The 211,737-nt window shown below is 40.9% G+C and overlaps 12 protein-coding genes and 1 long non-coding RNA gene across 24 annotated transcripts; 6 read left to right on the forward strand and 7 right to left on the reverse strand.

The window, feature by feature from the left end:
- Window positions 1-19,425: 19,425 nt before the first annotated feature.
- Window positions 19,426-28,122, reverse strand: LOC143518213 (uncharacterized). The gene is made up of 4 exons (XR_013132088.1): window positions 28,024-28,122; window positions 20,278-20,406; window positions 20,082-20,197; window positions 19,426-19,509 (listed from the first exon to the last, which is right to left on the reverse strand). It is a non-coding gene; the product is annotated as an uncharacterized LOC143518213 (long non-coding RNA).
- Window positions 28,123-35,664: 7,542 nt separating this feature from the next.
- Window positions 35,665-40,060, reverse strand: zmynd19 (zinc finger, MYND-type containing 19). Its single transcript, XM_077012019.1, has 6 exons — window positions 39,804-40,060; window positions 38,552-38,611; window positions 38,151-38,257; window positions 37,859-37,999; window positions 37,479-37,659; window positions 35,665-36,525 (listed from the first exon to the last, which is right to left on the reverse strand). The coding sequence occupies exons 1-6, from the start codon at window positions 39,852-39,854 to the stop codon at window positions 36,382-36,384; spliced, it is 684 nt and encodes a 227-aa protein (XP_076868134.1). The 5' UTR covers window positions 39,855-40,060; the 3' UTR covers window positions 35,665-36,381.
- A 4,478-nt stretch (window positions 40,061-44,538) lies between these two features.
- bspry (B-box and SPRY domain containing) lies at window positions 44,539-49,866 on the forward strand. Its single transcript, XM_077012020.1, has 6 exons — window positions 44,539-45,141; window positions 45,531-45,629; window positions 46,586-46,816; window positions 47,243-47,268; window positions 47,419-47,543; window positions 48,795-49,866. Exons 1-6 carry the CDS (start codon window positions 44,776-44,778, stop codon window positions 49,328-49,330), a joined length of 1,383 nt encoding a protein of 460 aa, XP_076868135.1. The 5' UTR covers window positions 44,539-44,775; the 3' UTR covers window positions 49,331-49,866.
- Window positions 49,867-52,653: 2,787 nt separating this feature from the next.
- Window positions 52,654-62,762, reverse strand: coq4 (coenzyme Q4 homolog (S. cerevisiae)). 5 transcript variants are annotated; one of them, XM_077012027.1, is made up of 8 exons: window positions 62,368-62,762; window positions 61,028-61,171; window positions 60,757-60,853; window positions 60,499-60,601; window positions 60,278-60,407; window positions 58,502-58,595; window positions 56,364-56,582; window positions 52,654-53,401 (listed from the first exon to the last, which is right to left on the reverse strand). In XM_077012027.1, exons 1-7 carry the CDS (start codon window positions 62,414-62,416, stop codon window positions 56,399-56,401), a joined length of 801 nt encoding a protein of 266 aa, XP_076868142.1. In that variant the 5' UTR covers window positions 62,417-62,762; the 3' UTR covers window positions 52,654-53,401; window positions 56,364-56,398. The 5 variants fall into 5 exon arrangements, with proteins under 5 accessions (XP_076868142.1, XP_076868145.1, XP_076868141.1 ...); XM_077012030.1 differs by lacking the exon at window positions 52,654-53,401 and adding an exon at window positions 61,426-61,563 and having other exon boundaries at window positions 54,993-56,582; window positions 62,368-62,757; XM_077012026.1 differs by lacking the exon at window positions 52,654-53,401 and having other exon boundaries at window positions 54,993-56,582; window positions 62,368-62,757.
- traf2b (Tnf receptor-associated factor 2b) lies at window positions 61,814-87,248 on the forward strand. The gene is made up of 11 exons (XM_077012024.1): window positions 61,814-62,448; window positions 64,826-65,037; window positions 65,729-65,807; window positions 66,005-66,103; window positions 76,948-77,109; window positions 77,576-77,650; window positions 77,979-78,053; window positions 79,287-79,625; window positions 81,176-81,353; window positions 81,620-81,768; window positions 81,967-87,248. The coding sequence occupies exons 2-11, from the start codon at window positions 64,826-64,828 to the stop codon at window positions 82,183-82,185; spliced, it is 1,587 nt and encodes a 528-aa protein (XP_076868139.1). The 5' UTR covers window positions 61,814-62,448; the 3' UTR covers window positions 82,186-87,248.
- On the reverse strand, window positions 86,317-94,370 carry fbxw5 (F-box and WD repeat domain containing 5). 2 transcript variants are annotated; one of them, XM_077012022.1, is made up of 9 exons: window positions 94,184-94,370; window positions 93,815-93,972; window positions 93,118-93,301; window positions 92,534-92,682; window positions 92,089-92,421; window positions 90,903-91,083; window positions 90,634-90,781; window positions 90,175-90,387; window positions 86,317-88,002 (listed from the first exon to the last, which is right to left on the reverse strand). In XM_077012022.1, exons 1-9 carry the CDS (start codon window positions 94,368-94,370, stop codon window positions 87,726-87,728), a joined length of 1,830 nt encoding a protein of 609 aa, XP_076868137.1. In that variant the 3' UTR covers window positions 86,317-87,725. The 2 variants fall into 2 exon arrangements, with proteins under 2 accessions (XP_076868137.1, XP_076868136.1); XM_077012021.1 differs by having other exon boundaries at window positions 93,118-93,304.
- Window positions 94,371-96,234: 1,864 nt separating this feature from the next.
- alad (aminolevulinate dehydratase) lies at window positions 96,235-106,294 on the reverse strand. Its single transcript, XM_077012025.1, has 12 exons — window positions 106,132-106,294; window positions 105,173-105,290; window positions 104,951-105,001; window positions 98,581-98,677; window positions 98,325-98,460; window positions 98,079-98,162; window positions 97,800-97,888; window positions 97,624-97,679; window positions 97,422-97,509; window positions 97,238-97,324; window positions 96,966-97,095; window positions 96,235-96,645 (listed from the first exon to the last, which is right to left on the reverse strand). Exons 2-12 carry the CDS (start codon window positions 105,286-105,288, stop codon window positions 96,587-96,589), a joined length of 993 nt encoding a protein of 330 aa, XP_076868140.1. The 5' UTR covers window positions 105,289-105,290; window positions 106,132-106,294; the 3' UTR covers window positions 96,235-96,586.
- Window positions 106,295-107,462: 1,168 nt separating this feature from the next.
- On the forward strand, window positions 107,463-109,232 carry tmem203 (transmembrane protein 203). The gene is made up of 2 exons (XM_077010686.1): window positions 107,463-107,653; window positions 108,184-109,232. Exon 2 carries the CDS (start codon window positions 108,444-108,446, stop codon window positions 108,858-108,860), a length of 417 nt encoding a protein of 138 aa, XP_076866801.1. The 5' UTR covers window positions 107,463-107,653; window positions 108,184-108,443; the 3' UTR covers window positions 108,861-109,232.
- A 1,110-nt stretch (window positions 109,233-110,342) lies between these two features.
- tprn (taperin) lies at window positions 110,343-134,612 on the forward strand. Its single transcript, XM_077012038.1, has 4 exons — window positions 110,343-112,644; window positions 129,532-129,763; window positions 132,057-132,181; window positions 132,303-134,612. The coding sequence occupies exons 1-4, from the start codon at window positions 110,584-110,586 to the stop codon at window positions 132,363-132,365; spliced, it is 2,481 nt and encodes an 826-aa protein (XP_076868153.1). The 5' UTR covers window positions 110,343-110,583; the 3' UTR covers window positions 132,366-134,612.
- A 71-nt stretch (window positions 134,613-134,683) lies between these two features.
- Window positions 134,684-139,445, reverse strand: ssna1 (Sjogren syndrome nuclear autoantigen 1). The gene is made up of 3 exons (XM_077012041.1): window positions 139,223-139,445; window positions 137,282-137,481; window positions 134,684-135,001 (listed from the first exon to the last, which is right to left on the reverse strand). Exons 1-3 carry the CDS (start codon window positions 139,272-139,274, stop codon window positions 134,906-134,908), a joined length of 348 nt encoding a protein of 115 aa, XP_076868156.1. The 5' UTR covers window positions 139,275-139,445; the 3' UTR covers window positions 134,684-134,905.
- A 3-nt stretch (window positions 139,446-139,448) lies between these two features.
- anapc2 (anaphase promoting complex subunit 2) lies at window positions 139,449-146,085 on the forward strand. 2 transcript variants are annotated; one of them, XM_077012039.1, is made up of 15 exons: window positions 139,449-139,763; window positions 139,905-140,160; window positions 140,395-140,707; window positions 141,015-141,147; window positions 141,327-141,513; window positions 141,741-141,860; window positions 141,948-142,065; window positions 142,242-142,420; window positions 142,520-142,661; window positions 142,859-142,934; window positions 143,379-143,582; window positions 143,790-143,922; window positions 144,047-144,288; window positions 144,838-145,042; window positions 145,960-146,085. In XM_077012039.1, exons 1-15 carry the CDS (start codon window positions 139,695-139,697, stop codon window positions 145,995-145,997), a joined length of 2,415 nt encoding a protein of 804 aa, XP_076868154.1. In that variant the 5' UTR covers window positions 139,449-139,694; the 3' UTR covers window positions 145,998-146,085. The 2 variants fall into 2 exon arrangements, with proteins under 2 accessions (XP_076868154.1, XP_076868155.1); XM_077012040.1 differs by lacking the exon at window positions 145,960-146,085 and having other exon boundaries at window positions 144,838-145,097.
- Window positions 145,651-192,966, forward strand: npr2 (natriuretic peptide receptor 2). 6 transcript variants are annotated; one of them, XM_077012036.1, is made up of 24 exons: window positions 159,486-162,837; window positions 163,504-163,630; window positions 163,721-163,841; window positions 165,850-166,037; window positions 170,881-170,994; window positions 171,790-171,925; window positions 172,902-172,996; window positions 174,466-174,583; window positions 175,498-175,582; window positions 180,438-180,558; window positions 181,131-181,205; window positions 183,386-183,475; window positions 184,522-184,626; window positions 185,028-185,099; window positions 186,018-186,177; window positions 186,335-186,490; window positions 187,090-187,258; window positions 188,507-188,653; window positions 189,091-189,214; window positions 190,032-190,100; window positions 190,331-190,505; window positions 191,008-191,106; window positions 191,728-191,819; window positions 192,464-192,966. In XM_077012036.1, the coding sequence occupies exons 2-24, from the start codon at window positions 163,547-163,549 to the stop codon at window positions 192,524-192,526; spliced, it is 2,658 nt and encodes an 885-aa protein (XP_076868151.1). In that variant the 5' UTR covers window positions 159,486-162,837; window positions 163,504-163,546; the 3' UTR covers window positions 192,527-192,966. The 6 variants fall into 6 exon arrangements, with proteins under 6 accessions (XP_076868146.1, XP_076868148.1, XP_076868149.1 ...); XM_077012034.1 differs by having other exon boundaries at window positions 159,485-162,837; window positions 163,504-163,841; XM_077012037.1 differs by lacking the exon at window positions 163,504-163,630 and having other exon boundaries at window positions 159,488-162,837.
- Window positions 192,967-194,905: 1,939 nt separating this feature from the next.
- spag8 (sperm associated antigen 8) lies at window positions 194,906-197,898 on the reverse strand. The gene is made up of 5 exons (XM_077010768.1): window positions 197,827-197,898; window positions 197,177-197,350; window positions 196,819-196,902; window positions 196,559-196,621; window positions 194,906-195,088 (listed from the first exon to the last, which is right to left on the reverse strand). The coding sequence occupies exons 1-5, from the start codon at window positions 197,896-197,898 to the stop codon at window positions 194,957-194,959; spliced, it is 525 nt and encodes a 174-aa protein (XP_076866883.1). The 3' UTR covers window positions 194,906-194,956.
- Between the last annotated feature and the right edge of the window lie 13,839 nt (window positions 197,899-211,737).

A 211,737-nucleotide genomic window follows, 5' to 3' on the forward strand; every position in this document is an offset into this window, starting at 1 on the left:
ATAACATCTGCATTCTGGTTGTGGTGGCCAGGTCGATGCACCACTTGAAAGTCATATTCAGCAAGCCATCTTGCCAACTGACCCTCAGGTTTCTTGATGTTAACCAGCCAGCGCAGGCTACTGTGGTCAGAGCGGACAACGAAAGGTCTTCCTAGGAGGTACTGGCAGAAATGTCTAGTGAACTCTACCACTCCGAGTAGTTCTCTCCGGGTGGTGCAGAGACTGCACCAATCCCAAAATTACTGGTGTCCGTGTCAAGGATGAGATCGCCATGGTCACATGAGTAGCCCAGGACAGGTGTAGTAGTCAGTGAGCTCTTTAGTTGTTCAAAAGAGGCTTGGCGTCCGTGAAGAGGCTTGGCAATAGTAGCAAAATCTTGCACAAATCGACGATATTATGCTGCTAGGCCGACAAATTGACGAACTTCAGACACAGAAGTGGGCTGTGGCCATTGCTGAACCTTCTGGACCTTCTCTGGGTCAGTGGTGATGCCTTGCGCAGAGACAATGTGGCCCAAATACGAGACTTGACGGCGGAACAGGCAGCACTTAGCCGGCTTTAGTTTCAAATTGGCTTGGCGAAACCGGTCGAGCACTTGGGTGAGGCGTTGGAGCATTTCTGGAACATCTTTTCCCAGAAGGATGATATCATCTAGGTAGACCAGGCACATTTCCCACTGCAAGCCAGACAGTACGCGGTCCATAAGGCGCTGGAATGTTGCATAACCCGAACGGCATCACATTCCAAGTAAATAATCCCTTCCTGCCGCAGAAAGCGACAGCCTTGTGTACCCTAGGTGTGAGTGCATCTTGCCAATAGCCAGTGGCTAAGTCGAGAGTGCTGAACCATTTGGCAGTGGAAAGGGTCTCCAGTGTGTCTTGGATGCGTGGTAGAAGATATGTGTCCTTTACAGTACGTGCATTGAGAGCCCTGTAGTCCACGCATAAATGGTAAGTCTGGTCTTTCTTCCGCACTAGTACTAAGGGCGATGCCCAGCTGCTATTGCTTGGCGAGGCCAATCCACTTTCAAGACTGTTGGATCTGAGTGTCTGATTCAGTTTGTTCGCTGCTTCACAGGTGGCCCGGGCAAGATTTGAATGTCATGCTGGACAAGACTTGTGCGACCCAGGTCAGTGGGTCCAGTAGAAAACACATCGCCATAAGCGCTGAGTAGTTGGGCCAATCCACGACGATCGTTAGCACTTGGTACTGAAGCACTGTCTCTATACAGAGGCTGCAGGTGTTGGAGAATAACTGGGAAGTTGGGACAAGCTTGGACTGGTTCGGCAGTTGGAACACTTGGAGGGGACTGGACAACATCAGCGGCCTGAAGAAAACCAGCGATAGCACCTTTATTTACTTTTACTGGTGTTGTGCCAGGGTTGAATAGGTGGATTGGAACGTGTTCGTTTGGTTTGGCATCAACCACAACTCTCGCCACTAGGAGGCCATGTTTTTCGACGAAACCCCTTGTGGGGTTGAGCATAAATTCACCTTTGATATGTTCACTGGAAGGATGTATTTACAGCCCGAATCGAGGACAGTTGTGTGTGCCACAAGAACAACATGTATTCTGGGTTTGTTTTGAGGATCAAAGTAAGGCACTTGTTCTCTGAACAACACAATCTTTCTGCTGCCAAAGTCTAATTGAGCTTTTGCTTGCTCCAGAAAAGGGTGACCCAGGATAGCGTCAGCGTTCTCTGCTGTGTCTGCCACAATAAAGTTGACACTTACTGTGCGTGTGCCAATCTGAGCTGGTAGGTTGATTTCTCCACAAACATCTACGCTCTCCGAACCAATACCCTGTAACGACTCCACAGTGGAGAACTGCAAGGGAGGCTTTACATCACTATTGATCGCATTATAGCTTCGAGCTCCAGTGTCTAACAAAGCACATACTTCCGTTATGGAAGACACACGCATTGACTGTCTTTACCAGAGACCATCTTCACACGCTCACACGACATGCATCCGATTTCTCACACTGAAAAAAAATCTAGCTTATTTATCTCCGATCTACATATGATTCAATGAGTTACTAGTTCGCTCTGGTGCCAACCACTGGCGATCGATCGATCGCGATATAATACTTAATTTGTGTCCAACAATTTACTCACCACCACCCCCACCCCCGCCAACATTTTACACACATGCCGCCCCGCCCCTCCAACCCTGGTAATAATAATTTAAATAATTGTAAGCCCCGCTACCAGCTGGGCCACATACACCTTCCTTCTCGTACGTAGGATAAGCTAGTTATCGCTGTTAATCTATTCTTAAAGTTGGGTTGGGAACTGGGTCAAAATGGGTAAGCAAACTATGATGACTTTCAACTTGATAGTTTAGTTCGGCTGTATTCCTAACCAAATTGCACAGTAGGGGCGAGAATGAGTTTTCAAACCTGTGAATTACAAATCGTACGTGTGTTTACATGGATACGGCCATGAAGTCGCCAGGTTTGCTTCATGGAAAATTCATTTTTAGCAACGTAAAGTGTTACCGGAGCGGAGCTCGGAGCGGTCGTTTTCTGCATGGTCCTAGTGCTAGATTCGTCGCTATTTAAATATTTCTTTTTAACTGTTAAAACTGCAGAGGACCAAAACCGGCTTTTGAAAAAGTCCCTCCCAAATTACGTCCGTGAGGTTAAATGTACTAAATGTTAGCTTACATTTCAAATATCATGTTTAGCTGAATAAACGAGTAGCCTACATTTTATTGAGCATGTTTTTTTCCTCAAGTATCAAATCATCTACTTGATTGGGTGTAATTAGATCGTCTCACCACGAAGCATACTCCATGAAGTACTCAAGCTTAAAAGGGCCCAACCAAAGTAAATAAAACACACACACAAAAAATGTAAATCAAATAAATAAGTATACACTACAACCTTCACTACAAAACCAGCAAATAAATCACATGTGAACCATACCATCAAAAGGAAGGGCCCCAAAGCTGGGCACTCACTTCTCTAGGCCACGTCATAGACGAAGCACACGTCCTTACGGGTTAAGCACTAAAATGAATTATCTTAAAACAATAGATATGCACGCTAAATTGACACTCAACTAAGACAAAAGAAATAAAACTGGTTCGTAAGATTTTAAACGGGAAGGAAAGAACAGTGAATGCTTCAACTGGTAGGGAAAACCATGCCCGCAACTAGATTTAATGTGTCCGTCATAGGAGTTCTGCCCTCTGGGCATTATCAAATCAAATCAAATCAAAGTTTATTTGTATAGCGCTTTTCACAACACGCCACAAATCGCTTTACAGGATTTAAAAGGTTAACAATACTATGGGTCCAGAACCCTAATGAGCAAGCCTAAGGCGACAGTGGCGAGGAAAAACTCCCTATGATGTTGGGGAATAGGAAGAAACCTCGGGAGAACCAAGACTGAAAAGGGAACCCATCCTCCATTGGGCGGCCTGTTAACACACAAATTACACAAAATACAGACAAATACACAAGTCACACACAAATCACACAATCAGACTAAGTAAAGGTAAAAATTAAAGTTCTGGGTTTTGATATTGTCACTGTAAATGTCTGTTGATGAACGCCAGGCTTTCATTCCGTGTCGGAGCAGCGATGCTGGTATTGTAGGCTCCGACTGCAATGTTACTTTCCAGGTGAACCTCCGAGAAAAGATACGAGATGTAGTAAATATGTAACAGATTAATCAAAGGCCAAACTAAACAGATGAGTCTTTAATCGAGTTTTAAACATTGAGACTGTGTCTGAGTCCCGAATAGAGGCAGGAAGATTATTCCACAATTGTGGAGCTTTAAAAGAAAAGGCTCTTCCACCTGCTGTGATCTTTTTGATCCTAGGAACAGTTAATAACCCTGCGTCCTGCGAGCAAAGTGAACGCGCTGGGTTATATTGTTCAATAAGTTCACTAAGATAGTCTGGAGCTAAGCCATGCAGCGTTTTATATGTTAATAAAAGTATTTTATAGTCAATACGGAATCTAATTGGCAGCCAGTGTAATGATGATAGTACGGGACTAATGTGATCAAACTTTTTAGTTTTTGTTAAAACTCGTGCTGCTGCGTTCTGAACCAGCTGGAGTTTGTTTATCGATTTACCAGAACATCCAGCTAGGAGACTGTTGCAATAATCTAAACGAGAGGATATGAATGCATGGATTAGTTTTTCTGCATCACTAGTCTTTATTATGTTTCTAATTTTGGCAATGTTGCGCAAGTGAAAGAACGCTACCCTAGTTATATTATTAATATGTGTATCGAACGAGAGATCTGGGTCTATTGTGACTCCCAAGTTCTTTACCTCTGCGCTGGGGGTTATAGTAAAAGAATGTAGATTCAATGCTACATTATGTATCTTGTCTCTCGCAGCCCTAGACCCAACTGTTATTAAATCTGTTTTATCGGGATTTAGTGCTAGAAAGTTACACGCCATCCAGTGTTTTATCTCTTCTACACATTTCTCAATTTTACTGTTTGCGCCTAAATCATCGGGTTTTGCCGATAAATATAGCTGAGTGTCGTCTGCATAGGAATGGAAACTGATGTCGTGCTTATGCATAATCTCGCCTAAGGGTAACATGTACAGTGTGAATAGAAGTGGTCCTAGGACTGTCCCTTGTGGGACACCATATTTAACCTGCACAGATTTAGAGGTTTTATTATTAACACTTACACATTGGAAGCGGTCAGTCAAATATGATCTAAACCAGGAGAGTGCGACTCTAATACCTACCGTGTTTTCTAGTCTATCCAGCAAAATGTTGTGGTCTACAGTATCAAAAGCTGCACTGAGATATAACAGTATAGGGAACGAGACGAGCCCATTATCGGCCGATATTAGTAAATCATTCACTACCCTGAGTAAAGCTGTTTCAGTGCTGTGGTTTGGTCTAAATCCTGATTGGAACTTTTCATGGATACTATTTGATTGGAGATAGTAGTTTAACTGATTGGAAACTGCTTTTTCTAGAATTTTAGAGATAAATGGGAGATTAGAAATGGGTCTATAGTTGGCTAGAATCTGTGGATCGAGATTCTGTTTTTTAATCAAGGGTCTAATTACGGCGCATTTTAATTGTTTGGGCATGTAACCTAGGTTAAGGGAGGAGTAAATCATATTAAGTAAGGGCCCTGCAATGGCTGGGAGTAGGTCTTTAAATAGACGGGTTGGAACTGGGTCGAATATACATGATGTAGGCGTAGACGAATTAATCAGTGTTGTGAGCTCTTTTTGCGATATAGGATCGAAGACATTTAGCTCAGTAATATTTTTGGATGCATACTAACTAAACTACTGGGGTTGGATTGGAGGTTAGGCTGCGATGTATTATGACTCTGTAGTCAGATATTATCTATTTTATTTAAAAAGTTTAAAAATTCATCGCTAGTGTGTGTAAGTGCTGTGTTAGAACTAGTGTCGTTGATATTTCTTGTTAGTTTAGATACCGTCGCAAAGAGAAATCTAGGGTTATTTTTGTTGTTTTCTATTAGTGTCGAATAGTATGCGGCTCTAGCTTTTATTAGGGCATGTTTATATTTGACTATGGCGTCTTTCCATGTAATTCTAACCACTTCTAGTGAGGTGGATTTCCATTTTCTCTCCGCTGCTCGAGCTGCCTGTTTTAGAAGACGAGTGTGGTCGTCATACCATGGTGCAAGCTTTTTCTCCCTAATTAATTTTGTTTTAACTGGAGCTACACTGTCTAAGGTATTGCTGAGTGTGGAATAAAAGTGTTCGGTAGCTCTGGTAGTAAGTTTATAAATGTTGCTGCAGTGTCGGATGTGATAGTGCGCATGGTTTTTGTATGGCGCATCTGATGTACATTGTATAAAGCCATTTCATATATTAGTAGGGAATGATCTGAAATGGGGTCATTTTGGGGGATGACTGCCAAATGTTCTATGTTTAATCCGTAAGGAAGTATTAAGTCTAAGGTGTGTTTACAGCGGTGGGTAGGCCCTGTCACATTTTGGGCTATACCTACTGAATCTAGTATGGAGTCGAACGCGATTTTCAGTGGGTCTGATTCATTTTCATAATGAATGTTGAAATCACCCACAATTACAAATCTCTCGATGGTTAAGACTAGTTCCGAAAGAAACTCAGCAAATTCCTGAGGAAATTCTGAGTAGGGACCCGGCAGTCGATAGATGGTCACTAATTTAAGCTTTGTTTTATTGCCTATAAGATTATTGCCTATTTCACCTATCAAAGCCTCAAATGAGTTAATAGAGGTGGTTGGTTTTACAGTAAAACCTATATCTGTGTTATATATTGTGACTACTCCACCTCCACGCCCTGTGATACGGGGCCGATGTACATAACTGTATCCAGGAGGGGCTGCTTCATTAAAACTTACATATTCGTCTACTCTAGCCCATGTCTCTGTTAAACAGAGTGCATTTAGTCTGTTATCTGAGATTATTTCGTTTACTATCACAGCTTTTGGTGCAAGCGATCTAATGTTTAGAAGTCCTAGCCTTAGCTTAATATTGCTGCTCACTTCATGTTGATTAATTTAATTTTAATTAGATTTTTAAAACATATCACCCTGTTATTCCTATATCTGCCATGGCTAACAGACAGAGTCTCAATGGTTTGGTAGTTAGGGAAGTAAGTTCTACTTAGATGATTTGCGTGGTTTGTTGTGGCTGGTCAGGCCCGGCGTAGCACGTCCTCGATGTTCCTGGAGAGGACTGCTGAGCCTAGGCGACTGGGGTGAAGTCCATCTTGGCGGTAGAGTGATGGACGCTCTCGGAAACTCTCCCAGTTGTCAACGTAGTCCATGCCAACGCTGCCACAGGTGTCCCGGAGCCAGCTGTGGAGACAGAAGAGACGACTGTATGACTCGCACCCTCGCCGGAACGTTGGAAGCGGCCCGGAGACAACGAGCCTGGCCGACGTCTTCTTCCGCGCTGTGTCCAGAAGCGAGCGGTAGTGCTCCTTGAGGATCTCGCTGTGCCGGGCGAAGGTGTCGACAGCCCCCACATGAAGGACAACGGTGCCGAAATCATCTCGCTGCTTCAGCGCCGAGGGAAGCCGCCTGGCCACGTCCAGGACACAAGCGCCTGGAAAACAGGACACAGTAGGGTTTCTTTTTGCGCCTGGCAGGTAAATCTTTAGGTGTCGTGTTATTGAGTCGCCAATAACAAGGATACCGCCCTTATTATTTTTCGGTGCCGCGCTGGTGAGGGTGGTGTCGGACGCAGGGGCGAGGGCCCCTCGAACGGGTTAGCAGAGGAGAAGTCAGGCTGAGGTAGGGGTGACGACACCGGCTGCCTTCCGCGTCCTCGCTGGCGCTCCCAGCCTGGTGCCCGGGTCAAGATGGTGGTCGCGCTGAACCACCGTGACGAGGGAGTGGAGACAGCCGAGTAGGCAGCGTCGCGGGCGGCCTCGAGCCAGGTCTTCTCCTGGGTGAGCTCCACTTGCTTCTCCAGAAGACGCTGGATCTGCCGACCCAACTTGTCCAGCTCCGAGCCGAGCTTGACGAGAGCCCGTTCCTCAGCGGTAGTCATGAAAAACAAGGGAGACAAAACAGAAGGAGAAAGAAAGAAACGGGGAGGAAACAGGGAGAAAGAAAGAAACGGGGAGAAAACAGAAATGAGATAAAATAATTAGATGTCGGTAAGTGTTTTACACTGATTTAGAATTGTACTGTTTAATGTAAGTGTATTAGGCTATAGCTAAGCTATGCTAATGTGATACGTGAATCCGCGTTTGCGTGCGAGCGTGCTGCCGTGCGCCGGTGAAACAGGAGACAGTAGGGTTAACGTAGCCTCCGCCCCAAACGATAAGTGCTGCTGCTCACTGTGACAGATAACTCGGGCCTCACTGATGCATAACAAGTTCATGTCCACATACCCGGTTCACTTTACATAACACGCTCAGAGCCTCGCTAGAATGACCATCTGAACCGCAGCACACTGCATCGGATCTGGCTAACCCAACCTTTCACTCCTCCGTGTGCCCGGAGTTATTAAATAACGTGCGGACCTTAGTAAAAGCTCTTCGCGTGCTACCGGCGTATCTCTCAGACCATAAGCCAAACGATAGTTGGAGGCAAATCCCACAACACTTTTAAAGTCGTGCCTACCCACGCAGCGTGTCTCCAAGCTCGACCCTCCATACCAGGTAAGCTCCAGAAAGGTGTATCCACTCATTTAACCTGGTATTCTTAGTAGGGGGTCACATAATAATTTTAATAATTTTGCTTCGCCTCGCTCATATTTGTTTGCCTTCGCCTCCCTCATAGGAATGAATTGCGAAGTTCGCTTCGCTTGGCCAAATTCGCTTGTATGTGTCCCCGGCTTTAACGTTTGATGTGGGAGTCTCCTGTGTTAAACTAGCGCTTAGCATCTCCACAGATTGCAATTTAGGTACTAGCACACTGCTTTGGATAAAAGCATCTGTTAAATGTAGTGTACTTCAATGTGATATAATTAACTGGGGTGTATAAACCACCCTGTTGGTAGTACTCATCTAATGGCAAACTTACCTCGATGTATTTTTTCAAGTTTGATGGTGAGTTCATAAATGATGACAGTGATGTGTTCTTCGGAATGCAGAGGAGGAATACGAATAATTTTTCTTTTCGAGGAATTCAAACATTTCGGCTAAATAAGGCCAGGGTTGTTGGGGAAAGACATCTGTTGCAGCCATGTCAGATCCACAGCCATTTAGCGTACAAATCTTAATCTCTTACTGAGGGCTGATTGGTTATAGTCTGTGACACGGTACACTTTGACCTTTCGGTACTTTATTAAGCGTTGATTTAAAAATGAAAAAGGAACGAGATGTTTCTGTAAATGTAACAAAGTGAAAAGTAAAAATTTTCGCTTTGAAATGTAGTGAAGTAAAAGTATAAAGTCTTACCAAATAAAAGTACTTGAGTAAAGTACAAATACATGGAAATTAGGGGTGGGAATCGTTTACTATCTCACGATTCAATTCCGATTTTGGGGGCCACAATTCAATTCAAAAATCGATTTTCGATTAAAAACGATTTTCGATTCAAAAAACGATTTGATTTATAAAAATATCTGCTTCAGTCTATAAAATCTGCATGATCTACTACAGTCTGCTTTGCAAGACAGAACAACAAATACAGAAAATTAAGTGTCTTTCACATTTAATTAACAAAAATTAAGTGCTTTGGTAAAATAAAATGGTTTTTGTTGTTACCAAAATTCTTGAGCTTCATTTTGCGAGCTGTCAGGGCTGGCTCGGATGCAGTTCCCCCAGCCGTCGCTAGGGGCACCAGAGTCAGTCCCAGACTAAACCGACGTAACCGTACGTTCTCAGCCAGTCTCTGTTTTCTCTGTGATTGCTTATCGTTTAATGGTGTCTCGCCACCTCTCTCTGTTATGCTTTCTCTTTACTTATTCGAGTATCTCATGCGTCGCTTCCTGACCCATCTCACGTTTTCTCAATCCTGTATGTCTTCCTATCCGTTTTGCCTTTATTTTTGGGAAGGGTTTTATTTTGCTGCAGCGTTTTTTGCCAGTTACTTCTGCTGGTGTCCTTGGTTTCCTTTTTGTGTTGCATTTATCCGCGCTGTTTTAGTTACAGTTGTTGTTTTGCTTCTTCCTCCCGTCTCACTACGGTTGAGTGTTATTTTTCACGCGTTGTATTTTCCGCATTGGTTTTTTGTTTCTATTTACTCCGTGCCCTCACGGTTTTGGTTTCTATTCTTCTGCGCGTTGAGGCTCCCGTGTTGTTTTGTTTGTTCGTTCTGGGTCGCTGTGCGCGTTTCCCTCTCGCTAATGCATGTGACGAGTTTCAAACGTCTTGCTCTTGCGAGCCGGCACTTGGGTCCATCCTTCTCTATATTATTTCTCACCCTTCTCTATATTAACACTCCCGTGCTCACCGCAATACACAAGCCTTGCACACGAGCTACATTGTGTCCAGTTCGGTCTTCCCCGGCATTCGGTAAAAACCAAAATGAACCCATATTTTTGCCTTAAATGAAGATCGGACAGGTTGAATATCTCTTTCCTCCATGTGTTTTGAACCTTTTCCGCGCATGAGTGTGTCCCAGAACATGCTGCGTAAAGTCTCGCGTAATTTTGTAATTACGTAACGCGAGACTTCACCACGACTTAGAATCGATTTTGGGACATTTAAAATCGATTCTGAATCGTAGTAAATGAGAATCGATTTTTGATATATGAATCGATTTTTTGGCACACCTCTAATGGAAATGTTACTTAAGTACAGTAACGAATTACATTTACTTACACCACTGAAGTTGGGGCAACTTAGGTACCGGGCCTGATACAAACTGTCATGTATGTGGGCGTTGGCTATCCCTCCTCTGTGTAGGTCTCAATATCTGTGCTTGTGGCCTCTCGAGCTCCTCGTTTTCCCACTGTGAACTTTCTCCTCGTTTGTTCTGTATTTCTTCTTGGAGGAGTCCGAATTGGTGCTGTAGGACTCTCCACCTTTGTTCCTGTTTAGACGCGTCTTTCTGCAATCTTTCATCTTTCTCGTGCTGCGTCTTCATGAAACTCTGGAACATTTCGCACAAACTCTCAATGCTCACTGCACTGCTTATCGGAGCCGGCGCGCTTGCTTGATTTTGTAGGTCATTGCCCTCGTTTTCTCGCTCTTCAGCTAGTTGTGTACATTGTGGTGCTGGAGGTTTTTTTGGAGCCATCTCTTTTCCTCCGTGTTTACTTTTCACTCACCTTCGCTTTTGAGTGACTTTATTCCGCAAATGTTTACCGCTGCCACCATTTGTGGTAGAGTGAGCCAGTAGTGGTATGGAGGCACTTGGGAATAGAATTTCAGAGAGATCAGGACTCCGTTTCTTCCTTTTCTCACTCTTTATTTACTTGTACAAACAACTACAAAGCCAACAGCTTCAGGCTCGACGCAACGCAATAGCAAGGTCGCTCCAACCCCCATTGCTGGTTCTCTTGCATGCCTTTTAAATCATAGGCTCCTCCCCCAGCAGGTGCGGGACACGCCCTCTTTCTCCCAACTCCGGTAATCTAAAATCAAAGCAACTTCACACAACAATCACGCATACGCTCCACACATTCGACGGCCGTCATCATGCATTCAATACACACGCATATAAAATTGTAGTCCCTAATAAAGTATAAAAAGATTGTCATTACTTGTCTCTGGGTTGGTAACCTGCGGTTGGTGATGAGTCGGATCTTCCGACCGCATCACAGTCCCTTTATTGTAGATGATGAGTTGGCCAAAACATGCCGATCTCAACCATTTTCACTTATGTGCGACGAATCGAACAGCAGAAAAACAGACAAACAATTCATCATCCTGGCTAGACACTACGATGAAGCCACTCTGCAGGTCACTACAAGATTCATGGAGATGCCTGTATGCAATGTAGGAAATGCAGAAAATCTGTATGAAAAACTGAGTGAAGCACTAAGGTAGAGGAACTACATTGTGTGTAGTAGTTTGCATTTATTTATGATCTTGTGTTTTGTCTGAGACCTTTTGTGACATTTTTTCCTGTTTTCAATAGAAAAAGAGAGAACCCATGGGAGAACCTGATAGCCGTTAACTCTGATAATGCAAGTGTCATGAAAAGCAGGCACAACTCTGCCACCTAGTAGAGCTAGCCACTGGTTGTGGCATCAAAGCAGCCCAGGTACCAGTGGAAGACATCTTGGTGGGGATATACACCCACTTTGATAAAAGGTAAATGCATATAAATTAAATAGGCCTGGCATTTTTCTAGGCCTGTAGTTGATAATCTTGCAATCATTTTTCTATCTTTCAGTGCCAAAAGATGTGAAATCTACAAAGAGTTTATAGATTTCACTGATTCAGATCACCTGAAGCTCCTCAGGTACTGCAGCACCAGATGGCTTAGTCTGTTAACCTGCATCCAGAGTGTTGAGCCAGTGGGATGCACTACAGGTAAGGATGGTAACTCCAGCAGATATATGCACTGGAGTTATATGCAGATATCCAGTGCTGCGAGTGAGAGAGATTTTTCCTCCGCTGGTTTTGTGATCCAAGAGTGCAGAACGCAGCTCAAACCTGGGACTGTGGATGATATACTGTTCCTGCACAGTAACCTAGGATAGATTTGTGAACATATGCGTTTTTAATTAGTTGTTATAACCTACTGGCATTTGTTCCCTCTCGTTTTGCATTGTGTTATGGCACCGCTTGGCTACATAAATTTGCTTGCGTTTTACCAGTTGCTAGTTTTAGATAGGAATACTGTTCCTGCACAGCAACCTTAGATTTTATTTTGTGTTGTACTGACGTTTTTTCAGAGGCACATTGAAAAATAGAGTGCTTTATAGGAATACTTTCTATTTGTGTGATTTTTCACGGGCACGGATGGGTAACGGGTAGAATATTAACGGGTCCGGGCGGGTACGGATGTAACTTTGAAATAGCCACAGGTTCGCGGGTGGGTGGGTGCTGTACTCTGCGGATATAGGTGGGTGCGGGTCTCAAAAAACAGACCCGTGCAGGACTCTGGTCCAGGGGGCGGGCGGAGCTGTATCTAATCCAACTCCTCCTACGTGTCGCTTACGTTTTCCGACCAGGAAATAGCAATCCAATAAATTCACCCTTTTACCGTTTAAAGATCAAAATGTTCTTTGAATGTTATTTAAATAACACAATACACGTTTTTTTAAGTTTACAAGAAAACGTAAAAGTGGACAGGAATAATGATCTGAATGAATGAATGTTTCAATTTATATAGCGCCTTATCTAGATACCTGTTAACACAGCTACGTTACAGACAACCAATCACACACTGGCGAGAAGCGGCAGCCAATTGCGCACAGCGTACTCTCTACCGGGATCCACAGCCCCCTGGGGGACTGAATGGGGTGCAGGAAGGGGAGAGAGGACCGACCCTAGTGGCAGAGCACCATCCAACACTGGGCACACAAGCACACACACATTCGTGCAGACCCACTCAGACAACAACTTGTTTTTATTGAACAGAGAGAGACACAGACACACACTCAGGGAGAGACACAGACTCAGGGAGAATTTGTCTGGGACTGCCAATTTACCTAACCTCCATGTTTTTGGACTGTGGGAGGAAACCGGAGATCCCAGAGGAAACCCACGCAGACACGGGGAGAACATGGAAACTCCACTCAGATAGGGACTTGAACCCAAGATCCCAGTGCTTAGAGGCAAACGTGCTAACCACCAAGCCACCATGCTGCCCGATCTGTGATTGCCAACATAATAAAGTACAGTACATTTCTTAAATATTTTTAAATATTAAATTTCATTTTTTTTTTACCTTTAATAAAAATTACTTTTTTCATTAGGACGGTACACTTCAGGTGTGCAAAATGGACAGTGGTATTTACTGCAACAAGTAGTGCACTGCACAACTGAAAGCGTCTGTCCTTTTTTCAAAACCATGAACAAACTACTGAATAACATCAGTTTACTGTCACTTACTTAGACACCTAGATTAGATAAACTTAGCAGTGGCTGTTCGTGCAAACAGAAATAGTCAGATTTAGTATAATCACTAGAGGTGTGCCAAAAAATTGATTCATATATCAAAAATCGATTCTTATTTACTACGATTCAGAATCGATTTTAAATGTCCCAAAATCGATTCTAAGTCGTGGTGAAGTCTCGCGTTACGTAATTACAAAATTACGCGAGACTTTACGCAGCATGTTCTGGGGCACACTCATGCACGGAAAAGTTTCAAAACACATGGAGGAAAGAGATATTCAACCTGTCTGGTCTTCATTTAAGGCAAAAATATGGGTTCATTTTGGTTTTTACCGAATGCCCGGGAAGACCGAACTGGACACAATGTAGCTCGTGTGCAAGGCTTGTGTATTGCGGTGAGCACGGGAGCGTTAATATAGAGAAGGGTGAGAAATAATATAGAGAAGGATGGACCCAAGTGCTGGCTCGCAAGATCAAGACGTTTGACACTCGTCACATGTATCAGCGAGAGGAAAACGCGCACAGTGACCCAGAACGAACAAACAGAACAACACGGAAGACTCAACGCGCTAGAGAATAGAAAGCAAAACCGTGAGGGCACAGAGTAAATAGAAACAAAAAACCAATGCGGAAAATACAACGCGTGAAAAATAACACTCAACCGTAGTGAGATGGGAGGAAGAAACAAAACAACAGTAACTAAAAAACAGCGTGGATAAATGCAACGCGAAAATGAAACCAAGGACACCAGCAGAAGTAACTGGCAAAACACGCTGCAGCAAAATAAGCGGATAGGAAGACATACAGGATTGAGAAAACGTGAGATGGGTCAGGAAGCGACGCATGAGATACTCGAATAAGTAAAGAGAAAGCATAACAGAGAGAGGTGGCGAGACACCATTAAACGATAAGCAATCACAGAGAAAACAGAGACTGGCTGAGAACGTACGGTTACGTCGGTTTAGTCTGGGACTGACTCTGGTGCCCCTAGCGACGGCTGGGGGAACTGCATCCGAGCCAGCCCTGACAGCTCGCAAAATGAAGCTCAAGAATTTTGGTAACAACAAAAACCATTTTATTTTACCAAAGCACTTAATTTTTGTTAATTAAATGTGAAAGACACTTAATTTTCTGTATTTGTCGTTCTGTCTTGCAAAGCAGACTGTAGTAGATCATGCAGATTTTATAGACTGAAGCAGACATTTTTATAAATCAAATCATTTTTTGAATCGAAAATCGTTTTGAATCGAAAATCGATTTTTGAATTGAATTGTGGCCCCCAAAATCGGAATCGAATCGAATCGTGAGATAGTAAACAATTCCCTCCCCTAATAATCACCAAAGGAAACTAGTTACTAGCATTAGCGAGATAATTGGTTTATTATTAAACTACTTTCACATTTGTGATTGTTCACAAATGAACGGCATGCGAGTAAATAAGAATAGCAATTTAGGATGACAACGGTGATTTGGAATGGCTGATCTGATACAACTCCTCCTGCGTAGTGCAATTACTTCAGACCAATGAAAACACGATGGTGGGAGGAGTTGGATCTAAGATCCAGCTCCACCCCCTGGACTTTTGCTTCTGCAGCGACGGGTATCTTGTGTTTTTGCCTGTAGCCAGATTCTTCCCCTGGTGTTCTTATTTCGGTTTTACGCGCCGAGTTTTTTCCACGTCTTTTCTGTTGCCTTTATTTTTTCCACCCTCTCGCTACGGGTGAGTTTTGCTCGCTACGAGTTGTTTTTCCGCGTCATTTTGTGTTGGCGCTTTTGCCACTGTGTGTGTGTGTGTGCTTTAACACCGCACTTACTAATTATCTCACATCTTATTGTGCCAGACCAAGCCGGCACTTAGGTCGGCCTCTCAGTATATTCACGCGGTGGTTATGTCACCATACCCGCCGTGTTACAGTATCAGGTAGACTAACTGATTTTGATTAGGCTAAATTTAAACATGGGTCTGTGGCGGGAGCTGAGTGCAAGTTCAAGTTCAAGTTCAAGTTACTTTATTAGTACCCGTGGGTAAACTGGTTTTGCAGTTCATGAGAAAGGTATAGATGTCCATACATATAGACTACAAACACATAACACATATACATAAAAAAAAAAAAAGAAAAAAACAAAAAAACAGATAAATAAAAATAAAATAAATAAAAAGGTACAAACTGTACTGACATAACTGGTATGTGGAGGAAGGGGGATTACCTCTTGTTTAACAGTGTAATCGCAGCTGGAACAAAACTGTTTTTGAACCTATTTGTTCTGCAGCCTGGTACCATCAGTCTCCGCCCAGAGGGAAGGTACTGGAACTCACTGTACAAGGGATGTCTACTATCAGCTAGGATAGCCATCGCTATCCGCTGTAGCTGTCTTGCATACAGTGAAGAGGGGTGTAGATGTGACTCGCCAGTCAGTTTACTTGACCATTTCACTATTTGATTTAGGTTGTTCTTGTATATGCAGAGCATTGAGGAGCGATTTCGACTGGAGGATCGTGCTCTCTGTCTGAGATTTTTTATTATTATTTTTTGCTGATGCTGGTCCAGTGTGTCGCATGCCAGTGATTATGCCTCTGCGTGCCAGCAGTGGCATGCGTGCCATAGGTTGTCGACCCCTGGTCTAACTCATCATGTGATCCCTCCGCGACACTGTTGACAACACTGAAACGTGAAAAAATAAGTCCGCATTGCTGTAAAGATGGAGCAGTCTAAGCCAGGGTCTAAACAAACTACAAAACGTAAAGGTGGTGCTGAAAAGCTGAGGGAGAAAAAAAAGAGGTTACTCACTGAGTGAACAATGTAGGTTTCAGTAGCTTTCCAGTTGTTTTTCCCCTGTATTTTGTCAGGGTCAAGTTGTTGTTAAGTTTGTTAGTTATTTTGTTGTTTTGTGGCTTTGTAATCATATTATTGCTGGAATTAATAAATAATAAAAGCTGTCATATACACACAGCCCCGTCGACAGGGGGGGACAACCGGGTCTGGCACGGGACGACAGACCCGGTTATCCACCCCCCCCCCTGTCGACGAGGCTGCTTGTACATATACATTGATCTTAAGGTTAATAAAATGCACAAGATGACCGTTTCATTAGTTTATCTAATGGCCGGTTCAGACTACACGAATGTAGCCCGATTTTGACCCGATTTTGTCGGAGCCGACAAATTGCCTGCGTCGGATCCAAATTTCAGTGTCGCGAGCGACAAAGGTCCGTGTAGTATGACATAGTCCACGAGCAGTAATTTGACGTGAGCGACGCCGTCGGGCTGTCCGACGAAAAGACTAGCATGTTAGAATTTTTTGTATTTTATCGCCTAGTTTGACATGCTCCACAATGTGCTCCCTGACGCTGACCAATAGGAAGACAGAGTATTCTGTGGCGCACAAATGTAAACATGGCGAAGAGAAAGCGGGATGCTGCTCCTGGAGTTCGCTGGACCAGCGTATCAGAAGATAGGCTTGTTGAGCTGTGGCAACAATACCCTTGCCTTTTTGACATTGCTTCAACGGAGTACCATGACCGGGTTAGAAAAGAAAGAAGTTGGCGAGACATAGCGGAGGCACTTCAGCTATCCGGTTAGTAGCTGTTTATGCTAGGTTGCTATTCTCCAGTATCCGAAACGGCACCCCTGCTTCTGGAACGCTGATGTGAAGCTTTAAATTTACATTACAGTTGGTGAGGTTCAAACCAAAGCAGCCTCACTAAGAACACAATATGGAAAGCTACTCCGTCCCCAAGCAAGTGGTAGTGGTGACAAAGAACTTACAGCCAGGCAGAAATGGATTATGAAGAGTTTGGTTTTCCTGCAACCACTTGTGACCCACAGAGTTTCTCAGACAACACTTAAGCTTGGTCCTATGTGGTTACAACAGTGCTGATAGCATTGTTGTTAATGCTGGTAGTAACATATGGCTTGTGTTTTTTGATGACCATTCATATTTAACTATGACTAGTCATTTGTTTTTGTAAACAAACAGTACAATAGAAATCTGTATATAAAGTAATAAGGTTAGAAATGACTATTTCTACCAGATAGCCCACATGTAGTGTTATCTTCCCTGCTTTATATATCTTTATATATGTATTCATTATTCTAGGTAGATATGCATTCTGTCAGCACAGACATCACAGAGGAGGTCAGCGAGTACAGGGAGACAGAGGATGATGTGTCGGAGTCTTCCACCTATACTTTGTCAACTTCAGCTACAGACCAGACGTTAAGTTCATCTAACTCACCTGGAAGTGCATCATTTCATTCCAGTCTGGCAGGAGCTAATAAACCTGATAGGGCACATAAGTCCAAGCAAAAGTCAAAGGATAGGGGATCTGACGACACAGAATGTGAGAAAGTTGCAATTTTAAAATCTATGTCTCAAACACTGCTGAGCACTAGTCAGGATGTTGATGAAACATTTGGCAAACAGGTAGTCAGCGAAATCAAACAAATAAAGGACCCTGTTACCAAGATGAGACTCCATCAAAACATACTTTTAATGCTTTATGATGCCCAAGAAGCAGAGCAGAGAGCATCACCACATCCTGTACCCCAAAGCACAACACAGAGGGTTCACAGCTACCAAACACCTTGGCAGGGATTAAAAGTTATGTCATCTTACTACCCAAATTCACCCAGCCACATACCAGTACCTGCCCCAGTAAACTACTTGACTGCACCTCAAGAGCCATATGATGAGGATAGACAAACCCTACAATCTCTGTGAATTTAATTATCGCTTTGGTGCTAGACTGTACACTCTGAGTGCCTGTTATTTGTTGTTTTGTTACGTTAGCAGCCATGTTTAGCTTTGGAATTTTTGGATATTTCTGATTACAAATTAGTGATAAAGCTGCTGAGCCATATTTGCCATTTGAAGGCTATTGGCCGTGTTTTATGTTTATAAAAGCTGCTGAGCCATATTTGCCATTTGAAGGCTATTGGCCGTGTTTTATGTTTACAAAAGCTGCTGAGCCATATTTGCCATTTGAAGCCTATTGGCCGTGTTTTATGTTTACAAAAGCTGCTGAGCCATATTTGCCATTTGAAGCCTATTGGCCATATTTTATGTGCTCAAAATTTTAGTAATGAGTTATTTTAGTAATTAGTTCAATATTGAGATACTTTTATATTTGTCTTACAAGTTGCAAAAAAAACTTTTAAAATGTTCTATAAATGACTCAAGAGATACAATTTCAAGACTGTGTTTAATGTCTTTTTTTTTTTTTTACAATTTTTACAACCGTGAATAAATGTTTTTGGTGTTTTCTTTGCATTTAACACCCACCAGGAATGTATTTGTTAACCATTTAGCACGCTACAAGAAAAGTGCCTTAAAAAACAAGCTAATTAACTCTCTCTTAAAAAAAGTAGCAATAAAATAAAAAAATCTCTTAACAATGTCCATATGGTAGTTTCATGAAACTCAAGGTTTCAGAAATTATGTTAATGACTAGATCATATTTTCCTGCCATGGAACTGCTCCAGCTGGTGACAGAAAGTATGCCTTCAACTCATCTCGCTGTTCTTTTGCTAGTATTGTAGCATTACGTGCCCTGCTTGCTGTTACAGAAGGGAGTTCTCCATTCCTTCGCCATGCTCCATGAATGATTCTATGGTTCTCATCCTCTGTATCCACAAAAGCAGGGGGAAGGTAGACCTCTGATGCCCTGTCCCTGAGAAAATTGTGAACAGTGAGAGCAGCAAGTGTGATTACCGTCACTTTATCATGCTTCATCGCCAACAAACATATATGGCATTTTATGTTGGTATCTGGCATTGGCTCTGGACAAGGAACATTCAGCAGATCTCTGTCCGTGGCAAAGCGTAGGTCTGACTGTCCAAAGAGTCCTGCATCTGACACTCTTCCCTGTGTACCAACACTGGCATATATAAATTAGTAATTTGCGTCAACTACTGCCATGAGAACCACTGAAAACCTGGATTTATAATTATGATAGGTACTTCCAGAGTTAGCAGGCGGCTGGATGTAGATGTGTTTGCCATTAATGGCACCTAGGCAGTGAGGGAACTGCCACTTTTCTTGAAAAGCTCTTGTCACTTCTCGCCACTCTGCTTCTGTTGTGGGTGTCTGGGGAAAAAAATAATAATTAAAAATATTATCTTTTTTTCACAAAGTCCCACACAATTGAGCTATAACAGTAACTGTAACATGATCTTCAACAGTGAATCATTTATCATTGTATAGAGATTTTTTTCAACAAGATCAAACCACTTTTAGTTTAAAAGCACCAAAACTTGGCATTCATATTTTAAGTAGATAATAGCAACATACTGTATAAACACAAAACTTTCTCATCACAAAATGTTTCAATCACAAAACCTCAAAACCAAAATACTTATTCAGTTAAAATAAATAACACAACAAAGCCAAAGTGAGTTAAAGTGAAATTTGTATGTTAATGGAAAAGGTTAAATAAATGACTGCTTGTAAAATTTAAATATGAATGGTATGGCAAAATTTGTATGAGGCACAGAGATAGTGCTTCCTTTAGTGCATTTCTTTAACATTGGGCATATGACTGTTCTTAATTTGAAAGAAAACAACTTATATAAATGTGAAGACTGTAATAAACATAAATATTTCTATAATTTCATGCATTCACTCAAAACTCAAACTTTTATTTAGAGCATATGTCATACCTTTAAATAGTTTTCCTTTAAGGTTTCATACAGGGCTACACAGGTGTCCATTAATATCTCACTGATAGTAGTTCAGCCAATTCGGTACTGGAAGCTCAGAGACCTAAAGGATTCTCCTACAGAGATTAGCAAGTTATTATGTGTTTGAAATGAAATATTTTATTTTAATCAATGTTCTTAAATTGACTATATTTACCAGTAGCAAGGAAACGAAGTGTGACTGACAGACGCTGTCTAGCACCGATGGCCCTCCTCATTTTTGTGTCCTTCTTCAAGATATGTGGCTCCACCTTTCCAAGTAGGTAGTTGAAATCCAACATCCATCCTGAGAAGATCACGGAATGCCCTCCTATCATTGTACTATAGGATAACAACATCAATATAATATTTGGACAAAAATATATATATTTTATACAAAAAAATACCAAAGTGACCTTTTTCATAGGACTATCACCACTGAGTTCCCTAGTCAAGCTGACTCAGATTCACAAGGTCACTATTTGATTTGTTTTCTGACTTGATTAGATATCGATTCTAGATAATTGTCAATCATAATTCAACAATAGGAATGCTCTGTATTATGAAATAAAATATGACATGTTTTTAAAATGTGACCCTTCATGGTAAAGGAATCAAGCCTTGCTCTCGCAGCCTTATGATGTAGATTGTACATTTACTAGTTGTGAATGACTGATCAACATAACTTGTGTGTATGCCAAGACAGCAATGCTGGGCGACAGCAATAATAATAAACAATTAAATAATAACATTCTAATCACAAGTATTACTTTACTTTTATCCATATACAGGGCTTTAGGCTTTCCAAACATCATACCTAGTGTCACGTAGGGCAATGCCCCCTCTCATAGCGGTCACTCTGGGTTCCCTCATGTCTGTGTTCCCTGCCTGTTTGTCCCGCCCTGCTCGTTTATTTTGATTCCTTGTTTGTTACCACGCCCCTGTGTCATTGTCACCACCTGTCCCTAGTTTGGTTCTATGTATATAAGTCCCGTCATTCCCCAGTCGTGTCATCCGTGATTTTGTCTATCCATTTGTTCATGCTGTCGGTTTATGCTTTCTGTTAACTGTATTCATCTTGCTCGTGAGTTTGTCTGTGTTCCCCCGTCGTGTTCAGTATGCCTGTGTACCTCTGTTATTCGGACTGCCCTCCTGTGATCGACCCTGCCTGGCTTTCTGACGACGAGTATGGTATTCCCTTTAATAAATCTCGCTCCTCTCAGCGATTGTGTCCGTCTCCTCGCTCCGTAGCGCGAGCTACGTTACACCTAGACTTCTGCAGGTAGCATGTTTTAATGTGGTGCCTTTTTAATATATTTATTTACAGTGTTGGGAATGTTACTTTAAAAAAGTAATTAGGTGTAGTTACTCACTACTTGTTCAAAAAAGTAACTGAGTTAGTAACTGAATTACTCTATAATAAAAGTAACTCTTTACCAGGGAAAGTAACTATTTGCGTTACAATTAAAAAAGGTTATATGCCAATTAATTAAGTTTTTTTTAAAAGCAGTTTTCATAGTCAGTTGAAATGAGTAGATCAGAAAATTGTTTAACTTTTGATATTTATTGCACATCCACAGACCAGTGCAGGATAAAATCCTTTAAAATCCCAAATCTTTGAAGAAAAAAAAAAAAAACAGTTACACTATATAAAGTGCATTTACATCTATGAAATTAAATTAAATTCTCTCAACCTGAGACAACTGGTTTGTTTACAACAGAAGTAAACTTAACAATAAAACCTCTATTCTTAATTAAATAAATCAAATACCCAGTCTGGTAGACATTCAGGAACTTCAAGTATTTTCTTAAATAATGTTTATATCGCCTTGAAAGTTCTAGTTTTCTTCGGCTTGCACCTGACGCCATTTCGGCCTCTTCTCCGTTTGTGTCGTGTCACTCGCGTGCTTCGGCGCGTGTGTAAAAACACCGGCTCTGATTGGCTACCATAACGCTGCCTTAGCCAATCGCTTACTGACTTGTTAAGTTAAACAGGCGTTACACCGAGAACTGTGACCTATCGAGATCTGTTACTTCTCACTAGCCTGGGCAGCGGTCCGCTCGCATTACTGTTAGTATATCAATATATAGTAACGCACTGCTTTTAATGACCAGTAACGTAAACGGCGTTGTAACGACAGGAAAAGTAACTAATTATATTATCCCGTTACTGACAAAATGACGACGTTACCTAATGCCATTATTTTTAACGGCGTTATTCGCAACACTGTTTATTTACTAAGTACATTACAGTTGGAGAGGTTCAAACCTAAGCTTCCTTACCAAATGCACTAGTTGCACGGTTTGAAAAGGTTGAGACCGATCACAGGTGTTGTGGCGAAATCAGCACCCCCATCAAGAAAAGCACACCTTCTCGGTAGGGGGTGCATGATTTTTTATTATTATTTCTTACGAGTCAGCATAGTTTAGAGCAGTACCTTGGATATTTCCATTTTTGGTCGTATTTCTAAGTAAAGTTAAAAGTCAAGTAGCTACAAGTAGAAACCTAAATAGCTACATCTTTACCATACCTCAAGTTCTCTCTGGAGTACACAAAGCCCGTGATGTCCTCTTTGGGTCACCCAGGAACGAGCCCACAGTCGCCCTTTCCTCTTTTTTTGTGCTTTTCTGAGCACAAAAGTGCTACCACCACGCAAAGTGCTTCTGTAGCCATTATTGTCAGCTTCTATGCCCCACCCCCGCGCGATGATCTACGAACTCACGCCGGGACGAGGACGATGTTTGGTCGGTAACTAACGTGTAGTGTTGCCAGTTCCTCGAGTACGACATGAAACGAATATAACTGCTAATCTGACATAGTGAACATCGTGAGGGACAAAAAAGTCGTGTAGTCTGCGCTTGGCATAAGGCAGGGGTGCCCAACCAGTCGATCGCGGGCAGAGTTTCAGTCGATCGCGAGAAGTGTTACCATGTAACCATGTATTTAAGGCTCTGACAAAAAAAAAACACTAATCAAACTTATCGTCAAACCATCGTTCATGAGAGGCCAGTATGTATTTTCATAATAATAAGATACAAAAATAATTATTTACACAACCTTTTCTGCTTTTCTGATGAATGCTGGGTATGGTTTGCCACGGTTGCTAGGTTGTAACCAGGGACTCTAAAGCGCGAAGACGAAGAAGCCAGAATGGTGGCAGCTGAAGAGATAATGGCGGAAGCCAAAAAGCTAAAAATTATCACTTTCATCCCGAGGGATTCAAATTCAAAGTCGGCGTGTCTGATCTGTATTGCTACTGTGGCCATACCGAAGAAGGGGAATTTGGAGCGACATTTCCCAAGTACCCATCGCTGCAGAAGCAAAAGTCCAGGGGGTGGAGCTGGATCTAGATCCAACTCCTCCCACCGTCCATAGTTTATTTTGGTCAGGGGCAGAGCTGCATCTAATCCAACTCCTCCTACGTGTCGCTTACGTTTTCCAACCAGGAAATATAAATCCAATAAATTCACCCTTAAGACTTTTACCGTTTAAAGATCAAAATGTTATTTAAATAACACAATGCACGTTTTTTTTATTACAAGAAAACGTAAAAGTGGACAGGAATAATGATCTGTGATTGCCAACATAATAAAGTACAGTACATTTCTTAAATATGTACTATTTTATTTTTTTTTTTACCTTTTAATAAAATTACTTTTTTCGTTAGGATGGTACACTTCAGGTGTGCAGAATGGACAGTGGTATTTACTGCAACATGTAGTGCACTGCACAACTGAAACTGTATGTCCTTTTTTCAAAACCATGATATGCATAGATGGATGGAAAAATATAAATAGCATTATATTAGTTGTGAAGTTTTTCAGTGAACTGGTTAATGAGGATCATGGCCGTTACATGCACGCACTACTGAATAACAATCCCCCTCGAAGTGTCCATGCGGTGCCGAACAGCACAACCATTACAAATTATAAGTAACTACAGCAAACACTAATTAATTTAACAGTTTATGTCCAATATGAAGAACACAACATACATAAGTATTTAATACATCTGTATTCTGTTTAACTAACTGCTCATCTTCTAACATCAGTTTTTACCGTCACTTACTTAGACACCTAGATTAGATAAACTTAACAGTCAAATTTAGTATAATCACCAAAGGAAACTAGTTACTCGCATTAGCAAGATGAAAATTGCTTTATTATTAACTTACTTTCAAATTCGTGATTGTTCACAAATGAATGGCAAGTGAGTAAATAAGAATAGCAATTTAGGACGGCAACAGTGATTTGGAATGGCTGATCTGATACAACTCCTCCTGCGTAGTGCAATTACTTCAGACCAATAAAAACACGATGGTGGGAGGAGTTGGATCTAAGATCCAGCTCCACCCCCTGGACTTTTGCTTCTGCAGCGAGGGGTATCTCACATTTTCTCACAGTTTACAAGAGCTATGCTAATGATTTCCCGGCGAAATCAGCTCTACTAACCGAAAAGGTAAATTAACTAATAATGAAATTATTAAGTCAAAGTACAGAACCACATTGACTGATGACCACCTCGCGGCCTGTTTAAGGCTGGCGCTCAGCTCCTACTGCCCAGATTATGAGAAGCTAGCTGACTCCTCCCAGTGCCAGAAGTCCCACTAAATTAGAGAAGTGTGTTTTTATTATTCTCATCTTGAACTAGGCATAGGCCTATTCAGGGCTTAATTTGAGCCGGATCCTGTCAGAACAGGGTCCGTGAACTCTTTAATTTTGAAGGGTGCATTCCGGGAACTGTCTGCCTCGATCCGGTAACTTTCAAGCCTACTAATTATAAGTTATGAAGAAATCTGTCTGCGTTGAACTAATTAATTGAACAAATAATTCTATAAAAGACATTTTTAAACACAAGATCCACATTCAGGTTTCCTAAATCACATAAGAGCTCTCCTTTTTAGCGATGCCTTTCCGTGTCTCCCCTATAAAGCTAGTTATACTTTCGCGAGTGACCGTAGCGCGCGACTCCGCACACCTCGTGCGCGTCACATTCTGTGCAGTGTTGTCCGAAACGATATGTGTTAGTATAAAGAAACACCCCTCAACAACAGGGGAAGGAACATTTACCTGACCAATTTTAATGTTGCATTGTTTCAGATTTGAAAAGTGCTGGAATTTAGGCTAAAGTACTTGAAAATGCACTTCTGCACTTAAAACACTTATAAAACACACGTAAATAATTTAAAAGTAATTTATATATATATGAATTGGCTTGTTTTTTTGACATTTGTGCGCCTAAGCGTTGCGTTTTGTGTGCGATCCGGTGACATTGTTGGCCTCAGTGACCCCGTGTCTCATGCCGGTGTTTGCGTTCCGGCATCGTTTGATTTACAAATTAAGCACTGGGCCTATTCATATCCATATACTGGACTTAGAAGAGTAGGGTACTATCTTGAATTACACATATTCATATCCATATACTTCCATATATTTTTATCTGTTTTCCAGTTGAATTTAAATCCATCTGCCGGTTTCCCTGCCAGTGCCACAGCCCAGTGAAGTTTAGCATTCTTAAATATTGGACTTCTCCTCCTTCCTGCTTTGAAGTGATCTTTTCTAGAGTTATTGTGTGTGTGTGTGTGTTAATCTGTGGAATTACTTGTTTTTTTTTATTTATTTAATTTGGGTTTTTTGACTGCTCTTTTCTGTAATTTTGGTGTGGGTGTGTGTGTGTGGCTAAGAGAGATAGAGATGGTGTGAAGTTCTTGTGAGATTCTTCTGTTTTGACAACCTATTTTTGACGCATTGATAATTTCCTCATTTGTTGGATTTACTGCTTATTCTCCACCTGTGCCTGCAATTAGGGCAGGGTACCCGCGGGTCCTTAAAAAGTCTTAAAATGTCTTAAATTTAGTTTTCCATATTCAAGGCCTAAAAATGTCTTAAAATGTCTGGAATTTTATGAGGGGAGGCATTAAATTATTATAAGTGTGTGTTGTTCAGTTGCTCTGGTGCGATGTGAACTTTGCCGAATCTAGCGCTAATGCAGAAAATAACCGCTCCAGGGTCCTAGTGCTAGATTCCTAGCGTTGGAGTATACGGCCTCAACAACGTCAACAATTTTCGTTGCCCCCCCCCCCCCCCCCCCCCCCCCCCCGTCAACGATGTGGAACACACCTGCATCCCCGGTAATAGTATTATTTTTTCTTGTGAGAGGTATTAAAAAGGTCTTAAAAGTCATTGAATTTGAGATTTAAAAATGTGCAGATACCCTTGTTTTAGGGGGTTCCTTGTTTAAATTATTGCCCGGCCCTTGTGTTTGACTTGGTAGAACTCGGCATGCCATCAACTTCAAAAGTAGATCTTGGTTAAAAAAAGGTTGGGCACTCCTGATCTAAGGGAACTGCACAAAAGGCAGAACTTGCCGATAGGGGTATGGCCGGTAGCTTTGCAACCTCTTTTTAGCCAGCCACATGATAATTTTATTGTATAGGTGCAAGAAAACATTATAAGGCTGGTTTTCAACTTCACAGACAATTCACTGCTTCCACACTTACCTCACGCCACTTTATGACGGTCTCTCTGGCATAGTCATAACTCACAATATGACTGTCATTTGACTCTTTAAAATTTTACTTCATTAAATTAACTTAACAATACTTGTTGAAAGACTAAAAACTCACAAACTATAGTTGAAATCCGAAAAACTCAATATGAATAGTTAGGGTAACTAAAGAGTGTAAGGTATCATAACTTAAATGCTAAATAATTTTTTTTTGTGTGGGAAGGCGCATGCACAGGAGATGGTCCCGAATTGAAATGAACATATTTGTATTAGGTTCATGAATGATAGGTAAATGTATTAATCGGAGCCCTAATTAAGTGGTCATTTAGCCCTGCATGACATCCATACTCCATCTACTGTTAAATAACGGGATCGCTCAAAGTGCAACATTTCTGTCCTTGAGCTAAGGTAACAATGTTGACCATTAACAAAATAATATTTACAATAGTTTTATTATTAGTGGTGGTAGTATCATCAGTATTATTATAACAGTTCAATGTGTACCTATTGTATTTTAAACAAATATAGCAGTTTTAGGTCATAATTCTAATGATTTTTAAAAATAGTATAATAATTAGGGGTGGGACGCGATAAAAAAAAATTATCGAATTAATTGCATTTTAATATTTAACATGAGAAATATTAATTTACGATTGAATGATGAATGAATCAATGAACATAAACATAAACTTCAACATCTTGTTTATTTTTCCACCAGTCTACTACACAGACCAATAGATGAAAACAGAGCAGCAAACAGTTTTCAGAACACTGGAAATTCTGACCAAAATTTTTTTATTTTGGGAGCTTTGCTCAGGATATTGGAAGAATAAGAAGAACTGAAGTAAATCAGAAGATGTTTTTTAATACCATTTAAGATGGTATTAAAACTTTTTCTTTAATTTCCCAGGCCTCTGCCACAGGCATCTCCATAGTGCCTAGAAGTGGTCTTCTGCATGCTCGAAGCAAATGACTGGATCTTCCATTCATCATCTATAATATGAGCTTTCACACCAAGATAATTCTTGTTGCTAACAGAGGTCCAGTGATCCCCAGTCAGAGCCATATTTGTGGCGCTCTTCACAATAACCTGTTTTACTTCCCTTTCCTCATCATACAGCTGCTGGATTTTCTTCGACATTGTCTTTCTGGACGGCAGTTCTTGTAAAGCCTGGTTTATACTTTCGCGAGCGGCAGAGTCGTTTAAACTTGCCGCGTCTTACTTAAACCTTCGACGACAGATAGCGGTCTACAGTCCACAGCAATCCATCTCGCCAGTGAATTGGTCAATTTGTCTGACGTGGACTTTGACATTTTGTTTCTTAATTTGAACCCCGACATGTGGTTGAGTGTTGACTGGCGACACTGTTTGCTCGTACTAGGAATACATTTAGCAGCTAAGTTATTGTTACTGACCTGCGCGTTAGCCCCAACGTGTTTTGCGTTGAGCTGGTAACGAAGGGTGGAAGTGATCCTGTGATAAGCGAACTCCTTCCTACATAAAGTGCAAATAACACTATTTGTGTTTGTACTTCCAAATGGAAGTTTCTTATATTTAAATTTCCCATCCACCAGCGTAGCCTCTTCAGTCATCTCCATCATGCTCATCTTATTGTGCGTCCATATAATCTGTATGTCTGGAACTCGTGCACTGAGAAACATTCCACAGTGCGAAAGTGTCTCATGCGTTAAATGCGTTAAAATGCTTTTTTTTAGTTCGTTAATTTCCCTGTAATTAATTAATCGAAATTAACACGTTAAAGTCCCACCACTAATAATATATTTAATTGTACACTATATTACCAAAGTATTTGCTCACCTTCCTTGACTCACATATGAGCTTACTTAAGACATCCCATTCCTAATCCATAAGATTCAATATGACATTGGTAGACCTTTTGCAGCTAAAACAGCTTCAACTCTTCTGGGAAGGCTGTCCACAAAGTTTAGAGGTTGTTAACCATTCTTCCAGAAGCACATTTGTGAGGTCACATACTGATGTTGGAAGAGAAGGCCTGGCTCTAAGTCTCTGATAGGTGTTCTATTGGGTTGAGGTCAGGACTCCATGTCTTTATGGACATTGCATTGTGCACTGGTGCACAGTCATGTTGGAGGAGGAAGGGACCAGCTCTAAACTGTTCGCTCAAAGTTGGGAGCATGGAATTGTCCAAAATGTCTTAGAATGCTGAAGCATTCAAAGTTCCTTTCACTGGAATTTAGGGGCCAAGCCAAGCTCCTGAAAAAAAAAAACCCACACCATAATCCCATGTCCACCAAACTTTACACTTGGCATAATGCATTCAGACAATGTTCTCCTGGCAACTGCCAAACCCAGACTCGTCCATCAGATTGCCAGATGGAGAAGTGTGATTCAACACTCAATGTTGGAATTCACTGACCTCCAGAGAGCGACCTATTATTTTACAAATCTTTGTCAAAAAAACTGGAGTATATAACAAGTGGAGATGGCAAACAGGTGAAATGGATGAATGAGAGACTGAGACGATATTAGTAAAGAAGTCCACCACAAAATCCCTAAGGTCAATACCTGTTTACTATGGAAATATGTAACATATATATACACACACACACATATATATATATATATATATATATATATATATATATATATATATATATATATATATATATATATATATATATATATATATACACACAATACAATATTTTAAAAGACTCCAAATCTGAACGACACCAAATCAAAACAAAAACACACATTAATCTAGGAAAAACAAAACAACAATATCTAACTCTCTAATCTAGGAAAAACAAAACTATCTTCAAAAAACTAACTCAATTCCATAGAACTAGAAAATATATCACATGGCTCATAGCTCAACCCTCACTCCAGGTTGACACAGCAAACATTTTAGGCTAGAGCAGCATGATCCAAGCTGCTCTTCCTCTGTAGTCTCTTCCTCATGTCTTCTCCCTATAAAAAGGAAAGGCTCCACCCACAGGCCATCTCCTGCATGGGCCACAATGCAACATCATTTATATATTCACACGTAATAAACTTGGATATCTAGTGAAATTACTACTCTAGCAAAATGATTCAGAAACCCCCCTCCACCCCACAAACAAACCCAGACAAAAACCTGTGGAAGCAAAAGGGAAATAAACGTTCTCAACTTTTCCAAGCAAGTGCTACCAGTTTGACTGATACAATGAGATTAAACTAATGACACATTGGTTTCTAACAGATGCACCTGATGGACTCACATGATTAAAGTAACACATCTATCACTCAAGATCTACCACTTCATCTCATGGCACTCATAATGTTTCTGGGATTAAGAGACAAGAATCTAGCTTATAGTCTGAACAAGTTCTATTGGGCTGAGTAAAATCAAGACTGCAAGCAACAGCAAAAAACATTTTAAAAAGAGAATGAATTTTACATCTATTGTACAGCTAGGGATTCATTTAAAATTTCCCCATTTATACTGGACTAATTTAAAGTTATTTTCAGCATAAATTGAGTGATTACCTTTATTGATTAACACTTGCTATGGCAGTGGTTCCCAAACTTTTTCTGCCATGCCCCCCTTTAGTAGATGAGAATATTTTTGGAGTGGAGCGCGCGTATGGAATATTGTTTTTTTTAGCTTTCTGCCGTAGACCGAGTCAGACCACTGCTCTTTATTTTATTTCTGTAAGTAACGCATTAAATGAGCTTTGGACAACTCACCAGTTCATGTATGAACAGTGAAGTATTGCTGTAGCCCAGGTTTATTTTGGTCAACCAGCAAATAAGTGGAATACCACCAGCGCGAGTATTAAGGTTGAACTAACTCCGAAAGGCAAGCAATACAAGCATAGAATTTGCCTGAATAGATCTGTTTTTATGGATCGGTCACATTGTCCCCGATACCCGATCTAGAATTTTTTCAGATATTAATATCGGAATCGGTGCATCCCTAATATTGACACATGTGCACGTTTTACTTTCAAGCTCCGCGCCCCCCCTGCAATAGCTCCGCGCCCCACCTAGGGGGCACGCCCCCCACTTTGGGAACCACTGTGCTATGGCATCCTGCCTAGTCCCTGTTAGAAATCGTCTTCCCTGTTCACTCCCACAGAAGGGGCCAGTTGTGAAGACTGCTTTCACAGCAACTGAAAGTATATTTTACAACATCCAATTTAACAAAGTGTCATGTCACGACCCAGAACTAGGACCTTTAACTCTAGACCTGAGGGTCAAGAGTATACTGATTAACTCGGTGTTTCTCTGATACTAACTGAACGATTCAGCACTGCTGTCCTGGAGCAGGCCTTGGTGTCTCAGTGGGGTCTCCAACTGATGTTTGTAGAGCTCACACACACAAGTTCCAACAACCATTGGCAACTTGACCCCTTCAGTTAGATCATTTTCTTCTTTGGACTGTGAACAGAAGGTGCATGTGGGAACTCTGAGCACTGTACAAATGTCAAAGTCAAATTTAGTTATATAGTGCTTTTTACAACACATGTTGTCACAAAGCAGCTTTACATTAGTAAGGGTCCAGATCCCTAATGAGCAAGCCAGAGGCGACAGTGGTAAGGAAAAACTCCCTAAAATGGTGGGGATTAGGAAGAAACCTCAGGAGGACTCAGACCCCAAAGGTATCCCATCCTCCATTGGGCGGCCCGCTAGCAGATGTCCGTATTTATAGTTCTATAGTTATAGTTGTAATTCCAGGCTGAGTAGTCACAGTCCCTTAAATGCAGATGGTGAACCTCAGGTAGGAGTTGACATCAGTGCGTCCTCTTGCAGCAATGCCACATCCAGCCACAGCATTGTCACATCCACTGGAAAGCCAGACCATCTCCTAGGTGCTTGTATGGACTTGTCTTTGGTAGAAGCATGCCAAATTAAATGTAAATGATGTCAGGACGACATCAGGATCATGTCTCTCAAGGACTTGAAACGGCACACTGCAGACATCCACAGACAAATGTTTATCCCCACCATTACTTCCTCGTACCCTCTGCACCTAGTCCCGTTGTAATAAAAGGCTGAACTTCATAGCTTAATGAGTACATCCACTCCACTGACCAGAGTTCAAAAAGAGGACTTAAGCATAAAAACTTGCATGCTTTGGAATGTGTGTCACTGTAAAGACTCTCTGGACCGGATGTTCTTGTTTAATTGTCAGAGTGATTTCAGAGTTTTGTAACTCTTTTCTGTTCTTGTCACAACAGGTAAGGCAATTTCTGTAGGCAGCATTCTGTATTTTTATTATTACTGTACAGTCATGGCCAAAAGTTTTGAGAATGACAAATATATTTTCACATGATCTGCTGCCCTCTGGTTTTTATGTGTGTTTGTCAGATGTTCACATACAGAAATATAATTGCAATCATAATGAGTAACAAAAGCTTTTATTGACAGTTAGAATGAGTTAATGCAGCAAGTCAATATTTGCAGTGTTGACCCTTCTTCAGGACCTCTGCAATTCTCCGTGGCATACTCTCAACGTCTGGACCAAATCCTCACCGATAGCAGTCCATTCTTGCACAATCAATGCTTGCATTTTGTCAGAATGTGTAGGTTTGGTTGTCCACCCATCTCTTGATTATTGACCACAAGTTCTCAATAGGATTAAGATCTGGGGAGTTTCCAGGCCATGGACCCAAAATCTTTTGTTCCCTGAGCCATTTAGCTATCTCCTTTGCTTTATGGCAAGGTGCTCCATCATGCTGAAAAAGGCATTGTTGATCACAAACTGCTCATGGATGGTTGGGAGAAGTTGCTCTCGGAGGACATTCTGGTACCATTCTTTATTCATGGCTGTGTTTTTAGGCAAGACTGTGAGCGAGCCAATTCCGTAGGCTGAGAAGCAACCCCACACATGAATGGTTTTAGGATGCTTTACAGTTGGCATGAGAAGACTGGTGGTAGCGCTCACCTCGTCTTCTCCAAACAAGCTGTTTTCCAGATGTCCCAAACAATCGGAAAGGGGATTCATCAGAGAAAATAACTTTACCCCAGTCCTCAGCAGTCCACTCCTTGTACCTTTTGCAGAATATCAGTCTGTCCCTGATGTTTTTTCTGGAGAGAAGTGGCTTCTTTGCTGCCCTCCTTGAGACCAGGCCTTGCTCCAAGAGTCTCCACCTCACAGTGCGTGCAGATGCACTCACACCTGCCTGCTGCCATTCCTGAACAAGCTCTGCACTGCTGGTAGCCCGATCCCGCAGCTGAAACATTTTTAAGAGACGGTCTTGGCGCTTGCTGGTCTTTCTTGGGCGCCCTGGAGCTTTTTTGGCAACAATGGAACCTCTCTCCTTGAAGTTCTTGATGATGCAATAGATTGTTGACTGAGGTGCAATCTTTCTAGCTGAGATAATCTTCCATGTTAGGTCATTTTTGTGCAGTGTGATGATGACTGGTTATCTCTAAAGGAACACGTGCATTGTTAACAGAAGAGAAACAATGATGCCAAGCGCCAGCCTCCTTTTAAAGTGTCCAGTGGTGTCATTCTTACTTAATCATGACAGATTGATCTCCAGCCCTGTCCTCATCAACAGCCACCCCTGTGTTAATGGAGCAATCACTGAAACGATGTTAGCTGGTCCTTTTAAGGCAGGGCTGCAATCAAGTTGAAATGTGTTTTGGGAGATAAAGTAAATTTTCTAGGCAAATATTGACTTTGCAATTAATTGCTGTTAAGCTGATCACTCTTTATAACATTCTGGAGTATATGCAAATTGCCATTATGAAAACTGAAGCAGTAGTCTTTGTAAAAATTTATATTTGTATCATTCTCAAAACTTTTGGCCATGACTGTAGTACAATCAAAACACCAGATTGATGTACTGGTTACAAACAAAATAGTAAAACATGACCAATCATGTCGAGCAAAACTGTGTAATCTTTTTTTGTAGTACTAAACGGCTACAAGAAATCAGTTTTGATTTTTTTTCCGTTGTACTGAATGGCCACAAAAAGAAACTTCACTTTGACAGTGACTTATATGGCCTGTGATCCTACAGCAGTAGTTTAATGAGAGGAATGTTGTGAAGGAAATTATTACTTAAGTATGTAAAATCTAGGTTATTATACATGTGGGGATGTAGAATCTTTTAAGTGTTTTATGTAGTATTAATCATACCTCATTAATAATATACAGTATTAACCACATGAGCTCTGTAATGCATTCATGTCTGTAACTCTCCTGAAATGTTCTTTCTCTCCTGAGCCACATCACATTCACAAGAAATAAAAGACAGAAAATGTTTTGACTTAAAAGCTGATGTTACTTTTACTAGTGATGGTGTGACACACCATTGGTTTCTTTTCACTATAGGCCTACCATATAAAAAAAATGTTCTGATCCAGGGCACTATTCCATTATCATCTATTTTTCCATAATCACAAACATTAAGCAGAGCTCAGATATATCTTCAACATTACAACACTCCCAAGAAATTTTATAAGTATCAGAGTGGATAAAAACTATTACTATTGCAGACATTTTGTAGTATGCAAAAGATTCCCAGATGATGTATGAACATTTCAGTAAGCCACCCGAGCTTTGTGGTGTATAGCATCCCATCATGTATTGGTGGAAGAAAATCCTTTCCAAACGAATGGAACTTATGTTCTTGTGACCTCATAGAATTAGTTTGTTGCATACTGTGGGGGCCAGTATCCAGTTTGTAGTATATCGAATGCAGGTTATTTCAAAGAGCCCAAGACCTGAATTGTCTAATAGGGCCCCAACACTAGAATGGCCATTGTATATGGAGATAGTTTGGCAAAGGCTATTCATGCCATTGCTAAACTGTCAAACACCATTCCAGCTACATGCCTACAAAACTCAAGATCTATATACACTTCAGATTTGTCAAGCCCTTTATGTAATGATCATCCCAAATGTAACAAGGAAACTTTAGAAAACGAAATTAAAATGTTAAAGAGCCATTAAGGACTTTCATCCAACAAATCTCACTCATTTTCAGATTTGCTTTAGATACATTTGGTGTCCATTTTTCTGCAACTGTACTGCAAGAAAATTCTAAAAATCTCACCTGCAAAATGAACCACTGTGAATACACAGACCTCACAGCCTTCCGCAGGTGCACATGAAACCAGAAGGTCTAGATAAAATCAATCCCCACCCCACAGGAAATTTGAAATAAATGTATCAACTTAACACAGTTACATTAAGTATCAACAAAATTATATTTAGTGAAGAGTCTGTATTGGTGGAACACCATTAGTATATTGTGTGATGCTTTTATACCAACAAGTATTTATCTTCAGCATAACAAAAAAAAATTCTGCACTTCTACCCCTGCATAAACATACTCTCACATTACCATTAGTTTATTCTTTTATTTTACAGTGACAAGAGATGGTCAGTTATCACCAACATTATGCCCATTCACATATCTCATATTTTTTCTGTTTGTACTGTAATATTCTTAGAAAAAAAGACAGACCCACTTTGGCCATTCAGACATGTCGCCCTGCCTAAACGACAAAGACAAAAGTGAGGATACTCAGTGCACAGTGTTCAACCCCCTCCAGATAAATAAACATATTGGTACACACAACCATCAACAAACTGCATGTATATCTGCAATACATGCTAATTTGTGTTTATGTGCGTGTGCATCACAGTTCGCTAGAGTTGCCATTCACATAAAAGGAAGACACACTTTAGACATGTGTGCATGTATGTGTTTCTTTTAGATTGAGGGTTATATACAAAACATAAAATAATAATAATAAATTTACATAAGCTATGCTTATGGGACATCAAGGAGAGATAAACAAATAAGACACCCAACTGTCAACTTGTAGACATCTTCCAAGCAGATGTTAACACATTCTCAGACAACTTTCACTGTGGATTTTCAAGTTTTTCCCAGGACATCCCTAGAAGCTGAATGCTAGTGATGGTGTGCTAATGTAACTTACGCTGGAAGGGGAGCTGGGATAGTAATGCAGCACCGAGAGTAATGCATCTTAGAAACTCAACACAGGAACACACACATGGTTAAGCAAGTGACATCCCAGACTGAACAGTACATTTCCCCACCCACCCAGCCCCAGAAAGGGAACAGGGAAGAGAAAAAAAGAACAAAAATCTACCTCTTCATCCAATGTCCTTCAGTCATTAATGATCATGGCATCGCATACACACATGCACGCACGCACACACGTGCGTGCGCACACACAATACTGGTAGTGTGAATCTACACAGTCCTCTGCTGCACACTTTGGGAGGGTTATGGCAAGGGAGGATGTGCATGGACACATGCACAGGAAGTCCAACAAGGAGAAGAAAAGGGTAGTACAGTGAAGAGGTCCATTATACCATCTTTTTTCGTACAGCAGGATTATCCATTGAGACCAGCTGCTAACACTTCATGACAGGTGCGTGGATGGAAGGAAGGAGTGAGCTTATGAACTGTCCACAGTCCACACAGGAAGTTATGATGGCAATGGCGTTTTTCTTCACAAAACACACATCCATAGCAGCAGGTAGAGCCATTTAACGGCCTCCCTCTAAACAAACAGAATTCCCCTCCCTCAGACAAGCCAAGGAGATGTCAAAGTCCTGGGAAAAAAAGGAGTGTTTATTCCCCTTCTTCGTCTTCCTCCCCAACAGGCCTGTCTTAATTACCATGGTGTCACCCGTCCCACAAGTCAGCAGATGTTTTGTTTTTGCATTTCAGCTTTGCGAGTCTCACCGCACAACCCCTCCTTATCCCCCCTCCCCCCAACCCTTCACTCCACTGTTGAGCATGGGGTCCGGCGCATCACCGCTCGGGCTCGGACTCCAGGGCCAACGCCTTCTTGCGCTCGCGACACTGCTTCTTGTGGGCAGGCCAGTCCCTCTGCTGACACTGCGAACCACAGTAGCGAGCCACCTGGCATCGGCCGCAGATGTTGAACTCGCGCAACTGCACAGATAGAACAATGACGTTGTTAGTGCACAAGACACAAACCACAGAACACACAATCAATGCAAAAATCTGCACGCATGACAACAAACATTTTAGCCGTTTCTGGTCTTGTGGTAGCTAGGGATGCACCGGTTCACGCTTTTCACTTCTGATACTGATTCAGATATCTGATGCTTAGTATCGGCCGATAGCGATCAGACAGAAATCTATGCAGCTAGTTCGCTAGCGCAGACATCACGCAGAGCACAAAGCATGTAACGGACAGAAATGTGTGTACTCTCTTTAAGGGAGCAAGTTGAGCGCGCAGGCGTAAACTGTAGCGCACATATAGAATTTTTATTTTTTTTTTGCTTTCTTCCGTACACCGACTCTGACCACTGGACCCCGCTTTTTTTTCTTTATTTCTGTAAGGAGCGCATTCAGTGAGCTTTGGACAACTCACCAGTTCATGTATGAACAGTCAAGTAGTGCTGGAGCCCATGTTTATTTTGGTCAACCAGCAAATAAACCAACTAAGTGGAATACCACCAGTGCGAGTACGAGTCAGTGATTCACCTCTCCTCTGTGTGCGTCGTGTTTCACTCGCAAGTTAAATTTCCAAGTTCACTTCTATCCGGGTTGGAGTGGATATTTAAGGTTGAACTAACTCCGAAGAGCATAGAATTAGACCAAATAGATCTATCTTTATGGATCGGTCACATTGTCACCGATACCTAATCTAGAATTTTTACCAATATCGGGACAGATACAAATATCGGATCGGTGCATCCCTAGTGGTAGCCAAACCAAGGCAGAATCCCATTAAAACAATATCTATCCATTTCAAGGGATTCCTAATAAGTTTTGAAGCTGTTCACCAAACATTATTATTTAGGTTGATCAAATAATATTTTGCCCAGTTACTACAGGCAATGTCTAAAACAGCGACAGTGGTAGATGGCCATACTGACCCTCCTCTCGATAAGTGAGCAGGGAGGGTAATGGCACTCGTAGTAAGTGCACGAACACTCTTCCTCCTCCACCAGCTCGCCGTTGGCATTGTAGTAGCGCGTGCGGCTCAGCTCCAGATACTGCTCCTCCACTGGATCAGCCGGAACCTGCTGGATGGCCAGCCAGTACAGCGATTGCTCTCTACAAAAGGGACAGAGACTCGGGCTCAAATGACAGGCATGTAGTTTTGGCTGGATTAAGTATTAATTACTCAAAAACAGTCTGTAAAGCAAATTACTCCAGAGTTGCGCAGGATTACTGTCTAAAATTTAAAAGCCGCGGATTGAGATTAGCACTGTGCGACCATTCCGCTACTAAGGTAACGAGTGAAGTCGGCTACCTTTGTTTGCTCGACAGCTCCTCCGGTTTGGGACTCCAGCCAACAGGAACGAGGCGGAGGTTGTCTAGACGGTTGTCCACTGTGACCAAGTTTATGTGGACGACTTGAAAACTAGGAGCTATGCCACCTCTGTGCTTTTCCCTACTCATTCACAGAAGCAAACACAACGGATTACCCAGGCACCTGAACACGGACATTCACCCACATCAACATGACAAAATAAAACACCATCTTAGTACTTATAAACCATGTAAGGAAGTAGGGCGGATGTGGAGAAGGTGGCTCAACTCACCAGAGTAATTCGTGCAGAGGCCGACCTGCCCCTCTGCCTTTGCCGATGTCAAAAGCGTATGCAAAGATTTTGGCTCCATTGCCATCTGCATCAACCTCGAGGCGCGCCTAAAAACCATTAAATAAATTATAAAAGAAATTACATGCAGATTATATACTTTGGATAATACATTGACATTCACAATGGAAATTCTTACAATAGATTTGTTTATTTCTTAGACTCATGAAGTGGTAATAATTAGTACAACTACTTCTATAATCAGTTAATTTCACTCATGGTGAGCATGTGTGCATATTGTGTACGAGAGCAAAATCACAATGTTAGGACTGTCAGACCATGCCATTAGAAAAGAAACAACCACCAAGTCAACAAAATATCACCACCTCTATTAAATTGCTTACCTCAAAGGCATAATTTTCTACCAGTGGTATGTCTTGCTCATCAATGAGAGTGTACTTTGTCTGGAAGAAATATACTGATAAATGCACTTAATCCACAAACAGGTGAACTAACTTTTCTGCCTTTCAGAACCTCCATTTCTTACATCATTACTTTCTCAGAAATCTTATTTTTTCTATTGCATAAAGAAAGTAAATGCAATTTCCAAGAAAAACTCAATGATACACACACGCAAAGAAATGTATATGCAATGACATCCTGAAAACAGAACACAATCGGCAGTATCTACCAACAGCTCCAAAAGTAAGACAATAATACAGCGGGTATCACGGGACCAGCGCAGCTCCACACTCATAAGGCCAGAGGCAGTCACACCTATTCCATTGATCTTTGTTTTCCGGGCGCCCACTACTGTCGCGAGCGGCCTGGCACACAACCGTATGTGTCCGGTAATAAGAAGTTGCAGATGTCGTGCTAACTAGCTAGCTAGCACAAACCTGTCTCACTGTTTAGATGTAGTAAATATTTAATTAAATATTCAAATTATTTTTTTATCTGACCATAGCATATACTAGATACATGGCAACAATCATAACGTTTGTTCAGTTAGCCATCCTACTATAATGCATTTTTAATCAACCGGATAGCAAATTTAACTAGCTAGCAAGCCAGTGAGTTATGCTAGCTGTTGATACCAGTCAGCTAACGTAGCTAGAGCGCCTCACTTCACATGCCGGTTTAAGTCACGTTGCAACGATTCCTGTTTGAGGTTTGCCGACGGTTCCCGATTTGCGTGTCTACAAGCTAATGTAATTAACCCTGTTCCGTCGGAAACTAATGACTACTGATTTACTCCCACACTTTACCAAAAGTTTGAACCTGAGGATTGTTTTAATTTATATGATAGACACCTAACGTTATATATCTAGCTAGCTAACCACATAAGCCTCATATCTATCTTGTCCAGCTAACTAACTGCTTAGCCTCGCCTAGCCGTGTTAGCACCAGCTAGCGCAGGAAAGTATGCGGCTCGCGCCACACAACGATCCCGGAGAATCGCTGAAGAGGACACCGGCCCCTCGTGGAACTGTTGACTTAAACGACAGATCAAGTCAGTATTGCGATATAAACAACATACCAATGATAGATTTCCTCATAAATTCTTAAAAAGTCATTTTAGAAGCCAGCTAGCTAATGGTTTTGTGATCCCCTCCCCTTCGCGTCGCACATGGCAGTCCCTAGGATTCGGCTCACCTTCCCGGCCACACGGCCAAGTCGAACAATCCCAAGCTTGAAATCCGACATTAGACGAGCTGTCAGGTATGGAGTGAAAGGTAAAAGGGGTAGGGTTATTTATAGGTTTGAAATTAGTCCGGGCAACCCCTAACCCCGAGTTTCGTCCAAGTTTTGTTGTATATAGGGTCAGTCGTTGCCCGACTCTTCCCCACCCGCTACCAAACCACCGTGATGCACCGCTGAGTGGCGATGGAAAACCTGCCAGTTTTCGGTGGGCGGAACCCAACCCTTGTCGAGTATCAACCAACCATTACAGAGGGCTGAGCGGGTTTATCCAATCAGAGGCTTAGATATTTGACAGCGTCTGACGTTGCATGCTTTGATACTAGAACGTTGACATACAAACTGTTTGCGTAATGATATTTGATCTGAGAGGCCAACCGGAGCGCGAAATCTCTTGCAAGCACAACCCATTCCTTGTTTACTCTATTCCATTGGCGGTTGACTCGCAATGACTAGGGAAACCAAGTAATTTTAGCGCGAAATGAAACTTCAGTCGGCTGCTGTTAAAATTATATTAGTTTTTTACGACTGCTAACATCCTTTTGTCCAATATGTAATCACATTTTCAAAACTCTAAACACAGTAAACACAACATCAGTCTTAAGTGGGCTATACAATTAGTACAATTCCTGGTTATTTTGCACAAAATGCAGTCATGTTTCTACAATGCTTAAATTTTCTAATAGGCTACACACAAGGTTACCCAATAATAAAATTCTGGATAATTCATGTCTTATTTACAAATGCTTGCACACAGCATATCAAAAATAAAAACCTAAGGTTCGAAACCTTAAATATCGTATAAAATGCAAAGTTCTACAAAAACAAAGGCAGGTGAAAAGCTATTACTGTAATACACATTTTTTTCACATTCAGATCATTTAAATGTACCGGGTCAGAGAGGAGCAATATCAAAGTTTGTCCTGCAATCTCAAGTGCTGGTTTGGTCCTTCACAAATGACAGATTGGCCCCTATAACACTGACCTTATTCTTTCTTTTTTGAATGAACTCTACCAACAACTGGTTCCAGAAGCACAATGTGAACAGGTGGGAGGAAACGCGAGGACATTTGTGATGGGACAATGTAACATTCCATGATTCTCATGTCATTACAAACTGGGGTGAGTTTCCCGAAAGCGATTGAACTTAGCGATTTACGAACAACTTTAAGAAAAACGTAACTTTAAGAATGCCGTTTTTACGCTGGTGTTACGGTAAATTCAGTTCCCCCTGTTCCCCCCACAGTGCGCATGTCGAAATCATGACGTAGCGCTGCGGGAGGCTCAGACGGGGGTTCTGTTCGAAATAGCCTACTACATACTACTGGCGTACTGATCGAGCCCCAAATCAGTATGCCGTATGCAGTATGTGACCAAAATGAAATTTTCCAGTACGCGAACATAGGCTCTGTTCGAAATAGACTACTACATACTGGATACTGCATACTGGACTCAGTATATACTCTATACTGCATACTGGTCCTCGTAGTAGTATGCAGTACAGTTTCTAGTATGCGACAAAAGCAAAGCATACTACGGGGTCACGTGAACGCAGCGTTGCATGATGGGATGCAGTACACCACGAAGATAGCTCTGTTCGCGTACTGGAATATTTTGCTGAAGTAATAGGTCATCCGGGTATGTTTCGCGTACTGGAAAATTTCATTTTGGTCACATACTGCATACGGCATACTGATTTGGTGCTCGATCAGTACGCCAGTAGTATGTAGTAGGCTATTTCGAACACAGCCAGAGCTATCTTCGTGGTGTACTGCATCCCATCATGCAACGCTACGTTCACGTGACCCCATAGTATGCTTTGCTTTTGTCGCATACTGGACACTGTACTGCATACTACTACGAGGACCAGTATGCAGTATCCAGTATATAGCTACTGACTCCAGTATGCAGTATCCAGTATGTAGTAGGCTATTTCGAACAGAGTGTGTTTCTGTGTGTTTCTCTTTGCTCTTGTATTTCTTTCTGTTCCTCCGGGTAAGCGATTTCTCACTTAGTTTGTGTATTAGATCCATATAAACTCGTACTTAAAAGCATAAGAATGTTATAACAGGTTTTAATATTAAATATGAGCTAGATTTCGTTTTCCACTCCGTATATCCAAAGTGTTTCATTGAGGTCTAATCTTTTATAGCGTTTATATAAAGCACTCTGTTCAGACTCCAGTGAGGATGGTGTATTGGGCATGAATTATTGCTGATATGAATAAACTACATTATATGTAACAGTAATGAGTCTGTAGTATTATTTGATATACATTCGCTGTTATAATTGCATCTTGGAAACATTTTCACCGTTTGGAATGCATTTACGTTTTAGTTCTACGGCAGTAACGTTTCTTACAGTGTTTCAACAGAACACAGTTCAGCTAGCGTGGATATTCAGCTGCAGTAATCATGCTGATAAACTATATATCTGTTACACTTTCACACAGTACCTTTACTGTATATATATTTACATCATTTACACTGAAAAAAGAGGCGGAACACATTTAACCAGAACCTGACAAAAGTGGTTCCCCCTCTGTTTATTACAGGTGGAGTAGATTTGATATAAATTAATCATGCTGATAAACTATATCTCTTTTACCATTTCACACAGTAACATCTGAACTATCTGTACCTCCTTTAACACTGAGAACACATGGGGGAACATATTTAACCAGAGACTGGGAAAAGTGGTTCCCCTTGTAGAATAACTGCTGGAGATTATATAAAGTACAGAAAGGGTGCTGATGATGTGTATAATCACTTCATTCAGTGACTTTACAAATATCTGTACCACCTTTACACTGAGAACACATGGGGGAACAGGTTTTACCAGAGACTGGGAAATTTGGTTTCCCCTTGTAGAATAACTGCTGGAGATGATATAAAGTACAGAATTAATGCTGATTATTTATATCTGTCTATAATCAATTCATTCAGTAACATTTATTCATCCTGTACTTCCTTTTACACTGAGAACACAGGGGGAACAGGTTTTACCTGAGACTGGGAAATTTGGTTTCCCCTTGTGGAATAAAGCTGGAGCTGATATAAAATACAGAAATGGTGCTGAGTATCTGTATCTGTGTATAATCACTTCATTCAGTGACTACCAATATCTATACCACCTTTACACTGAGAACACAGGGGGAACAGGTTTTACCAGAGACTGGGAAATTTGGTTTCCCCTTGTAGAATAAAGCTGGAGTGTATTTAAGGTACATTATTGATGCTAATAAACTATATATAGATTACAATTTCCCTCAGTAACTTTAATACTATCTGCATCACATTTACATTGAGAATACAAGAGGGAACGCATTTTACCAGAGCCCCCCAAAAAAAGGTATATATTTTTTTCTTGGTTCATTCAGTTTTTTTTTTTTTTGTTGTTGCACTGATTCTTCTTGTAGTATGTATTCAACCCGAGCAAAATTAAAAGCAATGTCCACTGTAATAGATTGCACTTGTTATAAACTGAATGTTATGTAAGTTTATCAGTTCAGTCATTTTACTCTACCAACTTCATTGTTTTAACATTAAATATGAGAGTGTATGGAGGAACAGATTTGGTCTGTGTCCAAATATTATGGACCAGAAGGATAATTTTACTGTGATACAAACAATGTTCTGTAATAATTAAAACATATATTTAGCATTTCCCCCCATATTATTCCTTCATGCATGTTTCCTTTATTCTCATTTTTTTCATTTTAGCAATTCACTTTCTTACCATATTTAATCCAAGTTCAGTAACGATTATAAATGCATTTGCTCAGTATTCATGGAAACTTTTTTTTGTTTCTGGACAAGGAATAACAGTTCTATATATAGCATACATTACAGCAAACGTAATACTGTGACGATTGCGGCAGGGTGAAGGATGAGGCACGAGTCCCACGTGTAAAGCAAACGTCACTTTTAACACAAGACGTAACCGCACCCACGGAGATCCACCTACGCAGATGACCAGATGTAGACAACGTAAACACACGCCCAAAAGGGAGGGGTCGGGGTCGGGGACGTGACAAATACAATAATCCTGGCACAGTATTAAGACATTACTTTTAGACATACTCAATATAACCAGACTTATTTAATGTATAATGATTATAATTAATGCCCATGCATTGGATTCAAAAGACACAATAAACACAGTTGAGAAACAAAATGTTTTTATTTGAAATTTCACACTATATTATGCAAACTGAACAATAGAGGTAATAAATTATAAGAAATGTAAAAAAAAAAAAAAAAAAAAAAAAACTGCAAACTATAAACAAACTATAAACAAGCTAAATGTATTTAAATTAAATGTATCAAAAATATGAAAACAAAAGAAAATATCTTATTTGTAACATGCCTACTGCAAGACATGGACTATAACCCTCCAAGCACTGAGCTGAGCACTGCAGCAGAGAAAATTTGCACTTTGAAATTACAGACATCTGTCCGATGCTTCACACGATGAGCAATAATAATTCTCATGCTCTGGAAGATTCCCAACACACGACTTTTCTCTTCTTTCTCTTCAGTTAACCATTAACGTCAGTATTCAATTGTTTTCCAGTTCAGCCAACCACAGAAAAAGTCATGTATTTCTTTGTAGTGTTTTTTTTTTCAAATACGGATTGACGAAAATAACCAACGTACTGGTACGGTTATTCTCAGTGGAACTATCGATTAAACAGGCTACCTTTTCCTAACAGCGCTTTTCTCCACATGTTGTAAAACTGGATATGCAAGTCGGAGCTTTTAACTTCCGTGTTACACACCTGTGCCAGGTAGGCTAGGCTACAAAACTGGATGCACCTGCGGCGCAGATACGACACAGGATCGTGACGTCGAAACCTGTTTAAGAACCTACATTTTTTCTACATTACAAGTATTTGAAGGATTTATTATATTTCGAACTAGTCGTCATGAGTGCGGAACACGGACCTTTTGACCTAGCTGTGGTGTCCTTACGGGATACCGAGCAAGAAGGTGATTCTAGAATGCGGGGGAATACAGACGACCACATATACAACATGGACTTTCAGACAAATATATCAAAAGAGCCAGATTTAAATAGAAGTACGTTTCGTTACACAAACGGAACAATGAATGTGGGTACTTCGCCAGATTTGACAACTACAGGTGAACTGAAACTGTGCTCTGTACATGATTTACCGCTGGATCGGTACTGTAGTACGGAGGGGAAACTCACTTGTTCAGTCTGCGTTACTCAAGGGTCTTGTAAGAGTCACAAAGTGACACAACTGGTTGAACAAGCCACAACAGTAAGGGTGAGTTTCGGACAGTAGTGGACCACCTAATTGAAATTACACGTGTGTTACAAAACGTGCCAATGCATGAAAGAGCCTTGTATTTTATATTTTAATAAATGCTAAGACTGGCTGTTTTTGGTAGTAAATGTTGAAAAATCTGTTATAAGTTGTGAGAATGTAAGAATTTATAGAGGTTCCAGAATGTATGATTTCTTATGAGCCCTACAATGCTAGAATGTTGACATTTGATAGTTCCATATTACTGTGGTGACTTTTAACCAGACTTAACCAGACTTGTTTGGTGAACCATCATCATAGTGTCTCTGAGTTAATGCAGTTAATTTATAGAAAAAATCCCTACTGAATTACATTAATAGGTTAGTCATTACAAATGTGTTATCTTCCAGAACCAGTTGGTGGACATTTGTGAGAAAATGCAGCTGCAAGCTCTCCGGATAGAACGCTTTATAAAGCATACACTGACTACAAGGGAGAGAGCTGTGCAGGTAATTGGTGTGCTTAAAGAAACACACACACACACACACACACACACACACACACACACACACACACACACACTTATACACAGGAAGAGAAATAAGCTCTTGGCTAACCTCTCTTATGCCAGCAAGACCTAAAAACAAAGCCATGTATTTTTTTCAGACTATTTAATTAATGCGCTGAAGCTTAATCCTCTTAAGTACTATCCCACCTTTAACAAATGTGCAGTGTACAACAGGATATTGTGACATTAATTACAGGTTTTACAGGCACAATCATTAAATATGTATGTTATTACATCCCATTATTATCCATATATAATTATTTTAATTTTTCATTGTATAAATATACTTTCACAAAGTTCTGATTGCTTAGTCTATCATAGGCTCTGTTAAAGTCCATTCTTGAAAGATCATTGCACTGCATAGTTTTGTGTGCTTCCTGTATATGCGAATCAGCTTGTTAGTGACTTGATAAGAAGCCCGTCCAGTCCAACTTATCTAATAGTCCAGCATCTATCTACCCAGTCATCTGGGCTCAATAGCCAGTTCACAATTATTCCATTGAAAATCTGAAGAGCAGGAATACTAAAAATCTGGTAGAGGTGTATTGTGAGTTGGGTTAGAATCAAAACGTCTTTTGGGCTGTTAATCCTGGACGGAAGAACATTGTTATATAAACCATGTCAGTGACTGGTGTATTATAGGATAAGTGTATGAAGTGAGTTTTGTTCAGTCCTAAGTATATAACATTAGTGAATGTATACATATAGTATAATAATGCATCATATTAAGAGTCAAAATATTTTTTCCCTTTCAACAATATACAAGTACAGTACACATTTATACAGTGCATTTCATAGACAAGGCAGCTTAAAGGGTTTTACACGTGAAAATAAAAGTGTAGGATAAGTGGTTTATACCATGGTCTTACCCCATCATAATGGCTGGGTGGTGCACAGGTGGAGGCAAGCAGTGCGAGGGAGCGAGTGGTGGCCCAGGTGAACAGTGTGCGCGAAGCGCTGGAGGAGGAGGAGCAGCATCTGCTGGAGGCAGTGCAGAGGGAGCAGGAGCGGGTGGAGCAGTGCCTCCTGACGCAACGGGCACACTGGAGCAAAGCGCTGGACACCCTGACGCAGGCCCGCACTCAGCTGGTGCACACGCTCACCCACTCGACCGATGCTGCACTCATGGTGAGGGCAACTAACCTGGGCACAGAGAGGCGGGCATGGAGAGGCTCGCCCGTGTGCTAAGCAGGGGTCTGGGGAGCAATTGCCCTGCACAGAATTCTTTTTTCCTCATTATGTACATTTATAGCATATGGCAGACAGTCTTAACCACAAAGACTCATATTTACCAGTGTGACAGCATGTGTCAGCAGCCTGTGAATTGTGTTACCCTGCTCTACCTGCTCTTCCAGGTGAACTACAAGCGAGTTATGAAGCCTGAGCTAAATCAGCTGCTTTAGGAAAACTTGAACCTGTGCTGGGCTGTGGCTGGTTGCAATTAAACCGATGCCTCATTGCAATCCCACCACTGTGATGCACTGTGGTGAACTATGATGGGCACTACAAATGTGGAATTGCACTGACTTGTGTTTTTTGATTCTCACTTTATAGAGTTCCAACCAGGAAATATCAGACAGGTAGTAATCTGATTTCCATGTAGAGGGAGCAGACCATTTAAAAGTACAATGCAGATGAAGTCAGCGAGTCATGATTAGTGTCTGTGTGTGTGTGTGTGTGTGTGTGTGTGTGTGTGTGTGTGTGTGTGTGTGTGTGTGTACTCATGACAGAATTGAGGAGGCGGAGGGGGTCGGGGAGCCCAGAGATTCGCAGCAGCTGAACATGAGCAGCGAGTGCAGCAACAGTGAGCTGATGCTGGGGCTGTGGGCCAGTGCCATGCTCCTGGCCCCATCGGGTCAGTACTCACCTCACCACTCACCACCCTGGGCAGACTTAGTCCATGAAATCCCAGTCATTCGCACATGTGATTTGAATAAACTATCTTCATGTGGAGACAGCAATGTTAGATGTTCAGTAAATAACAACTTTCTCTGTCCCTCTGTCTCTTTTTCTCTGTTTCTCTCTCTATCTACACATACAGTATAGACCTTTCAGACCTCTGTCTGAAACATCCTGTATGTTTGGAAACCTTCAGGCCATGGAAAAAAAGAATAATAAATTAATTATAAAATAATTAACTTAAAAAAATAATAATAATAATAAACTAATAATAAAAAACAATCCTTGTGTTGGGACCAGTGGTGTTTCCCCAGCTTATCTGTTTCCAGAAAAACTAGGACATGAAACCACAGAACACCAAATTTTGAAAACGAGCGAGCAAATGAACTTGAAATAACAGCACTTTATTAGAAACAGTTACAGCTTACAGCCCATCTGTTATCAGCTTGTGTAATATGTTAGCCACTCTCAAGCTATGGTGAATTTCTAACCACATAACTGCTTTTAGCCTGGCTGTGTCACTGACATATCTTTTAATAAAAAAGTACCTAATTAATGTACATCACACACAGCTTAACTTTACAACAGCCACAATCGCTAGTGTTAATGTTGTTCAGGATAGTCCACCACATGAGTAATGTCCAGTCAGCCGTGCTGACAGTGAGTGGCTAATGAACTGTGCATACCAACAGAGCGGCTTGAGTCTGTGGTTGACCATCTACAAAACACCTGTAAACACACCACAGCTTTACCTAACAACTAATAATAACAATACTAATCTTTATTTGTATAGCACCTTTCATACATACATGCAACTCAAAGTGCTTTTTGAAACGTCTTTGAGCATCTCAGGAAAAAAAAAAGTGACCAGTGAGTGAATGTAGAGGGGATGTATTTCTAATAATGTGCCGAGTGTATTGCATGTCACTGTCAAAGTAATACAATCATACAGAAGTATTAGAAGGTAAAGGTCATGTAATTAAGGCACTTTTAACATCTTGAAGCAACTTATTACAACTTGGACTCATTAATTTTCTCTGTCTTGTGCTGTACTGCTTTGGTGAATTATCAACTATGACCTACAAATAGCAATCCTCTCTTACCAATGCTCCTGTACAGCAACACTGGCCTGCCAAACTTTTTTGACCCTCCATTATTGGTGTTCTTTCCCAATGGGGTTTACATGTGTCCTCTGCTCTGTCTCTAGCACGGGGACTTGCTGACCTGCACTTTGATGAGCGCACCGTCAGCCCCCTCCTCTCACTTTCGCCCGACCGCCGTACCCTCTCTTTCGTCCCCAAGCGGCGGGGCCCGGCGCCTCCCTATGACCCGGCGCGCTTTGACAGATGGCCCAACGCCCTCTGCTCTCAAGCTGTCTCCTCAGGCACGCACGCCTGGCTGCTGGAGGTGGGCACCAGTGCCGCCTTCAAAGTGGGTATCTGCTACGCCAGCATGGAACGCAAGGGCTCCGGCAACGGTGCCCGTCTGGGCTACAATGCCAAGTCCTGGGCTCTGTCGCACTATGACGGCAGCTTCTCCTTCTGCCACGGTGGGCACATTGTGGCCATCAGCATGGTGAAGAGGCCCTCGCGTGTGGGCCTGCTGCTGGACTGGAGCACGCACACCCTGCTGTTCTACGACCCCGACTCCAACACCATGCTGCATGGTATCCGGCAGGTGTTCAGCGAGCCCCTCCTGCTTGCCTGCGCCGTGGCTGATCAAAGCATCTCTATAGTGCACTGACTGCTGACTGACTGACTGACTGACAGCTTCTGCTCAACCACTGAATGTATCTTAAAGGAACAGCAATACACTCAGCTTTAAACCATCGCATATACAGACGTTTAACAAATGTGTGTGGAAAGGTCTGAATTGTGAGGATAAATACTAAGACTACATTTTTGTTGTAGTCTCTTGTGAACTCATTAATTTAAAGATCATTGTTAATTTAAGGAAATTTCTTCAGAATAATATGTATAAAAGTAGAGAACAAAATTAATAAGTGTTTACTGTGCCAAGTTTTAATTTCAACAAATATTTTGGATGTTTTCACATTTGTTTTAAACAATTTATCTTGAAGGAATCAAAGCTGGTGGACACTTTAACAAGAACTGAATTTGATTAAATGTTGCAAAATGATTTGTTGTAGATGTTGTGGCCTTTAGTTTGTTCTTGGAATTATTTCTGTGGAAAGGTAAATTGTACCAGTTTATATTTATTACCTTATTTTATTGTAAACATTAAACAATTTTTGCCTTGTCATTTTCATTAAATATTTTCCTCTGCTAAACAATCATTGCAGTTTGTAATTTAACAAAGACATTAAATTGGCTTACTGTATTTCTTTACTGACATTCATCGGCGCAGATGGAAATTCTGAAGTGAGGGGGACCAAGCTGTACAATATATACGTTTATGCTTGTAGATGCTAGATTTCGGATGGGGTCAATATAAATCTGGAGGGGACATGTCCCCCCCGTCCCCAGTGCCATCTGCGCCCCTGCTGACATTCATAAATTTAAATAACTTTAAATAAGGCCAAGAAGAATACAGCTCCTATAACTTCAATATAAAATTCTGTGTACTGATGTGAAATGGGTGTGGAGTGTATTACACATTCCAGAAACTGAGTGTGCTGGGTTTCAACATGCATCATTGTGTGGATTTAGAACTTTGACAGTCCTGGGTATGTTGGTAAAACAATTTTCATTCAATTTATCAGATTATTTATAAACATTTTAATTAGCAATTTGAGCTATTACTATTAATTTTTACCTTATATTTAAACTTCAATAAGTTATAAACAAACTGGTGAACACAAGATGCATTAATATAGAAATCTAAAACAAAACACTAAGTTTATTAATAGCCTATATGTAATATACATAAATATACCACAAAAGGCAATTGTAACAAAGGCACCTCGATCTCAAAGGCACATCCTGCATGTGAACACATGCCCCAACTGGACCAAAAAAGCCAGCTTGTTGGCATAGCAGCCAAAGCACCCATTCCACCCTCCTGAGTGACGGCCTTTGTCACAGTACCACAGCAGTTCTGAGATGTCAAAGTACAGGTCTTTATAGCCATCATACTGGTGTATAACCAAATTAGTAAGAATTCAGTAAATCAGCAAAAATAAGAGCAAACAATTACAGTAAACAAATCTCTTAGGAAAGTTTGGTCTTTAACATGAAAATGTGGAATCGCTGCCTAATGGTAGCAAGTCACATGGCCAGTGTCAGCTGGCATAAACACTACTCAGATTTAGGAGACTGAACCCGATTCTTCTGCAACACCCAATGCAAATCTTTTTGCTCCATGACTGAAGCTATCATACCACAGTTATGTAATAGAAGCGCAGGTTCCCAGCGCTGCTGCAGAGAATCCCAGTTGAAGCAGTCAGACCCCTTTTCCACAAGGCGAGTGTAATGACTTGGAGAGGCAGGTTTGACACAAATGCAGGAGATCTTAGATTTATAACAACAACACACAGATGACTACAATGAGAAAACAAAACAAGACCGACTTAACCTTCTGCAAAAACCATAACCAAACAATCAGGGGTTACATGCAATGACCAGCCAACTGCAGGGTAAAACACAGGGTTTAAATACACTCTGCAGCATGTCAGATAGATACACTGATCCTACACCATTAAGTGATTTATAGACCAGTGATCACTCCTTTTGCTCCTGAACTCTAGCAGCTGCATTTTGAATCAGCTGGAGCTCACTGGTTCTCCCATTAAGCAGTCGTAGTAATACAATTTATGCTTTTAACTTCTTTAGCAATTATGTAAAAGTATCTGAAGTTCATAATATTTGCCATGTGTTTATACTTACACCATCATTCACTAGAGGGAGACACAGTACACCATCGCTCATGAAACAATTAGAAATGCAACTATTTACACAACACACTAAACATTTACAGTTAATTTCTTTTCATTGGAGTTTGTGTTTGATGTAATATGGAAGCAAATCCTAGTCCTAGGATGGTTCTTTTGGCTATACCTGCCAGTATACCTGTCTGTGACCAACAAGATCTGATTCATCTTATTTTATGAGTATATGAAACAGAAATAATTGGACTTCACTTTAATTCTTGAGGTTGTTGGCCTCTCTCAGGAACTGTAATATTAGTAAGATACTGGGCCCGTATTTATCAAACTTCTTAGAGTGGAATTTTGGACTTAAGTGCTGAAAAATTCTTAGACTTGCTCCTACTCACAGAGTTAAGTATAAGTGCCAGTTATCAAAACTCTCAAGTATAAGAATCACTCTTACTCTCCCGAAAAGTTAAGACTGCTCCAGAAGACTCATAAGTCGTTAAGAGTTGCCACTAGGGGGCTGAGATGGCACTGAGAAGACAGAGACGCGTGCGAACCTTCATTTTAGGTACACATTTCAATTTTATAGATATATAAATATGCACACAAATATGCACAATGCACAAATATGCACAATAATTAGGCATTAAGATAAGCATGGGTTAAATTTTTTTTCTTTTTTTCGTGCAAGAGTGTAATATTCATGCTGCGATTTTCATACTTTAATTTTAAGCTTTGACTTTTGCCTTGTCAGTTATTGTATGTCATTTGGGAGTGAGTCCTCTGCCAGACTTCCTTCAGACGCTCACTTTTCCTCCGGCCATTCATGACTGGTGGTGTTTGGAAGCGCTGTCAGAGAGGGAGGGGCAGATGGAGAATCTGCGCTCAAGCCAGCAGGGTCGGGAGCACGAGCTTTAATACTGACAGATGCAATTATTTTATTAGCATCACAGTGTTTGTGTGCAAATCTAAATAAATTTTAAGAACATTGTCTTTGAGATATACCTTAGAATTTCATTAATGCAGGATCCATTCCACATATCACCACAGTGTCTTCCCCCATGATACGCTGCACCACCTCACAAACTGCGCTAAGAGGCTTGCCCGGTGGTCCTCCGCCTGAATGTGATTCAGTTAGAATGTATGCAGTATCCAAAATAAATCAGAGAAAACATATGAATAACAAAAGAAAGAAGGAAACAATTTTTTTATAAAGATTATTTATTAACTACGTAAATACGCTGTGTTATTTTACAAAAATCATGACTGCAACATTATTAAGTTAAATGTGAAGGTATTTCAACATTTTCTGAATTTTATCTTGACATTTCTCAGGAAATATTCTTGAACATGAAATCCGATCCAGTGATTGGTTCTTGCAGGGAGTTTTGAAACGACGTCATCCAGGATCAGCTTTGCGGTACAGCCAGGTGTCGTAAATCAGCTCTGAGACTGACACTTACGAATTGCTCCTACACTTCGCTTAAAGTGAGACTGAGAGGCTTGATAACTAACTTTTAGTTTCAGCTTTTAACTAAGAATTATTTTAGACATAAGTCAATTCTTAGCAGCATTCTTAGGAGTAATTCTAAGAAGTTTGATAAATACGGGCCCAGGTCATTCTGATTTTACCATTTGTAAATGATGAATCTAATGAGACACAGGTGAAACTAATACACAGGGTGGGAACATAAGATCCAGGGCCGTGAAAGCAGACGCGAAAGGAAATTTCAAAATAAAAGCTCAAAGACGAAACTAGGAAACAAACCAAACCAAAACAAGAAAGATTGCTGAGGGGACTGTGACAGTGAGAGGTGTTAAGGGCTTTTTGTTATGTAGACTCAATTGTATTGAAAGGTCATTCCACCATTTCTTAAAAGAGAGAGGGGGTTTGTCCATCTAAAGTCAACACTGGACACCACTGACTTTGACACTGAAGACAAGGTTGTTTTCTTTGGACCACTCAGCGTTCCACCTCATTTCTGTAGGGAAATACAGAATTATAACAGTTTCACAAACAAAGATCAGTCCAACTATTGTGGTCTCAACAAATTTGATTATCATGTTAGTGAAAGAGAGTGAAGTTCACTGACATCACCACATGTCAGGATTTATCAGGTCAATCAGGTTTAGAGAAGTGCAGTTTTCCAATCCTGACATAACTGTGGTGCTTCCGTGAGAAAATCCACAAATCTGAAGCTGAAGGAGATGCCCAGAAAAAAACGTGGCCTGGTTTGTCAGCTAGTTCCTCACTACAGTGAGGAAATACTTACACCATAATTCACTAGAGGGAGACACAGCACACCATTGTTTTCTTTCTCTATCACTCATGAAACAATTAGAAATGCAACTAACTTTTATGTTATTTTGTTCTCAATGCATTCCACTATGTAATAAAGATTTTCATCTGGAATATTTCATTAATTGAGATCTAGGATGTGTTATTTTAGTGTTCCATTTAACCTGTACATAAATGTAGTTATAAGCCTAAACCTAAACATACAACATACAAATGCAATGTCTTCTAAATGCCACACCATTGTGTAATAAATTCTGCATTTATTTTATCGAAATTCCTGCACTTCAAATATAAAATGGGTATGTGGGACAAACTTATCATCCTCTCAACAGGAAGAAAGCAGGCATCCCTCCTGCACCCTTTGCTCCAATTTTTACCATCTACCATCAGCCTGAGAAACTAGGCTAAGTAGTGAGGGAAAACCTTGGCCAAATGTACAGTATAATTTATGACTTGAAGATTTTTTTCTAAGGACACACACATAGCTGCACTGGCAAACTAAAATGTTGATTGTAATATTTGTACACATTAACCAATGTAGCACTTGTACTAGAGACTCTCTAGGTCTCTCGCACATCAGGGTATCCCAGTGGCACTGAACATGCATCTTGCATAATAGTGTCAAAACAAGTTTGATCAGAACTACAAGAAAACTTGTAGGAAGATAATGGTGGCCTTATTCTTCCATTGTCCACAGGGCTCAGCATTTGTGTCTACAATTTATTTTCTTTTTGATAAAAAGAGAATAATTTAATGCCTGGAGTTGAGAATTATTTACACTGCATGAGTCATCAGCAGTAGCTTCATACATTTATGGTTTAATCTGTTTCTCCCTCTTACCAGTATATTTAGCTCTGCTTGAGAATGAGAACTCTGGTTTAGTATCGTACAATTTTTTATGCACTGTATTATTACAGCAATTTTTAAAACTCTTCCTCAAACCAGGGCCAAAAAATACTTATTAAAATGCACAAAGGGAAAAGTGTGTGAGATGTTGGGTGGGATTTTTGCACTCCATCCTGTGCTCTACACTTATTTAAATCACTCCAGGAGTAGTTTCCCTTCATTTTAAAATGGGCATAGCATTTCCTGCAGCTGGCATTATTCAGGCAGGCATTTATGAACAATGGGATAAAGCCACCATAAAAGTTACGAGTAATGATATGAATTCAACATGATGTTATGCTCGTGTAGTGCTCTTTTCAGAACCTAAGGGCAGATTACAATGAACACTCTACAGTGCTTTTATATCCAGTCAACAAAAAGATCATCAGTGAAAACAGCAGTATCTTTTTAATAGGTTTCAAGGAACCCTTATATAGATTATTAGGCCATAGGCAAACAGTGGTCTATTTCATACTATGCAATACATTGTCATTTGTAACACTCTCTGAATGCCACACACACAAACCTTCGCAAAGGTTTGCAACTAGAAGTTGTGAGCGGCTTCTCCCCCCAGACCCCAGTATTTTGTTACTCACAGCAAGGAGTTTCTTCCTTTGGCAGTTTTAGACTGAGTTACATATAGTCAGACATTGCGACCACCATAAAATAGAATATGTATATGTGGTGTTTTGGCGTTAAGTTGAGAGTCTCCTTCCTTGTTTTTGCTTCTTTTTGTAGTGGTGGCTCAAATTTTGTATACTGTAATATTGTAAGTGAATTACCATTCCATGTTTATTGTATTTACAGCCTACAAAATTAAAAAAGCAGGTTACCTAGCAACTGTATTTTAAAATGGTTTGCTCAAAAACATCATTTGTTTGTTTTGTTAAAGGGTAAATCCCCACTTCAGGGCATGTTGGAATAGATTTCACCCTAGTCTCATGTTTTTCTGTTACAATTCATGTGATATTTACTTGGAGCATGATGGTTCATCATGTGAGATCTTGTGATGGTATCAAAGTTTAGACCGTGGGAAAACAGGCAAACATTCATCACGGTCAGGAAGTAGGAGATGGCAAGCAAGAAATTTAACCATCAAATTTGTCAAAATGCAGATAAAAAACTGAATACTTTCAATGTCTAGAACCAATATAGCACTGAGGTCCTTGGAAAATCTGCCATGTTTAGTTACATGACAAGAGATCACATTCAATTAGAACAGCTTTGTGCTACAATGACCAATTGCATTTTCTCTAGACAAAAGGGAGGTGTCATGATACTCCTGATTTAGAAGCAAACACACACACACAAAACAATTTGCACAATTTGCACAATTTTCATCATACCCCAAATGTAACCAATCAGTTAAAGAATTGGTTAAAGAAGAATGGTGACTGACATTTACTTAGGTTCCACAACAGAACTTTAATGCTAATCCTGCCCAGGAATATAGGAAGATATTTCACTCAAAAACTTTCCATATAACAACTTTTAAACAACGCAATTACATTTATAATTTGTAAAAATGGACTATCTGTGCTGTCTTATAAAATGGTTTATTTAAAATTAGACTACAAAGCTTAATAATATTTTTGAATCAAATAAATAAAGATTTTAGGTTAAATGGATTCCAGTAGCTTTTAGTTACACTTCCAGTACAAACAAACAAAAACACAAGCATGTTACATTTATGGAAAGTGGAAAACTGTGGAAATCTTCCTTTATCTGAGTCTACTCCTTTAAAGATCAGGGTAGCTGACCTGAAATAAAAGGTGTGTACAACACACCAGGCCTTTTAGGTCACTCTCCCACTGTTAGCAGGAAGGACGAGAGGCGGCGGCTCGATGTTCAGCTCCACTCTGAGGTCCTCCAGGTTCTGTTCCCAGCGACGCTCGTAGAAAATGCTCAGTACACAGCGTGACTGGAGGCCGCTGCGCAGAGCCCACGGCCCAAGAGAGGCTGTCAGCTTCTGCAGACGACTGGAATGACACTCATGAAACAAAATGGCTGAGTTTAGCTGAATGGCTGAATTTATAAAAATATCAGAGAAAGCTTTATTTTACTACAGGCAGAATCTCTTCTGTAAATACAGACTTTACAAATGACTTCTCATGTCAATTTCTTATATGCTCAAATACCACAACCATGAAAGACAAATAAAGACCCTTGAGTGGCATGATGAGTAAGATGATCTTAACATTCTTTTACACTACAGAAGACACTTCTGAATTCCTCAAGCAACAACAGTGCTTCTTCACTGATTGTCACAACTGATGACAAACTCAGTTTAGGAAAAATTGAGGCCTGTGTAAGAGATATTAAATGCTGGATGTCTCTAAACTTCCTCCAACTAAATGAGGACAACACAGAAGTTCTCCTTGTGGGCCCTAAGGCCGCAAGACAAAAAATTCAAAATTTAATGCTTAATCTTGCAGACTACCCCATTACACCTGGCACAGTAGCCAAAAACCTAGGCGTCATACTCGACTCCGACCTATCATTTGATAAATACATAAATAATACTACTAGGATAGCATTTCTACATCTCCGCAACATTGCCAAATTAAGAAATGCATTATCACAGGATGATGCAGAAAAATTGGTACACGCCATTGTTAGCTCTAGATTAGACTACTGCAATTCACTACTGTCAGGATGTTCAAATAGGAATCTAAATAAACTTCAAATAGTTCAAAATGCCGCAGCCAGAGTTCTGACCAGAACTAGAAAATTTCAGCATATTAGACCAGTCCTATCAGCCCTGCATTGGCTCCCAGTTAAATTTCGTATTGATTTTAAAATTCTATTATTAACATATAAAGCACTACACGGGCTTGCTCCTGAATACCTCCAGGAACTTATTTCCTACTATGAACCCCCCACGTCAACTAAGATCACAGGGTGCTGGTCTTTTATTAGTTCCACAAATTAATAAGGTAACAGCAGGAGGAAGAGCCTTTTCTTATAAGGCCCCCCAGCTTTGGAACAACCTTCCAAAATGCGTACGGGACTCTGACACAGTCACAATCTTTAAGTCTAGGTTGAAAACCCACCTATTTGGTTTAGCGTTTGATAATTAACATCCCCCCCTTAGATAAAGGTACAGATCCAGGGGTTCATAGATGAAGGGTTTTATGGTTGACTGGGGTGCTGGTGCTGTCGTCCTGTCACTGCTCGTGGTCATTCAAGTTTGTTGACAGTGCAGTGGATGGATGCCATTGTCTCAGAATGCCCCCAAGCCTATGTTACCTTCTGGTTCTGCCTTTTTAGCTAGGCTGTAATAGTTTAACTTAATGCCGGAGTTGCTGCCACACTCCAGAAATGTGTTTAATTTCATCTGTCCTGTATATGTCCTCATACAGAGCTAATTTTCCCTGTTTTATTTTCTCCACATGGCTGCCCGCCTGCTCGAGGAAAAATAAGATGAGGAGAGACAAGCGATTTATCCAGTGCCAGCCACCTACTGCCTGACCGGATAAGCCTACACCATGATGGACATTACTACATCTTTTCCTTTTCTTTATTTCTTTCTGTCTAAATTGTTGTTGTTGTCATGGTGACCGGTGTCGGCCAGAGGAGGATGGGTTCCCCCCCTGAGTCTTGGTTCCTCTCAAGGTTTCTTCCTCATGCCCTTAGGGAGTTTTTCCTTGCCAATGTCGCCCTTGGCTTGCTCACTGGGGGCTAGGACTCGGCACTTGTAAAGCTGCTTTGTGACAACAACTGTTGTAAAAAGCGCTATATAAATAAAATTTGATTGATTGATTGATTGATTGACAACTGTGGATGTGACACCATTATTTCTGAGATTAAACAACAGTCTGAATTTCATATGCCACTGTCTAGTTTTTGTTTTTATTTGTTGAGTGCATTGAACTCAGGAACACGTGGGAGGCCTCACCTGGTGGACAGACGGAGTGGACCCAGGACAGCCCCCAGAATGCACATAGGCATACCTGTCTGGGCAGCCTCAAACACCTTAACAGCAATTTCCCCTATAACAAGCAATATACATATTCCTATTACACTTCTACAATACTAACTACAAGTACTTGTTAGTATCTAACTCAGAGTATGTGATTGTGTGCACTACAGTGAGGAAATTAAGTTCACTGCTCAAAAAAATAAAGGGAACACTTAAACAACATAATGTAACTTCAAGTCATCCACACTTCGTGTTCAGATAGGAAGCAACACTGATTGTGAATCAATTTCATCTGCTCTTGTGCAAATGGAACAGACAACAGGTAGAAATGAGAGATTTTCAACTGATTTCAAATATTTCTATTAATTGAGATCTAGGATGTGTTATTTTAGTGTTCCCTTTATTTTTTTGAGCAGTATATTTGGACACCCTGCAACTTTGCAAGTTCTCCCACTTAGAAATCATGGAGGGGTCTGAAATTTTCATCTTAGGTGCATGTCCACTGTGAGAGACATAATGTGAAAAAAATCCGGAAATCATAATGTATGTAACATAATACAGGAAGATGATAAAATCCTGCACCTAACATCTGGAGTCATGCAAAAGGATTGGCTAGGATGTATTAACTAACCAACCACCATGATCTAATAATACCCTACTACTATGCTCATGACCCATTGTCTCAACTACCCAGTACTACTAAGAAACTACTGCGATGACAAGATAGATTTCACACACCCTAGGCACACACTAGTTGCTTGAACAGAACACAGCAGCAGCTACAATCTGATCCTGGCTCGACAAGGATCCAGAATCAAAGCGCACTATGTTCATGGTCCATTGCCTCAACTACCAAGTACTCAAACCACCACACAAACCTGGACTGACCTTCAAAACAAAGTGACAAGGACACACACAATACCTTGCAAGCTTTTCATTGGGGTCATCAGAAAGGCACCTCCCTTAGTTGGTGTTTCGATGAATTGAGCCCCCAACACCTCCAGAAGGCTCATCAGTGGAGTTGGGCGTTCCAAACCCACCCCCCTCCAAGCTCACAAAGTAGTCCATCACAAGATTTTGCTACCGCATACTCCGTTGTGGAAGGCATTTGCTAACAACCTTGCTACCCATATCCCAACATCACACGCACCAAATAATTTCTCTCTTCAAATACTATCCTTACCCCACCTAACCTCAGCTCTTCTTAGCCACACCCACTGACTAGATCTCTCAGCTACCGCTGACAACTCCTTTACTGCTCTCATCACACAGCCTCTAAATCCAAACTCAGCCAGCAGTCTTGTGGCAGACTTCGCCACAAAACCCCTAGCCCCTACCTCTACAGGTCTAATATGTGCTTGCCAGCCCCGCTCTCTTACCTCAGCCACCAAATCTGCATACTTCAACCTTTTCCTTTCATATGCTGCTTCAACTTTGTCTTCAAATGGTTTGATTGGTATGATTTTTTAAAAATAATATTTTGTGTGTTACTGCTGCAAATAAGTATTTGAACACCTGCCAATCAGCAAAAATTCTGGCCCTCAAAGACCTGTTAGTCTGCCTCCACTCTTTTTCCAGATAATGTATAGTGGACATGCACCCAAGATGAAAATTTCAGACCCCTTCATGATTTCTAAGTGAGAGAACTTGCAAAGTCGTTCAAATACTTATTGTCCTCACTGTATATAAAATTGCGGTAATATGCACGTAAAACACAGATGTGTGAGAGAAAGTTCTACCAGTGTTACTTACCAAGCATGTTGGTAGGCATACCTAGCAAGGTATGTAGCAGATCGTGCACCTCCCTATACCGCTGCATGACATATGCTAGCTCCTCATTGTCAACAAACTTCACATTAGCACGAGTGTCAGGGGTGACTTTCTGAGAAGAAAGATTTTTTTATTTTATTATATTTTTATAATGTTTATGTTTCACAAAGTACATCAAAATGGCTTTTCTGCCACACACTTACATTTTCTTCTAGGAAACGGAGATATTCTCTCCCTAAAGACCCATCCGGAAGTGTTGACATCTGGCTAAGGTCCAGTGTGGACAGGCGAATCCTTGGGCGCTCTCTGTGGATATTTCAGACAGTGTTATGATGATAAATAATATTTATTTACACTCTATTTACAGAATAGATGTGGATATACTGTAGTTAGTACATGGATACCAGTGGTACAGACATGAACAGTATATCTAAATTATAGTAAATTAAAGATTTCCATACGTGAGAATAGTAAAGCCTTCAGGATCATTCCTCATTCTGTTCCTTAAATCAATTAGAGCCAAGTGGCCTGTTGTCTCCCCAAGCACTGCCACCATGTCTGTGTGAATTAGAAATCCATTTTATCAGTATTGCACTGTATAAACTCTTGCACCCCCACACCATTCAGCTTGTACTGGTTGTACCATCTAGTACTGGTTTAGAGGTAGTTTGTGAGTGACCACAAAATGAAAACTAGTTATTCACTAGGCAGCATCACTGAGAAGAGTCTCACCATGTCTGTATGGATTCTTCAGAGCAGCTACACCAGATCCGACTGCTAGGAGAACTTTTTGAACAGTGCTGGTTTGAATATGGCCTGGATATAACCTGTCATTGTAATGTGATTCCCAGGCTGTGTGATGTCCCCTGATTAGTACTACAAGGAAGATATTTACAGTACAATGTTAATGTCAATGTCAACGGTCCTAATCTAAATCTGAAGGCTGTTACAAATGTGTTTTTATTCAGACAACAGAATAAATTGCACAGAAAAAAACATGTTCAGTAACAGTTCAGAAACTATACATTTCAACGCATGTAGCCTACTTAATAAAAGCATATTGTGTGTATGTAATTTATTTATGCCATGTACATAAATACATTACTAACACAGCCACTAAAATAACTTACAAAATGATCATTCTTCACCAGCAGTTCATCCTCGTGGAATTTTAGAACCACATGGAATGAACATTATGATTTTTACATTTAAACCGGTTCCTCCTACATATTCAGAAGCACTCTGCTTACGCAGCTGATTAAGGATCTCTGTGAATTAATGTACAACAACATACAAAATAAGTATTTAGATACTACATAAGGGTTTATGACAAATAGACTTTAGACACACAACGTTCTTATGTTTCCTTATAGTAAAAACAAGGTCTGGCTTTCATGTTGAATATATATAGGCTAACATCGTGCTTGAGCTTTGTGCTTACGAAATCGCCTTTTTTGTCAGAAGGCATGATTAGTTTGCAAGGAGTAATTTGACAGACACCCGTGGCTCCCAGACATAAGATTGTATATTCAGTATATGGTCCTAGATCACTCATTGAATAGCATACATAGAACAAAGACAGAATTTATGTTCTAGAATGCCCCTCTGGAAAATATTTTAAAAATGTAACAACGTAGCTTTGTAACTATGACACTATTCAAAAACTATCTAATTCGCCACCCAATGTCCGTTGCTAGCTAAGTGAACTAAGATAACTATTTAAGAATAATAACCTCCTGTATTCAATTTGTAGAATTGGCGAGACCGCTAGTTAGGTCATTGTGTGCCCGAAAATTCACCCGAGACGTATTCTTTGAAATCGATCATAATTTTACTAACTAAAAAATTATTTAAGCAAGCTAGCTAGCTTGCTAGCTAGCTAGCTCAGTTTTACTGAATAAACTACCCACAACTGACAAGGGGCTTTCATGTTGAAAATGAAACTATAGTTAGGTTATTGAAAATACCCCCACATATCTCATCTACACAGTATTTTCGATTTTTAAAATTATGTTAAGACAGCTCTTGTAACTCCCACAGCTGATCATTCGGAAATAACTTTACCTACCTACCATTAGATGCAAACGCCCATCTTCTAGCGAGACTTGAAACGGAACACATTGCAGTGACTATAAAGACTGGATACAGAGTTGGTGAGTCCGATTTTGTCTTGTAATTTCTAGTAGTTAGCTAGGTTACCTGCCTGAAAATACACAGAAAGCCTAACTGGAAGTTGAACGCTCCGTGTTTATGACATGGTTTTGTACCAGAGGCACTGGCCTCGTCTGTAGCTATATCATCGGGAGGTTTTTATTCTATATATATACCTAGCGAGTAGTTAGCTTGCTACATTGTTTATTGTCTATGATTAAATTAGGTTTCAGTGTAACTAACTAAAATGTAACTAGTTTTTTAATAAAAAGTTGTCGTCAATTTTTGTCATACTTTTGTTAGCTTCGTCGAACAGTTAACAGAATGTCGAACAGAATGTGTTTCATTTTAAAACTAGTAGCTAGGTAAGGAAGGGCCGAGTATTGAACAGATAGTTGAATAACCTCTTCAGTTCCTGGTTGCTCAAAAATGTTTATTGTATACTACGTTAGCTACGTTACAACTAGTTACTTGAATATATTGAATTGTTGGCTAGTAAAGTGTCACAAATGTATCCTATTCTATATTACCGGTACTCTAACATGGTGGTTTCAGATACGTACTGTTTTGTAATCTTCCTCTTTTGCTTTTCAAAAGTTTTAGGTTTACCAGATATAAGGAAGACTATAGCTAGAGTCATCAAGACGTAATGATTTTGTTAGCATAGACTTGGTATCAAAATTATTCAGAATTTTAGTGATGTACACAAGGTTTCCAGAGAAACAGGACAGCTACAAACATGCAGCGTCAAGCACATAACTGCTAGAATAATAATGTTGCTCTTAATACAATTTAAAGTTAGGCTGAGTTCAAGAATCAACACAGTAAAATGATGGTTTATGGTTTGTTGAATCACGCTTAAAATAGTATTTTAATCTCACCCTTTTCATTGACAGAAATACAACTTGCAACTAGAAAAGATTCTTAAATGACAATACTACATTGTCGGCCTGTTTCAGTTTTCAAGCCAAAAGTTAATCAAATCAAATACTTGATATATATATATATATATATATATATATATATATATATATATATATATATATATATATATATCAAGTATCAACCATTTTGTGACACTTAAATCACATATATCATGAGTATGATTTAATAGCATTAACATTTACCAAGCTATATGATTATGATGTCAACCTTTCTTTATTTAACTTTTTTCCAGTCACACATTTCAAAGTTAATTGCAGGCATTTGCAAGATGGATGCAGTGGTATGGTTATTCAATCAATACTACTGTTGCCAGGGTTTTTTCTTCATAAAATTGTAAGACTATAATTACTGGTCCTGCACAGTCTTTATCCAATATTTTGGCAGAAAGTAAATTAAAAGTGTAACATATTATAGGCTAATTAATTCGTTTCACAACACCATTTCAAATTTATTTATCTACCATGCATTAAAGCTGTACTATGTAAAACATGGAATGCTGCACACCCATGTTACCAAAATGTTCACATGTATATTTTGCACTATTACATATTTGTACTAGAGAGGTCACAGATTTTGCAAACTTACATAGTGCAGCTTTATAATCTATTTCAATCCTCTATATGAGGCACAGTTGGCAACATAATGCTATAAATGGGATGTATTTTATATATACTGTGCATGACTTGCATGTCATGTAGTCATCTGCTTAATTGCTTTCTCATGGTAATTGTGACTGGTGTGTTTTTTACTCAAATACATAGATGTTGTTCCTCTCTACACCTTTAAAATTGCTTGTAAGAATTTTTGTCCTTCTTGATTTCGTCTTGTTTACTTATGCATACACAGGCATAAATTAACCAGCAAACTGTTATAGGTCCTTTAGCAGCATGTTTAAAGCTCTGACTGTATTGTCTAGTCCCACCTTGATTTGGCAAGACTAACCTTGAAAGGCATTTTAGTGCATGTGTAAATTACAAGACATAGTTGATTTAAATTTTATTTTTTTCTTATTCATTTGTGAATTGTACTCTTAAGTATAGCATGGTGTTAGCTGCACCAATGTCATGGGTACTGTGATGCTGAATTGCAAGTCACTCTGGATAAAGGCATTTGGCAGTGTCATGAATGTATTATGAAACACAATTTGGTCAGTTTGGTACACATTTGAACTTTATCTGAGAGAAAGTTCTTTGGAATTTACCCTTGATTAAATTCATTAGCACCTCAAGCTGGACAAAACTCTTTGTTGTGCAGCTTTAAGTATTGCTTTCTTTCTCACCATCAAGGAGATTAGTAATTATATTGTAATTATTTGTTATATTATCATTTTATTTTCATAAGGATAATCCTCTTATTTGTTAAACTTTTGCACAGTATGTAATGTAACAGAGAATTTAAATCTCTATCCCTGTGTCCTCTTTGTGTATCTTAAAGATGATCAGTACTGCAGGTAAATGGAAGGGAATGGCACGTCCATCTTTGTCCTCCTCGCTGGACTCCATGTTACCGGGAATATCTCGGCAAGTACTGTCTGTGTCCATGGAACCTAAGTACCAGTGCCAGCAGTGCAAGGAGGTTCTGAGGAAGCCATTCCAGGCCCAGTGTGGACATCGCTTCTGTGTATTCTGTTTTAAGGAGCTCACCAGGTACCCACAGTTCTCCCGGCCTCCCCAGAGTGCATGGCCTCCTCTCTAGGCTTGATCCAGTTCTCCTCCCCCTGAGAAAACTCTCCCAGCACAAGTATTGTGCTGCCTTAACTAAAAACTCTAAAGCTCTTTTTTTATTTGCTTATTCATTATTGTCAAGATAATCAACCACTACAGTTCATTTGGAAATCAAATGAAACTTGTAGTTTAGTTACTCATGACAGGTGCTGAATGTTTTGGACAAAATATTCTAACATTTCCCAAGGATTTGAAGGAGTGGAAATGGCAAAATGGATGCTTATTTATTTCACTTTTGTTAAACATTCTCTTACTCAGTTTCACCAAAGAGACGTAAACCCAATGGAAATGTGCGAACGTCTTGTACTTTGTCTTTACTTATGTGTATGTATATATGAATGAGAGAGGTTGGAGGAACGTCTGGTGTCAGATAGAGGGTTGTAATTTCTACATTAAATTTTTCCCTTTTTTTGCTTTCCCTAAAGATTCTTTATGAAGGGTAATTAAATGTTTTTCCCCTTTGTTCTTATGTTGCAGTACTAATACAAATTTAGAAATGTCTTGATTTTGAGAAGCTAATCTTTATAGTGCAATGTGAACATATAGTTCCATTTTCAACGAAAAATAAGGCTCAGTGGTTATCAGTTTATATAATTTTTTTTATTGACATCAGCTCTGGCCCCATACCCTGTGAAGCCTGCCGTGCTGAGGGTATTTTTGAAGAACAGCTGTCTATGCTCAACATCACTGAGGTAGGGGCTTTATCACTGAATAACAATAGATTTAGAAATTACTCTGCTACCTTTTTAACACAGTAGAATATCCCATCTGCTGTTCCATTCTTTCATTTCAAATTACACATATTTTATATAAAATTAAAAAGGAACCACAGTGTTAGTGACTTACGAAAACTATGATCTATTCCTGTCTCCTTGCTTCCTCCCTTTAGGCATTTCCAGACAATGCAGCACGGAGAGAAATTGATGGTTTGCCTGCCAAATGTCCAAATGAAGGCTGTAATTGGACTGGAACACTGAAAGACTATGAGGTAAATAAGGGAATGCCTTTCTCTCTTGATTTAAGTTTTGGGCAGGTTATAGTGATTATGTGTGTGAATACAAAACATTAGATTGCAGCCTAAAATTCTTAGATTGCAACAGGCCATAAATGTAAACTTTACAAGGTCATCCCCCTTTTCAGAGTTAACTTGCTGACACGAAAGACATTGCAGTTAAAAGATTACTGCATAGCATGAGATATGTGCTGTGTGGGGGAGGGGTGGAAAGTCCCTAGTACTTTGTTTAACTATAAAGTTGTGTGGAAAGTACCCAGCCTGTTTATAGTTCAGACTCCATTGAAACCATGGGTGTTTCAAAGCATACTAGAGAATATTTTATTATTTATATTAATATTTTTGTTTATATATATATACATTCACATGCTTTGAATTGGTTTAACCACTTAAGTACAGTTGCTTGGCATTGCATCATTTATGAATATCTATGAATGCGGATCACATGAGGAATTAAAATTGCAGAGAGGGCATTCTTCTTGTGTGATCTGCAAATAATTGTAATTTACTTATTGGTTAACTTGTTCACAAAGGAAATTTTACATAGCAGTCTAATAGTTTAATATGTACATCAATATATCTATTAACATTTTATTTTAAGGCACTGTTTATTTTTCCAAATGAATCTCGGCCCAGATAATTTCTTTGGTGAGGCCCTCATGTTTCATTAAAATTTTAAAGCTGGACATGACTAAAAATTTTAGAATGACTTGCTGGATGCTGAACTACATGACTAAGTTTCCTCCTTCTGGAACATAATGGAGACCAAATGGTCATGGGTGATGAATCATAGTATGAGTGGCGTTGGCATTAACAGTGTTGCATTTAGCCCTAGTTATTTTTACTGTTTCATCATGGCTTTCCGTGTTTAATTCACAGCATTTCTAGTGTGAAAAGACTGCATTGTGAGAGCTCGTTAAATCCTCTACACCAAATTTCAGCAGGTCATTGTGTACAATCCAGTTGAGCTTGCCTAACTTGAACATGTTTAAACTTGTTCATAGTTATACAGGCTTGTTCATAGTTATACAACACTATGCATGTACAGTGAATTCTGCTCTTTCAACATAATTATTGGAATAAATTAATTCTACAAATAATAAAGTACCATTTAGTTTAACTAATTTAGTTATTGCATTTTATTTACCTTTATTATTGCTGTTTACAATTTAAGAGGCATATATACATATATTGCACATTTTATACATGTTGCTGCATTCTTATTTCTTACATGGATTGAAATAATGTCCTTCCTATTTTAAGGTAAACAGGATGTGTAACTGACACTAACAGCATTTATGATTTAAACACTTCCTGTGTTTTTGGTCTCATTTTCTTTCAGCCACCCAGTTCAATTTAAACTGACTGTTACATTTATGAGCACACCTATGCAGACCCACCCTACTTAATCACAAACAAAAGCAAACTATGCTGTATCCTATTTGACATTTCAGTGCAGTTAAAGGCTGGAGAACAAGGCTGGAGATCTATAGACACTAGACATGTATATAAATCTGTGATGTAGGTCTATGTGTGTGTATGTATGTGGGACGCGCTAAAAAAAAATTATCGTATTAATTAGAAGCGTAATTAATTAATCAAATTTAATCGCATTTCAATATTTAACATGAGAAATATTAATTTAAATTTGAATGATAAATGAATCAATGAACATAAGCATAAACTTCAACATCTTGTTTATTTTCCCACCAGTCTACTACACAGACCAATAGATTAGTGCAGAAAACAGAGCAAACTGTTTTCAGAACACTGGAAATTCTGACCAAAAAGGTTGTTTAATTTTGGGAGTTTTGCTCAGGATATTGGAAGAATAAGAAGAACTGAAGTAAATCAGAACATGTTTTTGTTTCTTTAATTTCCCAGACCTCTGCCACAGCCCTAAAGTATTCTGCACAGGCATCTCCATGGTGCCTAGAAGTGGTCTTCTGCATGCTCAAAGCAAATGACTGGATCTTCCATTCATCATCTATAACAGGGATGGGCAACTGGCGGCCCGCGGGCCGCACTGAGTGAGAACGAGGGCCGTCAGTTGCCCATCCCTGTTATAGATGATGCAAATAGATAAATAATAATTTAATAATTAAAAGAGAAAAAAAACCAATAGAGCAGGACTTTTTTGTTCTTGTCACGTAGGGCTACGCCCCCCTCTCCCGTGTCGGTGTTGTTCCTTGCCCGGTTATCCCGCCCTGCGTGTCTGTTGTCCTGGTTTCCCTCTGTCTGCCACGCCCGTCATTGTGTTCAGTTGTGTCTAGTTTAGTCCTGTGTACTTGTATCTCTGTGTTTCGCCCGTTGTCGGTTATTTGTGGTTTGTTCGGTTTTGTGGATTATCTGTAATCGCTGTTCTGGTATTTTCCGTCTCCGTTGTGTTTCTCCGTTGTGAATGGCTCTCCTGTTACGACTCCTGCCTGTCCTGTTGACCACTTGGACGGCTCTCTCGTTTTGACCCGTGCCTGTACAAACGACTTCGCCTATGGAATTCCCCTTATTAAATCTCACTCTTCTCAGCGTTTGTGTCCGCCTCCTCGCTCCGCAGCGTGCTACGCGTTACAGTTCTTTGATATGAAGGAGTTCAAATTCCTTTTTGCACTTTTTTATTAAGCAAATGTTTTGTCTTTGTTGCTTATTAAGGACATGTTAATGCATTTATATGCAGAAAATAGATGTATGTTGGTGCAATAAACATACAGATCTGAATTCATTTAAAATATGTTCTTACTGAGAATAATTTGTAGTGTCTTTCATATCCAATTATTTGAAGTGCGTGGTCATGTGGCCCTTCAATAATAGTGCTGAAAAAATTTTGGCCCTCTTTATCATGGAAGTTGCCCATCCCTGATCTATAATATGAGCTGTCACACCAAGATAATTCTTGTTGCTAACAGAGGTCCAGTGATCCCCAGTCAGAGCCACATTTGTGGCGCTCTTCACAATAACCTGTTTTACTTCCCTTTCCTCATCATACAGCTGCTGCATTTTCTTCGACATTGTCTTTCTGGACGGCACCTCGTAACTTGCATCAGCTGACGCAATTTGCAGCACTTCTTGTAAAGTCTGGATTATACTTTCGCGAGTGACCTTAGCGCGCGACTCCGCCCACCTCGCGCGAACCTCCAAATTGGGCTTGTTTGAAAATCCAGCCACGGGTAAAAATTCTGGGGTCGCAGGGTGCGGTTTTTTGGGCTACTTTTGAGTTGGGCTACCGCGGGAGTTACAAGTCAACACTAAGAATCGATCGCGATATAAAACTTTGTCTCCATTTTACACACTCACCGCCATGCCCCCCCCCCCCCCCCCCCCTCTAAAGATTACAATCGCCGCCACCCCCCCCATCAACAACTTTGGGCTTTGGGCTAGTTTAGGCTTCTGAAGGGCGGGTTTTACACTGACTTTGTGCGGGATATTTTAGTAGGACCTGGCAACCCTGCACAGAGAGCAGTCTACAGTCCACAGCAATCCATCTCACCAGTGAATTGGTCAATTTGTCTAACGTGGACTTTGACATTTTGTTTCTTAATTTGAACCCCGACATGTGGTCGAGTGTTAATTGGCGACACTGCTCATACTAGGAATACATTTAGCAGCTAAGTTATCATTACTGACCTGCGCGTTAGCCCCAACATGTTTTGCGTTGGTGTGGTAACGAAGGGTGGAAGTGCTCCTGTGATAAGCGAACTCCTTCCTACATAAAGTGCAAATAACACTATTTTTGTTTGTACCTCCATCTGGAAGTTTCTTATATTAAAATTTCCCACCCACCAGCATAGCCTCTTCAGTCATCTCCATCATGCTCATCTTATTGTGCGTCCATATAATCTGTATGTCTGGAACTCATGCACTGAGAAACATTCCACAGTGCAAAAGTGTCTCATGCGTTAAAATGCGTTATTTTTTTATAAGTTCGATAATTTCCCTGTAATTAATTATTCGAAATTAATCACGTTAAAGTCCCACCACTAATATATATATATAAGAGATAAGAGAATCTTTGTTGTCATTAAATGTAGTATAACGAAATTTTGTTGACAGCTTCCTGGGCAGCATAAACAATAGGGTATATAGCAGCACAAACAATAACGATAAACAATAGGGTATATAGCGGCATAAACGATAAACAGAAGGGTATATAGCAGCAAAACAATAGATAATAAACTGTAGGGTAAGGTAGATTGCAGCAATAAACAATACTGTAAACCTGAATGATAAACAGTAAACAAAAGGGTGTACATGAACAATTGGTACACAATAAGGTGGATAACATATTACGTTAGCAGCATAAAATGGGTTCAAAACTGAAGTTTGATTTGTAGTCCTGAGGTACATACTGATATAAATAAATAAATACAGTTGTAGATATAGATTGGTATACTAAGTGCAAAGTGTTAAGATGGAGGTTGTGGGGTCAGAGTCAGTGAGGTGTAATCGATGCAATAGCTCTGGAGAAAAAACTGTTGCTGAGTCTATTTGTCCTTGTGCGTATGGTTTTATACCTTTTTCCAGAAGGCAATATCTCAAAGAGATAGTTACCTGGGTATGTTTTGTCTTTACTGATGCTGCCAGCTTTTCTCTGTAGTTGGCTGGTGAATACACTGTCCAGGCTGGGGAGATCAGTCCCAATAATGTGTTGTGGCGCCCTGACCACCAGTTGTAATTCCTTTCTTTCTGAGACTGTGCAGCTGTCATACCATACAATCATTCCTTGGGAAAGGATGCTTTCAATGATGCTACGGTAGAAGTTTACCAGAAGCTTTTTTGAAAGTCTGGTCTTTTTCAGTTTCCTCAGGAAGTATAGTCTTTTTGTGCCCTTTTTACGAGATGTGAGGTGTTAGGAGACCATGTTAGGTGTTGGTTTATGTGGACACCCAGGACTTTGACACTTTCCACACATTCTACTTTCTCACCAAGTATGTGAAGGGGGAGATGCCCTGGCTTCTTTGTCCTCCGGAAGTCCATGATGATCTCCTTTGTCTTAGAGGTGTTGAGTCGCCTAGACGTTTCACCCCATTCCTGTAGTCCCTTTCATCATTGTCTGAGATAAGGCCCAATATTGTTGTGTCGTTTGCAAATTTTATTAAGCAGTTTGAAGAGTGGATGGGGTGTTAAAAAGTATTGGGCTCAATACAGTCCCCTGTGGAGTCCCAGTGTTGAGGATGAGAGTATGGAGGTGTATTGACCCATTCTGACCCTCTGTGGTCTGTCTGATAGGAAGTCCATAATCCAGCAACAAATGGTCTTGCTTTGACCTAGGCTTTTTAGTTTGGTGACTAGTCTTTGAGGGACAACAGTATTGAAAACAGAGCTGTAGTAAAATAACATCCTCACTGCAAGCCATTCTTCTTTCAGGATAGTGGCCAGGTCACTACTTGCTCCTCCAAAACACCTCAAAGTGGCTCCATAATATTTATATCTGGTGACTATGCAGGCCATGGGAGATGTTCAACTTTACTTTCATGTTCATCAAGCCGATCTTTCACCAGTCTTCCTGTGTGTATTTGTGCATTGTCATCCTGATACACAGCACCACCTTCAGGATACAATGTTTGAATCATTGGATGCACATGGTCCTCCAGAATGGTTCTGTAGTCCTTGGTAGTGACACGCCAATCTAGCACAAGTATTGGGCCAAGGGAATGCCATGATATGGCAGCCTAAACCATCACTGATCCACCCCCATGCTTCACTCTGGGCATGCAACAGTCTGGGTGGTACGCTTCTTTGGGGCTTCTACACACTGTAACTTCTCGGATGTGGGGAAAACAGTAAAGGTGGACTCATCAGAGAACAATACATGTTGTCCACAGCCAAGATTTGCGATCCTTGCACCACTGAAACCGACTTTTGGGGTTGGCACAGGTAACCAAAGGTTTGGCTATAGCAGCCCGGCCAGGTATATTGACCCTGTGGAGCTCCCGACGACCCCCCTGTAATTGGCCCCTTAAGTGATTGAAAAAATAAAATGTGGCCCGTCATCATTTCTATTTGAGTACCCCTGGTCTACAGGGTTCCCACGGGTCCTTGAAATCCTTGAAAGTTTGTGAATCTGAAAAAATAAGTTCAATGCCCTGGAAAGTATTTGAAAACGGGCATATAAGACAGCCATCCTTGAAGGTCCTTGAATATTTTAGCGGGTTTGAAATTTCACATGGAAGAAGACCGTGGTCAAGGAATAATAGGGCACAGTTGGTAGAAAGTCAATATTTAGAAAAGATTGCTATGAAAAAGATTGTCATGATGTTTTAAATTTCTCATCCTTTGTTGAAAAATATGATCTGATGTGATAGTTGTTATAAAGTTTTTAAGAAAGTCTGCAAAGTGATTCCTTTAGCATTGATTCAATTAATCAAAAATGTCATTTCATATTCAGTTGACTGTTTCGATGCCCGTGTTAAAAGTGAATGACTGTAACTTAGTTGACTTCAAGTGTAATAACAAGATTATCACTGATGGTATGAGACAAAAGATATAAGATAGATTCTTTCAAGAAACATCCTAATACAAATTATAAAACCACAATGGCTTGTCAAATGGCCCATATCTTCTAAAGTAAAAGAGACTCATTTCAAAATAATAAATAATAATAATAATAATAAATAAGATATATCCTGTAGCCATGTTTCTTGAAAGAAGATTTAAACTTGATTTGGAGTCATGTACCTTTTGTAAGTCAGAAGATGAATCCCAGTAGCATTTGTTTTTTCATGTTTATTCACAAAGTTTTTTGCATGGACACTAGAAACTAGATTAATCAAATCATTTTTTCTTTTGATACCATTTTACTTTATGTGGAAAACTTAAGTTCGGATTTCTCTGATGTCATAAATGTAGTCGTACTTTTAGCAAATTACCACATTCAGTACAGTAAGTGGAGTGGTTAAAAGCCTTCTTTTCTCTTTATGATTGAATTAAATTTATATTATTCTTCATTAAGTAGATAAAAAAATTTGGAAAATGCTAGAATCATCTCACCAGATTTCTCTAGAAATCTATAGTTCTAATCTCATTATATGGCTTTGCTCCTCTGTTTTATGTATGCACTATGTATACGTATATGCATATGTGCAGAGGTGGAAAGAGTACTGAAAAATTGTAATTGAGTAAAAGTATCTTTACTTTGCATAAAATCTATAAAGTAAAATTACCCATCTCAAAATTTACTCGAGTAAAAGTACAAAATTACTTCATTTAAAATGTAATTTGAGTAAAAGTTACTTAGTTACTTTCAGTTATTTAATGCATGGATGAATCATGAACCAAATTCAGCACAAATCGATTTCAAAGTGTATTTAAGTGCACATCCACACTTGCAAAAAGATCAGCTGGGCTCAGGAACATACTTCCTCACAGCACAAGGACAGTCACAACCTGTACTATAAAGTGCAAACAATTTTCAGTCCTATTGTCCAACAGACAACACTTTGATAAGAATAAAGAAATTTAAATTACAAATTATTCAAAAAACAAAATGCACACAAAATTAAGTGCCCACAAGATGCCACAAATCAAACTAAAATGCAACAGGATTCCACTACTCACAATAAAATGCCCACAGGATCCCACATCAAAAAGTAAAAAATGCTCATAGGATTCCACAATTTAAAAGTAAGTGCTCACAGGATCCAACTATTCAAAATACAGTGCCCACCGGATCTCACTATTCACAATAAAATGCCCACAGGATACCACAACTCAAAATAAAACAAAATGCGCACAGGTTTCCTGTCACGTTGAGGTCCCCGACCCCTCCTTTTGGGCGTGTGTTTACGTCGTCTGCGTCTACTCATCTGCGTCGGTGTATCTCCATGGGTGCGGTTTCGTCTTGTGCTGATTCGTCTCACCTGTGGCTCGTCTCGTCATCACGTGGGGTTTATGTGGTTTGCCTACTTAATGTGCGTTCGCGCAGTGTCCTGTGAGTCTATGTGTGTGAACACGTTATTCATGTTCTGCATGCGCTATCCGCGCTGTTTGTGTTGTAATAAATACGTGACGTTTGGAGATAAAGCAAGCACTCCTGTTTCGTCTATCGCCTCGCCCCAGCGTCACAGAATGACGAGCCGAAAGAGACAGCATGCCAGGCTATGCCAGCCGGCCAAAGAAGGGCAAGCGTCCCAGCAAGCGCTGCCATGCCTCATCCCATGGCCAGCACCTCACAGCCGCGCTAACTCCTGAGCTGATGGAGCAGGACCCTGTGTGTGCATACATGCTGAGTACGGCTCGGGAGACCTCCATCCCTGAGCTGGCGGAGATGTTCCGCCAGGGAGCGGAGCGGATATGGCGGGAGCGACACCCCTCTCCTTCTCCTGCGTAGTGTCCTGTGCTCGTCGTTGTCTGAGTCTATGTGTGTGAACACGTTATTCATGTTCTGCGTGCGCTATCCGCGCTGTTTTTGTTGTAATAAATACGTGATGTTTGGAGATAAAGCAAGGACTCCTGTCTCGTCTGTCGCCTCGCCCCAGCGTCACAATTCCACTATTTAAAACGCTCACAGGATCCAACTATTCAAAATACAGTGCCCACAGGATTCCACTTTGCACAATAAAATGTCCACAGGATCCCACAGAACCTGATAGATAGAAGATTTAAAGATAGAACAATCTCATCCTTTTGGAAAAAAGTGCACAAGATTACGACCTGATTGAGACAATGGAAAGGGCGTGCGCAAGGCAAGGCCACACAATTGGCCTTCAGTTCTGGGACTCAGAAATTTAAATTCTTGTCCACATTAAATTTTTCACCATCAATATTTTTTTACTCAGTAATGTGAGGGCGTTCAAATGTAGTGAAGTAAAACTACTTGGGTCAAAATTTACTCAAGTAAAACTAAAAATTACATATTTCAAAAACTACTCAGAAAATTACATAAAAAGTACTCATAAAAAGTACTCAATTACAATAATGTGAGTAAATGTAATTAGTTACTTTCCACCCCTGCATATGTGCCTATGCTGACTTTTACTTTGCAAAAGTTTGGTCATTCTCCTGTAGAGAAATTTGTTTGTTTAGCACCGAAAGCTAGTGTTTCCTGTATGTATGTGTAGCTGCTTTACGTGAATGTCACCTTCTCACAGGTGCACTGCTAAATTGCCAGTCATATTATGTGTGAGTGAGAAGTTTTCGTTGATTTTCTAAATTTCAGGATGCATGGCTTGAAATGACATTCAGTCTTTTGAATTTGCATGGTATTAACCTCGTTTTTTGATAACATATTCAGGGGTAACAATCGGTAAATGCTGCCAGGTGCAGTCCTTGAATTTGAGGAAGTTGGTTCTGGAAAGTCATTTAAAGGTCCTTGAATTTGATGTTAACCAAGGTGTGGGAACCCTGAGTCTAGTCTAGTAATAATTAATAATTTGTATCAGTAAAGGATTAAAATAAAAATATATATAAACATAATATATAAGAATTCATTAAAAAAAATAATTGTATAGAAATCATAATAAAATAAAGATTTTCATTGATGTTCAGTTATTTTCATCCCTTGCCTGTATTGCTCAGTGTGGGAGAAAAAATAAAAACTAGGAGACATTTGACTTTGCAGGCACATTCTATGTTCACTAATGTAAGCACAACTTGGGATATTGCATACTCCCCACAGGGCAGTGAGTCCATGTTGGCAAAAAATAGCCCTGATTTTATTAAAGAGAACTCATAAATAGTAAGTTGTGAGGAATGTTGGATAAACAGAGAGAAACACACACACGTATAGCATTTACCTCAGCATTCAACACAGACCATGTTAATCTGCATTTGGAGTCTTGCCTAAGGACTCTTGTTGCCATTGGTAGTTTTAACACTCATCAGACACAATCATTTATAAAGGACTACCCACTGTGCCCCAGACCAAAGTAACTAATTCCATCAGAACACAACAAATTAAAGAAATTCTTTAATGATTTTAAAGATCAATATGTATTGCAAATTCAGATAAACAAGCAGGAAAAATAGGACATTAGATCTTCGGGGTGATGCAAAGCCAAAATAACACACAACTTAAAAGAACCCACAAAATCAAACTAAATCTAAATATAGTTATAGTCCCTCACAATCCAACACATAAGCTGTAAGCCTGATCCTTCTTAAGTCAACTTACGTTGATGCTGCTCTGACAGGCTTCTCACTTTCAAGAATGGCCAGAGATATTTAACTACTGGGCCAGCCAGAGAAGGCAGACTAGGTTTGTTGATTTTTCAGTAGACCAAAATGTTCTCTGGCCATGGAATAGTTGGCTTACTAAGGTATGGTAAGTGCATTTATTGCCTCAGGATCTCATGTAATTGACTAAATAACTAGCTACTTGCCGTTAGTATGGTAACTCATCATTTTGCATTAGCTTGTGAAGAAGTGACGAACCCTTGCTACAAATTTACATTGCCCTATATGCTGTTATAAGATATTTTAGTCTAAATTTGGTACTCTGCAACAAACATTTGGGATGTGCTAGATCCAGCATGCCTAGCATGACGGTTGCTACATTCAAAACCACTTAATGTCACTCATTTTAACTTTACCACTGCTCTATTGAGCAGTACCTAATGCCACGTATACTGGTCTGCCTGGTTTACTACACACTGCAGTCACGTGATGTATGAATTCCCAATTTGTTTGAGCCTCAGAGGTATGTTGTCAAGCACCTGATCATTTGGTCAGGTCATCTAAGCAAGAATCATCTTGCTTAGATGGCCATCTAATAAATGTTAACTATGTTCATTTAACATGCATTCTGATCAAATACAGAATGTGAACACAGTACTAAAAGTACCTAGCAGTTGTAATCTATAAACTTTGTGTTACATGTGTTTCTCTAGGGACAACACGAAGGACGTTGTGAATTTGAACGTATAACATGTGAAGCATGTAAAGTCCTAATCCTGGTTAGTGACAGAGACCGACACAATGAGAGAGAATGTGAAGCCAGAACTCTTAACTGCAAATACTGTAAAGTCTCATTCAACTTCAAAGATATCAAGGTATATACACATTTATTTGTACATACACTTCTTGTAGGTTTTATCATTTTAAACATTTCAAGTCTCAGTTGCTGTTATTATGCATATAATTTTGTATCTACATTTAGGTGAATATGTGTAAACAGATGTGTATTTTTACAGACGATATTTTTTTGCAGTATGTGTATAAACAGATACTGCTAGCACAGCATGTCCTTTAAACTGCCAGTAAAAAATAATATTGATAACACTTTGATCACTCAGTGGTAATGTAGTGACTTGTAAGCATGTATCCAGCCATGGACCAGTTTCCCATGCAGAATGATGCAATCTGGTATTTAAATGGTATCCAATTAGCTGTTTGAGTCTATGGAGGTATTTAAGCGAAGATGTGTTATGGCCTGGAGCTCGTTCCCAGGAAGGAAATGCTTGTCTGTAAAAAAAACACAGTCAGTGAGTGTACCATTTTACCATTTCTCATTTACAGGCACATGATGAGATTTGCCAGAAATTCCCTATGCAGTGTAAAGACTGTGGTAAAAAGAAGATTCCCAGAGAAAAGGTTAGTATTACTTTCAGTCAGCACTGGTTTTCATTCTTTGTCAATTGGAAACTGAAAAGGAACTCCCACACAATGTTCTGTTTGAAAGGGTTTTTTTTTACATGGCAATACAGGCCTGTGCATTATGAATGTTCCAGGATGTGTAATATAATCTCTACCTTAAGCAAAGCTGGCCTCAGTAGTCATGCCAGTTTAGCACTAGCAACATTCTGTACTCTTCCGTACCCTGATAATGCAGCCTATTGTCACCTCTTGCTCTTAACATCTGAACTCGTGTAGCGAGCCCTTTTACCGAGACTCATTTAGTCGTTTCCCCTCTTCTCTACAGTTTCAAGAACACAGCAAATCATGTGCAAAATCCAAGTCAGCATGTCAGTTCAGTGAAATTGGCTGCAGAGCTGTGGTGCGTATACATTTCTCAGCACATTCATCAGTTGTTTGTGTGTGGGTGAGATGGTCATGTGTGAGCGAACACATGAGCTTTCCCATTCCACCGTCATAGGGGATTTTCAGAGGCAAATGAGTCGGTGAACAAACCAGATGACACTTCCCTTGTAATGTACCTTCTTCCTTCATTCTCCTATTTGTTTAACCTGCTGTGAGATTTCCTGCCACCTTTCAGTCAGTTAATAATTGAAGCATGGCTGTTAATGAAAACCACACATATCTGAATCCATTAGTTCTTCTTGTTTCATCTATCTTGTCACCCTCATTCATGTAAATATGTCTTGTAGACTGTAGGCCAGAAAAGTCCCCACCAACACTCTTTAAATATATCTCTTTATATTTTTAAATACATGAATCATACATACATGACTCAGGTCAGGTACTGAAACTACTGAAAAAATGTCAGAACAAATGGCAAGTAAAACTGAAAACAAACAGGAAATACTAGATAAAGTTTCTTGGCATCTAACCAAATGAGTTCCTCAGGGCTTATCTAGCTCATATAGACTAGACATAGCCTTCCTTGCTAGTTGTAAGTAACAAGTGAACTCACCTGCTGCTGACAATGGGTATAGACTGCAGATAAATAATATACAGATTATAGCACTGGTATCAGGGCTCTCAAGTTTTGGATTCATGCCAGAGTGTGAGAGTTGTTGAGGGGGGGGAGGGGGGGGAGGATATATCGTTGTATATCGCGATCGATCGCCAGTGGAGGGCGACATAGATATAGATTTTTTTTTTCTCGCCGTGTGAAATCGGAGGTGTGGCGTGTGAGCGTGTGAAGACGGTCAAATGCGTGTGTCACACGCTCAATGCGTGAGACTTGAGAGCCCTGCTGGTATTAAATTGAAAATGCAGATTATAACACTGGTACTCAATTGAAACTGAGCGAGAAGGAATATGTAACTGTATTTAAGGATTTAAATGAATTTTATTTTTATAACTTCTTTTCCATTTTGTAAACATAGAACTAGACAAAATGGTAAATTTCGACAAGCATGCTAATACAATAGAAGGCTTATTTGTACTCAGAGAGAGAAAAGGGTTGTTAAAGGGTTGTTAAAGAGATTAATTTTCCTTCATTTTGATGAAACGTGCGCTTCAAAACAACACCTCTGTTCCCAGCCAGGCAGTCCGGACGTTGCCATCTGGCCCTGCTGACAGCTGCCCCTTGTGCTCCCTGCAGGTCGACAATGGCAAGCAGCACGAGCATGAGCAGGCTAGCATCACCGAGCACCTGCGGCTCATGCTGGCCGTGCTGTCGACTGTGCGCTTGCGTGCCGACGGAGCCAGCGAGTGGCAGGAGGACTCGGGCCTGGGGCTGTACCGTGGACCCGAGGACACACCTCCGCCAGGTGCACGCCCCCATGCCGACGGAGGCCCTGGAGTGCAGCAGAAGATGACGGCACTGGAGAACATAGTGTGTGTACTAAACAGGGAGGTGGAGCGCACCGCCCTCACCCTGGAGGCTCTCACACGCCAACACCGGTTGGACCAGGAGAAGATCGAGAGCTTGTCCAACAAGGTACAGACTTGTCCCAGCTGTGTAATGCCTACTACAGCTCAAACAAATATAAACGAAACATCCATTAAGCCAGGTTTACCGGAGTGTTATTTTTCCTTTTAGCACAGCTGCAATGCGGTTCCATGTGCAGGTCCATGTAGGGCATGCCATCTTTGCATAGGTAATGATGCCATGGAATACATCCGATTAAAGTGACGATTTAAGAGTTTAAGAATTTAAGTGCGCTTATGACTTTGGAATTTAGAGTCTTCAGTTAAAGAAATGTACAGGTATATAATAAAAAATCAAAACACCGGCACAAGACCTTTCATGCCCATTTTCATACAGCACAGGATGAATGTGCACATTTGTGCAGTCTGAGTTTTTGGTTCTGACATTCTGGGTGGTCCAAAAAAAACCCAGCATTGAGACAGTGTGCTGGTGAGAAAAGCAGGCGAACATAGCAGAAGAGCCATTGCTGTCTCTGCCACATTGATTCATCCTCCCTGTTCATTCTTCATTTCAATGGGTGTTTCCATTTTTTTGGTTTATTACCTGTCTGTTTATTACAATCCCATTAAAATTGGTTAACCCATAATAGGACCACTGTATATTCTCTACAAAGCTATTTACCCTAAATCAATTATTACACCTCTTTCTGGTACAACCTAGTGCCACTAATGAAAACACATTCCAAGGTTCTTAGATAATACACAGTGATAAAAAAATTGCTATCACATCTCCATTATCTATAAATCTGCATACAATATTTCAAACAACATCCGTTATCCCTAAGCCTAATCTCATTAGAGTGTTTTGAGGTGATGGTGAAACATGTTTTCATGTAGCATTGTGATAACATGCTAATAGAAAAGCCAAACAATACAGTGCCTGAAATTAGATCTAGCCCTACATTTAATGTTAAGCCAGAACAGAATGGGGCATAACTAGGAAACCAAAACAGAATAGGGCATAATTAGGAACAGGTCATGCACCAGCGAACAAGACAACCGCTCAGTATGCTTGGGAGTAATAGAGGCTATTTTAACAAGAGATTGACAGAATAAAACAAGCAACAGGTGAGATATACCTTGAATGAATACATTGGTTCTGATTTGCTAGCACAGTCAGAAGCTCTTCTGCAGGACCCTGATAATCAGAGTCTTTGAATGACATGTCAAAGTTAAATTTATTTATATACAGTAATGCTTTTTACAACACATATCACAAAGCAGCTTTACAAGTGCATAGGATCCAGATCCCTAATGAGCAAGCCATGGGCAACAGTGCTAAGGATAAACCTTGGAAGAAAACTTGGCAGGACCAAAACTCAAAAGGGAACCCATCCTCCATTGGGAGGCCCAGCTAGTAGAAATCCAGACATGTATAAGAAAGAGATCTGGATGAGGAAACAGTGGCCAGAGACATTGCACTCCCAATGTTCTTGCATTAAAGTAGTTTTCAAATAATGATGCAGAACGACTCATAAAACCTGCATTAACATTTGTACATTTGAACCTGAGTCCTGAGCTCAGCACACCTCACCGTGTGCGTGTGTGCGTGATCTGCAGGTGCGACAGCTGGAGCGTACCCTGACCATGCGGGATCTGCAGCTGGCTGAGACGGAGCAGTCCTTGTGTGAGCTGCAGTTCTGTACTTACGATGGAATGTTCATTTGGAAGATCTCAGATTTTTCCCGACGCAGGCAAGATGCACTTGCCGGCCGATCGCCTGCAATGTTCTCCCCAGGTACATTTGCCCTGTTCTAGGATATGCACCTGTTCCCATTGAGCCACTGTGGGCCTAATTCCTTTTGTTAGCACAATTCTGAGTTCATGGTTTCACTTTAAGTGCTTAAACTATGTTCCACTTTTTCAGTGTTTCACTTTTTTCAGTAAAAAGCACTTTTCTTTCACCAGAGAGCAGACTTTCACTTTCATAATATTTCACAGTGCAAGTGTACATCATGCTTTCTGAATCAGAAAACATTAACTCACTGTGTGTGTCTGTTCCAGCTTTCTACTCCAGTAAGTATGGATACAAGATGTGCTTGAGGCTATACCTGAACGGAGATGGAACAGGCCGCAACACTCACCTCTCGCTCTTCTTCGTGGTGATGAGGGGCAAGTATGATGCCCTGCTGAGATGGCCCTTCAGCCAGAAGGTGACTCTTCAAGTATTCTCTCTCTCTCTCTCTCTCTCTCTCTCTCTCTCTCTCTCTCTCTCTCTCTCTCTCTCTCTCTCTCTCTCTCTCTCAGAGTTCTCTGGTTAACATGCTCCTGGAATAAAGCATAAGAAGACTACCTATCTATTACACTCATTCACGATGTGACAACAGCATATAACCAGATTCCCCTTACAGGTCACACTGATGCTGTTGGACCAGAACAACCGGGAGCACATCATTGATGCTTTCAGGCCCGACACCAACTCCACATCCTTCCAGCGGCCAATTAGTGATATGAACATCGCTAGCGGTTGCCCCCTCTTCTGCCCTTTGGCCAAACTGGCAGGCAAGAGTTCCTATTTACGAGATGACACCATTTTCATTAAAGCGATAGTGGATCTTACTGGCCTGTGAGAAGTCACTGATTCAGGGAAATGTGCATTTTACAGTTCTGATTCCTCAAACTACACCGTAGTATTGGTTGTAAACTATATACAGTATCTTAATATAAGTTTCCCACTTTGTGGCATGCAGTATATTATGTGCACATGAAGCTAATGTGTAGTCTGTGTGACCGAGTGTAATACTGCTAAACTAAACATAGTTTGAGACTATTATTTGGTAAGGCGTTTATATGTGGTATATCAAATCATGAGCATCTGAGCATGATAAATGTGATTATTATATAGAGATTTATTTATTAAAGATTCAATGAGTTGAGCTGACCTGTGTAAGGCCAGTCAAAATGATATATATATACACATACATATAAATATAAGTATATAATCCAGGGTTCGTATCACTTTTTATATTACTTAAGATAAACCTTATATCAACATTATGCATAGTATCATATAGTGAAATTATATACAAGGTGTTGATGGCTAAAGAAAGGGGACACAGATTATAAGATTATATTGTTAGCTACACATGTTTATGTTCTGGAAAATACCACATATACATACCACAATAACCTTTATAGCATTCTTATCTTCTATCAAATCTGTAGGCTATGTACATTTACAGCCATGATGGAAATCATGGTAGTGCTCACCTTTTCTTCTCCAGACAATAATTTGTCCAGATGTCCCAAACACTGAGTTTCATCAGAGAACATTACTTTCTTTACCCCAGTCCTCTACAGTCCAATCCCTACACTTCCTGCAGAATGTCAGTCTGTCCTTGTTGTTTTTCTTGGAGAGTAGCTTCTTTTCTGCCTTTCTTGACACCAAGCCATCCTCTTAACGCCTTCGTCTCACTGTGCATTCAGATGCACTCACACCTGCCCTCTGCCATTCCTGAGTAAGCTCTGCACTGGTGGTGACACGATCTCGTAAATGTATCCTCTTTGGGAGATGGTCCTGATGTTTGCTTGACTTTCTTGGGCACCCTGAAGCTCACTAAACTACAGTTCTTAATGATTTGATAAATGTTTGATTGGGGTGCTATCTTACAAGTAGCATGTCCTTGCATGTGAAACACTTTTGATGCAATGCAGTGATGACTGGACGTGTTTTCTTGGAGGTAACCATGGTAAACAGAGGAAAACTTAAGCGTCACCCCTTTAAAGCAACCAGTCTGCTCTTCTAATCAGCCTGCCAGAGTGCTATCAGCTGTCCTGTCCTAATTAACCTTTACTCCCGATCTAATGAGATCATCACTGAAATAATGTTAGCAAGCCAATTTGTAGGGCTGGAATGCAGTAATTTTTTGTTATAATGTCATTTTCATGACAGGAAATGACTTTGCAATTAATTGCAATTCATCAAATCACCCTAGAGTTAATACAAATTGACAAGATAAAAACAGGCAGCAAACTGTAAAAACCAAAAAGTTGTGCCATTCTCATAACTTTTGGCCACTATTGTATATAACTGTTCATAAGTTCAGAATCGCCACCCAACTGTATGGAATAAGCATCTTCAAAATATATATACCTTCCAGGCTTTCATGCATCACCTTGATAATTGCTAAAATTTAAAAATGTTAAAATATAGCTTGATATCTAAGAAAAACATTATGAAATTTGACCGCACATTTTGCATGGGGATGTGGATAGCAGGACAAGGAAGAGAGGACTGGGGATGCATAGACTTTTACACTCTTTATTTCTGCTCTTAATTTAGTATGTCTTGCATTCCAGGATGCCCATGGCTTACTGGGTCATGTGCTTATGTGAGTCTGAAGCCACTGATGGGTGTTTTGAAAACCAAATAAATACATTGAAAGAAAAATAAATACATACATATGCAAAATTATGATACATATGATACATATGATAAATTATGATACATTTTAATTATTTGTAGGAACCAGTAAAAATAAGTAAATAAATAAATCTGTTTGATGTGTCCAGAATGATGCAAAGTGGTGTACATTACTCAAAAATGACTGAGATCCCTATAGCATTGAGAATGGTGTTACAATAAAATGGCCTAGAATTTCAATGAATTACTTAGCATTTAGTAACCTGTAATTTTTTTCCCCCAAAATACTGAAAATACTAAAAAAAATCACTAGGTGTTTTATCTGGTTGACTTTATTTAGATCTCTGCATTGCACAAATTGTTATTGAATAAAATGGTGTGAGAAAAATGTCAAACAGGTGGTTCCAAACTGTGTGTGTGGGTGTATTCTGTAACTATTGAAACCCTATGTAGCACACAAAAGTCTATAATCCTTCTGCATCTCAGCAGACACTGTACAGAGTTTGAGGTCATCAATAGCAGATGGGAAGATAAAGGTGTCCAAAGCCTGGTGCCAGGTCTCAGGTTACCTAGTTACCTGAAGAGTAGGTGTTATTTTGTAAGGGCTTGACCATTAGAAGGATGCAGAAATGTAAGTGATGCAGAAATGTAACGGATTCCAAGCCCCTATAAAATGAATCTGGCTTTGTATGTGACGTTTCAACACGATGTGCATCTGTTGCCATGGGTGACCTTTACAATGAGGTAGTTGGGTTGTGGGAATAATTGCTTATATGAAAAAGCGAAGCTGTTGGTGCAGTAGGTATGTGACGGGCTTTCTTTTCAGTGTCATTCTTATGATATCAAGTTTTGGCTAAGTGAGTTACTGCTAAGTGAACGAAGCAGTGTTGAGCCATTCCAGGATTTTGGTACATTTCAGGGGTGGTCACTTCTAAAAATTTGATCTTCAATTTGATAATTTTTATTATCAAAATATATTTATTTTATATTTAGCTACAGGTTATAGAGCACTTACCATTGGTCTTGCCATGTGGGCAGGAAATGTCCTTTGTGCCAGTAAACAAATATTTTTTACTTTCTCTGCCAGATAAAATGGTAACGGCTGCGCACATGTTGTGGGACACAACTTAATAGTGTAAAAACTGTGACATGCAATACAATGTAGACCAAAGAAGTTGTTTTCATAAGTAAAGGAGATGCATTTCAACAATATACAAGAGGAAGTAATTTATTTAGAGCTTATTTTAATTGTTAAATTAGGCAAATGAGTTGGTCACCCAATGTATGGGACAAGAGAAAACGGCCATTTTTTGAGGTGGTCCAAAGGTATTCGGTCTTTTGAATAATATCTAAGGAGCTTATTTTTCCACCAAATTTTACAGTTTGTCATTTAGATATTTTGGATATGTACATTTGAAATTTAAGTGGTGGGACAGGAAATGTACCAAAATCCTGAAAATCCCCTTAATGAATGCTTTGATGATCTAGAGCACCTTTAGTTTGGAAGGTTGGTAGAGTGCATGGTTGGATGTTTTTTCTTTTTTTTTGCTTTTGTGTTGGTTTGGGCGATACCTGACCATGATGTGGGATCAATAATTACTTTTAATAATTACTTAGTTGAAAAAAATAGTGGAGTCCATGAATAGGTTGTAATGTATGTGTGTTATGTAACTATAACTTATATATTGTAATGTTATTAATATTATATTGTAATCTAACAGAATTAAGTTTGGGCATTTTTCATAGCACATGGAAAATCAAGTTAGAATATCTTTATTTTGTTACTCTGAAGCTTTGTTTGGAAAGATTTTGGTTAAGGATGATTTTTATTAATTTTATTTTTATGTAATTGGAGGAGATATATACTCAAAACAGTTGAAACAGAGGTGTCTAATATTTGGTTTAAAATGTACCATATAAGGCTAACAATGACTAAACATTTGTCTCTGTACATATCAACCAAACTAAATCTTCATATTAACAGATACCGTTGCTATGTTGAAAAAATACTTTAAAAACCTTGATCTATGCAAATAAAATGAATGTATGTATGTGTGTGTGTGTGTGTATAGTAATCTTTCAATATTTTTGTTTGTATTGTTGATCATTACTGAATCTAGGAGTTACTTTGACAAAATGGACATCGTCCACCTGCAGTTTTGTAATTGTTAGTCATGGGCATGTAGATGACTCTTTTACAAGACAACTTGTACAACAGAAAAGCAAAAAAACTGAGAAATTAATATAAAGTTTTAGTGAACCACATATTTGTATGTAATTTACATGTCACAGATAACGGGGTGTAGAATTAAACACAAATCCACACAGCACAAATATAAACAGGTAACACTTTATTAATAAAAAATAAATAAAGACATGAATTCCAACATAGCTCTGCTTCATACCATAGCTGGTGAAAATGCACACTGAACGGTGCTGAAACCGAGACCATCATTTGTCTAGTCATCACATAGGGTTGGATGCTTTAGGTTACTTGGAGTGCAATGATAAAATCATGAAATGGGTAAAAGAAAATTAGTATGCACAAATGGCGTGGTTGTTAAGCCATCCATCCTAAGGTAGAGGCAAAACGTTTCCAGTAAATTCTAGGTGCCTCGGGAGTATAAAATTCATTAATGTAAAGAATGGAAAATTGGTGTCATTTCTGTTTTTCATGGAAGTTTAAAGTAATAGTTTGGCAAAGAAAATAAAACATTTTGTACATGCTATAAGGCTAATGTAACTACCTGAACCTAATGTAACTAATGAAAACCCATCACTTAGCATCATGCTTGCTGGAATTATCATGCCTCAAACCATATGAAGTTCGTAAATAATGTCATTAAGGCTTAAGTCAAACTGTATGAAAACTGTTTTGTATAAACAAAAAAAATAGACAAAAGCATTTTGCAGAGAGCCAAATTCAGATGTGCTGTGTGTTACAGGAATTATGTAGTCAGTTTATATTGGCTAAAAAATTCCCAGGAAAAAAAAAACAAAACGAATATCTCCATGTTTCTTGGTGGTGTGATTGTACACTTGATGTGTTTTTTTCAGAGACCAATAAAAAAATATGTGAAATAAATCCATTTGTGTAATGCATTCAGTTATTTAATAAAAGAGAAGAAAAGATGAAGGGATTCAGTGTAGATTCACTCTACAGCAGTGGCTAAAAGGTGCTTCTTTTAATACAGCAGTAACCATAAAAGATCACTATTGCTTCTGTTTAATACATTATCAATTAGAAGCAGAGTCCTTGATCTCTTATCTGCCGGGGGAAAAAAATTAACACGACACACACATATGGATGGCAAAAGTGTTTACATACATAGTGATTTGTTTAAACTCTGGCTTAAAATGTCTTTGTGCCAATGGTCCCAAGCTAGTAACGTTAATGTGGTGTGCTCATCAATCAATCAATTCATTTAACCAAAATGGCAGCTCAAGAGTCATCATCAATTTATGTATGGGGAGATCTGTTTGCTACCCCAACACCCATATTTTGCCTCTTTCCTAAAGCACAGACCTTTTCAACAGTTCCTATGTATAACATTACAACAGGAATACAGAGGCATCTGTGCACTTCTTTCTGCTGTTCTTCCTCCCTCATACTCCATCTATTTCTATCCAATGGTCCCATCACATGAGACCATCTCTGTGTATATTTCACAAGCTAAACCTCTGGAGCACTTTTTTTTATCAAGCCCTGTGGAGTCCCCGCTTTCCTGCCTAGAGTTTGGTCTTCGTTCAGGGATTGCCATTAACTCTAGATGTAGTGTTCCTATGGCCCAGCAGGGAGGAGAGATTACTGCGGGACCGGAGATGTCGCTTCGGGCTCTGGGCCAAGCGCACCATGCGTGGCGAACGCCACACCTTAATGGTGGAGTCATCACTGGCAGAGAGCAACAGCTCCTGGTCGGCGGGGCTGAACGCCACTGAGTTCACCACATCATCGTGCTGCAGGCGAGCCAGGCAGATGTTGTAGTGGCGGTCCCAAATGTACCCATGCTTGTCTTCAGCACCACTAGAAGACAATAACAAAACATCGGTAAGTGCTTCACCAAGTGTTTCTTAGTGGTGTAACTCAATAGGTATTACATCTCCAGGATGTTTTCTTTAAATATAATATGTGCTTGTCTGCAAGGTTGAAATAAAGTTGTACATTGGACAAAATGCTTGCTTTGTTGATACACCGGCCTTCACAAAGGCCTCTGAGAGGTACCTAGGTGGCAAATTTGAGTCACAAGATGAAGTATTAAATGAAAAAATTCCCATATCATCCCCAAACTGTATAAGCTATTTATATTTTTTCACAGTTCAAATCAAAGTGTCAGTCCCAACACATCATCAGGCATGAAAATCTGTCACCTTTCGGCGAAATTCGCCGTTTTGAAGTTGAAAAGGGTGACCTACGTGAATCGTGTAGATCCGATGAGTTTTTGTTGGGGGGGGGTCCGCAGATTATATGTATATATTTTAATTATCATATTGACTTAATAAGCAAACAGAGCACTTCTGAAATCGGCGAAATTGCGTTTCAATCATACGAACGTTCTTCATTCATGTTATTCATTTACTGCTAAGTGGGAGAAGCAGGATCTAGTGCTATCTACGCCGGGGACAAGGCAGAAGAGCGTACATTTCCCACTACATTTACCAGATCGTACATTTACCACTACATTTACCAGATCGTACATTTCCCAGTGGATTTAATTGGGTTATTAATGGTTTCAATCGTTTTCATATTTTGCGGTAGAACAAAGTTACTGCCGTTAGCTACAGCATTGAACACTGTCAGAGCCACAAGCTCTTGTGATAAATAGGTAGATAGATGGGCCCATTAAGTTCGCGTCAACCCCGTGTAGTTAACGGTGACATAAAATAAGAAACAAGATTGTTTTTTCTAGTGTCTGTAGTTGTAACTGGTGAATCCAGGGACGTGTGAGGACATTCGCGCCAGGGCTGAAAAGGTTGAAGATGAAGTTGTAAACTCTTGTCGTTTGAGTCTACCCTGTGCTTTAGCCCATGCTAGAAAATAAAAACACGTGAACCTGGTATTTTTACACTCATTTTCACCGCTGATGTATTTATTGGTTCATTAAGACGTAATGGTTTTGACTGAGCCATCTGGAATGGCGAAAGCAGCTTCTTGCGTTTACGGATCTGGCTCCATACATTGAATCCATTGACAAGACAGTCAAAAAAATTTTTTTTATGGATTTTACTATATTTTACGGAGCTCGTAAGGTGACATCATGTAAAAAAAAAATAATACCACGACTTATTAATGCGTGGGAACGAGATACTAATGTCGCTTTTCAAACGCGGCAACAAAGTTTTTTTTTTCACAGCAAAGCAAGCAGATCCCAGGGATGTTCGCGAACTGACTGCCCAAGGAAGGTAAACCTGGCTTTATATAAAGTAATACTTAATTATCTTGTTCGCACACGTTAATTATCTCGTTCGCACGCGTTAGTAAGTCGTGGCCACGCGTTATTATATTTTTTACATGATGTCACCTTACGGGCTCCGTAATATTTGGCATGACGTCACATGTCAACGCCCCGTCGCCGTATCCCCATGACGTCACATGCCCCGCCCCCCCGGTCTTCTCACCTTTTTAACCTCTGACCCATTTTCATGCCTGCATCATGAATATCTCATTTCAGTGTCCTAAGTTTTTTGGTTTCAGTAATTCTGAAAGCAGGCCTACTGATATTTAAAAGTTCAAGACAATGGGAGAAGAAAACACTATACCCCCCATACTCAAATAGCGGCCCGCGGGCCACATCCGTGAATGGCCCGCGGGCCCGCAGGGGTGAATATGCGTTCACCCCCCCACCCGTTGACAGTTTACGTTCGCTAAGCCCCCCCGTAACCGGCCCAGTCAGTGATTGAAAAAAATAAAATGTGGCCCGTCATCATTTCTATTTGAGTACCCCTGCTCTATACTCTATTGGTGATTTATTGAATAACTTGCCTAAATAAGGTATCTAGGCTTTTCTTCTAAGAATCAAAAGTAAAAAGCAAAATGATAAACTTGTTAGATGCACATTAATGTACTTAATAATTTCTAAACATTTGATAAAATAATAGCCTACTATTACTGGACTGTTAAGTACTACTTAATTAACAGGATGTAAACAGTGTGCAACAATACGTTGATCAGAACCACATGTGGACCTGCAGAGTTCACCTGGCTACGAAGTCGCGGCTGACATCGAGGAAGATGAAGAAGCACTCGTTGTTGGGGGTGAAAGCACGGTGGGCACGGAGACTGCGCCGCTCTTCACGCAGGCTCTTCAGGTCGATCACATGCAGGTCTATCTCCTCTGCGATGGGTGGAGGGGACATGGGGTCAGAGATGACGCAGCCCGTTGGCCATGCTCTGCTGTTCACGTACAGGTACCTGTTGAACGGGAGCCGTCTGAAAAGCAGCCTGCAATGGAGGTACACATCCTGGACAACAGCTGGGTTATGTTCACACCAAGGAATGGCATGCTCCACTGCTGCGGCAGTCATAACAATTCAATAAATAAATCAACAGCCACTGATAGGGGGATTTGAAATGGGCTGAATGGGACATAACAGAAGTCTTGTTGGTAAATAACTGCTTTGTGTCCGGAGTTGCGTCTGAGCTGCCTGACACACCCACCTGTGGTCTGGAGAGAGGCCCATGCCGATTATGTGACCGTGAATGTCAATCACATGATCGAGTGAATCAAAGAACTCCTCAGTGCTGCGTTCTTCGCCCAGCACTGGCCCACACGTGGTCATCTGATCGGGCATGATTCGCTTAATACCTGATACACACACACAGCACATTAAGATACCAAATATAAACGATTGTCCCTCCCTTTTGCATCCATTTCATCCCACTGCTCCTGTTTCGTTTTTTCTAACCCAACCCAGAGACATGCCAACCTATCTGGTGAGGCGAGTACGTAAGGCTGCCGGTGGTGAAGAGTAGGTAGGTCTTGTCCTCTCCTTCCACAGGACTGGTGGGGGTCACCAGGCTGGAGTCAGGAGCCTTGGTGCGTCTGCTTCCCATTAAATGCGCCACCTGCGCCTCAAGCTCCCGCTCATGCGCTGTACTGTGAAGACCCTGTGGAGAGCCAGACACAGCAAATAATCAAAAAGCATGTGGAAGGCTTATTAGGCTAATGATAATGGGCAAAAATAAGTATGCACCGATTCACGTTTTTCACTTCCGATACCGATTTAGGTATCTGAGGCTTAGTATCGGCCGATACCGATCCAATACCGATATGAGTAAAACAGTGCTGAATCGACTTAAAACATTTTTTTTAACACAGATATACTGAATTACAAGTTTATTGAAAACTCTGCACCAGTATAGCACACTTAAATACACATAAAAACATGTAAAAACAACACAACTTGCATTTGTTCAGTCAGTGCAATTATGAATATAACATTGAATGTAAAATAAATTATACCAAAGAACCTGAAACTGATAAAAACAATAGGTTCTAAATATAATTTAAAATAAATAAGGAGATGAAATAAGAGAAACAGCAATACCTATGCGGCTAGTTTGCTAGCGCAGGCATCACACAGAGCACAAAGCATGTAACAGCCAGAAATATGTGTACTGTCTCTTTAAGGGAGCGAGTTAAGTGCGCGTATGGAATATTGTTGTTTTTTTAGCTTTCTGCCGTAGACCGACTCAAACCACTGCTCTTTATTTTATTCTTTATTTTATTTCTGTAAGTAACGCATTCAATGAGCTTTGGACAACAAGTAGTGCTGGAGCACAGGTTTATTTTGGTCAATTAGCAAATAAACGGACCAAGTGGAATACCACCAGCGCGAGTACGAGTCAGTGATTCACCTCTCCTCTGTGTGCTTCGTGTTTCACTCGCCTGTGTCCAAGAAGTGTCCAAGTTCACTTCTATCCGGGACAGAGTGGATATTTAAGGTTGAACTAACTCCGAAAAAGCGTTACAAGCATAGAATTAGACTGAATAGATCTGTTTTTATGGATCGGTCACATTGTCACCGATACCCGATCTAGAATTTTTTCCAATATCGGGACCGATACAGATATTAATATCGGAATCGGTGCATCCCTAGGAAAAACTCTCACGTGTCTGAGGTGCTCCAGTACGGACGGGCTAAAGTGAGGCCAGTGCGCCGAGCACTTCTTCTCGCCTTGCTCGCACTCCTCCTCCTCCTCCTGCTCGTCCTCATCCTCACTATCAGAGGCTCCAAGGTCAAAGAGCAGTGGCTGGTGCTCCCGCAAGTCCCCGTGCTGCTGGGCCAGCACCTGTGCCTGTGACTGGGCCTCGTAGTCCAGCAGCAAGTCGGGCGAGTCGTGCCGCCCGCAGTGGGCCACCATCACCGTGCGGATGGTGCTAGCATTGATGTTCTGGATCTTGAAGAGCCGCTTGACCACATTGACGTTCTCCGACTCTATGTCCTGGCGTGAGGAGACAGTCACAGAGGGCATTGACTGAAACGACTGAGGGGGAAAACATCATGCTTGTTGTTGATCATTGAATAGATGCTCTGTTGTGTTTTTTAGGACGAACCTGGAATGCTTTGTTGAGCCAAAGCACGGTGCAGGAAGTCATGTTACCAATCCAGTGCAGGTTACCGGAGATCAGGTGAGTCTCGTTCAGCCAGCAGCCAAACACATCGTAGGGCTTATTCCTGACTCTCGATAGCAGTGTATAGTTATCTAAGGGCCAAACAAATAGTACCCAATAATAAAATTAAGTAATAATAAAGGTACACCGTGCAGAAATGATCCAGATTATCTTGATATGTTGGGTAAAACTAACATCATAATCATTTGTATGACCAACTGCATTTGTACTTCTAAACCTCTGGAAACGAAACTACAAGTTTAGTTCACTACTTTCTCTGTTACTGATCTTTCCATTTGTAAAAAAAAAAAAGAAATCCAAGCACCCCACTTGGAAGAGAATTTAGCATGATGCCCGGTTATTCCTATGCACAGTGGTGTTTGGACAGGGACTAGGCGAGGCGGGGGTTAAAGTCAGTGCTGCAATCTGTTCACTAACCGACAATAGGACAAAAAGTTCATGGTTCCCAATTGAACTCTTCTTGGTGAAAACCCTCACAGGAAAGGTCAAGGCAGAATGCTACTCACCCAAGCTGAGGACGGCAATCTCGCCGGAGGAGGAGTGCTGAGGGCCCAGGTATACCCCAGACACCAGAAGCAGGGTGTCATCACTGTTGAACTGCGAGAACTGCGTGTAGCCCCAGTTAAACTGCCGCATGCTGGCACTATGCACCAGGGAGATGGCACCGTCTGTACGCTCAGTGTCCCAAAGCTGCTGTGACAGGGACAAATGTTATTACCCACTACCTCTTGGCTGGCCCATGCACACACTGGTTTTGGCTGTTTCGCTCTAAAATCAGGAACTACTTTAAAGTGTACTTACAAGAAAGGAGCAGCATTATGCTGTGAGCAAGTTGCTTATGATGGAAATTGCATCGGTTACCACTCATTTTGATCCATTTTTATTCAAGTCAAGATTTTAGTCATACAGAAAATAATCTATTCCCCCTTTGACTTCTTTATAAAATTAAGCTCTACCAGTGGTTTTGTTTAACTGGTTTCTGTTGTAAACAGCACTATAGTATTAAAACTGAAGCACTTTAATGACAGCATTAGCTTTGTACATGTATAAGCTCAAAATCCACTTATCCCCACCAGGTATTTCAACAGTTGATACTATTAATGTTACATATTTTGTAAACTGGATCCACTTTTCATGACACATCTAAGTCTACTGCTGAGCGATGGGCATCAGGTGGTAGCTGTGGGCCAAAGAAAATCTCACCTTGACCGTGCAGTCTTTAGAGCAGGAGGAGAAGCGATGTCCTCTGTGAGAGAAGGCCAGGTGCAGGACCTGGTCATGATGCTCTTTCAGTGTCTGAACCTCCACGCAGGGGATGCAGTCATAAAGCCGTTTAAATTCCCTGTACCACGACACAGCCGCTGCCCAGAGCAATCACACAGTGCCATGTTGAAGGAGATGTTAGTCCTTTTTGGTAAATGATGTGATAACAACCAGGCATGACATCTTGTTGTTGTGTTGCATAGGTAGTGACACTGACCTTAACTGCTACAATGAAATAACTAATAACCCCATCTCCAAAACACCGGTGAAATTAATGCAAGAGTCACACATTGTCTCTAGCTGCCGTACCTGGGTGTCGGGGCACAGAGCGTGGTATGCGGTAATAGGTGTAGAACAGCTCCCTCCATAGGAACTCATCCCGGGAGACAGAAAACCACTGGTGGCACGTCTGGCCGGCCCTCATCACGGCAGCATGGGGCAGGTGCAGGAAGATCTCCAGCACAAGGCTGTCAGGCAGGCCAAGGCCACTTGCCATCCTGACATCCTGAAGTACTAGCTGGACATCAGCACCAAGACATTACGGTTTGAATGGAAGTATCATGCAGGTGTGAGTATCAAAAAACTAAATTCCCATTAACATCAGAAAAGTTAATAGGTGGCTATTTTTGTGGCGAATCAACGTTTTTTGAAAAACGTAGCATTTTAAGATGACTTAAGAATATATTAACGTCCAATCACCAGCTACTTTACAAGAAACACCCACCTTACACGTTAGACTCTAAAGCAAATCTGCCATGGGGGAGTATGTTGACGTGCAGGCATATTGCAACTAATGTAGCTATCTACCTAGCTAGCTAACGAATTGACGTAATACAAAATTATTGAATCGATCATCAAGTTTGCAGTCAATACTATTCTAGTACGAATAACTGACTAGCTAACAAGCTGGTTGGCTGATGGTGTAAAACTACTACTGGTGTAAAACTGCTATTTCTTCAGCGCTCTTGCTAACTTCGATAGCTAGATACCTATACTTGAATACATATTGACAGTGTAGCCTGAACTTAGGCTAACGTCACCTTGTGTTTCACGTAACTTGTTTAAAATGAACAACCCCCTACCAATAATAATCATCACATTAGATTAAGTAGATTCGATTATTCAAGAAGCAACGTATTTTTTTTTAGCAATTTCAAAGTATCACGCTTTATTTATACTACTGCACCATGCTAGCTGGCTAGGTTAACGAACAAGCTAACATGGAAGGAAGGTAAACTGATTCAGCTACTTGTCTGGGGAGCTTCTCCGTGTAAATTCATTCCTTATCCATAGTACACATATTTTAGTTAGACAGCATATACATGCAAATATATTTCAGAAATAGTTTAATATTAGATAGGTAGTTAATTTAAGTATACCAACCTTACCTGCCAACCCCAAATTACTAAACAAACCAAAAATATGTCCGGTTGCACCGGCTCAACTGTCGACCAAACAAGTGGAAGGCAGGAAAATAGATGTGAAGTCCCGCAGAGTGACAGAGTCTCGTTACCGGCTGCACTGCGCTTCCCAATAAAAGTCAAATGAAAATAATGTTCTGATTAATATTCCACAGGTAAGGTTTTTTGCCGTCAGGCCATCATTCTTCATTGGGGAATATGCTTGTGATAGTATTTTTTTTAAACAAGGGGGCATGTATAATTGCGATAAAACACATATACATTTCCCCAAATGCTTTTAAAAATGTACGCGTTTATAAGATGGAAATATGACGCTGGTCGTATACTTGTTCTAAAAATATCTGACGTTCACGTGAAAAAAGGTGTGGTTAGCCAGATCGATGTGCTGTAAAAAGTTTAAAAGCAATATCCAAGCAATTTCTCCACTGTATTAAATACGTATTATAGGCTTCTCGATTCCTTCATCCTATGGCAGTATTCCGGGAAGTTACGCTTTTTCTATGATTGTAAATGTTTAATTTTGATAAATACAACCATCATAGAAAATTACATAAGGCACTAAACACTTAAAATGAGTTTTACAATGTTACGCGACTGTTCAGGTAATACAGGTGAACAGTTAACACTCCCCACAGGACAGACAAGAAAAAAAATTTATAGTGAGGGGCGAAAAAATCATTTACTAATTTAGAGAAAACTGCTTTGATGCTTCTGTTACTGCTTAACATCACGATGACTTGTCCTTAAACTTGTCCTTAAGGGTGTCTGCTTCTGATCGCTTATTCAGCACCACCAGCATGAATACACCCCCATCCCCAGTGGAACCCAGAGTAATGGAGCAAAATCTGACTGCAAAGATTCATATGAACTACAGTACTTTCCCAACATAATTCTTGTTTGTATCTCATCATTATATATTTTATATACCATTCACATGAATGTAATCCAGACATCCAAAGAATATATTTTTGGAATTACTTATCGGTACAGATGTATGCAGCAGTTATAATTTTATAAAATCTAATAGCACTGAATAGTATCAAAAAGGAAAGTACAGATAAATGGTGATCATTAGGCAGGCAGCTTTGAAACAAACAGATTAACCCGACATTTAACTGCTACACAGCATAGAGATTACATATAGCTTCAAAGGAAGAAAATGATATATTCATGATAATAAATGCATCTTAGGAAATATCCTAGCTACTTCTCCAAAGAGGTGGTCAGATTGCTATACATGAACCCTTTGGTCAGTTTGGATCTGAATCGATCTGTTAGAGTGGGCCGCACATCACTCTGTTAGCCACGTGAGTAACTGTGGAGTATAGTAGGTGATGATGATATCTGCACCTGAAGAAAGAACAGAAAAAACTGATAAATAAATTTGTTTAATGCCACCCAAATGTTTTCTAAGTACTGACTCTTTTGTATTCTGCAGTGCCTTTGTAAATAGCCAGAGATGTCATTGTTGCACTAATCTTCAATTCCAGTTTCCTTCCTTGTTTAAGTACATAGATTTTTAATGGGAGTGACTCCCTATTATGAGTGACTGGCTATTATGGACAGCATGAAAGCTGATCAACGCATACCCGTTTACAGCAGGGTAGACTCAGATAGTGCACAATGCTGGTAGAAAGTGTCAGTGACGTAAGATGACCGAGTGACCTCACCTGCCCTACGGAAAGCTGTCATAGCCTCCAGCACAGCCGTGCGCAGGTCGAAGGCTCCAGCCTGCGCTCCGTGCCACAGCATGGCGAACTCCCCCGACACATTATACACAGCCAGTGGGTGTGTGGGGTGCTGTTAACACATTGGGAGACGACAACAGCTTGGAACACAGAACATGCATTTAAAGTTGGCCCCACGCTGAAGATATGTTTCCATTGTGCTTCACAAGATGGCAATATGGTGCACAAGAACAGCAGCTCATTCTAATACGGACCTTATCTTTAACCTCCCTGAGGATATCGAGGTATGGCAGGCCTGGCTTCACCATCAGCATATCCGCACCCTCTTTCACATCTCGGTCCTACCAAACCGCAAAACATGGTCAAACCTCCACAAAGATGTAGGAATCACTTATTGCTCGACAGCTTTACTCTTCAGAAATTCACTCATTCTCATACACAGGCTCGAAGTGCTAGGCCTCGGGCACCAGGTGGCAGCTGATAGCATTTTCGGTCTCCAAAAGCTGGTTTGGACTGGGCAGCATCCCTGTAAACATTAAGGATAGTCAGATTATAAAGATGAATTATTTGAAACATTCAGCTAGATGGATAAAAAACTACCACAGAGCAGGACACTGATTACAATGCAGAAGAAATGCACCTGAAAGGCCCATAATAGCAGGAGGCAAATTTGGCACTGTAGCTCAGCACTGAGACCTGCGGAGATGAAATGGAGAAGACAGGAATGGTTACAACACCTCAGATTCAGCCTAAAGCAAGTGATGAACAGGGAAAAGAGCTTGTTAAAAACAGATGGGGTGTTCTCTGACTGCCAACCTTGTTGCCAAGCTCATTGGATATCAAAGCTTGTTTAATGGCCGCAATCCGCCCATCCATCATGTCGGAAGGAGCAATGATCTGGCAACCTGGACATGAACAATGCAGATGTGAGGAGGAGAGAGAGAGGTCAAATGGCTAGTTCATTAGGCCTGTTCAGTTTATTTGGTTTGTTCACTCTGTTGAGTTCATGCAGTATGCTCAGCTCTAAGATTGTTCAATCTGTTCAGTTCCTTCAGTTAATTCAGTCTGTTTACTGAGTCAAGGGTTTGATTCTACCTGCACGAGCATAGGCCAGCGCCACCTCAGCCAGTCTCATGCAGCTTGCTGCATTGTCCAGGGTGCCATTATCTCGCAGAATCCCTTCACACACACACACAGGACTTCTTATAGCAAACATACTCAATTTTGGAGTCATTATTCTAACAAATAATAAAGACCAACGTGTGTAAATAGTTATTATATGTTTGTTATTGTCTGGCATGAATGGGGGACCAAGAGAGCCAGCCATGGGATTGGACTGACCACAGTGGCCATGTGATGTGTAAGGGCAGAGGCAGACATCACAGGCCAACAGCAGATTAGGGAAGGTGCTTCTCAGCTTCTTCACAGCCTGGATGGCAGGTGTCTCCTCAGTGTCAGCCCCTGAGCCTCTCCCGTCCTAAAGGGAATAAGGTTCAGTGAACAGATGCAGACACTATTCTCCTTCTGCAACCTTCCCACACCATTTTCTGTAATGTGCGTTACAATACTTATGTTACCCTGAGAAAGTCCTACCCACTTTTGCAACTTTGGCAGGGACTCCAAAAATCAGCACGCATTTCAAGCCCTTCTCCACAAGGGGGCGCAGCATTCCCTCAAGCTTATTCACACCATATCTGTAATCAGTGACCACAACACAATACTATCAAACTGCATTATTGGAGGGTAGAAGTGGGTCATATACAGTTTTGTTTATTGACATGCATGTACTTTTGATTATTTTGTACTTAATTAATATTGTTTAATATTTAATTTTATTGTATTCAAAAGGTAGCAACAAATGAACTAATGAAATGAATGAAAATTAACTTTTCATAACTCATTTTAATAGTTTTATTTTAAAGAGGGCACATAAAAAAAATTATACTCAAGACAAGTTTATATATATATATATATATATATATATATATATATATATATATATATATATATATATATATATATATATATATATACTTCTCCTGGAGTTGTCTCCTTGGTAGGTTCAGTCAAATAATATTTGAGCAATAATGGGCAGACCAGTGGTCATATCCAAGTCCATATGTAAAATATATGTGCGAGTGTTTATAGAGCCATGCATAGAATATACACTCTGTGCATAATTATTAAGAAAGTCTTACTTTTGAGGATTCTTTTAATTAATCTCCAACTACAGTGCTCTCGGTTAATCCACAATGTCAATAAACCTCAAACATGAATGTTTCAAAAAGTAAAAGTGAAGGTTGGGCTTTCTTTGGCGAATATCTGTATGTGCACAATTATTGGGAAAGTTATTGTGCAAAATTATTATGCAGCTAAATGAAACATTTTCACATGTCACTTTATTTTCATCTGTTCAAGTGAGAATTATGAATGAATGAATGAATGTTCGATTTATATAGCGCCTTTCCAAATTCCCAAGGCGCTTTACAATTTAACACAGGTACAATTCACAGACAACCAATCACACACACACACCGGTGAGAAGCGGCAGCCAATTGCGCACAGCGTACTCTCTACCGGGATCCACAGCCCCCTGGGGGACTGAATGGGGTGCAGGAAGGGGAGAGAGGACAGACCCTAGTGGCAGAGCACCATCCACCACTGGGCATACAAGCACACACGCACGCACGCACACAGACAGACAGACACTACTTTTTATTGAACATAGAGACACAGACACACACTCAGGGAGAATTTTTTATATTATATTTTATATTTATATTTTATATTAATTATAAACAATCACCTCAAATCATACCTGTCAAGTTTTGTATTTAAAAATATGGGACATTTCCCGTATATGACGTCATCGCCTAATTTGCATAATGTTATTTGCATATAGCTGCAATCGAGGCTGTAGGAGAGACGAAAACATCTTTGGAGTGGCAAAAAGTGAAGAAAAAACACCCCAAATCCTCTTTAGGAAAGTAAATTCCCTGTCTCAGTCGTCAAGGTACTTACACGTACGCTTAGCTTTTTAGGCAGGACTTCTCTCGTTAAATCCATCTCTGATTTGTTGTTCCAGGTTTGCTCCCACTGTCGACACTAAACCCGCAAATTTTCAATTTTTATTTTTTTAAAGCATTCATGTGCCGCGCCAAACAGATTATGTCACTAGCCTCGCGTGAACTGCTACCTGCAGTAGTCTGGGTGGTAGTTCCACCTGCTATAGTCTGGGTAGCAGTTCTCACGAGGCTAGTGACAGAATTCTGTTTGGAGCGGCACATGAATGCTTTAAAAAAATAAAAACTGAAAACTGAAAATACGGGACAAGTACGGTAAAATAAAAATACGGGACGACGCCGGGACAGAGCGGTAAAATACGGGACTGTCCCGGCCAAAACGGGACACTTGACAGGTATGCCTCAAATCCTTCTAATAAGCATTTCTGACATATGAAAAAAATCAGTGACAATTATAGCCATGACAAGGAGTCAGTTTCTTGATCAGCTGATGATCAACTTTTTTGTGCAGCAGCAACCACAACTTTCCAGTAGTGCTGGGCGGTATACCGGTTCGCACCGAAAACCGGTGTTTATTTTTGTTCTGATCAGAATTTTTCATATACTGGCTACACCAGTTTATGGTTTAAATAGCCTAAATGTGTCCGGAACGCAGCACGGTCGTTAATTGTTTCTCAAGGGGCGATTTTTATTGCTGCGCTGCTAAGCACACATACAACTAGGGTTGCAACGGTATGAGATTTTCACGGTATGATAACCGTCTCAGAAAATACCGCGGTATCACAGATTGTTACATATATTATTAAAATATACACTGACCCTTAAAGAAATTACAAAAAAGTTTTTTTTTTTTTGTTCAATGAACTATTTATTGTAAAAACCTTAACTATTGTACACACGCGCGAGAAGTTACAAAATTCGATAGGTGCACGATCTCGCGAATCGACAGCGCGCAATGCCCTCGCACACATAGCCTTTTTTTTGTTAAAAATGTTTAAGTCTGAAGCACTTTCTGCCATTCTCACCGCTGTGTTCTGAGTAGCTGAACCAGAGCGGAGTTGCGCATGCGCGGGTCAGTTTCTCCGCTGGCTTGCCATTTACCGGTAATAAGCAAACGCACACGGTATGATAACCGTGCATTTTAATACCGTGGTATACCGTGAAACCGGTTACCGCTGCAACCCTACATACAACAGAGCACAAATCTAGCTTGCTGAAAATGAAGGACATTCTGAACCAGAAATTCTACCAAACATTGAAGTAAAAGATGATGCCCCAAAGGAACTTTTGCCAAAGAAAGGAGCCGTGTCTGTTGTCAGGAAGAACATAGGCTTTTTTAAAGGTCACTTACTGCAAATGCTGTAGAGCAAAAGTTGTCGTGGCTGGTGGTAACAAGAGCAATCTGCTGCACCACCCATAAAGCTGCTTATACTTGACGCGTCGCGACTTGCGCGAGGGTCCACACCGCAAAAATGATGCAATCGCGGTGGCTCCAAGTCGCGTCGTGAGGTCGTGCACCTCTCGATTTTTGTAATTTTGCGTGTTCTGTTCTTCATCGCTGTGTTTTGTGCCAAGTTATGTTTGTGTATGAACCCTGCCTTTACAAGGTGGAATTCAAGCACTTGTACGGTACTTTCAAGGTCCATTTTCAATATTTTCCAGTACCTTCAGCTTAATTAAGTTACATATTTATACAAATACACATATGGTCGAAATGATTCGAAATAATTCGCTTTTTATCACATTAAAAGAGATGCTACCTTCTCCCCAGTATTCGACCATTGTTATTATTTATTTGTTTAAATATTATGTTATTTAATTAAAGGTAAGATATTTGGGACTTTTCAGTACAATACAACCATTGACAAACAGCCCTGTCTACTTTATGTCTAAATACCTCTTATTTGTTATTAATAAACTGGTGTGCAATTTATAATATTACGTGTAGCTGGTTCACATAAGTTGTATAAACCTACAGTTTTGATGTTGTCTGAAAAATGTTTTAAGGTTTTACATTTTTACTGCAACTGTCATGCTATATGATTCATTCACTACTTTAGTGCTACCATTTGCAAACTGATCATGTGGGGCCATGCAAATCAATACTACATGTAATACTTAGGTGGAGACATTTTTCTAACAATGGAATAAGGTACTCTGAACCACTCTACTGCAGTAATTCTTATCGCAATCAATGCAGATAACACATCATATGCATGGGGGGAAAAACCATCAAATACTGTGAAACCGATATAATTTCAAAAAATACCGTGATATAGAATTTTGGTCATACTGCCCAGCACTACCTCCCAGACACTGTTCAGAGAGGTGTACTGTTTTCCATCACTGTAAATCTCCCATTTAAGAATCGCCTAAAAGTTCTCAATTGGGTTCAGGACACACTTCACCTGCTATGCTTAAATCCATTAAGCATTTAAGTTTATCCAACTTGAGAGTTACTAACTATGCCATCCATCCATCCATCCATCCATCCATCCGTTCTCATCCACTTATCCAGGTCCAGGTCACAGAGGCAGTAGCCTAAGCAAAGAGGCCCAGGTTTCCCTCTCTCCAGTGACCTCTTCTAGCACTTCTGGGAGGATACCGGAGGAGGCGTCTTCCCTGGGGTCTCCCAGTTGGACATGCCTGGAGCGCCTCCCCAGGGAGACGCCCAGGTGGCACTCAGACCAGATGCCCGAGCCATCTCAACTGACTCCTCTCTATGTAAAGGACCAGCGACTCTACTCCAAGCCACTCCCGGATGACCGTGCGTCGTACCTTATCTCTAAGGCAGAGCCCGAACACCCTACGGAGAAAACTCATTTCAGCCACTTGTATTCGCGATCTCATTCTTTTTGTCACTACTCAAAGCTCATGAACATAGGTAAGAGTCAGAACGTAGATTGACCAGCAAATCGAGAGCTTTGCCTTTTGGCTCAGCTCTCTCTTCATTGCCTTTCTGCAATACTGCAGCCACAGCACTGATCCGCCTGTCAATCTCTTGTTCCATCCTTCCCTCACTCGTGTATAAGAACCCGAGATACATGAACTCCTCCACTTAAGGAGGACCCAGAGAGGGCACTCCACAAAATATGCCTAAAAATGATAATACGGTCAAAATACTCACTTGCCTAATAATTGTTCACACAGCATAAGTGGACATCCTACTCATGCAGTGCATGGGCATGAGTTCATTGGCGTGCACATCCTGTCAGTAGTCTGTAGACAGACCCTTCTCAAAACAACAGAACTTTTGTACAATAATATTTTTGAGCCTTCCTTTTGCTGGAGAGTACAATTTAGTGTCTTCCCTGATGCTGACTTGTCCGACAATTTTCTGCAATTAAATAAAGAGAAGGCAGAGGTTCTTGTTCTTGGTAGTGATTCACAAAGGAATGATGTCCAGATTTATTTAAATCAAATGAATCTGATTGCCAAACTATGTGTTAAGAACCTGCGTGTCACCTTTGATAATGAGTTCAGCTTCAAATCACACATCATGACTACATGCAAGACAGCTTATTTTCACCTTTGAAACATAGTTAAGGTCTGAGATATGCTCTCTCCTGCTGACAGTGAAAAACTTGTCCATGCATTTATCACATCAAGGCTAGATTATTGTAATGCTGTTCTATCTGCTCTTCCAAAGAGCTCTATTTCTCACCTACAGCAAGATCAGAATGCTGCTGCAAGGGTTCTGACCCGTAGGAGAAAGAGAGATCATATTACACCTGCACTCCACTCACTGCACTATTTACCTGTCAGCTTTAGAATAGATTTTAAGGTTCTAGTGATGGTTTTTAAATGTCTTCATGGTGTTGCTCCTCTTTACCTCAGTGAAATGATTATTAGATATGTTACAGTCAGGCCTCTCGGGTCTTCAAACAGTAATCTACTGGTGAAACTATCTACTGGTGAGGGTGCTTTTAGCCACTATGGCCCAAAGCTCTGCAACTCTCTTCCTGAAGAGCTCAGAGGCATTTCATCCCTGCATAGCTTCAAGAAGAGTCTCAAAACTTTCCTGTTTAGATCTGCTTTTAGTTAAGTATTTTACTTTTTTACATTATTTTATTTAGTTACATTTTATGTTATTTTAATATTTATTTTATTACATTATTATTTTAGAATTTGTCATTATTTTATTATGTTTCTTTTTTTATCTTTAATTTAACGTTTTCTTTTTGTCTTATTTTTGCTTCCTTTTAATGTTTCTTTATATTTATTCTGTAAAGCACTTTGAGTTGCATGTATGTATGAAAGGTGCTATACAAATAAAGATAATTATTGAAATAAACTAAACTAAACAATGAGGTCACATGGTAGGCAAGCCCTGCTAGCACCAAAAAAATCTCCAAACTATGCATTGGTTGCATCTGTTACGATGCAATGAGCTGTATGTATTCCAACTATAAAGTAAAATGAAACCCGTATAAGGTCCTTTATAACAGGGTTGCAATTATGGGATGGATCCGATACAATCTGACCGATAATGCACCATCACTCACCACTGAGAAGGGAAGATACTACATGGGCAGCAGAAGGTGTTTGAAGGATTAACCGAACCTCCTTTTATCTTTTTCTCAGTAGGAGTGGTCTAGATCCACCCAGTCCAGAGCTTATCTAAGCTCTCCAGCCAAGAACATGTCACAAACCTACAGAGACCTCCACTGTGTTTTACATCTAACTGACCATTATTCCTTACCACAGTGTACTATTGTGGCACTGTAGAACATCGCTGAAACTTTTAGTAATTACACTTCCAGTTGTTACAGTTGCTTTTTTTTTTGGTGTGCATTGTCAAAAATGCAACCGTATTACAGGTGTGAGGTGTCAGTAACAGGTAATGACAGAAATGTGCCCGATTGTCAGTGGTGTTCCAACACAGTGAACTGTCAAAAGAAGTCACAAAGACAAAGATGCTTGGTACTGATGGAAAAATGTTACCTTGCTTGACCAGGTAAACTTGCAATAGGTTCCACAGCATCAGGGCTGTCACTGTGAAAGGAGACAACATTGATGTAGCACAAATACTACACAAAATATACAAATACTACACAAAATAGTCCAATGTTTGACCTCTCATAATTAATCAATGATCTTCAGGCAAGCACATTCACACCCACAATCCACCACTAACACATATATGTTGAAGAGGAGAGGCATTACGTGACGAAGACGGGGTAGATGAGGTTGTCTGGCCTGAGGTCTGAGGCACATGTCTGCCAGTATCTGAGAGACGGGTGAAAGTAACCACTGTGCAGGATCGATTCCGCTGGCTGCATGTCTTAAAAAAAACAAACAAAAAAAAACACCCCCACAAAAAGATTTAACTAGAATCATAAATTGCTTTTTAAGGACACCAATAATCTGTTCAAGTCTGAGCTATTTGTAAAACCATTCTTAGAAATAAGAAATGTCACACAGGTTTTTCAACATTTAAAATCATGCAGTTTTATTTATACACCTGATAACAGCTACAAGAAGCTCAGGTGTAATTGTTCCATCACATTCCTGTAAGTCATTATAGACAAAACATGCAGACTGCGCAAAATCCGCAAAAAAATCAAAACAAATCCAAAAAACGTTCCAGGATGATTTCCCGCAACATATTTTCTTAATGCCGCAAGACATTTTACCACAATATAGAACTCCATTGAACAGAAATGTCATTTGGGTATTATTTTGCCTGCCCTATCCATTGAAACTATGAGGCGTACATAGAATATGTAGTTAGTAGACTGTGTGATAGATGCATTAACATAAGCTTTAGCTGTCCACACCTTTTGAATTAAAACCGTAAATTACTGGTTTTCTCAGTACAGCAATATAGCAGCAGCGGATTTCATATGCGTATTCATCAGGACCAGATTTTCTAACACTGTTATTCTTCATATAGGTAACCATAATTAACCCTAGATAGTGGTTTCGGAATTAACTAAGGTCCGATAACCTAGCTACCTGGCTAAATTAGCTAGCGGTTTGTTGCTAACTTAGCTAGCTAGCTGTTTCAGCAAAACTTTAATTACCTAAGTTGTTACTTATTAATCTAAAGTGCAAACTGATGTAAAAACTACAGCTAACTAACCTATGCATGTAAATCATTCAGGAATGAAATGCGAACTTACTGTGATAAATTGCCCTCAGAGGTTTTCTGACTACAGCAAAGTTTCTCTGCGACCGTGTTCTAAGCGTGTGAGTTCTAGGCAAGGTTGCCAAGTCCTTCAAAAATATCCAGCCCAAAGTCAGTGTAAAACCCGCCCTTCAGAAAGCTTAAACTAGCCCCAAGTATGTCTATGTATGACATAGTATTTTGTTTATGAGGGATTTATTATCAGTATTGCTATTTATATTAAAGTCATTAACAATATTGTAACATTAGTGTTTTATTAGTTCTTTTATATCAGTTTTATATCCAAGTTAAGAACATTTAATAGTAACATAATTAGCAAAAAGAAAAGTACTTTTACTTAATCATTTCTTGCTCCTCCTGAACTCTCTTCTCTCCTCCGATCCTCTTTTAACATTTATTTCATCGCCTTGTGATTTCTGGTTACATGAAGAGCTATTATGAACTTTTGTACAGTTATTTCCATGAGAGTGTTTTTTACTGAAGAATCTGATGACTACACATAGCTGTTTTTTGGTTGTAACATCTGTGCTCTCATCAACGATTAGAGATTATGGCCCACTTCCCATATCCTCTAAAAGATCTTCATGTGCTACAGGCCCGATCACTGAATTAATCATTGCTGTGCATTTTGTTGTGTGTAAACTAATGCCTTTCTTTGAAATGTCTTCCACTACACATCCTAAATGATCAACAGTTAGAATGTTTGAGTGCCACATGAGCAGTCAGTTGCAACTCTGCCTCCACTCCATCTTGTAAGCGAGTTGCCAGTGTCAAACAATGTTCTGGCATTTGAGAATGGAGCAGCATTCCTTTTGTGTTTTTCTGTGGCAGCATGGGCAATCAGGTCACTGTGACGAGCTCTTATTTCACATTTACAATATTTGCAATATGCCTTTTTCTCGTCATTAGGGACACTTTTAGTCCATTCCATCAAACCTTTTTCTTTTTCCCAGTCAATACCGCCTCCTTATTTCCCCCATTTACCTGGCATATTAGCTAGTGACTGCTGTTTTCTCTTCACGTTGTGTGTCTGTCTCTCTCTCTCTCTCTCTCTCTCTCTCTCTCTCTCTCTCTCTCTCTCTCTCTCTCTTTCTCTCCTCCCTTATGTCGTTATGTTCTCCTGGTTCTTAGTGTTGACTTGTACACGTTTGACTTGTAACTCCCGCGGTAATTTAGTAGCCTAAATAAATGGTAGCCCATAAAAACGCACCCCGCCTCCGCTGAATTTTCACCCGCGACTAGATTTTCAAACAAGCCCAATTTGGCGTGAAAATCGCGAACCTGGCAACTCTGGTTCTACTTGACTTTCCTGTGTCAGCCACCGTACGACGTCACACCTCTTGCGTCGTAACCTCGGCGACGGCGCGTTTCCCCGTTTGCTTTACTGACCGTTTTGCTGTTATTTTTGTATCTATGTAGCTAGCTAGATACCTAGTTCTGTTTCTGTCCTGCTAAGAACAGCCAGTGGGAAGTGTAGGTTTTAATTTAAACACAACCGTGACTTCGACATCTCTAAGGTAATCTGTTAACATTATCATCGTTAGTTAGTTAGTTTGTTTTCTCGTCGTAATATGTTACTACCTAGGTAGCGCTTAGCTGTCATTGATTCAAATTTGTTCACATCAGCTAAAGTTAGCTAACTAGCTAGTTAGTTAGCTAGCATACATACGTATACAGCGTTATCAAGTGAAAGGTTATTGTCAGTAAACAAATAAATAACATAACACGTTTGTATATATTTTCAGTGGTTACCGTAGTTCATATTCATATCATAGCATGGTAGCGTCTTATATTGCTGGACTGAGCGGGTGACAAGTTAGCCGCTAGTTAGCTAAGCTAAATATATAGTGTTTCATTTGGGAAGTGACAAACCGTATGAAAATTGCCACTGAATAGCTAGCTGTGTAAGAACTGTAGGTGAACGATAAGAGCTTCAATACAATATGAATAGAGTTGTACACTTGTATAGTCAGTCCATCTAGATAATATTTTACCATTTTTTATATCTTTATCTGTGTGATTAATTCATGCTTTATCTTTTTAATAGGTTTTGGGTCGTCGTCTCAGGGCAGTTAAAGGCGTATGGGACTCTAGTGGTTTTTACAGAACACCGGATCCATCATTATCTCAAAATGCTGCCAAAAAAGTGATCCAGTGTTCAGAGCAAAATGTGTACAACATTGAAATGGCTCCCACATTAATTCTGTGCTTTTGCTCTCCCATCCCTTAAAATAAATAAAGAACTGGTGTCCTGCTAACTCCACCATTACGAAGCCCTGACTAAAATTTTAAGAACCTCATCCAGCCATGCTCTTTTCCCTGCGTGAGCTGGTGCAATGGCTTGGCTTTGCCACCTTTGAGCTCTTCCTACATCTGGGTGCGCTTTTGGTCTTCAGCATCCTGGTCGCCCTCCGCGTAGACATGATGACCCCTGTAATGAGCTGGTGGCTTGTGTTCGTGCCCTTGTTCACTGCAGATGGCCTCAGCACCTACTTCACAGCCATTGTATCCATCCGCCTGTACCAGGAAGGGGAGAAGCGCCTTGCAGTACTGCGCCTGCTCTGGGTCCTTACTGTGCTCAGCCTGAAGCTGGTGTGTGAGGTGCTGCTCTGTCAGAAGCTGGCTGAACATGAGCACACTCATGATCCACTCTATGGGCTCATCATCTCCCCACTCTTTGTTCTCCTGCAACTGCTCATGATTCGTGCCTGTCGTGTCAATTAATGGTGGGGGAATCACATCATTGGACACCCTTGTTCTGGCTCACCTACGTGCTAATGGACTTGAACCCTCCTGGGACATTATTTCCTCAACCATGCATAGTTCAAGTCAGGACAAGAGGGGTTACAGAGATTAATGCAGGGGAAAATTAAAATTGAGAAATTTAAATAAGATTCTGGATCGTGCATATGAATATGACATCATTGCATCCATTCACAGCTGATGCTACAGTAATGTGTAGTTTTTCATGTATGATGTCCAAAGTGCTGATTATTGTTTGCTTATTTTTTCTGTGAATACTGTTACTGTTACTTTGTCTAATAAAATATTTTATTGTTTGTATATATTGTAATTAAAAGATCAACATATAATCTTTATTTTGTCCTGTGCGTTTTGAGAAAGAATACACTTTTGAGAAAATTCCATTATGACCAGCAGGTGGCAGTGTTGAGTTAATGGCGGTCAATATTCAGTCATGAAGCATGGGCTATGTGGATTCAGTTTTCCAGACGTAATGCACTATTACATGGGAGGCATACATTTTAATATTTCAAATAGCCAACGACGAAAACAAGCTCTTGCTAAACGGAAAAGGCCGTAATCGGTCTTCAAACCTGTAAACTATTGCCAGTAAGGCTGAGAGACAGGATGAGAATAATAGTGAATAGTAAGTAACCTTCAAACCTGTAAACTATTGCCAGTAAGGCTGAGAGTCAGGATGAGAATAATAGTAAATAGTAAGAGTTGCATACTGTAGGCTGTGTCTAGAAAACATGTGGTTTCCATTTTTAGATATTAACATTTTCTTTTATATGTTCACTTGAAGCTTAAAATGTATTACGATATTTGGTTTACATTTGAGTTATGCAATCAGGCTACACTCAGAACAGTGCTTCCTTTTTTTTGTTGAATTTTCCCTGGACATTGAGGGTAAAATGGAAAAAAAAACAATGTTGTAGTGGGGCATCTGTACAGTCAGTTGCTTTTGTAAATGTCAACAACTCACCACACCCACATTTTAAAATAGAAACATTCTCTCTCTCTTTCTCTCTCTCTGACATAAAATCAAATTCGCAATTATTCAAATAAACAGTCTACTAATGCTGAGAAGAGAAGCCACTATTGAGCCTCAATTGTAAATCAGTAAGATTTATTTTACCCGGCCTCTTCCTAGTTGATTTATTGAGTGTGTTTGCTTTGCTCTCTCGATAATTAAGATTTAGAAATTTTTATGATTTTTTAAATGATTTTAATGATGTTTCAAAGCAAGGAGTCTCTATAGCTAGTTTTGTTGGTCTTTTGTCACTCATCGTTGTTTATAAACATAATGTGATTACTGAAAGGGTTAAATTATTTTAAGGGTTGGACTTCTTGTGTTTGACTGACAGGACTTATACGGATACTCACAATAGAAAATGGGAGTGTTAATTGAAGTGGGCGGGTGATATGTAAAAACAGGTGTGTCTCACGGCAACATGACCAAATGAGGTGGATTTTTAGAGCGCAGTTCGCGACAATAAAGGATGACGTTCTTGCTTACAGATCAGAGGGCGGGGTGTTGTCTGTAGTCAGAGGGATCATGCAAGAAACATTGCCGGAGCGAGAAAGATGTACGCGTGCGAATAGTAGCGCTCCTAGTAGACTACGGCGAGAGAGGTGACCGTTTCATTTCGGCTCTCACGCGGTTTCCCAAAGTCCCTGATATCTTTTAACTGTTTTCCTTGTAATGTCGAGTGGGGACATGGGTGTGCTTCACCAAGAGGCCGGACAAGACAGCCCGAGGATGCCGGCCTGGAAACGGGAGATCCTTGAGCGGAGAAAAGCGAAGGGCAGCGGGACTGGGGCAGGTGTCGACTCCGTCTCATTTCGGGTTAATGGCGAGACAACGGGAAATAGCGGCTCTAAGAATAAGGATGATGTTACCAATGTTAATTCTAACAGGACCTATACCGTTATGCCTGCCAGCCAGCACTTTGCTGGAAAGCGTTCAGGCACCCCGACATCCCCGGATATGTCACCAGTGAAAACAAAAGACCCCTGGTCGGCTATGGACCCTAACGGCAGAGCAACATCAATGGAGAAAACGGCAAGGGACAACGGAGCGCAGGAGAGCCTTGTTCTACAAGAGAGCTTGGGTCCGCTACAGGAAAATCCCTTCATCAAATTGGAAAAAGAGCGCAAAAAGCGACAAGAGCGAGAGCACGCAACTCGTCCGGTGCAGCACATTTTAGAATTATATGGTAGCGTTCCTGGAATAAGGACTATACGTGCAGAGAACATTATCATTATCGAATCCGACCCAGAATACTTCCCGGAAGGCGGTGGGTTAAAACAGGCTTCAAAACTGCGGCAGAACGGAACTGTTGGAGGATACAGCTCTCTCAATGACTTATTAGACCGCAGAGGTAGTCCGGTTACGGAGATACGTGCGAAAGAAGTGGTCGTGTATGATACTGCGCTTAGTAAAAGCGAAGAAAATTTGAGTACGTTGGGTCGTCCGAGTTCTGAGCTTGCCGACCTGGCGGAAGGATACGGGAGGGTGAGTCGTATGCTACAGAAATTTGACAGGAATTATGGCAAATTGCAGGGGAAATCTCGTAGCTCAGAAAACCTCATAGACTTGGACTCTAGTCCTGTCAGGCCAAGCCTTGGGCTGAAACCTCAGCCAGATGTGGTGCCAAAATGTGCGACGTGTCCACAGCCTGGCTCTCCTGTTTCTGTTCCGCATAGCCAACCAGCATTGGTCTTCCAGAATAACCAGTCTCCAAAAACAAAATTGCCCGACTCTCCCAGCGAGTCGGCCAGTAGCCCCCCTACTTCTGGATCTCCCAAGTTAGTCTCTTCCTTCTGGCGGCATTTTGAGATTAGTGGGGGTTGCAGCCTGACTGTTAATCCTAGAGAGGAGATGGAGAGGTCCTTTACCAAGCCCGTGAGAGGGAGAGACTGGGATAGCACTGATGGAGCCTCCAAACCTAAGGTGCCATGCTCTACAGAGAGCCATCAAGCATGTGCCGAAACTTCGGCGAGCCCCACCTCGCCCCCCTTGTCTCCCAGCTTCGAGATCCGTCCCTCCCCTCGGCCAGATTTGTCCACTCTACCTGTCGGTGACCTCCAGGCCCGTGCCCTTGCCAACCTCCGCCTGCAGTCACGTAACTCCTTCACTGTTGTCCCCAAGCGGCGTGGAGCCCCTTCGTCACCGGGCAGCACAGCTCCCTCTAGTCCTGTCCTGCCAACAGCTTACCCGCGCCCCACGGCAGACTTGCTGTGTGCGTCAACCTCAGTGCCAATCCCTGCCGCACCCACTCCGCACAGAGAAAAGGTAGCGGACACCCCCAGTCTGCTAATACCAGCCAATACAGAACTTTCTGAAGAGCCTAGTCCAGCTGTCCCAACCTGTGATCCTTCAGCCCCCTCGTTTGATCCTCTCACCGAGTCAACCTCAGCTCATTCTTACGAGCCCACTGCTGAAAAGCTGCCTGTCACTAACATCGATGATGTTGCGGTGGAGCCAGTGGTGCCCTACCCAAGCCCTATGGTGCAGAGGAGGAAGGGCAACACTTTTACGGTTGTCCCGAAGCGCAGGTCTGAGCCCCAGCCTGGCTCACCTGAGACCCAGGAACCTGCTGCTGAGGCCCAGGACTCACCCTCTACCCCACAGGCTCCTTATGCCCAGCTGGGCACCCTGCTAAAGAAGCGCTATCCTGCAGTGGAGGAGATCGAAGTGATCGGAGGTTACCTCTCCCTGGGACGTTCTTGTCTATCTAAGACCGGTTCCACCGGAAAGAAGGTAAAATATGATTTCAGTCAATTTATCCACATTTGATTGATTAGAGTGACATATTCCATTGAATAGTATTCATTGATTTTTGTGACATAAGACTATACATCACATATGACACATGTGTTTTTTGTACAACTCCCCTTTTAAATGTCAGTGGGGGGTGTTTGCGTCAAAGCTGATTGCATTTCCTTTCATGCTCTTTTTAGTTTGAGAAGAAAATGAGAGCTTGCAGTCAGTGTGTGTGGGTTTTAGTTTTAAAAGTGTCAGATCTGTGTATTTTTAGTTTGAGCAAACCATATTTCACACAAAATGACTAAGTCTACAGCCTGTGACAACCACTGAAACAACATGGTTCTATTCAAAAGGCTTGTTTGCATTATTAGGTGACTTGTTAATTCTATGGACCTCTGGTTCACCCAAGCATACTATTATAAAATGGTAATTCTATGGACTATTTATTCACTCAGGCATCCTATTATGCCTCATTTTAAAGGCTTTGCAGGTTTATTGACCTGGTCATCTCATCAAACTGAGCCTTTGGATTTGGCTGTACAGGACAGCGGGCTCTAGAGGGAGAATGTAGTTGAGAGATTATTAGAGGGGGAAGAAGATCTAGATCCAGATCTAGAGACTGTATTTGGGTAAAAACATTTTATCAGACCTGGAGGCTCATAGGCTGAGTACTTCCTCAAACTGTAGCTGTGTGTGGGGTCAGGTGGTGAGTCATTTGTTGTGAAGGCTTGACGGGAGACTCTTCAAAGAGGCAGACATTTAAAGGGTCCTGCTGGCTTTTTGTGTAAATCACTGGCTGATGCTTTATGGTTTCATAGGAGGTCAGCAGTCAGAAAGTGTAACCCCTTATGTGTGCCTAGTTCTTATACATATTGACTGCAAAATGGCTGCAGATCATAAAAGTACAGTGTAACTTTTTTATGTGACATTGTAATGCAGTCTGGAATGTCAGTACCATGAACTTTAGAACTGACACTCAACAGGAACACATTAGTTATCATAAAGAGAGCTATTAAATAGCTTTCAAATTCTCATTACCAACACGGATATATGATTGTATTCACACGCCTCATCTTTATAATGGTGATCACTTTGGAATCTCAGTCCCAGCAACCTTTTGGCACTGATCTCAAGCTTGCGTGTGCCTCAACTGAAAGGAATCAGCCCAGTCCTGTTTAATAGCTGCTGATGGAACAGAATTGTACAGGCTCTGAGCTGTAATCTGCTTCACCTGCCTCTCCTCTCTCTGGTGCCTGAGCTGCTCCGCCCAGACAGGTACAACGCGTCTACATCCAAAGCCCGTCACCTGCTATGCCGCGTCTTTGTGCACCATTATTGTGCTTGTGCTCATCTGGGATTACCATGGTTTCAGCTGTGTGGCCCGCCTTGTTTTTTGTGATGTTCTCTTCTTTTCAGCTGCTGTTTCCTCCTTGTCCAGGTCGTGGACTGGGGTGGATCTGGGTATTTGGTGGTGATTACGATTGTGCAATTTGTTTGGAATCTGAGCGTAGGATTTTGGCCAGCTTTCCACTTCCAGTATTTATCTGTAGTCCGAGTTGGTTTTTCCATATGGTCCATGTGGTGGAAGTGGGAGGGTGCTGCGTTTTAATGGCAGGTTTGCTTCACACATGCGCTGTTTGGGCTGCCTAAACAATCTGGGACAATCTTATTTGGACTTTGCAGCTCCTGCATGGACATTTTATGACACTTGAAGACACTCAAACATCCCACGAAACCTGTCTGTTGTCCTTGAGAATGCAGAAGGCAAAGTTCAGAGGGCTTGAAGAAAAAAAAAAAGCTACCAGTAAGGGAAAAAAACAGAAGTGGCCAGTGGTGGAGAAGGTTTACATATAAAAGCTAAGTGAAATGAGGTGGCCTCTGATGTGCTTTAAGGCCTGTACCCTTTCACACAAGGGCTCCGTGGTCTGAGACAGTACAGGACTGGGGTGGAGGAAGTAGCTAGAGAGGATGTGATAAAGCTGAACTTTCTCTGCCTCACTTCTTTGATCTGTGACTTTATTGTTCATCATGCAAAATTAATCAAGGCTTTCCAATACTCTTTGGGGTTTGCCTTTGTTATAAAAAACTAATCATCACTAGGGCATATCTGTTGTATTATGTTGCTGGTTATATTCCGTAATTGAACAAACAGCTTTTCACTTGTATGTCTTGTAGTGGGATCAGTGTTCGTTACATCTGATGACTAAACCTGAAACCCATTTAATGCAATTCATTTCAGTCACTAAGAAGGAGTGAAAGAGCCCAGTGTTCTCCGAAGTCTTCATGAGAACGGTTCTAAGGGCAGAGTCACTGGCTGCCTCTGAGGTTAAGGTCTCATTGTGCGACATGTTATTATAACATAAAGAGGTGACTCCTAATCGGGTACGTGTGCGGTTGTGCTGGGCGTGTGCACGTGGGTGTACAGGTCCTGCTGCATTTCCTCTCAAGTGTGTTGAGCTTTGCTACTCTCTCAAGACTACAGTCGAGTACTATATCTCATTCAGTCTTGTAGGCTTATGATTCTGAGCTATTATTAGCCTTATGAACATCAAGCTTATCATTTTGCTGAGTAATGCAGAACAGTATTTGGGAATTAGTAGTGATGGTGAACTGTAAGTCAGCATTTTTAGGACAGGCAATGTACAGCCTATATCATGTACGTTATAGTCTGTTGTGCTTGACATATTCAAAGATAAAACCGTAAGGACTTAAAGTGATGCAGAATATAAGTACTGTATAAAACAAACAAGAAATCTTATCTCAAAGATTAATTAATGAAAAAAAAGATCCTTTAAAAAAGAAAAACAGTGCAGCATATCATCTACAAACATACTCAAGGCAGAAGAGAGAAAAAAATAGCTTTTAATCTGGATTTAAAGATGTCTAAAATGTGGGTATATGTGAACTTTGGGTTTATATGAGATAGGTAACATATGCGCTCTAGCTGATCAGCCTATATTATTTTATATGTTGTTTTTTTGTTTTTCTGATAAAATGGTATTACATGGGCATCCATAAAACACACATGCCACAAAAGCTCTCTGTGAGGGATTGTTCAAGGTGACTGAGATCTCACGGGTGTGCGGTACCGTGTACCATGTCTTGTACCACGATTCCTTATAAGGCATTGCATTACAGAAGACGCTCAACGCTTATTGCATGTTTTTGTGTGTTGCCCTTTGCTCATTGTAATGGCTTAGAGGAGAGAGTGCTGTCCTGTTGCATCTGAGCACAGGGTAAATTTTACATACTGGCAAGAATAATGCAGTTTGCTTAGAGCTTTCTGGAGGCGAGGGAGACACCTTCAGTGCATGCGTGTTTGATCTGCCTGGCTCTGTGTGTGTGTGTGTGTGTGTGTGTGTGTGTGTGTGTGTGTGTGTGGTCTGCATGAACACATTTATGGAGCTTTTTTAGTATCACCAGAACCTGAAATCATTATTACTTGAAAAAACAGTCTGTAAAATTCATTCTGGTATGCAAAAATTCAAGTTAAAATTTAGGTTTGGGTCGAAATTCTGGTTCAGGTTGAAATTCAGGTGTAGGTTGAAATTCGGGTTGGGAATGCATCCAGGATACTTAGGATGAGCAAACAAACTCCGAGCTAATCGAACTGCATCTGGCCAATCACAAAACATATCAGAGGTCATTGGGAGGCGCGTCTTTCTGCTAAATTTCCTGTAAGGGTGCGGCCCCTGTTTGGCGTGTAAGTAGCATGTAAGCAGCACTAAAGTGACCACTGTGAAATGACACCTTGTGGCAGCTGCCACATAATCGTGGCACTTAGTGTGGCCAGTGCTGCCTGACTGTGGCCTCCGTTGTCCAGAAACGCTGCCTGCCTCTGCTGACAGGCATCTACTGCGTATCGGCCACTCGCTTAAATCATTCCGACGAGCTCCGAATCGCATTTGTAGTATTTGTGCAATTTGTAGTATATTTAGCTTTGTATTGGTTTTGATTGTTAGTCTGCCCATCAACCACCGTGCGGCTCCTGCCACTCATCGTCTACCACTAATCTAAATTCGATATTATCGTTAAGCAGCATCCTGAACTTGTAGTTTGGAGCTGTTGGCTAGCTCCGAATCGTTCACCCAACATAAATTAACAAACAAAAAATATAAACCATCTTCATTTCCACAAATCCTACGAATGCGATACCACAAAACGCCCAATCTTAACGTCTTCACGTTCTCTCATGTTTCGTCCTGGAATTACAGGAGGCTCGTATTTGTTAACGTAATACAAGAAAACTGTTCATTCAGATGGTTATTTGTTGTGAAACGAAATAGTTACAATTTCAAACATTTTCAAGTATTTAGCCTAAATTCCAACACTTTTCAAATCTGAAACAAAAAGCAACATTAAAATTGGTCAGGTAAATGTTACTTCCCCTGTTTTTGAGGGGTGTTTCTTTATACCAACAGACATCGTTTCGGAGAACACTGCACAGAATGTGACGCGGCAAGTATAAAGTTTGCGTCAGGTGGGCGGAGCCACTGTGATGACGTCATTATTGTTTGTGTGGCCCTCTGACACAATTCAGGTATCTCATGTGGCCCCTTGTAAAAATTAATTGCCCACCCCTGGTTTAAATGGTCACTTGGACATTTATTTCAAGTTAACATCTGGCTAGCTAGTCAAATATCTAACTGAGCTACTTACCGAAAGAACTGCAAAGAACTTGACCCTAATGGTCTGTTACAACAATTTACTGCAGAACAAGACATTGAGGTGTGGTATAAAGACACTTTTGACGTTTAACAAAATAAACAAAGATAAAAAGTTTTAATACTACTGTCGAGAGTTGTGATGGAGTTATGCTGTTGAGCATGTTCACGTGTGAGCGTCTGGTATTGGATGGCAATTGTCTGGTATTGGACAAAACTGGCGGGGCCGGGGCCAAGTGTGACATGTTGGGTCATTATCTATATTATCTATATCTTTGGAAAGGTCTAAAAACTGACGTTATGGGTGTTATCCCTTGAGACAGCGTGATTTGGCAAGTGTCAGTGTGATAAATGAAAGGCGGTACAAAGCCGATGACTTCCGACAGTTTGTAGTCACTCGCAGTGGCAGGAGGTGGTTGATGGCTGATGCTGCGGCTTTTATTTCAATGTTGATCGGCACCAGATCTTGTCTAAAGATCTTTCTTTTTTATTTTCCTCACTACTGGTTACAGGCTAAGCAAAATAGCTAGGCTAACAATCGAAACCAATACAAAGCTAAACTATCTACATTTGCACAAATACTACAAATGCAATGCCACTAGCTCGCAGAGGTTTAAATTACACTGATGGCGTGGAGGAACATTCCCTGATAACCATACATCTATAATAATAAATCCTTTAAATTTAGTGCTGTCGTTAACGGTCTACCACTGTAGATTTGCGTACCCTCCTATAATCTTAATTCGATGTTACCGCTAAACAGTATTCTGAACTAGTAATTTAGAGCTGTCTAGCTGGATGTCGGCTAGTATTTTTCACTCAACATAATTTTCAAACAAAAGTTATGAACCATCTTCATTTCAACAAATGGTGATTCGGAGCTCGTTGGGACGATTTAAGCGAGTGGCCGATACGCAGTCACCCAAAAGACACTTTCGATGCTGATCAGCAGAGGCAGGAGGCGTTTCTGGACAACGGAGGCCACAGGCACGCAGCACTGGCCACACTAAGTGCCACGATTATGTGGCAGCTGCCACAAGGTTCCATTTCTGGGTGGCACAGTGGTCACTTTAGTGCTGCTTACATGCTACTTACATGCCAAACAGGGACCGCACCCTTACAGGAAATTTAGCAGAAAGACGCGCCTCCCAATGACCTCTGATAATTTTTGTGATTGGCCAGATGCAGTTCGATTAGCTCATCCTAAGTTTGCTCATCCTAAGTATCCTGGATGCATTACTGACCCGAACTTGAATTTTAACTTGAATTTTATCATACCTGAATGAATTTTACAGTTTTTTCAAGTAATAATGATTTCAGGTTCAGGTTCTGGTGACACTAAAAAAGCTCCATACACATTCATTCCATCAGCTGTCTTACAGTTTGCTTATGTGGCTGGCACAGAGAGATTAGTAGCAACACCGCCGTAACAGCTTACTGTTTGGCCTGTAGGTTGTAGCAAACAGAGAAGCTTGGAAGATTTAAGCCTAAGCTTAGCTGCCACTGTAATATTAAAAATTTGATGCTATAGTTTAGATTGTTATGATCATGTGATTTTTGGGAACTGTGTGTATCCATGTTTTACTCTCTTAAATTCTTATACACACACACACACACACACACACACACACACACACACACACACACACACACACACACACACACACACACACACACACACACACACACAGGAAGATGTAGTTTTTACGCTCCTGTAATGTTGTTCCTGTGTGAATTAGGTCACAAGCATGAAAGTCCACCATGTTTAATAATTCACCACTGAGAGCTTCCTAGGCCTGGTCGCTCGATGCAGACCATGACTGTATCTCAGCTACACTGACCAACATCATCCACACTATCCAATACCATCTTAACCAACCAACACTACACTAACCAGCACCATCCACACTACCCAATACCAGCTACATCAACCAACACTACACTGACCAGCACCATTCACACTACCCAAATCCAGCTACACTGACCAGAACCCTGGTGTGTCCTCCAGTGTGGCACATAGCCAGAGCTCTTAGAGCCAGGGCATACTTACACTCAGACACTCGCTGCATCATATGTCAATAGATGTGCAAATGTATGTGTGCGTGCCCTTGTAAGCAAATGTGTGTATACGTGTTGTTTCTGTATGTGGCATTATGGTGGCTTTTGAACTACAGGCAAAGTGGTCTTAAGTGCTCTTGTGTGTCTATTGTTGTCATTTTGTTGAGTTAGTGTGTTCTTGGATGTCTGTCTGTGTGTGTGTGTGTCTCCATGTCCTTGTCACACAGACACCATTATGGCTCCCACAATGGAGTCAGTGTAATTAGAATTCAGATCATGTTTAATTCAGTGTGAGTGAATGAGTGTGTGTGCGTGTGTGAGTGAGAGATGCAGGAATAGGGCTGAAGGAGAAAGTGTGGAGGCAAATGAATGTGATGGTGTGTTGACATTGCTCCCTGAGCATTTTGAACATTAAAGTAACCTATTTGAATATGACTTTGACTAAGAATGAGAAAGCTATAAAGGTTTTTCACTGTACTTCTTGTACTTGTAGAACAAGAAGAACACACTATTAAATTGGATCGTTAGATGTAAACTAAAACAACATCTAAATGCTGTAAGACATAATTAAGATAAGTTTCTTAAACTGTGTTAAGTAGGCATGAGTCTGACTGTAACTAAGAAGCAGTCTCTCTGTCAGCCTCTAAATGAAACATGTGGCTATCGGTCATGTCTCTCTCATGGGTATACAGCTCACTCGCTCACTGAATACACACTCAGCCCTGTCAGCTGAGCGTACTGCTCTCATCCTGACTGATAACATGGAGACACCACACACACACACACACACACACACGAGCACCAACACACTTCTGACTGGTCAGAGAGAGTGGTAGGAAGTGTTGATGTTGCATCTGGTCAGTATCAGTCAGACGTGCCGTAAGGCCACAGTAATTATGGTTACATAATTGTGTTTTACAAAGATCTGACATTTGGTGGTATTGCAGCACAGAAACATTTGTTTTGCAGAAAATGTGCATGCATGTTCTGGTATATGATTGGCTTGAAAAAGCTTATTCCATGTCTTTAATTCATTAAAGACAGACAGACAGATGAATTCAGAGATGGATACATTTTAGTATCTGCAGAAAGATGTGATTATTACAACACACCTGCTTATAACAACATAATAAACATAACATATTACTACATACAAATGATCAGTATCTACTGCTCAAGCTACGCTATTGCGTCATGGTGGAATTGGTTATTATGGTGTTGCTAGTTATTTTTTATTTTATTACTTAACTGTGTGTGTTCTGTGTGGGTGCTGTGGGATTTCTAATATTTAACCTCAAGCAGCAGATCAACCTCAAGCAGCAGATCAAGCTCTCAAACAGGTATCTAGCCAGACAGCCCCATATTCCATTGAAAAGGCTTTACATCCATCCATCCATCCATCCATCCCAAGTATAATCATATCATAGTCATATATATATATATATATATATATATATATATATATATATATATATATATATATATATATATATATATATATATAAACCGGATTCCAAAAAAGTTGGGGCACTAAACTAATTGTGAATAAAAACTGAATGCAATGATGTGGAGATGGCAATGTAAATTTCTTATTCATAATAGACCATAGATGACGGATCAAAAATTTTTTCTGAGTAAATGTAACATTTTAAAGGAAAAATATGTTAAGTCAAAATTTCACAGTGTCAACAAAACCCCAAAAAGTTGGGAAAAGTAGCAATAAGTGGCTGTTAAAAGGAAATTGAGCATACAACGAAGAGCTGGAAGACCAATTAACACCAATTAGGTCAATTGACAACATGATTGACATTCTGAGAAGCTCTTTTTATACCCAATGTCTCTTTGAAGCCAAGATGGTAAGAGGATCACCAATTCCACCATTGTTGGACAGAAAGTTACCCAGTATAAAATAGCAAAGACTTTTAAGTTTTCATCATCGACCGTGCATAACATCATCAAAAGATTCAGAAAATCTGGAACAATCGCTGTGTGTAAGGGTCAAGGCCGTAAAACTCTACTGGATGCTCGTGATCTCTGGGACCTTAAATGTCACTGCACCTCAAACAGGAATGTCACTGTCAAGGAAATAACAGAATGGGCTCAGGAATACTTCCAGAAAGCATTGTCGGTGAACACAATCCACTGTGCTATCTGCCATTGCCAGCTGAAACTCTACAGTGCAAAGAGGAAGCCATTTCTAAGCAAACTCCACAAGCTCAAACTTCACAAGCACAAGCTGGGTCAGCGGTCATTTAAAATGGAGTGTGGCAAAATGGAAGACTGTTCTGTGGTCAGATGAGTCACTATTTGAAGTCCTTTATGAAACACTGGGACGCCATGTCATCAGGACCAGAGAGGACAAGGATAACCCAAGTTGTTATCAACGCTCCGTTCAGAAGCCTGCATCACTCATGGTATGGGGTTGCATGAGTGCTTCTGGCATGGGCAAGCTTGTATGTCTGGAAAGTCATCATTAATGCAGAGAACTATGTTCAGGTTCTAGAACAACATGTGCTCCCATTTAGACATCATCTCTTTCAGGGACCCTGCATTTTTCAACAAGATAATGCCAAACCACATTCTGCAGCAATCACAACATCATGGCTACGTAGGAGAAGGATCCGGGTACTGAAATGGCCAGCCTTCAGTCCAGATCTTTCACCTATAGAGAACATGGCCTTGTCCGAACTTTTTTTGGGATTTGTTGATGCCATAAAATTTTGAAACAACATATTTTCCCTTAAAATGATACATTCTCTCAGTTTAAACTTTTGATATGTGATTTGTATTCTATTCTGAATAAAATATTAGATGTTGGCACCTCCACATCATTGCATTCAGTTTTTATTCACAACTTTTTTGGAATCCGGTTTGTATATAGTCACATATATTCATAGCATCATAATCATAGTCACAAATATTCATATATATTCAAATATTCAATATATATACATATACATATACACTGCTCAAAAAATAAAGGGAACACTGGATCTGAATGACTGAATGAATGAAATATGAAATATTTTCATTGAATACTTTGTTCTGTACAAAGTTGAATGTGCTGACAACAAAATCACACAAAAATCATCAATAGAAATCAAATTTATTAACCAATCGAGGCCTGGATTTGGAGCCACACACAAAATTAAAGTGGAAAAACACACTACAGGCTGATCCAACTTTGATGTAATGTCCTTAAAACAAGTCAAAATGAGCCTCAGTATTGTGTGTGTGGCCTCCACGTGCCTGTATGACCTCCCTACAACGCCTGGGCATGCTGCTGATGAGGTAGCGGATGGTCTCCTGAGGGATCTCCTCCCAGACCTGGACTAAAGCATCCGCCAACTCCTGGACAGTCTGTGGTGCAAAGTGACCTTGGTGGATGGAGGGAGACATGATGTCCCAGATGTGCTCAATCGGATTCAGGTCTGGGGAACGGGCGGGCCAGTCCATAGCTTCAATGCCTTCATCTTGCAGGAACTGCTGACACACTCCAGCCACATGAGGTCTAGCATTGTCCTGCATTAGGAGGAACCCAGGGCCAACCGCACTAGCATATGGTCTCACAAGGGGTCTGAGGATCTCATCTCAGTACCTAATGGCAGTCAGGCTACCTCTGGTGAGCATATGGAGGGCTGTGCGGCCCTCCAAAGAAATGCCACCCCACACCATTACTGACCCACTGCCAAACCGGTCATGCTGAAGGATGTTGCAGGCAGCAGATCGCTCTCCACGGCGTCTCCAGACTCTGTCATGTCTGTCACGTGCTCAATGTGAACCTGCTTTCATCTGTGAAGAGCACAAGGCGCCAGTGGCGAATTTGCCAATCCTGGTGTTCTCTGGCAAATGCCAAGCATCCTGCACGGTGTTGGGCTGTGAGCACAACCCCCATCTGTGGACGTCGGGCCCTCATACCATCCTCATGGAGTCGGTTTCTAACCGTTTGTGCAGACACATGCACATTTGTGGCCTGCTGGAGGTAATTTTACAGGGCTCTGTCAGTGCTCCTCCTGTTCCTTCTTGCACAAAGGCGGAGGTAGCGGTCCTGCTGCTGGGTTGTTGCCCTCCTATGGCCTCCTCCACGTCTCCTGGTGTATTGGCCTGTCTCCTGGTAGTGCCTCCAGCCTCTGGACACTACGCTGACAGACACAGCAAACCTTCTTGCCACAGCTCGTATTGATGTGCCATCCTGGATGAGCTGCACTACCTGAGCCACTTGTGTGGGTTGTAGAGTCCGTCTCATGCTACCACGAGTGTGAAAGGACCACCAACATTCAAAAGTGACCAAAACATCAGCCAGAAAGCATAGGTACTGAGAAGTGGTCTGTGGTCCCGACCTGCAGAACCACTCCTTTATAGGGGGGTCTTGCTAATTGCCTCTCATTTCTACCTGTTGTCTATTCCATTTGCACAATAGCAGGTGAAATTGATTCACAATCCGTGTTGCTTCCTAACTGAACAGGTTGGTTTCACAGAAGTGTGGTTGACTTGGAGTTATATTGTGTTGTATAACCAGATACTGCAGAAAGAGAGGATTTATTTCTGACATGATCCTCACAATCAGGCCCGTCGCGATGGGGCAGGCAAACCAGGCAATTGCTTGGGGCCCCAAGCTGGCCTGGGGCCCCCAGACAACAACAGGTTAAGAATTAAATGCAGCGACAAACTGTGTGAGCCCCCCTTTACATTCTCAAAGTCATGAGCAATGACACTGTTCTCAGAATCCCCCTCAAGGGGGCCCCTCCCACCAGCTGCTTAAGGCAGGCAGACACTGTCCTGGCAGACAGCCAAGTTTTAGACGCCGGCAAATATGAAACTTAACCATGAAGCGAATTTATCCATCAGGAAGCCAAAAGAGAAAACAAAAGAAGGAAGAGGAACACAAAAAAACTAGTGGTGGGCCGTTAACGGCGTTCGTTAATTTGATACTCTTATCGGGCGATATAAAAATTATCGCCGTTAATATATCTACTAAATGGGTAAGCAAACTATGATGACTTTCAACTTGACAGTTTAGCTCGGCTGTATTCCTAACCAAATTGCACAGTAGGGGCGAGAACGAGTTTTCAAACCTGTGAATAAAAAATCGTACGTGTGTTTACATGGATGCAGCCACGAAGTCGCCAGGTTTGCTTCATGGAAAATTCATTTTTAGGAACGTAAAATATTACCGGAGCGGAGCTCGGAGCGGTCGTTTTCTGCATGGTCCTAGCGCTAGATTCGTCGCTATTTAAATATTTATTTTTAACCGTTAAAACTTCAGAGGACCAAACCGGCTTTTGAAAAAGTCCCCCCCAAATTATGTCCGTGAGATTAAATGTACTAAATGTTGGCTTACATTTCAAATATCATGTTTAGCTGAATAAACATGTTATCAACCCCTTTTAATGTACAGTATGTAGGCTTACAAATTCATGTTTAACTGAATAAACCGTTGAACACGAGTAGCCTACATTTTATTGAGTATGTTTTTTTCTTCAAGTATCAAAGTAGAACAGCTTCCTCAAGCAGTCATTGATGCATTTTGGAAACAGGAGATGAGCCCCTGGTCTAATGCACCCTCTGTATTAAGAAACCCTATCTCAAAAGCTGACTTTTAGTTATTACTTGGGTAGCACACATATGAGCCATTTTAATATAGATTAATCTAGATTAATTTCAAGATTTCAGTGAGATTAATCTAGATTAAAAAAATTAATCTATGCCCACCCCTAAAAAAAACACAAGACAGTGGTAAGTGATGATTTACACTGGATAAATTAGGCCTACCTGTACAAATGGTGTAATTTAGCAGCAGGTAGGCTAAAGACAATATATACGTCCCGGGTAATCCCATACTTAAATCTGCTATGTTCAGCTACAAGTAGTAAATTTGTAAAGTAGTTAGTTTGAGGTGTATATGCTGTGGTTCTTGAAGGTGGACTGCGGCCAGATATGTTTTTTTTTTTTTGGCCGGAGGGGGGTTTGGGCATGAGATTTCTGGTGTGGAGGTTGGGGGGGCCCCGGTTGGTGTCTTTGCTTGGGGCCCCCAAATACCTTGAAACGGCACTGCTCACAATAGAGATTTCTATTTTAAGTCTTTCACACCGAGTCGGGTTTTAACATATGAAAAACAGGCATGTCAGAATTTGAAAATGACCGCATGTAAATTAATGGCGTCTTTCACATCCAGTGAAAGCAAGGACCTTAAAAAGTTAGGATTATACTTTCGCGAGTGACCGTAGCGCGCGAGTCCGCACACCTCGGGCGAACCTCCGCGAACGGCTCAAGCGTTCATACTTGCCGCTACTTCGTTTCACAACAGATATATGTCTGACTGAACAGTTTTCTTGTATTACGTTAACAAATACGAGCCTCTTGTAATTCCAGGACGAAACATGAGAGAACGTGAAGACGTTAAGATTGGGCGTTTTGAAAAGCGAATTATTTCGAGTCTTTTTGAGTATATGTATAAATATTTAACTTAATTAAGTTTAATGTGCTGGGAAATATAGAAATGGGCCTTTAAATGACGTACATGTGCTTTAATTCCACCTTGTTAGGTGTATGAACCCTGCAAACATGACTTTGTTCATTGCGCTGAGGCGCGGCACGCGAGAAGTTACAAAATTCGAGAGGTGCACGACCTCGCGAATCGACAGCACGCAATGCCCTCGCGCACGGGCGGAGCCACCGCGATTACGTCATTTTCGCCACTGATTTTAGTTTAGCCTTTTTTTTTGTTAAAAATGTTTAAGTCTGATGCACTTTCTGCCATTCTCACCGCTGTGTTCTGAGTAGCTGAACCAGAGCGGAGTTGCGCATGCGCGGGTCAGTTTCTCCGCTGACTTGCCTTTTACCGGTAATAAGCAAACGCACACGGTATGATAACCGTGCATTTTAATACTGTGGTATACCGTGAAACCGGTTACCGCTGCAACCCTAGTCTGATTCCTGACGTGAAGACCAAAATACAAGAATTCATCATGTCAAAGATAAGGCCTCAAAATCATTATATTGTTATAATACTCAACATATTTTTATTAAATACACTTTAGTTCAATTCAAAGGCTGAATAAAAGTCTGATGTGTGCTGTACCTCAAAAAATACAGTAAAAAATCTTACTTAAATTTGAGCCATAGCCAAATCCTATGATGATTTAAAAAATGGAAATGGGTCCTGCTTGACAATTTTTCCTGGTCCATGTGTTGCACTTATGGAGGAGATATGGAGGTGACCCAACATGCCTGCAGGCCAAAAGCAGGCTGACTAAAACCAACGCAACCATGGAGAAAAAAATAGACCTATCTCTGGCCCACTACATGGCCCCAAAATATGACTCATTATGTAACTGGCCACTAAAACGGTGTATCAGGGCAGAAGGCTCTGGAGCAAATGAGGTCTTAGCTGTATATTACAAGTATTCAATCACTTCTAGTCTCCTTTCAGTTTCCAAGAAACTCAGAGATCAGCTTTTATCACCACTTCCTTCATATAGTTTCATTGTAATCTCAGATCAGTTCCTTCTACCTATTTATGACTGCATTTATTGCAGTCAGACTGCCCAGACCCTGCTAAGAAAGTAGACTCTTGCAGTGGGGAATTATTTTCCAAAATCAAACATTAACATTTGACCACATTTCCTTATTGCGATAAGTAACACTATAGCTTATTGTAGACATAATTTAAGCAGTACCGGTTTCATCTAAGCACTAATGATTACAACAATGGCATTATCATACAGTCATACCCATGGCCTAAACAGAAGCCCCCCTGGAGAGGAAGTGAGGTAAACCAAGCAAAATTAGCTTACTTCCAATTCTGAGCTTACTCAGTGGGGTGGCTATAAGTTGATGCAAGAAAGAATAAAAAATGTAAGCTCTGATTATACATTTCTTCAGTGTATTGCATAGCACCTTAGAGGACTACATATGCTCCAGACAATGTCACACCTTAACCACCGGTGAACCTTGTGTGTGTGTGCGTGTGCGTGTGCGTGTGTGCGTGCCTGCCTATCACATGTTCTCAAATATAAACTTTTCCAACTAAGCTGCAGCCATACCAGCTTACCAGGTAAATAAAAATACACCACCATACTCCGCACACTGTTCTAATTGTGATAAAAAAACACACTTTCCTTAGAAGACTTAGACTCATAACAAAGATGAGATAACATCATATAACATCTAACAATCTAACAATAACATCTATGTGATGTCACCACGCCATAGTAATGAAAATTCAGTCCCAATCATGCACACACACCCAGATTTCCTATCAGGAGGAGCTTGTTTCCATGTTCCATCCTTCACACCCAGGCTCTGTGCCCTTGGCTGACCATAAAGGGCAGAGAGTATTAGTAAATCCTCTTACATAAGAGATATCAACAGAAGAGTGATTGAAACCAAGACCAACACACGCGTACATATACACATATACTTACTTGCACACCCTACGGGCCTCATCTGAATACACACAAGCACAATAGTGGCATGAGTCACATTAACATGCTGATTTCTCATAGTTACCTATTCAGAGTAACGACATATTTTTATAATAATTTTTGCTATTGTCTTGCCAACAGTATGTGTAGATGTTTATGATATGATTAGATAAAAATATGTGATCCATATTAATAGGAAAGATAATTTCTGCATTAGGGCATGAATAAAACAAGTTCCAGTTCCATAAGTATTCAGCTATCCTTGAAAAATAAAATAAAAATGAACAATTGTACACTCATATCTGAACTGATTATGTATGTGACTATAATACTATGATTATATGCGATTATAATACTATAAAGATATATGTGATTATTATACTATGATATGTGACTATGATTATACGTCACTGATACTATGATTGTATATGTGACTATGATTATATATGCGAATATATATGTATATATATCATATATGTATGTGTGTATATATATATATATATATATATATATATATATATATATATATATATATATATCTATATATATATATATATATATATATCTATATCATACTGTACTATAATTATATACAGTATATATCTGATACTATGAGTAAATATTCGACTATATATTTATGATAATAGTATGATTATATTGACTTGTTAGTAACTACTATAGTAATTATGACTATCATACTATGAGTATATGTATGACTATGATTCTATGATGACATGTGATTATGATACTATAGTGATATTGTCACGTTCGGCCCCTCCTCCCTCCTGTCCATCATGTCATTGTTCAGTCTTCCTTGTCTTTGTGGGTCTTTTATTTTGAATTACCTAGTTGTGTGGATCTTCACACCACTTCCTGTTCTCTGCCCCTCATCAGAGCTTACAGGTGTCTCTTATTGGGTTAATGGTCTAATCAGTGTATATAAGCCTTGTGTTGAGTCTCCTGTGTGGTTGGTTATTGTAAGTACGTCTGGTGTCTATGCTGTCTGTAATCTTGTGTTCTGATGTCCTTGGTGCTAGCTTTAAATGTTCCCCTTGTTCGATGTATTAGTATTGTCATTCAGTGTTCATTGGAGTGTTTGGCTACTTTTTGACTCATCTTCATTTAATATCAGCATCTTCTGTGTTTTGGTATTTAAACCCCTAAAAGTCCACACCTGTATCCTGCGTTACATTACATTACAGATTACATCATGTGACTGATTATATATGTAGCTATGATTATATATATATATATTATATATATATATATATATATATATATATATATATATATATATATATATATATATATATACTGCTCAAAAAAAATAAACGGAACACTTATATCAGACACTGACCCAGGCTCAGTTTATCAGATATTAAATAATTTAAACTTAAATAATTGTAGGCCTACTGAAATCCATGATTTAGGTTTCTCTAATTTTGCAGTATTTATATAAACAGGTGTACAGCTTATTTTTTTTAAAGGAGACATTTTGTGTACAATAGTTAAGGTTTTTACAATAAATAGTTCATTGAACAAAAAAAAAACTTTTTTGTAATTTCTTTAAGGGTCAGTGTATATTTTAATAATATATGTAACAATCTGTGATACCATGATAAGCGTGATACCGCGGTATTTTCTGAGACAGTTATCATACCGTGAAAATCTCATACCGTTGCAACCCTAAACCAGACCCAGCTCAGGGTGACACTGTTGACATGTCTCCACAGCTGACGATATCCTTCAATGAGTCCAGCCTGCAGAGCACCTTCGAGTACCCGTCTGAGAGCAGCATCTGGGACAGTGGAGAAGAGGAGGAAGATGGAGGAAGAGAAGGAAGCAGGCTAGAAGGAGAAGGACAGCCAGAAGGAGAGGCAGAAGGAGGGATCAGCATGGAAAGGATCCGCATTCCCCGGCCCAGCTACACCTCCAGCCCCACACCTCCTACCTCCAGCAGCACTTGTGAGCTCATTAGATAGCCAGCAAGGAAATGAACAGAATGAGAGGATGAGAGATGGATGGAGAAAAGATGGAAGGAAGGAGCAGTGCAGGGATGATGGATGAGTTGGGCAGGAAATGAATTTATCTTGGGCTGATTATATGCTCTCTGCTCATGAGGCCTGAAAGGAATGTTCTGCTGAGAGAGCTCTGTTAGCAAAACAGTTCAGAGGCACCACTGGGTGAATGTTGTGATCCCTGTGTCCATTATGTGTCCACAATGAAACATGGAGGTGCTGTTGCTCAATGCTGTCCCCTGCTGGTCAAATGTGTTGGGAATACAAAAAGTGCAAAGAAGTCACTTTCATACCTTGAAGATGCATCAGATTGTTTCCACCATACTTTCAATCCTTGATTAATTTTAATCAAGGAGACTTGGTCCAAATGAAAGAACTAGGGAAATTGTGTTTTCTTTTAACAACATTGAGTGTCAATGGGATTGCAAGCATTGGTCAATAATGTGAGGGGCTCGAAATGAGTGCTTCTCAAAATGTCCGAAGACATTTTGTCAGTAGTATGTCAGTAGACATTTAATGTTTATGTACAGTGAGGAAGAGAAGTATTTGAACACCTTGTGAACACTTTACAAGTTTTCCCACTTAGAAATCATGGAAGGGTCTGAAATTTTCATCTTAGGTGCATGTCCACTGTGAGACATAATAAAAAAAAAAAAAAACAATCCGGAAATCACAATGTATGATTTTTAAAACATTTACTGCTGCAAATAAGTATTTGAACACCTGTGAAAATCAATGTTAATATTTGGTACAGTGGCCTTTGTTTGCAATTAGAGGTCAAACGTTTCCAGGTTTGCACACACTGCAGCAGGGATTTTGGCCCATTCCTCCACCCAGATCTTCTCCAGCTCAGCCAGGTTTCTGGGCTGTTGCTAAGAAACACGGAGTTTGAGCTCCCTCTAAAGATTTTCTATAGGGCTAGGCCACTCCAGAATCTTGATATGCTTCTTATGGAGCCACTCCATATCCTGGTTGTGTGCTTTGGGTCATTGTCATGTTGAAAGACCCAGTCACATCCCATCTTCAATGCTCTAACTGAGGGAAGGAGGTTGTTCTCCAAAATCTTGCAATACATGGCCCCAGTCATCCTCTCCTTAATACAGTGCAGTTGTCCTGTCAGATGTGCAGAAAAACACCCCCAAAGCATGTTTCCACCCCCATGCTTCACAGTAGGGATGGTGTTTTTGGGATGGTACTCATCATTCTTTGTCCTCCAAAAACGGCGAGTGGAATTAAGACCAAAAGGTTCTATTTTAGTCTCGTCTTACCACAGAACTTTCACCCATCACTCCACTGGATCATCCAAATGGTCATGGACAAACTGGCCTGGACGTGTGTTGATTTAAGCAGGGGAACCTTCCGTGCCATACATGACATTAAACTATGACGTCTTAGTATATTACCCACAGTAACATTGGAAACAGTGGTGCCAGCTCTCTTCAGGTCCTCCTATGTAGTTCTGGGCTAATTCCTCACCTTTCTTAGGATCGTTGCTACGCCATGAGGTGAGATGCATGGAGCTTCAGTCCAAGAGAGATTGACAGTAATATTTAGCTTCTTCCATTTTCTAATAATTGCTCCAGTTTTTTCACCAAGCTGCTTGGCAATTTCCACGTAGCCCTTTCCAGCCTTGTGGAGGTCTACAATTTTGTCTCTGGGGTCTTTGGACAGCTCGTTTGTCTTAGCTATGTTAGTAAAGTCTTACTGATTGTGTGGTGTGGACAGGTGTCTTTATGCAGCTAATGACCTCAAACAGGTGCTTCTAATTTATGGATATGATTTCTGGATTTTTTTAGATTATGTCTCTCACAATGGACATGTGCCTAAGATGAAAAATTTCAGACCCCTCCATAATTTCTAAGTGGCAGAACTTGCAAAGTCACAGGGTGTTCTAATACTTATTTTCCTCGCTGTAACACAGTTTCTGTAGTAGGGCACTATGAAATACAAGCAGTGCCACAACCTCTGTGAAACACAAGATGACCAGACAATTTTTACACAGAAATCAAAGGGTACACAGGAAAAAAAAAATTTCTAAGTAAAAATTCTAAGTAAAACAGCATTTAAGAACAGGAAAGCCTCTCTTATACAGACTCAGTCATGCTCAGTTTTAGTCCTACAGCTCAGTTCCCTTAGTCCTACACCAGTTGTGAACAGTGCAGTTTCACATACAGCCAACTAGTCATTACTGTTGTATTGTTTTTATTATTCTGATGTGACATATTATGTTGTGTCTTCAGATCTGTCTAGCTACACTCCAAAGCACTCTGTGGAATTCACTGCCTGGCACGATCACAAGTTTGATGACGCTTCACGCCAGGGGGACACCGATTCCCACTGCACTAACATGTCTGGGGAAGTCATGGTAAGTAAATTTAACACACAGCACATGAAGGTTCTATTGGCCGTAAGTAAAAATTCTTGTATTATTATGGGATGTAAAATGTAAGTATTTTTAAAACCCTTGTACCTGGCTTCCTCTTCAGTTGACGCCTGCAGACAGCTCCTCCCTCTCAGACTTCAGCAGTGAACCAGCTCTCTACTTCTGAGCTTCCCAGAAAACTGATGTCTATGGGCCTCGACACACACACATGAGAGGAACCAGTAGCAATTACCCAAAGGGGTGAACAACTTAACTCAATTCTTTCCATTCTATCTGTGGAGACAGCAAAGAGCTCCACATGTTTTAAAATAAGCCAGAACTAACTTAGTTAGCCATCTGAGATGGCAAGATATGCCAGACTATAAAATTGTGTTTTAAAGTCTTGGATGTCTTTTGGTCTTCTCTCTCTGTCACATTCATTGCTCACCTCATGAAAGTGACCAAATTCCTTAAACATGGTCACAGAATGTAAATAATGGGACTCTCAATAAAAGGAGAAAATGACAATGCAAGACATATTGAAGACATAACTAGTGAAAGGGTGCCACAGTTCCTGTCCTTTGTGAGTATTATTTTGTGTATCTGCATGTGTATCCACAAGGCTCCCAAATGACTTTCTTTACTTTTGTATGATTAATGTCTTCTCATTGTCTTTATTGTGTCCAACATGGTGGACAACCCTGCCCATGGTTACAAATGAGAAACATTTGTACTGTATTCAAATTATTGTTTTGGAGCCAAACATTCCAGCATTTGAGTAGCTCTTAAAGGAACACTCCAGCATACTTTTAACTTGATTTCCATCTGATCTCTGTATACTTAGAAAAGAAAAAACAATGATTTGACTCAAAGCACACTTACAACAGCAGCCTGAGGGTAGGGGTTGAGGAAACCTTTAAACAACTGCCCTGGTTCCAACGTGTTTTAAGTTAAGAGTTTTCATGTAGAAAATTCCTACCATATGCTACAGATTCAGTAGGACAATTTAAGAACACTGGAATATTCATTTGAGAAATTAACAATCAAAAAATGAATATTAATAGTAGTTTTTAATGTAACATTTTACTCGTATCGATATTAACACTGCATAAACAGGCCTGCTCTACATTCATGACACTGTTATGAACAAGATTGACATGTTATTTCAGTGCTCTTGCACCAATGGAACACCACAGTATTTTTTTATCTATGCCAACTGAGATACATATTTGGTTTGGTGTTTCAAGTGTGTTTAAGTGATTAATGTTAACATAGAATAGTGACAGTGTTAGAAACATCATAGCAGGTCATTTTAAGTAGTGTGTTTTTTATTGGACCAAATTGTCGATTGATGGCTTGTTTGTCTTACTCTGTGTTGGGAGTGTGATCTGGAATTCAAATTCTTTCACATTCTAGCAACTACAGAAATTTGTGGTTATTATGGAAGGGGACATTTGTTAGACAATTTGTGTGTTTGTGTGTGTATGTAAGGACAAGATTGACTACATGCATAATGCCATCTGAAACCAGTATGTGTGTTTCATGTCGGTTAATTGGAGTGTCAACTTGTCTGCACATTGGTCTAGTTTTCGCTTCTTTGGCCAGTATTTATATATAGATCCTACATCTGTGATATTTTCCATAATTTATTGCATTAATACATAATATTTTTGGCTTACTTCTTTTCACATCTTAATTGAAATTTTTGTGGGACATCTTGCAAATCAAGTAATATTGACTTTGTTCAATTGTTTTCAATTGGTCTTGCCTCTTATTCCAGTGGTTTTTGTTTAATTCAGTTGCACTATGTTTTTTGCACTTCCTGTAGTCATGATTGAAAGTTGCAGGCTTCAACTGAGCTAATTGGAGATGTTTTGCTTCAGTACGTTAATGAACAGACTGATGTCTTTTGGGGGATACAACTTCAGCTGAATTTTCATACTGACCCCTGCTCCTTCAGCAGTTAATGTCCTGTTATGGCAGGGACATTGCAGATACAGTTAATCACTAAAATAGCTACTTTTTCATAGTACCCAGGTTCCTTACCCAGTTTGCCGTAGCTCCCAGCTATTTTGCACTGATATTTAATCTCACCCATAGCATGTAACATCTTGGTGACTAGACAACAAAACAAGGTATGAGAGATGTACTAAAATGTTAGATAGATTGGGATTCTTCAATGACAAGGTTAGGAACCTGTGCCTTTGACCATCATAAGATTACGATGGTTCAGATGCACTCTTATGTGATTATCCAGTTAATGTTCAAGGGGGAAGCAGGTAGCTCTTGTATGTTAAAACCTTTAATTTCTTGTCTTTTCTGTTGCCGGCATCCAGTGGAATTATGTGTACAATTTGTATGTCCTTGATCTCAGAGAAGAAAACTGTTAAGAACTTAAAAGAAAATGTTCAATAAACTGGAGGTGGTTATAGGATCTGTGGGTTTGTGAACACTATCTAAGGTGAACACAGTTTTGATGTTTAAGGCTAACCAAATACAATGAAATGACGTTACAAGATATAAACTTTATTAAAACTTTTCATTTTTTAAATATAATTTACCAAAGTCAGCATTTAACGCACAGTCAAAATATTGTATCTTTCCATATTGAACAATAATTATCAAATGCAATAATAATAATATTGCATTTGAACAGTAAAATAAAATCAACAAAAGGCAAGACATGGAAATAGATAATAAGACCTGGAGGTGGGCACAGATTATGGGTCAATGATCTTTGCTACTCCTAGGTTCAGTGGCTTTAGTAAGGTTCCCTGTTTCTTTCTTCAGAACATTCAACAGTGTCTGAGAACTTTCCAGAATCTGTAAAAGGCAAAAAAGATTTCCACACTCAATACAGAAAAACAAGCATCTGGAGATTGACATTAGCCATTTTATCACAAGTTTCTCAAATGTATCCCCTTAAAATGGCACCAACATCTTATACATCATGTAACTGCAGTATGTCAGCAGAATAATATTTCTACCTTAGTGTTAAACTAAGCAGTGAAATGAACAAAACAAAGACCTTTCTGACTTAACATGCTTCATGCCATCATGGTTGGTGCAAGGCATGTCTGTTATAGCATCTCCCTTGCAACCTGGACATTTCACACACAACCCTGTTAGGTATTTAAAGAGATACAGATAATGCACACTTAGATAATGAAATTTACCATGATAATGCAACATGGCACACATCACAAACTGTTCCAGGAACATGACAACAAATCTTTATTGCTTCAGTGGCCTGTACAATCCCCAAACCTCAAGTCCCATCATCTTTTGGATAAAGTGGATAAGAGCCATTTGCAGCAAAACTGTACAGCAGGTTCATTACAGTGTCAATGTTTTATGGTTAATCACAGTGTATCATCAGATATAGAGAAAAAAGCAAACAAAAACACACTCCACCATTTTGTTTTTAATAATACCTTACAACCTCTAAGCACAAACCTCTAAACACAAGTTCCTTTTGAAGGTTCTTGATATTCACTGAATCTCCAATAGCCTCAAAATATTTGAACTGATGATTCCTTGTGTCAAAATTTCAAAAATGTTTCAAAATGGAAGGGTCTGTGAACAAGCTGTTGACTGACAGATTGGAGCTTTCCACTGTAGGGCACAGATCTTCTGTCCCATTGCAGACACTATGTCAGTTTTTGAGGAGAACTGACCTACACAAAGTCATTGCTGAAATGGAGAACATATTCTATATACCAAAACTGCATATGAGAAGGAGGAGTTTGTTAAGGTTTTTTGCCAAAAGAAACAGAAGATCTCTGTAAATTCTTTGTTCTGAGCTACGTGTTTAAAAAGCTGTTTTTGGCCAGTAAATGATGTCTGTAAATTTGGTCCACACCTTGCAAACATTTACTTCATTTAGGTATAGCCAATGTACATAGCATGAAAATGGTATTCTTTTTCAAGTTCTTATAATTCTGGCTTTAATAATCTGACTAAAGACCTAGTCAACCATTACATGTCACTACCCCACAGTCTAGAACAAGGGCTGTGCATTAATTAATAAATAATCATTATATATACTTGCAACATTTGACGTGATCCATCTTTCACATGCAAGATGAGTCTTATGAGCACGTTGCGTTTTCTGGTTTGCTAAGAACACAAAATGATTCCAGTCTGCATGGCCCTCCTAATATTTGAAACAAAATGGGAGGGGCTAGTGACTGACATTATTTTTGCAAAAAACTAAAAATAGGAAACGGGTCGATTTTGAAGTCTAATCTTTGAGATCACTATCCTTTGAAATACTCCAAGATAGATGGTAAAATTTCCCAGTCCCTGAGAGGATACCATTCTTTTCATAGTTACAAATAGCAGTCATTTCTCAATCTTTGAGAGGATATATGACTTCAATTATCAAGTCTTCTCTCTGAGAGTATACCAGTCTTCTCTCAATCCACAAGAGGATACCAGTGTTCTATCTGTTACAAACAGCTAGATAAACGGTCACATCTCAGTCCCTGCATGGTTATCAGACTTCTCTCAGTCTCTGACAGGCATTCAAACTCCTACTTTGTAGCCAACCAATTTGCAGAAACTGTAAAAAGGCAGTTACCGCATTCCTGCCTGGCGTCTTGAAGAATCCATGCCCTGATTAATTCATACTGCTCTGAAGACCAATGGTAGTGCAACACTACAAGATGGGCGTAAATAATAAACTGACAACTCTGTATATCCAGCTTTATGCCAAAACACTTTATTCAGTTGATGACTTTAAAAGCAGTTTACGACTGCTTTAATGCTGCTGAAAGTGGATTTGAAGCATATTAGTGCCTCTATTCTACCAACGTTCTATCTCTGAAGAGTTGGTTTTAACTAGCCACAAGTGGGAGTGTGTGTCCATGTGGGCTTCATTACTAAATTAGCTTCTAAACTGCTAAAATTCTGTTTCAAATCAGGTGACAGATATAGCAGAAAACATGCAAAACAAGCATGGCATTTCCTTAACATTTCTTCCATGTAGGAACCAAATTAAAGAAAACTTGTCCTTCACATTGTAATAATTATTTTATGATAAACTATAACAAAATTAATAGATGAGCAGATTAAGAACTCCTTAAACCAGAAGATCCTGACCTTCATATAGGCAGCCTCGGTCTCCGCAATAGTGCGGTCGAACTCTGCGCAGGCGGTGAGGCGGCGGGCCAAGCTCTCGTTCACACGGCTTAGCTTCTCCGTCAGTATGCGGATGTCGTGCTGAAGACGAGCCTTCTCCTCTTCCTCCTGCTTTATCTGCTTACTGAGCTCATCCCTCTTGAAGCAAAGCTCCTCTATACCTAAGCAGAGGCAATATTTGGAAAAGCCATGTAGTGCGCTGTTTTAGGTAGCTTGACATAACGCTAACGCGAGATATAGTAAGTATATATACAAGTTCTGTCGCTTATCCATGTTGTGGAAAAAAAAGCTTATAACCTTTTTTTTTTTTTTTAAATGCGGCGGCTGTGATGTAATTCAACTGAAGATTCATCTGAGAAATCCACCTTCTGCCACTTTTCCAGCGTCCATCCGTTTAGCAGGCTGTGGGCCTTGGCAAATGCCACATGGTTTTTTACCTGCCTTTTGTTTAGTGCTGGCTTCTGGGCACTGATTCGACCATGGAGGCCATTTCGAGACAGAATACTACAAACTGTTCTAGTTGACACAGGAACTTGAGGTGACCAGGCCTGGTGGAGCTCTGCTGCAGTGGAAGAGGGACTGGCTTTGGATTTTCTAACCAACAAACGTTCCTCCCGAGCATTTGTCTTGTGTGGTCTGCCGGACCTGGGCTTGTCAAAAACATCTCCAGTCTCTTCAAATCTCTGCGAGACATATAACACTGCTATTCCTGATGACTTCATCAATAAATTGTATGAATCATTGTCGAACTGCATGGATGCGGTCCTTCAACCTCATGGAAATCACACAAATTATTAAATATAAAGCAAATTTATTTTTGAACATTAAATCTCATTTGGGAGGGTTTCAGCTTTCATACGAGTCATTTCTAAAACCAATCGATGAATTTAAAGTCAGGATATAAGCTTTTGTTTCCACAACATGGATAAGCGACAGAACTTATGCCAGGGACTGTACAGCATGTATACTTGTACACAATTAAACTCCTCAGACTGCTTCACACTCAAAATGTTGCCTAATCTGCAAAAGAGCATGAATCAATAAGAAGCAGATTTAGTCATTTGTTTCTTTTTAATATTTTTGTTTTTTCTCCATCGTTCTGCCCACAGACATTTAATAAACAGTAGCAATAAAGTGCACATGAGGCAGTCCGTTTGTTATTACAGCAAGGCGCTTTACATTCATTCATGTAATGAAAAGTGGGAGGAATGTGTGTATGTGCAAACTGAACCTTACTCAGCAAACATTTTGCTGAATCATGTAGAAAGGATAAATTAAAGGAGGTACATGTGTTTGTAATGGGCTAAATAAAGAACGAAAAATGCCACGCGTGCAACATTCACCACATGAATTACAAACTGAAGAACACATCCCTTGAGCTGTATTCTTCAAACTTAAGTGTAGCTAGGATATGTAGCTAGGTCTAATTGATGTAACGAATACGGCACGTTTGCAATGAACAGTGTCAAAGTGCCTGACTATAGGAGCTAACATAGCCACACTATTAAGAGCAGTAATGTATAATAATAGAATAATAGTGACTTCAAGTCATTCTTTGCTCAAATTATTTCCAAGAGTTATTTTTGTTACTGGGAATACATTCTCAGTATTATAGTTGAGGTAAATCGACAACAGAATACTACAAAAACAGCATCGCTGATTGTTTCAGCCCACTTATAATAGCAAACTTCCGCTAGCTTGACTGGGGTCCATCAGCTGGGATAACGACATCACTTGGTAACTTCGTTTACTTACCCAGTTAGTAACCTAGCTAGTCAGCCTAGCAAAACAAATGACCGCGAACTCTTAGAAAACGTGCTGTAGTTACTTCCCTTCGAATATACGTGGATTAAGTTAGCGTTAGTTAACCTAGCAGGCTAGCGATGAGTATTATCTACTTACACTTCACCAGTTCGTTGTTGTAGGTTTGTAGTGCGGCTCCTTGTTGGGTCATACTGATTAGTTAGTTAGACTAGAACTGCCTGGTCCAATTTATGCAACTTTCTAAGCAATTATGTACCATACAATTAGTGTAACTGAAGGAGCTTCAACCTACATAGAGCTCATTTGTAGGCGCTAGAATCGTTCACAGCTAGCACGTTAAAAGTCTTCCTCCTGTTTCCCGGACAACGAGCACTTCCACAGTACTTTTAGCAACTTCCGGTAATAGCAACGTCATCAACACGGGACAGACCGTTGAAGAAGAGCGCGATACTCAGGACAAATATCATTGCTGTAAAATTGTACAGACGTTCTATGTCGTACATGATCAAGTGATCTGTTAAAATGGGAATACGATAGTGTCCCTGAAAATGTTGCCTTCAAAACTAGCTTTATATTCGTAGACTGGTAATAGTATAACTGACTCAGCGGAATGAACGACAGTCCGATTTTAATGCCTAAGGGGCTGTCCGCTGCCTGGGACTCTGTAACTGCTGCACTGGTGAGTTGCAGATTCATTGAGATATAAAATATAAGCATAAGCATGCTGGCAACACTTCTTACATATAAATAATCTGTAGCACATATATTATTTCTCGCTATGTGGTAACTCACCTTTGCGTTACCAACAATTTATGTGCAGGTATCTCCGGTAATACCTTCTTCAATTGCGGATGAAACTATTTCTGACGCCATTGCCCTGCTGTGTGGGCAAGGACTCGGTCAGTATTTGGAGGGCTGGCTGCTGGAGACCCTGCAGCTTCGCCTGTCCTCTGATGTGGCTCCGGAGTTCTGGGCAGGGCTACAGCAGCCAGAGGGGGAGTCGGAGGAGAGGGACCGGGCACGGGCCCTAATAGAGGCGTTCAGGACCCTGCTGCTACGGCTCGAGCCTTTCCTGGGTAGGCTGCGTTCTCCAGTTTCTGTATGTGTCCTACTCTTTATTTGAATGGTAAGCATAAGGGTGGTTTTCAGTGAGATTATGATTATTCTTGTGACGGAGCAGCTTAGAAGTGCTGCAGAATGACAAATTTAGAGATTTAGTCATGGATATAGTTGCATGTCCTTGGTCAGTATTAATGTGTCTTGTTTTCTTCATAAGCCTTACCATTTCTTGTTCCTCCCTCTTCTTTCAGGTGGCCTTGAGCGGTTGGGCTCATGGCAGGATGAGGGTCGCAGCGGGCTGGCTGGGCCCGGGTCCCACAACCTGCGCGAAAGGGCCTTTTCTGTCATCCGGGCCATCCTCCTTTTCTCGCCACCGTCGGTTCTCCAGCAGTGCGTGCTGGAGTTCTACAGCCGCACATTCTCTGTGCACATGAGCCAGGTGGGGGAGGGTGCAGAGGGAGAGGAGGGCCCAATGGAGGGCCTTTGCTTGGGCTGTGGTACCCTACCCCACCTGTGCTGGTGCCAGGAGGCCCTGGAGCAGCTGCAAGAGCTCAGGCAAATCCTGTAAGCACAGGGCTGCATGCTTTTGTGATACAAGTTTCATTACATAGGTTTCATTATAAACACTGAGAGAGAAGAAATGTGATTATTTAAATATTTATTTATATGAGTATATATGAGGGAATAAGCAAGTATGCAGGAAAACTGATGTTATTAGGAGCAGACACAGCTGCTGGATCGTCTGTGTAAGGCATGCCTTCATCAGGTTTATGACCTCAGTGTGTTTAATGATGGGTTCTGTGCCTGTGAGTTACTGTGCAGCCATTGTATGTTTGTAACCGTGCCACTGGGGGCTGGTTGTGTGTTTCAGGTCCAGGCTACAGCAGTTGGAGCGGGTGAGCTCTGACGCGGTTACTAGCATCTTGCACAGGCTCATCGAGCAGAGGATGGAGCAGCGTTGCCGTGGAGAATACGAGAGCTCCTTCCTTACCGACTTCAATGACGTATGTTACTATTTGACCTCTTTGCTCTTACAGACCACGCAAACCGTCTGCTACTTGGATTGTGGTTTTAAAGCTACAAACGTTTACATAATTGGATTGTCAGCATTATAGCATTATTAATATATAGATTTGTAATGGCGACACATTTGTAATCCGACCATCCTTATCCTGGGCTGCAGTGGATGGAGCAGGTGCTTGGCTGGCTGAGCAGGGTGTTCTCCAGCGAGGTGGGAGAGGCTGGTGCTGAGCGGAAGCCCCACCACCCTGGCGGTGCCAACCTCCAACGCTGGCGATGCTACATGCACCAGTTCTTCTGCCGCATCTACGTGAAAATGAGGATCGAGGAGCTTTTCAGCATCATCCGAGGTGGAAGGCCTAATTGCAATACTGGAGGGCTGTTTTGTGACCAGTATCTGCTGTTAAGATTGCTGTACAATAAAACCTAATTGAACTGTACTAAAAAGGTCCTGTTGCACATGTAATGGTAAGGCAATTTAGATTTTTAAAATGGATATGCCTGTGCTCTTTCCAGCTGTGCTGTGCTTTGAAACTCCTAAATGTGTTCCAAATCATATCTTTTTCTGGCTATTTAGATTTCCCAGATTCAATTCCTGCCATTGAAGATCTGAAGTTTTGTTTGGAGCGGACCAATCAGAGGCAGCAGTTGCTTACCTCCCTTAAATCCGCTTTTGAGACACGTTTGCTGCACCCAGGTCAGAGGCAAAGCTGTGAACAGAACTCTATATGGCTTGTTTGTATGGACCATTAAGAAATATTACCCCCTCCCCCACCCTCTGTAGGAGTTCACACATCAGACATAATCACTGTATACATATCGGCTATTAAAGCTCTACGCGAACTGGACCCCTCCATGGTCATCTTGCAGGTGGCCTGCCAACCCATCCGCAAGTATCTTCGGTGAGGCCCACCACCATCTTTCTGTATCATACACTAATACTTTGTGTCCAAAATGAAAGCCAAGAAGGTGTACTGTGTTGTTAGCATTTTACTGGCTGAAATTGAGAAGATAGGTGGATAGATTAAAGTGGTTTTACTGTATTGGTTGAGTGTGGATTGGACTCTGGTGTGGGTAGGACCCGTGAGGACACAGTGCGCCAGATTGTGGGGAGTCTGACAGGTGATGCAGAGGGCTGCAGCGATCTGGCCAATGAGCTTTCTAGAGCTGATCCTGTTACTCTGGAAACGCAAGATAGTGAGGATGAGGGGAGTGATCCGGAAGAGTGGACTCCCGACCCCACTGACGCTCTTGCAGGTTAGAGACCAGCTAATGGATGCATATTTTGTTGTTGTGTTTGTTTTCTGCACTGGTGCTGTATGTATGCTTACAGCTCCACTCTTTCTCTCTGTGTAGATAAGACTGGCTCTAAGCGCCGTTCCTCAGATATTATTAGTCTCCTTGTGAGCATCTATGGCAGTAAAGAAATCTTCATTGACGAGTACAAGACTGTGCTAGCGGACAGACTCCTTCACCAACTTAACTACAACACAGCTAGGTGCTTTCACTTACTGCACGGACACACACTTCATGCATCGTTGATTTTTTATACATTTGCTACAGAGCTTACTCAGTGATAATCCGGTTATTGCATAAAGTGCAGTGAAGTTCTATGGATTGTATATGGATTGTATGCTGATAAATTAGTTTTTATTTCATGTGTGTATGTTTCTTTGTGTGGGCATGCATGCATAGGGAGATTCGAAATGTGGAATTACTGAAACTGAGGTTTGGAGAGTCCCACATGCAGTACTGTGAGGTTATGCTAAAGGTAGGCTTACCTCTGCAAACTGACAGGCTTGATGTCTCTTCTAATGTCTGTTCTGCAATCATCCCAAACCTCCAAGACTTCTGATACTGTGTAGCAGGTTTCACAAAATGCAGGATGGTTCATGATTTGATATATATTGAGAAACATTTGTTTTTCAAACACTTTTTCAAAAGTTAAATACAGGCAGATTTGTAATACTATAGAAGTCCCTTGGAATTTTTCCCTTTCTGTACAGTGCATCACACAGGTCATCCTCTTGAATATGTCTTTTACTAAAATTACAGTATATGAATGTGAATATTTAATTATTTTGCAAAATAGGTGGCTCATTGAATATTTCTTAGACCTAGTCCAGAACCCTATCTTTGTAACTAATACTTAAAACAACCTCTCTGTCTGTCTCCCTGTCTAATTTTATGTCTTTTTCTGTATCTCTCCCAATAGGATGTGGCGGACTCCCGTAGGATCAACACTAATATCCGTGAGGACGAGGCTCGTCTGTCTGCTGAAGAACAGCCTCCCATTCCTCTGTCAGCCATGATCCTGTCTTCAGAGTTCTGGCCTCAGCTCAAAGAGGAGAAGATGGAGTTGCCGGCTGTAGTCTCCAAAGCCATGGAGGCCTACACAGTCCGCTTTGAAAAGCTCAAGGTCTTTCTCTTGATAAACAGCTTCTGCCAACGCTAGCCTGAAAAATAATTCTAGCCATGTGCCCAACCCGTCCTCTCTCCCCGTTGGCTCGCAATGAATTCCAGCTGTCAAAGTACACTCTTTGATGATGTTTACACTGCACTGCCTAAAAAGAAATTGCCGTGGTCTGTCCTGAGTAGCTTTCTGTGTGTGTCCCTGAACTTGAAGGCCATGAGGACTCTGTGCTGGAAACCTCACCTCGGGTCAGTGAGTCTGGATGTGGAGCTGGAAGACCGCACCCTGACCAACCTCTCTGTGTCACCCATCCATGCTGCTATCATCCTGCACTTTCAGGACAAGGGTAAAGTGCCCTGGCCTTTCACTGCAATACTGTACTCACTTCCTCCTTTTGCTGTGTACATTTATTTTTTTCATTTGTACAGTGACAAAGTTTGTGTTTATCAGCATGAATTCCTCCCCTGCAGGCACGTGGACCCTGGAAGAGCTGAGTGGTGCTTTGGGGGTGTCGCAGGAGCTGGTGCGCAGGAAACTGGCCCTGTGGCAACAACAGGGCGTGCTGCAGGAGGAGACAAGCGGCCGCTACAGCGTGCTTGAGACAGCCTCGTCCCGGGAACGGCCAGACCGCAGTGTCATGCTGCTGGACAGTGACGAGGAGGGAGACTCCAACACTACCACCCAGTCCGAGCAGAGGGAGGAGAAGCTGCAGGTGGGGCAGAGCTGGACCCGCTGTCACCCCAATGGTCCATACTGAGTCATGGCTGTCCTGGAACATAATAATTATGCAAGGCCATTATTTGGCAGTGATTATGTGAACACCCCTGAGGCTTGAATACGGAACACTGCTGAGTTGGTAGTGCTGTTTTGAAATCTATTCTGAAAATCTATTCAAACATATTTATATGCTTCGACTGCAATTATTATTTTCAGCAGGCATTGTTGTAACAGTCTTAAACTGTTTACATAATTTGTCTGGCCTACAGTAACTACCAGAATTATCAAAAAATATTTTGTTTAATATAACAATGTTTTATGTCCAATACAAGTGCTAGCTGTCTTTGTTGCACTGGCATTATAATATTAATATTTTTATTAATATTTGTTCAATGCAATTGTCCGTACAGAAAATTATACTGATTACTCTTGCTGTCTTTATTGATTAAAAAAGATCATCTTGTGCAGGAGACAGCGTGAATATCGGCCGGGTGTTTCTGCTGGGTGCCTAACTGCTGTCCCCTGTCCCCCTGTCTGGGCTCAGTTGTTCTGGGCGTACATTCAGGCCATGCTGACCAACCTGGAGAGCATGACTCTGGAGAGGATCCACTCCATGCTGCGCATGTTTGTGGTCACAGGGCCCGGTGCCACAGAGATGGACGTCAATGAGCTCCAGGCCTTCCTGCAGAAGAAGGTCCGGGACCACCAGCTGATTGTCTCGACTGGAGTCTACAGACTGCCCAAGACCAGTCAGTAGAGGACAAGTGGTTTCAGATGTTTAGGGTTTTTTGTTTGTTTGTTTTAAATAATAAAATCTTAATTTGCTTATAATCAGCTTATATGTGTGTTACATGTGTTACAGTGTTACATCCAGTTGAATAAACAAGAAATAGTTTTTCTTGTTTCTCAGATTCTCAGAGTTGAATAACAAAGTGTTCTCACCTAACCTTAAGTAAATAAAAAAAAAACATTTGTGTTCACCTACACAAATGTTTAGCATAAACTGCACTGTACAACATATAATTTAGAATAATTAATTATTGTGGCAAACTTATCCTGTGTGGCATGAGTAGACCCAACATTTGTTCAAGAGTCTTGGACTCTTGACTACTGCCACACACTGGGTTTGCCACAATAATAAAAAAATAGTTTTACTGTGCAGTGATCAGAAAAGAAATTTACAGTACATTGCTGCATAGCTTACTTCAAAATTTCAGGTTTTTGCCTACTCTGCAAAGTACTGTTTTGCCTGACAGGCAGAGGGCGCTATTTACTTGCTCATTGCAGGGATTTGACATGACGTGTAGGGGGCTGTACTGAGGGTGTTGCACTGATTTCAAGTTGGTCATTTGGATGAATGTTATCACATAGAGTACGCTCATAGAGGCGACTCGGACCTTAAAATTCAATTAAACTTGGCAAAAGGAGCTTCTAAATAATTTCGAATAACAGTTCTGGAGTTAAACTACACACAAATGGATAATCCTCTCAACTTGTTTCTTTTGATGGAGAAAGGCATATGATTCGGTTTGAAGACGCAGAATCTCACCTGGGATTTGCTTATTGTCCAAACTAGGATTTTTTAAAATCTTGCATTCGTAATGGGATATAAAACGCAACTTGTACATTGTATTTTTTTAATATTTGGTTACTGTGTTATGACCAGGTGCAGAACAAATGCGGATAATATCACTGTGGCCGTGATGCTTCCAGACAATATAAAATATCCTTGGGCATCGCCAAGGGTCCTGCCTGCAATCCGCATGGCGAGAGAACATATCCTGAAAAGCGGACTTCTAGCAAGACACACCATAAACCTCCTGAACTTCAGTGTAGAGGATTCCACTGGGTCTTGCTCGGAAAATAAAGCACAGATCATTGCAGTGGATACTAAACTTTACCATAAACCAGATGCTTTCATTGGACCGGGGTGTGTATATGCTGTCGCCTCCGTAGGAAGATTTGCGTCCCATTGGAATCTGCCATTGATAACTGCTGGAGGACTAGCGTTTGGCTTTGATAATGTTGAAGAGTTCAGAACTATTGTTCGGACAGGTCCCACTACCACGAAACTCGGCGACTTTGTCAATTACCTTCACGCGCATTTTAACTGGACCAAGCGCGCCCTGATGTTATTTCACGATTTAAAGCAAGACGACAGACCCCACTTCTTTCTTTCCGAAGGCATTTTTCTAAACTTACTCGAAGAAAACATGACCGTAGAAGCCTTCCCATATGGAGAAGATTTAAATTATAAAGACATCGTCACATTCATGAAGGAGAACGGCAGAAGTAAGTCTGCCCTTGGCTTTTGAGCTAATTGTCATAAAAATGTGAATATGTTCTTACGGGATTATGATAATACGGGATATTGGATAAAAGTAACAATTTGTTAGATGCAAGCGTTCCCCTCACGAGTTTTAAGATTACGGCCTGTTTTTGTTTAATCGCTTCACCCACTGCCCACCAGTGCTCATCTTTGCTCAATTACTAAATAATTAAGCTACGTGAGACCACAATGATGCATTGTTCACTCACACTGAAATTATGCGAGAACTTTGGCGTATATGGTCGACTACCTGCGTTCCACTATTTTTTATTGTATTTTTGGTAACTGTCTCAGCAAACATTTTTAAATCCAAAATTTTCAGGATAATAGTTGACATAGGCTTCTCTGTTTCATCTTAAAATTAGGTACTTATCAGTAGTTGTAGTTTGCATTTAGTTCAGATGACGTTTCACTCGTCTTCTGCACTAGGTTCAGTTTAGCAACATTTATGGTAAATTCTATTAGAAAAAATAGGAGTAGCTAGCCTACGTGTTGCGGTTTGGCACGATGCGTAGGCCTAAAGTGTAGCTTTGGTTCACTTTAACTTTCATAGACTAACGTTCTGTTTGCCGCAGTAAAGAAGTCTTGTCACCTCTTGACCTTTCTTTGCTTTAAGTGCATAATTTCGTAATAACACAATTCTGGATGAAATTCAAACCTCAATGAGCCGCGCAAGGAAAAGCTTGCTACGTGACAAGACCGATTAGAAGGTTAAAGGTCTCTCCAAATGCATAATGAATACAAATATATTTTATACAAGTTAAAATATAGGCTATGTTATAGGTTATATGATGCAATGCCAGAATAGATATGCCAGAACTCCAGAATGCCAGAATACCAGTGCTAATTTGTTAACGTGTAGAATTCTTAGTAAACTGTACAAAATAACTTTGATGATATGCGAACGTAAATTGTTACCGGGGCGGTGTATATATACAACCGTCAGTGCAGATGGACATAGCCTGTCATTCATCCACTACTTTTTAATGTCATGCAATCTACCCACACTTCCTTCGCGATTGACCGGTCGATCGCGATCGACGTAATTGGCACCCCTGATTTAGAATAACTATGGAGGGCTTCAATAATTTATACAAATTCCATGCTATGGGCTTTAAATTGTTTCTCAGTAATTTGTAACAAGGAGTAAGTCACATTCTAATTAATTGTATTAAAAATGTACTTGAAGGTTGGATACAGGGAGCATAACATCTTAACATTAAAAAAACAGAACTCAGTATGAAACAGAAATTTTAAGGGCCAGATTATTAGGTCTTTCTAAAAAAATCTTCTGAATTCAAATATTTAAACAATAATGAACAACAGTAATAATAACTTGGTACACTACTCGTTATTTCTTTACAATAGTGGCAACTTTTACTTCCATATTTTTTGATGTTAGACATACTCTAGCCCTAAAACTACATTAATGTTTCTTTTCCAGTTTTTGCAGTAAATTATGCTTTTGAATACATTAGATAACATTAATAATCCAGTGATTGTACCATCATGTTATAATCCTGAAACATCTGGTGTATGTCTCACTACCATGGCAACACAAATCCAAGTCAAATGCAAGTTTCCCATTATACAAGCAGAGCGGCACTAGAATGCTTCTTCTTCTTCTTCTTCTTCTTCTTCTTCTTCTCTCTCTCTCTCTCTCTCTTTCTCTCCCTCTGTCTTTCTTTCTCTCTGCAATTCTGTATTCTGAGTGAGAAACATTCTTCCAGTTCTCTTAAATAGTTTTATCACACATTATTACCTCTGCAGTGTGGATTTTTTCATGTTTAATTTAATTATATTTTATATCACTTTATTAGGTGTGTAATGTTTAACCAAGCCCTATAGAAGCAGTTGTTAATTATGGTCATGTATGTGTATTCTCTCAATTTCCTCCCTGCACTGATGCTTAAAGATACATGAAATTAAACCTTCTCCAGAATAAATTTCTTGTACCTATGTAATAATATTTTTGTGGTTGAGTATTAGATTATAGTAATCAATAATAATAGATTATTATTAGAATAATAATAGAATAATAGAGAATAATAGAGTATTATTCTTCCACGTGACCACAGTGACATCTGACAGACTGAAATATTGCATAGCAAGGACAGAAAATAGCCCCAGTGAGAATACAGGCAGTTATAGCCTCAGTCATAAAGAGACACCAGGTCCGGACACAAATGCTAGGCATTGCTGTTAGACTTTGAGAAACGGATTTCATGGCAGTTGATATGCTGTGTCAGCAATGCAGCTATCTTCTGCTCTGGTGCTCTAGGTAGGGGCCGAATGGCCAGTCATGCCACAGCATTAGCAGCCCATGAAATGTTGCTTACTGTACCTTTAAGTCGCTATTTGGCAAAAGTCTTTAAATAGTCAAAACATAGAAGATTAGAGAGAGAAGTGATATAATCTCTACACGCAATTACCTGACAGTATTCAGTAAAGCGATTGGCTGCATTTTATAGCAGCCTATTGTTGCTTGATTGTTCTGTACATTTAACTAGGCCTGTTAAGGTGCATGAATGTTTTATCCTTCAATGGCTAATTGTTTACAGTTGTTCTAAGTTCACTGTATGATCACTACTTGTCTGTTTATCTTTGAGTAATTAATACTATTCTGTCTAGTAAGCATAAGCTAAAAATTATTACTAGCTTTTAGAATGGTTTCTTTATTAGCTGTGACCTTTTAGAGTACTAGTTTAAGATGTTTAGCACTTTGAGTGCAGAGTTGAATTACATTTTACATTTACGGCATTTGGCAGACGCCCTTATCCACAGCGACTTACATTTTTATCTCATTTTTATACAAGTGAGCAATTGAGGGTTAAGGGCCTTGCTCAGGGGCACCTCAGTCATAGCCTCAGGTCTGGGAATTTAACCCAGGACCCTCCGGTCACAAGACCAGTTCCCTAACCACCAGGCCATGACTTTACATTACATCATGTGAAACCACTGTGGGTCATTGAACAGTCATGCATTATTTGGCATACGTTGTGCGCAGAAACATTTCATCACCATCAGAAACTCTGCACATGCCCCATATGTCATTAGTGCAGTAGATGTATGTAGACCAGTGTGGGGTTAGTTCTGTAGTAGATGTAAGCACACCAGTGTAGGGTTAGTTCTGTAGTAGATGTACGTACACCAGTGTGGGGTTAGTTCTGTAGTAGATGTACATACACCAGTGTGGGGTTAGTTCTGTAGTAGATGTGCATGTACCAGTGTGTGGTTAGGTCTGTAGTAGATGTAAGCACACCAGTGTGGGGTTAGTTCTGTTGTAACCACCCTTCTCCACCTAGGAATGTTTGCTGTCTTAAAGGCCTTAGGGTCTGATTGAGTTGTGGTGTCTGTCGAGGCTTGTTCTGCTTCTTCGTCCTCAGCATTCCTCTCATTCTTGCGTGCTGATTGGAAGACTGAAGCCTGGTCTGACTCTAGAGCTAACCCTGGACGTGCTCATGTCTGCACAGCTGTTGGCTCTTCTCTGGTGCTTCACCTTTGGGAAAAGTGACTCGCTGCACTGGAAAAGGTTCCAAATTGTTATGGTAAATTTGTACTAGTCTGGGTCAGACCAAGATTTTGGCTGAAAATGCTCATGCTCAGGTTTAAAACTTCATGATGGAAGTTCTAAGTCTTTGTATCATATGTCTGTCCCGCAGTTCACCCATAAAAGCCCTAAAATCATTTGATGGGTGAGGGCACATTAATTACCAAATGTTAAACTAAATAAGTAAGTTTTCAACCTAGACATAAAGATTGAGACTGTGTCAGAGTCCCGGTCACATTCTGGAAGGTTATTCCATAGTTGGGGGGCCTTATAATAAAAGGCTCTTCCCCCTGCTTATTAATTGTTGGAACTAATAAGAGGCCAGCACCCTGTGATCTTACGGCGCATTTCCACTAGGGCCTGCTTGGCGCGGTACGGTTCGATACGGATCGAATCGCAACGGAACGGTACGGTCGCGTTGTGTTTCCATTACAATGGTGGACCAACACAATGTGGGTGGAGTCGCTGTTGGCGCGCGGGTTGTAGTGTCGTGACATCATTTGTATGCGACCACAACACCGGTCGATGCCCCTTAACACATACCATTATAGTATCTTATTTATCTTTATCTTTATTATTGTATGTGGTTGCTCTAATTATTGATAATAATTTGGTATTACTCAAACAGGCTGAACACACCCTGCATAAAAAGCATCAGTCATACAATCAAATGAAATCAAACTTTATTATGAAATATAGATATTTAAAGTACAACATATGTAAATAATATAGTTATAGTTTAAAAAGTGCAAAAAGCAAATTACCTAAAAATAACGTATAGCTTTATATGAAATAAATATTTATAGTACTACAAGCAACATTTTGTGTGCTTTTACTGCCGTCTGTCTCGCATGGTGTTCACAAGTTCGCCAAGCACCCCGAGGAAAGCCCGGTTGAAGGAAACACTTTCTGCCAACTACGCTCGCCTCGTCAGTGGAAGGGGAATCTTGAACGTAAAAAATAACAAATATTAAACACAAGCATTCCCGTGAAAGCAAAAACGATATAGCGTAACTGCACAAAATGTGTAGCACGTCATCGCTGCGCATGCTTTGTTTATGGCTACAGCTAACTAGCAAGGCTAAGAGCTAGCTATTGTACAGTAGTGACTGTGGTGGTAACATTAACTACAAACACAGCTCTAAATTCCTGCGTTTACAATAGATGCGTTCATATTACGTTCATATTACATCTTTTACGAGCCTAGTAGTAAAACTGTGAAATCACAATACACTCACCATTCTCTGTGGCCTCCAGCACCGACATTGCCCTGTCTGTCCAGCACGTTTTCTCTTCCATTACTGACTGGCCGGTGACCGTATATGGCATCCATTTGCTGGAACCATTTCCAATCTTTGCGGTTTGCTCCGCTGCGTCCGTTATGGTCCTTCACCGCCCGGTAATCGCGTTAAGCTTTTTTAGCTTGGACCTACCGGCACTGCTGAACGGACCGCTGGTAGCCATGAGTGGCCATTAGCGCGCAAACCTCGCTAAAAACCTTTACATTTCTAGTGGCCCCGTCCAGTTCGCCCTGGATTTTTTGATCGCTGATTATTAACAGAAAGGTTGGTACCTCTGCGTTTGACCAGGGAACAGACTTCGCTCCTTGGGTTTTAAAAATGGCTGAGGAGTCCATAGCATAGCGGAGGAGTCACTCTCCTGACGCAACCTGTGACGACACTCCCTGGCCAATCAGTGTCATGCTGTTCCTCCACGTCACAGAACTGTACCGCTTCGGAACGGTTAGAACCTCGAGCGAGTCGGTACGAAAATAGTACCCGAAGGGGCCGGCTAACTGGGAACTGGTACTAATGGAAACACTCACAAACCGTCGCGAATCGAACCGTACTGCGCCAAGCAGGCCCTAGTGGAAATGCGCCATAAGTGGACGTGGAGGTTCTAAGGAAAAAAATTGCTGGAGGTAATCAGGAGCAAGCCCATGTAGTGCTTTAGAAGTCAATAAAAGAATTTTAAAATCAATACGGAATTTAACTGGGAGCCAATGCAGGGCTGATAGGACCGGCCTGATATGATCGAATTTTCTAGTTCTAGTCAGAACTCTGGCTGCGGCATTTTGAACTATTTGAAGTTAATTTAGATTCCTATATGATCATCCTGACAGTAATGAGTTACAGTAGTCTAATCTGGAGTCAACAAACGCATGTACCAATTTTTCTGCATCAGGCTATGATAATGCATTTCTTAGCTTGGCAATGTTGCGAAGATGTAGAAAAGCTATCCTAGTAGTATTATCTATGTAATTATCAAATGATAGATGATGTCACGCTACGGTCCCCGAACCCTTCCTTTGGGGCGTGTGTTAACGTTGTCTGCGTCTATTCGTCTGCGTCTGTGTACCTCCGTGGGTGCGGGTGCGTCTTGTCATTATCCGTCTCACCTGTGGCTCGTCTCGTCATCACGTGGGGTTGGTGTGGTCTGTCTATTTAATGTGCGTTCGCGCAGTGTCTTGTGCTCGTCGTTGTCTATGTTCTGCACGTCGTGTTTGTGTGCTGAATGTTTCTCGTGCGCTATTGCGCAATCTTTATTCAAAATAAAACGTAACCGTGAGTCAACCAGCGGATCCGTGTCTCTTCCGTCTGCCGCCGGCCACCGTTACAGAACGACGAGCCGACCAGAGACACCATGCCAGGATACACCACCCGGCCAAAGAAGGGCAAGAAGCCCAGTAAGCGACGTCACGCCTCTTCCCCTGCACAGCACCGCGGAGCCCCCGTCACCCTCGAAGCGATGCAGCAGGACCCGTTATGTGCGGTTATGTTGCTTCGGGCTCGGGAAGCAGGACTGAGGAGTTGGCGGACTATTTTCGCAAGACCGCGATGCGGTTTTGGAAGGAGCGCCACCCCTCTTCCACCAGAGACCTCTCGCCCCTGAGGGTAGGCTCCCTCGAACTCTGCTCCACGGAGAAGACCCCTGAGAGCGAGTTCGAGGGGGAGGAATCAGAGGGCGAGGAGGAAGAGGAAGACCAGGCTCCCTCAGTTTGTTCCGCCCCCACCGTATACTACGGTGAGGGTGAAGAGGGAGAGGAGGAGGCCTACCCTCCGTCGTTGTGCGACGCCTCCACGGTGGACTACGGTGGAGAGGGAGAGGACTACCCGCCGTCGCTAGACGACGTGTCCACCGTCGACTACGGGGAAGAGGAGGAGGAGGAGTCCGAGGAAGAGGACTACATCCCTCCGCCCGTAGGTCCCTCTACCACCGTGGAGGAAGGCGAGGAGCAGGAGTACGACGAGGAGGAGTACCCTCCGTCGGAGTGCTCCGCATACCCCGAGGAAGAGGGCTTCTACACTGAGGATGAGGAGGAGAGCCCTCCCCCCTCGGAGCTGTCTGCCGGGACGGTAAAGGGGAGGTGGACTCCTGAGGCGGGCCCATCCTCCGATCGCTCCGAGGGAGAAGAGATGGACTACTCGCGGGGTGGCAGTCCGGAGCAGCCCATGAGCTGGAGCCGGGGCAGTGAGGCGATGGAGACAGAGGGAGAAGACCCCACTGCCGGCTCCAAGGGGCGGTCGAGAGGAGAAGGAGAGATGCCCTACGGCCCACCGAGGGGAGAGATCAGTCGCGCTGCACCTGGCGCGTCGGCCAACTGCGCTGCACCTGGCGCGTCGGCCAACCGCGCTGCACCTGGCGCGTCGGCCAACCGCGCTGCACATGGCGCGTCGGCCAACCGCGCTGCACATGGCGCGTCCGCCAGCCGCGCTGCGCCCGGTGGAGGGTTTGCAGCAAGGGCAGGAGGAGCACCGCCCACCGCAGCGCCTGCAGCTCCAGCAGCTCCCGGTCTCTCTCCCTTGATTGCCCTCCTTCTGGCGCGCAGCCTGGCGCCTGTGTCGTGTGTGTCTGTCCCTGTGTTCGTGAGTCTTCCCTTATGTGTGCCTAATCCGTTATTCCCTTTCGTGCCTCTATGTATTAATGTACCAGTTTGTGTGTTTGTGTCCGTCCCGTTAAACGTGTCTAACGTGTTTTCCCCGGTCTTCCCAGGGAGGGTGTTCTAGGCTGTTCGTGGCGGACTCTCCACCGAGGGCGGTCATCTCCCAGACGAAGGACTGGGCGCTTCGGATCCGCCCATCGACGTGGGTTCGGGGCGCTTGGTCCTGTTGGCACCCCGGGACGGGTAGTGCCCTTGGTGGGGGCGTCTGTCACGCTACGGTCCCCGAACCCTTCCTTTGGGGCGTGTGTTAACGTTGTCTGCGTCTATTCGTCTGCGTCTGTGTACCTCCGTGGGTGCGGGTGCGTCTTGTCATTATCCGTCTCACCTGTGGCTCGTCTCGTCATCACGTGGGGTTGGTGTGGTCTGTCTATTTAATGTGCGTTCGCGCAGTGTCTTGTGCTCGTCGTTGTCTATGTTCTGCACGTCGTGTTTGTGTGCTGAATGTTTCTCGTGCGCTATTGCGCAATCTTTATTAAAAATAAAACGTAACCGTGAGTCAACCAGCGGATCCGTGTCTCTTCCGTCTGCCGCCGGCCACCGTTACAGATGAAAGTCGAGTATAATGCTGAGATTTTTGGCAACTCAGCCAGGTGTAATGGGGTAGTCTGCTAGATTTAGCATTAGATCTGGTATTTTCTGTCTTGTGGCCTTTGGACCCAGAAGGAGAACTTCCATTGTGTGCCCATTAAGTTGGAGGAAGTTTTGCGACCTCCTAATGCGTCTAATGCAATTAGTACAATTTAATTATTTTCTCCAATTCTGATTGTGGGAGTGGATGAAAAGCTTCAAGCATTTCTCCTAATGTAAAATTTAGTTCAATATCGACCACACCAGATGACAGACCAGTTGGATTTCCTATGAAAGGTTTTATATTTTGTCTAATATTTTATTATCAAAGAAATCAATAAAGACATTACTAGTGAGGTTTCTTTTTTGTAAGTTTGGAAATAGTACTAAAAAGAAATCTAGGGTTGTTTTTATTATTCTCAATTAGTGAGGCTAAGTATGCTGAGCATGCTTTAGTGAGTGCCCTTTTGTAACACGGGGATAGAGGCGGCCGGAGGCGGAGGTTGTACGTTGTGTTCTTTATTATCCATAACTGACAAGCGAACCAAAACAACCAACAAAGGGCTCTAGCATAAACAAGGGCACCAGATTAGCAGGTCCTCAGTACACAACTGACGTAGAGCGATGAGCTCAGTGATGAGCAGCTCTCTCGTATGAATATGCAGCACTGGACAGCGCGACCTGTGGACTTAAAAAGGTGGAACACGAGATAAGTTACAGGTGTTAGTAGTGTGATGATTGGGACGTAGGGAGTGGCTTAGTGCTAGGGGGAGTGTGCAGTATGGGTGTGTGTTAGGGGTGTGACGAGATCTCCGTGTCTCGTGATCTCGCGAGACTCAACTCCGCGAGATTTCTCGTCGTGTTAAAAATCTGTCTGATGACGTCACAATGACGTGGGAAAATACAGGTATTACTATTGAAGATGCCCCGCCACTTTCAAATCGTTTGTTTGGCATCATTTCGGGAACCCGGTGGAAATGATAAATGGCAAGAGAGTGACTGATAAGACACTACATATGCAAACATTGTATGAAAATAATGCCGTACACCGCGACTAATACGAGCAGGATGCAGAGACATTTACAGCTGCACGCACCACAGCTCAGTACTCAAATCAACACATCTCACTTGAACAGAGGTAGCAGGGACAGAACGGCGCTTTGGCAAGTTGAGACAGTAAAGGATATCGGGAGCAGTGTGGGGATGCTAATATTCTTAAAAATGAACATGGTAGTGTAGTTGCAGCAAATTCAGTGACATACTTGGTCAGGCTCAGTTTGCACTATTTGCACTCTGTATTGACAGAACTTTTTGTTTTGTACATAATACAGTGAGTCCCCGCTTAACGATGGGTCTGGATAACAACGGATCGGAGTTACCACGACTTTTAATTTAATTTTGCGCGGTGCGCAGAGGAACAGTGGAGTGTTGTGTAGTGTAGTGGAGTGTTGTGTACGATAAGCCCATCTCGGTAACGTGATCGCTCTTTCTCACGCTGTACGCACGAGAACATTGTTAGTTTTTTCTATACTGTATTTACGATCAAAGCGTATCTAAATATAGGGTCACACTTAACGACGAAAACTGCTTTACAACGGACTTTTCAGTCTCTTACATAATGCATGTTAAGAGTTATAATAAAACATTTCAAAATGCATGTTTAAAGTTAAATAAAATTTAAATAAAAGTCTGTTGTCCAGTCACATAATTTGTAATTTTAGTGTTCTTAAAATCTCGTCTCGTCTCGAATCTCGTGAACCCAGTCTCATGTCTCGTCTCGCTGAGTGTCTCGTCACACCCCTAGTGTGTGTGTGTGTGTGTGTGTGTGTGGGTGCACGCGCCCTCTGGTGGCGGCCTGGCCTCCTCACCGTGACACCTTTTGTACTCAATAAGGCTGTCCTTCCAGGCACAGTGGAATACTTCCAGCTAGATCACCATTTCCGCTCTAATTTACGCGCTATTTGTTTTAAGTTTCGAGTTTGGCCGGTGTATCATGGGGCGAGCTTTTAATTTAGCCTTTTTATATTTGAGTGGAGCTACTATATCTAGAGGTGATATCTGCAGGTATTCTCTAAGCAGTCGGTTAGACTATCTAACTCCTCTGGGTCTAATGGCGAGTAGGCTAAAGCAGTTAAATCAGGGAGGGTTTCAATAAACTGTTGCTGTTGATGAATTTATCAAGAGCTTAATACAATGAGTCAAGCTTTGTTTCACTGTTTTGGTGGATATCTTATTAGAGATGGGACCGATCCGATACAATATCAATATCGGGACCGATATTGACGTAATTATTATTATATTAACGTATCGGATATCGGCCGGATGCAGCCGATCCACTTACGGATACATTTTCCAGTCCACAGCTTGAGCTGGACAATAAACGCGCCGTAACATTAACACAAAATGCACCAGTGATCCTGACTCCACAGTTTACCGTCAACCCCCAGCAGCTTCAGTCTGCAGCTGGCTGAAAAATGTCTGTGATAATGAACTAAAACAGTGATTCTCAACTGGTGGGTCGCAGACACGTTCTGGGTGGTTTGCGGACAGCTTGTAAAAAAATATAATAATAGGCTACTTCTCTAACTTTGTACTCGTCTTTTATCTTGAATAAAGACAGAGACACATGCCAGGGCTCCAGATTGCGACTAAAATAAATAAGTTGCGAGTAATATAATTATTTCACTCGCCAGTTGCGACAGGCGATACAACAGCATTATTTTTTTATGGGTGAGAATTTTTTGTCATTGTAAAAATATCCACCATTTTTTGAGTTTGTATGTTAAAAGTTAATCGATATGCTGTAGCTCCCACTCACATGTTCGTCTCTGCCCATCAGCAAATGCGGGAATCTGATCACGTGACTCGCGAAGCAGTGGAGCAGAGCTGAAACTTTAGCACTAAGCGTGAGCTTGTTGAAAATAGCGAAGCTGATATCAGATTTTTTCACACAGTCTACATCTCTGTGGGACCATAAAAGGACACACTCCTTTATAACTATACATAGTTTTACGTTAATTTTAATGAGATCAAAAGTCACTCATAAATATACTGGGAAACTTGGTAAAGTTCGTTTCACGTTCGCATATTCGGAATTCTTTCTTCAATACCTCTAGGTTAAAAGTGCCAAAACATGCAAATTCTTATTTCTGGCAAACAAGACAAACATCTATAACTTTGTTCACGTCAGGAATAGATGTATTTTTAAAAACATGTTTTAAATATCCTCCTGTCACCATGGCAACGTCTAAGGCACCGTCTACAAATTACCTTAACACAGACACAAGTGGCAGTCGTAAAGGCCTCAGAGCACTGCGCACTCATGCTTTTTGCAATAATTTCAATAGCTTTTAAACGGCCCATCTAAGACCACCAAAGAAGTTGTATTACATTATGTGCATCCTAAATAACAACCTACAACTAAAAAATGGGTATTTATTAGGGGTGTCACGATTCTCTAAATCCTCAATTCGATTGTATTTCCGATTTTAGGGTCACGATTCGATTCGATTCTCGATTTACAGCAGAGAGGCCTATGCCAGTTTTAGATTAGTCTATGGCAGGGGTCAGCAACCTGGACCAGCGCCATAGCGCCACACTGGCCAGCTTCAGCAAAAAAAATTTAATAATAAAAAATCTCAGACAGAGAGCACGATCCTCCAATCAAAATCGCTCCTCAACGCTCTGCACTCAGCTTCCGCCACAGACCCATGTTTAAATTTGTTTAAATAACCCTAACGGCCGCACGGCACTCATGCATGTGACATAATCCCTGAGCCACATCAAGGCTGGATTATTTATTATAGATTATACTTTCGCGAGTGACTGTAGCGTGCGACTCTGCACACCTCGCACGAACGGCGAAGGCGTTTATATTCTTTGCAGTGTTCTCCAAAACAATATGTGGTAGTATAAAGAAACACCCCTCAAAACAGGGGAAAGAACATTTACCTGACGAAAATTAATGTTGCATTGTGTTCCAGGTTTAAAAAGTGCTGAGATTCAGGCTAAAGTACTTGAAAATGCTTGAAAGTATAACTACTTTGTTTTACAACAAATAGCTGTCTGACTGAACAGTTCTCCTGTATTACGTTAACAAATACGAGCCTCTTGTAATTCCAGGACGAAACATAAGAGAACGTGAAGACGTTAAGATTGGGCGTTTTGAAAATAAACAACCATTAAATAATGTGATGAAAAAGCTAATTATTTTGAATCATTATGAGTACATGTATAAATATTTAACTTAATTAGGTGCTTTAATTCCACCTTCTAAAAGTGTATGAGCCCAGAAAACACCACGCAAAGTTACAAAATTCGAGAGGTGCACGACCTTGCGAATCGCCAGTGCGCACAGGCGGAGCCACCGCGATTACGTAATTTTCGGTGCGTGGAACCTTGCGACGTGTCTAGTTTAAACCAGGCTTTACTTTGCGTAGTGTGGGTGCTTGCGTAGCTTAGAGGGAGGAATCGTCGATCCTCTTTTTGACTTCGAGGCTCGAGATCGTGAAATAATTTCTATCGATTTCGATTTAATATCGAAATCGTGACATCCCTAGTATTTATACCTTGCACCAATTTGTGGTGGTCAGTTTTAGTAAAATATTTCAATACCTTTTAAACGGTCCATCATAAGTCCACAAAACAATGTTGTTGATTAGGATGCACTTAATGTACTATAACTTGTTTCATGCTCTTATGATGGACATTTTAAAAGCTATTGAAATATTTGACAAAATGTGCACTTAATATGTATGTCAGGAACAGCACGTAATCACCGTGCAGATGCGGTTCACCTGCTGCTCATTGCCCCTCCCCTTCGCAACTATTTAAGCTTCCTCCTCTCTCTTTCGGGTTGCGAAGTATTGTTGCCATGCCACATACTAAGCGTTCTCTCCATGTTACGACCTTCCTATGTACCGACCTCTGCTCTTCTCCTAGACCTCGTCCCCCACCTAGTCCCTCTGTACCTCCTGGCTTCTGTCTCACCGGTGTGACCCTGGACTGTCCTGACTACGTTTACAATAATCCTGCACAACACACCCTGAATGGAGTATCTCGCCTGTTCAAGTGCTGTGTGATTGCTGTTTCAATAAAAGCGGCTGTTATCCACACTTGGATCCTTGTCTGCCTGTTCAATACGTTACATAATACTTCGCCTTATACAATGGATACAGCGGACGTACCTGCACTCCTGGCTCAGCAAGGAAATACCATAGCCGGACTCCAGGGAGAGGTTTGACAGCTCGTCGTAGCTATGAACATCCAGGCTGCACAGTTACGGACGGCTCAACAACAGGTGACACAACACCAGGCCATACAGTCAGTTCAACATCAGGCTGCTGTAGCCGCTGCTCCACCTTTCTTTGCTCCCTGTATTCCCGTAGCAGTACCAGAGCGGTATGATGGCTCTCCGGAGCGTTGTCAGAACTTTTTAATGCAATGTTCCATGTACTTCGAGCATCACCTGGCCCAGTGTCTGACCGAGAAGCAGAGAATACACTTCATGTTGACACATCTCACTGCAGAGGCAGGTGCCTGAGGAACCGCCCTGTGGAACAGCAAAGACCCATCTCTCGAGTCTGAGGAGCAGTTTTCTGCATTGTTCAAGTCAGTTTTCGACCACCTGGCTGCAGGCAGAGACGTGGGCACCCGTTGTGCGAAATACGTCAAGAGCAACGTAGCGCAGCGGATTACGCTCGAGAGTGCTGTACCCTGGCTGCCGGTAGTGGGTGGAGTGAACCAGCCCTCAAGACCGTGTTCTGTAAAAGATTAAGGCAGGATTTGCAAGTGGAGCTCGACTGTCGCAGTGAAGGGCAATCGCTGTCAGAGTTCATTCAAACAGCTGTGAACGTTGACAAGTTGTTACTCGCCCGCCATCCGATGTCTTGGAAAAATTCACGTCGCATCGTATCGACAAGCCCTGCCGTTGCCTGACACACCACGAGAGGGTGTGGAGCCCATGCAACTAGGCAGAACCCCACTGCCACTGTCCTCACACGAAAGGTCTCGGCGTCTACAGGAGAACCTCTACCTGTACTGCGGTGAGAGCGGGCACTTCCGTATTCATTGCCCAGTTCGCCCAGCTCGCGCTGGGGAGGAGAATCCCACAAGCAGACACGTAAGCAACCCTGTTTTCTGCTTGGACTGTAACAACCAACTGAATATGCCTGTGCAAGTCGTCTGGGGGGCATGTCTACGCACCTGTCGGCACTCTTAGACACTGGGGCCGTGGGTAATATCCTGGATGTCGACATGGCCCGCCGATTGCATATTCTCACTACGTCAGTCAGTCCTCCCCTATGAGTTAATGCTCTGAATGGCCAACCTATAGGTGAAGGATTGATTACTCAGTGTATGGTACCAGTCACGATCCAGATAGGACTGTTTCATACCGAGACTGCTCCTGCCATCACCCCGTGATCCTGTTGTTCTCGGTTTTCTCTGGCTGTCTCTACATGATCCTGTTATCTACTGGAAAGCTAGAGAGAAATGGGGTTCTCACTGCTTCAAGCACTGTATGCACTTACCTCTCTGGTCCTTGTCCATAGAAAGCCCCGATTCCCCTCTCGAAACTGCCGTTTCCGTTCAGTATCAAGGTTATGCAGACGTCTTCTGTAAGGAAAGCGCCAGTCACCTGCCATCACACAGACCAGGGGACTGTGCCATTGATCTGCTGCCCGGCTCCCCACTCCCATGCAAAACTAAATCTTACCCCTTGTCCCGTCCTGAAAATTCAGCAATGGAAAAATATATAGAAGAGGCCCTTCAGAAGGGGTTTATCCATCCCTCCACGTCACCTGTAGCCGCGGGGTTCTTCTTTGTGGAGAAGAAGGATGGAGGGCTGCATCCCTGTATAGATTATCGCTCTTTAAACGCTGTCACCTCAAGTTCGTATATCCCCTTCCTTTTATCTCTGCGTCACAAGAGTGCCTCAGAAAAGCGCGTATATTCACCAAGTTGGATTTCAAAGTGCATATAACCTGATTTGTATTCGTGAGGGGGACGAGTGGAAAACTGCGTTTGTGACTGCCCGAGGCCACTACGAGTACCTTGTAATGCCATATGGGCTAGCCAACAGCCCGTCTGTCTTCCAGGCATTCATGGATGACATATTCCGTGACATGATAGGGAGGTTTGTCATAGTTTATATAGATGACATCCTGATATAAACCGCCTCCGTCGCAGACCATGTCCATCATGTCACTGCAGTACTGGTCCACCTGCGGCAGCACCGCCTCTATGCCAAAGCAGAGAAATGTGAGTTTCATTGGACCTCCGTGACTTTCCTCGGTTGCACTTTATCCCTTGGGCAGATCTCTATGAACCTGGACAAGGTGTCGGCTGTCACGCAATGGCCTGTGCCCCAAACGAGAAAGGAACTGCAGCGTTTCATAGGATTTGCCAACTTTTATCGCCACTTCATCAGGGGTTTTGGTTCACTGGCCACTCCGCTCACCAACCTCCTTTGGGGTGGGTAGCATCTGCGTCTGAACTGGACACCTGAGGCTGATCAGGCGTTTTCGTTGCGTAAAGGAGCGTTCACCTCGGCGCCTATTCTGCATCTCCCTGATCCCTAAGTCCCTTTTGTAGTGGAGGTCGATGCCTCGGATGTGGGTGTGGGGGCAGTTCTCTCCCAACGGCAAGGAAACCCCCCTAAATTGGTCCCCTGTGCGTTTTACTCGAAATTGCAACCGGCAGAACAAAACTATGACGTCGGTAACCATAAACTTCTAGTGATAAAACTTGCTTTGGAGCAGTGGAGACACTGGTTAGAGGGGGCTGAACATTCCTTTTGTTGTTTACACGAACCATAAAAACTTGGAATATCTGAAAGAGGCCAAGCAACTGAATCCCCGACAAGCCAGATGGGCGTTGTTCTTCTCCCGGTTTCGATTCTCTGTTTCCTACCGGCCTGGTTCGAAGAACACTAAAGCAGATGCCCTATCGCGCATTCATGAAAAGGATCCCACTGACAAAGTACCGGAGTATGTACTGCCTCGCACCTGTTTCTTGGCTGCTGTTCGCTGGAAACTGCAATGTGAATTGGAGGACGCTCTACGAAGTAATCCTAGCCCTGACTGCCCAGAAGGAAAGCATTACATTCCTGTGTCACTAAGAGGACGCTTCCTACAACTCACACACGATACCGCAGGTACTGGTCACCCCGGAATCACACGCACTATACATCTCTTGTCACGGCGGTATTGGTGGTCGTCCCTAAAATACGATGTGTGGGACTATATATTAGCATGTAGCATATGTGCTAAGAGTCGCACCCCCTGAACACATCCTGTAGGGAAACTATTACCGCTCTCAATTCCACGCCAACTCTGGTCACACATAGCGATGGACTTTATTACTGACCTGCCCAAGTCCGAGGGGAATAGTTATTTTAGTGGTAGTTGATAGATTCTCGAAAATGTGTCACTTGATTCCCTTTCCGGGGCTGCCCACTGTCATGGAAACAGCCCAAGCCGTTTTTACTTTTGTTTTCCGCGTCTTTGGATTACCAGAAGATATTATCTCCAATCGCGGAGTCCAATTCACCTCACAGCTGTGGAGGCAATTCTGTAAACTATCGGGGTCGCAGTTAACCTTACCTCCGGGTATCACCCTCAGTCTAATGGAGAGGTAGAATGGGTGAATCAGGAAATAGGGAGATTTTTAAGACAATACTGTGTCTCTCAAACCGGCTGGAGCAAATACTTACCCTGGGCTGAATGCGCCCATAATTCATTCATGCATTCTTCCACCAAAATGACCCCTTCCAATGTGTATATGGCTGTCAACCGGCTTTCTTTTCCCTGGGTAATATCAGACGTCCCGGCGTTAGATGACTGGTTCAGAAACAGCGTGCGAACATGGGAGCAGGCCCACGTACACCTACGACGTGCCCTGCATACTCAGAGGCTCCATGCTGCCCTAAATACATCGGACCCTTCAAGGTCTTGCATCGGATCAATGCCGTCTCTTATGAATTGCAACTGCCCCCTCAGTATCGCATTCATCCTGTCTTTCATGTCTCTCTGCTTAAGCCTGTGTTTTACAGTCCCATGTCTGCTGCTGCACCACTTACCAAGCCACGTGAGCCGCTGGAACTCGACGGTCACCCTGCCTACCTCATTCAGGACATCCTGGAATCCCGTCGGCGTCGAGGTGGGCTTCAATATCTCATTGAGTGGGAGGGCTATGGTCTTGAGGAGCGGGTGTGGGTCCCCACGCAGGATGTGTTAAACCCTACTCTTGTCACCGAATTCCACGCTGCTCATCCCAACTTCCCTGCTCCCAGGCGTCGTGATCACCCCCCGTCTGGCCGATCTGTTGCGGCTGGAGCCGCTCATCGGAGGGGGGGGGGGGGGGGGGGGGGGGGGTACTGTCAGGAACAGAACGTAATCACCGTACAGATGCGGTTCACCTGCCGCTCATTGCCCCTCCCCTTCGCAACTATTTAAGCTTCCTCCTCTCTCTTCCGGTTTGCATATATTTACCATGCCACGTACTAAGCATTCTCTACATGTTACTGCCTTCTTGTGTACCGACCTCTGCTCTTCTCCTAGACCTCGTCCCCCGCCTAGTCCCTCTGTACCTCCTGGCTTCTGTCTCACCGGCGTGACCCTGGACTGTCCTGACTACGTTTACAATACTCCTGCACAACACACCCTGAATGGAGTATCTCGCCTGTTCAAGTGCTCTGTGATTGCTGTTAGCCGCACTTAGATCCTTGTCTGGCTGATCAATATGTTACAGTATACAACTTGTTTTTATCTTATGAAGCATCATTTAAAAACTATTGAAAAACAGAGTTGCAGAAAAACAGAGTGCGCAGTGCTCTGGGGCCTTTACGACCGCCACTTTCATCCATGTTAAGGTAATTTGTAGACAGTGACAGTAGTACATTTAAAATAACATGTCTAATTCCGAATATGCGAACATGAAGCCAACTGAACCACAGTTACAAGGAAGAGAAAGACATCAGTCATGTTGGATGACAGAGATCCTAAATAACAGCTGATCTGATGTGTGTGTTGCAATGCTTATTAGTTTGTATATTATTATGGAGCCTAGAAAAGGTTATTGGTGCCTGATTTTTTCCTTTTAGGACCTTCTGGCTCCTTGAATAATTTTTTTGTCTGGAGCCCAGCATGTGAACCAATGTTGTTGCCATGGCAACCACCAATTGTTTACCCTTTTAATTTGTTATAACATTTGTACTGTATAAAACTGGGTCGCGACTTAATGACAATGAGAAAATGTGGGTCCCGTGCTGAGACCAGCTGAGAACCCCTGAACTAAGGAGCCCTTAGCACTTAGCACTTTATTGCAACATACAACTCTGCACATATTAAGTTTACTGGTGTGTATGTCCAGGTTCTGCAACGTTTTGTGTAATGTTGTCAGTTGCTGTGCACTGTGGGCTACTGTGACCAAAAACAAATTCCTTGTACGTGTGAACATACTTGGCAAATAAAGACCGATTCTGATTACGATATCAAAAACGTAAATCACTCAAATGATTCCAATGATTTTTTTGTAAGAAAATGACCAAAAGCTTATACCCGCCAGCACAGACTGTGTGCCTCATCGTTTGCATGCTGGTTTTGGTGGCCGTTTGGAGACTTCAGTTCTGTTTTGTGCATTTGTCTTGGAGCATGTCCAGGAGACTGCGAGAGTACCAGGCAATAGCTCGGCCAGTGTTGCTGCGGGTGTGGGGTCCGCGTTCTGCCCAGAGTCCATGTTCTGCCACTCCTCTGAGCTGGCAGCTGCTGCCATGCAAGCTGCTGCTAATGAAAATAAACGTCTGTATTGCAAATGGGGAACACAGCACAGTGGACGCACGTTTTATACAATCAGGATGACATCTGTGAAGAGGTGACCATGTACACCCAGCAGACTTAGAGATGCTACAGGGTGGACATTGCTGCTTCCATTTTTTTGTTATATGTGCTTGTATTCTGTGGGAAGCCAGCTCAAAAATTGACAGAATTAAGTGGACTGAAGAGGTCTGTTAAGTTAATTATTCGGGTAGATGGGAGATGCACATGGCCATTACAACAGTGTCTTTGTAGCATGTGCTGAATATATCCACATATCTTACAAGCAGCTTCTGTCAGGTCCATGTCCTTTGCAGTTGTGTACATCTCTGTCTGTTCTGTCTCCCCTGCAGTTGTTTACATCTGCGGGCCTCTGCAGACATTCTTCCACATCATGAACATCTTTGAGGAGGAGGTGAAGAACCCTGAGGAGTACGCCATCTTCTACCTGGATGCATTTGGTGAAAGCCTACGCAGCGAAGTCAAGCAGCCATGGCAGGGCTCAGATATGCAGTGGAAGGATCCAATCAAGCTGTTCCAGGTACAGCCAATGGAAACTTCCAACAATTGCTATTGCCAGTATTACCAGTACTGTGGTGGAAATGACTGATATGTCATTGAAACACTGTATGGAATGGCCCATTCATTTTCACAATCAGTTACTTTCCCACTCTTTTTGACTTAGACTTCTTAATGTGTTTTAATTAATTAAATTGAACAGATGCTCATTAAGAATTATAAGGCAAGACTCCAGACTGCAACTAAAATGGTCGCAATCGAGACCATATATATTATTATATTAATATATAATAATATTATATTATTATTATTATATAGTAGGCCAATATAATAATTTGACTCGCCAGTGGCGACAGGTGATATAACAGCGTTAATATAAAATTTTGTGGTCAAGAGTTTTTGTAATTGCAAAAAATATACAACATTTTCTTTTGCGTTTGTATTTTAAAAGTTAAATGATAGGCTTCTTTAGCTACCACTCACATGGAAAAACGCATCACAAAATGCATGCATGCTTACGGGAATTCAACATCTATGTGTGACCTGAGGTCAGAGTTGTGATGCTTATTAGTTTGTATATTATGGCACCTAGAAAAAATTATTAGGATTCACACACGTAGTGTGGGAAACCTATTGTAATTGCTCAGATTTTTCTTCTTCTTCTTATTATTTTTTTACGCATAAAAAGCATACTGCAGCCTAGACCATAAAGCCCAGAGACTTGTAGGCAGAAACATGTAGTTTCTGTTTCTGCAATTTGTGAAAATCATAAATAACTCCTTCAAATTTTTGCGTAGGAACATGCAACTTGATTTTTTGATTCCTTGCAGCTACACCTATCAGGGCTGGCCCCAGGGCGGCTCCTCCAGTCGCCACCAGGAGGAGCCCGCAAGTCAGACCACAGGCTAATCAGCGGTGATGGCATGCACCTGTCATCCTGTGTTTATAAGGATGACAAACGCAGTGCCTCACCGCTGAGTTGTCTGCTTTATGTCGTCAACCTCCAGCCCTGTTTGCTATTGTCTGTTCTCGGTGTTTCGCCACCCTGCCTCTCGTTTGTTTCAGTTATTTTATTTATTACTCTGTCCATTCGAGTACTTACCTCCTGTGCCACTCCCTGGCCTCTCTCAAGTTTTCCTCCCGCTGTTATTCTTCCTGTCCATTTGGTTTTGGTTTTTGGGAAGGGTTTTTTGTTCCTTGCGGCGTGTGCCAGCCAGCCAGCTACCTCCCCTGGCGTCCGTTTCACATGTTGAGTATTTCAGCGATTGTTTTCAGTTCTCCCCTGTTATACACTTCGAGTTTCTCCGTAATTACTTTCAGTTTACCCTCGACGTCGGCACTAAAAACACAGCGCGCCGTGTCTTTGTTCTCTCGCGTGTGTGCTGTCGTTCAGTGTACTGACGAGGCGCTTGGGACCGCCATCCTAAAACATCCGCGGGAGATTCCGTCTCCTGTTCTGACAACACCTGACAACGTTGCATTTATGAGTCCTATTAAAAAATACATACTTTTGTCACATTCATCAATTGTTTGAAAATATTACTTTTTGAACTAGTCCTAGGAATTATATCCAATGATGGCAAAATTGGTATGAGCATAATCTCTAGACTCTGTAAAAAAAAATGTAACGTAAATTGTTACCGGGGCAGTGTATATATACAACCGTCAGTGCAGATGGACGATAGCCTGTCATTCATCCACTACTTTTTAATGTCATGCGATCTACCCACATTCCTTTGCGATCGACTGACACTTCCTTCGCGGTCGACGTATGGGGCATCCCTGGCTTACATGAAAGACCACACAAACACATACAAAGCTAATCTCAGCATGTGATTTAGTTCTATGTTCTAAATCACTGCCAATTCAATTCATTTTGATCCTTTTGGGCCTTAAGTGCCTCAGTTGAATCTTTTTTGTACATTGATTTGTTTAGGCATTTTTTCTACTGAAACAGCTTCTTTTCACTTTTAAGTCTAAAGGAACATTTGGGCTTCTTCAAGTGGGCCCAGCAGGGTTCCCACGGGTCCTTGAAATCCTTGAAAGTTTGTGAATCTGAAAAAATAAGTTCAAGGCCCTGGAAAGTTTTTGAAAACAGGCATAAAAGACGGCCATCCTTGAAGGTCCTTGAATATTTTGGGGGGGTTAGAAATTTCACATGGATGAAGACCGCAGTCAAGGAATAATAGGGCACAGTTGTTAGGAAGTCAATATTTACAAAAGATTGTTATGAAAAAGATCATGTTTTAAATTTCTCATCCTTTGTTGAAAAATATGATCTGATTGTCACGTTGTGGGGGGGCCCCCTACCGGTCGCCCCCGGTTACAGCGGCAGCGGTCCTGTTTTTGGTCACGTGATGTTCGTCCCTCAGGTGGGCGGGACCCGTGATCCGTCTCACCTGAGGGTCGTTTGTTCGTCTATATATGTCTTGTCTTTGTACCGGTTGACTGCTGGTTATTATTTCCTTCATTTGGAACAATGCACGGGTTTTTGGTTTGCACACTTTCTATTAAACCATCCTCTTTCCCTGAGACTTGGCGTGATCGCTTCCTTTTTGAGTTGCTCACCCTGCCCGTCACACTGATATGATAGTTGTTATAAAGATTTTAAGAATGTCTGCAAAGTGATTCCTTTAGCATTAATTCAATTAATCAAAAATGTCATTTTATATTCAGAGTTGACTGTTTCGATGCCCGTGTTAAAAGTGAATGACTAACTTAGTTGACTTCAAGTGTAATAACAAGAGTATCACTGATGGTATGAGACAAAAGATGTAATAGAGATTCTTTCAAGAAACATCCTAATACAAATTATAAAACCACAATGGCTTGTCAAATGACCCATATCTTCTAAAGTAAAAGAGACTCATTTCAAAATAATAAATAAGATATATCCTGTAGCCATGTTTCTTGAAAGAAGATTTAAACTTGATGTGGATTCATGTACCTTTTGTAAGTCAGAAGATGAATTCCAGGAGCATTTGTTTTTTCATGTCAACATTCACAAAGTTTTTGCGTGGACACTAGAAACTCGATTAATCTCAAACTTAACATTCTTTCTTTTGATACCATTTTACTTTATGCGGAAAACTTAAGTTTGGATTTCTCTGATGCCATAAATGTAGTCGTACTTTTAGCAAAATACCACATTCACTACAGTAAGTGGACTGGTTAAAAGCCTTCTTTTCTCTTTATGAATGAATTAAATTCATATTACTCTTCATTAAGTAGATAAAAAAACTTGTAAAATGCTAGAATCATCTCACACCAGATTTCTCTAGAAATCTATAGTTCTAATCTCATTATATGGCTTTGCTCCTCTGTTTTATGTATGTACTGTATGTGTATATGCATATGTGTATTATTGTTATTATTATTTGTCTACTGTCAACGTGTCATTATTTTGCCAGCACAATTCATTTAAAATTATATTGATTCTACAGGGCCTATGCTGACTTTTACTTTGCAAAAGTTTGGTCATTCTCCTGTAGAGAAATTTGTTTGTTTGTTCAGCACCGAAAGCTAGTGTTTCCTGTATGTAGTTAACGTATATGTCACCGCTTTACATGAATGTCACCTTCTCACAGGTCCACTGCTAAATTGAGTGTGAATTAAGTTTTTGTTTAATCAGCGCTTAATGTCATGCACAGAACATTTCAGGATGCATGGCTTGAAATGGCATTCGGTCTTTTGGTCCTTGAATTTTAGGAAGTTGGTCCTGGAAAGTCATTGAAAGGTCCTTGAATTTGATGTTAACCAAGGTGTGGGAACCCTGGCCCAGGTTTAATGGTCACGGTTCGCTACTGATGTGGACAAATGTCACAATGTGCAAACAATTCTCACTTTCTCAGAATGCATCTTAAAACTAATCCCACTGCTTTGGTTGTTAAAAACCCATTAGACTTGGCTTCCTACAATTAGAGTCTGCTAGAGGTAATTATAATAGATATTATTCACTTTGAATTCCTATGCAGTGGTATTATAATGAAGATTGTAAAGTTTGTGTGTGTTTAATATTTTAGTTAAACAAGATAGATATTGGTGATAGATATGGTTAACATATTTTACAAGATTTGTATACAATCTCCTACAGTGAATAGTACACTGCACTTTCAAAAATAATTTGTTTTGTGAGACAATCATGTTACTAAGCTCAATGTCCATTGAGGGAAGGTCTTTTAAACTCTTGGAAATTCTCCTCTTGGCTGTGTTTGCACATTACACAACATCAGTGTGATCCCGAGTTACAACAGGATTCGAGCCAGAGAACAGCTTGCTTATCCTAGATACTTTCTGAATAGGGTGTAATTGTTTTTTTAAAGCATTGTTTTTTTTTATTATTATCATTATCGTCATAAGATTGTCATGAGTTGTGGTCTCACAAATGAGCTTTGGAGGATAAATCTGACACTAGAACAGGCCTGATTTAAAAAATCTTTTGCCATCATCATAGTTAGTTTTCTTAATTGTCCAGAAAATTAGAATGAAGTCATTCACTGCCTTCATATAGCATCACTAGGGTTGGTAATTCCAGAGTGGCCCTTTTCAACTAATCTTAAATCCCTCTTCAGTACAGACTCTTCCTCACGTACACTGTTTCTCTTTGCTGAATTGGGGCCTTTGAGCATTCTCTTTTTAGGTTTGCTACAATTCTGTCATAAGCATTCTAATATAAACATAAACTATTCATAATCCAAAATACTGCAAATACCCAATGTAAACTGTACAACCTCAGTGACATACTTTGTGTATGGTTCTAAAAACACTGCAAATGTATTGAGATTTTTCTGGAAAATTCTTGGGATCTGTGTTAGATCATTGGTGTTTATTTTATGAACTTGAGCTGTCTTTCCTTGTCTGTCTAGTCTGTGTTTGTTATAACATACCGGGAGCCAGAAACTCCAGAATATGCAGCCTTCCGAACTGAACTCCATAAGAGAGCAATGCAGGACTTTAATGTTCAGCTGGAACCATCCTTGGTAGGTCAAAATCTCATGCTAATGTTATCATGATTATTTAAAAACTATAAAATGATTTAAGGGTTCAGAGTGCCACCATGTCTTCAAAACCTTTGAACCATTTAAAATGTTTGTGTATTTATATAATTTTTAAAAAGCAGACTGAAAATATCCAGTAGGTAATGATTTTTGCTTGAATTTTTAGTTTTGCTGAATGTTGAAAGTGTGGCACACACCTCTAGACAATCAGTGAAAACTAAATGCAGTGCTATTGACCTGTAACCTTGATGTTGTTAGCAGTTCAAGAGAAATGTAGCCAAGTTGATCATGTAGGCACCCAAAGTCCACCAAACACCAGCCGTTTTGACTGTGGTGTTCAGTGAGCTGTGGTATTCAAACACCTGCCATGTTGACTGTGGTGTTCAGTGAACCTCCTCTTCTTCAAGCTGCAGGATGCAGCTCCTGACCAGCTATGGAACTTCACAACCATGGAAACATGAGCTCAGTCTACTTGGGTCAAACTCTTTTTCCGGAAACATTTCTGCTCATGGTCAAAATTAGCAGACAAACTCCCTGAAACACTAGAATCATCATTGAGCCAAAAATATGGACCTGAGACAATATATATTATAACCAGGCAACCTCGATTTAAAAACCTGCAATCCACACAATGCATCACTCTATAGATCTTTAACTGCCGTTCTAACTCTTTTAGCAAATTGAAACAGTGGGTGAATGTTGAGTGTTGTTTAAAAGGTTGATTTTTGTCTGTCATTGCCAGTGTTGATTATGCTGCGCATGTTCTGACTCTTCCAGATGGATTTCATTGCTGGCTGTTTCCATGATGGTTTTGTGCTGTATGCCAAAGCACTGAGTGAGGCTTTAGCAGACGGGGTGTCTCAGAATGACGGCCTCAGCATCATTGCAAGGATGCAGAATCGAAGGGTCACGGGTGAGTTCACGTGTGATCACTGTGTAATCAGAGTTTACTTGTTTGTCATTCACATTTTTTAGGCCTCCACGTGATTATTTTCCATGATCAAAGTGGGTGTTCTGCCAGGGTGATTACCTTGTATGTGCATAGAGAGTCTGTAATGTGAGAGATTTACAGCGTAAATCTGCGACTCTGATCTGCACTGTAATGCTGGACGAGGAATGTTTATTTTCCTGATTCCAAGTCTCTGAAGTGTGTCAACTGCTGCTGCATGGGTTGGAGTTTGTTTAGATGTTGTTGAACTCTCAGACTCCCTCCCATTGAGCTTGGGGTCAAAGTTCTGTGATCGAGAGTCTGGCTCAGCAAGCTTGTGCATGGAAAATCTGTTTCTAATATACAGTCAATCTGCTGGAGCTTTCTCCCTGGAAGAGACTTTAGACATGAACCTCTTCTGCATGCATGGAGCCAAAATGCCTCTGAAGCCAGGGATAACACAGGGGCATGGCAGGGAGGAAGGTCTGTTTGTTGGGGTTCTTCTCAAGAATCAGCACCTCAGTGGAGACAATATACAGTAAAGGAACAATAGCTCACATTTTGTTGGGTTTCACTCACCAGTTACCTAGACAACATGACTGACCGATAGAGTCTCAGGGGTGCAGAGCGTAATCTGAAGACCTGATTTAAATGCTATACAGCAGATGTATCCTGATGACTGCTGTGAAATAGTATTAATATTTCATTAGCTGGTATTGGAAAACTCAAGCTGGCTACTTTTAAGTAATATCATATATTTATGGGAATTAGATATCCTTTGATAGAAGGGGGAAGGATTTTGCAAAGTTGTTTAGCTCAAATGTACAAAAATAATGTGGTCTGCTTGCTTACTCTGTAGTTTAAGGACCTCTAGAATAGTACCACTAAACAGCAGCTACAAATGCTTCAAATATGTTGCCACTGTTCTTGTGATCATTGGGTTAATGCATCTGTGTTCCAGGAGTGACAGGCCTTGTTAGCACAGATCTTAACAATGCTAGGTACACAGACTTCACCCTCTGGGCAATGGCCAACCTGGAAACAGGACAGTATGCGGTGAGTTCACCTCCACAAATTCACTCTAGTTCCAGGCATTAATAAGAAGCTTTTTTTCTTCACCAAATGTCATGTGATTTGACTTGTGGGCAGTTTTGCTCCACTGGTGCAATCAATCACAGAAACACATCAGCATATTTAAACTCAGGGACCTTTTTGAATCTGATTGGAAGGGGTCACTAGCACAGGACCACAGGTCCACCACTCTTCATTCCTTTACTAAGCAGTACCATGCAGAGTGTGCAGATTTAGTCTCTGTTGCTTTATATTATTTTGAAGTCTTCATCTATCAAACCTTATGGCTCTTGCAGATTTTCTCACCAGATATTTTGATCTTTGAATCTTTTGATGATGACTGTGCAGCAGTTATCCAGGTCTCACATCACACACTGGACTCGCACAGACAGGGCAGCAGTCCTGGACCACACTGAATCCAATGCACTGTTCATGTTCCATCTGTCTGAAGCACAAATAGGTGATCAAAAGTTAATTCATGAGTCAGAGCTAATTCAGAATGGTGTCAATTGAACCTTAGATGTACAGATTTTCAGTGCTGTTGTCATTCAGGGACTGATTGTATGATATAGGACTCTGAATTCTGTGGATGTTTTCCTGGGGATTAACTGTGTTAGAAATTAAAGAACTAAAAAGCATCTCTAAACAATGTGTAATGTTGATTGCAAACAGTAACTGGTATTGTTGGTATATATGTCTGTAAAACCTCAACAACTTGCCTTAAGCCCATGAAAGAAATTAATGTATCTATAGATTAAACAGAAACCACTACAAATCAGCCTTTATGAAAAATAATTTACATTCTTGACTTTAACTCTCAAGACCAAATCTGTTATATGCTTAATATCCACCCTGAAACACAGCAGCAGATTGTTTGTTGCCATGGCTACATTCAGATTACACTTGTTTTATTCTTAGCTTTTAAAGCAATGTCTACATTTTATACACACACACACACACACACACACACACACACACACACACACACACACACACACACACACACACACACACACACACTGACATTTTTTGCTTTGAAACCATTTTTCTCATTTTTATATTTATGACAGTATATGCATGTAGGGTGTGTGTGTGTGTGTGTGTGTGTGTGTGTGTCTGTGTGTATTTGGAGGAAGTGTATGTGTACATCTGCTTCTAATTACTGAATGGATGGATCAGATATGTTTACATATAGAGTACAAGCTCTACTCTGACTACAGACTACATGTGCATCCTTTGATTACATTGATACTTTTCTCTCCATTCAAGATGAAAATGATTCTCACATAACTAAGTGTAATTTCAAACATCAAACATATGTTCTATGAGAGAACTTCTCAACCTAGCTATGATGCTGTACTGAAAGTTAAAATGGTTTCCTTCTTAATTATTATTTTTTAATTCTTGCTTCATCAATAGAAATACATGCTTGTTGAATTCCTTGTTCTGTATAGGCTGTTGGTCACTACAATGGAACCAATAAGGAAATGTTGTGGTCGGCTACAGAGAGGATTCACTGGCCTAAGGGTTGCCCCCCTATTGATGATCCTCGATGTCTGGTCTCGTGTGAAGGTTTGGGTTTACACTGTTCTCCTTCCTTTGAATTAAACACCCAAATAAGACCACAACAGTGTGCATCTTCCATTACTGCATGTGAAATAATGACGGTTGTTAGTTCAGTTTTTTAAATGCAGACACCTGAGAGCTGCACACCGCAGACTAATCAAACCTCAGTCCAGCTGCACAACACACTGCTACACAGATTCTGCTGACCTCATGTTATCCAAACACATAATGTTAGCCAAATGCACCTGTTTTTGTGTTTAGACGTGAATAGAGCAAGGCACAAATGTTAGGCACTTAGCTTTCTTCTTCTGTTCTCTAAATTCTTGATGGATGGGTACTCAAAGGTTCTGAAGGAGTCACTACCATACTACCACTGTAGGAGTAATTTTGCTTTGACCCCTGGAACACAAATGCATTCAACAACTATAATAGTGTCAATTTCAGACAATCAGTCCCAGAAATTGCAAGAGACTCATCCATACAGGATGTGGAATAGTCTGTTATGGTGTCTCATTATTATCGGCTGTGATTTTGAGTGGCATCTCTTTGTTCAGCTGCCTCAGTACAGATATAGTGCCATGTGTCAGTGGTTTTTCCTCCAAATGTACTGACTGTAAGGTTTTATTCTATTGGACTTTTTAATGTGTTATTGTGTTTCATCTGCTCATTGAACTCTGTCTACAGTACCTGTATACTGTTCACAGAGTATGGTGTCCTGATGCACACAGGACATTTTTTCTTTGCTCTATGAATTCCATTTTCTGCCTTTCTTGAATATATGTATTTTCTGTTTTTTTTTGTAATTGTTTTTTATACTTTATTATTTAGTTACATATTTTTCTTGCTTAGAGCACCTGAGCCAAAGTGTTTCTTCTTCCCCAATTTAGAGTGAAATGGAAACATTGCTTTTATTGTTTCAGATCATATTCCCGTCCTTGGAATTGTCGCTGTGGGATCAGGCCTAGCCCTCATAATTTTTGGAATGTCAAGTTTTCTCATTTACAGGTGTGTTTGGATTTCTTTTCATAAAAAATAGAAAATGCAAGGAAAATCAGGAGATGCTTGTTTTGTTTTGAAATGACTTATAAGAGGAGGGACACAAATAGGATTGATATACCTGTTGTAATCATAAATGTTCCAGCAACCTTAAGAGTGTGAAGAGGTGAATGCCTTGCTTGGATGTACTTCCACCTTTTCTGTGGGCATGTCCCAGTGTGCAGGGGATGGTGAAGTCCTTAGTATTAGCCATGGTGAAGGAATGTTGCAGGATAGCTGAGTGGAGATTGAAGAAAACTGAAAAACAGAACTGGAAGTTCCAATGCACCGTGAGCAGTGCCTTCAAAAACCCAATAGACCTTAATAAAGAAAGGGGGGGGGGAATAAAAAGAAAACAAGTCAACATAAACTAATCAACTCAGTACACATGTATCAACCAGGCCCTAAAACCCATCTGCACTCCAAGCCAGCTCTCTCTCTAATCACCGAGTTCTGCCTTTTACACACACATTAGCCCATTGGATTCAACCACCAACCAGCACGCCCGCAGGTAAGCTTTAAAATGTACAAGTTCTAAATACATTTCTCTATTCCAACTCAACCATTTTATTATTTAGTCAATATTTTAGTATGAATATAAAACATTTAATATTAAAACATTAATGCTGGAACCTTAACCCCTATTCGGAACCATGAAAGCAGGATCCCCCGGCTCAAACATGGGAAATGGAACATTCCACCTGTAGCACCACCTCAAGACTACATAACCCATCAACCCCCTGGGCTCAATTCCTTTGACATGTAAGAAGCTGCCAGCATGATGGAACAAACAGGTAAGTTGAACTAATTTCAAAACCCACAATAAACAGTTAAATGTGCATGGAATATAGTAATCCTCTACACCAGGGGTCGGCAACCTTTGAGACATGGAGTGCCAACTTCAACATTTCTAGTCAATTAGTGTGCCACTATCAACAAATAAAATTGGAGAGGGGGGGATGTTGCATGTTGTGTACTGACAGTCACGCTGTCTACATTCTGATTAAGAACATGGCAGCCCTTACCTTAGTATAAATTCCAGCACTTTTCAAACCTGCAACACAATGCAACATTAATTTTTGTCAGGTAAATGTTCCTTCCCCTGTTTTTGAGGGGTGTTTCTTTATACTACCACATATTGTTTCAGACAACACTGCAAAGAATGTGACACGGCAAGTATAAATGCTTTCGCCATTTGCGCAGGTTTGCGCGAGGTGTGCGGAGTCTTGCGCTACGGTCACTCGCGAAAGTATAAACCATAATAAATAATACAGCCTTGATGTGGCTCAGGAATTACGTCGCACGCAGCGCCGTGCGACCGTAGTGCCTGTAAATTTAAATTAATAGTCCAATGAAGGTTTAATTTAAAAACCAGGACATTTCCTCACTTAAAAAAAATCCGGGACGCCCGGGACAGGACGTGAAATACGGACATGTCCTGGGAAATACGGACGTTTAGTCACCCTACTTTAAGAGAGCTGGACTGTTTGCCATACCTAGCCACGGCACGTTTAACGGCTTCGACTCTTTCGGCGCGGTCTTTATACGTCTTGCCGTTTTGTCTCAAAATGCTTCTTAATGTTGGAAGTTCGGCACGCAATGTTGTCATATCACAGTGTACACACAGCACGATCTTTGACATACACCAAACCATAGTCTTCCGTCCAGGGCTGAAATGCCCTCGCTTTGTTTTTTTTACCGGAGGCTCTGTCATCTCTTGGAACGGTATCGGGTAGACTAACTGATTTTGATTAGGCTAAATTTAAACATGGGTCTTTGGCGGGAGCTGAGTGCAGAGCGTTGAGGTGCGATTTTGACTGGAGGATCGTGCTCTCTGAGATTTTTTTTAATTATTATTTTTTGCTGACGCTGGTCCAGCATGTTGCGTGCCAGTGATTATGCCTCGGCGTGCCAGCAGTGGCACGCGTGCCATAGGTTGCCGACCCCTGCTCTAGACTATCAGTTGGCCACCCTGAATAGTGCAAGATAATCACAGTTGTTTATTTGTTTTTCAGAGTCCTGACAAGGTCCAACTGGTGTTTGCCACTGCAACCCTGTGGGTACCAATAAAAGAGTCTTTAAAACTTTGAGGTTGTCTTGTGGTTCTGTCCATTAAAATAGCTCACAGCATGGAACGGACGAGAGCTCTGTTACAAGCAGTGATGCCGGTAACGCGTTACTTAGTAACGCGTTACTGTGGTCGGACTACTTTTTTCAGTAACGAGTAGTCTAACGCAACTACTATTTAAAAACTAGTAGTCAGATTAAAGTTACTTATCTAAAACATCATTTCTATATATGTTAAACATCATTCAGTTATATTTATTCATTCTTATTTTTTGGCTACACGTTTCTTACGTCATCTCTGCTCTGCGGCGCCAAAGTCAGATGGAAGGAGAGGTTTGCCTTTAGCAGCTGGAAATACAGGCATTATTTTGATTTTATTTCGGCTAAGGAAGACAACATTAAGGTCCGTTGTACACTCTGTCCTGGCGACAGAGTGCTGTCTACTTTCAAAAACACAACGTCAAACCTGAAAAAAAAAAAACCGGGGCTTGGCGGCGAACGTAAATTGTTACCGGGCGGGGTGTAAAATGGACTAAATTCAGTATTATATCGCGATCGATCGATCGCCGGTGGTTGGCGCCAGATCGAACTAGTAACTTATTGAATCATAGATGTGGATCAGAGGTAAATAAACTAGATTTTTTTTCGGCGTGAGATATCGGAAGTGTGTCGTGTGAAGACAGTCAAATGCGTGTGTCTCAATGCGTGAGAGTTGGCAACTCTGTAAGTGGGCGGAGTTGAACAGAAAGACTGTCTCTTATTTATTTATTTAAAAAACATGTAAGCCTATTTCAAGAAATGCCAGTGTCATTTTTGATGTTCCGGTTAAAATACATGTCAATAAAGTGAGTATTGGCAGAACTGGTAGTCATTTTCATGTTATAGGGGCGGGGGATCAGCCTCTGCTGAAAGTAACTAAAAGTAATCTAACTTAGTTACTTTTAAAAGCAAGTAGTCAGTAACTTAACTGAGTTACTTTTTAAAGAAGTAGTCAGTAGTCAGTAGTCGGATTACTGTTTCAAAGTAACTATGGCAACACTGGTTACAAGGAATTAATTATTTTGAGATGTTCACAATCCATAAATGTATACAAATCGCAATCCATATATATCTGTAGGAACTGAATGACTTTATTTTTGTAAGTGCACTACAACCTCACCTCATCATTGTAGCCTCAGCTCCTGTTCATTATGGTCCTTTCTGGTCCCTCCTTCTAATAAACACACCATGGATTTGCTGTTCTGCATAAGCAAGCACTTCATTAAATTAAAGAGGGCTAATCAGGAATGAGTGATGAAAGCTCGTGCAGGCAAATCTGAGATGTGAGGTGATGTTTTGCAGGCATGCAGTTGAACAAAATGGGGGGGGTTGGGGGTATTCACATGTGCATGAAACAATAGGCCCACTGTGGAATGCAGCACTTTTCAGTGAGTGCTGCCAGCAGTTTCAGAATCAGTCCCTTCATCTATTTGTCTGCTCACCTGTCTCTCTGCTCATCCATCTGTCAGCTTATCTGTATGTCTGCACATCTGTCTCTCTGTTCATCTGTCTTTTAACTTCTCCCATGAAAGGCTGGGTCAGTTCGTTTTAGCATCTTGGAATTCTTTCAATAAATAATCTGTGTAAAAGTATTTTAAGTTGTAGCTAAATGCAAACTACAGAAATTCATATAGCACTTAACACCTGCCCAAGCTATTTACAGTAACACTTACCGTAACTGGTGAGCTGACAGCTTAATGTGGCTCTAGCCAAAAAGTTTCCAACTGCCTCAAGAATTAGCAGAGGGCATTTTTATTTTGACAGAACCCCTTAATAAATTCAGTTTGGAACCTTGGTGCTTTTCAGTCGATGGCTCTGCCTGGTTTTTTCCTTCTTTCAACCTCCCAGAGCTGCTCTAGAAAAAACAAACAGTGGTGTTTTGGGGCCGACCAGGGTGACTGCGAAGTGGAGTAGAAACACGTAGAAACCTGGTGCAAATGTGTAGATACCTGGTGGATACCTGGTGGAAATGCGTAGAAACATGGTGGAAACGTCTAGAAACCTGGTGGCCTGGTGGAAACACGAACGCTGCAGTATCCCAGCCTCAACATCTGGAAGGGTTTTACACCTTTTAGAGTGTAATGGAATGTCTGAGCCTTGCTCTTTTAGCTCTTTCTTTCTGTCTCTCTTTCTCCCCCTCTTTCTCTCTGTCTCTCTCTATCTGTCTGTCTCTCCTGCCACCCCATCTTCCTAAATGCTTGCCAATGTAATAATAACCCTCCTCACTGAAACCCTATTATAGAGATGTTCGGGTAACGTCCAACATAACGCTAGAACGAGCGAATTCAGGTCGAACCTGCAGTGTGCCACCGTGGCTGCATGTGACTGCTTTTGGGAGCCAGCGGTCCAGAGAGGGCTGCTCCAGATGAGCTGTTTATCCACACGGTGGACTGGACAGTGAGTCTTACTTACAGTTAAAAATAACAGGAGGGGAAGGGCAGGGCAGCAGTGGCCCTAACATGGCTTGGACTGTGATGCCCTTGTCAAAGCTGAAGGTAAATCTTTAGAATCGGCCTGTGGTGCAGCGGTCGGCTCTGGAACATCGTTTCGTCCAGTGTACGTGTTTTGAGTTTGACAATATGGCAGACTGAGGATCAACAACTGACCCAACTCTCCTGCCAAGCAAACAAATATTCACAAGAATGGGGTCCATAGAGACATTTGGTTAGAGATGAAAAAGAAATGTGTTGCTTTAAATTCACTCCACTGTGTCTTCCAGGAAACTGAAGCTAGAGAAGGAGTTGGCTGGAATGTTGTGGAGGATAAGGTGGGAGGATCTCCAGTTCGAGAGTCCCAACAAATACCACAAGCGCGCTGGCAGCCGCCTCACTCTGTCACAGGTACTCCTCACTGTACAGCCATGTTCAGAGCCCATGCCGTTCCCAGGAGATGCAGATATGCCAAGCATTCACATAGCTGAAGCAATTGATTTTTTAACTAGAAATAGAGATCAACCATAGACATAAAAGAGATTTACCATAGAAGTATAATGAATATTTTTTCTTTGTATATTGTTTTTAATACAATCTTTAGCCAATAATCACAGCCACAAAATTTTTTTTTGTTAGTGAAGGTGCTGCCCAAATTAGCATCCAATACTGTACACACATTCAATTTTAAAACCTCTGAGGGATTTCTGGCAGTTCTGTTGGGAATAGTTTTGTTGTATGGTAAAATGGTTCACTAATCAAACATTTGTATGCTTGCGTAATGGTCCAGAATATTCTAAATGCTTTCACAACTGCCTTCATGCCCCTTCCTTACGCATCTGCATGCTTACATGTGGATTTTCCAAGAAACCATTCAGTTCTCAGAGGCTGGATTTGTCGTCCATTTTTCCTGTATAGCTGTGGGAAGTCTGGATTACTTCAAATGGCAGCTAATGTTGTGCCCCCCTGTGTGGTCTTTTCAGAGGGGTTCCAGCTATGGGTCTTTGATCACAGCACACGGTAAACATCAACTGTTTGCAAAAACAGGCTATTTTAAGGTAAGCTTGAGTTCTTCTGACATTTCCCCAACCCCGTTCTCCTGCACACCCACATGCATGCAGATTCTATGTGTGTGTGAGTCAGAGAGAGAGAGAGGGAGGGAGAGAGGGTGATCAGACTCCTCACAGTGTGTTACTCTTAGAGCTGCAGTAGTCAGCTTTGCTGTATTTGTTGTGTTGCATTAATCAATCACAGATGTAATTGTAGCATCAATCCATTTCAGGTTTTCTTCACTGTAGCAAATAAAACAATGAATCTATAATGGTAGCAGTTCATGATTTTTTTTCATACAAATGAGTTATAAAGGAATGAAAAAATATATGTGTGCACTTGATAAGCCGTGAAGCACCCTTCCTTTCAGAGGCCTTGATGTTCACTGGAGATCCTCTGTATGTCATTGATGCTCACTGTAGATCCTGGGTATGTCACTGAGGCCAGATTTTTTAAGTCAGCTGATTTGTTCTGCTCATGCTGGTCAGGGAAGAGGGAATGCCATATTAAATGTAATAAAAAATGTTTTAAATGACTGTAACCACCTCCTAAAGCAAAGACATTGTCATGACATAATCTAGTCTTATGGAATGCCGTTTCTGCCTATTTCAAATAAATAAGGGGGGAATAGATATAAAACTTTTGGAGACATTATTACCTAGGCCACCCTATATATTTTATTTAAGGAAAGCATGGTCTTCCTGGGAATAAAACATATGACCTTGATAGCACTGTGACCAAAATGCACAACCAGATGAGCTACTGTATTGTTTGGTGTTTGATGATCACATCTGATGAGAAGAAAGGGGTTTGAACCATTTTTGTTATGGAAATACCTTAGAACTCTTCAGCTCCAAGCTAGCTAGCCAATGTAAACCTCAACATGAATCATTGTAAAACATGGCACTAGTTAACTATACTAACTGTATAGCTAATAGCTAAATTTCCCATTCTCATTTAACAACACTTGCTAACTAGTGTCCATACAGGTATTATTAGGTCTATTGTTGTAATTATTGCAGAAATTTCATCTTACACTATCAACAGGCATATTATCTCAGATAATATCACCACCAACATAAATATCACATCTCATACACTATAATTACTGAAGTCCATGATTCTCAAGCCAGTATATGTCCAACAGAATCAGTTGAAAGCAATCAATAGCAGACAATTAGTAAATGGGTGAAGACGTTAACTTCATGAGTCTTGACTGATAATGCAAGTATATATATACTTGTGTATGAAAAAGTAGATGTTAAAATCAAAATGGTAATTCCATGTGGTTTAAAGTTCCATGTATGTAGATCATTTCTTTTTCTTTAAACTTTAATTTTTATTACTGCCATTGCAACAACTGGCAATTCAAATAGATATGCCATTAATACGATGTCATTTGTTTTGACAATAAGAGATGTATAAGAGAATAAGACAATGATGCCCCATTTTTCGTTTATAAACTAGTTTTTCCTCCTACTTATTTAGAAGCACTTTGTTTACACAGCTGATGAAGGACCTCTGTCTGAAACGTCCAGATTCTCTGGAAACTTGCAAATGAAGAAATGTGAAAATTGGTAAAATACCAAGGACTGAAGGAAAAAATACAGAGAATGTGGAAGATTGTCACCATGGTTTATCCAGTGGTGATAGGAGCACTGTGACCTCTAAAATGGAGTAACGACTCCAATAGATTCTAGGAATTATATCAGTCTTAGTCCAGAAGTGGGCCATCCTATGAACAGCAAAAGTAATGCATACATATCTGTAGTTACCTTAACTCTCAAATGCAACTTCAAGCATCATAGCATCACCTTTTCCTTGGAATGTTAGTGCTCATAGATCTGGTCATCAGCTTACACAAGTATCTGAGTGTTCTCAAGCATTCTTTCTTAGACACATCACCTTCAGGTTATTCCTCTGGGACCTGGGCATGGATTTCTCTAACTCTCTTTTACAGCTATCTCAATTATGCAGAGCACTGTGCAAATGAATATGTATAAAGCTCTTTATAAAAAGTCAATACTCTGGGATGAATGACAAGGCTAGCTCTAGATTAGTTCTATCTAACTGTCTAGATTAGAGTCCTGGTGCTTTTTGTCTTATTAGAATTGTTTGGGATTTCAGTTAAAGCTCGTCCTTGTTTTCCACACAAGCTAATCTCTAACATATATATTTTCTTACACAGGGCAACCTGGTAGCAATTAAGCATGTGAACAAGAAGAGAATCGAGTTGACCAGACAAGTGCTCTTTGAACTGAAGCATGTAAGGCAAGAGGTTTGCATATAAGGTCTGTGTGTGTGTGTGCGTGCGCGTGCGTGTGCGCGTGCGTGTGCGCGTGCGTGTGTGTGTGTGTGTGTGTGTGTGTGTGTGTGTGTTATAGGCCACTGTTTATGACCTCACCCAGTAACCTCATTGCCCCTGATGGTAAAAACAAATTCCCGTTCCACACATGGAACGTTTTTTAGGTGGGGGTGGGGTGGCAGCATGAGGCCATGGAAAAGGGGGGGGGGGGAGCGCTCACGTTTTACAAGGTGTTTCAAAGAAGGCCCTCAGCTTTGTGAGCAGAAACACGGTCAGCACTCACCATGAACAGATTGGAAAAATAGCTTTAAATGAAAAATAACACGGCAAACTAATTCCTGGTGATCTGCTCCAGAGACAGAACACCGTTTGACATGTAACTAGCAAAATACCAAAATAGACAAACAGGGCCAAAATCACTTCGTCCCCTCCTCTGTCCCCTCTGTCTGTACATCGTCTGTACATCGTCTCAGCCTTTGCCTTGGAAATCCTACCCACTGCTTTCAGCCACCTCAGATAGTAGCTTTATTTGAAGCTGAGCTTTGGTTGGGCAGCCTCCAGCTGAGAGGAAGGGTCCCCAGAAGCAGTCAGCTATCGGTGAGTGCTAGGTGCTAATCCTCTCAGGGGATTCAGCAGAGGAGTGCACGGAGTGTCTCTGGTTCATCCGTGCCTGGATGAACCAAGGACCCCGCTTCCCCCAGGTGGTTCGCCCCCTACGAGAAGACAGAACTGCAGGCGGGGGAGGGGAGAGAGGGAAGGCACATATGGCTGCCAGTGGAAACGCAGCCGCTTGCTCACCATGCTCCCTCTGGTGTCCAGCAGGGGGGATGTTGTGTAGGTCAGAGGGTACACTAACTGTAGTTAGCCTCAGGACCTTGTTGAGATGCTTCTCACTGCACCTTCAGACTCAGCGTGGGGTAGCTCCTGAGTTCTTGTTTGACATATTTTCTCATGATAAAAGTCTTTCATTTCTGTTTTATTTTAGTATATTTATTTATTTTGTTTTTTGCTGTTTGTAGATGAGGGATGTTCAGTTCAACCATTTGACAAGGTTTGTTGGTGCATGTATTGATCCACCAAACATCTGTATTGTGACAGAGTACTGTCCAAGGGGAAGTCTTCAGGTAAACACTTCACTTCACCATCACTTTAACTTGTGTATAATAGGTCACAATTTCATTTGTAAAATATATCACATTATATATAACATATAAATATAAACGGGCACAGAAATACATTTTATTGCTAGAATGCGTGAACAAAACATGTTTTTTATTTAGCTGTTAAGATGCTTTAAATATTTTTGAAAAACTGACATTTTTATAATAACAAGGCAAATTGTTCTGAGCATTTCTGGGAACTGTAGTCACTGTCTACAGTTTGGATTAGATAAGAGTCTAACTAGTACTTTTCTCTACATTCGTAAATCTCATGGCCTGTGGCTTTTACTCTGGTGTACTTTATGTTAATGAAAATGAAAGGTGTTTCATGCGTTAACCTTAAATCAACCTGTTTGATCTTACAGGACATTCTGGAGAATGAGAGCATCAATTTGGACTGGATGTTTCGCTTCTCCCTGATCAATGACATTGTCAAGGTGTGTGAGAGTGTCGTTTTGCCAAAGCTTCTGAAACCTTTATATGAACGAGGAATTAAAGACATTTTTAGTGCCACCAACATCACTAAATGCAGAAACTGTTCTGTCAGCCCAGAAGTGTCTTATGCTCAGCTGCCATAGCCAGGCATGCCGTTAATGGAACATGGAGGGACAGTGCTGCTGTAGTGATTTTCTAAAACAGCCCTATTAGTAAAAGAAAAACAACTACCATCAGAGACACCGAGAGCACACTTGGAAGAAAAGTAAGCGAAAAAAAATTCTACTTCAGATTCATCCCTTCATCGAAACCAGTACTGTGTTTTTATCAAAGCTGAGCCAAGACATACAAAAGCACTGGCTTTCAGAGAAAACATTACTCTGCAATTACATCAAAGTGAAGCTGTCACTTAAGTAAAGGAAACATCCTGTTCCTTTCAGGAGAAACTAATTGAAAAAATATGTAGTGTTCTGATCAACAAGAAGGATAATTTAAAAGTGATGCAGAATCACCTTGAGAAGACAGACCAACCTGAATGGACACATCAAAATTGCTTTTTGGATGCATCAAAAATAAACATTTTTTTCTTCATATGTCATGATTGGCATTTTCAGGACATGTTCCATTGTCTGTTGGAACAGTTTTGCCATTGTCTGTAGCATATAAGCATTCAAATAATTTGTTTCACAACTGTGGTAATTCAGCCACTGTGGTGGCCAATAATTGCTTGTACCATTGAAGGATTTATGTGTTGTCCCTCTTTGAGTACACAAACATGTTTTTGGACAGAATTGTAGTTATCTTAAAATTACTAATCTTAATTTTAGGACCTTTTCTGAATCATTTGGGTGTTCTACAACATTTGGCCCATGAATCTCAGAGTGAACCTATAACACTTTATTTCATTGCTGTGTTGTCAGGGAATGAACTATCTCCACAACAGCTACATTGGTTCCCATGGAAATCTGAAATCATCAAATTGTGTGGTAGACAGCCGTTTTGTATTGAAAATTACAGATTATGGTCTGGCCAGCTTTCGGTCATCATTTGAAAATGAAGACTCCCATGAACTTTATGCAAGTAAGTTAACATTAAGCTACAAACTATTCCTGATGTTTCATGTTAGGAAAGAACACCGAACTCCATATAGTGCTGTGTCTAAAGAAAAAAAGTTGTTTTGTGGCAGAAGTTGCATTTGCTAGCAGCAGAGGTAAAGCAATTATTGTTGTTGTTTCAGGAAAACTATGGACAGCTCCAGAATTACTGATCTATGACCGGTCTCCAGCCCAGGGAACACAGCAGGGAGATGTGTACAGCTTTGGCATCATCCTGCAGGAGATAGCCCTGAGGAACGGCACGTTCTATGTAGAAGGCATGGATCTGAGCCCCAAAGGTCAGCACCTCTTTTGAGCCCCTTACCTCAAACCCCTCACATTAGCACCGTGGTCCCAGAATATTAATTTCCTTTTATATTGACATTGGGATATTTTATATTGACATTGGAAAATGTTTAGATATGTTGTATATGTCAGATAGCCTGAGTTTATTTATGTTTAGAAAACCCATATATGTTGTTTTAGTCAGTTAGCCTACGTTTATTTACTTAGCCAAAACAGCATGAAAAGGTGCCTTTTGCATCATTTAAGGCTTTTGGGAAGAATGCAATATTTTGTTAACTTAGTTTTTAAAAGTTTATTTCATAGATGCAGCATTTTTGACACAGTTAGCCAAAAAAGCAAAACAAAACAAACTAACTCACCTGTTAGTACCTTAAGGTATATGCTATATTCACCATGGAACCTAGTTCAAAATATAATGCTGTATGTGTGTTGGACTGTGCCAGTATAAGGCTGTGCTAGTGTGAGGGTGTACTTGTGTGTGGCTTGGTTTGTGTGAGGCTGTGCTAGTGTGAGGCTGTGGATGTGTGAGGCTGGGTTCATGTAAGGCTGTGCTAGTGTGAGGGTGGGCTCAGGCTTCTTTTACCTGCTTCAGAGATTGTCCAGAAGGTGCGGAACGGGCAGAAGCCCTACTTCCGGCCCACAACCGACAGCACCCGCCACTGCGAGGAGCTGACCGTGCTGATGGAGAGCTGCTGGGCCGAGGACCCCACTGAGCGGCCCGACTTCAGCCACATCAAGATCTTCATTGCCAAACTCAACAAGTGAGCGCCACCTGCAAACCAAGCCACACTGCCACTCTGCAGTGTTGGCCCACTGTCTGGAACCCTGGCCTAGCTAGCTGCTGTTTTTTTTTCTGCTTGTGAATTCTAATAGAAAGAATGAGCCATTGATTATAACTGGCTCTCAAGTGTCATTCAAACATTTAGATATTTTTTGAGTGAAGCAATTTCATATAGCTATGAAACTACAAGTATTTTGCAGCAGTTATTGCCAATTCCAAAGTCTTTCAGTAATTATTTAATTTAAATGTGAAAATTGTAACAGTGCGTGCTTGCTGAAAGACGAGGCTGGATTCCAGGATGCAACTCGATGTTACTTTATTTTATTAGAAATTGTGCAGAAAGCGCACATACAACATGAAACAGACTACGTGGGAGACTCAAATAAAGACGAGCACGGAACATTACACACACACACACACACACACACTTTGATTAACACATTGATTAACAAGCACCGCGTGGAACACATTAGAATAATGACACGAGTAAACACACACACACCCAACCACACCCCCACAGGTACAAACGTGGACATGGACCACGTAGACACACGTAATATTGTAATTTAAGTATACTGTCATTTTACCGTCATTTACCGATTTCATTTTAATTCCTAAGCGTGAATTGTTGTATGCAACTCATCAATAAGGGATATTGACTGAGTTATAGCTATGGTTTCTAGAAATTGACATACGATATCTTCTAACCTTAATTTTTAGGTCAATCTATGTAAATAAGTATGTAAATATGTATGTAAAATAAAAAATGAAATTTACAGAAAGCACATTTCACATGATTTGTTCTTGAGATCAGCCTTTTTCAGTGTTATAGTTTTGTAATAATAAATGTAGGTATGTGTACTCTGAGCCAGAAAAGTTTTGGTTGAATCAGCACTTGGAGTTAGGACATTAACTGGTTATGAGTCATCAGACATCTCCTGTGGAGTTTCTGAATGTTGCATTCGTAATGTTCAGAAACTGCACCTGGGCTCTGGAAACTTGCATGTTGAGAGGAACCTCACTGAACTCCAACACAGATCATTTTCAAAATTCAATGCATACCAAAATCAATATATATCAGCATGAATCAAGTCAGTCAAGAGTTAAATCAAGCACCGCATCTTTGAACAATTTATTTTCTTTAATTGGTATTTATTTGCTACATGTTTATGTAGGCGATGTTCATGTAGTGTCCCCGCCAGCTGAGTTCTGCTTGTGTCTGTGACAGAGAAGGGAGCACCAGCATCCTCAATAACCTGCTGTCCAGAATGGAGCAGTACGCCAACAACCTGGAGAACCTTGTGGAGGAGCGAACGCAGGCTTACTTGGAGGAAAAGAGGAGAGCAGAAAATCTGCTCTATCAGATCCTGCCCCAGTAAGTGCTTTTGGCTATAATATTCACCTCCCCCCACACACACACTTCATTAACAACCCAACCTTTCTGATTGTTATGGAGTTTTGCTAATGCTTCTGTGATCAGCTATGAATAGTTTCACACTGTGTGATTGCCTTCTATTTCACATGAAATTATGTAAGTGAAATTAATTGATCTGCTTCCCCTTGTTTCATCAGCAAAGCCTGAGAACAAGAGATGCTTCCGTATAGTGTATTGTTAGGAACAAAATAAATACTTTTTTTAGTATTTACTTTAGTATAGTATTTTTAGTATAATCTCTTACACATACATTGGCCTTGAACTTTCTGCTTGCTGATTGTTGCTGTAAGTCCAGACTTGCAATTATGCATGAGCCAGAGCAGTTGTGATTTTCCGGTTCATTTCACCCCTCTGGGTTTTATTTTGTTTGCCCTCAGTTCAGTGGCGGAGCAGCTGAAAAGGGGAGAGACAGTGCAGGCGGAGGCCTTCGACAGCGTCACCATCTACTTCAGTGACATAGTGGGATTCACATCAATGTCTGCTGAAAGCACACCATTACAGGCAAGTGAATGAAATGCGATACTAGGCTGCTGCTTAGATACCAAGTCTGAGTAGCATAAAATACAGAGAGAACTCAGTATGTGCAAGCACACTGTGCTGTCAAACTGTTAGGTGGTGCAGTGCTTTAGAGTACACAGAGTGTTAATATGACCAGCACATAGTGAGCTTGACAAGATTGATGCAAAGCTGAGTGATTGAGCTGTATGTTTTTATTTCCCTTTTCATTTAAATCCTCAAAAAGACAAACCCATGTCCTGGGTTGCTCTCGAGGGTGCCTTCTCAAAACATGATGTAAATGTAAAATATAAATGTAAATGTGCCATATTTTGTCAATTGTAATTTTTTCACTGCAATCGAAATTTGTTAACATTGTTACATTTACAGCTTAACATAACTTGATACGTGTTATTTATTGTAGCATAAAGCAAGCACACTAAATTTAATGTAGCCTTAAGAAAATATGTCCCTAATATAGCTAATACCTTAGGTTTGTGTTTAAGCTGAGAGATGTTTAATCTCAAACATTAATGACCTCTTTATTGTGTCTGACTTATATAGTGGCTCCCATAAATGCCATTTTTCAGTGGTGTGCTTCAGGTCTTTTGGTATGCTCCCAGGTCTTTGGTATTCTTTAGGTCTTTTTGTTTATGCATGAAGCTCCAAAGGATCCCTCATATTAAAAACTTTTTGCCCCACCCTGTCCCAATTTGGATGGATGCTCAGACCTGTAAGATTTATTGACATGACCATAGTAAATTACAGAATTGCCAAGGATGCATACACATACATATGACTGAAATAGAATTTGCCTCTCTAGGTTGTGACATTGCTGAATGATCTCTACACATGCTTTGATGCCATCATCGATAATTTTGATGTGTATAAGGTGAGAGCCATGCTTACGAATCTTAAATAGTTTTTGATGTGGTTATCCATTTATACCTTGGAAATATTTTGCTTGCTGCATGAGACTTCGATGTTCAGTGAGGTGATTTTAAAGCTCCCACCAACCCTTATCTATTTAGAAAGCTTAGATAAGGGTCAGTTTTCACTCTGCCAGCAGAGGGTGAAAACCTGAAGAGGATTCATGTAGATCTCCTTCTTCTTTTGTCTCAGGTGGAGACCATTGGTGATGCATACATGGTGGTGTCGGGGCTCCCAGTGCGTAATGGCAAACTCCACGCTCGTGAGATTGCCAGCATGTCCTTAGCTTTACTGGAGCAGGTGAAAACTTTCAGAATCAGGCACAGACCCAATGATCAGCTCCGGCTACGGATAGGAATCCACACAGGTATTCTCCCACCTCACCTCCTGCTAATTGCTGCTAATTTTTTGTGCATTTGTGACAGAATAAGGCAAAAGTATATTGCAGACGGTGTAATTTTTTCTCTGAAGATATAATTTCTTTCCACCTACCACATCAACGTCCCATATTTTGCTGTGATAAGCTTAAGGATTATCTGTTTCTTTCATCTTTTCTATTCTTCTTTACTTCAAATCCAAGCATTAATCCTCATAAGCCATCTGAGGCAAATCTGGCCATGGTCTCTCAAGAAGGATGTGTTATGCATTCTGTCAGCTTGTGTATATACAAGCCATAGTGCACATTGTAAAATAAGCTTTAGGGATGCTCCAACTGCAGGGAATCTTTAGGGCTTTCATCTGTCAGATTCTGGTTATGATCTGAGAGCTTATGGAGTTCTGGATAATAGCTTCCAGCAGGAGTTAATTAATCCCCCACTCTTCTTTGAATGTGTATTTGTGTCTGTATGTGTGTGTTTATGCTGTAAAAGGACCAGTATGTGCAGGTGTGGTAGGCCTTAAGATGCCCAGGTACTGTCTTTTTGGCGACACTGTCAACACAGCGTCAAGGATGGAGTCTACTGGTGAAGGTACATGAGCCTCTTTCAGATCAATGTTACAAGACAGTAGTATGGCCTTTGGGAGAAAAACATGCATATAGCAATTCTCAAGGCACATTTGTATCAGCTGATTAACAAACTGGACCTCAATTTTGCCCTCTGCATCTAATCCAGCACATAGTGCTCTGAATGAGCACTTACCAGCAGCAGCACATGACACAACTCATCCACACTCCTCTTCAGCACCATCAGTGAGGCTCAGATTGGCTTACTGCCTCTCTTCCTGTATTGGCCTTCCATGTACATAATAATCATTAATAAATAATGGAGGTGTCACTCACCATCCAGCCTGTGTGATTTATAGTATACCATAACTAAGCTTCAGCATCTACTCAGAGGGTAAAATCTAGTGCTCACCCAGATAGATCTACTCCAATATGGAGCCTATATACATTATTAAGTATGTCCAGTCTCTTCAAACAACAGCCTATTGCGCCTCGTATACTGCATACACTACTCACAGGTCATTTGGGCAGGTATCTGTTGGCTTTTTAAGTGTAGGGTCATCAGTGTTTTACTAGGTTCCTGCTGTCACTCTGGGCACTTACTGTGATTGGCTGTTTGGCTTGTATCGACGTGTGTCCTTTACAGCCCTACGGATACACGTGTCCTCAGCCACCAAAGAAGTGCTCGACGAGTTTGGCTACTTTGACCTTCAGCTGCGAGGGGACGTGGAAATGAAGGTATACAGATTCTTCTTTTCCGGGACTTCTTGCAATTCCAATGTTGCTAAAGCTAGCAGTCTTAATACTAAAATAAAAGGATTGAGACTCATTTATTGATTTTTGGTCAAAATATTTACAATGTGGAGTGATTTGTGTATTTTGTTTCTTATAAGAATTTTTTTTATGTTATATTTATTTCTTAGACTTTTTTTTTTTTTAAGCTAATTTACCTTTCCAGTCTCCAGGAATAGCAGGTTAACCTTCTATATTATGGTTGAGCATGCCCAGCACTGTTCTTTCTGCCTCTTGAATTACTTGCTGCCTGCAGCCTAGAGGGACACTCAGGACACACGCTGCGCTCCTGTCAAATTGGAAACAATGATGTTTTGAAAAAATAAACAAGCCAGCAAATCTCAAATTTATTCACCAAGTCAAAGCCTTTTAATGTAATCTGAGATTGGTTTCATACTCTCTTGGACATCATTATATTGGTAGATGGGTAACAGGTCTGCTTTTGTGGAAAGTGTGACTCACTGATTTTAGGAGCAGCAGCCCATGCTGCTGTCTCTGAGCTGGCTGGGAGCATTGTTCATTACCTGCTCCAACAAGCAGGCTGAGTGCTCATCGATGGGCCCTATTGATCTTTGCCATCCTTCTTTCAGGGCAAAGGCAAAATGAGAACGTATTGGCTTCTTGGGGAGAAGACAGATGTCTATGTTATTTGAGAGCCCTGCTGATGGAGGCAGAACTGGCCCAAGCCACCACAGCGAGTGCCACTATTCTGAATGTCGCTCAGCGTCCGAGAGATAGCGCCTTCCTGCCGCTTAGAACAATAACCCCATTACCTTTTAAGGCAGGTCTATTCAGGTATATTTCATACCTGCTTTTACTGCAAAAACAAATGTAAAGGTGATTTTTATGATGAAGATAACTTCTGTGTTGCGACTTGGAGCCTTCCTCCCCCCAAGTGAGATTCTTATTTTTGTGCTTTCTATATTCAGATTTATATGTGATTTGGAATGTGTACTTGGTATCTTTATCCTGCTCACAAAATGGATAAGGTATTGAACATATAGTGCAGGCGTCAGAAGTGAATTTAATATTTGTATATATGTATAATCCAGACATTGTAAGATATTTTGTTCAATAAACGTAACAAAAAGGAGTGGACTGGTTTGCCGTTCTGCCGTCATTCACTCTGAGTAAGTGTTCTGTGAGTGATTTTTGGTTTTCCTGCGTCTACGTTTTCTCCTGAACGCAGCATTGCAGTAGCCTCGTAAGGAGGCTGACTTGAGTAGGAATTCTGAGATTACTCACGCAATCCTGAATAGCTACCTCATCCTCCCACAGAAGTCTGGGACGAGTATCTTATTACAGAAAATAATGCACGCCAGATACTCTCTTGAATAACTGCTTGCACAGTCATATAAGAAGTTGAAGATAAAATACGTCCATTTGATACGATGCATCAGTACGTTCTGATAAGCGACAGGATTCAAGGCTAACCGTTTAGGATTCAAGTTAATTTTATGAGCATCAAGTAAGAAAAACGTTTATCTTTGCAGCATGCGACTATGCTATTGTATTATTATGAAATCATATCGTAATCGTGTCATGTACGTCCCTGTGTGATACTTAAATTATGAAAAACGACATGTACGACTATAGTACAAGGCTACTGCGCTGCAACCAGCGTCGTGGGGTAGCTACAGTTATTTTGAAGGGATGACATCATCGCTCATTAACTGTCCATTAGGCATCTGGTTATTTTAACGTCTGTATCAGTGTATGCAACAGCACACATATTTGGGTCTTTGTTGGGACTGAATGTCCCCATGACGAATGAAAATATAAATCTTTGGACATTATAGGAACAACGTTTTTATTTTCTTAAAAAATTGTCATTTGGACAAGGGAATGCTTTTATATATAAAATAATTACCTTTGCTTTTAGAGTTTCAGTGTAAACATAGAGCTTCTGTAATAAAGGCAATAGAAATAGCCCACAAATATAGCAATACAAGACCGCACAGGTGTTATACGCTCGCATTCACAGCAACATTCCACCTACACAATTCTTAATTACCTCCCACTCTAGACTAGGTCGCCGTGGTTGCGAAGGGGTCTTGTACTGCACGGTACTACACTGGCGCGCTCAGTAACGAGGCAACTTGCCCCTAGTTCTGTTCTTTGTTTTCACGTCTTAATAACTCCTGCATTTATGATTATGATTACAGCCTCTTCAGTCAACGGTAGTGCAGTTTCATTGAAAGGTCTTAAGAATACCGTTTTGAAAAAACAACGTTGATAGATGGTCTACTGTCAATTTTAATTATCGAATGGTGTTAAAACAATGCTAATAAGTAGAGAGATTATATCTTCTATTTAAGATGTTTGAAATGACAAGGACAACAATGAAATATAAATGAAATAATAAATACGCATTTTATATTGTTTCCCTAAAACTGTCGGTAATAGTAAGCTATCTTTTTCACTGATGACTAAATGAAACGTAGATCTTGCATTTTCGATACATATCCATGGCGTTGTATCGCTACCGAAAACGAATTAGACTCCACCGGCCCGCCCGCCCGGGAAAAAGGCAAAAAAAAAAACTGCACGAATGTCTCAAAAATACTTGTTGCTATAGCTACTCAGCGCTAATGCCTGTTGAAAGCATGAAAGAGTAGGACAGTATCGGAGTGCTACGTTGACTGACAGTCGAGCTGTGTGAAAGAGCCACAGCCACAATTTGAAAGGAAGGCAATGAATCAGTCGGTGTGCCATCGACGTTTCTCGCTCGTGGTGGAAAAGGCAGACGCATGGTGTTTGGATCCAAATAACATACTCTTTTATCAATGCCCAAGCACAGCCCACCAAGTTTCAGTTTCTATGCCGACTGAAGGGAATTGGCCATTTATTTGCTGCTCTCTGGCAAATGCTGCGAAGTAGCCTAATTAAAAAAACAAAATATGCCGTACATAATGATTATATTTTTGTAATGATTCATAATTATTATATTTTTGTAATGATTCATAAAGCCATATATTACTAAACCATGATTGAAACACACACATTTTATTTGATTAGTTCGCATACTTAAATATTTTCTTTGGTGTTATACATATAACACGAGGTGAACATGATAATAGAAATTAAATGTCTTCTATTTTAGGAAAATTCTCAAGGGTGAAGTGTGTGGTGTCATCCAGAGTCTCGTTAATCGGTGTGCTGAAGCTGGCATTCTTCTTAAATGGAGTATCTCTAGTTCCGACTGGAGTCACTCCCTGTAAAATTAAGCATGAGGAACATTTCTGGAGTTAAGGACAAAATACACTTTCACTGGAGTTTGAATTTATGTAGGCCTATATGCAGTGATGTCAGTAACGCGTTACTCTAATCTTACCACTTTTTTCGGTAACGAGTAATATAACGCGCTACTATTTCCAGTCCAGTAATCAGATTAAAGTTACTTATCCAAATAACTGTGCGTTACTATTTTTATTTTCCCTAGTTAAAATATTACTTAGTAAAAATAGTAAAAATTCTACTTTTGCGTCTGACCGTAGCGCTCGACTCGCACGCTGCGCGACCCTGTGAGAGCGCGAGCACGTTTTATAAGATTGGGCGTTTTGAAAATAAACAACCATAAAATAATGTGATAAAAAAGCGAATTATTTCGATCCATTTCGTATAGGTATAAATATTTAACTTAATTATGTTTATTGTGCTGGGAAATACTGAAATGGACCTTTAAAGTGAAGTACAAGTGCTTTAATTCCACCTTGTATAGGTGTATGAACCCGGCAAACACGACTTTGTCCATCGCGCTGAAGCGCGGCGCGCGCGCGAAGTTACAAAATTCGAGAGGTGCACGACCTCGCGAACGGACAGCGCGCGCATATATGTAATGCTGCAGGCCGGAGCCCCGGTAGGCGTGGGTAAAGGGCGGAGCATGTGTCAATCATTTTCGAATGCAGCCAATCAGATACTAGACTTTCGTTGTCAATCAATTTTTATTAAGCCAATTATCAGCCAGAATTAGCTGTCAATCATTTTTTACTGCAGCCAATCATCTTAACAGATCTGCCAAAAGAAGGCGGAAACTGCACGGAGAAGCTCTTTAAACAGAAGTATATGCCATTCTTGCACAAAAGTAGCTGAATAAAAACATTAGAAGAGCCATGACTTTAGACATTTTAAAATCTAAGTTTAAAATACTTCTCACTTATTTTTCTGGAACGGCTTTAATGTTTTTTTTTCTCCCTTTATTGCACGTATTGCATCATTTACATCATATATATATGTAGCGAGTGTAAATTGTTAGCGGAGGGGAGGTGTAAATGGACACAAATTAAGTATTATATTGCGATCAATCGCCTTGTATAAGCGCCTCCGCCGAGCAGAGCGTTGAGGAGCGATTTCGATTGGAGGATCGTGCTCTATCTTTTATTATTAATTTTTTTGCTGATGCTGGTCCAGCGTGTCGCGAACCTGCTTCAATACATTGTTACTGTTAAAAATGCACTTCCAATAAAGTGAATATTGGAAAAATTAATTTTGCTGCTGAATGTAACTACTAAAGTAACTTGTAATCTAACTTAGTTACTTTTAAAATCAAGTAATCAGTAACGTAACTAAGTTACTTTTAAAAGGAGTAATCAGTAATCAGTAATCGGATTACTTTTTCAAGGTAACTTAGCCATCACTGCCTATATGTGCATTGTGTCTTGTGATTTGCGGGCTCTTTTCAGTACCTGAATCTTCTGGCAGTTTTCACTCCAAAATGTGATCGCCTGGTCAGTTTTGTAGTAATGATCCTAAAAACATGCAGGCAATGTAGTTCTTCCTCACAGTTGTTCACATATTACAATCACTGAGAAAGGGCATGATGCTATGACTAAATGTATTCATTTATAATGGTAAATGGGAATGGAAAGCAAAGTGCTGTGACAGACCATGGCCATGGCTGGGCAGGTAGGCTAAAGCCCTGTGCTGTGTAGTCTGCTCTGGTTACGGAGCACAGATTGTGGGCTGAAGACTTGGGCATGAGTTCTGCATATCTTGATGAGATACTTCTGCAACAGCTCAGTCCGTAGTCCTAAAAAAAAGCACAGTATAAATTGTGAAAAAGCAAATCTAAGCTCAGTTTCAGAGGAAAAGGTAGAAGCTGACTGAGCAGATGATACAATTTTTGGATTTGTATGAACAGAAAGGCAGCCCTTCAATACATAATCACACTAGTGCCTGCATTGAACTTGCGATGAATACATTTTGAACCTTGGCATTTAGCAAATATGTGGACAACATGACCATAAATACTGTATAGTGTAAAGTAAGTTCAGAAACATGATACAAATTCAACAAAAACTAACCTGATCATGCTTACCTCTTTGTCTAAGGACTGGTCCTTTAGGAGTGGTGTAGGCAGATTTCACTGTACTTCCTCCATGTACTTTAGATGTTGTGTCCACTGTAAGGAATACCCTGTGCCCATTTTTGTGGATGTGTAATCTGCGCTCAGTATTGTCCAGCAATGCAGTTGCACCCTTATATATATATATATATATGCACATCCAAGCAAGAAATACCCAGTGTTTATTCTTTATGGGTGTAAGTAGCAATAGGCTATATTTAGTTAATAGTAAGGTCTTGTAGTCAGCTAGCAAAATAGGCCTTTTTAATCACAAGTAAGAATAACAACAAAATCCCTTTAACAATTTAAAACCGTTATTAATTTAAATGAGGTAAGATACACCAGAGAAATTGAACAGAGCTTATTTTTATTCTAAGTAAATAAGTAAAAGCCTACAGGCATGGACGTAATTTTGATTTCAAAAGTGGGGGGGACATGGATACGTCGCTATTTAAATATTTGGTTTTAACCGTAAAAACTGGGGGCGGGACCAAAACCGGCTTTTGAAAAAGTGGGGGGGGGCATGTCCCCCCCGCCCCCCCCCCCCCCCCCCCCCCCCCAAATTACGTCCGTGCCTACAGGTAACATTACAGTAGTAGCTATACTCACCTCCTCCACCCAGTTATCCAGTAAACATTTCCCAGCTGGTTTATTTTCAACATTAACTTCCGAGGAATTCATTTTAATTACAATTTATTGGGGCAGCATATAAACAACGCCTTGAATAATGTAATTTCTAATTTCTTAACGTCACTCTACGAATAGCAAAACATATATATCCGAAATATTTCAGTCCCACGTTGGTCTGCGTTGCCATAGAAAACGTAAACAAAAGCTTTCGTTGTGTCATCGCAATTTTCTCTCCGCTAGCAAAAAAGGAAAGCGTATAGAGTGAGATCAGAGACAGGGGCTGTGTTCGAAATAGTCTACTACATACTACTGGCATACTGATCGAGCCCCAAATCAGTATGTCGTATGCAGTATGTGACCAAAATGAAAATTTCCAGTACGCGAAACATACCCGGATGACCTACTACTTCCGCAAAATATTCCAGTACGCGAACAGAGCTATCTACGTGGTGTACTGCATCCCATCATGCAACGCTACGTTCACGTGACCCCGTAGTGTGCTTTGCTTTTGTCGCATACTGGAACTGTACTGCATACTACTACGAGGACCAGTATGCAGTATCCAGTATATACTGAGTCCAGTATGCAGTATCCAGTATGTAGTAGTCTATTTCGAACACAGCCCATATATATAAGTGGACCGGACGACACGAGTGAAAAGTGAAGCCTCTGCAGGGTTGCCAGGTCCAACAAGAATATCCCGCACAAAGTCTGTGTAAAACCCGCCCTTCAGAAGCCTAAACTAGCCCAAAACCCAAAGTTGACCCGGGGGGGGGGGGGGGGGGGGGGGGGGTAGTTGGAGGCGAGCTATCGACGGGGGGAGGGGTGGGGGGTGGCGACGACAGCTTGGTGGCCGCGGTAGCCCAACTGTAAAGTAGCCCAAAAAACGAGAAGCCTCTCGCTGCAGCCTGCAGGAAGGCGGAGTTGGACATCCAACCCCGCCCACATCCAACTCCACCCTCTTCTCAAGTCCGAAGCCACGCCCATGTTACGTTCCAAACTCGGACTGTTTTTGCTCCCAGTAAACAGAACTTCCAGAACTATTTACATGTGTTTTATAAGTGTTTTAAGTGCAGAAGTGCACTTTAAGTGCATTTTCAAGTACTTTAGCCTAAATTCCAGCACTTTTCAAATCTGAAACACAATGCAACATTAAAATTGGTCAGGTAAATGTTCCTTCCCCTGTGTTTGAGGGGTGTTTCTTTATACTACCACATATCGTTTTGGACAACACTGCGAAGAATGTGACGTGCACGAGGTACGGTCACTCACGAAAGTATAACTAGCTTTATAGGGGAGACACGGAAAGGCATCGCTAAAAAGGAGAGCTCTTATGTGATTTAGGAATGTGGATCTTGTGTTTAAAAATGTCTTTTATATAAATATTTGTTCAATTAATTGGTTCAACGCAGACAGATTTCTTCATAACTTATAATTAGTAGGCTTGAAAGTTACCGGATCGAGGCAGACAGTTCCCGGAACGCACCCTTTAAAAAGGAAAGAGTTCCCGGATCCTGTTCCGGCAGGATCCGGCTCAAATTAAGCCCTGATTACACCCCTTCTCCATTACCAACATTACCAACATACCCCTTCTCTATCACCAACATTATCAGTAAACAGTAAACATTACCATTTTAATTGTGTACTTATAGTTGCAGAGTTGCCAACTCTCACGCATTGAGCATGAGACACACGCATTTGACCGTCTTCACACGCTCTCACGCCACACATCCGATTTCTCACGCCGAAAAAAATCTAGTTTATTTACCTCTGATCTACATCTATGATTCAATGAGTTACTATCGCTTCACATCCTGTCCCGGGCGTCCCGGGTTTTTTTAAGTGAGGAAATGTCCTGGTTTTTAAATGACCTTCATTGGACTACTAAGACTGATTAAACTTTCGCGAGTGGCCGTAGCGCACGACACCGCACGCGTTTATACATAATAATAATAATAATAATAATAATCTTTATTTGTATAGCACCTTTCATACATACATGTAACTCAAAGTGCTTTACAGTATAAATAAAAGAAACATTAAAAGGAGATAAGACAAAGACAAAAAGAAAATGTTAAAAGAAATTAAAGATAAAAATATTAAAATAACATAAAAAGTAAAAAGTGAAGTAAGTAAGATAATAAAAAGTAAAGTAAATAAGATAAAACTATTAAGATAGAGTTTCTTAACTAAAAGCGGATCTAAACAGGAATGTTTTGAGACTGCTCTTAAAACTATGCAAGGATGAAATGCCTCTGAGCTCTTCAGGAAGAGAATTCCAGAGCTTTGGGCCATAGTGGCTAAAAGCACCCTCGCCAATCTTTAATCGGCTTTTAGGAATCACCAGTAGATTACTGTTTGAAGACCTGAGAGACCTGACTGGAACATATCTAACCATCATTTCACTTAGGTAAAGAGGGGCAAGACCATGAAGACATTTAAAAACCATGACTAGAACCTTAAAATCTATTCTAAAGCTGACAGGTAACCAGTGCAGTGAGTGGAGTGCAGGTGTAATATGATCTCTCTTTCTCCTGCGGGTCAGAACCCTTGCAGCCGCTTACATGGCGCGTCATATTATTTGTGTTGTCCGCTCTCTGTGGTCGAAGATAAAGGCTTACAAGAAGCGCTGCACATTGCGTCAACTGATGCAAGTTACGAACTACCGTCCAGGGGTGAGTTTCCCAAAACGTTCTTAGCGCTAAGTACTTCTTAACCTCGTATGTAAGAACGAGGTTACGAAGTACTTAGCGCTAAGAACGTTTTAGGAAACTCACCCCAGAAAGACAATGTCGAAGAAAATCCAGCAGCTGTATGATGAGGAAAGGGAAGTAAAACAGGTTATTGTGAAGAGCGCCACAAATGTGGCTCTGACTGGGGATCACTGGACCTCTGTTAGCAACAAGAATTATCTTGGTGTGACAGCTCATATTATAGATGATGAATCTATAGATGATGAAGATCCAGTCATTTGCTTTGAGCATGCAGAAGACCACTTCTAGGCACTATGGAGATGCCTGTGGCAGAGGCCTGGGAAATTTAAGAAAAATATACCATATAAATGGTATTAAAAAACATCTTCTGATTTACTTCAATTCTTCCAATATCCTGAGCAAAACTCCCAAAATTAAACAACATTGGTCAGAATTTCCAGTGTTCTGAACTGTTTTCTGCACTCATATATTGGTCTGTGTAGTAGACTGGTGGAAAAATAAACAAGATGTTGAAGTTTATGATTATGTTCATTGATTCATTCATCATTCAAACTTAAATTAATATTTCTCATGGTAAATACTGAAATGCGATTAAAATGCGATTAATTTCGATTAATTAATTACAAAGCTTCTGATTAATTCGATTAATTTTTTTAATCGCGTCCCACCCCTTTATATATATATATATATATATATATATATATATATATATATATATATATATATATATATATATATGCGGTATACACATACAAGTTTAATTATGTATATAAATTTGAAGTCATTCACATAAACCTCATCAAACTAACTGTGCAGTCAGTGTCTGGTTTGCCTAGTGAAAATCGCACAACACATATGCAAACTACAAATACATTGTTTATTATTTCAGTTAGATTATTTTCAGTTAGAATGTTTTGTGCTAAGTGCGATTCAAACCATATACGTGCTATACAGATGAGCTGGCCAAGCTGGATTTCCTTGGAAAGGAGAGCAGGGATCAAGCTTCAAACGCGTACCATATCATTAGCAAGACAAAGGGCACTAATTGCCTCACAGCGGGGAAGTGGGTTACTCGGTGGCTGATTTTCCTCGGGAAGATTTTCGTGGCATTTGCAGTCCTAGTGTAAAGTGTAACAATATCTTTGTTCAGTAGTAGCTAGCTAGGTGGCACAGTCCGTATGCGCGACCCCGTCTATACTGGTGGGCATATCCTAACGAATGTGATCAGAGTTGGGGCGGAGATACTGTCCTGCCTACCGGTTCTAATGCGCATGCTCTGACTTCAATTTTCATCTACTGCGCAAGCGCATCCAAGATGGCAGCGTCTGTGCAGCCATCTTGGTGGCTTCAAAAATTCACAATGGGAGTCAACGGTGACATACCGTCCATTATATATACCAGGGCTATTCAACTATATTTTTCTGCAGGCCAGATTTGGCAGAGAGCTCTGACCTGTGGGCCAGACAATTTTCAGACCTATACTAATACTGTCATAGTGGATGTAAACGAATACCTAATTCGTTGATTTTGGGGGAGGGGGGGTTGCGGCCAACGTAATTTGTTGACGGGGGGGCTGAACGACCATATTATTTATGGGGTACAAATTCATTAAAGGGCCGGATCCCCATCCCGGGGATGTTCGTGAACGTTCTTATTAGAGGTTTTTTATAACCAACCGGAACCAAAAAAAACCAGAGGGTTTTTATGACAACCGCTGAAACAGTTGAAGCTCACATGAAGGCCACAGTGTGTTTGTTGTTTTTTTTTCAGACTAAACTCTCAAGCCCTTCATGAGTCAACCAAAAAAATAATAATAGTCAAGTGGTCCATCAAAAAATCTGATTCTGTAATACCTTGACTGTTTGTGATTGGATCTGAGTAATAGTAATAATACTATATCTATAGTATCTAACCCAACTCATGTAGGAAATGATCTGTTTCTCCTTGGCAAATGGTAAATGAGAAGAGAACCATTTTTCTCCTGCATGTAGGAGAAGAGGTGTTTGCGGCATGCATATAGGAAATGAAGCACTGCTGCATGCAGGAAGGGTTTGCCTCCAGCTTGTAGGAAACATTTCTCTCCTCAGCATTTCCACCTTCATTCCTGCCTATCCACACTCTTCTTACATAATCCATCTATGCTCTACATGCAGCAACTATGTGGCCATAACCAGCATGTGTGCTAAAGCACATTCTTGGATGCATTCCCAGGGACTGCAAAGGAGCTACACAAGAGAATTACAGAGGTGGGCTAGGGCGGAGGGATGAGTTGGAAGGGAGGACCTAACTTCCACCTAACCCAAGTGTTCAGGAGAGTGGAACAAAATGGGTGTTACCCCATCCTGTCTGTTTCAGTTCCACAAAGCTACTGCTTGTGATAGGGTTACCTCTTAAGCCACTTACAAGTCCATATTGTTTCACCCTAGGGTACTGAGCCAATGTGAATTTGATAAGTTTAAAGTATCTGGTAAGCACTGAAGTGTGTGTGCATGCATTTGTGTTGTGTTTTGTTTTTTGTTTTGAAAATACCAAATAATAAAGCTTGATAGAGATGGCAAAACAAGAGTGTGGGCATATGTATTAAAGTATGTGCATATGTCAGAACATCTCCAACATTATCTGGGTCATTTTTGTTTAAAGAGACAGTAAAGAGACAAAATAGCCTATGATCTAGTCTAATTATGTAAGGTAAATGCCTCATAAAATACCTCTTAAAGCCTCAGTCTATTGACACCCTACTTAACAGACTCAAAACATTTGAGGAAACCATATTCTCTGTGGACCTGTTATATAAGACTTTTACTCAGTACCAGCTGTTTCTCATGGAATGATTATGTATGGCTTTAGGCATCTTACAACTATAAGTAGGATAGTTTCAAAGTTATACTTTTTATCAGTGGGGAACCGTCAGGGCCCTCTACGCCCTCTCAGAGGGCCTAAAAATATTCTTAAAACATAAATATATATAATATAATTTATCCAATTTTATTTTATCTACTTACAGTTTGACAATCAACATGTAAACAATTACAAAAATATAAGCAAATCAATTATTCAACCGTGTCTATTCAATCTGTGTTTGAAGGTGAGGGGTTAAGTGGAAGTCTGTGAGCCTGTGTCTCCCTCTATCAGGACTGTGATGCCTCCGCAGAATGTTGGTGGTTGGTGGTCCCGCTGTTCATTTACAGAAGGCCTGGCAGTTATAATTCAATGCAATACCAGTTTCAAATGACAGCAAAATTGACCAATCATATCTTCCCTCTTAGTGGGCGGGCTTAACCGTATGATAATTTCCGCCCACTGTGGCGACGCTAGCTGGGAGCGGGCCCAGGTTTAATGGTCACGGTTCGCTACTGATATATATATATATATATATATATATATATATATATATATATATATATATATATATATGGAAAAGGTAGATGTTTAAAAGTTCCAATAGTCTAGATCAGTTCTTTTTCTTTGAATTTCCTATGCAGATACACTATATTGCCTTGACTCACATATGAGCTTAAGTGACATCCCATTCCTAATCAATAAGGTTCAACATGACGTTGGTCCACCCTTTGCAGCTAGAACAGCTTCAACTATTCTGGGAAGGCTGTCTACAAAGTTTAGGAGTGTGTTTATGGGAATTTTTGACCATTCTTCCAGAAGTGCATTTGTGAGGTCACATTCATCCCAAAGGTAAATTCATCCACACCAGACTCTGCCATTCATGTCTTTATGGACCTTGCTTTGTGCTCTGGTGCATGGTCATGCTGGAAGAGGAAGGGGCCAGCTCCAAACTGTTCTCAAAACGTTGGGAGCATGGAATTGTCCAAAATGTCTTGGTATGCTGAAGCATTCAGAGGTCCTTTTACTGGAACTAAGGGGCCAAGCCCAGCTCCTGAAAAACAACCCCACACCATAATCTCTCCTCCACCAAACTTTACACTTGGTATAATGCAGTCAGACAAGGAAACCCATTCCATGACACTCTCTGTGCACTGTTCTTGAGCTAATCTGAAAGCCACATGAAGTTTGGATGTCTGTAGTGATTGACTCTGAAGGAAGTTTGTGACCTCTTCGCACTATGAACTTCAGCATTCGCTAACCCCGCTCCGTCAGTTTACGTGGCTTACCACTTCTCGGCTGAGTTGCTGTTGTTACCAAACTCTTTCATTTTCTTATAATGCAGACAGTTGACTGTGGAATATTTAGGAGCGAGGAAATTTCACGACTGTATTTGTTGCACAGGTGGCATCCTATCACAGTTCCACGCTGGAAAATATTGAGCTCCTGAAAGCAGCTCATTCTTTCACAAATGTTTGTAAATTTGTAAATTTGTTGTAAATGTTTCACAAATGTTTGCTTAACAGTATACACCTGTGGCCATGAAAGTGGTTGGAACACCTGATGATAATTTGTATGGGTGAGCGAATACTTTTGGCAATATGGTATATGTCGTTATTATGAAAATGCCTTGACACTGAAAATTACATTTCCTAAATCTTGATGGCCCGAAGGTGTTCATCAAACCGATCAGCAAGTATTTTCTTGGGTTCTCCAATATAATGCTGATTACATCTCTTGTAAGTAATGCAATAAGACAACTCCTGCTGTGGTGCATGAGGATGAATGAGTGATAACAATTGATCCTTTTGTGTCAGTTATTTTAGTGGTTGCTGTTAAGGTTTCTGAAATTGTCTCTAGACATAGATCATATTCTTCAGGGTTCATAGACAGGATTATAAATTTGTTCAGCCCTCAAAGTTCTGTAGCCAGTGCCGGGAGAACAAATTCACAACACACGGGTGTCAGGAAAGAGTTGCTCAAAGTTTAATGATATACATAAATACAGAATAGAGAGAGAGAGAGAGAGATTCTAACTGAGGAGGAGACACAGATAAGGGAGTGAAGTGAATGTCAGAGTGTTCTGATTGAGGGTCACAGTAAATCACAAATTTCTTTACAGTTGTGTTAATAAATTTACATGTAGCACATCTAGATCGGTTGCAACATTGCATACTCAGACCAGCCTGTCTTGCACCAACAACCATGCCATGTTCAAAGTCACTTAAATCACCTTTCTTTCCCATTCTGATGCTTGGTTTGAACTGCAGCAGATCATCTTGGACATGTCTACATGCCTAAATGCATCGAGTTGCAACCAATGAGCAGTTGGACATGTGCAATATACATGAGTGTATATTATAGTATATATATATATATATATATATATATATATATATATATATATATATATATATATATATATATATATATATATATATATATATATATATATATATTACTGTATGTAGTGTTGACTCGCTTCAGAAGCTACAGAAGGCTACAAAGTACTCTGTGTACTCTGGAAATCAAAGTTAGTGTGTTTAAGGGCAAAACCCAGTGCCAGTACCTTGCAACTTTCAACTTTCCATTGGCCAAATTCATTTTAGTTTATGTGGTAAAAAACAAGTCAGAGCCAAATCAGTTACAGCCAGGAATGAAAATCTGACACATGAAAATCTGAAAAGCTAGTCACACAAAATTAAAGAGTTGTGCTGTCTAATTCCATTGTCTCAAAGTATTCAGCAAGTTTTTCCCTTAAAGGTGCAAAGCTTTCCATTCAAGACCCAATAGTCAGTAGCCAGAATTACCTTCAAATGAAATTAATAAGATGATGAAGCTGTTTTGTAAATGAATGTATATTTCATGAAGCTGAAGTTTCTGCTTCCAAAACCCATATTAAGGCTTCAATCAAAATCCCATGCATACTGCTACTGAAGAAATGCATGAACACTTCTATTTAAAGTGTCAAATAGACATAAGCAAGTCTGGGTAGTCAATCAGTAACAGAGCCCTGTAACTTGGCTGCTTATCTGAGAATGTGAACATGCAATTATGCCCAATAAGCCCACCATTAGGAGGTGAACAGCAGGTCCTATGATAACCCCAACCATTTAATAAGATCTATAGTAAGCATGTCCCTGATGTCCAACAGTGTGGAACAATAGCAGTGCCAGAAACGTTCTCTCCTTCAACCCTGCCCCCTTTACTGTGACCTTCGGCAGACATTCCATGTCTGTCTTTGATTATAAACAGCACAGAATTGACCAGTGCGGGAAGGGAGCACCTTTCAGTCATGGAGGGGCGTTCCAATGCCGAATTGCAGCAACATAATCGAATTTGTGGAAGTTAATAAGTGCTATTCATCAAGGGGAGATGGGGGGCTGAGTATTTACCTAGCTGGAATAACACTCCAGCCTAAAGCCAGCAGCCTACCTCCATGTGTTGTTTTAACATGCTTTGCTGCCGCGGCACTGGCGGGGGCTGTGGTTATGTGAGAGCCACTGTCTCCTCTCCAAACGAGACCAGGGAGCTGTTCTTCAGGATCCCGAGTCCAGGCGGTATGTTTTGCTTGGCAGGCTGAGGCGTAGTCAGCTGCTCTGCACATTTTTGAAGCAGAGTTGACAGCGTTAAAGCATGAAAAATAAGAAAAACTCAGAATGCATGATGAAGGGGATAGAGGTGAGGGCTGTTTACTGGACTGGCTGGCGTTAAATCACCTCAAGGTTTTTCTCTGTCCTGCAACCAAAACATACAGAACATTCTAAACATACAGAAGTCACCTTAATAATAATCCAGCAAATAATTAAGAATGCTAGATATTAATTCTTAGGCTAATTATTTTACCAGTGTGCCTTTCACTTCTAAGCCTCCATGAGAATAAGTATACCGAATGGTTAGATTAGATGATTGTCGCATATTTCTGATACACGAATGGACTGAATATGGATGGGCTTAAAAGGTTTTCTTTCAGTAACGTTTAATATGTTCAGCAGAAAAGTGGAAATAGTCTGTTTAATCCAGCCTAGCTAGTCCACACACACACACACACACACACACACACACACACACACACACACACGCACACACACACACACACACACACACACACACACACACACACACACACACACACACACACACACACACACATATACACAATATATATATAAATATATATAGCTGCTGTACATTGCAAAGATGAGCATGGTTCAAATCTTCGCCTGTCCTATTCCTGGTTTAAGGCAAATTATGAGCATATGGCTGACAGCTGTCCTCTGACAGCCCCAGACACCTGCACTTGAGTTCAGCTTGAGCCACACACATCTAAACACACTGTGTGCTGTTGTAACAACGGACCAAAACAATCCTGGACACACGAAGGTCAGAACTTAAGTCAGCCCATGCCATCCAACAAAAGTATATAAAATGAATGATTTGTGGCATATATATGGTTTTAGTCACAGAAAGAGAGCTGAGCGATGTTAGGACACTGGAAGGCTTGAGCTCATAGTTCCAGATTTTTCAAGCATGTCCATTTTTTCACTTTATTTAAATTTACAAGTTTTTGGATTATTTTTGGGGTTATTTCTCAACATTACCAAAATGTATTTGCCACACCCTAAACACAAAACTGATCAACATATTGTTTGTGGTAGTAAATCCCATATTACGCAAAACTCTTTCAGGCGTCTTTTCCAAGATGTCATCCATATGAGTCTTTAGATCAGGGGTGCACAACATACAGCCCGCGGGCCATTTGCGGCCCGCCGGCGCCTCCGTTGCGGCCCGCCGGTTGATAAATAATTTGGCCCGCCTTCTGGCTTCGTGCCTGAATTTGAACGACGAACCAACAGTAATTGTTTTTGGGCTACTTTTGAGTGGGGCTACCGCGGGAGTTACAAGTCAACACTAAGAATCGATTGCGATATAATACTTAATTTGTCTCCATTGTACCTCCCCCAACCCCACCTCCCCCGTCAATAATTTTAACGTCATATTACAGCCCCTGACCCCTCCCTTTTGGGCGTGTGTTTATGTTGTCTACGTCTAGTCGTCTGTGTCTGTGGATCTCCGCAGGTGCGGTTGTGTCTGAGTGTTCATCAGTCTCACCTGTGGCTCTTCTCGTGAACACTTGGGGCTTATGTGGTTCGTCTATTTAATGAGCGTTCGTGCAGTGTCCCGTGCTCATCTTTGACTGAGTCATCCATGTTCATAAGTGTGGTTGTTAAATGTGCGCTATCCACGCTTACCTGTTTTAAAATAAACGTACGTCAGTGTATGCAGGAGTGGACTCGTGCCTCGTCCTTCTCGCCGCACCGATCGTTACAAAAAGCATATTTAGAGCACCCATGCTGTCCTTTCATAGTCCACTCCAAAACAAAATTCAATTGAAGTGGCTTCCAGTTCATCCAAAGAACAGCACATATATTATTCAGTGGTGGCTTTTTCTTCCGATTATTTTTGCTATTGCAGATTTACATGTAAAATTCAGGCTGGCCTTTGATTGCAAGGGAATAGGTTTCTCAACATTTCCTTTCAGCTGCTTTTGACTTATTTGAGTATTTTCTTTTTAATTCAAGAGCATGAACATGGTTTTTGTTTTAGAATACATTCCAGCAGAATGCTTTTGCACATTGAGAATGTGCTAATGAAGACCAAGCATCAAAGGTTGCAGGGTGAGTCTGTTCTTATGTTGACTAATCAATCAATCAATCAATCATTCAATAAATTTTTTTTTATGTAGCGCTTTTTACAACAGTTGTTGTCACAAAGCAGCTTTAGAAGTGTCCGAGTCCAAGCCCCCAGTGAGCAAGCCAAGGACAACAGTGGCAAGGAAAAACTCCCTAAGAGCATGAGGAAGAAACCTTGAGAGGAACCAAGACTCAGAGGGGAACCCATCCTCCACTGTTCAACGCCCATCACCATAGCAATTAAAGAGATAGAAAGAGGAAAATAGGATAAATAAATCTCATCTTGGTGTGTATTTATATATGAGTTCTCTATGTAATTCCTATTCAGTCTTAAACGTCTTGATGGTTGGTAAGAGTAGTTATGAGAGGGTCCAGGGCAGTGGGTTTTTCCTTCATCCACACTGGTTAGTCAGGGCAGTGGGTTGATCATCATAGCTGGTTAGGCAGGAGGTGGCTGGCCCAGGATGGATCTCGGGAAAGGCTCATCTCTCCTCATCTTAATATTTCTCGGGTAGGCGGGCAGCCATATGGAAAGATAAAACAGGGAAAATGAGCTCTGTATGGGATCATATGCAGGACATATGAAATTTAAACATTTCTGAGGTGTGGCAGCAACTCCGGCATTAAATTAAATTATTACAGCCTAGCTAAAAACGCAGAAGCAGAAGGTAACACAGACTTAGGAGCATTCTGAGACATTGGCATCCATCCACTACACTGTCAACAAACTTGAGTGACCACATGCAGTAAAAGGATGACAGCACTGAGATACTTCTTATTGGATCCAAAGCTTCACTCTCAAAAAATACCATTAGTTCACTTTCTATTGCTGAGGATGTTGTACCTGTTTCCACTCATGTTACAAATCTTGGTGTGATTTTGGACAGCACGCTCTCTTTTTCCACTCACATAAACAATATCTCCCGGATTGCTTTTTTCCACTTGAGAAACATTTCCAGATTAAGGCCCATCCTATCACAACACTCTACAGAAATACTAGTCAATACATTAGTTACATCACGGATTGACTACTGCAATGCAATACTGGCAGGCCTTCCAAATAAATTCATCCAAAGACTTCAGCTTATACAGAACTCAGCAGCACGGTTAATTACACGTACCAAGTCCACCGAGCACGTCACACCCCTGCTTATCCAGTTACACTGGCTCCCAGTATCACAACGGATCAGTTTTAAAATTGTGTTACTGACATTTAAGGCACTTCACAACCTGGCCCCTGACTATTTTACAGATCTCTTTCAGTTTTCCACTCCATCCCGCTCTCTGCGCTCCTCTTCAGCAGGATTCCTGGTAGAACCAATTGCTAATCTTAGCACAATGGGTGCAAGGGCTTTTTCCCCCATGTTGCTCCAAAGCTTTGGAACACACTCCCCACACACATACGGACATTGCACTCTATTTCAGAATTCAAAACTGCTCTCAAGACTCATCTGTTTAAACTGGCTTATTCACTTTAACAAATGTAATTTTATCTCTGTTTGTTGTGTTAGAATTTTGATATTTATTGTATGTTTTAATTTTGTTTTAATTTTTGTAAGGTGACCTTGAGTGCCATGAAAGGCGCCAAACAAATAAAATGTATTATTATTATTATTATTATTATTATTATTATTATTAGCATCAGTGCTCCAGTTTACCATAAATCCCTTCTCCCATTAACCCGTGGATCTGCACCTTTATCGAAGGGGGCACATTAATTACCAAATACTAAATGAAATAAGTATGTTTTCAACCTAGACCTAAAGATTGAGACTGTGTCAGAGTCCCGGACACATTCTGGGAGATTATTCCATAGTTGGGGGACCTTATAAGAAAAGGCTCTTCCCCCTGCTGTTACCTTATTGATTGTTGGACCTAATTTATTATGTTACCAACATTAAGTAATGAATAATGTTAAAGGCACTGGCATAAATTTGAACTATAATATTTCAATAATATAGTTATTTTTATCTTTAATTTCTATAATAATATTTTTATCTTTAATTTCTTTTAACATTTTCCTTTTGTCTTTTTGTCTTATCTCCTTTTAATGTTTATTTTATTTATTTATCGGAGTGTCTATTTGCACCCGGGTACAAGTAGCATTTGCCACACAGCGAGGCTATGTTCACCCCTTAATTTAAAAAAAGAAAGCGAACCCATCTGCGCATGTCTACCAATGAATGCGCGGGAGCGAAAAGGCGCAAATTCAAAGGAACCTACGGGAAACGGAGACAGTAGGAAATGGTAAGTTAAATTTGGTTAATAGTTATGTATAAAGGTCCATAGGTCCATCACTCAATTTAACTCTACATTTTAAGATATATATTTAAGAAATAGTGTGAGAATTATTATCCAACGAACACTGTTAACTGAACACTGATATATTTTTGAGCTAATAGGAGCATTATAGCTAACTTGCAAACGTCATCTTTTATTTTATGTTCACAGACAATGAAGAAATCACTTCTAAAACGAAGTTCAGAGGTAAAGTTAATTCAAGTTTGTGATAAATGTAGCTATATTTTATTTTATATTCTGTTTATTGTTGATGTAAATGTTTGTTTGCCGCTCAAATAACAGCGGTCTTTGCACATATATTGTGTATACATGTGTGCTGGTCTTTAAATGAGGTCAGGTGTGTT

This window comes from Brachyhypopomus gauderio, chromosome 7, assembly GCF_052324685.1.
Source record: "Brachyhypopomus gauderio isolate BG-103 chromosome 7, BGAUD_0.2, whole genome shotgun sequence".
Lineage (NCBI taxonomy): Eukaryota > Metazoa > Chordata > Actinopteri > Gymnotiformes > Hypopomidae > Brachyhypopomus > Brachyhypopomus gauderio.

What these genes read in the sequence shown, in the direction of transcription:
- zmynd19 (XM_077012019.1), bottom strand. Translation starts at nt 39,854, where the DNA reads ATGTCGGATTTCAAGCTTGGGATTGTTCGACTTGGCCGTGTGGCCGGG. An exon ending in CCTCTGCACGAATTACTCTG is followed by an intron (nt 38,000 to 38,150) that starts GTGAGTTGAGCC and finishes GTGAATGAGTAG; the next exon opens with GGAAAAGCACAGAGGTGGCA. An exon ending in GCTCACTTATCGAGAGGAGG is followed by an intron (nt 36,526 to 37,478) that starts GTCAGTATGGCC and finishes CTATCTGTGCAG; the next exon opens with TTGCGCGAGTTCAACATCTG.
- bspry (XM_077012020.1), top strand. Translation starts at nt 44,776, where the DNA reads ATGAGTGCGGAACACGGACCTTTTGACCTAGCTGTGGTGTCCTTACGG. An exon ending in CGACCGATGCTGCACTCATG is followed by an intron (nt 46,817 to 47,242) that starts GTGAGGGCAACT and finishes CTCACTTTATAG; the next exon opens with AGTTCCAACCAGGAAATATC. An exon ending in AACCAGGAAATATCAGACAG is followed by an intron (nt 47,269 to 47,418) that starts GTAGTAATCTGA and finishes TACTCATGACAG; the next exon opens with AATTGAGGAGGCGGAGGGGG.
- coq4 (XM_077012027.1), bottom strand. Translation starts at nt 62,416, where the DNA reads ATGTGTTCCGTTTCAAGTCTCGCTAGAAGATGGGCGTTTGCATCTAAT. An exon ending in GAAGGCTTTACTATTCTCAC is followed by an intron (nt 60,602 to 60,756) that starts GTATGGAAATCT and finishes AAATATCCACAG; the next exon opens with AGAGCGCCCAAGGATTCGCC. An exon ending in TCCGTTTCCTAGAAGAAAAT is followed by an intron (nt 60,408 to 60,498) that starts GTAAGTGTGTGG and finishes CTTTCTTCTCAG; the next exon opens with AAAGTCACCCCTGACACTCG.
- traf2b (XM_077012024.1), top strand. Translation starts at nt 64,826, where the DNA reads ATGATCAGTACTGCAGGTAAATGGAAGGGAATGGCACGTCCATCTTTG. An exon ending in TGTTTTAAGGAGCTCACCAG is followed by an intron (nt 65,038 to 65,728) that starts GTACCCACAGTT and finishes TATTGACATCAG; the next exon opens with CTCTGGCCCCATACCCTGTG. An exon ending in AGAAGATTCCCAGAGAAAAG is followed by an intron (nt 77,651 to 77,978) that starts GTTAGTATTACT and finishes TCTTCTCTACAG; the next exon opens with TTTCAAGAACACAGCAAATC.
- fbxw5 (XM_077012021.1), bottom strand. Translation starts at nt 94,370, where the DNA reads ATGGCAAGTGGCCTTGGCCTGCCTGACAGCCTTGTGCTGGAGATCTTC. An exon ending in CTAAAGACTGCACGGTCAAG is followed by an intron (nt 93,305 to 93,814) that starts GTGAGATTTTCT and finishes TCCCTGTCACAG; the next exon opens with CAGCTTTGGGACACTGAGCG. An exon ending in GGCTCAACAAAGCATTCCAG is followed by an intron (nt 92,422 to 92,533) that starts GTTCGTCCTAAA and finishes TCCTCACGCCAG; the next exon opens with GACATAGAGTCGGAGAACGT.
- alad (XM_077012025.1), bottom strand. Translation starts at nt 105,288, where the DNA reads ATGCAGCCAGCGGAATCGATCCTGCACAGTGGTTACTTTCACCCGTCT. An exon ending in GCTGGCCTATGCTCGTGCAG is followed by an intron (nt 97,889 to 98,078) that starts GTAGAATCAAAC and finishes GTTCATGTCCAG; the next exon opens with GTTGCCAGATCATTGCTCCT. An exon ending in GACAGCTTTCCGTAGGGCAG is followed by an intron (nt 96,646 to 96,965) that starts GTGAGGTCACTC and finishes TTCTTTCTTCAG; the next exon opens with GTGCAGATATCATCATCACC.
- tmem203 (XM_077010686.1), top strand. Translation starts at nt 108,444, where the DNA reads ATGCTCTTTTCCCTGCGTGAGCTGGTGCAATGGCTTGGCTTTGCCACC.
- tprn (XM_077012038.1), top strand. Translation starts at nt 110,584, where the DNA reads ATGTCGAGTGGGGACATGGGTGTGCTTCACCAAGAGGCCGGACAAGAC. An exon ending in TCCTACCTCCAGCAGCACTT is followed by an intron (nt 129,764 to 132,056) that starts GTGAGCTCATTA and finishes TTGTGTCTTCAG; the next exon opens with ATCTGTCTAGCTACACTCCA. An exon ending in ACATGTCTGGGGAAGTCATG is followed by an intron (nt 132,182 to 132,302) that starts GTAAGTAAATTT and finishes CTTCCTCTTCAG; the next exon opens with TTGACGCCTGCAGACAGCTC.
- ssna1 (XM_077012041.1), bottom strand. Translation starts at nt 139,274, where the DNA reads ATGACCCAACAAGGAGCCGCACTACAAACCTACAACAACGAACTGGTG. An exon ending in CAACAACGAACTGGTGAAGT is followed by an intron (nt 137,482 to 139,222) that starts GTAAGTAGATAA and finishes GCCTCTGCTTAG; the next exon opens with GTATAGAGGAGCTTTGCTTC. An exon ending in CCGAGGCTGCCTATATGAAG is followed by an intron (nt 135,002 to 137,281) that starts GTCAGGATCTTC and finishes TGCCTTTTACAG; the next exon opens with ATTCTGGAAAGTTCTCAGAC.
- anapc2 (XM_077012039.1), top strand. Translation starts at nt 139,695, where the DNA reads ATGAACGACAGTCCGATTTTAATGCCTAAGGGGCTGTCCGCTGCCTGG. An exon ending in CCTGCACTTTCAGGACAAGG is followed by an intron (nt 143,923 to 144,046) that starts GTAAAGTGCCCT and finishes CCTCCCCTGCAG; the next exon opens with GCACGTGGACCCTGGAAGAG. An exon ending in AGAGGGAGGAGAAGCTGCAG is followed by an intron (nt 144,289 to 144,837) that starts GTGGGGCAGAGC and finishes GTCTGGGCTCAG; the next exon opens with TTGTTCTGGGCGTACATTCA.
- npr2 (XM_077012031.1), top strand. Translation starts at nt 145,895, where the DNA reads ATGGGATATAAAACGCAACTTGTACATTGTATTTTTTTAATATTTGGT. An exon ending in TCAAGTTTTCTCATTTACAG is followed by an intron (nt 175,583 to 180,437) that starts GTGTGTTTGGAT and finishes TGTGTCTTCCAG; the next exon opens with GAAACTGAAGCTAGAGAAGG. An exon ending in GATGGAGTCTACTGGTGAAG is followed by an intron (nt 191,107 to 191,727) that starts GTACATGAGCCT and finishes TGTCCTTTACAG; the next exon opens with CCCTACGGATACACGTGTCC.
- spag8 (XM_077010768.1), bottom strand. Translation starts at nt 197,898, where the DNA reads ATGAATTCCTCGGAAGTTAATGTTGAAAATAAACCAGCTGGGAAATGT. An exon ending in CAGCCCACAATCTGTGCTCC is followed by an intron (nt 196,622 to 196,818) that starts GTAACCAGAGCA and finishes GCATGTTTTTAG; the next exon opens with GATCATTACTACAAAACTGA. An exon ending in AAAACTGCCAGAAGATTCAG is followed by an intron (nt 195,089 to 196,558) that starts GTACTGAAAAGA and finishes TTAATTTTACAG; the next exon opens with GGAGTGACTCCAGTCGGAAC.